At 46.1% G+C, this 278,558-nt stretch overlaps 1 protein-coding gene across 1 annotated transcript; it reads left to right on the top strand.

The window, feature by feature from the left end:
* The first annotated feature begins 46,906 nt into the window (after window positions 1-46,906).
* On the top strand, window positions 46,907-272,089 carry LOC147889347 (uncharacterized). The gene is made up of 14 exons (XM_087392059.1): window positions 46,907-47,464; window positions 48,305-48,680; window positions 48,750-48,928; window positions 49,252-49,338; window positions 86,714-86,863; window positions 87,320-87,394; window positions 141,465-142,543; window positions 160,088-160,184; window positions 171,798-172,013; window positions 177,098-177,376; window positions 225,782-225,871; window positions 232,365-232,430; window positions 232,711-232,977; window positions 271,814-272,089. Exons 1-14 carry the CDS (start codon window positions 46,907-46,909, stop codon window positions 272,039-272,041), a joined length of 3,747 nt encoding a protein of 1,248 aa, XP_087248185.1. The 3' UTR covers window positions 272,042-272,089.
* Window positions 272,090-278,558: the final 6,469 nt, after the last annotated feature.

Below are 278,558 nucleotides of genomic sequence, written 5' to 3'. Positions count from 1 at the left end.
TAATTTGAATATAATAATTATGTCAACCATATCCCCAATCATTTTATGTGATCGCAGGGTTCATGGATTTGAATCAATCGAGTAACAAAGTGTTAAACACTTGTTGACTAGACTTGCAAAATTTGGACCTGTTAGTTGGTCCATCAATAACTTTAGCAACATGACAATATTATTACATTGTACATTGTTTAATACAAATGATTACAATGTGATCCTCATAAATATTCAATAGATCATTGAACGTCAAGTTTGAGGTGCAATGCTAGAAGTTTGTGCTTATTTGCAAAAGACCTCATTTGTAAAATATCTCCTAGGCTTACACTAAAATACAAAGAGATGCTCTTTTGTATTCCTGATGACGTCTGTTGGATAAGTCTCATATCTGTCCCACACAATAAATGATGTGTTTGATGTATTATAGGATGAAAGATCTCTAAGTATTTCCATATCCCCACATTTATGCATTATCTCAATATGTGCGCTAAAAATCTTTAATACAATAACTACCATGTTGTCTTCTCTTGCTAAGTCTTCTGGCATGATGAAGTGAATTTGGATCACTATCATGGATTCAACGAAATGCAACTACTTCTCTTTTATAACATAAAATCAACTCCATCCCAGAAACAAACCCTATAGCCATCTCCTTCGTGAGCTTCATTTTCTTTACAACTTGTAGCAATAATAATAAAAAACATTAGTCTCTACTCAATAATCTACAAGTTGGTTGAATCATAAATATTTAAAAAAATTAATAAGTAGATTACTAATGTTGGGAACTTTAGGGTAGAGGGTTTAGGTTTAGGGTCTTGGGTATAGGGTATAGAGTTCAGGGTATAGGCTATAGGGTCTTAGGTATATATAGGGTATAGGGTTCATGGTCTTGGGTATGGGATTTATGGTATAATAGGGTTTAGGGTATAAGGTATAGGTTTAGGGTATAGGGTATATGGTTTTTGGTATAGGGTGTAGGGTTTTTGGTACTATAGTGTATAGAGTTTAGGGTTTTGCATACTATAGTGTATAGAGTTTAGGGTTTATAATATAGGGTTTAGGGTATAGGGTGTAGGGTTTACAATATCACTTAGGTATCGGGATTTTGGTCTTGGGTATAGGGTGTAGGATTTTTTGTATAGTGTTAGGCTTTAGGGCTTTGAATCTAGGGTATAGGGCTTAGGGTACTAGCTTTACGGTTTAGGATTTATAGTATAGGGTATAGTGTAGAGGTTTTAGGGAATAGGTCTTGGGTATAGGATTCAAGGTATAGGGCTTAGGGTATAAGGTATAGGATATAGGGTAATATAGGGTTTAGGGTCTTGGGTATATTAAGATTTATGGTAGAGGGAACAGGGTATAGGGTTTAGCATATAGGGATTAGGGTTAAGGGTCTTGGGTATAGGCTTTAGGATATAGGATAGGGTTTAATATTTTGGGTAAGGATTTAGGGTTAAGGGTATAGTGTATAGGGTTTAGGGTATAAGGTATAGGGTTTAGGGTATAAGGTATAGGGTTTAGGGTATAGGGTTTAGGGTCTTGGGTATAAGGTTTATGGTAGAGGGAATAGGGTATAAGGTATAGGGTTTAGGGTATAGGGTTTAGGGCCTTGGGTATAAGGTTTATAGTAGAGGGAATAGGGTATAATAGGGTTTAAGGTTAAGCATCTTAGGTATAGGGTATATTAGGGTTTAGGGTATAGGGTCAAGGGTTTAGTGTTTAGCATCTTAGATAGGCTTTAGGGTATTAGGTTAAGGGTTTAGGGTTTATAGTATAGGGTATAGTGTATAGGGTTTAATGTATAGTGTATAGGGTTTAGGGTATAGGGTATAATGTATAGGGTTTAGGGTATAGGGCTTATGGTTTAGGGTATAGGGTATAGTGTATGGGGTTTAGGGTTTAGGGTCTTGGGTATAGGGTTTAGGGTATAGGGTTTAGATTTAAGGGTTTTGGGTATAGGCTTTAGGGTATAGGGTATAGGGTTTACTAGGGTATAGGGTATACGATTTAGGGTTTTGGGTATAGTGTGTAGGGTATAGGGTATAGGGTTTAGGATATAGGGTTTAAGATATAGGGTTTAGATATAGGGTATAAGGTATAGGATATAGGGCTTTGGGTTTTTGGTGTAGTGTTAGGATTTAGGGTTTAGGGTTTACAATAGAGGGTATAGTGTATAGGGTTTAGGGTATATGGATTAATAGGGTATACCCACCGAAGATGCTCTTAAAGCATACCTTAGTGACCTCTACCTCTAATACTAGAACATCAAGAATGTCCAACTAGGTTTGCCGATGCTCCCTGTAATACAATCTTTGTCCCTCCATTGAAGGTGCTGACATGGATTAAGATGATGCAAAGAAGGTAGATCTGAGTGAGATCCTAGAGGATATCGAGTCTATGCAGTTGTTGATTGGAGATGGACATGCTCCCAAGGAAATGCCTTCAAAGAAAGAAGAAAAGGAAAAGATAGAGAAGAAGAAGAAGAAAGGAAAGGAGAAGGACAAAGGCACTAGAGAAGAGGAACACAGAGTAGACAATGAAAAATGATTATATTACTAGACTTTATCTTAATATGCATAAATACATTTATTTATGTTTTGTGTAATTATATATAGTTCATAGTTTATTTTTATGATTGTATTTTATATTTATTTGAACTATGATTAGAGAGAAATTACATATTATAGTTTTAATTTTGTGCTCTAATTGTTGCTCAATGTTCTAAGTCCTATGGCTAGATGATGTACTAAGTCGTGGTGTAATCAATAATGTTATGTTCTAATTTGGAAATGAATTCTAGACTTGTGAAATTTCGACTTGTTAGCCTTACACAATATCTGTAGCAACATGATAATCTTATTATATTGTACATTGGTTAATACAAAGATTAGAGAGAGAGAGAGAGAGAGAGAGAGAGAGAGAGAGAGAGAGAGAGAGAGAGGGAGGGAGGGAGGGGGGGGGACAATCCATTTACAAAAAGCTTAGGCAGAATCTCAAAAGACTGTGCATGTCATCCTTTTTGAAAAGCTTTATCATTTCAAATCATTTGGGGGGAATTTTCAAAAGACTAAACAAGCAACTTTGAATGAACCTTCTATTGCTCTGTTCCATGAAATTCCATCATCGGTTCCAAAAAGTGTGATCGTCTGGGTCCAAAACATCCGATCATTGCCATTGCACCTCGTACCTCCCATCGCTCTGTTCCATTGCACCTCCCTTGGACCACTGGCTAGCCTGTTGTAGCTGCACCATTCCGTCCACCCTTAGGGTTGTGCCTCATCGAACTCTGCTACACTCCACCTTCCATACAATACTATAGCCTGTTGCACATCTATGCCCACATTTGGAGCTACGTTGTCCTCATCCTCTTCGGCTTGCTAGAGTAGGACATCATGCAGGCTATTCTTTATATATTTTTGGGCATATATGTGGTATTTCGTCAAACAATTTCCTGTTGGGATGTAATCGGAATCAAGGTTAAAATTTGATAAGCAAGAGAAGCAGGGTTGAAATCCTAATAGGCAAGAGAAGTAGGGTCTTTCATTTCTATTGGATATATCCCTCTTGCCGACCCTTGCCTGAGAGTATAATTTTTGCATCATGCGTATAGCCAGCACACTTTTTTGCACACATAAAGGATTAAACACACACACATGCCATAGGGTAGGAAAGACCAAGTCATTTGTTTTGCTTGGTTGTGTTCAATCCAATGCTTTTTTTTACCCATACAAAAACTCAATGTGATACGGCCCCAAATTTTATAGATCAAAACTTGCTGGAATTTTCTTTGAAGAAACTTTTCTACTCTTATCTTTAGCCATTGCTATCATGACACATGGTTGTCGAGTCCCCTATCAAGAACTCTCCTACGAGGATGATTCTAATGACTTGACATGGTTGCAATTTCTATGTTTTGATATCAACAATGATGCTAACATCATCACTCTATGTTTTCCATTTGAAGCATGGTTTAGTGCCAACCTAGAGTGTTGGCCATCCTTCAAGTCTAGTATGCGGGTGGAGGTGGGATGTTGCCATCATTAGATGCTATGGTAGCTAAAGTATGAGCACGTGTAGATCATTTCATGTGAAGCTCTATGTTGTCTTCTCAAGCATGTCCCATTACAGGTGTAGATGGTTTGATGTGCAATGTTTGTCATCTTCCCGAGCATGTGTAGAGATGGTTCATGTGCCATCCCTATGTAAACTCTTGTCCAATCTTGTCTTTGCATTAATACATCTAAGGCATAGTTCTGTGAGGTTTGGAGGTGTAATGGGAGGGACTAGCGATACACGTTAGTGGGTGTCTTGCTCATGGAGGAATTCAATAGTTTGTGGCAGTTGAGCATTTTTTGTGTCATCCTTGTAAATTTGGCTAGCATATGCTTGAACTAAAGTTCGAGCATGTGCAAGTTAGATGGTTTCATTTGCCAGCTCTATGTTGTCTTCTCGTGCAAACTTATGGGGTCTATAATAACAACACTATTTGGTTTCACAGAAGCTTTATTTGAAAGCTTCTCCAGAATGTTTGCTAGCAGGGCTCTCTAGAATGTTTGCTGTCTGGGATCTCAACTATTGGCCCCTACAAGGTTATATCATTTCAAATTGGGCCAATTGAATCCAATTATTGAGATTGACTTGTAGATAATCTCATGCTATTCAAAATACCTCAAGCATTACAATGTTCCCATGACCTTGAAAAGGCTCTTGGAATCATTCACAAAGGTCCCAATGTGTTTCTCTTGCCTTCAAATGAACCCTCATTAACAAAGCTCCCAACAAATCATCATGTACAATTGCGACCACATTTGAAGCCTCTTCTGCCAAATTGCAATGACATAAGCTTGTATCAACAAATTGTATATCACTACAAACAATTCATCGATGAAACATTCTTGTATCTTTGATTTTGACGTGTTCTTGACATGTTATCTTACCAAAACACTTTCTAAGTGGCCAAGCTCCAACTTGAGTTTGAGCATGCCTTTGTTGGCAATGCTCATTGCTGAGCATCAGGTAGATGACAAAAATAACATGTTGGAAATGAAATTGAATATTGCCTAACGGTCTCAATGGGTAGAGAGTTCTCAATCTTAAGTTCAAGCATGCGAGTAATGTAATTCTTCTATGTATTAGTTTTGGCATGTATCGACCTTGGATTTATTTATATTTAACTAACAACCTCTCTCCCTTTGTCTCTCTCTATCTCTATATTTTATCCCTTCTTCCATCTTTCAATCTCTCTCTCTCCCCCCATCCATTATGGCTCTCTACGAAAAATATAGTTTGGAAGCTTGGATTGTTTTGTCTTGCAAATTATATATTCAATGCTTCTTAAATCAACCAAATTTTTTTCCTTCGAGGAGCAAAGTGTAGGCCTCAAGATTTTCATACTGTGATTCTATTTTGTTTTTGTAAATGCTTGAAACTAACACCATAATTAATGTGTTTTGTGGTTCTGAATTTCTATGCAAATTTGTCTTCTTTGGTAGGATTGATAGAAAAATGTGGACCTATGGAGATGACCTTTTGCTTCTCCATAATAGTATCGTTGTTGGATAAGGAATGATCTACTCAACTTATCCTCTGTCAGTTTGTAGTGGAGCCCCGATAGGAGAAGGATGCATGCCAATTGCTATGCTGCAGTGCTTTAAAGATGGCACTCATCTCCCATTTCCTTCAATGGGTGCATTAAAAATGCTCAAGGCAGTAGGCACTGTGGTGGTGAGATGGCAAGTTACAATGGTGAAGAGTCTTGACATGGAACAATCAGAAGATTCTAAGGTAGAGGTGGACCACAGCATTAAGAGGGAAGATCTCGTAGGCAAAAAGGTAATAATGTTCTCATCAGGGGGTAAGAAAATGAGAAGTGCTTTTATTCTATTGGTTACCCTAATGAGCCAATCGACTTCCAAGAACTTGGGGATGGGAACTTAGGTGTGGTTATAGATTCTGCCTTTGGGAAAATAATTAGTTCAAGCTCAAGTACTATCAACCCGAACTTGGGAAATGTGAACTTAGTCAGCTGGCCTATAAAATAATTGACTTTTGAAGATGATACTGAATTGGAAATAGCAAGAGATAAAGAAGAGGGAATCTATCGTGGCTAGGAAGAAAAAGATGATGATTGCAGTGCCAATCCAAACCAAGTGCAATCTACTCTAGCTCCCAATGTATCGCGAAAGTACAAAATGATAAGTAGAGAGACTCAAGCTTATACTAATCTATGTAATGTGAGAAAGTGTTCTAAAGACTCTATTCAATTAGTAGCAATCATTGATTATTGTAAGAACAAATGTTATCAAATGGCCGACCGTGAAAAGATTATGGAGAGAAAAAAAGAATATTGGTGACAAAAAAACAATCATCGTGTAACATATGTGTATGATAGCTTATGAATGGCCATGCATGAGGATGAAAATGGGCAACAACCAAAGTTTTTGAGAAGGAGAGTATAGCTAGCCACCACAAGTCTAGGACCTCTTAGAATATATACAATAATGTGACAAGGTCATATGCATAATCCTAGCTAGGATACCCTATTCCTTATGAGAGGGACATGTCTATTTTAATCACTCTATATACATATTTCCTTTTAAATCACACTTACCGATTAGGGTGGAGCACAAATGGAAAATCATCGTGAGAGCAAAAATTATAGATTCCTTATGAGAGGGGCATGTCTCTTTTAATCACTCTGTATACATATTTCCTCTTAAATCACACTTATCGATTAGGGTGGAGCACAAATGGAAAATCATCGTGAGATCAGAAATTATAGACTCTAATGTTATTGTGATCATGGCTACAAAATCTAAAGAAAATTTGTAAAAGTTTGGAGCAACTTATCATCCATTACTCCCCCTCTCTAGGTGCAAAAGGTTTTGGTAGACTCTAAGTCTATCTCTAAAATAGGAGAACTCAATTAACAACATAAATGATGATAACTACAATGCTCAACTTGTTTGAAGAATGTATAATGAGGAAGTATGGAACCAAGTTGATGTTGGAAGCATCAAATATAGCACTCTACTACTTGGGTGCTTTTAGCCGGAAAAGTAATTGAGACCAGAGGCTAGAGGCTAAGAATGGCGACGCTCAAAGGCCATAGAGAAGAGGAGATCATGAGGGCGAAGGGATGTCATAGGAGTGAAAAAGGAATTAGAAGTGGAGGGAAGGAAAAGGGAGACTATGACACAAGGGGAAAAGGAGAGGGGGAAGAGAAGCATGTACATGATAGGAGGAGGAATGTTGAGATGTAGACATCAAGGGAAGAGAACCATACTTTATTTGAAAGAAGGGATGAGAGGGAAATATCAAAATACTAGCTAGGTGGCTTTACAAGAATGAGCGTGTCTCATCAAGGAATTGCCCCTTCCTTTTATAGCCAAAAGAGGGGGTCTCTCCACATTAATGTATCCTCCCACATGCATGGTGTGTGTGGAAAAGTCTCCGATGTGGGCTAGGTGGTTACGCACTCTCAATTGTGTGCGACAACCCTTTGCCTCAATTTTCCACATAAATCAAGCCCCATATCTCAAGTCTATGATACTCCCTTGGTCTCTTTCCAATTTTATAGTATGTTCAAACCTCTAGGAGGACAAGTGGAGGGTTGGCACAAGGAATCTTGCCACCTCATCCTACTTTCCCCATTATTTAACTAGCTCTCTTGGTCCTTCTATACCTCCCCCACATGGGCCTATCCCATATGGAGGGAATAACTCAATATAATATCTATCTCCACCTATTTTATATTGCTTCTCCCATGGACTTTGAGCCATATCTCACTAAATGCAGCCTAGGTGGAGGGGTGGCACATGGAGGAGCCATGCCACCTTGCATTTTATAATATTACTATCATGGATTATGTACAACACACCTTATGGGTCCTCTTACATGGAAGGGTGGCACATGGTCATGCCCTGCCACCTCAACCTTGGGCCCTATGCACACCATATTTTATTATACTATTGCCACATATACAAACACACACACATATTAATGCCTTTTTCCTTAGACAATTTTATCCATAACAGTGCTCGCCTCAAGCTTAGAGAGACTTTGCAAATCTACATTTTAGATGTTCCTATCTTAGAGTAGCATACTATTGGGTTCATGCATGTAGATATCCTCATCAATATGCTGATTCAAAGAGGCACCTTTCAAATCCATTTGATAAATTGTTAAATTAGAGTGTGTAGCTACTATTCTAACAATTTCACATCCATTTGATAGTCTAAGATGGGTAGATTAAAGTATGCAGTTATGATATCATTGTTCTAACTATTGTCATTTGGAAATTGGAGAAAAAGTTTCTTTGGTCTATACTCCTATGAATACCTTGGAAAAATATGGGATTTTTACTTGTCAATATAACCTTGAGATGTGAGTCCAACTTGCATCCAATACTATGCTTGTCTTCATGCAATTCTTCAAGAGTCCATGTCTTGTTGTTAATGTTGGCTTGATATTGCTCATCCGTGTCGTCTTTCCATTCCTTGATCTTATGCATCTTCTTCATGTGGACTTTTGATATGTTGTTGGTTAATTTAGCTCCATCACTTCGACCACAACAGAATAATTTAATAATTAGTTATAATATAAGTACATCTTCTTGAGACTTTCCTTTCATTTGAGTTGTGCAGAAGAGAAAATTTCTCTTCTAATCCCATGATATCTGCAAAAATTGTTGGACATGCAAGATTTAGATACTCACCACCATTGTCACATCTCAATATGTTGATGTATTTTCCAAATTTTCTTCCATGTGAAAAAAGAGGGTTTAGCTTGAAATTTTTGAAAGGCTTTTGATTTTTCTTTCGACAAAAATCCATAAAATACTCAAAGGCTTCTAATTTTTCTTCTAGAAAATAAATCTAGAGCTTCCTTGAGTAGTCATCAATAAAAGTGATGTAATACAAGCTTTTACTAAGTGATTTGATCTTGTGCTTTGCCCAAATATTTGTGTGCACTACTGAAGGACATCTAAGGGTCTATGATCTAAATTGAGGAAATAAATTTCTATGTGTTTAAAAAGAATGAATTCTATGTTATTTTCCCATGCATTATTATGATTCACACATGTGATAAGTATTCCTTGGACTATATTATTTTGCTTTATGAAAATGCGACTTTTGTAATTCAGGAGCCCATACCTTTTGTGTCAAAAAATGCTTACTGCATTTGAATTGCTATATACTCTACAATCTTTGCTTAATGCGATAGCAAATATATGGTGAAGAGAAATAATATACAAAAAACCTATGATTAAGATAAATAATCTTCCCAATTTGATACATTTGGCAACCAAGGTTGTCAATTCAATGAGCTTCAAGATTTGAGCTTTCCAGCTCGTAGTGTCAAAGGGGACATATTCCTATCATCAAACCTAAAATATGTCAAAGGGGACATATTTTTATCATCAAACCCATACCACAAGCTAGCAAAATATCATAGTTTTGTCACAAAAGTATACTTTCTTGCTGTCTCATGTCAACTAATAATCATCTTGTAATCATCTTTTATTGAGAAACAACATATACAATATAGACTAGATCAATGTAGAGCATATTTTAGTAATGCTATGCAATAGTTTATGCAATTATCAATGTTTACAAGTTGATCTCTTAAATATGAATCTTCAAAGGTGCCTCCTTCATGAAGATGCCTCCCAATGTATTCAACCCATTATTGTGCCATGGCACATGGCGCATTGGATATCTTTACAAGTCTTGTTGCTCATACCTATCTTGTTAATGGAAAATACAATATGGGATGAAATTCACTCTTGTCTAGTACTAATGCCTTTTGAAAAAAATTTATTTTTTCTCGAAAATGTATGAATATTAGTGGTCTTTTCTTATCACCAATACCTCAATACCTTTGCCAATAAAAAAATTTCCTCAATGTTTCTCACCATAAATAAATAATATGTGCCACATAACTTATCCTCTATGCTCATAAAGCAAACTATCACAAAGAGAAGCCATCATGGGTAAGTGCCATTGACAGAGAACATATTAACAAATTGCAATGACAGACACACAAGCTATCAATGCAACTACCAATCCCATAGGACACATAGATAGCCTAGGATAAAAGGTCATGGTAAATGGTAGAGAATGTATACTTTGAAATGTTCAAGTGTCAAGTTCCAAAGCAAGTACAGGATCTAAAAACATCAAGTGTCAACATTATAAGAACTAAGGCAACAACAAATACAAATTGGGCAGAGCCCAAACATGTCAACTAGCAGTAATAAGAAGGAAGCAAGAGCAATCTTAGCTAGCAACTACCAACATGTAGAGAAAAGAGAACAACCATGAGTTGAAGGATAAGGGAAGTTTCATAAAAGTTGGTTAAACACACATGTCATTGGAATAATATTGGATCCACCAATAGCTACATTTAATGGAAGCCCAAATATTCCTGGCCCATTGCTATAGATAAACCAAGTAACAATACAAGTTTTGCATAATATTTTTACAAAATTTGCTTCTAAACGTTCCCAACAAAACTAATATTACTAGTAGGTGATTTCGACATTGACATGTCACAAAAAAATGACACAATCATCAACCCTAGAACAAATCATGAATTTAAGAAGACTATGCCAATATATGGAACATGACTATTTGGACTGACATACCAATGCTAAACAACAAAGTTGGAACCGCATATGCATACTTGATAGATCCTCCATAACGTTCAATTTATGCCCAAAACTTGCAATATACATGTGAAAATAGGACACCTTGTCTTACAAGTTTTAGGTAGGTAGCATTGTCACAGTGGGATGAAGTGAAACTTTGCTCTCCCATCGAGCCACATGGCATACTAATTTTAAAATTCCTTGGATAAAAATAAGGAGGCACTCTAATAACCGTCTCTTGCTCTCATTTTCCCTATGCAAGTGTAGGCTTCTTGTTTCGCAAGTGATGGTTTCTTGCCTTCCATCGCCCCTCACCCCCATCCCCATCCTCCCTCTTCTTATCAAGTCTGTTCTACAAGCGGTAAGTCTATGTGGGGTCTCATTAAGTTTGTTCCATAGGTGGTAAAGCGATGTAATTTATCTTCCTCAAACGTCCATCACCGAATTTTGGAATTATTGGCACCAAAATTGAGTCAACAGGTCAAGAGGGCATAATTGTATTCCTCTTGGGGATATTGAGAATCCTACAATTGCTATGTGAATTTTGCAGCCTCATCATCATCAATGCTAGGGGTGAGAGGAGCAAGACTCACAATGCTTGTTGTATTGCACCTACAGAAGAGGCAGTTGCATCAGAATCACTATAACATAATTACAAGTGCCATAGTAGCGAGGTTATCAAGGCATACATCAACTAACCTGATTAAGCTTGTGGCAATGCCAAATCCTTATGCCGATGCAAGGGCCATGCTTGACGAGCAATGGGAGCCAAACAATTCTCATGATGGAATGAACTACATATACATATATAGGCCACTCGTGATCAGCATTGGTAAGAGGGCGGATAGAGTGCAAAAGAGAAGGAATTGCAACGAGCGATGATGAAGACGGAATGACTATCTTAGAATTCATAATGTGAGAAGGATTTTCACATTAAGCAGTGAAAGAATTGGGCACAAGGATGGTTACTAGAACCTTTGAATTCACTATGAGGCACAAAGATTTATGGGTTGGTATAGACAACACACAAGTTTTGAGCCTCTAGAAGTAGGAAAGTGGTCACAAGGTTGTCTAGAGAGCATTCTTACACTCAGAATTATGCAAAAGCTATTGTAACGGGTGTAACGCTTTGGTAGGTACATGTCCATATATTTTGGCCTCAAATGAGTTAGCATTACAAGTTGTCCTAAAGTTTTACACTTTTGAGGAAACACACTTCTAGGTTTATATGCTGGATGATGTCTTGATAGCTTGAAACCTTGACTCCATCATTGTTGCTAAACTGCACATATTCCTAAAGAGGTCATGTTTCTTCCATGGATGCTCTAAGAAAGTAGCCTCTAACTACCTATAGGGATGTTGAGCATGTTCTTAATCATGCTTTTGTTGATATAGATTGTAGTATTCCTAGAAAATTTTAATCCTTGATTCACGATCACTTTTTGTAAAAATTCCATAAACTGAGTATGCGAGATATGAATGGATGCATTGGATGTCATATTTTAAGATTGATGGAGAAGCTAGCTGGATGGTTTTGGACCTCAGAGTGTGTAGAGACATCCATGATACGATTAACAAAAGTTACAAGGATTACAAAAAGGTATGATGCCCTGAGCAAGGACAATCTATAGGATGAGGTTATAGAAGACATGAGTTTTGAGGAGGAAGAAGAAGTAGTCCCTAACACTTAGACCTTTGAGGAGCACCTGCTTTGGGCAGACAATGAAAGAGCAAAGGAGACACCCTTTACAATTGTAAAGGGGACAAAAACTAATCAACAAGAGAAGAAGGGACAATTATGCAGACTAGGGAAGCCCCCCCCTGAGCTGTCAGAGCGAAAAAAGGAGGCTGTCAAGAGGAGTTACTATCTCTCCTCACCAAAGCCCAATACAATTCAAGAAAAAGAGAAACAAAAACAGTTAGTGATCATGCAACACACTAATCAAAATGCCTTTTTCTTTCTTAGTGTACACGTTCAGGGCTTAACTAACTATCTAAAGCATGTCATTTTCAAGCAATGGCTTTGTAAATTTGAACTCAAGCTAGATTTTTAAGCCCTCAAAGAGGTCAAGGTGGGAGGGGGAAAACTAGATGGCAACTCAAGAAAATAGATAGTAAAAGGAGTTGGCTCATAATAGATTACGAGGAAGGCAAAGGTGGTGCACTTTTAGGAGTAGTGGACCATCTAGTTGGCTTTTTAGGAAGACCTCCCAATGCACTAGGAAAGAATGAGATTGGAGTAGAATTCAAACACTCTCATCTAAAGTGTGACATCTTCATAGTCTACGCTCTGAATGCTTCCAGAGAGAGGACTATTTTGTGGGATGGTGCTTTTTTGGGGAGGATACTATTCTCTTAGGAGATTTCAACATGGTAGAGGCATGCATAGAGAGATGGAATGGTCTAGGAACTATCATTCGGCGAAGTGAAGCCATATCTTGGCAAGAGGTAAAGAACTCACCTAAGTTGATAGACATTTTTGAAGGAACTTCATACACCTGGACTAACAACTAGTGTGGCCCTCGCCATAGGAAAGTGAGGATCGACAAAATTTACATCTCCAAGTCCATTAGTGAGGAAGATTTGATGATCAAAACCATAGGGCTATCCACCCTTCCTTTTTCGAATCACAATCATCTGATCCTCTTGAATCTTGATAAGGGAGAGGGAAGAAGAGTGAAATCGTGGTTTAAAGCAGATCCGTTCTTCTTTCAGTGCTGCCCTATGTAAAAGATAAAATTTGTCAGATCTTGCAGGGGGATTTTGGGGGAACAATAAGCCTTTTTTACAAGTGGGTCAGAGCCATAGAGAGAACTAAGACTTTTCTAAAAGGCTAAAAAAAAAAAAGCTGATGGTCAAGGCACGGGAGGCAAGAGAAACGAGAGACAAAATGATGCCAGGACCTTGGCAAAGATTTTGTAGTAGTAGGTATTAAGTATTGTAAGTGGCCTCCAATTCTTGAGATCCTCCTTCTGCCCCCTTTCAAGATTAGCTTAATCATTCCTCTGCTAATTCTAGAATCAAGAAAACCTTTCTCTATGTTTCTTACCAAAGTTGCAAGAGGAAAGGACTTATAGTCTCCCAAAAGACTTGAGCCATTTGGTCCATAGCTATTTTCAATTCTGCAGCCAAATAGGTAGCGTCAAATCTAGCTACCAGGGCTTGACTACAACATTCCACAGCTGCTTGTTTCCTTACAGAGTGAACTTTGGGTTCCCACATAATCTACTAAAAGTGTTGCACCACTGCTTGGAGGATCAAGTCCTTATTGACTAACATTTGTTCATCAACTTGAAGCTCTTCGATGTTCTCTTGGGCATGCTTCTTTCTGAGCATCCTAAACATTCCCTCATTTGCCTTGTCCCATTTTCCTACTAAATCCTCATTCTGTGGGAAGGACTGGAGTATGCTGAAGAGCATAGGAAAGATATATGTTTCATGGAAGTGGACTTTGACAACGCATACAATAGAATGGAATGGGAACTCATTCATCAAGCTCTGCAAGACATAGGAATCAGACCCATGTTTAAGAGCTTGGTGGATGCTTTACTCTAGGGGGCAAAAGCTAAAGTGCAAGTCAATGAGAAAATGTCAAATGCTTTCTCCTTAAAAAGGTTTATTAGACAAGGATGTCCCCTCTCCCCCCCGCTTTTCACTATTGTGGCTGATGCACTTGGGTAGCTAATTCAAAGAGAGGTTGACAATGGGAATATTGCAGGCATCCAGCTAGAGGGAAACAAACAAATTGTGTGCCAGCACTTTGCTAACAACACCAATCTCACTCCAACAAATGATCCCAGATTAGTAGGCACAATGATGGAATGCCTTGACACCTTTTGTCTGGATCCCAACCTCCAACTACCTTCCTCAATCTGAATGCAAATTTTTCAAAGAGGGAGAGGTTTTTTGGCTTCTTGGGACACTGATAGGGTCCAGATGCTCAAATAAGAGTAGGTGAGACTAGGTTATCCAAAAAAACAAAGAAAAAATTGCAAGATGGCAAGGTCTCCAACCCACCTTAGCAAGAAGGAAGTTTGTGTTAAATCATTATATTTATCTATCAGTCATATACTTCATTTCATGTTGGTTTCCCTTGAAGAAGGCCTTGACTCAAATTAACACACCTTTTAGAACCTTCCTATGGGGAGGGGACTTGGGCCAAAGGAAAATGGCTAAGGATCAGTAGAAATTTTGCACGATGCCAAACGGAAAGGGAGGGCTGGGTTCTTGCAAAAAAAGAAAAGGGAGGGCTGGGCATAGTGAACGTTGAGCAATCCTTAGTGAGGCTCATGGCACAATGGATCCTAACGTCCTTGTAGGCACCTAACATTGATTGGGCCTTCCTGGTCAGGAAAAATATAAAAAATATTAAGTGTGTTAGTTGCAAACATTGCAAAAACCTTCCTGAGGGCACTATGGTTTTTAGCAAGGAGCCTTTTATTGCCAAAGGATCGGAGTTGTGGAAGGGGATGTGGAAGGCTTGGGAACTTCTCAAACCTTCCTTGCTATGGAAAGGTTGTTCGAGGAAAACATGAACTTTTTATAGACAAGTTCTGATATGGTTTTCTATCATTTGGAATTAAACTCCCACTGAGGACCAACTCCATCAAGGGGGCCCTCAAACTTAACAAAAAAGGAATTAGGTGCTGGCAAGATTTCTGGGATAGAGCAAATAGAAGGTGGAAGAGTGAAGAATAGTTATCCATAGACTTCAGGCTTAACCACTTCAACTTAAGAATAGTTAAGGAGAGACAGAGCCTATGGAATAAGGAATCCTTGACTTGGATGGGAGGGAGAGCCAAACCACCGACGCTTAGAGAATTCAGATGGGCTAAGCAAAATTAGCTCATCCCAATTCCTATCATCTTGGAGCACCAAGATGATCTAGTAGCACATCTCAATAGGAAATGGCTTAGGCAATCGGCCACAAAGTGGGAGGGAAGGTTTGAGAGACTGAAAAAGCAGTCCTACCTAATCTAGCTCATTGTTCACAAAGGGGTTTGGACAGCTAGTAAAGCGTAAAGGATTGGGCTTGGCGACCATGGGAAATGTTCAAGATGCAAAAGAGACTCTGAGGACATCCCTTGTCTTTTCATGAATTGCAAACACTCTATTAGTGTTTGGAACCTTACACATAGCCAAATAATGGGAGTGCCTATACATTATGCCTACCTTCTTTTGGGAGATACCCCTTCCAGAGCTCCAGGACACTTGCATATTGAAATGATATTATTAATTCTCCACTTATTCTTCTAACTTGGTGGATGAACATAGGATCGAAGAGAGAACTGGGAGGCATTGGATAGGCTGACCAAAGATGTTAAAGCAGGTTTCAAAAAGGAGCAGACCTTGATGATGCAACAAGACTAATTCATGAAGCAAGAAGGTGACCTCATGGGGCAATGTACATTGAAGAGCTATAGGAGAGGGATAAAAAAGTGTAGGAAAAAGAAGAACTCTCCTACAGGGGTGGGGACTCATCCAGAAGATAGGCAATTCCTCTTCTTTCTGGTCCCACCGTGGTTCCCCAAGTAGCTATTCCAACTACGTATCCTATCACTCTTGAGGGGAGTATTCCACAAGTTCAATACAAGCGCCCAGTTCCTAGAGCAGATACATGGAGTGCTATCAACAAAGTCTAGATGGACACACACATGCAAAGCCATCGCCTCCTCAATGCCTCGCTTTCAAAGACCCCCCAGCCTCACCATGGACCTTTGCTTACCGTAGCACCAAGAGATGTATAGACGACTCATCACTCCAAGCCTACTACTGACACTATTGTGGTTTTTGTCATCTTTCGCTCTAATATGTCTGCCCCCAAGGAAGAATTTTAGCTTCTTGATGTAGTCATGGTCTCGGTATTCAAAAAGTAGCAGATGTATATTTGGTCTCAGATTGATATAATATAAAACCCCCTCTTTTTGGGAAAAAAAGAAGAAGGTATAATGCCTAGTCAGGAGAACGTTTCTTTCTATATATCTGATATTTCGAAAACACAAAATTGCAAAGAAATCTAGGGTTTATTTACTTGATCATTGCCTTGGCTTTGGTGAAAGTGCCATAGAGGGTATCTTTGAGGGATTTTCTATTGCAATTGGTTTCTTAGAAATCCCTACTATTTCAAAGTTATATATTAAGAGGAATGACGGGGTGATTTCTAGTGTGTTGGCTATTTGACGTGCGTACTTCTTGATAAGCAAATCAGTTGTGGAATTGAGTAATCTCTAGTGCTTGCTCTATGATCATATATAAGGAGTAGAGGATGGACATAACTTGTATAGATTTTTTAAATGTTATGGTGCTATGGAGTGTTGACAGTAGATATGTTGAGATTAGAAGTGAGGAAAATATAGAAGCCTCAGTATCTTCTTTGGATCTAGATGGTATTGATGTCCTTGTGCTTTTCATACAGAGCTAATTTACTATACTATGGTTTCATCTTATTGAGATGTAAGGATATGCCCATAGCAAAGCATTGGATGCTTGCGCAACAAGCAGGTCTTTATCTTCTAAAAACAAGTGATGTTGCTCTATCCTATGGCGGGACTATATGAAGTATAGAAGCTCATAGTGGTGTTTCATGGTTAGTGGACCTGTTGACTTGCTATTCACTATTTGGTTGTTGCTGCTCCACACTGACTGGTGGTGCATTCACTTGGTTGTTTGGGTTATAGAAAGAGATTGTAGACCCTCAAGATGAGTGCCATCCATATGGTCTTTTAATGGAATCAAATAATGTCAATCGGTTTGTGGAGACATTGGAATTTATGGCGTTTAAGCAGCTAAGTGTGCTCCAAATATAGAGGAACGATTACAATGCAATAAAAATTGTGTGAGGATTAGTGAATGGCACTGTGAGGCAGGTGTAGTGTCGATTTATGGCTCCGTTGTTGGCGGATATGTTGAGGGAAAAGAAATTGCAACTAGAGAGGAGTGCCAATGATTTTGCACTTGGCAATGCCATTTGCAATGATGTTGACGATGTTGAGAGTTGTGGTGCCATGAGCACATGTAGAGCAAAGGTATGAGTAAAGGGCAAGCTGCCATAGGGCATGGAGGAGATATCCCACATGTGAGCATGCATGTGGATGTAAGTACCCACTCCTATAAAAGGGAGGTTCATTTTAAGTAATATCAATCGAGCACTTCGCACTATCTCAAGATTCTCTTAATGAGTCCAAGCTAATCTATCTTGGAACCTAATTGACTTGATTTATAGATCATGATCACTCTTAGGAATCATCCACCTTAGCTTAGTGTTGTTATTAGAGTAGATTAGGTCCATAGGAGAGCTCGGTCCATGTGCTTTAACATGGTATCAGAGCTTAGGTCCTAGCTCTCCAAGTTTAGATGTAGATTTTTTTAAAGCATTCTTCATAAGAGTTGACTTTCAATGAGAGTCGTCCGTCCATGTTTCCATTATTTTTCTTTGGGAGATCTCTCCGAAAGCTCCATCTCTTGAGCGTTGCCTGCCTCCTACAATCGTTGCAGCCTCTCAGCAACAAAGCCACAGCATCCTATCTACTCAACAAGGAGAATGAAAAATGGCGCCACAGTGACCAAGGCTTGCCAAACATCGCCCGTCATGGCGCTCAAATAACCTCGACAGACGACCGCCTTCAGTCAGCCACACCAACAGCTACACCTCTCCAATGCTCAACCACAAGTGACTCTAGCTTGGCTATCCAAAAGGTCTATCATCCAAGCCAACGCGAACTCCCAAAGCCAGCTGCACAGCGACCTCTATGTCGACCATCGACCTCCTGCTTATGACCTGTGAGCAACGCTGTAATCGGCTCCAAACGCTGCGACCTCCATACTACAAGCAACACTTCTACGAACACTGGTTGCAACACAGCGAAAGCCACCATCTATAGACGGCTCCTTCACCGAGCCTTCAATCAACGAGATCTCTATCTGAAAGTAGAAGAGGCGAGGTAAAAAAAAAAAGGGCCCCGACAGTCCATCACCAACGCATCTCCGTCGACATCATTGTTGCTGAAGATCTCAAAGCTTTCCTTTCATTCTTGTGTAAGGTCTAACCTTAGGACACGTGGCAGATAAGGAAGGGAGTCAAACATGACCTTGGTTAAGTATGGCCTTGAGTTAAGTTTCTGGTTAGATTAAACTTACCATGGTTAAACTTGCTTAACTGAGCTTGGTTAAAAGGTCACCATAGCGCCACCTAAGCATAGAGTACCTTGCTAAGCACTGGTTTGTTAGTAGCATGTGACTCTCTATGCCACCTCATCATGCCCTCCTCTTCTCCACAGAATCTTTGATAAGGCGTAACTTGCAATCCAGGAGGAATTTGCACACGCTCCAAAAAGGAAAAATTACCACTTTTTCAAGCTCTATGCGCTCAGATTTTTGGTATGCAATTAGACACTACCAGATTTGAAAGTATCTTCAACTCGTAAGACCTTTGCAATGGCAATACGCACCCCGACTATTGAGAAGTTCACTGGGGAAGGGTTTCACACTTGATCCACACAAATGAGGTATCTCTTGATGCATGAAACGCAGTGGAAGAATATAAAAGAAGACATACCCACTGCACAAAATGATGCATGGAAGGAAAAAGATGAAGTAGCACTATCACTCATTGGTTTGCACTTGGGTCCAAACATAATTCATCATATAGACTCCAAGGATCATGCCAAAGATGCATGGGATAAGTTGAATACATTGTTTGGTGCAAATGCCAAAAACCAAGAGATTTAAGATTGAATTCTATGGTTTGCACATGACCTTTAATGAATCCATGGCACAATTTGTCAACAAAATCAAAAGCATTATGACCCAACTAGAAGGCATAAATGCAAAAGTAGGGGAAAAAGATGCACTTGCAATTCTCCTTAAAAGCATGCATGCAAAGTATAGTGCATTGACAACCACTTTGAAGATTTTGCTAGATCCAAAGTTTGAGGAATGTGTATCCTCTCTTCTTGAAAAGGAAACAGAGTTAAAGGCATCAACATCGACATCAACATGTACATCAACACGCAATAGCTATAATAAGCACTATTCAGTAAAACATCAACGAAGTGCTACCATTGCAGAAGGATGGGTCACTATCAAAGTGATTGCAGACTAAAAAACAAACCAAAGTGTCACCATTGCAAGAAGCTGGGACACAAGGAATAAGATTGTAGATTGAAGAACCAACAGGTCAACTACGTGGAGTCATCATCAAGCCATGAGAAGAATGACCAGAACAACATGTACTGAGAAGCAAAAGCCTTTCCGCCTTTAGCCTATATTCTTGTAATCAAACCTAACCACTTAAGAGTGGCCATGTAAGCACCCAGGGGAGGATTTGATCTTGTAACTCACATCTGACCACCTTGCAGTAGCCAAAGGATCATGGCACCAAGGGGAGGTGTTGAGAGTTGTGGTGCCATGAGCACATGTAGAGCAAAGGTATGAGTAAAGGGCAAGCTGCCACATGGCATGGAGGAGATATCCCACATGTGAGCATGCATATGGATGTAAGTACCCACTCCTATAAAAGGGAGGTTCATTTTAAGTAATATCAATCAAGCACTTTGCACTATCTCAAGATTCTCTTTATGAGTCCAAGCTAATCTGTCTTGGAACCTAATTGACTTGAGTTATAGATCACGATCACTCTTAGGATTCATCCACCTTAGATTAGTGTTGTCATTAGAGTAGATTAGGATCCATAGAAGAGCTCGGTCCATGCACTTTAACAGACAATGAGGAGAGCACAGAGCTCTGTAGGAAGCTTGGCCTCCATGATTTATGGCAGTAGTGAGGTTTACTAGGCGTAGATAGAGAGCTATAGCTAGCATTGTCTACTTACCTTATATGGATAAAGTTCTCCTTACTTGTAATGGCAATGCATCAGGACTATTAAATTGATGCAATTTTGTATGCCTCTTATGCAAACAACAACAAAGTAAAACTCAAATTCCACAATATTGAATTTTGCTATTAATATATAATAAATGAATGTTCATGTTATCTTGCTACCAATAGTTGGGTGTAGGGGGGCAAAAAATAGATGTTTTTTATTCAATAGGTATTAGCTATCGACATGGTGCAAACAAATTATATTTGTGTAGTGCTCAAAGATGTCTACTGGTGGGAAAGAAATGCTAAAGATAGTAGAAAAAAGGTCAACATCCAATCTAGAGAAATCAGCCAGCCAAATAGCAACTTTTGATTAGGCCAATGTAAGAACAAAAACTAGTTACATAATGCCAAGTAACAAAACACAAAAAAGAGGCTTCTGAGTTGCCAGTTATAATGATAAAAGGTATAATTCCAAACATGCAAAGAGTCGTATTTGAGGACTGGTTTTAAATCGTTATGGCACGTATGACAAAAATAAAAACTCATTGTACCCCAACATAAGAGCAAACTTAACGAACATAAATGGTCTCACCACAATTCTATTGCACTAGACAAGGACCTTATTGCTAAACATGAGGAATTAACTAGGCCAGGGAGCTACATAAGGATTGAGGATTTTTAGATTTCTAAGAAAGGGCCGAATGGAACAAAGGTGATTCAAGCTTTACCCTAAAAATAATAGGCAGCACACTTATCACACCGTTGCTAGGGCGAGTAATTGAGTTGAGCATTTATTAAAAAGCATCAATAGTAGAGCTACTGCAAAATCCAGACCTGTATCAAACTGCCACAATTACAGTTGCAATTTTGGAAGATGTTGGAACACACAAAAACGAAAGATTTTCAACTCAAACACACGAAAGCGAAAGATTTTTAGCTCACTATCTAAAAGTTGCTGATGGGATAAGTGTAGATGACTGCATGATTGTAAGTACTCACTAGACTACAACATCAATTTTCTTTCGACTTCTGAACTTTCCTAGTTGCATCATCAATGAATGTCACATAGTATTCAGCCCCGCCTAATGACCGTGTAGGCATGGGACCACATACGTCTGAATGCACCAAATCAAGCTTTTCAAACTCTTTCTTTCCCCTTCTTTTATGGGCTGATTTATTCTGCTTCCCATAGAGATAGTGCTCACAAAATTCAAAATCAAAGAAACTTAAATGCAGTACATAACCCAAGCGACATAAGAGTTTCATCCCATTTTGGCTCATGTCTGAGGGGGGGTTTCTTAACACTTCCGGAAGTATTACCGGAGGCCTAGGGCCACTGGTGCGAGAAGCGAGTAAGACGTGCCATAAGTGTCACTGATGGTACGTAGGTGAGTGCTTGTCGATGGTGTCAACTATGTGCAAGCGGTAGATGGTGTCAACTATGTGCAAGCGGTACAAGTGCCGAAGTGATGTGAGCAAGAAGAAGACCAAAGCGGAACAACATCATGAAAGCCATCCCTCGACATGAACAGCAAGGAACTTCAACCACATGACACAGGTCCGTTGTACCAGGTGAAGGGAGAGGAGGGGAGGAGAACACAACGAAAAGAGATTTTAGAGTAGCGAGCAGAGATGGGAAGTAGCATAACTCATTAGAGAGCAAGATGACTGATACACTCCCCGAAGATACACACGAGGCGAGCTCTTGACTCTAGCCTCTCACTCCTTCACTCCCGCCTCTTGTTCTTGCCAGAATGTCCCTCCCCTTTCCCCTTTCCCCCTCTTCACCTTCTCCTCCTCTGCTCCACCCCCCGCTACCAATCTCCACACCTTCTTCCTATTGGTTGCCTTCTTGCACCCTTAGCCATCCTTAGCCATTCCACCGTTTGTGGGCCGCTCTGTCCTTGATGGCTTCCGCACACTCTAGCCTGTCCTGGGTCAGTGAAGGTCAGTGAATCCCGTGCTCCATGTGTTCTCCTGCGCTCCTGACACTAGTTGGTTGAGAGGGTTGGTGCACCACCTATGCCTCTTAACTGTTGGACTGCTTCCCATGTGCACCAACAGGTGTATCCCGCGTACCATTGCGCCAATACTTCCCTCGGTGCACCACCTATGCCTCTTAACTGTTGGACTGCTTCCCATGTGCACCAACAGGTGTATCCCGCGTACCATTGCGCCAATACTTCCCTCTGATTGACTTTGACCATGGTGAGTCGAGGTTGAGGTTTGGCACTCTTCAGTCATGTATTGCTTCCGTCATGTCCATGTCAAGTCCATGTCATGTCCAAGTCATGTCCATGTCATGTCCAAGTCATGTCCATGTCAAGTCCAAGATGTGAACACATGTGAACACCCTGCGACTAGGTATGACCAAGGTCTAACAACTTGGCATGTTGCTGAGGTGACCATGACGTGACCCAAGTGTGACTCTTGGTGGGTCGCCATAAACTTTGAGTACAACAGATCCCCCGCCACTATCATTCACCGTCCCGGTGAATGACCTAGGATCTTGTGAGAGAAAGTTAAGTGTAAATTACAAATAAGAAAGTGACCTTGGGGTTGACATCCCAAAACTGAAAAGAAAGGGCTCATGGCCTTACAACTGTAAAACTGAAAAAAAAGAAACTGGCTCATGGCCATACAACTGTAAAACTGAAAAAAAAGAAACTGGCTCATGGCCATACAACTCCAAACTCCGTATTTACATGAGAATCCAAATGTACAGAGTTTGCAAAAAGATATGCTGAACTAAAAGATCTAGGAGCTACTGCTTGCTGGATGAAAGTCAGGGAGGGGGAGGGGGTGGGTGTGGTGGGTGTGCTGAGGTTCCGGGGCTGGTCCTTGCCTCTTCCTCGACTGTGTCCATGAGGTTGCGGATGTCCTCATATTTGGATTTATACCTGTGGTAGCCAGACCTGTAATGTTCACATCGAGATTTGAGAGCAGCATTTTCATCTTGCAGCCCATGGAAGTTGTCCTGCAACTTGGAATGTGAAACTTGGAGATGGTCTTTTGCCTCGCGAATCTGCTTCATTTGACTCCGCACCACGTCCACCTGTTGATCCACAGTATGCTTATCGGCAGCCAGTGAGGTGTATCTGTCCTGTAGGGCGGCAAGCTCCCGCTGAATTTGAGCCTGTTGGGCTGAATGGTGGTCCTCCAAAACTTTCTTGGTGGTTGTCCATTCTGCCTCCTTTGCTACAAGACTTTGCTGAAACTCGTCGTGCTGAGTTTTCCACCCAGCTTCCCTTGCCTGTAGAATTGCTCCCCACTCCGTTTTTTTCATTTGCAATGTTGTATCCCATTCTTTATGCATGCTGGCTACCTGCTTCTCATGTTCCAAGCGGAGGTGTTGCTTCTGTGACAGAAGCTTGCAAACCTGACCCGTAGTATTAAAGAGGGAGGCACCCATCTGAATGAAGCTGTCATCTATAATGCGTTGAGCCATATGAAGGGACCTTTTAACCCATGCATACCGGTCCCGATAGGTCATTCGGTCAGCCATGTCAATAAGTTCGCCATATTCCTCGAAGGCCGCTTTCATCCCCTCTTGCTCTAGGTCCTCTAGAGCTGCCATTGGAGCCAGTGTGTCGATGTCTAGGTAACAGCTTGGAGCTTGGGATACCTTCTTGTTGGAAGCGATTGTCTCTTGCAAGGGAAGTGTGAAAATTTGGTCCAAGTCCTCCTCCTCCATGCAAACAGAAGACCGCTTCCGCTTTAATGCATACAGCAGCCGTTTGTGTTCCTGGCTCTGTTCCTCTATCTGGGCCTCATGGGTGAATAGATCTCCCGAGGAGGTTGCGAAGTAGGTATCCAACATATCATTTTGAGGAAGTGGAGGACAATCCGCTGGAAAAGGTATCTTACCCCCAGCAAAAATAACCTCGCCAGGTCGAGTTTCCAGTAAGTCCTGTTCAGCAGCCTCCATACTTGGTTCAGGGGTCAGTCGTCGAGACACCCGGGGTGGGGTCTTCGCATCACCAGTGGCTCCCAAAGTAAGATTCAGGTTCAATAACCTGTGTCGTTCTGATGCCTCTCCATCAAGAGATTCCAGGGCAGAGGTGCCAGCTGCCGTAACGGTGCCTGCTGCCGTACCTTCTGTGGAGGTATCCCCCTGAGTTGGGGGATTAATGTGCATATCTTTGCACCCTACTGACCCTGATGAGATGATTGAAGGGGAAATGGTCATGACTGCGGGTGAGGTAAGTGGTAATGTTCTGCCATGGTGGGTGAGACCTGAGGAGGGCAGGGGAGTGACCGGAAGAACATCATCAGGGAAATCACAATCTGCCTCGAAGGGGATGGATGGAGAGGCGACTCCTGCATGAGCAACTGATGGCAAAGCTCCAGAGGCTGGCCCAAGAGGGAATGGCTCAGAAACCTGTGCTACAGATGTGGGTGGAGCAAGAGTGGGAATGGAGACTGGAGATGCAGATGTGGAGGGAGCAAGAGTGGGAATGGGGACTGGAGATGCAGATGTGGGGGGAGCAAGAGTGGGAACAGGGACTGGAGAGGAAGAGAGGACAGAGACTGGTGCAGCAGAGGCCGAGGATGCTGGGGCCGCACGAAGGGCCAGTGGAGATGATCTCAAGTGGGGGATCATAGGAGTGGAGGGTGGGCGGTGAGGAGAGGATGAAGTATGTGAAGGTGGAGGAAAAAGTGCAGGCGTTGCAGCCCGCCACTGGTGCAAGAGGTAGGTGAGGTGAGGTCCACAAGTACATGTGTGTGTGCTTCGGCGTGTGCGATTTCGAACAGTGGCCCAGAATGTTGAATAAAAGAGAGATGCAAAATCATACTGAGTGATGGTGAAGAGAGCATTAAGAGCAGGACGGATACCTTTCGTGATGTAGTAATGCCCGGGTGCTGAATAGAAGCGAGTGAAGAAGTAGCGTGTGATCACTGCTTCTCTGCTTCCACCTTCCAAAACCTTTTTGCAATCATATCCCCTCCTGTTGGGTTTGCACTGTGAAAGGAATGACAGGAGATGTGGTGAATCGTTGGAAGGAGGCTGAATAGGGAGAGCAGGGAGCCCCATGTACTGTGAGACCAAATTGGGTGTGAGAAGCTGCCTGGAGCCCATGAACTCAAAAGTGTCTGTGACATAGTCGTAAGATCTGATGAATCCTGTACACAGTTCCACATCCACCGGAGGGAAGATGACCTTGTCGAACTCAGTTAGACTGAGGGTCTGGATCTCGGAAGATGACAATACGGAGGATAGTTTGAGGTTCAGATCCAGAAGAGGTTTAAACATAACCCGAACGTGGGAGAGGGGAGGGGTGGTTACCGAAGGGCTCTGTATCTCCGTTGGCCCACCCGACCCTTCTGAATGTGGTCTCCGTGCAGAGGGGGTGTAATCTGAGCCCCCATGGTCAGAAGAGGAGGCACTGGAGCTCTGGGAGTGGAAAAGAACCCCCCGCTACTGTCTTGATTGCGGTGGCTCACCATCCGAGATGATAGTGATCTCCGGACCAAGATGGGAATGTATCGCTGATGAAGTCGGTCCTGCTAATGAAGTCGGCCCTACCGATGAAGTTGGCCTTGCTGATGGAAGTGGCTCTGCTGATGAAGTCGGCCTAGCTGATGTAGTTAGCCCTGCTGAGGCTGTAGGCAGGGGTGAGGTCATGTGCACTGCAGAGGCTGCCTGAGACGTCATGGCGGTATAGAAAGGAATGAAGAGCTTATCTCTGGGCAACCTTGGCTTATACTTAGACTTCTTCTCGAGCATGAAGAAGAACAAGAGGTAAAGTGTAAGCTAATGACGAAGCAGGAGAGGAAGCTGATGACGAAGCATGAAGGTGAGTGATGACAAGGCAAGAAAGGAAGCAGGAAGGGAAGGGGGGCTGGTGACGAGGTAGGGGAGCTGCTGTCGAGGGCTTGAAGCAGGAAGGGAAGGGGAGCTGGTGACGAGGTAGGGGGGCTATTGTCGAGGCGTTGGCAAGCCCACTGAGATAGAACGAGAGAGTGGGGTAGGTGGTGACAAGAGGGGGAGCGATGGCGATGAGAAGGGAAGCTGATGGAGAAGCACGAAAGTTAGAAAGGAAGCAGGAAAGGAAGGGGCGTGAATGACGAGGCAAGAAGGAAGCTGGCCAGATGATAATCGAGAAGGGGAGTCGATGAGGAGGTCTAGAGAGGAAGCTTGCGAGGTGCTAGTGAGAGGGGAGCTGCTTGCGAGGTGCTAGTGAGAGGGGAGCTGGCCAGGTGATAACGGGAAGGGGAGTTGATGACGAGGTCCAGAGAGGAAGCTGGCGAGGTGCTAGTGAGAAGGGGAGCTGGCCAGGTGATAACAAGAAGGGGGAAGGAGAATTGCGATGAAGGTAGGGCTGCAGAGAAGGCGTTGGAGAGAAGGCTGCAGGGTTTTGCAAGATGGCGATGGAGGGAGAGCTGTAAGGTGGCGATGGAGGGAGAGTTGTAGGGTGGCGATGGAGGGAGAGCCGTAGGGTGGCGATGGAGGGAGAGTTGTAGGGTGGCAATGGAGGGAGAGCCGTAGGGTGGCGATGGAGGGAGAGCCTGCAGGAGAAGGAGGGGTGCAGGAGAAGGTGTTGGAGGGTAGGCTGCAGGCTGCAGCAGGAGGGTTGCGATGATAGTCTGCAGGAAATATGCGAGGGAGGGAGAAGGAGGGAGGCTGCAGAGGCTGCAGGAAATATGCGATGGAGGGAGAAGGAGGATGGAGGGAGAAGGAGGGAGGCTGTAGGAGACTGCGCTGGAGGGAGAAGGAGGGAGGATGATAGTCTGCAGGAAATATGCGAGGGAGGGAGAAGGAGGGAGGCTGCAGGAGACTGTAGGAAATATGCGATGGAGGGAGAAGGAGGGAGGCTGCAGGAGACTGCGCTGGAGGGAGAAGGAGGGAGGTTGCAGGAGACTGCGCTGGAGGGAGAAGGAGGGAGGCTGCAGGAGAAGGAGGGAGGCGGCAGGAGGAAGCGCTGGAGGGAGAAGGAGGGAGGCTGCAGGAGAAGCGTTGGAGGGAGGCTGCAGGAGAAGGAGGAGGCTGCAGCAGGAGGGATGATGCTGTAGAAGATATGCGATGGAGGGGGAAGGAGGGAGGCTGCAGGAGACTGCGCTGGAGGGAGAAGGAGGGAGACTGCGCTGGAGGGAGAAGGAGGGAGGTTGCAGGAGACTGTGCTGGAGGGAGAAGGAGGGAGGCTGCAGGAGAAGGAGGGAGGCGGCAGGAGGAAGCGCTGGAGGGAGAAGGAGGGAGGCTGCAGGAGAAGGAGGGAGGCGGCAGGAGAAGGAGGGAGGGGAGGCTGCGTATGATTTCGTAGGCTGCAGGAGAAGGAGGGAAGGGAGGCTGCATATGATTTTGTTGTCTGGAGGGGGGGGAAACAGCCATAAATATATAACGAAGAGATCCAACTTTAGAAAAGTAAGCCAAAATTAGCATGAGTGGGCTGCAAGATGCGGTGGAGGAGGTGGATGAGCTGATCCCAAGGATCCACGCTGAGTTTAGCCAGATGCTAAATATAGCAGTGGTTGGAATTAGGAGATTTTAGCCAGATGCTAAATATAGCACTGGTTGGAATTGGGAGAGTTTAGCCAGATGCTAAAGATAGCACTGGTTGGAATTGGGAGATAAAGGACAGACGCTGAATTTGGTGGCTAAATATAGCCTTGGTGGTAGGGGTTAGGTGAGAGAAAAAGCGGTGTGGGCAAGAGGAAATATTTGAATGAACACGGTGGGAAAATTGGAGTTTGAATTTTACTCTCTCTCTTGTATAGGATATTGGATCAAGGTGTTATAGAGGTGAATGAGGCTGAAGGAGGGATGAACCAAGGGTGAACCAAGGATGAACAAGGGGTGACCTAGGAGTGAACATGGGTGACAGAGAGGTGAACAGGGGTGACCTAGGAGTGAACATGGGTGACAGAGAGGTGAACATGGGAATTGACATAGGAGTGAACAGGGGTGACCTAGGAGTGAACATGGGTGACAGAGAGGTGAACATGGGAATTGACATAGGAGTGAACAGGGGTGACCTAGAGGTGAACAGGGGTGACCTAGGAGTGATCATGGGTGACAGAGAGGTGAACATGGGGAGTTGACATAGGAGTGAACAGGGGTGACCTAGAGGTGAACAAGGGTGACCTAGAGGTGAACATGGGTGACAGAGAGGTGAACATGGGGATTTGACATAGGAGTGAACAGGGGTGACCTGGAGGTGAACAGGGGTGTCCTAGGAGTGAACATGGGTGACAGAGAGGTGAACATGGGGAGTTGACATAGGAGTGAACAGGGGTGACCTAGGAGTGAACATGGGTGACAGAGAGGTGAACATGGGGAGTTGACATAGGAGTGAACAGGGGTGACCTGGAGGTGAACAGGGGTGACCTAGGAGTGAACATGGGTGACAGAGAGGTGAACATGGGGAGTTGACATAGGAGTGAACAGGGGTGACCTAGAGGTGAACAGGGGTGACCTGGAGGTGAACAGGGGTGACCTAGGAGTGAACATGGGTGACAGAGAGGTGAACATGGGGAATTGACATAGGAGTGAACAGGGGTGACCTGGAGGTGAACAGGGGTGACCTAGAGGTGAACATGGGTGACAGAGAGGTGAACATGGGGAATTGACATAGGAGTGAACAGGGGTGACCTGGAGGTGAACAGGGGTGACCTAGAGGTGAACATGGGTGACAGAGAGGTGAACATGGGGAATTGACATAGGAGTGAACAGGGGTGACAGAGAGGTGAACATGGGTGACAGAGAGGTGAACATGGGGAATTGACATAGGAGTGAACAGGGGTGACCTGGAGGTGAACAGGGGTGACCTAGGAGTGAACATGGGTGACAGAGAGGTGAACATGGGGAGTTGACATAGGAGTGAACAGGGGTGACCTAGAGGTGAACAGGGGTGACCTGGAGGTGAACAGGGGTGACCTAGGAGTGAACATGGGTGACAGAGAGGTGAACATGGGGAGTTGACATAGGAGTGAACAGGGGTGACCTGGAGGTGAACAGGGGTGACCTGGAGGTGAACAGGGGTGACCTAGGAGTGAACATGGGTGACAGAGAGGTGAACATGGGGAGTTGACATAGGAGTGAACAGGGGTGACCTAGAGGTGAACAGGGGTGACCTAGAGGTGAACAGGGGTGACCTAGAGGTGAACATGGGTGACAGAGAGGTGAACATGGGGAGTTGAGAGAGGAGTGAACAGGGGTGACCTGGAGGTGAACAAGGGTGACCTAGAGGTGAACATGGGTGATAGAGAGGTGAACATGGGGAGTTGACATAGGAGTGAACAGGGGTGACCTGGAGGTGAACAAGGGTGACCTAGACGTGAACATGGGTGATAGAGAGGTGAACATGGGGAGTTGACATAGGAGTGAACAGGGGTGACCTAGGAGTGAACATGGGTGACAGAGAGGTGAACATGGGGAGTTGACATAGGAGTGAACAGGGGTGACCTAGAGGTGAACAAGGGTGACCTAGAGGTGAACATGGGTGACAGAGAGGTGAACATGGGGATTTGACATAGGAGTGAACAGGGGTGACCTAGAGGTGAACAGGGGTGACCTAGAGGTGAACATGGGTGACAGAGAGGTGAACATGGGGAATTGACATAGGAGTGAACAGGGGTGACCTGGAGGTGAACAAGGGTGACCTAGAGGTGAACATGGGTGACAGAGAGGTGAACATGGGGATTTGACATAGGAGTGAACAGGGGTGACCTAGGAGTGAACAGGGGTGACCTAGAGGTGAACATGGGTGACAGAGAGGTGAACATGGGGAATTGACATAGGAGTGAACAGGGGTGACCTGGAGGTGAACAGGGGTGACCTAGAGGTGAACATGGGTGACAGAGAGGTGAACATGGGGAATTGACATAGGAGTGAACAGGGGTGACCTGGAGGTGAACAGGGGTGACCTAGAGGTGAACAAGGGTGACCTAGAGGTGAACATGGGTGACAGAGAGGTGAACATGGGGAATTGACATAGGAGTGAACAGGGGTGACCTGGAGGTGAACAGGGGTGACCTAGAGGTGAACATGGGTGATAGAGAGGTGAACATGGGGAATTGACATAGGAGTGAACAGGGGTGACCTGGAGGTGAACAGGGGTGACCTAGAGGTGAACATGGGTGACAGAGAGGTGAACATGGGGATTGACATAGGAGTGAACAGGGGTGACAGAGAGGTGAACAGGGGTGACCTAGGAGTGAGAGAGGTGAACATGGGAATTGACATAGGAGTGAACAGGGGTGACCTGGAGGTGAACAGGGGTGACCTAGGAGTGAACATGGGTGGCATCCAGGTGACCTAGGAGTGAACATGGGTGACAGAGAGGTGAACATGGGGAGTTGACATAGGAGTGAACAGGGGTGACCTAGGAGTGAACAGGGGTGACCTAGAGGTGAACATGGGTGACAGAGAGGTGAACATGGGGAATTGACATAGGAGTGAACAGGGGTGACCTGGAGGTGAACAGGGGTGACCTAGAGGTGAACATGGGTGACAGAGAGGTGAACATGGGGAATTGACATAGGAGTGAACAGGGGTGACCTGGAGGTGAACAGGGGTGACCTAGAGGTGAACAAGGGTGACCTAGAGGTGAACATGGGTGACAGAGAGGTGAACATGGGGATTTGACATAGGAGTGAACAGGGGTGACCTAGAGGTGAACAGGGGTGACCTAGAGGTGAACATGGGTGACAGAGAGGTGAACATGGGGAATTGACATAGGAGTGAACAGGGGTGACCTGGAGGTGAACAGGGGTGACCTAGAGGTGAACATGGGTGACAGAGAGGTGAACATGGGGAATTGACATAGGAGTGAACAGGGGTGACCTAGAGGTGAACAGGGGTGACCTGGAGGTGAACAGGGGTGACCTAGGAGTGAACATGGGTGACAGAGAGGTGAACATGGGGAGTTGACATAGGAGTGAACAGGGGTGACCTGGAGGTGAACAGGGGTGACCTGGAGGTGAACAGGGGTGACCTAGGAGTGAACATGGGTGACAGAGAGGTGAACATGGGGAGTTGACATAGGAGTGAACAGGGGTGACCTAGAGGTGAACAGGGGTGACCTAGAGGTGAACATGGGTGACAGAGAGGTGAACATGGGGAGTTGAGAGAGGAGTGAACAGGGGTGACCTAGAGGTGAACAGGGGTGACCTAGAGGTGAACATGGGTGACAGAGAGGTGAACATGGGGAATTGACATAGGAGTGAACAGGGGTGACCTAGAGGTGAACAGGGGTGACCTAGAGGTGAACATGGGTGACAGAGAGGTGAACATGGGGAATTGACATAGGAGTGAACAGGGGTGACCTGGAGGTGAACAGGGGTGACCTAGAGGTGAACATGGGTGACAGAGAGGTGAACATGGGGAATTGACATAGGAGTGAACAGGGGTGACCTGGAGGTGAACAGGGGTGACCTAGAGGTGAACATGGGTGACAGAGAGGTGAACATGGGGAGTTGACATAGGAGTGAACAGGGGTGACCTAGAAGTGAACAGGGGTGACCTAGGAGTGAACAGGGGTGACCTAGAGGTGAACAGGGGTGACCTGGGGTGAACATGGGTGACAGAGAAGTGAACCTGAGTGACAGAGAGGTGAAGAAGGATTAAGGAGGAGGGTGTGTCAGAGAAGGCAAGGGCTATCTCCGTCTTGCTAGAGAAGGAAAACTCAGTTTTTTTATTGGTCTCTCACCAAAGAGTGCAATGGGGTAGAGAGTAGAAGCTTGACAGGGTTAGGAAAGGGAATACATTGTTGTGGTTTGAATAAATAGAAATTCAACTAATAGGAATGGAAATCCTTATCCAAAGAGAGAGTCAATGTGGATGATACTTCTTTACCCGTGAGCCATTTACAGGTGCTGGTAACTTCTTGCCCTCCAAGGTGGCCAAATAAACCCCTCCACTGGGAATAATCCTTGTGATGAAGAAGGGCCCTGTCCAACCGCTGACAAATTTGGGTTTATGCTTCAGGAACTTACTGGAATATAACAAGACTAAGCTGCCAACTTGGAATTCCCTCTTCCTGAGATTTCTGTCATGCCATGCCTTCTGCCTTCTTTGCCAGACTTCCTGAGCCAGGATCGCTTCACGACGATGTTCATCCAAGGCTTCAAGATCCCATAATCTCTCAAGTGTGCATGCCTCCAAGTCATCATCCATCTCTGCCATGACCCTAGTGGTCTTCATGTGGAACTCATAGGGCATAACCGCCTCCAAGCCGTAAACTAGCTGGAAGGGTGAATATCCAGTGCTAGCCTTGTATGCGGTTCTGTAAGCAAAAAGAGCAGCTGGTAGTAGAATATCCCAATCTGCCAAGGAATGAAGGCATAACCGAGCCACAATATGAGACATGGTCCGATTGGAGCTCTCGGCCAAACCATTGGCTCGAGGGTAGTATGAACTAGAGGTCTTGTGAACAATTTGCAGTTGGGTGATGAGGTCAGCGATGACATCATTGAGAAAGTGGGTACCTCTGTCACTCATCAATTCCACAGGACATCCAAACCTAGAAATGATTTGATCATACAAGAATGAGGCCACAACTTGAGCAGTGCAGGTCTTCGCGGCCTTAGCCTCCACCCATTTAGTGCCATAATCAGTAGCAATCAGAGCATACTTGTTCCCTCTTTGAGTTGCAGGAGAGATGGGTCCAACAAAATCCAATCCCCATCTATAGAAGGGGGGTACAGGGCTGGATGGCTAAAGGGGAAGGTACTCCCGTCGGGTAGGCTTCGGCCCCCCTCTTTGACATGAGTCACAGCGGCGCACATAAGCATAGCAGTCTTGGAATAGCTTTGGCCACCACAACCCAGAGCGCATTATCTTTCTAGCAGTGGCCTCTGGTGCCATATGACCTCCCCCCATTCCTGAGTGAGCCTCCTGAAGGATGTCTTGTGTTTCATGAGGGAGCACACACCTCCTCAATATGTGGTCCTTCCCCAACTTGTACAGCTGACCCGCGATCAGTTTGAAAGGAGCAGCCTGAAGAATCTGCCTCCGCTTTTGTGCTGGAGTTAACCCTTTGGAGAACTCCCCTGTAGACAACAATTGTACAATGTTTGCATACCATGGGGGAAAGCTATCCACAGCAAACAGGCAGTCATCTTTTGGTACTGTGGCATCGACACGGAAGAGGCCCGCATCTGGAAGGTCATCATCAACTCCTATGGCTGCTTCACCTGAAGAGATCCTTGACAAGTGGTCTGTTGGTTGATGTAATCGGCCTGCTCTCACTAGGATGTCAAAGTCAAACTCTTGAAATAGAAGAATCCACCTACTCACGCTCCCCCCAAGCGTTGGTTTGTTTAGTAAGTACTTGAGAGCTTGATGATCAGTAATGATGATAAATTTACTGCCCAAGAGATAGTGCCGATACTTTGTCATGGCATCAACCATGCCCAAGCCTTCGCGTTCAGTGGTGCTATAGTTTCTTTCTGCTCCATTGAGTTGTCTGCTTGCAAAGTACACAGGCAGGTCGAGTTTGTGCTCTTCATCTGGTTGGGCCAATATCGCCCCAATGGCCAGCCCACTTGCATCTACATGCACATGAAAAATGATATCCCATTGAGGTTGCCGCAAGATGGGTGCCTTTACTAGACGATCCTTGAGGTTGTCAAACGCCAGTTGTTGAGGTGCCGACCAGTTGAAGGACTGCTCCTGCCGAAGGAGTTCCGTCAACGCCACCGCTATGTCGGCATAGGACCTGATGAATCTTCTATAATAACCCACATGTCCCAAAAAAGACTTGACTTCTCGGGGTGTGCGAGGAATAGGCAAGGTCAATATCACTTCCACCTTTGCTGGGTCCGTGGTCATTCCCTTAGCTGAGACGATGTGGCCAAGGAGGACCCCTTGCAAGGCGAGGAAGAAGCATTTGTCCGGATTCAAGCACAACCTAGCTTCTCTGCACTTATCAAAAACCCACCTCAACTTACTCATATGATCAGTCTGAATAGCAGGTTCGAGGTGAGAAGCATTCTTACCATTGAACACAGAGAAGTCATCCAAGAATACCTCAAGGAACTTTCCGATGTTCTCTTGGAAGAGTTTGGTGACAAGACGTTGAAACGTGGCTGGTGCATTGCATAGACCAAAAGGCATCATCCGGTAAGCATAAGTTCCCCATTGGGTGACGAAGGTAGTCTTTAACTGATCTTGCTCTCGCACCCGAACCTGGTTATACCCACTGTATCCATCCATGAAGGAGTAGAGAGCATGACCAGCTACGGTTTCAAGCACCCTGTCAATGAAGGGGAGAGGAAACCTATCCCGACGTGTGGCGGTATTCAAACTCCTATAGTCGACACAAACTCGGAGTTTTCCAGTCTCTCTTTTGGGTACCACTACGATGCCACTAAGCCATTCGGAGTAGTCAACAGGGTAGATCAACCCTGCTTGCTCCATCTTTTGAATATCAGCATGGACAGCCTTGCCATAGTTAGGATTCATGCGATATGGTCCCCTGATCACCGGCTCTGCTTCCGGATATAGATCGATGCGATGTTCCATGAACTCAGTGGGTACTCCCTTTAAATCCTTATATGACCAGGCAAAGACATCAACATACTCTTGAAAAAAATCAGACAATGCAGCAAGGAGATAGTCATGTTCCCAGACCCAACTGGCTACCTTAAGATGTCGCGGTTGGTCTTCTGTCCCTATGTTCAGATACCTCCAATCCCTGGCATGGTCAACCTGAGGTATGCTTCCTGATGCGGAGTTGTTCGGTTCTTCTACTCCCACTGCTGGGTGCGCAGGAGAATCATCTAGAGAAAAATTCCCCACTACTTCTTCCATCCAAGAGCTCGGATAGGACGGTTGGGTGTGTTCTGGAAATGGTTGAAATGTAGAGGCAACAGTTGGGCCCATTCTCTTCTTTCCTTTTTGTGCTTGCTTGAGCATTCCTCTATATGGTAATCCAACCACCTCGTATGTAGTGTCATGAACCTCCTGTGTTGTTGGGGAGTCAGCTTCTGACATATATAAGTCGAGTAGAACAAGGTCCGCGACATCTTCTTCTCCCTGTATGCTGTGGGCTTGCCTTGAAGGTCTGAAGTTCCAGACTCCAGTGTGAATGTGGACGGCTCCTTCAAATTGTCCGGCCTCTTGATCCCTCCTAGGTTGGTCAGATTGCATAATGGATTCAATAACCCTTCCAAGAGTCATTTCTGGTACCTCCTGCCTTTGAGTGACATCAGTAAGTAGGTGATCATCCTCTTCTTCTTCAGATCCATGAGTGTATGCGCCAATACCATCATTGTGCTCAGCCAGCCTATGATCTATGTGGTCATCGTCTTCTTCCATAGATTCATAAGTGTTCTCTTCAGGTCCATCGTTATGCTCCGCTCGCTCATCATCTTCTTGCATAGGATCCTCTTCCTCCTCTGTTGTGATCCCATGGTCATTTTCTTGGTGTGAGGCATCCATGTCGTGTGCATCCATTGCTTCCATTGCTGCTTCATGGTCTTGTCTTTGAGTCACCCTGGTGGCCTCCTTACCACTTGGTCTGGTACTTGCGGACATCATTCACTGATACATGTGGGGATTATTAAGAAGGCCAAAAGGCATCCGTTCATACATGAGATCAGCCAAACCAGGTGGGGAAGAGGCTTCCTGGCTCACCTCTTGCTCATTCCGTGAAGTACCAAAATGGGCTTCAGGATCCTCTTCTGGACACAACTCCACCATGTTGATGGCTAAGGATCCCAGGGCCCCCATCCAATCCAAGATGACAGCTTCTTCCTCATCTGGTCTAGCATGTTCCAACAAGTACGTCAAGCTCTCACCAACATCTCGTGCCGCTGTTACATCGGTTTCACCTTGGAAGGGTGAGTCCTCCTCATAGGCCAACTCTTCTTCCTGTAGGGGCCAATCTCCAAGTGCCCATCGCTCCTCTTCCACCCCTTCTTCTTCTTCAAAATCCTCTTCCCCAAGTTCCACAGGTCGGTGGCGGGCCCTTCCACTAACCATGTCTATTTCTAAGGATGTGGATCCCAAAGGTAGTCGAACTTCATCACTTGACCAATCTTGAATAGCCTTTGTTGAGCGTAACCATGGTCTTCCAAGAAGTAGAGGATAAGTCTGCTCACCCTCTGTCATATTAAGTACAACAAAATTGGACAGGAATGTAACTCCCCCAATCTTCATGTGAACACCTTTTACAGCCCCCATAGGCTTCACCTTGCGTTGATCCGCCATGCGTACTTGGAAATGTACGTCAGTTGTCAATTTCAAACCCAGTTGTTGAAGAGTACCTCTTGGCATGATGTTTACTGCTGCCCCACCATCCAAGAAAACATCTTTCAGCTCCACCCCATTGATCTCCACTGCGAGCTTGGGACTTTGTTCACATGTGAGGGCAGCATAGGCTGAGCAATTGTCTAGTGTTACTCCATCTTGAACTGTTACTGTCTCTGGTGTGGGTCCGCCCTGAACAGATCCCCTTTGGCGCCCTCCTGGCATGCGATTCACAAATGCAATAGTCTGATGCTTGATATGTGGAGACAATTGACAGAGTTGTCGTAAGGTGATGTTGGGCCTAAAATCCATCAAGTCATCCATCAAAGAATAGGGCTGGACAGTAGCAGCAATCTTTTGTGCCTTCATCCGCCGAGCTTCTGGCCAAGGGTCGAAGCTTACGCGAGGGAGAGGAGGTGCCTCTGGATTCTCAGTCAATATTTCCTGTGGTGACTCTCCCATCACCCATTTCCCCTTTTCTTTGGCATTACTAGGCTTCACCCCTTTTTCCTTCTCTTGCTTCATTGTGCTTCCTGAGTGGAAGGTGGATGGGCCTGCCTGCGACTCTTCACGTTTTTGCCCTGAAGTTGTCACTTCTGTTGCAAACCTCACTATTTTGGACTTGCGGGAAGGAAACTGAGGTGTGACTCCTTCATCTTCAGAACTAAATTGAAGATCTTTGGTGACACTCCTGATCACCTCCTGATACCTTGAAGGCATAGATTGCTCACTTGGAGCTGAGGTAGTTTTAGAGCTATTGATAGGACTTGATGGCTGTGGGGCCCCTCGGGTCCTTTCTAATCCAGTTACAGGAGAGGACAAGGGCGATGTAGTCTTGTGCCCACTGTCCACCTTGGAGGAAGGAGGTGGGGATGCTCTTCTAGTGACTGAGCTGCTGTTAGTTGGTGATGAGGCCTCCGATATTGATGTTGAATCATCCTTACTACTGTCACCCTTCATTTGTGACCTAGTCACAGCTCCCAACACTGCACCAATCAAATGGGGTTTGTCACCCTCCCCCGCCACTACTACATCAACCATGTTGACTTGCGATGTTAATTCCCTTCTGCCATTGGGACAATCTCTGGTGTAGTGGTCATTTGTGTTGCACTGTGTACAAGAGGGTCCCCCAAATGGTTGTGTACAATCATCTTGGTAGTGGCCATACTCGCCACATCTATAGCACATGATGGGCCTGCGAAAGTTGGTACCTCTGCCTCCACGTCCACCTCGGAACCCACCCCGTCGACCGCGAACATAAGGGGGTCCATATCCACCCCCTGACATAGGTGGTTGATACTGTGCATAGTAGGGCGGAGGGTAGAAGTATGGAGCCCCAAATTCACTAGGAGTAGGAGCTTGGAGCAAAGGAGGATTAGGAGGATTAGGAAGTAGTGGAGGTGGAATGATAGGGTGGGTGGGTGGTTCAGGTGCCTTCACAGGGGCTGAAGCTAGGGGTACTGGCCCTGAAGTGGTCGGTGCAGCTTTGTTGATTGTAGCCACCAGTGGCTCCCCAATTGGATACTCCGGCAAAAGCTTCCTCAACCCCTTAAGATACCTGCACTCGGAGGCATCATGTCCGTGAATTTCACAAAATGTGCAAAAGGAGGTTGGGGTGGGTACCTTACGCTTCGATGGACATTCCCAGTAGCCATGGCCAGAACCCTTGCAGTCCGTGCACCAGAGACCACTTCTTATCTGAGCTTCAAAGGGGGACGGTCCATCCACTTTTGTTCTGTCTTTCAGACCTTCTTTGATTTCTTCTAATTCCTTCTTGAGTTGCTGCCATGCCTGTGAGCCCTCTTCTCTCGGAAGTTGGGCGGTCTGAGCGGGTGTTGAGGCGAAACTGAACTGGGACCGTTCCATCTTCACCGCTTCCCTCAGAAATTCTTGTAGTGAGGCATGCTCAGGAAGTTTGTCAACCAGCCTTATAGCAATAGTGGAGGGTAAAGCCTTCAAAAACCACCCCTTCATGACGGCGTCATTGGGTGGCACCGACATCTTTGCCGCCAAGACCCTCATCCTTGTGTACATCTCAGAGATGCTCTCTCCAGGCTTCATGGTGTCAGTGGATAACTCTTGGACAATCATGTGTTCGAATTTTTCCAACTTGAAAGTGCGTAAGAATTCCTCCCTTAGGTCTGTCCACGTCTGGAAGTGGTCCAGAGGAAATTGACTGTACCATACATCCGCAGCATCCTCCAATGACGAGGGAAAGATGTGAAGGAACGCATGCTCATTCTCCACACCTTTAGCTCTACATGCTGTGAGGAACTTCCTCACATGAGCTTCCGCATCTTCATGGAGGTGGCCTTTGAACTTTTGAGTCTTCACGTGGACCTTGTTGAGTAGCTCGAAAAGTCTCGCTCTGTCTGGAGGACTGAGAACGGCCATCCCCACCCGAGAGGTTGGAGAGGGGGCCATCCCCACCCGAGAGGTTGGAGAGGATGCAAGAGTTGGAGGGAGTCCCGATGGGGCTGTAATGAGTGTTGGTGCTCCCGAGGAGGAGACCACCCCGACAACCCCTCCTGTGGAGGACCACAATGGAGAAGTCACTACTGATGTAGTCATAGAGGAAGTGTACCCAGATGGTAGGGCGTAAGTGGGGGGCCTCGGTGTTGCAGAGGGAAAGGGTGAGAACATGGAAGATGTGGGGGTGAAAGAGGATGGGAGAGCATTTGGGAAAGAGAGGGACGGAGTTGAAGTCATGGATGAGTAAGCAGAAGGGAAGGAAGAAGGTGATGGAAAAGGCAACACCAGTGTGGATGGAAAGGGAGATGAAACCATCATGGCAGGTAAAGGCATGGCCGGAGCAAAAGTACCCCCCAATGGAATAGATATAGAAGAGGGATTAGCTAGGAGCCCGGAGCTATGCGTAACAGATGAGGTAGCAGCTTGTCCACAAGAGGTTGAGGTGGGAGCAGATGGAGTCACCACTCCGGTAGAAGAGGTGCTTGATGAAGACATCATTGCAGGAGGAGGAGAGGGGCTGCCTTGACCTTGATGAGTCCCTGAAGAGTCCTCGTCCTTAGTACCCTCTTCTTTCACCTGTTCTCCGCTTTGCACTTCTTCTTCTCCGGAGTTCGGATCTGACCACCAGGGTTCTTGTTGGTCCAAGTCAATGAGAGTGTCGATGAAGTTACTTGCTCTGGCTACTTCTCCAATGGGCTCACTTTGTGCTCGAGTTGAGGACTTCGCAAACTTTCGTCACACGTAATGCTTCTTGTACCTAGTTTGGTCTGCCGGAAGTCTTTTCTCCACTCTCCTCAAGTACCTCCTAGTTCTCTCACAAGCTCCTTCAAATGTTTCAGAACTACTCGGCATAAGACCTCTCTCTAGGACCCTAGATCACCACTTCACTCGTGCTACTCAACACCAGCAGTGTCCCACCGTGATCGCCATAATCTGTCTGAGGGGGGGTTTCTTAACACTTCCGGAAGTATTACCGGAGGCCTAGGGCCATTGGTGCGAGAAGCGAGTAAGACGTGCCATAAGTGTCACTGATGGTACGTAGGTGAGTGCTTGTCGATGGTGTCAACTATGTGCAAGCGGTAGATGGTGTCAACTATGTGCAAGCGGTACAAGTGCTGAAGTGATGTGAGCAAGAAGAAGACCAAAGCGGAACAACATCATGAAAGCCATCCCTCGACATGAACAGCAAGGAACTTCAACCACATGACACAGGTCCGTTGTACCAGGTGAAGGGAGAGGAGGGGAGGAGAACACAACGAAAAGAGATTTTAGAGTAGCGAGCAGAGATGGGAAGTAGCATAACTCATTAGAGAGCAAGATGACTGATACACTCCCCGAAGATACACACGAGGCGAGCTCTTGACTCTAGCCTCTCACTCCTTCACTCCCGCCTCTTGTTCTTGCCAGAATGTCCCTCCCCTTTCCCCTTTCCCCCTCTTCACCTTCTCCTCCTCTGCTCCACCCCCCGCTACCAATCTCCACACCTTCTTCCTATTGGTTGCCTTCTTGCACCCTTAGCCATCCTTAGCCATTCCACCGTTTGTGGGCCGCTCTGTCCTTGATGGCTTCCGCACACTCCAGCCTGTCCTGGGTCAGTGAAGGTCAGTGAATCCCGTGCTCCATGTGTTCTCCTGCGCTCCTGACACTAGTTGGTTGAGAGGGTTGGTGCACCACCTATGCCTCTTAACTGTTGGACTGCTTCCCATGTGCACCAACAGGTGTATCCCGCGTACCATTGCGCCAATACTTCCCTCGGTGCACCACCTATGCCTCTTAACTGTTGGACTGCTTCCCATGTGCACCAACAGGTGTATCCCGCGTACCATTGCGCCAATACTTCCCTCTGATTGACTTTGACCATGGTGAGTCGAGGTTGAGGTTTGGCACTCTTCAGTCATGTATTGCTTCCGTCATGTCCATGTCAAGTCGATGTCATGTCCAAGTCATGTCCATGTCATGTCCAAGTCATGTCCATGTCAAGTCCAAGATGTGAACACATGTGAACACCCTGCGACTAGGTATGACCAAGGTCTAACAACTTGGCATGTTGCTGAGGTGACCATGACGTGACCCAAGTGTGACTCTTGGTGGGTCGCCATAAACTTTGAGTACAACAGCTCATATGGCCCAACCGGCAATGCCATAAAGAAGTGTTTGGCTTCTCGGTTATTGCAACAACATGATCAAACACCCCTGATACATGTAAGGGATACAAAGTCCCACTCTTTGATTATTGACTAGCTATTTAAATTGCTTTTGCTTTTACCACACTCTCTCTTTTTTGCCCCTCTCGCTTCTTTTCTATGCAGTTAACATTTTACAATGACCATGAACATATATCAAAGATGAAATGCTTTCTCTGTATAATGATGTCCCTATATGTAATAAAGAACATGACAATAGGAAAGTACACCACAAAGAAGCAGTTACAGTTTGCAAGCTATTCAATAGCAACTCCAATAATCAAACCATCTGCAATACAATGGTTAATTGAAGTTTATTAGCACTATGCATGCTAGGAACGCAACATTGAATATGGGAGTGGCAATGCAACTTGCAATCAATGAAAGCCTTGCAAAAATACAAAAATAATGCTAATTTATTTCACATTCTGGTTCCTACAGGTATACAGTGAGTTGACATTCGCGCAAACCGATTGCCCATTTTTCACTACATGTTCACTTTGTAAGGTGCCAAGTGGCTTGCAGAAAATAGGCAAAAGAATTTTCAGTTGTATGCGCTGCAAGAAACACATTCAACCTGGCACTGTTAATCACATGGTGACAACAATTAAATAAGACAACGGTAGGTGGGTCCAAGTAAACATTAGGGATCCTTGGATTTCTCCATTGCTTGGTATAGACATTTCGATTGATCGATACTTCAAGAAAAATGAGAGGAGTTTTGTTGAACAATTGGCCAGCTTCGCGTGGATGGGAAATTCGGCTTAACATTTGGAAATTTGTTGACTTCTTACACACCTATTAATGAGGGGTGCTCGGACCCGCAACATTCTTCATGACATTCACAAGCGGTGGAAAGTAACTAGGTGGCATTAACAAATGCATTGAAAAAGTTGCGATGAGGCACTTGGATGCGAGATTCTCAGAGATTCAAGATTTGTTCCTACCTAACACAAACTCATAAAGCGAGGGAATATGCCATGATATGATTCTAGACCCCATATGCAAAGAGGCAGCCAAGTTTCTAGCTAATATTTTCAATCACACAGGAATGCAAAAAAAACACACGTCAGTAAAAACTCTTACACTACTTGGTAGGGAAAAAGTACAATATTGGGCTCAATAGATATCCTTGCTCTGCTAACCAATCATGTATCCACTATAAATAATGGAAAAAGCTACATTGGCCAATTGCAATATAGCAAGAGGAAGCCTCTACATCCCTCTCAACATAAGATCTATAAGACTTTGAAAACTTGATATTATCTTCGGAATGGGAACTAGAGCCTCCATCTACTCTCAATGCGGATTACATGGATGGATGACAATTCGAGCAAATTCAAGAGAATAACAATGTGGATATTTGCCAAAGAATCTTGCAACTCAGTTCAAAATTGCTCCCGCAATAGAAGGACTCGAGGGAAGAAATCCAAGAAGCGACCAAGATTGTTCTTGAAAAGCATCGACTGCTTGGGCAAACCCATTTCCCAAATTACTAGCACCGTTGGGCTGCAAATACTAATGCTCAATTTATACTAGATCCATATGCAACAACTCCATATTGCACATAATACCTCACAAAGGTAGACAACACAATAACCAAGGCATTTCACGACATAGTAAAACAACAGACGATGAGAGCAGTGATGCTATTGATTGCATTAAAAAAATGGGGGCTGCATTCTTAAATCTCCAACAAATGTCAGTGCACAAAGTGGTATACACAGTACTCTCATTGCCATTACACCACGCTTCCCGAACAATGCAATTTATAAATACATCACCGTTACAGCAAGGTGTTGCTATCTTGAAGTCTGATAAAATATTACAAACACTCTAGACGTGATTCAACTAATATAATGTGTACTTCAATTAGTGACCAATACATGGTGAGACCCAAAGCACTTGATTCAATATGCCTCACTGAATTCATTTCAGAATACAATAAGAAACCTATTAAAAAAATGAAGAACCCAAATAATCAGATTCACACGTTATGACCAGCAATGAGACCCTTGATAATTTATATAGAGAACAACTCATGCTTTATACTTCTTACTGTACCCTAAAGAAATTAAAAGAAACTTGGGCAAGATGATTACTGTAGAGTTGCGAACCAAATTTCTAAGATCAAAGAAAAATTCAACTTTTACGTAAGCTTAGGAAACCAAGACATTGAGGCTTGGTAAAACTTCAAGAACCAAATAGATGAGATTGCCTCAATTGCAAACAATGATGTACGGGCCAAAACCTTTCATAGCTAGATTCATCCAACATGGTCTACATAGCACACCACAACTACACAAAAAAGCAATCAATTGACATCTCATTACCCCAAACTCAAAATAGGATAAAAAGAGAAACTCCTGCTCCCTTTTAGTTCTTACAACCTGCAAAAGGTAAATTTCCAACCAAATCCAAGGCAATCAATGTTTGTTTTTTCAATATACCAAACCAAGGCGTGCCACCTTCACACTTTCTTAGAGCACTTATCGCGAGCATTAACCCCACAAAACCATCTAGATTTCAACATTGACATGCTAAGCGCTAACAAAAGCAAATGTAACCAGCAAACCTCATGGAACAACATCATTTGTGCCTGGTGAACAAAGACCCAACAATAATCTATGGATCTCAAATTGATCATATCTGGACAAATGCACCACTTACCAATAGCTACATAGGGAGAATTCAAGCATATTGGACTCATCATAGTCCCGTTTACATTGTGTATCAATTCCCATTGCGCCTGCCATCATTTGTAGCACCTTGGAATTCCAAACAAGAAAGCTAACAAAGTTCAAGTAAACACACCAATTCCCAACAAATGCTTTGCAACAGGTCACACATACTCCAATACACCCCCCCATCATTTATAGCACCTTGCAAATCCATCCTTAACTTCCCAAGCTCAACACAACCACATCACATTTCCTTAATGTAGCTAGCGTCCAAGGTGCATGTGTAGTTTTTATCTCATGAGGTGGTGCTTGTTCTGAAGGAATTCTTCTAATTATGGTAGGAGGACATGGTATACAAGCATTTATTTGTGAGTCACCAAGTATCCAACATTTATGAACTAGAGATAGGCTCACAAACCGATGGACAAATAAAACACAAACAATGCAAATTCATACAAACAAAAAAAGCTGTTTACAAACATACTATCTACACAAAATTGTGACTATAAATGCTATTTTGCAAGGAGGGGAAAAAAAACACGAGACAAATCCACAAAGTTTGGTGATCATTTCATCCAACCCACCCTTCCCACCATTTCAGGTAATACTGGCTATTGTTTGCTCTCGTTCTTTGCACATTTCCTGTCATTATTTTTACCAAGAAAGCTTCTTCTCCTGCCTTCATCTAGATATTGGGTTTTAACCTTCTATTTTCATTGTATTTTCCCATGCTTGTAGAAAGTCAAAGAAATGTATGGGGCTGGTGTGTGCAAGGTATTGATTTCTCAAATTTCAATATAGATATGACTATTGATATTCATGTAATATGCCATCGTTCTATCTATTCATAATACTTTTTTGTGTGAATCTAAATTCTCACAAGATTCCTCTCTTTTGATGCATGCTTTCGATGCGAGGCGACATTTGGAATCAATAGGAAAGATAGTCAAGTTGGATGCAAGATTGAAGGATGGCATTTCATATTTTTGTGGTCCACGGCATAATATTACATGGGTTGCAACTAAGGATAAATTGTGAGCTCTTGGGGTTGTAATTTGCAGGGAAGATTGGGTCCTGATGGACCTTGTGTCATGTCTTATACTCATATTTTTTCTAATCCCCTTTTCCCCTTTGGGAAAATTTCATTAAACGGTAGGATCCAAGTTCCATTTAAAAGTAGCAATTCTATGTTCCATTACAAAAATGGAACTTTGAAGTATAGTATTGAGCACTAAATGAATTAATAAATACATACCCAAGACTAGGAAATATAAAGAGCCATCACTGGTGATAACTGGATTTAATTTTTGACCATCTCTTAGGGTATAAAGGGCCATAATCTCACACCAAACCGTGCAGTTCATGCAAGTTTTCTAATACGCTATAGAGCACTTGAGCTTGCTATAGCAACAAAACAAGGAAGGTTTTTCTAAATCCCAAAGCCAAAGTGAAAGAAAAACTAAGGAATGGCCATACATATCAAGTACATAGGCAATGGGTGTTTATTACTCCAAGAAATTTCATCTTGTTACATGCATTGAATCAATGCACCCAGCAAGGCGAATAATAACTAGCCAAATGAAATATTTTATTCTCTTGACGTGTTGAGAAGCAATATACCATTCCCACAATACCGATCCAGAGGGGCACAACTCTTTAACTACAAATTGGATTAAGTAGAGGCTACCCGCTTTGAAGTAACCTTGAGTTCTTTCTCATACATTGATGCGAAATTTGTCCCTAGATCTTGATATCCCACTTCGGTATACAAATTTGATTAAGACGAGGCTACTCGCTTTGAAGTAACATTGACTTCTTTCAACTACATTAATGCAAAATTTGTCCCTAGATTTCTCTTGGAAAATCAAAGACTGTATGTTTTGATATCCCACTTCGGTATACAAATAGAATGCACGATCAAAGAGGTGGACATTTCCAATGTGGGGATATGACATTAATACGCACAAAAGTAAATTATATGCTAAAGTAAGTACTAAAGGGATTATCAAGGCTTTCTTATTAAACAAAAGCCAATGCTTATGCTCTCTTGTTACTTGGCCAACACTAGAGCGTTTTATGAAACTCGAAAATCCTACGAAGCCATGTGGCACATTCTAAGCTGTTAGATAACTTTCCTATTATTGGCTACTTACAATCACCCATATACTTAGCAGCGGGCCCATATACTTAGGAGCTAGCCAAGCATTCTAGTTCCTATTTGTAATGGGTGACATAATGGCTGAGCTTTCTTTGAAAATTGCTATCCATGATATTCATAAGTTAAACATACTCGCTCAGCTCTCTTTGAAAATCGCTAACATTACATAATCTGAATTGCACTCGGCACAAACTTATTGGAGAAATTTGGAACGAACATGTAAATGCAACTAACAGACACGAAAAAGAGAGTACGAATTAAAACGAACAAAACGACTAACGCGAGAAGAACAGTAGCGCACACTGCGAGTGTGATGTGAGAGAGAGGGAGAGCGAGCGCGCGCGCACAGGGATAGAGCGAGAAAACGCAGGCAGAGAGAGCAAGAAAGAGAGGGAGCGCGCGCAGCGACGGAGTGAGAGCGAGAGCGCTAGACAGAGAGAGAGAGAGAGAGAGAGAGAGAGAGGGGGCCGGTGACGCCGGGAAAGAGAGAGCGAGAGAGACCCATTTTCGTAGATGCCCCCTAGATCCTTGTCACCACACTCCATTGAAATTTTAAATTTTGGTTACGTTCGGGTACATACGACAATCTAAGGACAGTATAATTAACTTTCTGCAATGCCGTTGGCTTTGGAATGAGAAGGATGGGTTCAGTAACGACTGAAGGAGAAAATCCGAGCGACAGGGTTTCTTGCTTCCAATTTCGACTGCTGGGGGCTCCCTAAATGCTGTGAAATAAATGAGCAACTTAATTCCATGCAGACACATTCCCCTGACATTCCAAAGAAAGATGGCACTGACACTTCATTTGAAGGAAATTTCGTCCAATGCAATTCACAGCTCCATAGACTACAAGGAGGAGGTTTGGGGAAAAGATTACAGGAGGGTAGCACAATGTCTCAAGTTTCACAAAAGATCAACCAGGGCGGCATCACTCCGTCTGATCAACCTTACGCCACGCAGCAGGATCCCTCGACCATTGTGTTCTCACCAAGGGTCCTCGGTGAAGATTCATGGAGGGGAGACTGCACAAGAAACATTGCCAGTCCTGCTTTTATAAGAGAGACCTTAGAAAAGTCTGGTCTGGCAATCAAAGTCCCAAGTTTTTTAGTAAGAATGGCTCGAGGCTCTCGAGAAGGTACGAGACCTATACCCAAGCTCAGACCGTATAGCCTAGGAGACCGGCGGAATTCAGGAAGTACTAAATTGAAGTCAAGTGGGCCTGCTATTGTCACGGTACCAGTTAGCACTAAGCAATGGCTTCTCCAAGCCCTTGGTGTGAAAGATTCAGAGATTCGTGAGCTTCTCAATCAGGTAATTTCTCGAAGATGATATTGAATACAAAAGGCTACCAAGATGGGACACTTTGGAGTCAAATTCAACATTCACGATTTTCTGAAATGAAAATACGATCATTTTCCGTTTGTGTTGATGTCTTCTACACTTAATATTAGTTTGTTGTATACCTTTGTAACGAGGATGCACAAACAGATGGCAATCACTGCCCTCAAGTTCAGACCCTGTCATTTTCAGAGTGCCAGATTCTACATTGAAGGCGCACACAATTGCGTCTTTTGTATTTTAGCTCCCAGACTTGATGCAATTGTTGCAAACTCCATCAACGTCTTGTTTTTGTTGTTCTTCCTCTCTCTAGAAGAAATCCTGTTTTTGGACTTACAGCAAAGTTGTTAACGAAGATACAGTAGTCTGCAACTGAGCTCTACATAATTCCAGTTTACTAAGCAAGCCAAGGACGATACGCCCTTATTTGATGTATGTCACATGATCAAGCATTTAAACAAGTCTAATCTGTGTTTTTAGGTGAGTTGGAGGAGTGGACTTCTGAGATATTTTTTTTGCATCTCTAAGTTGGGCAAGAGGATGCATCTTTTTTTATATATCGTTTGTTGCTTTGGGTGACACTGTCTGTTAAAAGGTACCTTAAATTTGGGTATTGAAGAACTTATATTCGAAGATGAGGTAAAACTTAGTGTCAGTGGTTATTAGTCAAAGAAGTAGCTTAGCCTTGAGATTGGTTTAAAAACAAGCACATGCATTTAGGACATAGTTCCAAATGCAGATTCTGCGATGTAGTTCTGTTGCCAGTTCTATTTAAGGCGTGTCCCAAATTCTGACATGCTATGGATATGTCAGATGGAATCTATGCCTCAGTTTGCAGCAGAATATGTTCGTGAGGTGAAGGATGAGTGGGAATGTTTGGAAGCTAGAGGAATTAAAAAACCTCCCGAGGCAGAGTACCTCCTGAAAGACCAAGCATTACTAGAGAAAGTGCGGGCATTAATATTACATTTTGCAGAAGTCCATCAAGCTGAACCATTGTCTTTAAAGCAAGAAGAGTTTCAAACTTCTAGGGAGAAGGATAACATGGTTTCTTGCTCTGAAAAAAGAGTACACAATAAACCATTCCATATGCAAGTGCAAAAAGATACTTATAATCTTCAAGATGGCTGGAAATCTGAGAAGGAAAAGTCAAAGTCAGACAAGACTAGCAAGCCAAAATTCATGACTTGTGAGGATCCAACAGGATCTACCTCTGTAAACTTGGGAAAAGAAATTGATGAAGATGGCAGTGAAACAGGGAGGCATTTTTGTTCAGCATGTGGACAGTTTAAACCAATATCATGTGGTATGAATTCTCACAGAGGACCAGTGCCTACGTCAAAGACAGGTCAAAGGTCACCGTCCCCACCACTGAGGCATGTGCTTCCATCATTTATTCCTGTTGACGATTACGTCGTCAAACAATGCATTGTGCAGGTGGTCTTCTTTTCGGCTTTGCAAAATAATTGAGCAATTATTTAGGAATTTGCCATTCTTTTCCCCTGTCCTTTTCGTGGATTCAAAAGTGAGAGGAAACAGAAGCAAATTCAAAGATTCATACGTTCATTATATCTACATTAAACACAGTCAATCTCCCCCTCCCATCACAAAAGGAAGGGGAAAAAACCCTCAACAGTTGCAATATATTGATTTCATCTGTATTTGCTTTGCTTTTTCATTTTATGCAAGAAATCCTCCAGTTAAGTTTTGCATGGCTAGTCAACAGAGATTATCTTATGCTGACTCTCTGTGAATTTCAGCCTGAATCATTTGCTAAATCGGAGTACAAGTCTAGATACAGTCCAATTGACAAGAGATGGTACACAGTCCTCTTCCCTGCATTGCAGGTAATTCAAGGTACTAAAACCTTATATATCTCAACATAATGGTTAGAGCATCACAAATTAAGAAATTCATAGTCTATTTATCGTAAAAATTGCCACTTTGTGTTCGCTTCTTCTGAATTAAATAATGCATGTCCAAATATTAATTTGCATCAAGCATTAGAAGCACGAGTTCATGCAAGCAGCACTGGCTATTGCTCTGGTGTGCATATAAATATAATCAATTATTGTCATGGCACAATGACTTGGATGATCATACTGCAATGGGTGAATACTTAAGAAGAGTGGGATGATCATCGTGCAATGGGCGCTTAGTTATATATCAAAGCTGGTTATGATAGCTTTCACTCAAACCCGAAGACTAACAGTTATGTATCCTCACAATAATATTGCATAAAATATAGAACTCAGAGAGAGAGAGAGAGAGAGAGAAAGAAAGAAAGATGTATTAACGTCTGCAGGAGGCCTCGCGGGCCTATGAGACAAAGTACAAAACCAAAAGTAACTCATACAAGCCGATATGGGCTGACTTGCGAAAAGCTAAAGTGCTAAACTAGTGAGCAAAATAGCAGAAAAGTATCGGGTGCTCAGAGCTAACGCTCCTAGTACACGCCTGGGTCCCATATATCCACACACAGAGAGAGAGAGAGAGAGAGAGACCATTGACACTCTATATTCAAAAGGAAGATACGGGACTTACTTTTTTTGTGGGAAGAAATCTTTTATTGCTGTAGAATAATTACATTCATAGTTACTTCAAAAAAACGAAGTAACTACTACTCAACTGAAGATCTCAGTATAAGCTGTATATACATCCTGATCAATCAAACGAGTCTGAAGACAATCATAAAAGATACGGGACTTACACTTATTCCCACTTGTTGTGGTAATACAAAAGAAAGACGTCGTCACAAATAATATGCTATATCCTCTACAGATTCACCTATAGAGGGTATCTGTCCCAGCGGAAGTGTTTAACTACGGAATCAGTACTTCTTTACTTGTGTGTACTTCACAATCACGAGTGTGTGCAAGCCAATAAAGAGACTGTGAATCATAAGAGAGATATAGAATCCACAAAAGGTATATTTCCCTCCAACAACAGGACACAATACAAAAGAGAGGCTCAAAGTCCCACCAAACCGTGGTTCTGTGACCTTACCAAAGGTTCTCCTACTATCTCCTTGGCACCTCTAGATCCCTGAGCCTGTGTGCTCCTCTCTCTCTGAGCTTATGTAGACTCTCCATCCGTGATCCCCGCACCTTACTGCCCCTGGAAGACAGCCTTAGGGTAGAGCCCCTTGCTGAGCCAAGTCTGCAGCTCCTTTGTCTCTCCTTCACCTCCTCGATGTATGCCCAAGGCAGGATCTTCTGCTGCTCCTTTCTGCTCCAGTGTCCTTTCTGCTCACTGGATGCCAAGTGAGGCCCAAATGGCCTCTATTTATAGGCCTGGAAGCCCCTTGAACTAGCCACCCAGTAGGGGCAAACTGGCTGACCCAGCAGCCCCCTACTGGCCGACCCAGTAGTAATGCACATTTCCCCCTAGTGTGGGCAGTCCTTTTGAGGGCTGGCTGGGCCAGCCTGGCCATGTGGCAGGCTGCCACTGGCCCAGGGCCATCCAGCCCAAACCCGACCTGCTCCAAGGCCTATTGGCCTCCCAAGGGCCAAAACTGCTGTGATCTGCTCGTCTACAAGGCGCTGTGATTCTGCCTCCTGCCAGGCCTATACTAGCCTGTGGCTCAGCTCCGTACACAGCCTTGCTGGTGTCCATATGGCTGACGTAGGCACCCGTACCAATGCTGACATCATGGCTGCCTTTTGTGCCAGCAAACCCTGCACAGGTTTGCCCTCTCCCTTTGTGGAGCCCTCCATGGTGGCTCTACACTGTGAGTTACATCTCTCTTTGTGCTGCCCACATGGCAGCCTGTTTGCTGTCCTTGTGGCAGCCACAAATCTCTCTCTTGTGCTCTATGGCCCACTCCCCTGATGCACTCCTCATTTGGGTCTCACAGATGGGGAGGTGACCTCTACTTTTCCAACACATAGGCTGAAAAAGAGACCAGCCACATACGGTGCTCACACCCACGAACTTGCTGCAACACATACCAAGAACTGCTCACTGCAACCGGCCGCTTAAATAGATGTTGAAGATGCCTCTCCACCACCCTCGAATCTTCCTTAGCTAGGAGTCAAGCCACCCATAGTCACCTCACCTTCATCAGCTGTCCTATGGAACTGCAAGGACAATTTATAAGCGACTCACATCACAGCTGAATAGCCACGAACATCGGAGAAGGAAAGAACCACCAAAATCACGAAGGGTCGGCTTTAGAAGAGCTGCCATAGCCACATAGAGTATTGCATGGCTTTATGTATGTGCCATTGCATCTTCAACCCCTCTCCAACCTTAGGGAGGAGGGCTTCACCCACGAGGTTTACAAGAGCTAGCCACTATTTCCAACGGTTCCCCCATAAACCGAGTAGGCTAAAGAAACCAAAAAAGAAACTATTGCCAAATCCAAAATACTAAAAGAAACCTCCACGGCAGCACGACTATCTACACAGGACTCGAAGAAAGAAAACTGAGAGAAAATACTAATCGTAACAAACCCAAAAAGCATAATCAGCTGCCCTCCTCGCTGCTCCCTCCCTCCCCTCCTCGCTGCTTCCTCCCTCCCCCCTACCCTCGACTCCCCTCCTTCTCTTCCGCTGCTGCAGCCCCCCCTGCGCGCTGCCTCCTCCCCCCTGCGCGCTGCCTCCCCCTTGCACGCTACTGCCTCCCCCCTGCACGCTGCCTCCTCCCTCCCCTCCCCCTTGCCTGCTGCTCGCCCCTGCGCTGCTGCAGCACCCCCCCCACTGCCTCCCCCTTGCGCGCTACCTCCCCCCTGCGTGCTGCCTCCTCCCTCCCCTCCCCCCTGCGCTGCTGCCAGCCCCCCCCTGCACTGCTTCAGCCCCCCCTCGCTGCTGCCAGCCCCTCCCCCTCCCTCTCCTCCACTCCTCCTCTCCTCTTTCCTCCCCTCCTCTTCCTTCTTCCTCTCCCTTTGCTGCCCCCTCTTCTTCCTCTCCTCTACTTGCTGACTCCTCTCCTTGCTCATTCCTCTCTCTCTCTCCTTCCTTTCACCCTCTCCCCTCATCTGGAGTACCCCTATTTTTGTTAGGGGTCTCCTGGGCTTCAGGAAAGCGGACGGAGTTCTTTTTTTGGTTTTGAATCGGCCTTTCCCACCTCGATTGACGAATGGGTTCCCATTCAGTCAATCCGTTACCGCCCACACCGGCCGCGAGAACTGTCACTTTCTCAAAAGACGAGCTGCAGCAGCTACAAAAGGATTTGGAGCATGAGTGTTCCACGACTCTCTTCGCACGCATCCATGGCTCCCACCCCTCCAGGTCACAAGCTAGAGATTGGATGCTTGCGGCACTTCCCCAGGAGCTCGCCCCCCACTTTAAGGATGTTCGTTTGTTGGGACGAGGTTTCTTTCAGGTGTGCCTAGATTCCCCGGACATCACGAGAGACCTGCTACAGGCCGGTTTTCTTTTTCTAGGCTTCAGGAGGATTTTTTTGTTTCCCTTTCAACTGGGCTTTGACCCAGTTGAAGAGGACAAGCATGGAGTTTATGTTTTCATCAGATTCCCTGGTCTTCCCTCAGTTTATCACCGGCTACTTTTAGTTATTGGCGAGAGGTTTGGTGTGGTAGCAGAGATCCCCCCTCTTCCTGGCGAACCCTCTTCGGTTGTTGAGGCGGTCAGGATGGATGGGGTACCTAGGGTTAGGATCATTGTCCAGGACCCCAATATTTCAGATGACCACATCATGCTACAGTGACCCGATGGGTCCTTCTTCCGCCAAAGATTTGAGGTTGCAGGTCGGCAGGACCAGTGCAGGATTTGCAGATCGTCGGGGCACTTCGCCAAAGATTGCCCAAAGAAGAAAAAGAGGCCCAGAAAGCAACCAGCTCGTACTAGCTTACGACAGAGAGCTAGAGTTGGACCTACCGCTCCACAGGCACCGCCTCAGACACGGGCCCCCCCCCCTCCTAGGGCTACCCGAGTCCCTCCTGCACCTCGCACCTTCTCTGGCCCACGGTGGGTTCCGGCCGCGGTTAGGCCCTCTACTTCAGATCACACATCCACCCCTTCGGAGGCTACCCCCTTGGAGCCTCGGGAGGAGACTAGTGTTCAGGAGCCTTGTTCGACCCCATCCCTGGATCATGGTGTACCTTCCTCAGCAGCCCAGGTTGTTGGCACCTCGTCCGCAGTACTTCTTGATCATGATCCAGTACAGGTGCCTCCTTCTTTGGATAGAGGGAAGGGGGTCTTACATTCTATCCCTGCTTCGGTAGGAATCCTTCGTACACCCTCCCCAGGACTGGCTCAACAGAACTCCTTTTCCGCTTTGGAGGACCTCTCTGAACTCCCAGATGATGATTTTGTACCTTCTACTTTCGGAGAGCCAGTTAGCGGCATCCCTTGTGAGAGATCCTTCTCTCTTTGACATGTGGACTTTCCTCCCCTTGGACCTCGTGTGTATGGCAGGAGATCAGCTCCGACGGAGGGTTCTTTTTCCGCCACCAGGTCGGGTAAGGTATTCCAACCCGCTTCCTCCTGCTGATGAGGATAGCCAGTTGGAATATACAGGGATTGGGTGGCATCCCTCATCGCCGTCGCAGATAGCTGATCAGGAATCAACTCCATTCAGGTGTTTCAGGTGGTTCCCTAGACATCCTTTTCTTCAGGAACACAAATTGGATGTCAGAGATTGCTCCAAGTCAGGTAAGCTGCTTTCAGGCCGGACTTTTTGGCTTCCTGCCTTGGGAACCAGAGGAGGTACATGCATATCAGTTTCAGATTCTATTCTCCCTCTCATCATTGGACACGGCACCATAACCCCCTCCAGGGCCTAGTGGGTTTTACTTTTGATTGACGGATGTAAGGTTGGTTTCCTCAACCTCTATGCTCCGAACAACAGCAGAGGGGACCGTGTTCTGTTCTGGAAAGAGTTGCTGTCGTGGGCTGACATTGCAGATTCATGGATTATTGGAGGTGACTTCAACATGGTTGAGGCACCTTCTGATAAGCAAGGGGCCAGAGAAGGTGGTATTCATTCCCTCGAGAGAGCAGCTTGGGATGCCTTCTTATTCAGGTTCAGTGGCAGAGATGTTTGGTCAGATGATGCATTCATATTCAGTCTCAGTCACTTTTACTTTCAAGGTCGAACCATAGGGTACATATGCCTATCCATGCTCCGATTGACAGATTCTATGTGGATGACTGGGCTCTTGATAGAGGGGGGACAGTTTGCATTACACTTGGTGTTTCCACTTCCGACTATTTTCCAGTAGTTCTGTCCATCTCAGAGGTCCATCTGAGAGGACGGTCTCACAGTATCAGGATCTCCGATGTCTTATACACGGATGAGACTCTCACAGAGGCAGTATTGGAGATCTGGGTTTCTCACATGCAGGGGGGGTGGCTGGTCCTTCACATGTGGCCACAGCACTTGCCAGTATCAGCGACTTTTATCACTCTGTTGCTAGTGCTCGGCGGGGTGAGGTACTCAGGCGGGAGGTTGGTATCCGCCGGCAGTTGGCAGCCTTGCAGAGGGAGAAGCAGAGACGACCATCAAATGCTTGGATACAGGAGCGCCTTGCTGCGGCAAGGGCTCACTTGCAAACATTGCTTGATTAGAGAGCAGAGTATGCCTTCCATGCACGGGAGTCATTTTGGATACAGATGGGAGGGAGAGTCAATAAACACTTTTTCTCTACATTTGGTCCCAGACATAGTAGAGAGAGTGTCAGGCAGCTTATTGACTCTGACGGCATTTTGCAGTCTCATTCGAATACCGTCTTGCACTTAGCGACAGCTTTCTATGCCTCCCTCCTTTCCGCAGATCCTGACACACAGGCCAGAGATGTGGCTAGAGAGGAAGTTTGGCAGAGTTTACCTGTGTTGGTCTCACCAGAGATGATATGCTTACTTGATGCACGCTTTACCAACACAGAATTCAAGTCTGCCCTCTCCGCCCTTCATAAGGGAAAATGCCCTAGTTCCGATGGTATTACTCCTCCTTTCTTTATAGCCTTTTGGGATATGATAGGCGATCCTATTACTTCAGCCCTGCAGGGCATTTGGGACTCGGGTGAGATGCCTGACTCACTGACCGAGGGACTCATACACCTTATCCCGAAAGGTGGCAACATGAATTTTGTATCCCATTGGAGACCCATCACTCTGTTGGGCACTTTATACAAAATCCTTGCCAAGGTGATCAGCATCCGATTGCAGCCCCTTCTTCCAGATCTCATCCATGATACTCAGATAGGCTTTGTGCATTGCAGGAGCATATTTGACAATATCTTTTCCTTTTGGGAAGCCACTGAGTGGGCTATGCAGAGTGGGCAGAGGCTGGCAGTTCTACTCCTGGACTTTGAGCAAGCCTATGACAGAGTAGATTGGGGCTTTCTTGAGAGCACTCTTCTACGTTTTGGTTTTTCAGATGCTTGGATTAGAGGGGTGGCCTCCCTTTATAGATCAGCTCACAGCCAGGTTTTGATTGGAGGGGTAAGGGGTGACAGATTTCAGATTTCCAGATCAGTTCATTAGGGATGCCCTTTAGCCCCCTTCCTCTTTCTTTTTGTGGTAGAAGCTATGAGTATCTTCCTTAGATCTCAGGCTGAGCTTTTTGGGTTGAGATTGCCCTTGAGACAGGAGTAGGAGCTTCTTGACTGTGAGTTGGCTGATGACACTGCTATTTTTATTGAGGCCTCTTCGCAGTCACTTGATTCTTTCCGGACAGCCTTGAATATTTTTTGCTCAGCTGCAGGGGCACACATTAACTGGCATAAATCCTTCGGCTTTTGGATCAGTGATGAGGAAACTCCAGACTGGGGAGTTGACCTTGGCTTTTCCTGGATTCAGAGGGGTGTTCCTGTCAGATATCTGGGATGCCAGGTAGGGTTGGGCATCTTTCCAGCACATCAGTTTGCCCCAGTACTAGAAAGTATAAGGAAAAAGCTACTTTTTTGGAGCTTAGTCCAACTCGACCTTGCCTCTAGAGTTGTGGTAGTAAACCAGGTTCTTTTGGCCACCGCCTGGTTTGTGTGTTCTTGCTGGTGCCGGTCTAGGGATTGCATCACTCAGCTCATTAGACCAGTCAGGAATTTTTCATGGAGTGGACTTGATGGCACAGCAGATGTTGCAGCGAGGGTGGCCTGGGAGACCATTATTCTCCCTACATTTGAAGGAGGCCACATCATTGACCCGGACTTGCAGTGCAGGGCATTGCTTTGTAAGGTGGTGGTGAGGGGACTCATGCCTGGGCAGGAACCTTGGAAGGATTTCTTTTTTGGACGCATTCAGGCTTGCACAACAACCTTGGGAGATGATTGGGTGGACAGCCCAAGGTGGATCTTTACTTCAGCCCCTCTCAGATCTCCTGCCTCTCCTCTCATGTCTGCCATCCTGAAAGCTTGGGGGAGCTTCAGGAACACTCTTCGAAGGGTTCTGCCCTCTACCCTAGAAGAGATTGATAGGCAGCCGGTCATTTGGAATGATAGTATACTTGATGAGCATGGCAGACCACTGGGCACTTCCCATTACATGCAGTGGTCTAGATGGGAGAGAGGCCCCGCCTACACAGTAGGTACTTGGAAGGCATTTATCAGGGTACCTGAGGATTAGAGACTGCAGTCCATGAGTCACCTCAGAGGGGTAGCACGCAGGGTTCAGCAGATAGATGCAGCCATCATGGTGGAATGGGCAGTTGAGTTGCCTATTACTTCCACCACTTGGATGGGAGCTTTTTCGAGGACAGCAGTTCCTCTATAGGTGATCGCTCTTCGAGGTCTCGGAGAAGATGCAATGGTCTTTGACGTTGGGGATGGAGGTATACTCTCTAGATCCACGGATGATATTCTTCTAGAGGTTGCCTTTCAGCCTGTCAGGAGTGTTGGTTTTGTGGACCATGGAGCGGGCTTGGAGTGGTACTTAGACCCCGACCCTCTGCTTTTGGCCTTGGGATCTTGGAGGTTGTGGTTGTATGGAGGTGCACCTATCAGGTGCTTGCAGTGGGACCCAGGAGAGTGGGAGTGGATAGATCATGGGCACCGAGAGAGGGGAATTCCCTTTTTTCGTTTCACGGTTGGTAATGCCAGGAGATTTCAGCTGAACAGTAGGGGTTGGGTTCCCTCCAGAGCCCCCCATTGGGACAGCTTCTTTATCACTGCAGATTTGCGCAGGAATTTCTAGAGGAGGCTCTAGAAATCCCTCAGAAATAGAAAGATCACTCTTTTCTTTTGGCTTTCTATTCATGGAGGGATTGCAGTGAACTTGTGGAGATCACGTTTTGGGGCTGACCCCACTTGCCCTCGCTGTTATTCTGCAGAGGAGTCAGTGCGACATTGCCTTTAGGACTGCAGTCAGGCGAGGACTATTTGGAAAGGGGTTGCGAGGATACTCAGCATTTTTCCTACTTCCCCTTTCTTCATGACTTGGGGCTCGGTGGCTTGGTTATCCCTTACTGGGCCCCAGGTGTTTTATGAGGGTGAGCCTTCTTCTTGGGCACTCTCGGTCCGCCGGCAGGTGATAGAGCCCTGCTCTGTTCAGGATGTACCACTTACTCCCTTAAGGGCTTCTCATGCTTCAGTGGACACCTCTTGGGAGATCTTGGCTAGCATTTCCTCTTGGCATATTTGGAGAGCCACAGAGGCCTTGGATGGCACCCAGATACACCCTTCACAGGTGTTCATGGGTATTTGGACTGACACAGTTCACACTTTGATAGCCATTTGGGCTAGCATGCAGGGCCCTTCACGGGCAGTCTCTTCTAGAAGGACTATTTTTCTTCGAGTTTGGAAGGGTTCTCCCTTTTTCTCGGAGGTCTCTACTGGATTGAGATGGCACTATCAGCCCCAATTCTTTCTTTTTGGCTCTTGAGCTTTTCATGCATTACATGGTGTATCCCGTATGGAGCTTGCTCTAACGGTTTTCTTTAATACTTAATAGAAGTCTCTTTTTGGGGGAAAAAAAAAGCATAATCTGTTGGAATTAGTGCTTTACTTTGTACTGTAATCACTCACATATTTGCACCGGAAAGGTATGGCTTCATGTGTTATTTGAACTGCATAAAATAATGAAGATCTTACACACAAATCTTTGAGAAGCAAAGATAAGAGAATTCTCAGCAAGTAACTTCACATTACATCATCAAGATGACTCAAGGTAAGACCTAAGACATTCTGTGCACCCCTACCGGGTTTGTAGCAGAGATCTACAAAGCAAAGAAGACACAGGACACTCTACACGACTCTCTATCGTAATCTATGAGCAGCTTCTCTACAAAAGACTCTATAACCGACTCACGACTCTCACGGAGTTGATGAACAAAAGGAAGGAATTCGCCCTACAACTCAAACGTTGTAGATGCTCCTATAATTGACTCACGACTCTCATGGAGTCGATGAACAAAAGGAAGGAATTCGCCCTACAACTCGAACGTTGTAGATGCTCCTATAACCGCCATCTAATGCACTGCCATGCCACATAGAGGTCTTTGATTGGTCCACGCTCCATGCAATCACTCGATCGGTGGATTTAAGCTTGCCATGCAACCTCTTATCTCCAAAGTGGCCACGTTTCAGTTTCCAAAAGTATCCTCCAAAGACTTCCACCGATGACTCAAGATCACACCAAGAGTACCACCAAGAATCATGTCGCCAACAATCTTCCCTGTGAGCTGAGGAGGTGGCACAGAAAATGTTGAACTAGAAAACAATGATCAAGAAAATGTCACCACCCACACAAGGCACAGTGATAGAGCTCCACCCACATAGGACACGATATCTTGATTGGGTTACCAACATAGGGCACAACCCTCAAACATACTCGATCTAGATAGAGCTAAAAAGCCCAGTCATCTTCATCTACCCAATCTTCATCTGTGACAGCAAGTGCTGCTTCAGCAGCTAACACCTTTTCCTTCCGAGTCTGCCGGTCGTAAGCTTTCTTGTAGCAATGACAGTCGTCATGTCCTTCTTTCCCGCAATATGAACATTTCAAGACCTCCTTGCCTTTATTGCCAACCTTGCTTCCTCCAAAATTCTTATCTTTGCTGCTGATAGCATATGATGGCTCTCCCACAAATCCTTGAGCATTCATGCGCCGTTCCTCACTCAAAAGAAGTGACACTAAATCATCGAACTCAAGGTCGTCTGAGCTAACGCGGAGAATTTGCACTAAGTTTGGATACCTCTTAGTGATTGCCTTCAAAAGAATTGCTTTTGCGTCGTCATCAGATACTTTAGAGCCTAACGCATTTAATTGTTTTAACAAACCCTGAAACCGATTCAAACATGTACCTAGACTTTCACCTTCACCCATATGAAAGATGAATAACTCTTGCTTAAGGAAAGATTTAAAGTAGAATGGATTTGGCTAGCAGCCCTCAGGATTGTTGCTAGCATGTAGAGGATGAGGAGGGTTTTCACGTGGGGGATGGTGGCCTGGTTCACGGAGGGAGGCCACGCCTTTGCGATCGACCCTGTCACGATGGCTTACAAGATACATGGACAGCAGGTTTCCCGGATTGAGATCCATGACGCAGTTCAGCCCACCCACTCATGCCCAACAGCTTCCCGGAGGATGGTGTTTGGGAGACCGCCACTAGCATCACTGCTTGGAACGTCTGGGAGGCCAGATGCAGCAAGCCATTTGGCAGGATATCATCTTCACATTGTGCGCCATTTGGGAGCGCGGTACTCTAGGCTTGAGAGCGACTGTCGAAAGGCGGGAGCACTTCCACCAGACAAGTAGGAGTTTTCTACACCCTTTCCGGGATGGGTATTCGTTGGGCATTTAGACCACAGGTCTATCTTGGAAAAATACTTGCCACCGTTGAGTCTCTCAAAATGTACTCAATGCGGGGCATCAAGAACTTATTGCTCACTGTGAGTTAGTCAACACGTAAGTGTGCTGACTTACCTTTTTTCTATACAAAAGTATGGATGCTGTGAATGGTGGCGAAGAAGTCTAATGAACCTTGTGCGAAGTAGCTGAGACAATTATTGCTCTAATTCTCCCTCCACAAGCTTGGAAAGTGGATAAGGAAACTTACTTGGAGGGGTGGAATTTGGAATTAAGTTGATATGGTTCTCCTGCGGATTGGGTGGAAGTTGAGTGGCAGATCATCCAGGAGCATAATATCTTGAAACTCATGGAGTAGATCAACCATGGCTTGCCCCAATGGAGGAGCTGGCTAAACTGTGTTCTATTGGTGGCAATGGACATAGATAAGTGCACACACCGTGGCCTTATGGATAGCACAACCTGCCCGAATGTGTGGAATTGTAGAATACTCCTATCCCCACCAGGCTTAGAGAGACCTTCGACTATGGTGAAGGAATCCTGCCACCAATCAAAAACTCATGGAACCACTGGATACCTAAGATCATGTCGCACCCCAACAAAGGTATAACAATGATACTTGCTCGAAAGAGGCCTTTTAAATTAAAAAAGAGAATTGAGTGGCCTTATGCATGTTTTGTGTACGTAATCTGGGCATGAACCCATCCACGGCAAGCTGATGAGGTACTAGAGTGAACCCCATTTTCTCGGCTAACTGCCGGGAGATGGCATCTTCGGAGCTTTGCATATCGAAAAGGACAATACATTTCTGCCCTTTGATGTGCCATTGGAATGGCATTCAAAGCAGGCAAGACTAAATTCATAGCTGAAGTCGGTGGGGCTGGAATGGCTACCACAGAAGCAACGGTAGAAGTTGGTGCTTTTGCAGCCTTCTTAGCACCGCTTTGGACAATCTTGCAACACGATGGCAATGCAAACATCGATGTTCTACGTGGTACTGCTTTTGTTTGTCGGGCTGTAGGTAACCTCCTGTGATGCTTGCTTTAGCCTTTTCTATTGGAGTCGTTTTAGGCTTGGACTCCTTTTGACAAGACAACTGCTGGTTATCTTTCTTTTGGTACTGATTGTCCTTTTACTCAACGCCTTTACCCGTTGGGTTGGGGGGCTCTTGCGGGGATTTGGCACTGGTTTGGACCTACTTGGGCTTTCCCCCATTCAATGTCATATCATGATTCTCATTGAGGGTAAGCGCGTGCTCATAGGTAAGCATGTCAAAATTCTGCAATGGGAAACGAATGTTGAAGTCCAGATCTCAGATGAATTGCTTTAGCTTGTTGTCCTCAGACACCCCCAATTGTTGTGTCGACGTGAAGACCCTGTTACCATAGGACAACACATGCAATTTGTTCTAGATAGGCGAGAACTCATCCTCTAGGTTGAGCATATACACCGGGGCGGCAAAAAATGAGACTTAAGGTCGGACACAAGCATATCCCAAATGAAAATTTTGACATCCGTGGTAGGGTCAGTATGGCTATTGGCCCAATGTTGCCACCAAGTAACTATCTCACCTGTGAGATGAGGGGCTACGAGATGGGCTTTGTCTTATTCACCTTGAATTTCTGATAAAGAAAAATGAGCGGCGAATTGATGAATATGCCTGTAAAATAGCAGAGTGGTCATACTTACCATCATACTTGGTGAACTTCGGAGTGGACCTGGTGGGGGGTGACCTTAGCTGGTGTAGAGGCTTAGTGTGGCTGTGGGAGCTGACGTGCTCAAGCTAGCTTGCATAGTGGCTGACATCTAGTGCTACAGCAGCAGTGCTGCTTCTCGGTCTAGACCCTCGTTGTGCATTGGATTGCTCCTCATGCTTGCGATCCTCTCACATTGGTAAGAGTAGTTTTTTGAAATTTATGACTCTTTGACTGCTTTAGGTCTTTCTCCATCCTTTTCTTCAAGCTGCTTCTTTGCTTCATCCAACTATCTTTTTTTTCTTATAGTTGCCATGAGTTTTCTGCTAGCTGGGAGGATAGGAGTCGTCAATTTCGCTCCATAATCTTCTCCATCATTTCTTGAGTGCTTAGCAAAAGCGTACTTTTCTTGTCTTCTTGGAAGTCAAACTCATCAAAGTCTTCTCTCCTTTCATGATCCATGGCACTTGGATGTGTGATCTTTCTTGATCTTAGCACAACCATGCACTCGCGGTCGTCAAGCTAGATTATAGACCGAATCTCTAATACAATGTAACATGCAATGGTTAATGATAGTGTAATTCATAGCAAGATCTTCTTTAAACCTTAATGTGAGTTGCCTTTGCATATGCACAACAGAGAGAGGAGAGAGAGATAAGGGTTACCCTACTGGCGGACCTCCTAGGCGGCTGAGGTTGCCTTTAAAAGGGCCTCTCGCCAGACTTTGTGTTCTATCACTGATTTTCTCTCTTGATGTGAGCCCTTGCTAGGTCCTGAGCCATAGTTAGACGAGCTCCTCATGTCATTCCTCAATCATTAAATCGTGTTGGTCCCATGACATCATAGATAGGTCCAGCCACTCAAGGACAGGTGACTGATTGATAGACGAGTGGATTCTCCTTGGTATTTGCTCTCCCTTGGTGGGTTTGTCTTGCAGCAATAGCGCGATGTACTACTTTTATTTCTTATCACAGGCATCAGCCTTGAGTAGGGGAGCCCATTTTAGTGGACCCACCCTTACATTTCATTGTATATGGTTTTCTTTCAGTCTCATATATCATTTTTTTTTTCCTTTGTGTGTGTGTGTGTGTGATTATCTTTCTCGGATGCTTCATTCTTTTTTACTGGTGCCAAGGCTGGAGCTCATGTCTTGCCTTACTGATTGGTCCTTGCATCGCCAGGGTTCTATTCGCCCCTTGCGGTTTGGAGATATCTCAGTGCTGGTTTGTACAGGGTTTTGATGCCTCCTCTTTGGATATCGAAACATGCAAATCAACTTTGGTCTTTCAATCGTAATGCCAGATGGTGGCGTAAGAGATTGCAACAGATCTGGTCCTGCAAACTTCCACTTCGCCAATAGGTGTTTCTATGGAGAGTCATGCTTGGCGTTATTCCTTTTGGCCAACTCTTGGTCCGTCGCCATATTGCTCCTGCTTTATGCCATAGATGTTTGGCACCCAAGGAATCCTTGCTTCATCTCTACTGGAATTGTCTTGTCACCCGTACTTCTTGTTCTTTCTTCGGCAGTGCCTTCAGGCTCGCTTTCCAACTACCTCCTTTGGCAAGTTCTTTGGATCTTTGGCATTCACCCAAGGAGACCAGAGTTTGATCTATTCTTGACATGGGTTAGATATTGGACACTCTTGACTCTGTGGAAAGATAGGAATCACAGAGTCTTTCAAGAGTCTGCTCCTTCCCTCTTCTTCTCTTTCCAGATGTCGCTGAGGCAATTTCTTCACGATTGTTTGTCGGTTAGTCAGATTGATTACATTCTCTACTTGTCTTATAATGAAAATTTCTGGTCTTGTACTTGCTGATCTCTGCTTTGGGGATGGCTTCTTTGTAATATAAAGACATATGGATTTCACCAAGAAAAAAAAGTGTGTGTGTTTGTGAGTGTATTTGTAGACGTTAATAAACTTGCTTTCTTTCTTTCATAGTTTAGGCACCTTTGGACATTCCACAAGCACACAAAGGGGCAGACCTAGCCAGTGTACAAGAGCCGGATCGTGGTGCACAGGAAGAGCAGTAGCAGACTTATCTAGAGCAGCCATTGGAGTACATTGGGGACACGTGGTGATCGTAGAAGGATCAACAAACAGAGCCTATTTTGCTTGTTTGCTGAAGGTGTTGTCAGAGTTTTTGGCTATATTTTGTGCTTATATATTACACTATTTTAGGACATTCTGTTTGGCTGAATAAGCACACGGAGTGAGTTGTGTTCCATTCTTTGTTTTGAGATCTCAGGGTTCTTATTTTGCTGCATGAGTAGTCTTGGCCTCAAGTAAGCAACCTACCTCTAAGTTTTCCAGCAAACCAAACCACAGGGTTCCACCATTATGGTTGACATTACACCAAATGACTACTTGTATAGGTCAGGGGAGGAGATGAACTCTAGTAGTGACCAAAGGGCTTGTGGTGTAGGCTAGGTGATCAGTAGCATCTTGTATGTTTGTGTTACGCTCAAGTTGAGGCAACATGACCTCGGAAGGGTCAGTCAACATTTTCCTTTAAAGGATCAATGTTTGTATTATATTTGTTTGGGCTTCACGTAAATGATAAAAAAGGAATCAAGGTCAAGGTCCTTGGTGAGGGTGACATGGCACAAGACTAGGTGGATCTAAGGCTAAGGGGTCTAAATGCATTAAATGTGCCAAAGGGCAAATGATTTCAATGATATCCCAAGAGAGGGGTAAATGATGCATTGAGGAGATGCCCTCAAATGTAGACATGTGGCATACTAGATCCATCTAGGGAATTGTGGGCTTTTTTTTTTTTTTTTTGGGCAAAAGGAGACTTCTATTAAGTATTAAAGAAAAACCGTTAGAGCAAGCTCCATACGGGATACATCATGCAATGCACGAAAAGCTCAAGAGCCAAAAAGAAAGGATTGAGGCTGATAGTGCCATCTCAATCCGGTAGAAACCTCCGAGAAAAAGGGAGAACCCCTCCAAACTCGAAGAAAAATAGTCCTTCTAGAAGAGGCTGCCCGTGAAGGGCCCTGCATGCTAGCCCATATGGCTATCAAAGTGTGAACCGTGTCAGTCCAAATACCCGTGAACACCTGTGATGGGTGTATCTAGGCGCCATCCAAGGCCTCTGTACATCTGGCTCTCCAAATGTGCCAAGAGGAAATGCTAGCCAAAATCTCCCAAGAGGTGTCCACTGAAACATGAGAAGCTGTGAAGGGAGTAAGTGGTACATCCTGAAGAGAGCAGGGCTCTATCACCTGCCGGCGGACCGAGAGTGTCCAAGAAGAAGGCTCACCCTCATAAAACACCTGGGGCCTGGTAAGGGATAACCATGCGACCGAGCCCCGAGTCATGAAGAAAGGGGAAGTGTGAAAGATGCTGAGTATCCGAGCAACCCCTTTCCAAACAGTCCTCGCCTGACTGTAGTCCCAAAGGCAATGTCGCACTGACTCCTCTGCAGAATGACATCGAGGACAACTGGGATCAGCCTCACATCGTGATCTCCACAGGTTCACCGCAATCCCTCCATGAATAGAAAGCCAAAAGAAAAGAGTGATCTTTCTATTTCTGAGGGATTTCCAGAGCCTCCTCCAAAAATTTCTATGCAAATCTGCGGTGATGAAGAAGCTTTCCCAATGGGGGGCTTTGGAGGGAATCCAACCCCTACTGTTCAGCTGAAATCTCCTGGCATTACCAACCGTGAAACGAAAGAAGGGAATCCCCGTCTCTCGGTGCCCATGATCTATCTACTCCCACTCTCCTGGGTCCCACTGCAAGCACCTGATAGGTGCACCTCCATATAACCACAACCTCCAGGATCCCAAGGCCAAGAGTAGAGGGTCGGGGTCTAAGTACCACTGCAAGCCCGCTCCATGGTCCACAAAACCAGCAATCCTGACAGGCTGAAAGGCAACCTCAAGAAGAATGCCATCCTTGGATGTAGAAAGTAAACCTCCATCCCCAATATCAAAGACCAGTGCGTCTTCCCCGAGACCTCGGAGAGCGATCACCTGTAAAGGAACTGATATCCTCGAAAAAGCCCCCATGCAAGTGGTGGTAGTAATAGGCAACTCAACTGTCCATTCCACCGGGATGGCTGCATCTATCTACTGAATCCTGCGTGCTACCCCTCTGAGGTGACTCACGGACTGCAGTCTCTGATCCTCAGGTAGCCTGATAAAAGCTTTCCAAGTGCCGACTGTGTAAGCGGGGCCTCTCTCCCATTTAGACCACTGCATGTAATGGGAAGTGCCCAGTGGTCTGGCATGCTCGTCAAGAATACTATCATTCCAAATGATCAGCTGCCTATCAATCTCTTCGACGGTAGAAGGTGGAATCCTTCGAAGAGTGTTCCTGAAGCTCCCCCAAGCTTTCAGGATGGCAGTCATGAGAGGAGAGGCAGGAGATTTGAGAGGGGCGAAAGTGAAAATCCAGCGGGGGGAAGATTACAGGTCCCCCTTGCCCATAAAAGAGCTTCTAGAGTGAGCTGCTGCTCCTCCCCGCTCCCTTGCTGCACCCTCTCCCTCAGCCTGTCCCTCCCTCTCTCCCTTGCCCTCAGCCCCTCCCTCCCTTCTCCTCCTCCCCTTCAGCCCGCCCCCTTCCAGCCCGCTGCCTCTCCTTTCCTCTCAGCCTGCTCCCCCGCCCCCTCCCTGCCTGCTCCCCCGCCCCCTCCCTGCCTCTCAGCCCGCCCCCTGCCTCTCCTCCCCCTCTCAGCCTGCTCCTCCGCCCTCTCCCTGCCTCTCAGCCCGCCCCTTCCTCTCCCTCTCCTCTCCCTCTCAGCCTGCACCGCCCCCTCCCTGCCCCTCCCTCTCCTTCCTCTCCCTCTCCTCTCCCTCTCAGCCAGGCCCCTCCCTGCCCCTCAGCCCGCCCCCTTCCTGCCTCTCCTTCCTCTCCCTTTCCTCTCCCTAGCCTGCCCCCTCCCTCCCTCTCAGCCTGCCCCCTCCCCGTCAGCCTCTCAGCCTCTCCCCTTTACCCCTCCCCTCCTCGCCCCTTCCCCCCACTCCCTCCTCACCTCCTTTCCCTGTTTTCTACCCCCCTATCTCCCGCAGCTTTTTTTTGGAGCGGAAGGAGCCTTCAAATTGTCAGAGTCGGCCTCCTCACCTCGATTGGCAATGGATACTCCGTCAGCCAATCCTACTCCACCTCCACCGGCCGCGAAAACTATTACCTTTTCTAAAGACGAGTTGCAACAGCTCAAGAAGGATGTAGAGATTGAATGCTCTACCACGTTGCTAGCATGCATCTTCGGGTCTCACCCCTCCAGATCCCAAGCCAGAGACTGGATGCTTGCGGCTCTCCCCCCAGACCTCACTCCACGATTGTTAGATGTTCGTCTTCTAGGACGAGGTTTTTTCTAGGTTGTTTTTGACACTCCAGAGGCTGCGAGCACTGTGCTCAAGGCTGAGTTTTTACACCTGGGACACAGGAAGATATTCTTTGAAGCCTTTCATATTGGTTTCGACCCAGTGGAGGCAGATAAGGAAATCTTTTCGCTCTTCATCAGATTCCTCGGGCTTCCCCAGGTTTACCATTGACTTCTTTCTGTTATTGGGGAGCATTTTGGCGCAGTTGCTCAGATCCCACCCCTCCCTGGGTTGCCATTGACTGCAGCAGAGGCAACCAAGGCTAATGGGGTACCTAGAGTTAGGGTCCTCTGTAAGGATCCTAACCTCAAGATGGATCATGTTATGATCCAGCGCCCGGATGGTTCCTTTTTTCGCCAGAGAGTAGAGATTTCAGGCAGACAGGACCAGTGCAGGATATGCAGGACCATTGGACACTTTGCCAGGGATTGCCCCAGGAAGAAGAAAAGGCCCAAGAAGCCCTCTGGTACAGCTACCGCCCCATGGCCTCGACAGGGGGGACAAGGGGGTGGTATAGGTCCAGCACTTGCTCCTCGGCCTCGACAAAGGGGTGGTACAGGTCCAGCACCTGTGCTCCTCGACCTTCGCATGGCGGTCCTCCTCAGGGTGGTGGTGGTACAGGTCCAGCACCCGCTCCTCGGCCTCGACAGGGGGGTGGTACAGGTCCATCACCTGCTCCTCGACCCCCACCTACCTCAGGGGCACGCGACGCTCTCCAGTGGGTTCTGGCACGTGTGCAGATCTCTCCTTCAGTTCACGAGGGTACATTAGTGGACTCTGCTCCACCTCTAGCTATCCCTCCAGTCTCACCTCACACAGTCCAAGACACTGAAGCTTCGACCTCCTCCCCAGTTGCAGCTTCTTCCCTAGATCCAACGGTGCCAGACGCTCTTCTTGAGGCAGTAGAGGTCTCCGCGGCTAGGCAGACATAGGATAGAGAGCAGTCCTCACTTCCTCCCTTGGATAGGGGGAAGGGGATGGTTTACACTATTGATCCTCTTCCCTCAGAAGGGATCCTTCGCACTCCAGTGTCTGGCTTGCTTCACAGGAACTCGTTTTCAGCCCTGGCAGATGGTTCAGATTTCCCAGAGGAGTTTGTGCCCGCTACTTTTTGGGAGCCAGTGATTGGGTTTCCTGTTGACAGGGCTTCTTCTTCAGGTGGCAGGGTTCTTTCCCCTGTTGATTTTCCGCCACTTGGTTCCATCCCTCCCTCCTCGAGCAGGAGGTCTTCCCCTATTGAGGGGTTTGTTTCCGCCACTAGGTCGGGTAAGGTGTTCCACTCTACATCCTCTCGTCGATGAGGATTATTAGTTGGAACATACAGGGCCTAGGTGGCGTCCCACATCGCCGCCGTAGACAGCTGATCCAGGATCAGCTTCATCCAGGTGTTACTGGGGGTTCCATTGATATCTTATTTATTCAAGAGCACAAGCTGGATTCTAGAGATTGTGCCAAGTCAGGCAAGTTGCTTTGTGGCCATACTTTTTGGTCGCCTACCTTGGGCACCAGGGGGGGCACTTCTATTTCAGTTTCGCAGTCGGTTCTCCCCTTAGTTGTTGGACACAGAGTCATTATTCCCTCTAGAGCTCAGTGGATTATTCTTTTGATTGGAGGGCGTAAGGTTGGTTTCCTTAACCTGTATGCCTCCAACATTAGAGGGGAACGTGTCCTTATGTGGAAGACTTTGCTCTCCTGGGCCCCCATTGTGGATTCATGGGTGATTGGAGGTGACTTTAACATGGTTGAGTTACCGTCACAAAAAAGGGGGTAGAGAAGGCGGACTTCACTCTTTGGAGAGAGCAGCTTGGGATGCCTTCCTTTTTCACTTCTGTGGCAGAGATACTTGGTGGGATGATGCCTTTCTTATTCAGCCACAGTCCCTCCTGTTCTCATGGTTGAACAGGAGGCAGCAGATGCCTATTCATGCACGCATTGACAGATTCTATGTAGATGACTGGGCACTAGACAGAGGCGGATCGGTATGCATTGCTGCTGGGGTTTCCACTTCAGACCACTTTCCTGTTGTGCTGGCTATCTCAGAGCCTCACTTGAGAGGCCGGTCTGCCAGCATCAGGATTCCAGATGCCTTTTACATAGAGGAGGACCTTACAGAGGCAGCCCTGCAGATATGGGTTTCTCATGTCCAGGGTGGGCAGCCATATCCATCACATGTAGCCGCTGCCCTTTCTGGTATTAGCGACTTCTACCGCTCAGTTGCTTATACCAGGAGACGAGATATTCTCAGACGTGAGATTGGTGTTCGCCAGCAATTGGCAGCTTTGCAGAGGGAAGAGCAGAAACGGCCTTCAGATGCTTGGATTCAGGAGCGCCTTGCTGCAGCAAGGGCTCATCAGCAGTTATTGCTTGATCAGAGAGCAGAGTATGCCTTTCATGCATGGGAGTCCTTTAGGATTCAGATGGGTGGTAGAGTCAATAAACACTTTTTCTCTACTCTTGGCCCTAGACATAGTAGAGAGAGTGTATCCCAGCTTATTGACTCACATGGGGTTTTACAAACAGAGCCTGATGTTGTCTTACGCATAGCTTCAGATTTCTATGCCACCCTTCTTACTGCTGATCCTGAGACACATGATAGAGAGGATGCTAGACAGGCTACTTGGCAGAGCATCCATGTGTTGGTGAATCCGGGTATGCATGTTATACTCGATGCACGTTTCACCAACACAGAGTTCAGGACTGCACTTTCAGCCCTTCACAAGGGCAAGTGCCCAGGTTCGGATGGCCTCACCCGTCTTTTTTCATTGCACTTTGGGATATGATTGGAGACTATATTACTTCAGCCCTGCAGGCCATTTGGGACTCTGGCAAGATGCCTGGGTCGCTTACAGAGGGTCTCATCCACCTTATCCCAAAAGGAGGTTGCAGAAATTTAGTGTCCCAGTGGAGGCCTATCACACTTCTGGGGACTTGTTACAAGATTCTGGCCAAGGCTATCAGCCTCCGATTGCAGCCCCTTCTCCCTGATCTTATTCATGACACTCAGACGGGATTTGTGCATGGCAGAAGCATTTTTTATAACATTTTCTCTTTCTGGGAAGCTTCAGAGTGGGCCATGCAGAGTGGTCAGAATCTTGCCATTCTACTTTTGGATTTTAAGAAAGCTTATGACAGAGTAGATTGGGGTTTCTTGGAGGGCACCCTTCTACGCTTTGGCTTTACTGATGCTTGGATCAGAGGTGTTTCCTCTTTGTATAGATTAGCCCACAGCTAGGTACTTATTGGTGGGGTAAGGGGTGAGAGATTTCAGATTGCGAGATCAGTCCGTCAGGGATGCCCCCTTCCTCCTTTCCTTTTTTTGTTCGTGGCCGAAGCTATGAGTATCTATGTTAGATCTCAAGCTAACATCTTTGGGCTGAGACTTCCCATCAGAAGGGAAGAGGAGCTACTTGACAGTGAGTTGGCAGATGACACAGCAGTTTACTTGGATGCCACTCCATAGACGCTCACTTCTTTCAGGACAGCATTGGATTTATTTTGCTTGGTGGCAGGGGCGCAGATAAATTGGCATAAATCCAATGGCTTTTGGATCAATGATGAGGACACTCCAGTTTGGGGGCTTGACATAGGATTCACTTGGGTTCAGAGGGGTGAGCCTATCAGGTATTTGGGCTGCCAGGTCGGCTTGGATATTTCTACCACGCAGCAGTTTGCTCCCGTTTTGGAGAGCATCAGAAGGACGCTTCTTTTTTGGAGCTCAGCCAAGCTGGATCTTGCCTCTAGAGTTGTGGTTGTTAACCAGGTCCTCTTAGCCACGACCTGGTTTGTTTGTTCATGCTGGTGCCATTCTAGGGACTTTATTATTCAGCTCAGAAGACCGATCAGAAACTTTCTCTGGAGTGGGCTTGATGGCACAGCAGATGCCTTAGCCAGGGTGGCTTGGGAGACCCTCATCCTCCCTACACAGGAAGGGGGTCTCAATATTATTGATCCAGATTTACAGTGTAGAGCTTTACTTTGCAAGATGGTGGTGCGGGGACTTATGCCAGGGCAGGAACCGTGGAAGGACTTTCTTATCAGCAGCATACAGAGGTGCACACCTTCTTCAGGAGGAGACTGGATGAGCAGTGTTAGGTGGATCTTCACCACAGGCTACAGCACACCTCAGATCACCTTCGTCCCCTCTCATGGTTGCCATTCTGAAAGCTTGGGCCAGTTTCAGAAGCACTCTTCGGAGGATTCCTCCTTCCTCTCGGGAAGAGATTGATAGGCAACCCATCATGTGGAATGACAGTATTTTAGATGATCATGGCAGTCCACTGGGTGCCTCACTCTACATGCAGTGGTCCAGGTGGGAGAGGGGACCTGCATCATCTATGGGGTCTTGGAAAGCTTTCCGCAGGCTTCCAGAGGAGACCAAATCAAGGTTGACAGGACATCTCAGAGGGAGTGCAGGGAGGATCTTGCAGATTGAGGCAGCCCTTCCAGAGGTTTGGGTAGACACAGATGATATGCCACTCACTTCCTCCACTTGGGCAGGTACTTTTACGAGAGGCGGTGTTCCGCTTCAGGTTTTGGCCTTTCGAGATGCACAGGAGGATGCTTTGGTTTTTAGTGTTCAGGGTGGTGGCAGATTGCTTAGGTCCACAGAGGACATCTCGCTTGAGTCTGCTTTTCAGCCTATTAGGGTTGTAGGTCTTTTGGTGCAGGGATCAGATTCAGAGTGGTTCCTAGACCCAGACCCCCGGCTACTCTCCATCGGGTCTTGAAGGCTTTGGCTCTATGGGGGAGTTCCCATCAGGGATTTGCAGTGGGACCCCGGAGAGTGGGAGTGGATTGACGCAGGGCATCGAGAGAAGAGCATCCCCTTCTTTCGTTACACGGTCAGTAATGCCAGGAGATTTCAGCTCAGTAGTAGAGGTTGGAGACCTTCCAGAGTTCCTAATTGGGAGACATTTGATATCACTACGGATCTGCAGAGGTGCTTCTGGAGGAGACTCTGGAAATCCCACAGGAATAGAAAGATCACTATCTTCTTTTGGCTTTCTATCCATGGTGGGATTGCAGTGAACCTTTGGATGTCCAGGTTCGGAGCCGACCCTACTTGCCCTCGATGCCTCTCTGCTTCAGAGACTATTCAGCATTGCTTATGGGATTGCAGACAGGCGAGGATGATTTGGATGGCGGTAGCCAGGATTTACAGTCACTTTGCCCACTCCCCATTTTTTATGACATAGGGCTCAGTGGCTTGGCTTTCTCTTACAGGACCTCAGGTTTTCTATGAGAGATTTGACTCCTCTCGGGCCATTTCGGTTCGACGTCATCGGATTGAGTCCTGTTCGTTGGATGTGGTACCACACCTTCCTTTTACAGCTGTACATGCCTCTGTGGATACTTTTTGGGAGATTCTAGCGAGCATAGCATCCTGGCATATCTAGAGAGCCAGATGCACAGAGGCTTTGGAGGGTACTCAGGTTCATCCCTCGCACACATTGGCTAGTATCTGGACAGAATCTGGACAGACACCGTACATACTTTGATGGCCGTATGGACGGGTATGCAGGGAGACTCCCGTGCAGCCTCAGCTAGGAGGGCTTCTTTCTTCAGGGAATGGAAGGATTCTCCTTTCTTCTCTGAGACTACTACAGGGTTGAGGTGGCACTTTCAGCCTCAGCCTTGGTTGTTTTCCACCTCACTTTGAGGGGATTTTTATTTATCCTCATGATTTCATGATGTACTCCGCTTTGAGCTTGCTCTCGCGGGTTTTTTCTCTTACTTAATAGAAGTCTCTTTCTTGAAATCCAGCGGGTGCTGTCCACCCAATCATTTCCCAAAGGTGGTGTGCAAGCCTGAATTCGTCTAAAAAAGAAATCCTTCCAAGGTTCCTGCCCAGGCATGAGTCCCCTCACCACTACCTTACAAAGCAATGCCCTGCACTGCAAGTCCGGGTCAATGACATTAAGGCCCCCTTCACATGTAGGGAGAATAATGGTCTCCCAGGCCACCCTTGCTGCAACATCTGCTGTGCCATCAAGTCCACTCCATAAAAAATTCATGACTGGTCTGATGAGCTGAGTGATGCAATCCCTAGACCGGCACTAGCAAGAACACACAAACCAGGAGGTGGCCAAGAGAACCTGGTTCACTACCAAAACTCTAGATGCAAGGTCGAGTTTGGCAGAGCTCCAGAAAAGGAGCTTTTTCCTTATACTTTCTAGTACTGGGGCAAACTGCTGTGCTGGAGAGATGTCCAATCCTACCTGGCATCCCAAATACCTGATAGGAACACCCCTCTGAATCCAGGAAAAACCAATGTCAACTCCCGAGCCTGGAGTGTCCTCATCACTGATCCAAAAGCCAAAGGATTTATGCCAGTTAATGTGTGCCCCTGCAGCTGAGCAAAAAATATCCAAGGCTGTCCGGAAAGAATCAAGTGGCTGCGAAGAGGCCTCAATAAAAATAGGAGTGTCATCAGCCAACTCACAGTCAAGAAGCTCCTGCGCCTGTTCTCAAGGACAATCTCAGCCCAAAAAGCTCAGGCTGAGATCTAAGGAAGATACTCATAGCTTCTGCCACAAAAAGAAAGAGGAAGGGGGCTAAAGGGCATCCCTGACGAACTGATCTGGAAATCTGAAACCTGTCACCCCTTACCCCTCCAATCAAAACCTGGCTGTGGGCTGATCTGTAAAGGGAGGCGACCCCTCTGATCCAAGCATCTGAAAATCCAAACCGTAGAAGAGAGCCCTTAAGAAAACCCCAATCTACTCTGTCATAGGCTTTCTCAAAGTCCAGGAGTAGAACTGCTAGCCTCTGCCTACTCTCTGCATAGCCCACTCTGTGGCTTCCGAAAAGGAAAAGATATTATAAAAAATGCTCCTGCCATGCATAAAGCCTATCTGAGTATCATGGATGAGGTCTGGAAGAAGGGGCTGTAATCGGATGCTGATCGCCTTGGCAAGGATTTTGTAAAGAGTGCCTAAAAGAGTGATGGGTCTCCAATGGGATACAAAATTCCTGTTGCCACCTTTCGGGATAAGGTGAATGAGTCCCTCGGTGAGTGAGTCAGGCATCTCACGCGAGTCCCAAATGCCCTGCAGGGCTGACGTAATATGATCACCTATCATATCCCAAAAGGCTATTAAAAAAGGAGTAAGACCATCGGAACCAGGGCATTTGCCCTTATGAAGGGCAGAGAGAGCAGTCTTGAATTCTGTGTTGGTAAAGCGTGTATCAAGTGAGCATAACATCTCTGGGGTGACCAACACAGGTAAACTCTGCCAAACTTCATCTCTAGCCACCTCTCTGGCCTGTGAGTTCGGATCTGCGGAAAGTTGGGAGGTATAGAAAGCTGTTGCTAAGTGCATGATGGTTTCCGGATGGGACTGGAAAACGCCGTCAGAGTCAATAAGCTACCTGACACTCTCTCTACTATGTCTGGGACCAAGTGTAGAGAAAAAGTGTTTATTGACTCTCCCTCCCATCTGTATCCAAAAGGACTCCCGTGCATGGAAGGCATACTCTGCTCTTTGATCAAGCAAGGTCTGCAAGTGAGCCCTTGCCGCAGCAAGGCGCTCCTGTATCCAAGCAACTTATGGTCGTTTCTGCTCCTCCCTCTGTAGGGCTGCCAACTGCCGGCGGATACCGATCTCTCGCCTGAGTACCTCACCTCGCCGAGCACTAGCAACAGAGTGATAAAAGTCGTTGATACTGGCAAGTGCTGTGGCCACATGTGAAGGACCGGCCACCCCCCCTGCATATGAGAAACCCAGATCTCCAACACTGCCTTTGTGAGAGTCTCATCCGTGTATAAGGCGTCGGGGATCCTAATACTGTGAGACCGTCCTCTCAGATGAGGCTCTGAGATGGACAAAATTATCGGAAAATGGTCTGAAGTGGAAACACCGGGTGCAATGCAAACTGTCCTCCCTCTATCAAGAGCCCAGTCATCCACATAGAATCTGTCAATCCGAGTATGGATAGGCATCTGCACCCTATGGTTCGACCATGAAAACAAAAGTGACTGAGACTGAACAAGAAACGCATCATCTGACCAAACATCTCTGCCACTGAACCTGAACAAGAAGGCATCCCAGGCTGCTCTCTCAAGGGAGTGGATACCACCTTCTCTGCCCTCTTTCTTATCAGAAGGTGCCTCAACCATGTTGAAGTCACCTGCAATAATCCACGAATCCGCAATGTCAGCCCACGAGAGCAACTCTTTCCAAAACAAAACACGGTCCCCTCTGTTGTTCGGAGCATAGAGGTTGAGGAAACCAACCTTTAGAAGTAAAACCCACTGGGCCCTGGAGGGGGTTATGGTACCATGTCCAATGACCAGAGGGAGAATAGAGTCTGAAACTGAAATGCATGTACCTCCTCTGGTTCCCAAGGCAGGAAGCCAAAAAGTCTGGCATGAGAGCAGCTACCTGACTTGGAGCAATCTCTGATATCCAGTTTGTGTTCCTGAAGAAAAAGAATGTCTAGGGAACCACCTGAAACACCTGGATGGAGCTGATTCCTGATCATCTGTTTGCGACGGCGATGAGGGATGCCACCGAATCCCTGTATATTCCAAGTGGCTATCCTCATCGGCGGGAGGAAGTGGGTTGGAATACCTTACCCGACCTGGTGGCGGAAAAAGAAACCTCTACTGGAGCAGACCTCCTGCCATACACACGAGGTCCAAGGGGAGGAAAGTCCATAGGTGAGAGAGAGAAGTATCTCTCAAGAGGGATGCCGATTACTGGCTCTCCAAAAGTAGAGGGTACAAAATCATCATCTGGGAGGCTAGAGAGGTTCTCCAAAGCGGGAAATGAGTTCCGCTGAGCCAGTCCTGTGGAGGGGGTGCAAAGGATTCCTACCGAAGCAGGAAGAGAATGTAAAACCCCCTTCCCTCTTTCCAAAGAGGGAGGCACCTGTACTGGATCCTGATCAAAAAGTGGTGCGGACGAGGTGCCAACAACTTGCGCTGCTGAGAAAGGTACAGCCTAATCCAAGGGTGGAGTCGAACAAGGCTCCTGAACAGTAGTCTCCTCCCGAGGATCCAAGGGGGTAGCCTCCGAAGAGGTGGAGGAGTGAACTAAAGTAGAGGGCCTAACTGTGACCGGAACCCACCGTGGGCCAGAGGTGGTGCGGGGTGCCAAAGGGACTCGAGTAGCCCTAGGAGGGGGGGGAGCCCGTGTCTGAGGCCGTGTCTGTGGAGCGGGAGGTCCTGCTCCAGCTCTCTGTCGTAAGCTAGTACGAGCTGGTTGCTTTGTGGGCCTCTTTTTCTTCTTTGGGCAATCTCTGGCGAAGTGCCCCGAGGATCGGCAAATCCTGCACTGGTCCTGCCGACCTGCAACCTCAAATCTCTGGCGGAAGAAAGACCCATCGGGTCGCTGTAGCATGATGTGGTCATCTGAAATATTGGGGTTGTGGACAATGACCCTAACCCTGGGTACCCCGTCCATCTTGACCGCCTCAGCAGCCGAAGAGAGGGAGAGGGGGGATCTCGCCAATAACTGAAAGAAGCCGGTGATAAACTGAGGGAAGATCAGGGAACCTGATGAAAGCAGAAACTCCCTGCTTGTCCTTTTCAACTAGGTCAAATCCCAGTTGAAAAGGAAACAAAAAGATCCTCCTGTAGCCTAGAAGTAGAAACCCGGCCTGTAGCAGGTCTCTCGTGACGTACGGGGAATCTAGGCACACCTGAAAGAAACCCCGTCCCAACAAACGAACATCCTTGAGGTGGGGGGCGAGGTCCCGAGGAAGCGCCGCCAGCATCCAATCTCTAGCTTGTGACCTGGAGGGGTGTGAGCCATGAATGCGTGCGAAGAGAGTCGTGGAACACTCATGCTCCAAATCCTTTTGCAACTGCTGCAGCTCGTCTTTTGAAAAAGTGACAGTTCTCGCGGCCGGTGTGAGCGGAGACGGATTGACTGAATGGGAACCCATTCGTCAATCGAGGTGTGTTGGCCGATTCAAACACAAAAAATAAAAACTCCGTCCGCTTTCCTGAAACCCAGGAGACCCCTATAAGAGAATAGGGGTACTCCAGATGAAGGAGTGGGTGAAGGAAGAAGGGAGAGAGAAGAAGAAGCCAAGGGGAGTCAGCGGCAGCAAGGAGGAGGGGAGAGGAGGGGAGGATAGAGGAGAGGAGGAGTGGAGGAGAGGGGGAGAAGAGGAGTAGAGGAGAGGGGAAGGAGAGAGGGGGGAGAGGAGATGGGAGGAGAAGCAAGGAGGAGCAGGGGGGGAGAGGAGGGGATAGGCTGCAGCGGGGGGGGGAGCAGCAGCAAGCGCGGGGGGGAGCAGCAGGCTGCAGCGGGGGGGGAGCAGCAGCAGGCGCGGGGGGGGGGAGCAGACTGCAGCGCAGGGGGGGGAGGCTGCAGCAGGTAGGAGGGAGGGGCAGCGCGCAGGGGAGAGGGGCAGCGCGGGGGAAGGGGGCAGTGCAGGGGAGAGGGCAGCGAGGAGGGAAGGGAGGGGGCAGCGAGGAGGGAGCGGGGAGAGAAGCAGCAGGAGGAGCGGGGAGAGGAGCAGCAGCAGGGAGGAGGAGCAGCAGCAGGGAGGAGGAGCAGCAGGAGGGAAGGGAGGGGGCAGCGAGGAGGGGAGCAGGAGGAGCAGCAGGAGGAGCGGGGAGAGGAGAGCAGCAGTCGAGCAGGGAGAGGAGGGGAGCAGGAGGAGTGGGGAGCAACAGCAGTCGCTGATTCTGTTATAAAGTGAATTGTGGGCTTTGGTATTCAGCATGCGGGTACTTCTCACGTGTTAGAGTTTTGGATGAACTTGCTGAACCAGAGAAATGGCTGGGCGGTTATTCATCCTGCCATCCCATGTTATTTTGTATTCGTCAAATTCGTGGTCTTGGCTGAGCTTGTAGTTTTTGGGCGTGACAATTTGGTATCATAGCTTTGGTCAAATTATTGCATTAGGCTGTGGGATTTTAGAGTGACGTTTCGCTCAGAGTTCAAAGCTCTTAGTTGAAGCGTCCATTGTTGTGGAAGTATCTATTTCGAGATTGCCTTGTCTTGCCCCATTTGGGCCTGAGAAAGAGAATTTTCCCTTCGTATCATCGGAGTTTTCCTCGACTTGCAACTCTTGTATTTCATTCTTTTGGTCAAGCTTAGGCCTACTGTATTCTGTTGAAAAATATATATATATCTGAGGGATGCAGGGAAGACCTTACGGATTGGGGCAAGGGTAAGGGAAAAGGAAGCAACTAAGGAGGTCTCCTCTGTGGATGAGGCATTCGGAGCCATCGTCGTGTAGGACTTCAATTGGGGAGCTAAAGATCGGTGAGAACTAACCTGAACGGGCGTCGCGTGGCTTGTGTGATGGCGCAATTGTGAGTCCTTGCTTGGCAAGCCTCGTGATGGCGAACTGCTACGCGGAGTGGGTGCAGAAAGGATTGCTACGTGCACGTATTGCTCACAGGCTCGCCTTGAGATATCCCGTCACCCGCATGGGCATGTGTTCAAGCAGCATCTACGAGATCTAAGGGGCCGATTCAACGCAAGGCTAGTTGACGTTAGGTAGAGTTGATCGTTATATTTTGGGCAGAGTTGATCGTTGTAAAGAGTTATGTACGATTGCAGCTAGCATATGACGCACCATCCATGAGACCAGTCCGGTGTGTGGTGATCACGTGGAGATACCAGGGGGCTTTCGATTTTCTTTTTCCCTTTGTTTTATTTTGTGGTTAAATTTCTAAAGTTTCAAGGTGTGAGAGCTGGATTGGGAGCGAGATTATGCTTTTGGATTTAAGGATTTGAGGTTTCTGAGATTGGAGGAGTTTCCCTAGCATAGGGAAAAGCGGTTGTCTGGTTAGCTGTAATTCTGGGAGTTGGACTTTCGATTGTAGATACAATCTAGGTGTGTGGGAGGGGTTAAATAAAATTAAACACACACACACCCCCATCGACCTAAATGGAAGTAGAAGAAGAAGCTTCTAGGGTGGATCCCGTAGAGTCGAGAGTCCGGCCAACCCGCAGGTGTCGCGTCCAGTAGGCCATACACTATCTGGTAGAATTGCATTATTGGAGGATGCCTTGCAACAAATTTTGGTGCAACAGTTACAAGCAAATGTAGGGCAATCCGAGCTTAGGAAAATGGTTCATAGTATGTCTACTAGGCCATCTCGTGAAGAGAAAGGTAAATCTCCAATGGAGCATGAAACTAGTGTTCATACGGTCGAGCCTAGGAGGGTTAAGGTGCCTAATATTGCCAATTATAGGCCAAAAAAGTATTCTAGTCGGATGTCTAACCGTAGTTCCGATATCATAGAGACCTGGTTACACAAATGGGACGAAGCTTTCGCCATTTGTGAAATCAGGAATGATATGAAAAAAATCCGCAAGGCCACCCATATGTTTTATTGAGGCAGCGGATAGGTGGTGGATAAAACAACAAAACGATTGAGTGGCATCCACTACTTGGGAGGGGTTTAAAAAAGAATTTAGAAAACACTTCTTACCTCCTGACGAAGCATCCCGAGCTTGGGATCAGTATCGAAACCTTTGTCAGAGAAATTTATCAGTGGCGGAATACATTGATAAGTTCAGAGAAAGTGTAATGAAAGTTTATGAACTCCTACCTCAGTCAATCCAGGTTACCTCCAGTTCTCTAATTGTTTTAGGGATGAGTTACCTTATGGGTTACCTCCAGAGCGGAATGTTCAGCATAAGATTGAAATAATCCCGGGGGCAGAACCTGTAAATAGACCTCCGTATAGGTTAAGTTTTACCGAAGAAGCGGAGGTACGAAGACAACTGGAAGAATACCTCAAGCTGGGGCAGATTCAACCTAGTTTCTCACCTTTTGCTTCGCCAGTGATATTAAGAAAAAAGAAAGATGATACTTTTCGCCTCTGTATAGATTACAGAGCATTGAATAATATCACTATTAAGCACAGGTATCCGATGGCTTGGATTGATGATTTACTAGATGCATTACATGGGGCCGTAATTTTCAGTAAGATAGATCGATACATCTTAAATGTGGCTACCATCAGATCCGTATTAGATCCGAAGATGTGCATAAAATCGCTTTTAGAAGCAGGTTTGGACATTATGAGTTTTTGGTAATGCCGTTTGGACTTACCAATGCTCCAGCTACATTCGTCATGCTTATGAACGATTTACCAAGTCCGTATATCGGGAAGTTTGTAGTACATTTTATTGACGATATTCTTGTGTTCAGCAAAAGTATTGCTGAGCATCACGAACACTTAGCAAGTGGCATTGCTGTAGGAGCAGTTCTCCTTCAAGAGAAAAGGCGAGTAGCCTTTGAAAGCAAGAAGCTTTCTCCCTCTCAACGAAATTGGCCAACTCATGAATTAGAGTTGTATGCTGTTATCCATGCTATGAAAGCATGGAGACATTATTTGTATGGGTCAGAGTTTTATGTTGATGTTGATCATGATACTCTGAAACATATTTGTAAACAACCTGACTTGAGAGCCGCCAAGCTAGGTGGGCAGAACTCATGCAGGAGTTTAACTTGACGATTCGGTACCGAAGAGGAAAGGATAATAAAGTTGCTGATGCGTTGTCACACATTATGCATAATATGAGTTTCATGGTATTAGAAAGTACTCTAATGACCGAGATAAGAGAAACTCAAAAGCTGGATGAGTTCGTCCAGAGCCTTTGGCCTAAGGCTCATGTATTCAAACCCGGGGAAAAAGGTGACCTGGCATCCGGAAAAGGCCAAACTTATGCAAGATATACCATAAGGGATGGTATGCTGAAAAGAAATGGCAAGGTAGTAGTACCTAATCAGAATGATCTCAAGCAGAGAGTCATTCAACAATACCATGCTAGCCTATGTGTGGGACATCCAAGAGTCAAGAACACGTATGATCTCGTGAAGCGAGATTTCTTTTGGCCGAAAATGAAAAAACATATTCATGAATATGTGACACGTTGTTTTTCGTGTCTGGTAAGTAAGGCAGAGCGGGTGAAGCCACCCTGACTTTTATAACCTTTGGAAATACCACTAGGTAGGTGGGAGAGTATTTCCATGGACTTTATTGTAGGTCTGCCTACGACACAAGATGGATATGATTCTATCCTTGTGATAGTTGATCGTCTTACCAAGATGGCTCACTTCATTCCAACTAGAGAGTCTATTAGTGCCCCGTAAGTGGCGGATTTGTTTATTAAACATATATTTCGTTTGCATGGATTGTCCAAATCCATAGTGTTAGACAAGGATGTCAAATTTACCAGTTATTTTTGGACTGCAGTGTTTGAGACACTAAGGACTGAGTTGGGAATGAGTAGTGGGGATCATCCAGAAACGGATGGTCAGACGGAAAGAATCAACCAAATTTTAGAGGATATGCTTAGAGCATATGTGTCATTGAGGCAGCATACATGGGACAAGTGGTTGCCACTGTTAGAATTTGCCTACAAAGATAGAAAACATTCCTCTACAGGGTTCAGTCCGTTTGAGCTGAACTATGGTTATAGACGAGTGAATCTAACTACAGTTGGAGTACCTTAGAAAGTGCCTAGTGCCGCGAACTTTGTGGTTCAGATGCGGGAGATGCTAGCACTTGTGAGAGCTAATATCCGCCAAGCTATGGATAGAGCTAAGGTGTATGCGTAGAGTCTGTTAGTGCCCCGCAAGTTGCGGATTTGTTTATTAAACATATATTTCGTTTGCATGGATTACCCAAATCCATAGTGTCCGACAGGGATGTCAAATTTACCAGTCATTTTTGGATTGCAGTGTTTGAGACACTAAGGACTGAGTTGGGAATGAGTAGTGGGGATCATCCAGAAACGGATGGTCAGACGGAAAGAATCAACCAAATTTTAGAGGATATGCTTAGAGCATATGTGTCATTGAGACAACATACATGGGACAAGTGGTTGCCACTGTTAGAATTTGCCTACAAAGATAGAAAACATTCCTCTACAGGGTTCAATCCGTTTGAGCTGAACTATGGTTATAGACCAGCGAATCTAACTACAGTTGGAGTACCTTAGAAAGTGCCTAGTGCCGCGAACTTTGTGGTTCAAATGCGGGAGATGCTGGCACTTGCGAGAGCTAACATCCGCCAAGCTATGGATAGGGCTAAGGCGTATGCAGATGAAAACAAATCCGTTAGAGAATTTAAGAAAGGAGAAAAAGTTTTTCTTAAAGTTCCTTCGCACTCTAAGTCTTTGACTGCAGGAGAGTGTGCTAAGTTATCACCCCGATATTGTGGGCCGTGGTATTCTAAAAAGAATAAGCAAGGTAGCCTATAAATTAGAATTACCACAGGGTTGTAAGGTGCACCCAGTGTTTCATGTTTCTCTTTTAAAGAAATTTTGGCATACAGGTGACTCACTTATCGAGGGTGTTGTTTTGTTTCAAGAGATAGAGGATAATGTAGGACGCAAACCAACAAGAATCTTGGACCGAGGAACAATGCAAGTATGCAATCGGAAGATACCCACGGTGTTGGTTGCATGGCATGGTTTACCTCTATCAGAAGCTACCTGGGAATCCGTATACCAGTTACGGAGAGTGTTCCCAAACTTTATGATCGAGGACGCTGATGCCTGAAGAGGGAAGGAATGTTACGCTCAAGTTGAGGCAACATGACCTCGGAAGGGTCAGTCGACATTTTCCTTTAAAGGATCAATGTTTGTATTATATTTGTTTGGGCTTCACGTAAATGATTAAAAAGGAATCAAGGTCAAGGTCCTTGGTGAGGGTGACATGGCACAAGACTAGGTGGATCTAAGGCTAAGGGGTCTAAATGCATTAAATGTGCCAAGGAGCAAATGATTTCAATGATATCCCAAGAGAGGGGTAAATGATGCATTGAGGAGATGCCCTCAAATGTGGACATGTGGCATACTAGATCCATCTAGGGAATTGTGGGCTTTGGTATTCAGCATGCAGGTACTTCTCATGTGTTAGAGTTTTGGATGAGCTTGCTGAACCAGAGAAATGGCTGGGGGGTTATTCATTGTGCCATCCCCTGTTATTTTGTATTCGTCAAATTCGTGGTCTTGGCTGAGCTTGTAGTTTTTGGGCGTGACAGTTTGAAGTGACATGGTGGACTGGAGTGAGCAGGCGGCAATTTTTCGACCCGACCAAGCAGCCGTGTGGTCATCAGGACAGCTAGAGGTGATGAAGGACAAGGTTGTTGATATCCAAGGTGATGTGACTTGGAGGCTACTTGGTGCTCCTCAGTGCAAGTCAAAGGCCCGCGGAAGTATACATGGAGAAGTTGATGCCATTAGAGGATGCTTCAGCATAGTGGGGTATCTAGACACTCACGGCAAAACGGCTGAGGGAGATAAGAGGAGACCAATGAGAATGGAGGAACCAATAAGAGAAGTCGCCGGTCATTGCCAGTTGTGACCCCTACTCAGCGGTTTGCTCCAATCTTGGAGAACTTCAAAAGGAAATTACTCTATTGGAGCTCCACTGTAGTCACGTGAAAACACGTTTCATCTAGTCGAAGCGTGACAAAATGTTTTGCCATGGAACCTTTCGAAACAAGATGAAACACTTTGCCTGAAATAGGAAATTAATTTTTTTTCCTAAAACTTTTTTTTGCCCAGATCATGAAGTATGTTTTTCCCCTGTTTATTCTTCCGCCTATTGGATGTGACTCACAAGCTTTTTTCTTGACATTTTGGCAACTTATGACTCATGAGCTTTTACTTGACATTTCACATGACTCATGAACTTTTTGCGTGACATTTTGAAAACTTATGAGTTGAGCTTTTAGGAACTTGTCCTGTTTGTGTTTTGTGACATGTCGCATGTATAATGTGTTATAACTTATACATTAGTTTATATAAAGGTTAAAATTCAATTTGTCTCATGAATCAATGATTCAATGTTCATATATCTAGATCCGAGAATCCATATGCTTTTGACTTCATAAATATTAAATGGTCTAAAGCTGAAACTTGAGAATCGAGATTGAAAGCTTGAAATAAATTTGAAGAATGTGTTTGTGTTGTGAATTCACTTTTTAGGTGTCTTAATTTGTATTTCCCTTTGTTCACTCTAGCTTAAATATAACATATCTTTGCCAATATCCTTGTATATACGAGGTATCTTTTGAAACCTATCCATTCCGTATAAAAAGACGAAACAAAGCAAAACGTGTCAAGATAACGAAACAATGAAATAGACAAAACGTTTCTTGTGACTATAAGCTCCACTACCTTAGCCCTAGAGCCCTTGTGGTGAACCAAGTTTTATTAGTTTATGCATGGTGCATCACATTTTGTTTGTGCTTCTCATGCTCTTGTATTGGTCAGCTTAGGAGATTTGTACGGAATTATCTTTGGTTCATATCTGATGGCACATACTTACGAGAACCAGTGTTGGCCTAGAGTAATATCATATTACCTAGACATGAGGAAGATCTCAACGTATTGATCTTGATATCCAATGTAGAGCCTTGCTAGATAAGTTGGTCATTACAGGACTCCTTTCTGGCCATGCGCCTTAGAAGGACTTCTTCACTTAATAGATTCAGATCTGCACTCCCATAGAGGTGGTGATTGTGGCTGTCGAGCATGCGGTGAATCTTCATGAATGCCCATAATAAACTCCCCTCTTCTTCCCTCGTGGTAGCAATCATCATAGCTTGGCGACAGACCGAGCATATCTCTCATGCGTTCCCCCTTAGACTCAGGATGAGAGGGACATGCAATCATCATGTGAAATGAGTACTTTGTTGATGACGTAGAATGTCCATTGGGCTTGTTGGGATACATACAGTGATCCAAATGGGAGAGGGGACCAGTCTCAACAGTGGGCGCTTGGAGAGTATTCTCACCTGAGTGTCACATCATCTTTAGGCTTGGGAGGCACTCGTAGAAGCACTCTGCAGATTGGCATAGGTATACCTCTTAAGTGTTTTTGGGGGGCAAATTAGATCGAGGACAAAGAGGTTCACGCATGTAGTGGACCGTCATGAATGCCCACATACTCCCCTCTTCCCCCCTCCTGGCAGCAATCATCATAGCTAGGCAACAGATTGAGCATCCCTCTAAGGGCTTCCCCTTGAGACTCAAGATGAGAGGCACTTACAACCCATCATGTGCAATGAGTGCTTTGTTGATGACTTAGAACGTCAATTGGGCTTCTCGGGATACATGTAGTGGTCTAGATGGGAGAGGGGACTAGTCTCGATAGTGGTTGCTTCGGAAATGTTCAGAGACTTTCCCTCTCCCTAGCATTACATTATCACTTAGGACTTGCCAGGCGCTTGAAGATGTACTTTTTAGATTGACCAAGATTTACATCTTGTCTTGCTTCAAGGTGCAAATTAGATTGAGGACAGACAGTCTGGCTGGGCATTTCTTAGCACGCCACACATGGTCTCTTTACATGTTATTTGTACCCTTTGGAACCAGGGAGAAGAGAGAATCCTTTGCAAGTTATAGATGGTTGGAGACTAGTCAGAGTAACAAAATAGGAGTCAATTCAAACAGCTGTTCTCCATACGAATAGAGTGGTCAATTTTAAAAGATGGCCAATGATACATAGATCCTCACCCCTCTCTTGTCATCAGCAATCCATGGCATCGTTAGTTTTATGGTGGATGCCCTCTCCAACACATACCATGGGATCTAGAGAGTGGTGATGGATTGATGTCGTATCTCCCCACTAGATGCTTTCCTTCTTTAACAATCAGAAATCCTAGAAGAGCCTAGATTCAGAGCTTGTAGTGGGTACCCACCAGAGAGCACATTGGGAGACCTTTGGCATCACACGATCCATGCAAACTCAATTTTCGGAGATGACTTTGGAGATCCTTTCAGAAGAGACAGATTTCGATGTTCTTGTCGCTCTTAGAGCATGGTGGGCTTTTAATCAACACCTGGAGACAAGCCTTTGGTGCATATCACAAATGCGCGTGATGTTTCATAGCTTAGAGTCATTCAACATTGCATATGGGGTTGTAGAGAAGCCCGGAGGAGCTTGACATATCATTTGGGGATGTGTGGCCTGGCTTACAGAGTTAGGATCTGTACGAGTATCCAAGCACAGACCTCATTCTTCTTGTATAGCCTCAGCTTGGGAGATCATTGTTAGTCTTATTGCATGGCAACTTTGGAATCCAAGTGCACAGAGGCTGTAGATGGGATTCATACCTATGCCTCTCAGCCACTCTTAGTGATTTGGTAGGATATTGTTTACACCCTCATGGCCACTTGGGGCAAGATTCAGGGCTTCTTACACACTGCAGTGACCAGGAGAGCTTCTTTCTCTTGAGAGTGGGACCATTGTCTATCTTCACGTATATAGCCACAGGACATTCATGGCATTTTCACTCTTTGGATCGGTTATGACAGCCTCATTTCTGTTCTACATATTTTTGTACGAGGCTCTTACTCGATCTTTATCCTGAAATTTGTAATTTGGTTATACATAATAGAGGCTCGTTTTCTTGCCAAAAAAAAAGAACCAAACCCTTGTTTTTCAAAAGTGAGGTGATAATTGTGATTTGTAAACTATGTAAACAAGGCATTTAACCTAAATTTGTTATCATGAGTGAACTCAGAATTGTGCTTTCATTGTATTGACACAGCCAGGGAGAAGAGAGGATGTGCAGTTGCTTGGGGAATGGTTGCAGCACGCAATGGACCGAAACCACTGTGAAAGTTCTGAGGGTCATTTTACAGATGCAGAAGCAGCGTTTATATTGCATTCCATAGCATTTCTTGAAATTGTGAGACAGGTAAATTTTGTTTTCCATTCAGGGTGTATTTTTAGGTGCATATATGAATCAAGTATTTAAAACAATCAGATCGCTAGAGTTAGAGATTACTTTGATGTACGAAATCCAATGGAGGGAGGAAAGAAAAAAAGAGTAGAAGCTCTGCTCACAATTACAATCAGAGTCATTGTACATAGGAGAATATCCCTTCTGCGTGAGAATTGCATTATCAAGGAATCTAATTTGAAGGCCATTTAATATACACGAGGGTGTATAGCAAAACATTCAGTATTGACATCAATTATTGCATAGACATCAGTTTTTGCGTCTTGGGGTCACATATATATGTTTCGAATGTGAGTAGTGTTATTTTAATAATGGGGGGGTTCTGGAATTGAAATTATTCTTTGTACAACTATGGCCTTTGTCGTTGCTGAAGATCTTTGATGTTAATAAAAGGATCATGTTCCCTAACAGGTGGATCTTCAATGCGAGGAAAGGGGTAACTTGCTTCTTCATCTGTGGCGGCAGGTTTTGAGAGTCTTTAACCAGGTCTGCCTAAAAACATTATAAAGTTCATGAGGCAAGATGAAATTTTAAAGAGTTCAAAAATCTTAAGCTGTATTTATTGTTTAGAGGACCAAACTAGGCAAACCCGTCATAAAGGGCCAATGACGAAGTTTGGAATGCTACCTTGTATTATGCTTTGAAATCATGAAGAAAGTGCCACAATTTCAGACCCTGTCGTATTCGTCTCAGAAGTTTGTTTTGGATTTAGAAAAAGGAATTACAATCTGTAGATTTGGAAAGAGCAGACAGCTCTGTATATTTTAATCTACAGTGAGTTATGAGAGGTCTAGAGTTTTGCCCACACTACCCCAATCACACTCTATGTCAACTCACACTCTTGATGTCAGAGAGAAAGGCCACACTTCTCATTTACCATTAAAACACTTGCAAGTCGTGGAATGATTCTTCTCTTTATATTTTTCCTCTTATTGTGGGACTTCCTTACAAGGATGATCTAGCTGCACCGAGAGTAGTTAAGAGGAGCCGCACATGCAGCCACATATGCATGAGGAACACCCCCTTAGGTGCACCACAACTTCTGCGCTCACCTTGAGAAAAAAATCAGTAACCCCATGCTGCTGATGCCAATCATATATTGTATGAGGCATGAGAGGGACTTCCCATGTGGAGCATTTGGCCTAGCTGCCAAGGAATTTATTCCAGGAGCCTTAGACAGTCCTGCAGCCGCCACAAGACTGGGCACTGGCCATACGCCAATGAAGCGGAGCAAGGATAACGCTGCTAAGGAACAGGATGCAGCCAAAGCCAAAGCGGCAGAAGAGGCCAAGGTGGAGAAAGAGTACCAAGAATACATGGAACAACACAAGAAATAGAAGGCCGAACGGGAGACTGCAAAATTCCGTGCAGCACAGGCAGAACAGAAGGAAAAAGAATCTAGGGAATCTAGAGATCATAACAAACAGGCCAGTGGAATACAACGACTAGAAGATGAGATAAGCCAGCCACCAATGGGATTGGTAGAGGATGCAGTCTGCCAATGGGGAAAGCGATTTGTAACCAAAAAGCAAATGGACCAAGGAAGGATGAAGTTGCAGACGAGGAGAGGATGGGAGATGGATACCATGCGGAGACAGTGTAGAGTCTGAGCAAAGGAGACAAAGCTAGAGCTACAAGCTTACTTAAGTGAGGAGTGCACTTGGTATTCTTGGTGAAAGATGCTACAATGTTGCCTTTGCAATGTGATGGCATATGTCTTGTGTCGAGCTAAGTCTATTGTTCATTCCATGGTCTGCGTATGTCGTATGCATACTCGATTCCCAATAGCACTCACCTGCCACTTTTTGTTCCTTTGTTCACTTGCACTACAGAGTCATTTTACATAATAATTCTGTTCCTTCATTCACTTGCACGATTAGACCTTCTTGAGAGCCTTTGCCCTCCTCTGTTGCAATGAGGCTGAATGACAAGCTACTGAAACAACCCGCATGTAGGACTTCTTAAACAAAGCAACCAAGATAGAGTGCCCCAGTTGAGCTTCAAAACACCAGGCCTCCTAGCCCTTGACTCCAAGAATCCTAGCAATGGCAACATCTCAAGGGAGACTATTAAAAATCAGAGAAGAATTGAAGGGAGGGGTGAAGAGACTTCATCTTTTCAGGCCCAAGTTAAGATTGGTCTTGGCCCTCCTTCATCTTCCTCCAACTTGACTCTTTCCTTTGGGCAAGTTTCACTCCCCCACCCCAAGCCAATATAGTGCTAGGCAAGTTCGAGCCCCCCCTCATTATCCATATTATTTCTCGCCTTGTCCCTATTTCCAAAAATCTGCTTACTATTCCAATTGTGGAAGACAAGTTAGGCGAAGGGTCTATGAGACTAAAAAGAACTAGATACAATGAGCTGAATGCGTGGAGCCTCTAATTGGGCATCCACACCCAAGACAACTACATCAGAATCCTAGAAACAGGAGTACATAAAATGTCTGAACCCATGCAGAGGATGGGAGCTGTGGTTTGGCATCACTGTGATGGTCCTCTGGAAGTTGGCAGCAGAGGGGTCAAGCCAAGGGGGAGCCAGGTGATGTACGAGGCTGCGGCAGAGTGGTGGCAAGAGTCGATTGTGTGTGGTCTGATCTGGTCTTCTAGTTGTGGCCCTGCGTTGGACAAGTGCCATTGTCACACCCATCGGCTGTATCTCCCGTCTGGTGAACATGGAGGGGAGACTGTCGAGCTTGATCTGTGCATCGACTCACTAGCGAGTCTATTGTGTCTCTTGCTCTGGGCCTCAGCTCTGCTGTCTCCCTGGGACCTTCTCGTCCATGCTATCTGGCTAGAAAATTCGGTGATCATGCTTTGAGTGGAATTTGGCTGTGCACCCTGATCTCGCCTATGTGTCCTGAGCAGATGATTTCTATGTCTGACGGTCTCATGAAAGTCACCAGCATGTTCAGAGGTGTACCTAGCTGCAAGGAGGTGCCTGCAGAGAAAGTTGGAGCACATGGATCTCTACCAGAAAGTGCCGTGATGACATGTGGCATGTCCAGGAGGAGGTACAGCATGCGTATGGTGTATTCTAGGGCGTGGGACAGACCTGGATCTGTAGGCATGCCTATCTGGAACAGTACAGAAGGCTGCAGCAAAGGATTCGGGGCTGTGGAGGTCATCTCAGGGCAGCAATAGGGCCTTAAACAGGGGCAGAACCTCAGAGGAAGATGGCACAGGGTTTGGGGCAGGCTATGAGCCTCAAATAGGCCTAGATCATTTTGGCTACAAGGCAGGACTAGCTGGGCCAGTGGCAGCCTGCCACATGGCCAGGCAAGGCCTGCAAAGGCCTCGGAAGGTGAGCCCGCCTGGTCGGTTTTACAGACCAAGGTGGGTTGGCCCAAACAGCCTATAAGTCGGCCAGTAGAACTCTATCGGGTTTTCCAGTTTAGGGGGCATCCAGCCCCTGTAAAAGGAGGCCTTTGGGGCCTCACTATTCATCCTCTGGAGCAGCAAGTTCCCTTGCAGATTGGAGCAGCAGATCAGCAAGAGTAGGGCCTACATCTGGAGGTCTACAGGAGGCTGAAGAGCTGCAGACAAAGCTAGGAAGGGCTGCACACCTAGGCTGACATCCAGGCAGCAAGGTGTAGAGATCATGGCACGGAGACCAAGTCTACAGAAGCTCATTGGAGAGCACACAGGCTTAGGGATCTAGACGTGCCACGGAGGTAGTAGGATGACACCTTTTGGGGTAAGGACAGAGGACCACGATTTGATGGGACTCCGGACTCCTTTGTATTGTGTCCAGGTGGCTGCCGAAAATATATTTTGGTTGGTTTTATATCTCCTGTGGAGCATTGTCTATTTGCTGGCTTGCACATACACGCATGTTTTTTGAGTACACACAAGTAAAGAAGTTTTTGGACTCTGTAGTTAAACACTTCCGCATGTAATTCCTGGGATGCTCTATCAGCCTTCCGCTGTGGGGTACCCTCTGTCTGATTTATTTCTTACATATTATAAGAGCCTTGATTGGAAGTTCATGGGAAGTGGAGCTTGAAGGCAAGGACCTTGCTGAAGGACGACCTTGATTCAGAGCTCAAGGAAATGTACTTCGACGTCTGAAGGATTGTGCCCTTGCGAGGAGGAGGGAGGCTCAAGTTCAAACAGTTGTACTACACTCTTACTCTATCTGTATACTATTCCTAATTTTGGGGACGCAAGCAAGTTGGATGGGAGCAATCACCCATCATGAAAGATGAAGGTCAAGAGCCATTTCCTGTTGAGGGTGCCTTGGGAGGTTGCGGGACAGATAGTTAATACCCCAGGCCACGACAGCTCCAGCGACTACAACGGTAGTGACTGTACCGTTTTGGTGAGAGCTTGGCCAAAACGAGATGCGGAGGCATTGGCTATCATTGTGGGCACCACGGCGGATGCGGTACTTCCTCACCTATAGATGGCATACTCTCCCTTCAAGGCTTGGACCATTTGGAGGGACATGTATGACCTCGAGACGGAGCTCTATGGCATGAGCATGGATGAGCAAGGTTCAGGTAAGGATCACATCTCCAAGGTGAAGGTGGTGCGGGTTCAGTTGGTGGCAGGTGGTCAAATGACAAGTTCAACTAGGATGGCTAGGCTATTGCTTGGCATGCTTCCCAAGAGCTATGGTAGTTTGTGACTACAATGATTGTAGGGTAGAGGGCGGTACCAGTGACGTTCAAGGAGTTGGTACCATTGGTTTTGTAGCAAGAAGCTTGGGAGAAGAAATATGATGGAACTGATGAGAAATCCCTTATAGCTTAGGACAGGAGCAAAGGCATGTGTAAGGGTAAGCCTAGCAAAGGCAAGCCCAAGGAAGACAAATTGGATAATGGAGTGGACTCTTTAGATGAAGAAAACAAGGAGAAGAGGAAGAAAGAAAAGAAGTGCCTCTATTGTCATGACCCAGGACATTTTGCGAAGGATTGCAGAAAGAAGAAGGCTGATCATAAGAAGAAGGGGGCTAGCTTAGAGTCAGAGGAGTCAAAAGCTAATGTGGTGTTCACAGGCGAGCTTTTCTTGGTGACATCTCCTGGTGGTGTTGAGGTAAAGTATGTAGACCCCGGTGTTACAGTGAGGATGTCTGACATAGAAAAATGGTCAAAAGAGGAGTCAGAATCCTGTGTCTAGGTGTTTGGCTGGTATTGCTGACACAGAGTAGACTTCTTCGACGGGACCTATGGACTAAGAGTCAGATGGATGTTGTGACAAAGAGGGGAACATCACATGACTACACATGGAAGTTGATGGTCCAAGGAATCTAGAATTGCACTTGGGATTGATTTTTCAAGTGTGGTATTTTGTTGCAGACCTTGTCAGATGGAGGACAAGTTGAAACATATCATGAGAGCATGGTGCCTAGAGGACTTCAGGCTTCACCCAACATGAGGGGCATAGTCGGAGGATGCTAGTGCCTGGAGTCCTCGAGTTTGAAGGCAGGTACATGACTGAAGGAGGTGGTGCCATCTGGTACATACCAAAGATGGACCTATGTACTAGGGTGGTGTGCTTATGTGGAACGGGACTTGGTGGAGCAGGAGTCATTGGATGAAAATCCAGAAAGCAACATCGCCACCAAAGTGTTTTAGAGGGCTAGGACACGGGAGCTACTGGAGCATCTTCATCAACAGGTTGGTATCGGGCCAAGATGTGTTGGCCAGAGGGGTGTTGTGGTCTGGTCATCTCCCCATCTGTAAGCCTCCATATGAGTGGGGCAAAGGGGGGGTGGACCATAGGGTGATGTGGCTGCTACATGGGCAGTACCTTGGCTGCCATGTGGGCAGCATGCTCACAGCAAAATACACAGCAGAAGGAATCCACATGGGGCTGCCACATGAGCAGCACATGGGCTGCCATGTGAGCAGCATATGGAGATGTGTACCTGGCTGCAAGGAGGTGCCTGCAAAGAAAGTCGGAGCAAATGGATCTCTACCAAAAGGTGCCGTGATGACAAGCGGCATGTCCAGGAGGAGGTACAGCATGTGTATGGCGTATTCTATGGCATGGGACAGACCCGGATCTATAGGCAAGCCTGTCTGGAAGAGTACGGAAGGCTGCAGCAAAGGATTTGGTGCTGTGGATGTTATCTCAAGGCAGCAGCAGGGTCTGGAACAGAGGCAGAACCTCAGAGGAATATTGCGCAGGGTTTGGGGCAGGCTATGGGCCTCAAACAGGCCTGGATCAGGTCATCTACAAGGCAGGACTGCCTGGGCCAGTGGCAGCCTACCACATGGCCAGGCAGTCAGAAGGTGAGCCCCCCTAGTCGGATTTATAGAGCAGGGTGGTTCGACCCAGACAGCCTACAAGTCGGCCAGTATAACCTTACAAGAGAAAATGGCAAATGAGCGTTCTTTTGACAAGGCACGTGCACACAAACTCACTCTCTCCTGTGTTTTTGTCTTGCCTTGTGTTGGGTCGGCCAGTTTTGTTGTCACGGGGACGTAGTGGGGTGATGTTGAAGTGTCCAACTAACTGTCACTAAATTTAGCCTAGGGTACCAAGTTAGGGGCCTTAGTTAATGCCCAAAAGGTACCTATGATTTCATGTGCAATAAGTGCAACTCCTAGTGCTATTAGAGTGGCTTCAATTTCTAAGGTCATTAGTTTGGTTCAGTGGGGTCATCCTTTAAAAATTGACCCCCTAGAGATCCTACAAACTAGGGTCATTGGTTCCCAAGCATCAGGGTCATGGAGTGCCATCTGAATCCCCTAGGGCATTAAAATCCCATGCCTCGTTTTGCCATGTGTCTGTGTGTGGAGCTAGTGTGGCCTCTCTGCTTGCCTTGTGGCACCTAGGTGTCACCTTTGGAAGCCCTTGGAAGGCCCAGGAGCCCTTCCTTGCCTTTCCATGCTGCTTTGAGTCTTCACCCCTACTAGAAGTCCCTCATTCTCACAATCTGCTGCCCTATGACCCGTCTCTTTGCAGAGAAAACACCTCTCTTCAGCAAACAATGTATTCCTCTCTTCAAGGGTGAGAGAAGAGGGCTAATGTTTTCTCCTTTGTCCTGCCACAAACTTTGATTTAAGAGGGATTTTCCAGCTTGCTTTGTTTCTTTGGCTCCTCCTTGAAGTTGCCTTTGAAACCTAAGACTCTGCCCTGCATGAGTGAGTAAGCTGTGTTGGCATTCTCTATAAACTGTGACATGCCGCAAATGTGAGTCTTAGTACAATAGTCCTTCAGTTCTTTAGGGAGACCACAACAATACTTTTCAACCTACTCTGAAATGGGGACTGTTCTGTAAGAGCTCACAGGTAGAAGTGCATCCCAAAACTTCTTGTTGTAGTCTTCTAGATTCTTGCATTCCCTAGCATTCAAGTTATGCCACTGAGTCATACCATCCACTTCAAAAGTAGTGGTGAGCCATGTGGCTGAGAATGCCTTCTTAAATTCAACCCATGTAGCAGGTGTTTGGCCCTGAAGGAGAAGGCTAGACGACCACTGTATCGCATTACCCTGAAGGAATGTGGCTGCCTTCCTGATTTTCGAGGACTCTCACAGGTAACCTCCAGCAAAAGCCAAGTCAAATTGCCAAAGAAAGTAAGAGCCTTCATCCTATCTGCATGTCCATGGAGATTTCAGCCCACGAGCACCTCAGTTCTCAGTGCGCCTTGCACTAGATAGGAGCAGGAAGTGAGGCGTCCAAGAATATGGCCTTAGATGCAAGAAAGGAAGACTTTTGCCGTGAAGAAAGTCAAGAAAAGCTCCAGAAATGGCCTAGAATGGAGGCGTCCAGGTCCAGGAAGCATGCCAGCAGCAGAAAGCACCAAGTGGAGGAGAACTATCGCAAAGAAAACTCAAAATTCGACTTCAGACAGCAAGAGAGAAGCTGCAAAAAAAGAACGTGCAGCAACTTGGGCTGACTCTAATCAAGGCACAAGAGAGGACCCCTAAGGCAAGAAACCCAAGCCAAGTGCTGGCCACATCCCTGACATCATTGGGGGTGAGCATGATGAGAAGAAGATAGAGATGTGCAGAGCATGGGGCAAGCTACGGGATTAGCATTGTCTGTACTCCTTTGACAGTCAAAGGATCGAAAGCAAATTTCATTACTCATGAACTTGCAGCTCAATTGGGTCTTCGACCATAGGAGATTGGTCCTCTTTGTGAGGCCAACATGGCTAATCTGGAGCTTAGTACCCTTGTCACTCCTATCATAGGGAAGCTACAGATTCACATTTGGGGATATGTGGACTATTAGGATTTCTATGTGATGCCTTTACCTGAGTGTGATGTTTTGCTGGGGATGCCTTGGATGTACCGTGTTCATGCTATCATTGATACACATGATAAGAAGCTTACTTCTTGACTTATAGGGGTAAAACCTAAGTCATAGATGTAAACTCAAATGGGGAATCAGTCCCAGTTGTATCCACTTCGGCAATTTCTTCTATAATGAAAAAGCATCTTTCAGTGTATTTGATTTTTGTCAAAGAAAAAGAACCAATTGAGGATAAATCTAATTTCTCCATGCTGGAAAAACAAACAACTGAGTTTTTATTTCAGTTTCAAGATTGTTTTTTAATGAACTCCCAGAGTTATCTCCTAAGAGGCCAGAAGATCATACCATTGATATCATTCCTAGCAGTTCTCCACCTAACCGACCACCATACAGGGTGAGTGCGGCACAGCAAGAGGAGATCATGTGTCAGGTGAATGAATTGTTACAGAAGGGGCCGATTTAGACAAGCTCTTCTCCATATTGTTCTCCAGTCCTACTGGTGCAGAAGAAGGATGGATCTTGGAGAATGTGTATTGACTACAGGGCTTTGAATAAGATCTCTATCAAGAATCGATTTCCTATTCCACGCATTGATGACATCTTGGATTGATTAGAGGGATTAGCCATCTTCAGTCGCATTGATCTGAAGAGTGGTTACCATCAGATACGAATCAGGCCTGAAGATGTACATAAGACTGCCTTCAGGACCACTTTTGGGCTTTATGAGTTTCTTGTCATGCCATTTGGTTTGACTAATGCTCCTGCTACCATCAATCGCATGATGGATCGCATTTTCAGGGAGCACAGGAAGTTTGTGGGTACATTCTTTGATGACATTATTGTGCACTCGAAAGATGACGAGGAGCATAGGCAACACTTGGCAGTTGTATTTGCAAAACTCAGGAAACACAACTTGCTGGTCAACACAAAGAAGAGTGAGTTCTTCATGCCAGAGATACATTTCCTCTGACACATCATCTCAGGAGATGGAGTGAGGATGGACCTTGCCTTCATTCGCTATCTTGCTGAGATAGCTTCACCCTTACATGCTTTGCAAAAAAAGGCAGTGCCTTTTCGTTGGGGGAAGAAAGAAATTGCAGCATTCAATGAGCTGAAAGAAAAGCTATGCTCTGATCCTGTTATCATTATGCTAGACTTGCAAAAGCCTTTTGTTCTTCAATGCGATGCAAGCGGTAATAGTGTTGGTGGAGTGCTTATGCAGGAAGACAGAGTGGTTGCATTAGAGAGCAGGCTACTCCGAGATGCTGAACACAACATAAATGTGTATGAGCAAGAATTGGTAGCTGTAATTCATGCTCTTACTGTGTGGAAGCACTATCTTTTAGGTGCTGATTTTTATGTGCAAACTGATCATCAATCGCTGCGATACTTTCTCACTCAGAGAAAGTTGTCAGAGAAGCATATGAGATGGGCAAACTCCCTTTCCATTTTTCATTTTCAGATTGTACATGTGGCTGGAAAGAAAAATGTAGTGGCTGATGCACTTTCCAGAAGGCCACGTACGGGAGCAATGTCCAAGAAACCACAAGTATTTGCAGTTACTATTGCTTATCACAATGAGCTTGATGCCATGAAGGAGCAGTATGCTACAGATGATGCTTTTGCACGTATTTATGATCAGCTTATGGAGGGCAATCAGCATGATCATTATACACTTAAGGAGGGATTTATGATGATGCATGGAGAGCTGTGTGCGCAGTCATTGACGGATAAGGTGCTCATTGAAAGTCATGCTCCATTGTATGCAGGGCATAGGGGTATTGAGGCTACAACCAAAGCAATAGAGCACTACTTTTATTGGCCTTCTCTACGGAAGGATGTTGAGGCTTAAGTCAGGAGATGCATGACAGGCAGAAACAGCCCGGTTTACTCAGCCTTTGCCTATACCAAATAGACCATATCGATTTTGTTTTTTATCTCCCTTGCACTCCTTCTGGTCATGATGGCATATGGACCATAATTTGCAGATTCAGCAAGATGGCTCACTTCATTCCAGTACGAAAGAAGATTACAGCCGAGCAGATGGCAAAGGAATTCTTGAAATCTGTTTTCAAGTATCATGGGATGCCTGAGTCTATCGTGAGCGATAGAGATCCACGGATGACCAACATGTTCTGGAGAGGTTTGTTTGATAACATGGGTACCTCACTGCTGTTTTCATCTTCTTATCATCCACAGTCTGATGGTCAATCAGAAGAGGCAAATTCTACAGCTTTGGATTTGCTGCGTTGTTATGTGTCTAAGCACAAAGCAAAGTGGGAATAGTATTTGCCGCTGATTGAGTATGCATACAACAATACAGTGCCCTCTTCCACGGGTAAGGCACCGTTTGAAATAGTGGAAGGAGCGAGAAAGGGTCCTCCTATTTTGCATACAAAAGACAAGATTTTTGTGGTAGATGAGTATGTGGAGGACTTGCGGGCAGCCTATGAAAAGGTTAAGTATGCCCTCCTACGCAGCCAGGAGAAACAGAAAAGAGCTGCAGATAAGCATCACAAGAACCTGGTCTTCACAGAGGGTGATTGGGTGTTGCTGCGTTTTCTTAAGGCACGCCTCAGGAGCAAGAAAGGGAAGGTAAAGCTGTACACCAAGCTGAATATAAAATACTACGGCCCCTTTCAAGTTCTTGAGAAGATCAATGAGGTGGCTTATAGGTCGAAAAAAAATTTTTTCTTCAAAGAAAGGAACCTTCTATTAATGCTTGAAAGATTTCATACAAGACAACAGCCCCGAAGGTGCTGAGTATGAAAAAACTGAAAAAGGCTGAAAGAAAAACCGGCATGTTCCAAAGAAGCCCAGCTCACTGCCTAGGGGATCTTTGGAACTGGGGCTAACAGCCAAGTGGGGGGACTATACAGCCAGCGAATCCCTCGCAGAGTGAAGATGTAGAAATCATGTGCAGGCCAAGCCTTGCAGAAACAAGCACGCCTCTCAATAGTCGCCGTGGAGCCTAGAGTCCCACGCTCCTAGTTGGACCGTAGAGTGTAAATGATATCCTGCCAGATGGCAACCAAGGTAGCCGAGGGTGGAACCGGGTGCTCTCCCATCACAAGACTGCACCAAGCCACCCAAATGTTCCAAGCCGTGATTGTGGCTACCACCTCCCAAACACTGTCCTCCCTAGGAGGAGGAGGAGCTAGGGTGTCAAGGGGGACTGCCTCATGGAGTGTAATCCTCTGTATCCGGTAGGCTGGGTAGGTTGGGGAGATCTCATCAATCTGAAATGCGTGTCCTCCCTCTGTCAACCAAGCCACCATTCCCCAGGTGTAATCTCTGTGTATACTCTGCATGCATGTCATGATCCTACTACCCCTCCACTCGCATCTGCTCCAACCACGGGCCGATGGGCAAGCCTCCGTGGGCTGTCAGCCAGAAGAAGTATGAGATCTTCCTCGGTCGCAAGTTGGACCACAACCGCATCCAAAACCTGGAGCGAACATCCCGAGGCACCCTCTGGGCCACCCAGTGTCTTTCCCTCGAGGGAGTCCACCTTGACGAGTCCATCTGAAGTCTCCTGCCAATCTGTGTGGTGTAGGAAAAGAAAGGTACCTCATCTATCGTCTCAGCTAGGCCGCCCCTAGAGGGCCAGAACCACTCCCCCGGGTCCCACTGGACCTCCCTCAAGGGTCTACCCTCCCATAGCCAGAGGCGCCATCGAGAGGCGTCCTGCTCTGAGATACTGGGATCAATGTGCCACTCCTTCCCCAAGCGTCCTACCACTCTAATCATCTGCCAGTGTATCCCATCAAGGCTCCCATCCATCTCAAGGTCACTCCCAGTGAGGGGTTGAAGCAGGCCTCCAGGTCCTACACGGAAGAAGCTGGGGTGCATGTTGCCGCGCTGCATCAAAATCCTCAAAGGAACACCAGTTTGGGAAAACTGCCCCAACCATCTGCTGTCTCTCCAAATGTGAAGTCCTTCCCATCAGGACTCTGGAATGGTAAGTCGATCTCGACCATCCACTGCCCTACCTCTCTCAGATGCGCTAGGGCATCAAGCCTCGCCTCTGCCTCCATAGGTAGTTTGCTCCAGCGACCAAAAGACCCTACTGGACCACTGTCCCACTGTGTCCAGCCAATGTGAGTCTGCTGCCCAAGCATACGTCCCTCCTGATCTCTGACCTCTGGGTGCCATATAAGGGGCTAGTGCTCAAACTCCTCTCTACATCTGGGCGGCGGATGAGGCCTCCTACTAGTCTCTGCCAAACCTTGTGGAGGCTCCTCGTCAGGGGGGAGCCCTTCCCCGTAAGGGGGGCCTCTGAGGAGATCCATCTATGTGAAGGCTGCCACTGTCCCCCAATGCGTGGGGTGTTCCTCAAAAGCCCTCTCTATAAGAGGAGCTTCCAAGGCTCGGCACTTGGGGTAAGGCCACGAAGCACCAACTTGCCTAGAAGGGCCCTGCTCTACATCTCCGGATCAATGATACCCAAGCCTCCCAGTGCTTGTGGCATGATCACCGTCTGCCAAGCTACTCGGGCCCTAGTGTTCCTCGTGCCGTCTCAACCTGCCCAGAGGAAGTTCCGTACCAACTGTCAGAGCTGCCCAATGCATCCTCTGTGAAAGCACCAATAGGAGGCAATATACCAGGCAGTGGCAAGAAGGACCTGGTTTGCCACTAAGGCGCGACCTGCGAGGGAGAGTTTGGCCGAGCTCCAATAGAGAAGCTTGCGTCGAACACTCTCAAGGACCGAGGCAATTTGCTGCTCTGCTGTGATGTCAATACCCACCTGGCATCCGAGGTATCTTGTTGTCTGGCCCCGCGGTATCCATCTGAAACCAAAGTCACTCCCCCACTCACGGATCTCCTGTGTCTCCTCAAAGCCCGTGAGGAAGCCTATGGATTTCGTCCAGTTGATCCGTGCCCCCGAGGCCTCATAATAGATAGCCAAGGCGCCTCTAACTCTCTCTAGACTCGTTGTGGTGCCCTCAACATACAAGGCCGTGTCATCTGCAAACTCCGAGTCAAGGAGCTCCTCCTCCTATCTGATTGGGAGCCTCAACCCTGTGAGACCCGCCACCGCTTACAGGTAACTTCACAGGTTGAAGTTACCTGCGTAGTGGACCATCCACAATGCTTTCCATGTCAGATTGTTGAAGCCTTTTCATGAAGAAGAGCTACAGGATATTCCAGTTGAAGAGCAACCTGAAGTTCATGAGCAAGATGAGGTCTTGATTTATGAGCAGATTGTGGCACATAAGGATCGGAAGGCTAATGGTAGAGTTGCCAGACGCTATCGAGTCAAGTGCAAGAATTATCCTGCAAATGATGCGATCTGGATGGAAGAGAGTGAATTGGCAAATTCACCACCACAGGTTTTACAGCTCTACCTTGAGGCATTTGGTCTCGAGCCTACTACGATAGTGGCTCATTCCAGTTCAGCAGAGCACAGGTCTGGAGCATTACTGGATGTTCACGGGGGAGGTAGCACCTCCGCACCCATAGTGCAGACAGGCTCACATGATATCTAGAGATCGCTTGGTGAAAGTGCGGTTTCACCCGAGGCACTGATGTTGACAGTGTTTCTGCCGTGAGACTTCTATGATGAGTGATCATGACACTCCAGTTGGTTGATACACTCCCATATGGATGGATCTGTAGTCCTGCTGTATGTACATTTATTTTTGGTACTTCATGTGATGTTGTACTATGGATTATGGGCTGTTTATGCCTATTGTGACAGCCTTTTCTATTTGCTGTAATTTTGGGACAGGAAAGAACATAGTTTGCTGTTTCAAGAGGGGGGGTATGTCACAGGGATGTGGTGGTGATGGTGAAGTGTCCAAACTAAGTGTCACTAAATTTAGCCTAGGGTACTAGGCTAGGGGCCTTAGTTAATCCCCAAAAGGTACCTATGATTTCATGTGCAATAAGTGCAACTCCTAGTGCTATTAGAGTGGTTTCAATTTCTAAGGTCATTGGTTTGGTTCAGTGGGGTCGTCCTTTAAAAATTACCCCCTAGAGATCCTACAAACTAGGGTCATTGGTTTCCAAGCATTAGGGTCATGGTGTGCCATCTGACTCCCCTAGAAGCATTGAAATCCCACACCTCATTTTGCCATGTGTCTGTGTGTGGAGCTAGTGTGGCCTCTCGGCTTGCCTTGTGACACCTAGGTGTCACCTTTGGAAGCCCCTGGAAGGCCCAGGAGCCCTTCCTTGCCTTTCCATGCTGTTTTGAGTCTTCACCCCTACCAAAAGTCCCTCATTCTCAAGATGGCAGATTTTTGCAGCTTCTTTCTTGCTGGCTGAAGTCGAAATTCGAGTTTTCTTCGCGACAGTTCTCCTCCACCTTGTGCTTTCTGCTGCTGGCATGCTTCCTAGACCTGGATGCCTCCATTTTGGGCCATTTTTGGAGCTTTTCTTGACTTTCTTCATGACAAAGGTCTTCCTTTCTTGCATCTGAGCCGATATTCTTGGACGCCTAACTTCCTGCTCCTATCTGGTGCAAGGCGCACTGAGAACTGAGGTGCTGGTGGGCTGGAATCTCCATTTTGGTGGTCGCAATCATGGCGGATCTGTTTCAGCTTGCTGAACCGTCTCTTTCTTGATCTCTTCTGGTGCTGGAAGTCACTCATAGGCAGCTCCCTCCTACCAGAGTCTGTTGTCTGTTGTTCATGGGCCTTTCTGAGCTGAAACAGGTTCTTTTTGTTTGCTGGATTCTTGTCTTCTTCTTCTTCTGCTCTATGCTACTGTCATTCTTACTGAGATTCTGCAAGGTTGGATGCCCTGCCATTGGCTCGAAAGAGGATTGGGGCACTGGTTGTGATACTCTCTTTCTGGGGGTGCGGTGGCAAGCCTTGGGCTCAGTAATGGCTTGGATATATGTGAATGCATTGCTTGGTATGCTGTCAGGTTGTTCTACTTGTGTTATGCATGGCTATCGAAAGAAACCAAGATAATAGCACTGGGAGTTGGTCACTGGCACTCCCACGGGTTGGCATTGTACTGGGTTGCACCTGCAGGTGAGCTCTTGAAGGCAGTCCCTTGTCTTTGAGCTAACCAGTAATTAAATAAATACCACAAGGAGTGCCAAGTGTTGGGGCCAACAAGTGTCACTTTTAATGCTTTTGAGTAGGGGCATTCTAGCCTTCCTTGTATTAAATGGTTCAGTGATGCTATGCGGTGAAGATATATGCTCCAAGTTTTGCTTGTGGGCAATGGCAATGTTTCAAGTTGGTTGTATTTCAGATTTGTGAGATAATAGAGTCAGTTACACTGCCCTTTGTTGGTCAAAGGCCGGTTACATTAGGGGGCATCCAGCCCCTATAAAAGGAGGCCTTTGGGGTTTCATTTTTCATCATCTGGAGTAGTAAAGCGGGTGGGTGCGGGGGGGAGGCCATGATAGGGCGACGTAGGGGGTTTGTAGAAAAGGAAACGAAGGGGTAGGTAGAGCAAAGGAGAGGGGGTATAAGGTTGCAACAGCTGCGGGCGCAGGGAAGCATGATTGTATGCAATGAATGAAGAAATCTTTCTAAGGCTTCTGTCCTTACAAAAGCCCTCTGGGCATAGCCTTGCAAAGCCCTGCACTACAAATCCGGATCAATAATGTTGCTGCCTCCTTCATGTGTGGGGAGAAGGTTTCCCAAGCCATTCTAGCTCTGGTGTCTACAGAACCATCAAGCCCCCTCTTCAAGAAATTCCTTATCGGCCTTTTGAGTTGAGTAATGCAATTCCTAGAGTGGGAACAAGAACAGATAAACCAGGTTTTGGCTAGTATTTACTCTACAACACAAGAGCAGATTGTTGCGAAGCAGAGATACCAACCTGGCAGCCCAAATATCTCTTAGAGGCACCCTTTAAAAAAATTGACTTCCATTAACTATGAACAAAACCCGCGAGAGCAAGCTCAAAGTAGATATACATCATGCAATGCATGAGAAAAAATACTCCTCAGAAAGCGGTGGAAACAACCAAGGTTGAGGCTGAAGTGCATCTGAACCCAACCTTTGGCAAACATTTTTGGTTGTTTGGTAGATATGCCTCCACACCGGATTATGACCAGTTCTTTTAATGGTGTCTAGGCTCTGTGGTCGTTATATCGTGCGTGTACCGTTTCGTTGTACGGGCACTTCTCGGTGGATGTTTATACATTCTTTCGTTTTTCTCTGCATCATTCTCTCCAAGATGCCTACTTTCTTGGAGACCTTCCTCTAACCCAGCTAGAAGTGGTTTCTCACTGTTTTTAGTTTTTCAATAGTAGTTGCTCCTTTTTGGGGCAGCTATAAAAGTTTGTGTGCATGTGCACGCGTGTGGGAGTGAGACATGTGTGTGTGTGTGTGTGAAAATGCCATCATGGGCATTTTTCTGGTTATGATATTTTCTATGCAGGAGAACATGCTTTTTTAGGTGTGGTTTTCCCGATGAAATATGAGTTACAGCCAGTGGTTGCTCTAAATGATAGTCAAGGTAGATGGCTGATCCTCCAATGTCTTATACAGGGGGAAGTCTTTGAATTTGCATTAGTCTATGCGCCACAATCTTCTCGTAGTAGAGGTTTAGTTTGGGCTGATATGCAAAGTTATCCCTGGAAACAACATGCCTTCATTTGTGGAGATTTTAATAATGCTCCTCAACCAGGTGACAATACTTCAGGTCATACTCACATGTTAGCCTCAGAGCTTCAGTATTGGTTTACTTTATTGAGTCAGCTCCCTCTTATGGATCTATGGGAAATATCGCAGCCTATACTGCCTGGTTACAGATTTCAATACAATGCTTAGTCTGCTTATTGGGCTCGGTTGGATCGATGGTATGGAGTTGATCCTCAGCATTATAACTTTCTCACTGTCAATTTATGGGTGGATTACACGTTCACACATTCTGATCATGCCCCTTTGTGGTTGAGGACTGGTCTCCATGAGATAACCTGATGACAGGCTTGTGCACAGAAGATTGCTCATTGTCAACAATAGTTATTTGGAGCATGAAGCATACAAGGCTCTGGTTAAAGATGCGGCTAAGCCACTATCTCAACAGGCTGCCATTGGCATTGATTTTGCTTGGGAAACTTTTGTTACACAAATGCAAGCAGTCATTCATAATTATGGCAAAAGCTACATGAAGACCTCGATTGACAATGTTGCTCAGGCAAAATTTCAATGTTAGTCGTTGACAGAGTTGAGCCACTTTAGGAATCTTTCTTCTCAAGGAAATCAGATTTTGTCGGGCAAAATTTTATCTGCAATGCAATGACAATAGGAAAATAGCTAAATGGGAGACACGTGCGTGACAGAGAGCTTTTTTGGATAAAGGCTGCTCTTCCAAAGCATTTTTTAAAGGGATGCATTACAGAAGGTCTTCTCAAAATATTTACAGGGCTTTGTTATCGCATGGTGTTTGGACTTCTTCTAGGGCACAACTTGCTACAGCTTGTGTTCGGCATTTTTATTCTCAGTTTGGGAAAGCAGATTTACCTTCGCAAGAGGTTATTTCAGCAAGGGAAAAATTATTACAACATGTCACTCCAATTGTCTCACCGGCATAGGCCTTGGATTTGGAAGTCCCTTTCACTGAACGAGAGCTAAGTGATGTTGTAAATCATGTGGTAGATGGAAATCTCCTGGCTGGGATGGTCTAACGGTAGAATTTTTCTTGGCTTTTTGGGATTTGCTGAAAATTCCTTTACTACAGATGATCAATACTGCTTGGCAAAATCAATATATGCCGTGAAAATTCCTTTACTGCAGATGATCAATACTGCTTGGCAAAATCAATATATGCCGGATTCTTGGAAGAAAGGGTTGGTCAAACTTCTTCCCAAGAAGCCCATTTGTGAATCATTAGCTGATTGGAGGCCTATTACTTTGATGCCGATGATATACAATATCATCACTAAAATGGTGGTTGATCGGATTAACGAATATTTACATGATGGCCAGCATCCAGCTCAATATGGTTTTATTCCAAGACGGCATATTACAGATAATATTGCCAATGCTTATGTTGGGATTGAGTATGCCAAGTACACAAAGCAAGATGTGCTTATTCTGCAGGTGGATATTGCAAAGGCATTTGACACCATTCAATGGGATTTTATGGCTTAAACTATGTAGGCTTTGGGATTTGGTCAGAAATTGCAGCATGTCATCTTCTGGCTTTATTAGGATAGCAAAGCTGCATGCATTTTGTCTAGAGACTTCTTAGAGCCCTGGACGCTTCGATATTCAGTTCGGCAAGGTTGCCCTCTTAGTGCTATCTTACATGCTATAGCCACGCATCCAATGCTTCGATATATTGATCACTCGGTGGCGACAGATATACTACATGGGCTGGAAATTCCTGCAAGTCGCTCATTGTGGTTGCTTATGCTTATGCAAATGATTCATTCTTCATGCCAAAGAACACTCCTAGGGATCTTTCCTCGCTAATCAGGCTCTCTCTTTGTAAGGACTGGTTGCTGGCCTTCACATTAATTTTCAGAAATCCCGTTTGTTGCCATTGCACTCTAAGGATTGGCAAAGACTGCTCTGGCCGGGGCAAATCGTCCCACCAACTTGGTTGATTCATCATCTTGGATATCCTCTGGGTTGGAGCATTATTCGCTGTCAACAGATTGATTGGGTTCTTGCTAAATCGAAGAAAAAATTAGAATATTGGAAGTTGGCTACTTGGCCGTTGCATGTCCGTCTTCGCATTGTTCAGTCTATCTTGGTGGCTTATATTCAGTTTTTAACCATTGATTTTTTTCACTAAGAGGGATTTGTCTTCCTTCATGTCCACCATTATGGAAATTTTATGGCGGTCAAAGATGGCAAGAAAAGCTTGTGGATACTTCCAATACAGAGATTATGATCACCCAAATTGCATGGAGGGTTGAATATTCTTAATATTCATGTGCACATTTTAGCTCACAAAGGCAAAATGATGCTTCCGTTTCTTCAAGATGATCAGCCTTGGGCTGCTATGATGCGCTCCTTACTTGTTCACATCAACACTCCTGCTTTTGGTTTTTGGCAACCCACGCAGTGGGATTTTCTTTTGGGCTGCATTGAAGGCAAAATCAAAGGTTGTCCTATGGTTTCTTAGAGGTTTCCAGATTGGAACCATATTCTTTCACACTTGGCATGGAATGGAAGAGACTCTTTACAGGGGATTTCCAATGTCGCTGATGTTATTAAGGATGATGGCACTCTTTATCCTTTCCTCTGGCTGCTGCAAAATATGGTTCGGGCATGCACTATCGTCCGGTATGGCCAGTCACTACTCGAATGGTTCAGCCATTTCAGCCAATACCGCCTTTAGAAATTCAAGACAAGCTTCAGGATTGGAATCTTCTTCCTTTATACTCATTCATTCATCCTTTGAAGATGTCTCATATAACAGTCTCTTCTTTATATAAAGTTCTGTTATCACCACCCTGGGTGTCGGACAGGGCCAATTAGATTTGGACACTGCACCGTCCACTCAAATGGTGGAGAAAGAGATTGAAACAGATTTGGCACTCCAAGGTTCCATTACACCAACAGGTCTTTTTATGGCTTGTTCTACTGGGTGTTGTTCCGTCTAGACAGCTTTTATCATGCAAACATATTGCTCCAGCTATGTGTCGTCGGTGTTTAGCTCCCAGGGAATCGGTATCTCATTGGCATTGCACCGAGACACAGAGCTTCTTGGGCATCCTTCGGCTGAGATTGCGATTGCGATTTTCTCAGACTGCTTTTGGCAAGCTTTTCTAGTTGTTTGGGATCTATCTTAAACGGCCGAATTTTGATTTGTTCTTTACCTAGGTTCGCTATTGGGCACTCTGGACTCTCTGGAAAGTTAGAAATCATAGAGTCTTTGGTGATCCAGTTTTTTCTACTTTTGTTTTCTTCCGTCGTCCTTTGCAGCAATCGCTCTTCGATTGTTTGCAAACTACAGCATCGATCAAGATGTATATTTGTCCTACATGGACATTTTCGCTTGATGTATTATTTCGGTTTGCTAGTTTTTTTCTGGATAGCTATCTTGTAATATAAAGCATTTAGAGTTTTCACAAAAAAAAGTGTGTGAAAATGCATGGTGGTTTGAATATTCTCAACATTCATGTGCACATTCTGGCTCATAAAGGAAAAATGATGTTACAGTTTTTACATGGTAATCACCCTTGGGCTGCTATGATGCGCTACTTACTTCTTCAACTTACTACTACTGCTTTTGGCTATTGGCAACCCTCTCAATGGGATTTTCTGTTGGCAGTATTGAAGGCACACACCCTCAGAAAGAAGCTGCCTTTGTCCTTCATGATGCTTAACTTCTGTTGTGGCAAGTTTGCCTCATCCCCAACCATAGACTTGCCTTGGTCTCCTGCAATAGCACTTCTCTGTGCACCTTTTCCATCAAGTTGCATATCTGCATTATCTTGTTGCTGTGCAATAATGTACTGCTAGAGACAGTAACTATTTTTGCTGTCCATTGTCTTCATAATTTTTGCTGTCATTTCCAAGTTGTACCATGTACTTGCAGCTTTTGTCATTGGCAATGGTCATGAACATATACGCATTAGCTGTAGGGCTCTGCCATCTGGTATTACCCCTGAAATCTGCATGCTTGGCCTGGTTTCCATCCCCACCATTAAGTTCAGTCCCGGATGAATGCATCTCTGCTGTGCGCTTCATGAGCATGGCATGTAAGCTGAGCAGCTCAAACTTCGATTGCCCTTTGATGTATGCTTGCCTTTGACAACCTTATGGGAGTATAGGTGCATTATTTGAATAGGCACTCATTCCAAACCCACCAAATTTGGTCAATGCATCATGCTTTTCTATGCCAATGGTGGCAAGCTCGTGTTCGGTGTTCATGGCCAGAATCTCACGTTGGCCAGAATCACCCAAAACCAAGGGATAGGTTGTCTCTTCCATCAGCGTAGGTAAATAGAGTTGGCCTTCTGTAGGAGTTGCCAACGCTGAGGGGACCTAGTGGGTTGTCAATGTCGGAGCATCAAGGAAAGAGACCTCCTAGCCTCCTCCTTGGATCCCCTAAAAATGGGGTCATTGTCCCTCCTAAGGTACATGCCTAGCCCCAGCCCGAACTTGCCCTGACCCTTGAATAGGTATCCTTCCGATCCCCATCATTTCAGTGCATAGAAGAAAGCATGGGCTGTTGGCCCCTTTCTTGCATTGGAATGTGTACAACCTCTCTGACCTTCTCACAAATTTGTTCGCCGATTTGATGGCCCATCTACTTTACTGTCTTGGCTTGGGTCATGCTCTGAAGCATCACCGATAAAGCATCCATGAATTTAGCCCCTTTGCCATCAAGCCTGTGCATTGCAGGTATTTTTGTAATATCCTTGGTTGCCTCCGAGATGCCAGCATTTGGTTCTTGCTGTCCGCATTCATTTGAGCTGCTGTTTTCATTAGGACACTTAATCCCAAAACATCCTTTAGTATTTGCAGCCGGAATCACTTGATTTTTATCATGTGTTAGCTCATCATTGCTTGGCTCATCATCTATCTTTTCATCCATTAGGCATGTTGTTAGAATATGAGCCAAGTTGAGTCAGTTTGGTGTGTTCTAGTGTGTTCTAGTGGGTGTTCTAGTCTAGTGTGTCCTATGGATGCCACGTGTCACATTGGGAGTTATCCCATATGCATAGGTGTTCATATTTGTGTGTGTGCTCTTATATAAGAGCTGTACTTGTCTAGTGTCAAATCAATCAAGTATCAAGGTACAAGCTCTTTGGTTTACATGTGAGTACTCTCATTTTGTTCATTGCTTAGTCATTTCATTTCCAGTTCATTATGTCTCTCTTTGAGTATCACTATCTCTCTCCCTACCCTACCCTTTCTCTCTCCCTTCTCCACCATGTGCCTTCATGTGGTATCAGAGCCTCCCTTCCTACCTTCCCCTTCTTCTTGCTCTACCTAGAGGATGAGAGAAGCCCGCAAATGGAAGTTCCTCTCTCCTCCATGATTGAGCTCCTTTCCACTCCTTAGCCTCACCTTCGGAGCTGACTTGGAGCTGATTTACCTCGCCATCAACTACCCCTTCTTTCAGCCCGAAACGCCTCGCCAAGGGCCGCTTCTTTTGGCTCGCCATCGACCGCCTTAGTAGCCTCGCCTCCAACTGCTCTAGCCCACTGCAAACAGGCCGTACAGTCTGTACAGAATGTACGGACTGATCCGTACTGCACCAGGGCCGTACCAGCCCTTGGGACTATCACCAACTGATGCTGCTCCTGCCATCACTCACAACAGCTCCATTCCAGCCCTTTGCCACTCCGATTGCTCCCTTGGTTCCCACGATTTGCTGCTCCATCTGCCTGCCATGAATCTCTCCTAAATCGCGCTGCCTCCTGCTCACGCTGCCTATTTTCTCTGCCCGTTGCTCAGTTCTGCCTCAGCTGCCATAACTTACATTCTCTGCTGCATCATTTGCAGCTGCCCTTTTACCCTCGAAAGCATTTGTAGTTGCCCACACACCATTGCCCTTGCTCATTGCCTCTCCAAGTGTTGATACCATGGAACCTCGTCCTCCTGGAGAAGTCACTTCATCTCGGGAGAAAGCACCTACCTGTATCGGTGTGAGGTTGTCCAATAGTAATTGGCTGCTCTATGGCATTTTTATCTCCACTTCCAGCATAGAATGTTATCTCTGTCAATTCTAACAGTTGAATATGTAAGGTACAACCACAATCATATATATCCCGACCATGCAAGGTGTTTCGTGCTTGTAATGCACTCATCCACGAGGCGAAGTGTGTTTCAGCTTGGAGACCACCTAAAATTTGATGCATAACGATCTTCTCAATAAGCCCAAAAGGGGAAAATACTTGATGTAACACATCCGATGTAATAGGGTACAACTGGTTGTAGATGGTAATTGAAAGAGTTCCCTTGGGCTGAAATCCTTTTGTGCGTGCAATGTCTGCATAAAACCTCAGCGTGGTGTAGAGAATGCATTCTGGCTATCTGCTTGGACCCCATGATGGGGTATAGGTTGCTTGCCCTTGTCCTGCATAGCCAAGCCTTTCTGCTGCTCGAGCTGCTGTCCCATCTAGGCAAGAGCCGTATCCTACATAGCCATGGCCGTGGTAAGCTGCTGGTTGAAGTCATGTCCCATCTGGTGGAAAGCACCCTAGAGCATAGAAGCAAGGGTATCTAAAAACTGTGTCTGCGTTGCCTGCACTTCTTGAGATGTAGCAGAGAGAGGCTGAGTTGTAGGGATCTCTGTACCACCAGTGGATGCACCAACTGTGGAAGGCAATTGCTCATACTGAGCAGCCTCATCACTATCTTGCAATGTATCCCGAGGGGCACGCTTGGGTGCCATGGTGGCTGTCCGGAGTGGACTCAAAGAGGAGACAACAAAATCCTGTTGTAATGAGTACCTGATAGAGTGTGTAGAACCTCTAAAAAGGCTGATGGCGAAGCTCAAGAGGACAATCGATGAAAAGGCTACAAAATGGAATCGAAATGGCTCCGAACAGGGCTATGAAAGCCTTTAAAAGAGGCTGAAAAGTTGACTTTTTATCTCTCTTTTTTTTTTTGGGGGGGGGGGGGGGTCCTAAGTTACCTAGGACAGTTAGTACAGCACTAACCTAAGACCCCTAGGACTGTAGTACCAACCTAACCTAATCCAACTAACTAAACCTAAATATAACCCACTAACTAAACCCCACCTAAGTAAGTAGACATGACCAGACCTACTAACCTAAGTCAAACTAACCTTAGAACTAATCAAGACCTTGGAGGCGTGGAAAAGGGACGAAAGGCGGCGTCGTGGCGGAACAACGACGACGGGGAGACGAAAGGCGGCTGACGAGCGTGAGTGACGGAAGGCGACGAGTGGGCGGTGGAGAGACAGACGGCGGCGGCTAACAAGATGAGGACTATGGGCCTGGCGTGTCGGACATCCGGATTTGAGATATGAGCTAAGGAGTTTGGCCGATGTCTTACTGGGGCTGGGTGACCTGATCGTTCTTTTGCAGGGGTGACCTGATCGTTTGTTTGCAATAGCGCCACAAATCACGATTTGTACCGACTTCTTGGATGGGATTGATGCTGACTCTCGAGGATGGGATTGACATTGACGCTCGGGGAGCACATAGAGGCTGTAGGCTAGCGTCACCACACCACTTCAAAAGCGATACCAGCATTCTTGAAGTGCAGAGCTTCAACCAATGCGATCTCGCAGAAGGATTCATGGACAACTTGACATTGAAGCTGGTTCAGCTAGTTCTACGTCAGGTCTGCTTGTGCTGGTGGCTGCTAGTTGTTGTCGGTTGTTGTTAGGCTGATGTGTTTGTTGATACTTTGGATGCATTCTTCCATTGGCATGCGCTTCCTCTGAGCTTGCGTTGCCTTCTACATTGCTAGTTGTGGGCAGGGGCGTTTGTGAACCAGGCCCAAGAAAGGGTTCTGATACCAATGCAATGAAGGTGACAAGGGGAGATTGGTGAACGGCCAGAGATGCCAAAAAGGGGAAGAGGATAGGGGAGAGGAAGGAGGAATGAGAGAGATAGGAGGGAAAGGGGTAGAGGGAGAGGAAGAGAGATAAAAGGGGGTGAGGGGAAGAGAGATAGAGAGGGAGATTGGGAGACAGAAATAAATAAATAAATTTTATTAGAGTCTTCGGAAAGAAAATCTAATACAAATCCCAGTAAGGGTGGAGCTACTAAAACAAGCATCATCACTCGTGCTGAATCCTAAGTCTAATCATACATAATCAAATACATCTGGGTATGACAGTGAAAAGAAAAAAGATTGGAGCGGAACGTAATCCTCCATGTCATGTCGCCTTGGCTGGTGCATAGCCGGTGATGGGGCGCTGGAGTCCGTCAAGGGATCCCGTGCATCTCGGTCTCCTAGAGGAGGCTCAACGCAAGACCAGAGCCACCGTGACTCCCGTGGGACATATCCCGGGTCTAAACAATGACGGGAGGTCCGCCAGAGTGATTTGTGTGTCCCCTCAATGTCTCGTGTGTCGTGCTATGGTCGTCGGGTCAGGGTCTCTAACACGTCTGCGGCTAGAGACTGGACGATCAATGTCACTCGATGGGAAGAACTCTGTGATTCTGCTCTGAGAGGTGCCTGGTGGTGTGGCCAAGCCCCGTCGCTTGAGTAAGTACTCTCTGTGCCGGACCCCCTCGTGAATGAAGGCTGCGAGGCATCTCTGATCTGGGTAGGTGAGGAATCTGGAAAGGAGCCCGGAGCCGCGTCTCTGAAGAGACAGTGGTAGCGGCCTCGGATCTCATAGTACACTGGGCACCTGAAAATAAAATGCTCCTCTGACTCAACCTCCTGACAGTTGCACAATATGCATATGCGATGTTCGCTAGGGGTCCCCTCTGCTCTGCCGCTCTCTATGCGGAGGTGGTGTGATGATACCCGAAACTGTCCGATGGAGATCCACACTAAGTGAGGCATATGAAGCTCAATGTACCTTGGTGGTGTGATGAATCCCTCCTCCGAAATACGAAGACAGTGATCTCTGTAGAAACTCAGCTTCACTGGAAGCTCCCTCGACTCCAACCAGGTCCTAAAGGTGTGTAGCTGCAAGAGATCCTCTCGAATGACCTAGTTGGTGTGTGGCCTGATCGGGATGGTGGGTGGGAGTACCGGAGGGGCATCTAAACTGTACTGAAAAGGAGGTATCCTATCGATGTGAAACCCTAGTCTCACAAACCATCTGTGAGTCCGTGCATACCAACATCGCTCGTCTCCCTCTGTTGCCAACCTCATGGAGGAATTGAGAGCTAACCATGGCAACCTCTGTCTCCCTGATGTGCAGTCCCCATATGATCTAACCCGGTGTAGATATGTGATGGTTTGAAAGGCTGCATCTAGCTGGAGTGGAGAAGCACCAAACTCGGCCTGAATGATGTGATGTGGTACAGATGGTTTCCCCCAGATCATCCCGGATCCGTGAGAGCATGAGGATCTACAAGTGCTCCACCCGTGTCCACTCTATCTCTGACATGTCAGGTCATGTCAGGTCCCCAACAAGGGCTGCCATACATACCGGTTGGTCAGACCAAGGAGTCGAAGAGAAGAGCCTTGGTTTGAGGGTCCTGAAAGTGTGCTTTGCAAGCTTCCCGTGATGTTCGTCTCTGCATTTTGTGGGATATGATGCAGCCCGTGCCATCCACTCGGGATCTTGACTTGGGCTTTTCTCATCCGATGCGCATCAGGCTCCATTTTGCATATTTTTCCATTGCATGTTATCGGTGCCGATAGGTTGGTCATTTTGCACGTGCTTGCCCCTCTGCTTCCAAGCCCATACCTCCTGCTCCTTCTTCAGCTATCAAGGTTACTCACCCTTCTCCTCCGGTTGCTATGGCTTCTTTGGTGAAGCTCTCTACTGCTCCGAAGCACTACTAGAGGAAGGTTGATAAATCACAGGCAGATCCTCCTCTTGCTGAAGAAGCTCAGGATTGCACCCTTGTTGAGCACCATCAGTTTCCTTCTACTCAGGATATGGATGTACCCCTTGCAGAGGGCAATTTACAGGATGACATGCATGCTCTCTCTCAGGATACTACCCCTGCTCTTACTCAGATTGATCCTCCGAATGAAGCTCCAATGTTAACCCTTGTTTCATCAGATGCAGCTTTTTCATCGGAAGACACGGATGCTGATTTAGCTTCTCTGCCTGTGACGCCTGTGCCAGAGTCTTCTTCTGTCAGGGATGCAGAAGTACCTTTTCTACTGGAATCTTTTCATCCCATGTTACAACAGGTTTTTGACCCTCTGATTCAAAAATTTCGGGTTGCAGCCTATATCAAGAAGAATCACAAGGGCAAAAAACAGCTTGTTTTTATTGATGGTGTGGTTTCATCACTGCATCAGTTTTTACAGCAGAACAATTTGAAGCTGGAGGATGCTGTGTTTGACTCTCCTCCAGCTTGATATGTAACTTTTTACTTGGCTACCTCATGACTTTTGCTCTGACGTTTTACTTGTAAAAACTTTTTTCTTGTACTTATTGGTGGGTTTTTACCTCTTTTGAGGTTTCCCACACAGAAATATAAAGATTTCACTAAAAATAAAAGTGAGTGGAAGCATTGTCTCTCTAGCCGAGCCAATGAGGTGTATCCTCTACTCAGTCTGGCTTGCATCGCTGGTCTCATCGTGAAGATCGGGCCGGAGAAGATGACCCCCAAGTAAGTGTATGAGGATACGATCTCAACTGGTGACCCACCAAAAGTAAACTGCTTCTGTTGCATGATTGCTCGAGAGGTGTTAAAGATCATGACCTTAGTCTTGCCAAGGTTGACCTCCAAATCATGGGATAGACAAAAAGCCTGCAGTGCATCCAGGTGTCATTGGAGCCCCTTGAGTGTGGACGACAAGAGTGCCACATCATCTGCATAAAGAAGAATCCTGATGATGATCTTGGCAAGTGAGCAACCGGTCCCTCCGAACGCCCCCATGAAAGTATCCAGCTCATCGATGTAGAGGCCAAACAGGATTGGTGATAAGGGACAACCCTGTTTGACCCCTATGGTACTCAAGATCTCATCTGTCCAACCTGTGCCTGTTCGAACTCAGCCTGAGACTCTCTCATAAAGTGCCATGACTGCCGAGATGATCTCCTGATCAAATCCCAGTGTCTGTAGGCGTGTGATGAGACGAGCTCGAGGTACTGTGTCCAAGGCTTTGTGAAAATCCACAAATCAGCAATATATCCTCTCCTTCCGTGATCTGGCCTCCTCAATGACACTCCTGAGTGTGAGTATGTGATCCATAGTCCCATGGTCTCGCCTGAAACCGGCTTGACCCTCTGCTCTGAGCCCTCTCATCTCTGCGAACAGGCTGACCGACGCCTCCAATACAGCTGCATAGATCTTGGACATCACATGTCCAATCATGATAGTCCTATAGTTACTCGGGTCCATGGGATCGCCTGCCTTGTGGATGGGGGTGATGGTGTTGAGTGTCCAAGTGCGGGGGAAGCCAAGACAAACAAAGTCATTGAATAGCTTTGCTAGGATTGGGGCTAAAGTGTCGATCCCATATGCGATAAACTCAGTGCATAGCCCCTCGTGATCCTTAGCTCGGCCATTGTTCAGTTTCAATGTCGCATCCTTGACCCCCCCTTTGGTGAACAACGTGCAAGTGGTGGGGCGAGGTGTGTGTATGAGATCGTGTGTGTGTGAGAGAGAAAGAGAGAGAGAGAGAGAGAGAGAGAGAGGTGTGTGTGTGTGTCTAGGTTTTTGCATGATGGGTTGCATTCTGCCCAATATGGCTTTGTCCCGCGTAGGCATATCACAGATAACATTGCTAATGCCTATGTTGGAATTGAATATGCCAAATACACGCAGCAAGATGTTTTATTATTGCAAGTTGATATTGCCAAAGCCTTTGATACGGTTAAATGGGATTTTATTTCATTGACTATGCACACATTGGGATTTGGCACAAAAATGCAGCAAGTTATCACTTGGCTATATCAAGATAGTAAAGCTGCCTTTCTTTTTTGCTCTTGAGCTTTTCGTGCATTGCATGATGTATCCCGTATGGAGCTTGCTCTAACGGTTTTTCTTTAATACTTAATAGAAGTCTCTTTTTGCAAAAAAAAAAAGATAGTAGAGCTGCCTGCATACTTTCAGGGGATATTTCTACATCCTGGACTCTTGGCTATTCTGTTAGGCAAGGATGTCCCCTAAGTGCTTTACTTTTTGCAATAGCCACTCATCCAATGCTTCAATATCTGGACCACCTTTTGGACACTGACCAGTTGCACGGTTTGGAGATTACTGGCCGTCGTAGCATGATCGCTCAAGCATATGCTGATGATTCATTCTTTACTCCAAAAAATACTCGGAGTGATCTGTCCATGATTATGCAGGCTCTTTCTACATATGGATTGGCTGCTGGTCTTCGGGTCAATTTTCAGAAATCAAAATTGTTGCCGTTGCATGAACATGAATGGCACAGTCTTCTGTGGCCTCGGGAAATTGTCCCCGCTTCTCAATTTATTCGACATCTCGGCTATCCTCTAGGTTGGGAACTCACCCGTTCCCAACAAACTGATTGGGTGTTGACAAAGTTGAGGGCAAAACTTGAATATTGGAAGCTTGCAACTTGGCCACTACATGTTCGTTTGCGAATCGCACAATCCATTTTGATAGCATACATACAGTTTTATCTGCCTCTCGTTATGTTCACTAAGGCAGAGCTGAACTTCTTTATGTCAGCTATTATGGAAATTTTCTGGTGTGCCAAAAATGGCAAGAAAAGTCTCATATTACTCTCTATGCATCGTCTCTGTTCTCCAAAGATGCACGGGGGTCTGAACATTCTAAATATTCACATGCATTTACTTGCTCACAGAGGAAAAATGATGTTGCAGTTTATGCAAGGAGATCAGCCGTGGGCTTTAATGATCCACTCTCTCTTATTACATATTCATACTTCTGCGTTTGGGCATTGGCAGCCCACTTAGTGGGATTTCATATTTGGCTATATCCAAGGCAAGATCAGAGGCTGCCCTTTTGTTTCTCGCCTGCTTCTTGATTGGAAACATATCTTATCCCACTTGGCATGGCATGGCCGAGACTCTTTGTTGGGAAACTCCTTGAGGGCTGAGAATATTTATTGGTCTAAAGTATTCCACCCTTCTTTGGCCATTCAAGAACCAAGACGTTCTTACTTTCTCTCCTTTAAAGGCATCACTTCTGTGGCAGATGTACTTCAGGATGATGGCACACTTTTATCCTTTTCTATGGCTGCCAACAAATACGGTTTGGGAGCTCATTATCGTCCTCTCTGGCATCGGATTTCAGAAATGTTTCAACCGTTTTTGCTGGTACCTCGCATGGAACTTCAGAATAGGCTTGAGGATTGGATTTTACGCTCTTCTTACTCTTCAGCCCGTCCCTTGAAGTTCTCACATATCACAGTGCCATCACTATATAAAGTGCTATTACTTCCGCCTTGGATTTCTCACAGAGCAAATACTGTTTGGCATATGGATCGCCCACTAAAGTGGTGGAGAAAAAGGATGCGTCTCCTTTGGCATTACAACGTCCCTCTTCGATAACAGCTTTTTCTTTGGCAAGTCCTGCTTGGCATTTTTCCATCTGGCCAGCTACTTGCACACAGACATATTGCTCTGACTGTTTGTCACAGATGCTTACACCCCATTGAATCTGTGCCGCACATTTTTTGGTTCTGTCCACATACTTGCACCTTCATCTCTCTCATCTGACAGAGGCTTCGAGCAAGATTTCCTACTGTTACTTTTGGCAGGCTTTTTTGGTTGTTTGGTTTTCATCCAGCTAGACAGGGTTTTGATTTATTTTTTATATGGGTACGCTACTGGGCACTATGGACTTTATGGATGGACAGAAATCATAGAGTCTTTGGTGATCCCCTTTTTTCATCCTTTATTTTTTTCAAACGATCTTTGCAGCAATCATTCTATGATTGTGTTCAGACTCGTTTGATTGATCAGGATGTGTATACAGCTTATACTGAGATCTTTAGTTGAGTAATAGTTACTTCAATTTCGAAGTAACTATGAATGTAATTATTTTACAGCAATAAAAGATTTCTTCACAAAAAAAAAAGTGTGTGTGTGTGTGTGTGTGTGTGTCTTTTGAGCACGGCCTGGATGTAAATGAATGTTTTATAATATAAGTATCTTGGTTTTACAAAAAAAAAAAGTGTGTGTGTGTGTGTGGTGTGTGTGTGTGTGTGTGTACGTGATGGAGACCTCCTCCGCCTTGCCAGCCCCGTCCTCCTGCGAGCTTTCGCCCGTACCGTCCTCCTTCCCGCCTCTACAGTCTGCTCGTTTCTCCGTACAGATGCCGTCAGCTGTACGGCTTTTCGTACAGCTGTCATCAGATGTACGGCCTCTTGCAGCCTTGCCCGCACAGACTTCCGAATGGAATTCCCTGCTGCTCCCGCGCCCTGTGGACCCCCCGATATAGGTTTTCGAGCCCGCTGTACGGCCTTCCGTACAGGCTGTACAGTCGTCCGTATAGCCTGTACGGCAGACTATATTGCCTGTACAGTCATTTTCACAGCCTCTTTCCTCATTTGTTTTTTGCGCCTCGCCACCCACTTCTGCCATTGTTCCTCCCACCCGTGTCTTTCTTCGGCGGAAACATGGTGGTTTGTCTGCCTCCCCCTTTATCAAATCCGCAAAGCTGGATGTTTCTGATGGCCTGTCTTCTTCACTCCAGTTGGATCTTCTTCGCCAATTGTGCTCTGCTTCTGTCACAGAAGTTCCTTCATCGAGTTTTCCACTTGTCTGTTCTCTGGACTCTGCCCTTTTGGTCTCTGGTCTTCGACAGGCTCAGCAACTTGGAGTCTGCCTCTACTTCATGGGCAGGGTTTTATCTTTAGCTCAGCTCTGTCAATGGGCTGATGTTGCAGTGGGTCCGGATTGTATTTCTTCCTTTGTTTTTCTCGGCAAAGGATTTTACTATGCCCACTGCTCTTCGCCTGAGGTGATAGAGCGCCTTGTCAGTGATGCTAGTGTTCCTGGAGCTGGTTTTTTTGCTTATGTTATGCCCTGGGACCTGCTTTTCGATCCTTCTGCAACCCTTCTGACTCACTGTCCGGTTTAGATTACTCTTAAAGCGCTGCCTGTGCCTCTCTTTCAACATCTTCCAACTCTTGCTGCTTTTTTGGGAAGGCCTCTTCATGTCCCGAGACAGGAGTTTTTGCAAGCATCTCGTGATGTTCATCTATGCATTTTGTGGGCTATGAGGCAGCCTGTGCCATCTACTCTGGATCTTGATTTGGGATTTGCTCATCCGATGCGCATCAGGCTCCATTTTGCATCTTTTCCCACTGCATGTTATCGGTGCAGACAGGTTGGTCATTTTGCTCGTGCTTGCCTTTCCACTTCCAGGCCCATACCTCCTGCTCCTCCTTCAGTTGTCAAGGTTACTCTCCCTTCTCCTCGGGTTTCTGCTATGGCTTCTTTGGCGAAGCCCTCTACTGCTCCGAAGCACTACTGGAGGAAGGTTGATAAATCACAGGCAGATCCTCCTCTTGCTGAAGACGCTCAGGACTGCACCCTTGTTGAGCACCATCAGTCTCCTTCTACTCAGGATATGGATGTGCCCCTTGTAGAGGGAGATTTACAGGATGACATGCATACTCTCTCTCAGGATACTGCCCCTGCTATTACTCAGATTGATCCTCCGAATGAAGATCCAATGCTGAATCCTACTTCATCAGATGCAGCTTTTTCATCGAAAGATACAGATGTTGATTTAGCTTCTCCGCCTTTGATGCTTGTGCCAAAGTCTTCTTCTGTCAGGGATGCAGAAGTACCTTTTCTACTGGAATCTTTTCATCCCATGTTACAACAGGTTTTTGACCCTCTGATTCAAAAATTTCGGGTACCAACCTATATCAAGAAGAATCACAAGGGCAAAAAACAGCTGGTTTTATTGATGGTGTGGTTTCATCACTGCATCAGTTTTTACAGCAGAACAATTTGAAGCTGGAGGATGCTGTGTTTGACAGCTTGATATGTAACTTTTTACTTGGCTACCTCATGACTTTTGCTCTGAGGTTTTACTTGTAAAAACTTTTTTCTTGTACTTATTGGTGGGTTTTTACCTCTTTTGAGGTTTCCCACACAGAAATATAAAGATTTCACTAAAAAGTGTGTGTGTGTGAGAGAGAGCCTTCATCGCTCTCATCCGATAGAGGCTTCGAGCGAGATTTCCTACTGTTACTTTTGGCAGGCTTTTTTGGTTGTTTGGTTTTCATCCAGCGAGACAGGGTTTTGATTTATTTTTTATATGGATATGCTACTGGGCACTATGGACTTTATGGATGGATAGAAATCATAGAGTCTTTGGTGATTCCCTTTTTTCATCCTTTATTTTTTTCAAACGATCTCTGCAGCAATCATTCTATGATTGTGTTCAGACTCGTTTGATTGATCAGGATGTGTATACAGCTTATACTGAGATCTTTAGTTGAGTAATAGTTACTCGATTTTCGAAGTAACTATGAATGTAATTATTTTACAGCAATAAAAGATTTCTTCTCACAAAAAAAAAGTGAGAGAGAGCTGAGTGCGTGTGTGTGTGTGTGAGAGAGTGCGGCCTTTGCTCTCCAGCCTCGCCAAGGATCTCGTATAGGCTTCCCTTCCGTCCGTTTATCTGTACGGTCGCCGTACGGTTTCCATACGATTGTACAGATCCATGCTTGTCTGCATCGTCATACTCTTGTGACATATGAGTTCCGGACGTCCGTACAGCCTTGTTGGTCCTTCTGTGCAGTACAGTCCTTTCCGTGCCCTTTTGCATCTCCGTACAATCCAGGCCTTTCCGTACAGTCCCGTTGGTATAATCCCCGTACAGTCTCCGTACAATCCAGGCTTTCCGTACAATCCGTACAATCATGTATCCTTTCCGTACGATTTTTGGGTCTTGCTCATGTGCATTACCGTACAATCTCGGTACAATCCAGGCTTTCCGTACAGTCCGTACAATCCCGTATCCTTTCCATACAATTTCCAGGTCTTGCTCCTGTGCATTACCGTACAGTTCTCTGTCTCCTTTTCTTTCCCTCTATACTTCTCCGTACAGTCTTTCTTGCCTTGCCGTATTTCAATCATGGCTTCAGCTTCGGATGTTTGTACATATGCTCGAAAAGAAAGACCCGCAGATGCCAAGCACCGTCCTTCACAGCCTGCATCACAAGATGATGAACTTACTATGGAAGCTCAATACGTGTTTGATACACTCAAGGATGACTGAATGCGGGCCTTCATCCTCATCAGTATGGGTTTGTGCCGTGAAGACAAATCCATGACAATATCTCCAATGTATTGACTGCAATTGAATATGCCAAGTACTCGCATCAAGACGTGCTGATATTGCAGGTAGACATTGCTAAGGCATTTCACACTATTCAATGGGATTTTATCTCTCAAATCATGACAAAGTTGGGCTTTAGTCCAAAGATAGCAAATGCAGTTTACTGGCTTTATTCTGGCTCTACTTCTCAGTGCATTCTTGAGGGTCATCTATCTCGGTCATGGACATTGGGTAGATTAGTTAGACAGGGCTGCCCTCTTAGTGCTCTCTTCTATGCCATTGCGACCCATTCTTTCTTAATGTATCTTGATCATCTTACAAACACAGGACAGATGACTGGTCTTAAAATCCCTGGGGCTGCATCTTTTTTGGCACAAGCATATGCTGATGATTCCTTCTTTATGCCACAGAATTCTCCCCAAGAAGTTCACATGCTTATGACCACTCTATCATTGCATGGATTGGCAGCAGGATTGCATGTGACAAATTCAAATTGCTTCCCCTGAAACAATGTGACTGGCATTCTATTCTTTGGCCAGGTCAGGTGGTGCATTCCAAAGATGTAGTCAGACATTTGGGATATCCTATAGGATGGCATATCACCAGGAAGCAGCAATTAAAATGGATCTTCCAAAGACTTCAACATAAATTGGAATACTGGAAAATTTCTACTTGGCCACTTCATGTTAGGCTCAGAATAGTACAGTCCATTGTAATGTCCTATGTTCAATTCTTTTTGCCTTTGCTACATTGGTCATCCAGAGATATTTCAGCCTTTATGTCTCAAGCTATGGAGATGTTATGGAGGACAAAAACTGCTGTGAAAGCATTGAGACTGATGAAGATGGAAATGGTGTGCTCTCCTAGGATGCATGGTGGACTTAATATCCTTAATATAAGATATCATGTACTTGCAAGGATGGCGACTATGCTCCATACTTTTTTCTGCCAACAACAGCCATGGACTTGTATGATAGCATCCATGTGTGTCAACATGAGGACTTCTGCTTATGGTCATTGGACTACAGATCATTGGGAGGTTGTCATTGGGAGACTTGTAGGGAAGATACCTGGCTGTCCTTTCTCTACTGCTCTGATACTTGACTGGAAACAAGTACTTTCTAAGGTCAAATGGGCTCCTGACAATTGCTCGGGGACAAACTCAATGAGGAAAGAAAGTATTCATTGGAGTGCCATCTTTGACATTCCACTAGCTTTACAGGAACCTATTCGGGCATACAATCTCATGAAATTGGGCATTAGATATATACATGATGTAGTAGATAATGAGGGCTATGTCTTATCTTTTCCTCAGGCCACTGCTTCCTATGCATTGGGAATGCACCATAGGTCGATATGGAAGAAAATTGCTGATTTGTTACATCCTTTTCTACCTGTTCCCCCTGTGGCTGACACAGACAATTGCAACCCTCTGCTACATGCTCTTATCCTGTTCCTCTACCTGCCTTGACCTCCATCAAAGCCTACAGGCTTCTTCAGCCTGCTCCATGGATTCAGCAATATGCTTATACTCTGTGGCACATCAGAAAGCCCCTCTCATGGTGGCGGAAGAATCTTCAGATATTATGGAAGTGTAAAATGCCTTTGAAACAAAGACTTTTTCTTTGGAGATGCATAACAGGCACATTGTCAGTGGGAGTCACACTTGCCAAACGTCGCATTGCACCATCCACATGTTTACGATGTTAGGCTCCTTCAGAGACTGTCCCTCATTTGCTTTGGCACTGCCAATGTTCTAGGAACCTCCACGGAAGAATTTCAGATCATCTTCGACTCCGTTTCCCGAGTCACAGATTTGGGAAACATTCCTGGCTGTTTGGCAGATTTATGAGGTCTTTGTCTCAATACTCACTATTTCTCTCTTGGGTGAGATATCGGGCTCTTTCGACAATCTAGAGTGAGCATAATTTGGCATACTTGGGTCGGCAGATTCACAAGTCATATGAATCTTTCCGAGCCTCATTGCGGCAATCCTTATATGATGCATGCCATGAGGGTGATATAGATGCTTCTCGCATAGAGCTTTTCTTTTTATGTTTCTGATCTTTGTGATACTCTCTATTTTGGAGACTTCCCATCTTGTAAATTTATGAGCATATAAATACAGCACTCGATATTACAAAAAAAAAAAAAGTGTGTATGAGATCTGGAGTGGGCTGGTGTGGGACATCATAAAGATGGTGTGTATACGTGTGCTAGACTCTCGTGTCGGTGAGGGGTGATTGAGACCTACGCTCAAGGAATCTCTGCCAAAAATCCTTAGAGTTGTTGCTGTCCAAGATGTTCAGCAGCTCCTTATTTCGACGAAGAAATGCCTGCTTCTTCCGATGTACAAGATGTTGGTACTTGCGTACCGTGTTTGGTGTGTTCGGGAGGTGACATCTGGTTTCAAGTCGGAGCTGTCGGCAATAAGCCTTGCACTCCGCATCGTACCAATTGTTGCAGGGTACAAAACCAAGAGATGGTGGTCTAGTGGACCGTGTGGTGTGGGGAAAGATTTGGAGGGCAGCCTCGTGGAGTGTGCGACTAATCAAGGCAGCACGGTCCTCTATGAGTGGTATGTGATCGATGTAGGTTAGGAGTCTGTTTAGACGTCCAGAGTAGGCTGGGGAGAGGCTGTGATCAAAGTGTATGTTGTGGTAGGTGTCGTGCTTCCTATGTGGTGTGGCTAAGCGTGGGGTGGCGATAGTGAAGAATAGGTATGTGTGATCAGCTCCTGGAGGGAGTGGTGCTACAGTGAAGTCGGTGATATATGAAGTGAAGGTAGGGGATCCCATGATGTAATCTACTAGACTAGTGCCTCCCCCTATGTGGGAAGCAAGTAAAACCACCTGAGGAGGGCCATAGGTCTAGCCCGTTGTAGATGATGAGATCATGCATCCTGCCCAGATCAAGGAGTGCGTGTCCATATGGTGTAATAGGCCCGTGTCGGTCTGATGAGGTCCGGGTCATACCTGCTCTGACCTTTCTATGTCTGGTAGCATGATAGAGTCGTCTCGGAAGTCCAGGAGTGAAGCCTGGCGCGTGCTCGTCTTGGCGTTGAAGTCCCCAACAAGGAGAACTTCCCCGCAGGCTGAAAGGTCTAGGATATTCTGATGTAAGGGTGCATATGGCAATGTCTCACCCTCCTCGCGTGCCACTCTGGCGAAGTGGGATGTGTCTGGCGGGAAGTAGCATATTGCTATGAAAAGGTCACGGGTGTCTGTGCATCGGATCCGGATCTACATGAATCAGGAGTGTGCGTCCTTCTTCTCAATGGAGATGGCTCTAGCGAGGGAAGACCTGTACAATACTACGACCCCTCCTGATCCTTGGACTCCTCCTGTATCCCTCGTCTCATCCCTAAAGGCTAAATCCCATGTGTAGCCACTGACTATCGGTAGTGGACGCTCTGGGCTCTGATGTGTCTCCGTGTAAAAGACTATGTCTCGTCCTGTATAAGACTCCGAGAAGTTCCCTGGGTCCGACCATAAGGTACCATTACAGCTCCAAATGGTGCAGACTAGGGTCTCGGAAACCTGAGTCTCATAGGCCCCGTTCCCCTAGGGGATACGGGTGGGAGCCCGACGGGTGCCGGTCAACAACCTACCATCTCGGACCACGGCCCATTTCCCCTCCTTACGGGCAACATCCCACTACTGCAGAAGAACTTGTCGCTCCTCAATCTGTAGTGGTGTCAAATCCTCGTCCATGGACAGGGTGGGATGCTCTCGTAGGGCGGCTCAGTGTCGGAGTGTCGCTAGTCGAGCATGTGAATCTCTAAAGCGAATGACTAGGGGCTGCTCTCAGTTGGGGTCTCTCCCAACACGCTATGCTCCCTCTATGCCATGGTCGGGGATCCCCATGGTGGTGGTCACAAAGGTGATCGCCTCCTCCATGGGCGTCGTAGTGGTGCTGGTGCTGTCTCGCGTGATCCCTCGTATCTGGATGTTGAGGGCCTTCGAAGACCTCTGTTGCTACTCCTATATGGCGGCTAAAACGGTTGCCTTTGCGGGCTCCCGTTTCGGCACGTCCACCCATCTAGTCGTCTCTGCGATAGCCGACTGTATCGTGGCTATCTGTGCCTCCATCTCTGTGACTGGGGTCCCTCCAGGCGCTGCTCTGAGGGTCCCAAGCTCCTCTCGAAGCTGTGTAAGGTCGTGTCTGAGCCCCTGGATAAGGGTCCCTTGCTCGTGTATAATGCGGTGTATAATGCGGGCCTGCTCCTGAGTGTAATGTGTCAGCTCTACCTGACGGGCCCGGATGCTATGTATCTCAGCCAATAGGGAGTCCCAAGCATTTGGTGGGGACCTAAGATGTCCTGGTCCAGGTGGGAATTGGATCTCGAGAGGGGTTGGAATGAAGGTGGGCTGCTGAGGTTGTACTGAGGGTGGGGACGCTGTGATCTGGGCGGGGGAGTGGTATGTAGGAGTAGCGAGGCCGGACGAGGTGATGAAGGGTGGTTGATTGAGAGGTAGGGGTGATATGAGGGGAAAGTACTGTGGAGCTGTGGCCGGTGGGGCTAGTGGTGAGGCTACTGGAGAGGAGACTTGTGATGATGATGCAGGAGAGGGGGAGGAGAGAGGTGGCATAGATGATGAGGCGGATGATGGTGGTGAAATAGTGGTGGTAACCATAGCGGTCGAGGATGTGGTGAGTGGCATGGGCTTTGGGTGGGCCCCTTTCTTTTGGGCCGCGGTGCTGTCCACTGTCAAACCGCTCCGGTTGCTGCATTTGTTGAAGTCCTCCAGACTGAGTTGCTTTTGTGTTTTCCCCTTGTCACCGTTCCCCTTCCCCATCTCCTCGCGTATGTAAATTTGGACCGAAGGGTCTCCCGCGCCTAGTCTCCTGTCCTCATCCCCCTGTTCCCTTCATTATGGGGACAAAGAAGGGATTGCAGGAGGTTGGAGCTGCAAGCAGGGGGGGGGGGGGAGAGAGAGAGAGAGAGAGAGAGAGAGAGAGAGAGGGAGAGAGACAGAGAGGAGAGATTTTAAAATTAAAAAGAAAAGTTGGGGTTTTTTTAATTAAAAAAAAGTTGGGGCTGCACACCAAAAAAAAAAAAAAAAGGGTCGGGGCTGCAAGTGCGAGGGGGTGAGCGGGGGGGTGAGCGAGTGGTGAGCGGGGGGGCTGAGCGGAGGGGTGAGCGAGGGGCTGAGCGGGGGGGCTGAGCGAGGGGCTGCGGGGGCTGAGCGGAGGGGTGAGAGGAGGGGCGCAAGGGGGTGAGCGGGGGGGTTGACCGAGGGGGTGAGCGGGAGGGTTGAGGGAGGGGGGTGAGCGCGGGGGCTGCGGGGGCTGAGCGGAGGGGTGAGAGGAGGGGTGTGAGGGCTTAGCGGAAGGGTGAGGGGGGGGTCCAAGGGGTGAGCGGGGGGGCAGCGGAGGGGTGAGAGGAGGGGTGCGAGGGGGTGAGCAAGGGGGCCTGAGCGAGGGGGCTGAGCGAGGGGCTGCGGGGGAGTGTAGGGGTGCGAGGGGCTGAGCGTAGGGGGAGTGTAGGCAACACGTAGGAGTAAGGAGGTGGGAGTAGATAGGATTAGATGTCACATCAAAAAGTACATTGCACATGAGGGAAGGGTACTTATATAGTACTCCTTATCCCCTTTGACCTCTGTATCTTCCAAACACCCTCAAGTACTAATAATCCTACCCCCCACGAACTTGGCCAGCTTTTGGCCTTCATTACAAACATGGGTTGAATATTTAGGATGTTCAAACCCCCCCTGTATCTTGGGCATACAAACATAACTATACTTGAGGAGGCGGAGCTCCTTGCAGTTAGTTTTGGTGTGTCAAAGACTCCATGACCTTAGACATAAACTTTTGAATGTCGGAAGAAGACCAGGGAATAAACTGCAAGTGGAACTGCACATATGCCATCATAATAAAGTGCACAATCCGAAGGCGGACACGAAGTGCCCAAGTAGACAATTTCCAATAATCAATCTTATGAAAGAGTTTTTGAAGCATCCATTTCATTCTGCAGCAATGAAATCTGCCATCCAATGGGGTATCCCAAATGTCAATTAGATCCAGGCCTCTACATGCGAGGTTAGTCACACCCTTGTAAAAGGAGGAGCTTGAAGTTGGTAAAATTCACCCCCAGCTGGGCCATACAAGTCAAGGGTCTGCATCAGGTGCCAAACATCTGATTCAGAGTTTTTTAGAAAGAAAAAAGAGTCATCTGCATAAGCCCTCCAAAAGGTACCCCTCCAAAAAAATCAATGCCATGTAAACATAGCTACAAGACCAAGGCATCCATATGCATCAACAGTCGGTGAGTAGCAATAGCAATGCAATGAGAGGACAGCCTTGATGAACAGAGTGGCCCAAGGTCCAAGAAGAAGAAAGCCCATTAGACAAGAGGCAATGTGTTGTGCCATTTTCATATAGCCAGTAAACTACTTTCTACAATTTCGATTGAAAACCTAGCCAATCCATAACATCCACATCGAAATCCCATTGAATGGAATCAAATGATTTTTCAATATCCACCTACGTGATCAAAACATCTTAGTCTGTGCATTTGGCATATTCAATTCCAATGTAGGCATTTGCATATTATCCATAATCTGTCTGTGAGGTACAAAACATACTAGGCAGGATGCAACCTCTGCAAGTAATGTGATATGCATAATTTTGGAAATCAGCTTATATACGATAGGCATGAGTGTGATCAGCCGCCGCTAATCCAACAAATGTTCACACAATGGATTTTTGAGAATCAAATACAGCAGTCCCTTTTCCCACATAAGAGGCATAGTGCTAGAAATCCAAGCCTCATTGATGATGGGCGACAGAACAGGGCTTAACTGATCCCAAAGTTCAGCAAAAAACTCAATAGTAACTCCATCCCACCCTGGGGATTTGGAGTGTCCCAACCGAGACAATGCAGCTTTCAACTCCTTAACAGTAAATGGCATTTCCAATGCATGCGCCTTATCCATGGAGATAATTGGTTGGACACGTCGAAGAAAGACATCCCGAGCATAAACCTCTACAGGTAAAGGAGGAGGGACTGCAAACAAATCAGCAAAGTAATGCTGCACTAGATTATCAAGTTGCTGCTTTTTCTTTGTTGACGAACCGTTCCCGATGCAACGAATGTATCCGCCTAGACGTATGGCTTTTTGACGAGAACGTAATTGCCATTTTGTTAACTTTCGTTGATCATTCTCAGCCAAACAATGGAGAGCAGCCTGAAAGCCAGATTGCTCATCAAGGGACAATGAATATTGCTGCACGACAGCATTCAAGTGTTGAATTTGACTCTTTGCATTTGCCACTTTTTGGTGTAGGTCACCTATGTAGCATTTGCCATACTCTCTAATTAAATCTTCTATGCCAGATGTGAAATGGGCCTGTGCCCAGTCTATATGTATTGAGGCATGCAATCCTTGAGTCGGTGTCGATAGGTCTGAAGGCACGGTGCTCGAGGTAAGAATTGTTGATCAGTAAGAATCTTTTACGGGGCAGCTGCACATCATGCAGTGGGAGGCGAAAATGCAAAGTCATAGATACCAGAAAGTGATCCAATAAATAATCCAAAGCCATTTCACAAGTGAAATCATCAAATCGTCTTGCATGCCATTGACCTAATCGAGCTCAATACTGAGTAAATGCATTGTGATGGAAGCTGTGCCCAGTACTAGCAGGCATGAGGTGCTGCCATAAGTCACAAGCATGCACTGGGAGGTCCACCATCTCAAGGGCATTTGTGCCGAATGAGATTCTGATAGTCCTTAGTGCGGGATAAGCTGACGGGCTGCAATGTGAATTTACTGCAGGCCAAAGTAGGGCTGTCAGGCTGGGATGGCTGACGGGAGAGGGCTGAAGGTGCTTATGGACACAGAGAAGGTTGGCAGACTAGCTCTCTCGACTTGCTCTCTCTCCCACACCACACACGTACTTTTTTTTGGGGTGAAATGCGTGTAGCTTTATATTACAAAGCACACTTCCCAAATTGGAAACATGCAATTACGGCATTAGGAAACATCATTGTAAGACAAGTATGCAGGATAATCTATCCTTTTTTTTTTCAAGAAAAGTACTTCATTAAGTATGAATAAAAACCACAGAGCAAGCTCAAGTGCGGGAGTACATCATGTCAAGCATGAGAAAAAAACAGCTCAGAATGAGCAAACAAAAATCCCGGGTGGCGGCCGAAAATGCAGGATAATCTATCTAATGTTGGGCATGTAGAAAATCAAAGAATGGTTGCAATGACATCCGGAAAAAATGGTACTTAAGCAACGTGGTATCACCAAAGACTATGATTTCTATCTTTCCGTAGAGTCAAAGAGTCCCCAATAACGAACCCAAGTGAAGAAAAGAACAAAACCCTGGCTGTGTGGGTAGATCCCAAGTAGCTAGAAATGCTTGCCAAAGCAAGCAATAGGAAATCGGGTCCATATTAGTTGCTGTAGAAATCGTAAAAGGTCACGAGTCTCAAGACAATATGCTAGAAGAGGCAAGGCAAGGATTCCTTGGTGCCAAATATCTATGACAAACAGTAGGAGCAATATGGTGACATGCCAAAAGTTGGCCTTATGGAATAACTCCAAGCATAACCCACACAAAAAAACTTTTGTCGAAAAGGAAGTTTGCAGCTCCAAAGCGCTCGCAATCTTTTTCACCACCACTTTGCATTATGATTCATAGACCAAATATGATTGACGCGATTTGAAATCCGAATGAAGGACCGAATCCTTATGGCGATTTGAGAGCTCAAGGTTTGACACTGGTAGGAAACATCGAAGCATGTAGGAAAAAAAATGCCAAAGAGGCTGATAATGCAGTCCCAATCTATACTATGTTACTGCTGAAGGGAAAGATAGCAAAGTACCATCAACATCAAGCACATTTCCCACAACTTGAATCCCTTGGTTCAAAGAAAATAGGAGCATTTGGGCTCCAGCAAGGCCAGTGGATGATTAAATACCTTAGGCCGGTGCAAACTCTCAGCATGCTAGGAATTTCCATCAAGAGAGTCGCAACCATGCCATTTGAAGAGGAGATACTTTTTCTTTCAACTTCTAAATCATTCGAGAGACAAAAGGGCATCCCTTATTCAGTGACCAAAGGCACGAGTGGTCAACTGCAAAAGCAAGTGACACATCATAACAGCCCAAGGCTGATCACCTTGCATAAATTCCAGCTTCATTTTCCCTTTAAATGTGTATATGAATATTCAAGATATTTAAACCGCCATGCATCTTTGGCGAAAAGAGGCGCTCCATGGAGAGTAACCTAATGCTCTTATGGCCATACTTCAATTGTCAGAAGGTTTCCATAAGCGTGGACGTGAAGCATGCACTATTTGCAATGGCCAAGTAGCTAACTTCCAATATTTCAACTTCTTCTTAAGGTTGGTGAGCACCCAATCCGTTTGTTGGTGGCGGCGAGTGACTATCCATCCCAAAGGATATCCAAGATGATGAACAAGTTGGATGGGCAAGACAATTTCTACAGGCCATAAAAGATGATGCCATTCTTTAGCATGCAATGGTAGAAGCTTAGACTTTTGAAAGTTCACTTGCAGGCCAACACAGCTAACCCATAGTACATGCAATGGTAATGCACGCATGACTTGCAAAAGATCCTTCCCAATATTCTTAGGAGTGAAGAAGGAATCATCAGCATAAGCTTGCGCAATCATCGGCTTTCTCCCATGAATCTCCAAACGTTCAAGCTACATGTAGCCACAGAACGATCTATGTCTCAAAGCATCGGATGAGTGGCTATGCATACAACAATGCACTAAGTGGCTATCCCTGACAAATTGAACAATGGAGAGTCCACTGATCAAAAATATGGAGAGAGCTTTATTATGACAGTATAGCCAATAAATAACATGCTGAATTTTTTCTCCAAATCCCAAACATTGCATGGTCTGCGAGATGAAATCCCATTTATAGTAATGTGTGGCCAATCATGTGTGCAATAATTCGTGGTATCCATCGGGCCTCCTGACTTGTGTATTGGGACAATGGTGGTAGTGCTCCAAGCGGGGGGAAGTCCGTGACAAACATCCTGGTTGAAAAATTGTGCTAGGATTGGAGCCAGGTGCTCCATCCCATGTGCAAAGTGCTCAGTCTGTAGTCCCTCATGATCCTAAGCTCGTCGGTTGTGAAGCCGACGTAGTGTAGCTTGCACATTGTAGGTGGTGAACACAGTGCAAGTGGTGGGCCTGGGGATGGAAAACATATCAGGTGGGATCTGATCTGGGGCATCATAAGTGATGTTGCATACGTGTGCCCACTGCCATATGCCTGGATGTGTGATGGGAATCGGTAGCTTCCCCTAAGTCCTTGTGCAATGGTGGGGTCGCCTCCTTGGAAAGAGTGAATTACTTCACTCATCCCGTGTGAGAGAAAAGCCCGTCTCTTACGTCGTGTCAGACGCCTCGAGATCCGCTATGCCTCCGATCTCGTCAAGTGCCCCAGAGCGTGCTCTTGTACGAGGTGGGGTCTCAGCTCTCGGCAATCATCATCATACCATGGCTTTTGTGGCATCTTTGCGCTGTAGAGCGGGTCATGGTGGGGAATGATTTGATGGCCGCATCCTGAACTAGTGAGAGGATCTGTCAGAAGATCATAGAAGACCTCTTCCCTAGGTTTCGTAGGACATTCTAAGGGGGCCCTCTTTGCCCACTCTTTTTGGGTGGGAGAGCTGTAGTGGGTGCCTCGTGCTTCACTACTGTCATCAACGTGCGCGGTGTCTTTGGCTCCATCCATTTCCAATCTACCACTTCCTTTGTTCCCTTGGTTAGAAATCCTGACCCTTGCATCCTCTGAAGGGGGACCCTTGACAGGTTCTTTAGCATCATCACATTCATTAACAAATCAAGGTCATGGTCTTGGAGCAGAAGCTGCTCCTTGGGAGTTTTGGTGTCCCCATGTTTCCACTGATTACCCTCACCCTCTATACATCACCGTTGACACTCTTTGGTTGGAGGGTGACTATTTTTGTGGCTTCTAGAGTAGATGAGAAGACATCACCCTCTTTTATGGGATGATGTTTGTCAAGTAGCAATGTCTTCATGACGAGCTCATGATCTCCCATTTATAGGATGCCCATCCAATTTGAGTTTTGATGAGGGCCCTACAAATTTAGATGGGGACAGCTTCTATATACTATGGGGTGGACCAATTGAATCCCCTATCCATGCCTCTAGATTGTGACTCTTGGACAGATTTGCCACGCAATCTTTGTGGAGACAATGATTCTTGCTCCCTAGGCACGGATGACAAGATGACCTAGAAGACAAATGAGCAATGACTACTTCCCCTCCAAGCCTTTATCACTATCCTGTATGACACAGTCAATTGCACAAGCCTTGAGAGTCCAATAGGATCTTGTTTGCATTGCCATAGCTCTCATCATGAGTTTGAGTGTGCATGGCATCAACGATTGAGCAAGGCAGCAGTCACAAAACTTTGATCCCTTGCCAAGAGTTTCAAAGGGATCTGGTGAGTGGAATAATAGATCTCATCATGTCTCAAGAGCACATGATTTTCAGCAGCTGAGACATATAGGAGACATAGTCTTCTGCGTGGTGGAGAGACTTCTATTCAAGTCTCCAGCAGTAGACGAGTGGTACGTCGTGAGAGTAGGCAATGTTTGCCAGGTATCCAACATCTTCACAGCAGCAGCTGGCTTGGCTTGAGAGGCTGAATGCTCATGATCTCCCATTTATAGAAGGCCCATCCCATTGAATGATCTCCCATTCATAGAAGGCCCATTTATAGAAAGACAACTTCTAAACATCATGGGGGTGGACTGAATGAAGCCCCTATCCATGCTGCTAGAGTGTGATGGCTGGACAGGGTTGCCACACAATCACTGTGAGGACAAGGATTCTTGCTTCCTAGGCACGGATGACAAGATGACCTAGAAGAGTAGCTGTCCATCATCTGCTGAGATGATGATGTACTAACATGACTAGTGCCCTCCAAGCCTTCATCAATATTCAGTACGGCAGAGTCGACTTCACAAACTTGTCAGTCTGGTGGAGTCTAGTTTGCATTGATTAGCTGAACAACTATGAGTTTGATAGACAACTAAGCGAGGCAGCAGTCGTGAGAGGCCCAGAGGATCTAGGCCCAATTACAAAGTGTAGGCCTCATTCTCCATTTGTAGATTCATCTTGAGGGATCATTGCCAGGTCTGACTGCATGGTAGATATGGCAATCCAGATTTACAAGGTTATAGATGGGATTCATGACTTTAGCCTCTCAGTCACTTTCTATCTGGCAGGACATCATTCACATGCTCATGGCCACTTGGGGCAAGATTCAGGGCTCCTGACATACCACTGTGGCCAAGAGACTATCTTTTATAAGGGAATGGAACCACTGTTTATTTTTCACATACAGTGCCACAGGGCCTTTATGGCATTTCCACTCTTCAGATTGGTTGCAACAACCTCATTTCTTTTCTGCATGATTTTGGACGAGGTTCTCCCAGCAACTGACCCTGGATTTTTGTATTTTGGTCATACTTAATAGTTGTTTTGTCTTTTGAAAAAAACTAAAATCCAGCTTTCCCTAGCTGTGCTTATTGATGTTACGCTCTAGCCGAGGTAGCATGACCTCGGAAGAATCAGTCGACATTTGCCTTAAAGGATCTATCTTTGTAATATATTTGTTTGCGCTTCATGTAAATGATCGGGAGGGAATTAATGTCAAGGTCCTAGGTGAGGGCTGATAGCACCAGACTAGGTAGATCTAAGGCCAAGGGCCTAGTGCAAAGATTGTGCCTAGGGGCAAAGGAATTAATGCATCCCAAGAGAGGGGTGAAATGTTACATTAGCAAGGCCCTATGTGGATGACATGTGGCATCTAGATCTATCTAGGGAATTGGGGCTTGTTGAGGCTAGAGAGAGAAGAGAAGGAAATTTATTCACGTAAGATTTTGAACGGAAAAGTCTCTGTCTGCTTGTTAGCCTCAGCAAGAATTGGATGGGAGGTGATTCATGGTGCTGCTCCCGTGATATGAAGTAGAGATTAGGAAAGAGTGCTTTACAATTGGTATCAGAGCAGGCAAGGAATTCGATCCTTCACGTGATCGACAAGAGGCCCGGAGCGTAGTTGGAAGGATAGAGTTGGATCGTCGAACGACTTGAGCGCCAAATCGACGGGCTGACTGTTGGTGCTACGTGGTGACGACGAACGACTAGCTTATGCATTGATTGGCGCTGGCATACGCGAGTTTGTCGTAGAGCATTGGAGCGGAGAGTTCCTGTAAGGCCCTTCGACGTTGACGGTCCGTGATTGATCACAGATCAACGGAAAGCCCAGGCCAGGCACGGGAGACGTGACGTGCAGACGCGGAAAGGTGACGTGCATGGAGCGGGACACGCAGGCGTCTAAGCTGGTGGAGCGCAGGTGCGACAAGGATCGGCGTGGGCGTGAGATGCACGTGTGTTTTTCAACTGTCACGGCATCTGGCCGTCTCCTCTGTTGACGCCAGGAGGTCGTGAGCAGGGAGACCAATTGGCCTGAATAAATCGACGAATATGGAAGTGATCTAGGAGAGTAAGGCTTCTGAATCGTTGGTGGAGCGTGGGGATCCCAGGTGACACAGAGCAGGCTGGCTAGCCCGTGGTCTGCTTTCTTGGCACACGTACGCGCATCGATCTCCAACGCCCTGCAGTCTGTTCGTAAGCAGTGACTGGGGCGACGATCCAATGTCACTCGGGGATGCAGAGGGCTGGTGAAGGTAGACGATAGGTTGATGAACAACCTATCGGTTTCGTCCAAGGCCACGCAGACCTCTCTTAGGCTGTGCCAGATTCCAAAATGAAGTAAAAGAAAACAAAGGTCGTATCAGTGCGTGGAGGCTGCAGGCTTCGGGGACTCGAATTGCGTTTTTTTTTTTTTTTTTGGAGCTTCCAGGGAGCATCAATTTTTCTTCATTATAAGATTTCAGTTTTTTTTGTGCAGCCTATTATTTCTGTACAGTAGAGTCTACAGTTACTATGCCTGTGTGTATGCATGTGTGCTTCGGTCAGAGTCAGATTGCAGGAATTACCCTAGTATAGGGAAAAGCGCCATCTGAGATATATGCCTGTGTTAAATGCCTGATCAGTGTGAATGTGGGATTGCAGGAATTCCCTAGTATAGGGAATTGTGTCAGACTGTTAGTACACTGAATTGTGTCAGCTTGTAAATACAGCTTTCTAGTGGTGTTTAAATTTTATTTATTAAAAAAAAAAAAAAAAACCAAAACAAAACAAACCAAAACACCCATTGAACAGAATGGAAGCAGAAGAAGGAGCTTCCAGGAGGGACCCTGGTGAATCAGGAGTCCGGCCGACCCAGCAGGTGTCGCGCCCAGTAGCTCAGACTTTATCTGGTAGGATTGCATTGCTGGAGGATGCCTTGCAACAGTTGTTAGCACAGCAATTACAGGCCAATGCAGGGCAGTCCGAACTTAGGAGAGCGATACATAGTATGTCTGCCAGACCTTCTCGAGAGGAGAAGGGAAAGGCTCCAATGGAACCGGAGTCTAGTGTCCATACGGTCGAGCCTAGGAAGGCTAAAGTGCCAAATATTGCCAATTACAGACCGGAAAAGTATTCTGGTCGGATGAACGACTGTAGCTCCGATGTCATTGAGACCTGGTTACCGAAATGGGACGAGGCGTTCGCCATTTGTGAAATCAGAAATGACATCAAGAAGATCCGTGAGGCCACCCACATGTTTAGTGAGGCAGCGGATCGGTGGTGGATTAAACAACAAAAAGATGGTATAGCATCCACTACCTGGGAAGGGTTTAAAAGAGAGTTCAGGAAACACTTCTTACCTCCTGACGAAGCATCCCGAGCTTGGGATCAATATAGGAACCTTCGTTAGAGAAATTTATCAGTGGCAGAATACACTGATAAGTTTCGAGAGAGTGTAATGAAGGTTGACGAACCCCTGCCTCAATCAATCCAAGTGAAAGATTTCATATTTGGATTGAATGATCGAATAAAAATGGAAGTTCGGGCTAAGTACGCGAACACGTTAGATGATGCAATAGCTATAGCCTTGAACTATGAGGATGCCAAGGGCAGCAAGCTTCAGTCAGAGTCAGTTTGCAGGAATTTCCCTAGTATAGGGAAAAGCGCTATTTGGGTTATGCATGTGTCAAATGCCTAGTTAGGGTACATGTGGGATTGCAGGTATTCCCTAGTATAGGGAATTGTGTCAGAGTGTCAGCACACTGAATTGTGTCAGCTTGTAAATACAGTGTTCTAGCGGTGTTTTAAAAAAAACAAAACAAACTAGAACAAAACACCCATTGAACTGAATGGAAGCAGAAGAGGGAGCTTCCAGGAGGGACCCTGGTGAATCAGGAGTCCGGCCGACCCAGCAGGTGTCGCGCCCAGTAGCTCATACTTTATCTGGCAGGATTGCATTGCTTGAGGATGCCTTGCAACAGTTATTAGCGCAGCAGTTGCAGGCCAATGCAGGGAAGTCTGAACTTAGGAGAGCGATACATAGTATGTCTGCCAGACCTTCTCGAGAGGAGAAGGGAAAGGCTCCAATGGAACCGGAGTCTAGTGTCCATACGGTCGAGCCTAGGAAGGCTAGAGTGCCCAATATTGCCAATTACAGACCGGAAAGTATTATGGTCGGATGAACGACCGTAGCTCCGATGTCATTGAGACCTGGTTACACAAATGGGACGAGGCGTTCGCCATTTGTGAAATTAGAAATGACATCAAGAAGATCCGTGAGGCCACCCACATGTTTAGTGAGGCAGCAGATCGGTGGTGGATTAAACAACAAAAAGATGGTATAGCATCCACTACCTGGGAGGGGTTTAAAAGAGAATTCAGGAAACACTTCTTACCTCCTGACGAAGCATCCCGAGCTTGGGATCAATATAGGAACCTTCGTCAGAGAAATTTATCGGTGGCAGAATACACTGATAAGTTTCGAGAGAGTGTAATGAAGGTTGATGAACCCCTGCCTCAATCAATCCAAGTGAAAGATTTCATATTTGGATTGAATGATCGAATAAAAATGGAAGTTCGGGCTAAGTACGCGAACATGTTAGATGATGCAATAGCTATAGCCTTGAACTATGAGGATGCCAAGGGCAGCAAGCCAAGTGGGTTTGCACAAGTCGGAACCTAGTATGGGTATCCGAAGAAATCTGGGTTTAAGAAGTGGACTAGTAGAGGGAGTGGTTCGCAACCGAGTGGTCAAGCCAAGGAGGCGAGACCGGCTGAAACTCCTAAACCAAGTACCACCATTGGGGTGAAGAGGAAAGTAACCCCAATGGCAGCCCGGGCTTGGTCTAAGTCTCCCTTGAACCCAGAACAAAGGGAAAAAGCGAGGAGAGAAGGCTTATGTTTTGGTTGCCTTCAGCCTCACCAGTGGAAGGATTGTCCACGTAACAAAGATCGTTGGATGGCTGAGATGGTGATCTCAGAATGCGACGTGGAGATGGAGGGAAGTCCTAGAGTAGAAGAGATGCAGATTCAGCTAGCAGGATCTTCTCAGAGGTTAGTACCTTGTTTGTTATGTGTGTCTGTTGCTAAGCTAGTGACGAGTGCACCTGATAACATCCTATCTAAGCCCGCAGGAACGGGGTATACAGCCTTTAATGATACAGAGTTAATTAAAATGAAAGGGCAAGTGGCCAATCATGATGTCATTGTGTTGTTTGATTCGGCGTCAACTTACAATGTGATTAACTCCAAGCTCGTGAAGAGGCTGAAATTAAAGACAAGTCCATCTGACTATGCGTATACAGTCAGGATGGCAGATGGAAGTTCAACTGAAGTATGGGACCAAAGGGTTACCCAGTTGGAGCTTCGGATTCAGGACTATGCTGAGAAGCTTGATTTTGAAATGACCAAGCTTGCTCATGCAGATATAGCCCTGGGTATGGCTTGGCATTTTCGAAAAAATCCAGCCATTGATTGGAAGAAGCATATTTACCAGTTCAAGATGAACGGGGTAGAATATGTTTTGCGAGGTGAGAAGGATTTACCTCGAGGACCACTGATTTCAGCCATGGAAATTCGGAGAACTCCGAAAGAGTTTCTGTGTCTGTGTATAGCATCGGTAGAGTCGATTGATAATGCATCGACTAGCACTGAGACTACCCAAGATGGGGAAATGGCCGAGTTGGCTAAAGAGATATCAGAGAAGTTCTCTGAATGTTTTAGGGATGAATTACCTTATGGGTTACCTCCAGAGCAGAAAGTTCAGCATAAGATTAAACTGATCCCCAGGGCAGAACCTGTAAATAGACCTCCCTATAGAATTAATTTTACTGAAGAGGCGGAGGTGCGTAGACAACTGGAAGAATACCTCAAGTTGGGGTAGATTCAACCAAGTTTCTCACCTTTTGCTTCGCCAGTGATATTAAAGAAGAAAAAGGATGATACGTTTCGCCTCTGTATAGATTACAGAGCATTGAATAATATCATTGTTAAGCACAGGTATCCGATGGCTCAGATTGATGATTTGCTAGATGCATTACATGGAGCCGTGATTTTCAGTAAGATAGATCTTAAGTGTGGCTATCATCAAATCCGGATTAGAGCAGCCGAGGATGTGCATAAAACCGCTTTCAGAAGCAGGTTTGGTCATTATGAGTTTTTGGTGATGCCCTTCGGACTTACCAATGCTCCAGCGACATTCGTCATGCTTATGAACGATTTACTACGTCCGTATATCGCAAAGTTCGTAGTACACTTTATTGACGATATCCTGATATTCAGTAAAAGTATTACTGAGCATCGTGAACACTTAAGAGTAGTGTTCAGTACTTTGAGGAAAGCCAGTCTCTATGTAAATAAAAAGAAAACTATACTGTGTATGGTTAGGCTTGAATATTTAGGGTTCATAATTACTCCACAGGGGGACAAATGGATCCAAAGAAAGTGGCTGCGATATTGACTTGGCAAATCCCTCGGAGCCTGACCGCGTTTGCGATCATTCTTGGGATTTGTCCAGTTTTATAGAAGGCACATCAAAGGATATTCCGGAATAGTATCGCCATTGACTGATCTGACCTCAGATAAAGTACCTTTTATTTGGGGACAGAATCAACAAGAAAGTTTTAACACCATAAAACAAGCTGTGGTCACAGGACAGGTGTTAAAAATAGTTGATCCCCAGAGACTGTTGTTCCTAGAAACCGATGCAAGTGGCATTGCGGTAGGAGCAGTTCTCCTTCAAGAGGGAAGGCCAGTAGCCTTTGAAAGCAAGAAGCTTTCTCCCTCTCAAACGAATTGGCCAACTCATGAATTGGAGTTGTATGCTGTTATCCATGCTTTGAAAACATGGAGGCATTATTTGTATGGTTCAGAGTTTTATGTGGATGTGGATCATGATACTCTGAAACATCTTTGTAAACAGCCTGACTTGAGGGGCCACCAAGCTAGGTGGGCAGAGCTCATGCAGGAGTTTGATCTAACGATTCGGTACTGAAGAGGAAAAGATAATAAGGTTGTTGATGCGTTGTCTCGCATTATGCACAACCTGAGTTTCATGGTATTAGAGAGTGCTCTAATGACCGAGATTAGAAAAACTCAAAAGGTGGATGAGTTTGTCCAGAGCTTATGGCCTAAGGCTCATGTGTTAAAACTCGGGGAAAATGAAAAGGATGACTTGGCATCCAGAAAAGGCCAAACATATGCAAGATATACCATAAGGGATGGTATGCTAGTTAGAAATGGCAAGGTTGTAGTACCTAGTCAGAATGATCTCAGGCAGAGAGTCATTCGACAGTGCCATGATAGCCCGTGTGCGGGACATCCAGGGGTCGAGAAGACATATGATCTCGTAAAGCGAGATTTCTTTTGGCCAAAGATGAAAAAGCATATTCATGAATATGTGACACGGTGTTTCTCGTGTCAGGTAAGCAAGGCCGAGCGGGTGAAGCCACCCGGACTTTTACAGCCCTTGGAAATACCACTAAGTGGGAGAGCATTTCCATGGACTTTATTGTAGGGCTGCCTACGACACAAGGAGGGTATGATTTTATCCTTGTGGTGGTTGATCGTCTAACCAAGATGGCTCACTTCACTCCGACTAGAGAGTCTGTTAGTGCCCCGCAAGTGGTGGATTTGTTCATTAGACATATATTTCGTTTGCATGGATTGCCTAGATCCATAGTGTCAAACAGAGATGTCAGATTTACCGGTCATTTTTGGACAGCGGTATTTGAGACACTAAGGACTGAGTTGGGAATGAGTAGTGGGGATCATCTTGAGACGGATGGTCAGACGGAGAGAGTCAACCAGACTTTAGAGGATATGCTGAGAGCATATGTGTCATTGAGGCAACATACATGGGACAAGTGGTTGCCATTGTTGGAGTTTGCCGACAATGACCTCTACCGGGTTCAGTCCGTTTGAACTGAACTATGGTTATAGACCAGCAAATCCAACTATAGTTGGATTACCTCAGAAAGTTCCTAGTGCCGCGAACTTTGTAGTTCAGATGCGGGAGATGCTAGCACTTGCGAGAGCTAATATCCGCCAGGCTATGGATAGAGCCAAGGTATATGCGGATGAGGACCGGTCTATAAGAGTATTTAAGAAAGGAGAAAAAGTTTTTCTCAGAGTTCCTTCGCACTCGAAGTCGTTGACTTCAGGAGAGTGTGCTAAGTTATCACCTCGATACTGTGGGCCGTGGTTAATTCTAAAGAGAATAGGCAGTGTAGCCTATAAATTAGAATTGCCACACAGGGGTGTAAGGTGCACCCGGTTTTTCATGTTTCGCGCTTAAAGAAATTTTTACATACAGGTGACTCACTAATCGAAGGTGTGGTTTTGTTTCAGGAGATAGAGGATATTGCAAGGCACAAACCAACAAGAATCCTGGACCGAGGAACAATGCAAATACGAAATCGGAAGATACCCACAGTGTTGGTTGCATGGCATGGTCAGCCTCTATCCGAAGCTACCTGGGAATCCGTATACCAGTTGCGGAGAGTGTTCCCAGATTTTATCATCGATGATGCTGATATCTGAAGAGGGAAGGAATGTTACGCTCTAGCCGAGGTAGCATGACCTCGGAAGAATCAGTCGACATTTCCCTTAAAGGATCTATCTTTGTAATATATTTGTTTGCGCTTCATGTAAATGATCGGGAGGGAATTAATGTCAAGGTCCTAGGTGAGGGCTGATAGCACCAGACTAGGTAGATCTAAGGCCAAGGGCCTAGTGCAAAAATTGTGCCTAGGGGCAAAGGAATTAATGCATCCCAAGAGAGGGGTGAAATGTTACATTAGCAAGGCCCTATATGGATGACATGTGGCATCTAGATCTATCTAGGGAATTGGGGCTTGTTGAGGCTAGAGAGAGAAGAGAAGGAAATTTATTCACGGAAGATTTTGAACGGAAAAGTCTCTGTCTGCTTGTTAGCCTCAGCAAGAATTGGCTGGGAGGTGATTCATGGTGCTGCTCCCGTGATATGAAGTAGAGATTAGGAAAGAGTGCTTTACAATTGAGTTGGTTATAGTTCCCCCACCCTTTAAAGGAATATAATTCTTACATTGAGAGAAGGTCAGGGTGGAAAATTTTGGAATGGTGATCCAATGTATAAATTGAATTTGAAATATCTACTCCTTTCAAAAGTTTGTGCTATGTGTTGAGAAGGACACTTGCAGGTACTGGCAGGAGCTGAGCCATATCTCGCTACTAAAGAGGTGGAATTGACACATATGAAGAATTATTTGAATTCGATGAAAGAGCAAATTGCAAACCTCATTGGTGAGCTTGAAGAAGCAAAGAACCAGGTGAAAGATAAAGAGGCACAGATGCAGAAGATCAAAAGGTGTCGCCTATGCCTTTGCGAAAATATGACCCCAAGATCACGTGAAGATATGGTTAAAAAGGCCAAGAAAAAGGCAGCTTCACACAAGCGTACACTTCAATTCACTCACGTAGAAGCTCAAAAGGAAGAAACTAATGAAACTGCTACAACGTCTATGGGAAGTACTACTGTTCAGCATAGTAGTAGAGATGAAGATGTTTCAACAAAAGGTGCTCAAATACTGCAAAATAATGAATTGGTTGAACACACACAGCATGAAGACTCACAGAATGCAGAGACACAGCATGCATTTCCAACGTCCCTGCGCGAAAATATTCCTCAGGAGGTAATCCCGGAAGTCCCTGGCAGTAGTCAAGAAGAGGAAAGGCTTGTTTTCTATATCTCACATTCAGACGCTTTAACACAAACAGCTGATACAGTTTTGGAACATGGTTTGATGAGATGTAAAAGTGCTCCTGGTCGAATTCAAAATCTAGTGGAAGAAGTATACCCAATAGAATACAAAGGAAAAACAGGACAGTCTACAGTTAAACATCAATTGAGAAGCAAGGAACAGGCAGCTGAAGAAGAAGCTGATTTTCTGAAATTGTTAGACCCACCTGCTCCTGGAAGCTTACCTATTCCAGAAACTATAATAGGTGCAGGAAGGGATCGTCTACAAAAGTTTGAAACTCTCGCCATTGATACAATTGGTCTTCTAGAAAGGCTTCCAAAAGCTGATGGGAATCTTGCTTCAACTATCCAGAATTTGCTAGAAGACTATTGCAAATTGACTGGATATGTTTCCAAGATAACAGAAAAAGAAGGCAAGGAGCCGACAAATAACTTGGCTGAGAGTGCAATTGATGGTGAACAAGACAATGAAACTGATATGGATAAAGGGAAAAAAAAGGGACAAATAAAGCCAGGAAAGTAAGAGTCCAATGATTTGAAAGCTCACATCTTGCACATTCACTTCCATATGTTAGTGTGGTTAATATCAGGGATATGTACTACATTTTTTGTGAGGGTCTAATTTGAAATGGCTAAAACCATGACGATTTTTGCTACTGATATTTGTATTAATTGTATACTGTTGGGTGGCACAAAAGAAGATAAATATTAGATGTTCGGCCTCTTTGTGATGAGATTATATATGTGCACGCATGTGTGTATGTACTCACCCAAACCATCCCCCCCCCCCCCCCCCGGCCCCCAAACACACACACACTCCTTTTTTCTTTAGCTCTCATTTGCCAAGTCAGTCCAAGAGGATGGTGAGATGTCGCTGTACACATCCGTGTACCTGGATAGCATGGGCTTCTCAAGCCGCAGGGAAGGTCTTTTTTTTTGGGATTCAGCACTAGGACTGAAGACCGACATGTAGATAGTCGAGCCCCGTCACCTCATATGGGCACTCTTTCATGGATATAGGTGGGGTACATGACCTGACATCTACAATTGTCTAGAAAAATGGCAAAATGGCCTTCTCCGGAAGGCTGGCTTGTTTTCTGCATGGAGGAGGCTCTACTGTAGTTTGACTACCTCATGGGAGTCCCGACCGTTGCTTCTCACATCACAGACTTCTCCATCCCACTGGCACTCCAGGAGCCTACCATACCTACTTGTTCTTTGGCTTGTCCATCCCACACCCTACACGGAGCACATCCTGTCACACAAACATCACCTCTCAAGAGATCTGGTTTCTCCCTATGCTGCCAACTTCTGCTCTGCTTGTTGATACTAATGATATTCCCCCTCTAGAAGATAGAGGGGCCCTAATCACCGGCTCCCTTAATGATGCTTCTCTCCAATCTTTCCCTCAAACCACCAAATCCACCCACCCACCATTGGATCTGTCCCTGTAATAGTTGGTATGATGATGAGAGTAAGGCCTTGGGCCATCAACTCAGATTCAAGACCAAGCATCACCTTCCGACTAAAGCGAAGACCAAACAAGAATATTATCGTGCGTTGGAAGAAGAGGGACTTCATGTGCAAAATGAGGAGGAATTTATGTAAAGTAACTGCCATGGACTTTTGGCGGAAGTTTCTCAAGCTAAGGTTTCTGTCCCCCCTCAGTGACATAGCCATCTGGCACTCATATGTACGCACTCTCTATGGCATCCCTTACTAGCTGGCAACCCTTTCATAGCTACCCTACTCTACCTCTTGTTCACTTTTTACCATCGATGATATCAAACATGCAACCTTATTTAACGCAATGGTTTGCACCGGTTTCCCTCACACCTGGACCCTTACCACCATTATCCTAATCCGTAAGGTAGGAGATCCCATGAGCTCAGACAACTACAGGACTATTATAGTTGGGCATGTTGTATCCCATATTTACTCCTCAGCACTTGATTCTCAAGTTAGTGAATAGTCATAGGAGCCCCCCTATCTTTGGAACACATGGCGTCCCTAGCCCATTGGCGTCATTATGTGTGCCATTGTTGCTCATTGCCTCTTCTCCTCCACATAAGCTGAGCCATACTCATTTTGCCCACAAATTGCTGCTCCATCTCCTGCATGATGACATCTTTATCCTCCGCCTCTTCTGCCTTCAGTTCCAGCCCCAGTTTCATCTCTTTTCCCGCTTCTAAAGTGCTGAAAACTGAAGTTGTCATTTCTCGAGGTGCACAATGAGTTCTCTCTCTTCAAACTCATTGCTCGTGTGGAGAAGTTCAAGGGGGAAGGATTCCCTACTTGGCAAACTAAGATTCAGTTGCTCCTCTTGAAAGAAAATATATGGGATGCTATTGAGGATGACGCTCCTACAACGGATCCTCAACAACTCAAGACATGGAAGCAACACAACTCAAAAGCTATTGCTATCATCGGACTTTGCCTCGATGATACTTTGATTCATCACATCGACTTCAAATCAATGGCCAAGGCGATATGGGCGCATCTCGAGAATCTTTTTGGTAACAAAATCACAAACTCCAGAAATTGAAAATGGATGATAGTGATACCTTGAGTGTACATTTAGCAAAAAAGCGATCTCTTGTGCAACAACTTTCCAGCTTGAAGTGTTCCCCGAACGACGAGGACAAAATGGTTGTCCTCATGAAGAGTATGGAGGGAGTCACTCGTTTTGAGAATACTCTTGAAATACTTCGGCTTACCATGACTACCTTTGATGATATGCTGATTCTTCTTCTCGAAAAAGATCGCTGGAACAAAGAATCTTCGATCTCTTCTTCAGATACTACAAAGGCTCTTGCCTCCACCAGCACATGGAAAGACAAAGCCATTCAAGCCTCTCAAGTGCACCTTTTGTAACAAGCTTGGTCATACGGAGGACCGATGCTACCAGAAGCTTGCCAAACAGCATACTAAGGACCATGCCAATTGGGTTGCAGCCGCCACGAGTGACGATGAAGATGACGATCCTCCGACACAAGTTCATGCTCTTACTGCTGAAATCTGACACCTCTCTTTCTCTCCAGAGGACGATGGAGATGATGATCCATATATTTTCTAAGCATTTTCTATTTGGGTACTCTGCCCTGGGATGTTTTCAAAAAATGAATGCAATAAATCATGTGTGTTGAGTCAATAAAGGTCCTCTGCCTTGGATAGTCCTCCTAAAATGATGTATTGCTTTTTTATGTATGGTGTGTGGCTCCATGTTCCTACTTAGTCCCTGGAGCCAGGAGGGGGATGTACTGTGGGAGCCATGTATTAGCTTTGATAAGTCTATTTATTAGGCCTAGCATGTGAGTTCCAGGATGTTGGTGCATTGGTCTTCTAGATCTCTGAGTTGGTCATCCATCCATGCATGATGAGCCTCTGAGCCATGCTAGGTGAGCCTCTGAGTCTATATCATGCTCACTAGCCTCTGAGCCATGCTTACTTTACTCTGAGTTAGCATGGGAGCCACGTCCAGTTCTACACCATCATTGCACAGTTCGATGACCATCATTGTCATGTTCTTGGTTCCATTCCAGTAGTCACTCACCCTTCCTCCATGGGGGGGTGTTAGGAAATGGAGTCAAGATGAGTTCGTTTGGTGTGTTTTAGTATGAGTTCTAGTCTAGTGTGTTCTATGGATGCCACATGTCACATTGGGAGTTATCCCATATGCATTGGTGTTCATATGTGTGTGTGTGCTCTATATAAGAGATGTACTTGTCAAGTGTCAAATCAATCAAGTATAAAGCCTACAAGCTCTTTGGTCTACATGTGAGTACTTTCATTTTGTTCATTGCTCTTGCTATTTCATTTCCATTTCATTATGTCTTTCTTTGAGTATTATTATCTCTCTCCCTAGCCTTCCCTCTCTCTCTCTCTCTCCCTCTCCACCATGCACCTTGGATTGGTTGCTATATCCCTACAGGACGAACATGTGCTACCATGACATTAGATATTCAGGTATCCTGAGTCATGTCCAGGATACTTCAGTTCATACCATGGAGGGGGGTTTGTAGGCCATTCTATGGGCTATCCATAGGTGCCACTTATTCCTTGGTATGTGCCTTGTAGGCCTAGTTACAATTAGTTACGTCTGTTGGTACAATGAGTACATGTACTGTAACCGGCCTTTGACGAACAAAGGGGAGTATAACTAACTCTATTGTCTCACAAATATGAAATACAACCAAATTGAACCATTGCCATTGCCCACAAACAAAACTTAGAGGATATAACTTCACAGCATAGCATCACTGAACCATTTAAGACAAGGGAGGCTAGAATGCCCCTAATCAAAAGCATTAAAAGGGACACCTGTTGGCCCCAACACTTGGCACCCCTTGCGGTATTTATTTAATTACTGGTTAGTTCAAATACAAGGGACTCCCTTCAAGAGCTCACCCACAGGTGCAACCCAGTACAATGCCAATCTGTGGCTGTGCCAGTGATCAACTCCCAGTGCTATTCTCTTGGTTCCTTTTAATAGCCATGCATAACACAAGTAGAACAACCCGACAGCATGCCCAGCAATGCATTCACATAGATCAAAGCCATTTCTGAGCCCAAGGCTTGCCACTGCACCCCCCAGGAAGAGAGTATCACAACCAGTGCCCCAATGCTCTTCCGGGCCAATGGAAAGGCATCCAACCTTGTAGAATCTCAGTAAGAATGACGGTAGCATAGAGCAGAAGAAGAAGAAAAAAATCCAGCCATCAGAAAGAGCCTGTTTCAGCTCAGAACAGCCCCAAAAGTTGGTTGAACAATAGACAACAGACTCTAGTAGGCGGGAGCTGCCTATGAGTGACTTCCAGCACCAGAAGAGATCAAGAAAGAGAGGGTGCAGCAAGTAGAAACAGATCCACCATGATTGCGATCACCAGAATGGAGATTCCAGCCCACCAGCACCTTAGTTCTCAGTGCGCGTCGCACCAAAGAGGAGCTAGAAGTGAGGCGTCCAAGAATATGGCCTCAGATGCAAGAAAGGAAGACTTTTGTCGCGAAGAAATCGAGAAAAGCTCCAAAAATGGACCAGAATGGAGGCGCCCAGGTCTAGGAAGCATGCCAGCAGCAGAGAGCACCAAGGGGAGGAGAACTGTCGCGAAGAAAGCTCCAAAATCGACTTCAGCCAGCACGAGAGAAGCTGCAAAAATACGCCATCGTCATTCTGATGAACTAGGGGTGAAGACTCAAAACAGCATGGAAAGGCAAGGAAGGCTCCTGGGCCTTCCAAGGGCTTCCAAAGGTGACATCTAGGTGCCACAAGGCAAGCAGAGAGGCCACACTAGCTCCACACACACACATGGCAAAATGAGGTGTGGGATTTTAATGCCCCTAGGGGAGTCAGATGGCACACCATGACCCTAATGAAACCAATGACCCTAGTTTGTAGGATCTCTAGGGGATCAATTTTTAAAGGATGACCCCACTGAACCAAACCAATGACCTTAGAAATTGAAACCACTCTAATAGCACAATAGTTGCACTTATTGCACAAGAAATGTGTTGAACCAAAGGTCATTTCTGCTTGAGACCAAATGCCTCAAGGTAGAGCTATAAAACCTGTGGTGAATCTGCCAATTCACTCTCTTCCATCCAGATCGCATCGTTTGCAGGATCATTCTTGCACTTCACTCGATAGCGTCTGGCAACTCTATCATTAACCTTCCGATCCTTATGTGCCACAATCTTCTCAGGAATCAAGACCTCATCTTGCTCATCAACTTTAGGTTGCTCTTCAACTTGCATATCTTGTGGCACTTCTCCATGAAAAGGCTTCAACAAGCTAACATGGAAAGCATTGTGGATGGTCCACTGCTCAGGTAACTTCAACCTGTAAGCTACCTCATTGATCTTCTCAAGAACTTGAAAGGGGCCGTAGTACCTCATATTCAGCTTGGTGTACAGCTTTACCTTCCCTTAATTGCTTATGAGGCGTGCCTTAAGAAAACGCAGCAACACCCAATCACCCTTTGTCAAGACCAGGTTCTTGCGATGCTTATCTCCAGCTCTTTTCTGCTTGTCCTGACTGCGTTGAAGGGCATACTTAACCTTTTCATACGCTACCCGCAAGTCTTCCACATTCTCATCTGCCACAAAAATCTTCTCTTTTGTATGCAAAATAGGAGGAACCTTTCTCGCTCCTTGCACTATTTCAAAGGGTGCCTTACCCATGGAAGAGGGCACTGTATTATTGTATGCATACTCACTCAGCAGCAAATACTGTTCCCACTTTGCTTTGTGCTCAAACACATAACAACGCAGCAAATCCAAAGCTGTAGAATCTGCCTCTTCTGATTGACCATCATACTATGGATGATAAGAAGATGAAAACAGCAGTGAGGTACCCATGTTATCAAACAAACCTCTCCAGAACATGCTGGTCATCCGTGGATCTCTATTGCTCACAATAGACTTAGGCATCCCATGATACTTGAAAAAAGACTTCAAGAATTCCTTTGTCATCTACTTAGTTGTAATCTTCTTCCTTACTAGAATGAAGTGAGCCATCTTGCTGAATTTGCAAATTATAGTCCATATGCCATCATGAGAAGGAGTGCAAGGGAGATCAAAAACAAAATCCATAGCGATGCTCTGCCATGGTCTATCTGGTATAGGCAAAGGGTGTAGAATTTGCCTCTTTTGATTGACCATGATACTGTGGATGATAAGAAGATGAAAACCAGCAGTGAGGTACCCATGTTATCAAACAAACCTCTCCATAACATGCTGGTCATCCGTGGATCTCTATCGCTCACGATAGACTCAAGCATCCCATGATACTTGAAAAAAGACTTCAAGAATTCCTTTGCCATCTGCTCAGCTGTAATCTTCTTTCTTACTAGAATGAAGTGAGCCATCTTGCTGAATTTGCAAATTATGGTCCATATGCCATCGTGAGAAGGAGTGCGAGGGAGATCAAAAACAAAATCCATAGCGATGCTCTGCCATGGTCTATCTGGTATAGGTAAAGGCTAAAAACCGGGGCTCTTTTTGCTTGTCATATGTCACCTTTTGACAAGTGATGCATGTCTTGACATAAGCCTCAACATCCTTCCTTAGAGAAGGCCAATAAAAGTAGTACTCTACTGCTTTGATTGTAGCCTCAATACCCCTATGTCTTGCATACGGTGGGGCATGTCTTTCAGTGAGCACCTTATGCCTCAATGGCTTTGTTACACACAGCTTTCCATGCATCATCATAAATCCCTCCTTGAGTGTCGGTCAAAGGTCAGTTATCGTGTAGGTTCTTCAATGGAGGTCAATTATTGATTGCCTCTATCTTGGCAAGGTCCATCCTCACTCCATCTCGTGAGATAATGTGTCCCAGGAAATGTATCTTTGGCATGAAGAACTCACTCTTCTTAGTGTTGAACAACAACTTGTGTTTCCTGAGCTCTTTAAATACCAATGCTGAAGGGACATGTGGAGAGGGGAGCATAACTCTAATACTAGGAACGGAATGGAAAGATGGAAAGCATAACGAAAATGGAAAGAAAGTAGGCAATGATAACCAAAATACTCACATGTAGATAAAGCTTGATGTGACTGATATGAAAAGACTTAAGACTAGTACAAGACTATATAGTATGAGCCTCTAGACTCTAGAAAGTCTCAATGCATATGAGATAATCTCCCATATGACACGTGGCACTGTCTAGGACTCACTAGACTATAAAATAAGTCCTAGGGACCTAGGACACACAAATACACTCACTTTGACTTCATATTCCAACATCTCCCCATGAAGGAAAAGTGAGGGAGTATTGGTTCTGAAACGGAACCAAGAGCTGAACATGGTAGTAGTGATGGAGTCGATGGAAGCAAGAGTAGAACATGGTCATCTACAACATGATGGAGTCTACACATCTGTGCATCCCAAGTAGCATAGAGCCTCAGAGTGGAGCATGGCTACTTGACCCAACAAATCAGTCTGGGAAATGCACCAGCATCCTGGAACTCGGCCAGGGTTGATAACTCGAAACATCTATCCATCAAGACCAATACATGGTTCATTTATCCATCAAGATCAATACATGGTTCCCCAATACATCCCCCCCGGCTTCATATCAGGAAACTGGGATGAAGTCACACACCACTCATAAAAGAAATAACATCAGTTTAGGAGGACTATCCAAGGCTGAGTACCATATAGACTCAATGATAACAAAATACTCAATACATATCATTAGGGGGACTACCTAGGGCAGAGGACCCCAAAATAACATCAAGTATGAAGTAATAAAAAATAGATCTCTTATGATAAGAGATGTCCTCCAAGTAGCCACTGCACATGTGTGCACATCCCTGTGAGACGATGATGATGTCGATGAAGCGCTAGGCAGAAATGCCCCAAAAGATGTGTCGGTGAAGTCCATGGGGTAGCTAAATGGAGCACTCACATAGTGACTCTCAAAATGGCTAAGGGAGAGTCGCCGATGTCAAAGTAGAGGCCGGAGGTGCCACGAGCACTCGGAGAGTCGGTCAAAAGTGGAGCTCGGGCACCAAGGACAATCGGGGCAGTAATCAGAGAAGTCGGGAAGTGTTTGGAGCTCACATAATGCTATTTTCCCTTCTCTTTTTGCTGTAAATCAATGTGAAGTACCTCAGGCACCGATCAAATAAGCAATGTTGGCGTGGAGGCTCAAATTTGAGCACTTATGCCCAAATGGGGCAAAGTTCCCAAGTGAATGGGCAAAATAGTGATAAATTTACATGAATTTGGAAATTCCCAAATGATTTACATGCTGGGGGCTTCAATAGAGCTGAAGGGATACAGAAATCAGAAAAGCCCTAAGTTCTGCAAATTAGGGTTTAGCAGAAAATTAGGGTTTCAAGAATTTTAGGGCTTTCCAAAATTTTTGAAGGAATGTGTTCCTTCAACAGTGAGGAACCCTCACATAATAGAAATCCCTGGAAATTTTAAAATCCGGGGTAGAAATTGGAGAAATCGAAAATTAGTGTGAGAAGCAGCTTGCCCGTGTTTCTCCAGGAGCAAGTCTATGTCTTCATGAGTAAAGAAAACATGCCCATCAATCCATCTTTGTTTGCTGATGAAGATAATGGATCATATTTCGCTGCACGAGCTCACGAAGATACCCATGGGAACTAGCCGCCACAAACATCAATAGATGGCAAAATGCAGTCTTGATTTTGTCACACCTTGCAGATGGAATAACTTTTGATACAGAGCTCCGATTGAGACAAAGTAAACACCAAAATTGTAGCTCTTGAAGTGTACTACAACTTTCTTTCAGAAACCGAGTCAAAATTCCACTTGTAGCTCAAGATATAAGCGCTGCATTAGTCGCAGGTCTCAGAATGGCGGGCAGAAAAAAGGGAACTCTACCATGGAGGGAGAGGGCTGCTTCCTTTCTGGGCCACCCTCATCCTTTAGGTGGAGCTAGGAAAGGGAAAGAGAAGGCTATAAAGGAGGGAAGAGATGAAGGAAGCAGGGAGGCTCTGATATCACATGAAGGGACATGTGGAGAGGGGAGCATCACTGTAACACTAGGAACGGAATGAAAACATGGAAAGCATAATAAAAATCGAAACAAAGTAGAAGTGCAAGGCAATGATAACCAAAATACTCACATGTAGATAAAGCTTGATGTTGACTGATATGAAAAGACTCAAGACTAGTACAAGACTATATAGTGTGAGCCTCTAGACTCTAGAAAGTCACAATGCATATGGGATAATCTCCCATATGATACGTGGCACTGTCTAGGACTCACTAGACTATAAAATAAATCCTAGGGACCTAGGACACACAAATACACTCACTTTGACTTCATATTCCAACAACTGCCAAGTGTTGCCCATGCTCCTCTTCATCTTTTGAGTGCACAATAATGTCATCAAAGAATGTACCCACAAACTTCCTGTGCTCTCTGAAAATGCGATCCATCATGCGATTGAAGGTAGCAGAAGCATTAGTCAAACCAAATGGGATGACAAGAAATTCATAAAGCTCAAAAGTGGTCCTGAAAGCAGTCTTATGTACATCTTCGGGCCTGATTCGTATTTGATGGTAACCACTCTTCAAGTCAATGCGACTGAAGATGGTTGATCCCTCTAATCGATCCAAGATGTCATCAATGCGTGGAATAGGAAATCGATTATTGATAGAGATCTTATTCAAAGCCCTATAATCAATACACATTCTCCAAGATCCATCCTTCTTTTACACAAGTAGGACGGGAGAACAATATGGAGAAGAGCTTGGCTGAATCAGCCCCTGCTGTAACAATTCATTCACCTGACACATGATCTCCTCCTGCTGTGCTGCACTCACCCTGTATGGTGGTCGGTTAGGTGGAGAACTGCCAGGAATGATATCAATGGTATGATCTTCTGGCCTCTCAAGAGATAACTCCTCTGGGAGTTCATTTGAAAAACAATCTTGAAACTGAAATAAAAACTCAGTTTGCTGTTTTTTTAGCTTGGAGAAACATCCTCAATTGGTTCTTTTTCTTTGACAAAAATCAAATATGCTGAAAGATGCTTCTTCATTATAGAAGAAATCGCCGAAGTGGATACAATTGGGACTGATTCCCCTTTTGAGTTTACATCTATGACTTGGGTTTTACCCCTTTAAGTCAAGGTAAGCTTCTTATCATGTGTATCAATGATAGCATGAACACGGTACATCCAAGGCATCCCCAGCAAAACATCACACTCAGGTAAAGGCATCACATAGAAATCCTCATAGTCCACATATCCTTGGATGTGAATCCGTAACTTCCCTATGATAGGAGTAACAGGGGTACTAAGCTCCGGATTAGCCATGTTGGCCTCACAAAGAGGACCAATCTCCTCTGGTCGAAGACCCAACTAAGCTGCAAGTTCAGGAGTAATGAAATTTGCTTTGGCCCCTGAGTCAAAGAAGTACAGACAATGCTGATCCCGTAGCTTGCCCCATGCTCTGCACATCTCTGTTTTCTTCTCATTATGCTCACCCCCAATGATGTCAAGAATGTGGCCAGCGCTTGGCTTGGGTTTCTTGCCTCTAGGGTCCTCTTTTGTGCCTTGATTAGAGTCAGCCCGAGTTGCTGCAGGTTCTTTCCTCTTCTTGTTAGGACAATCTGCTGCTCTATGATCCATCTCTTTGCAAATAGAACACCTCCCTTTAGCAAACAATTTATTCCTCTCCTTAAGAGTGAGAGAAGAGGGCTGCTGTTTTCTTGTTTGACACGCCACAAACTTTGATTTAAGGGGGACTTTTCCAGCTTGTTGTGGTTTCTTTGGGTCCTCCTTAAAATTGCTTTTGAAGCTTGAGACTCTGCCCTGCATAAGTGAGTAAGCTGTGTTGGCATTCTCTATAAACTATGACATGCTGCAAATGTGTGTCTTAGTACAATAGTTTTTCAGCTCTTTGGGAAGACCACAACAATACTTTTCAACCTGCTCTGAAAAGGGGACTATTCTATAAGAGCTCACACTTAGAAGTGAATCCCAAAACTTCTTGTTGTAGTCTTCTAGATTCTTGCATTCCCTAGCATTCAAGTTATGCCACTGAGTCATGACATCCACTTTAAAAGTAGTGGTGAGCCATGTGGCTGAGAATACCTTCTTAAATTCAACCCATGTAGCAGGTGTATGGCCCTGAAGGAGAAGGCTAGACCACCACTGCATCGCATTACCCTTAAGGAATGTGGCTGCCTTCCCGATTTTCAAGGACTCTCTGAAGTACCCTCCAGCAAAAGATAAATCAAATAGCTGCAAAAAAGTAAGAGCCTTCATCCTATTGCATATCCATTGAAGGTCTCAAACTTCATTGCTGCCCCCCCTTCCTCGTATTCCTTTATCTTAAGCCTGGGCTCCAGCTGATCATAGCCAGGGGGCTGCAAATAAAGAGGCTTCTGTCCTTGGGGTCCTTCTGGAGGTTGAAGAACACCCCCCATAGCTGGGTTTGGTGGCACATGTGGCACTACCTGATTGTGTGACACCATGGGACTGCCTCCCTGCATTCCAGGCTGTATCCCCACATTAGCATACAAAGAATTTGGGGCTGGCTGTGAGGTCATGGCCTGAAATATAGATCCTCCTCCAAAGTGAGTTGGCTGAACCACATACTGTGGTTGGGCTTGCTGCCCTTGCTGCACATTCTGAGCATTGCTACCATGCTCATTCCCATTTGGTATGTGCCTCTGTGGCACTGCAAGTGGCTGTACCACTGGTGTCTGTGGCTCTTTTAGTGGCTGTCCCACATGCATTTGTGGACCTTGAATGGGCTGTGCCTCTGCCCTCGGCATCAAAGCTGGATTATGCGCAATCTAAGCAAAACTCTGAGTGACCTGAGTCAAAACTTGCAACACAGAAGCCATCTCTATTTGCATTACTGCCATGGCATTTGGCTGTACACTTGGGTCAGCACCCAATGCAACTGTACCCACATGATTATGCACTTGTTGAGCTGGCTGCCCCAATGCATCAACCTGAATATTCTTCCCTTCTTGGGCTGCATCTTGCACTCTTATTCTGGGGTGTGCTCCCCTTATCTATGGCTCTGCATTAAATCAAGCCTTATATGCTCCATATCCAAAACGATGGATGGCTGTACCAAAAATCAGCAAATGCTTTCTCTACCCAAGTTTCTCATGGAACCACTGTAACCGGCCTTTGACCGACAAAGGACAGTGTAACTGACTCTATTGTCTCACAAATATGAAATACAGCCAACTTGAACCATTGCCATTGCCCACAAACAAAACTTAGAGCATATAACTTTACAGCATAGCATCACTAAACCATTTAAGACAAGGGAGGCTAGAATGCCCCTTCTCAAAAGCATTAAAAGTGACACCTGTTGGCCCCAACACTTGGCACCCCTTGCAGTATTTATTTAATTACTGGTTAGCTTAAATACAAGGGACTCCCTTCAAGAGCTCACCCATAGGTGCAACCCAGTACAATGCCAACCCGTGGCTGTGCCAGTAATAAACTCCCAGTGCTATTCTCTTGGTTCCTTTCAATAGCCATGCATAACACAAGTAGAACAACCCGACAGCATGCCCAACAATGCATTCACATAGATCAAAGCCATTACTGAGCCCAAGGCTTGCCAATGCATCCTCAGGAAGAGAGTATCAGAACCAATGCTCCAATCCTCTTTCGGGCCAATAGTAGGGCATCCAACCTTGCAGAATCTCAGCAAAAGAATGACCGTAGCATAGAGCAAAATAAGAAGAAGATAAGAATCTAGCCAACAGAAAGAGCCTGTTTCAGCCCGGAACAGCCCCCCAGAAGTTGGTTGAGCAGTAGACAGCAGACTTTGGTAGGAGGGAGCTGCCTATGAGTGACTTCCAGCACCAGAAAAGATTTAGAAAGAGAGGGTGCAGCAAGCTGAAACAGATCCTCCATGATTGCGCCCACCAGAATGGAGATTCCAGCCCACCAGCACCTCAGTTCTCAGTGCGCCTTGCACCAGACACGAGCTAGAAGGGAGGCATCCAAGAATATGGGCTCAGATGCAAGAAAGGAAGACTTTTGTCGCGAAGAAAGTGGAGAAAAGCTCCAGAAATGGCCCATAATGAAGGCGTCCAGGTCCACGAAGCATGCCAACAGCAGAGAGCACCAAGGGGGGGGAAAACTCTCATGAAGAAAGCTCCAAAATTGACTTCAGCCAGCACGAGAGAAGCTGCAAAAATCCGCCATCTTCAAAATGAGGGACTTTTGGTAGGGGTGAAGACTCAAAACAGCATGGAAAGGAGAGGAAGGGCTCGAGGGCCTTCTAGGAGCTTCCAGAGTTGACACCTAGGTGCCACAAGGCAAGCAGAGAGGCCACACTAGCTCCCCACACACAGACACATGGCATTATGAGGCGTGGGAATTTAATGCCCCTAGGGGGGGTCAGTTGGCACACCATGACCCTAATGCGTGGGAACCAATGACCCTAGTTTGCAGGATCTCTAGGAGGTCAATTTTTAGGATGACCCCACTGAACCATACCAATGACCTTAGAAATTGAAACTACTCTAATAGCACTAGGAGTTGCACTTATTGCACATGAAATCATAGGTACCTTTTGGGCATTAACTAAGGCCCCTAGCCTGGCACCCGAGGCTAAATTCAGTGCGAGTTCGTTTGGACACTTTACCATCACCACCAACATCCCCGTGATATGTACCACCTAGGTCAGTTAGGACACTTAGTCCAGTTAGGGCATTTAGCCCTAGGGTTTTGTTATGTTGGCTCTGTCTTGAGCCTCTACACTCAGTTTTGCAGCAATTCATTACATCATCTTGTTTTTCTCCTTCTCACCTCCATTTTTGAGCTTCCATCGCTTGCCCTAGCCAACAAGTAAGTTGATGATAACTTGTCGCGATTGCAATAAAAAGTACCATTATTGCTCAGAGTGCCATAACCCTCCACTTGTGCTCCAAAACTCTGATACTGAGACAAAATAGTCAAATGATGATGCCTAGGAACGCCACTAGAAGAAGAAATGGCAAGAGGTATGGTACCCCCCCACCCTCCCCAAAGCATGCAACCAAATGCATTTTGCCACTAGGGGGAAGGCTTTTATGATTTCTATGGTCCTTCAGTACCGCACACAAGTTTGCATATTCACTTATTCCTTCAGATGCCGTTTCTCCTCCTATGGAAAATATAGATGCTGAAGCACTAAATGAGTTGTTTGCTGAAAAATATTGATGAGCTAGGAAGTCTTGACGGCTAATGTTTGCCCACTAATTCCATGCTGTGAATGGTATTGTGCCAACAAAATCACATTGCCCCACTAGGAGCTAGGAAGTCTTGACGGCTAATGTTTGCCCACTAATTCCATGCTATGAATGGTATCGTGCCAACAAAATCACATTGCCCCACTAGCCAGTGGCTAAACGATGCACAATCCTTTGAATTCTAACAACAAAAATCTTGAATCAGCTGAGCATGCAAGAGTGGACAATAATTATGAGAAGATGCACTCAGTCCTTCATCGAAGAAGGGAGTTGTAGCACAAACTGAACTAACAGCAAAGCCAAAACAAAATAAGATGATTTTGAGGGCTTTAATCTATCCCAGCATTGGAGACATCGATCTCTGCCATAATCTTCCACCTTTAAGAGAACAATAGAAAGGACAAGACAAAGGAAAGATTCCACATCACGACAAGAATTGTGGGCCTTGTCCTTCAACCTCAAAGTGGGATGCTCTGCCTTGAGTGCGAGTCAACACATGAAGTTGCACCATCAATTCCTATGCAAAAAAAATGCATGGATGCTCCAATTGGCTTCACTTCACACTTTCTAAAAAAATTGAGGTCACCATTAGATAGGGCTTGCAAAACCACAAGGTTTTTCTTTTTACAACAATTCAATCCAACACTCCCCTGGAAAGTTATAAATTTTGGAAGATGAAGGATATGCTTCCCCTTGAAGTGTCGTCGAGGCATCCCTTTTCAACTTGCCCAACCCGAAATCGTGCTCATCTGGTTTTACAAAGTTAAAGAGGGTGGAAAACAGGATTTCTGAATTCCTGATACATGAAAAGTTATATGGCTTTGAAGAAATAGGCCTAAAACCTTTTTATTTAGATTTTATTTAAGACCCCTTAATTTTTTTTTGCCACATGGCTAATAAAAGATGCCACGTGTCCAGTCATGGGGTTGCAACATGTCCAGCCTGGAGGGTGCCATAGGTCATGCGGAGGAGCTTCACATGTCCAGCTATGGATTTGCCATGTGTCATTGCAAGGCAAGTTTCTGTAAATTTTTTTTGGCTCAGGCATCCTACATTGTTGTTGCCGCCGCAGGCGAGGGGCAAAAGAGGGGGCTGTGAGGGGCAAAAGAGGGGGCTGTGTGGAGTGCAACTAAGCAATCCGTATAAGCGCATTGGCAAGGCGAAGGAGGGAGTCAAATGGAGGAGGAGAGAACTATACATTGAGAGAATGGTGAAAGTCATGGAGGGAGATAAAAGGAAAAAGAATAGACTCCATGAGGGAAGGAGAAGACTCTTCATAGCTTAATTAGAGTGAAAGATACAAGAAAGGAGATATGAACAGTGGAAGGTGTATACAATGGGAGAGGCCCTATGTTTGCTTGCATATCCTCATTTTATAGCTAATTCTCCCTTCATTCATCATGCACGAGGTGGGAGAGGGCATCTTCCATGTGAGCATCTTAGCCTGATATCTCTCAATGGGGTGCGACAAAGCCCTTAGCCCCAATTTCCATATAATCCAAAATCCTTAGCCCCAATTTCCATATAAATCAAAATCCTATCTCCGGAGTTAAGAGTAGATGACTCACCTCCTTGGACCCTTCCCCTATTTTAAAATGCACACAAGCATCTATGAGGACAATTAGAGGGTTGGCATAATGTACACCTCACCTACTCCCACACCTTTATGCCATCCCACCACAGGAGAAATATCAGTAGGCTCAGATATATTGCAAACCTTCCCGGCTTCATGATAAGACCCTTTCTTCCCCAGATTTACTGCTCGTCTCCATTCTTTCTTCAACTTGGGACAAAGACTAAGATACTTGTTACCTCATCCTACTTTTCCATTATAAGACTGCTATCTCTTGGACCATGCCCAACCATTCCATTCATTACACACATGGGACCATCCACATGGAATTGTTGGCACAAGAGAGAGCATGCCACCTCAACCATGGGTTCATTGCCCTTCTATTCTATATTATATGAGCCAGATCACACATTGCAAATAGTCACAATAACATTGGTCTTTTTTTACCATTCACACTACTCAGCTAGTCTCCGCCCGCGAGGAAGATTTCTTATTTCTTTTAGCTGGTGGCCCGTGGAGGTTTGACAATAGGACATGGTTGCAATAGATGGGGATGGATGGTGTTTGTCTTCACTGTGATGCTAGGGACCTTGAGACCATAGGTCATCACATTGGTGGAGCTGTCTAGAGGCTCGAAGGATTTGGTGGTGCTCTCTCAAATTGTGGTCAAGATGTGAAGAACCCAACGGGATTTCACCAAGACATGGCATCTTGGTTGCCGAAGGGAGAGTCACGCTTTCCCCGTTGAGATGGTGTATAGTGAGATGGATCAAGTGTCACCCTCATGGACATTTAGGACCTGGTCCTCCCCTCTTGCCGGAGACTTTAGTTCTCTCAAAAAGACAGAATTCGGGAGAGAATTTCCTGGAATATTCAGGACACAGTCTCTCCTTCTCGCTAGAGACTTGAGTTCTCTCCAGAGGACAGAGTTTGGGAGACAATTGCGAGCATTTCTGCAGCTTCGTGAAGGGGGGGAGGTAGATTCAGCTTGCAGCCATTCTCGTTAACATATGGCACGATATCATCTACACATTGCATGCGACTTGGGAGTAGGGTACGAAGGGGTCTAGGAAAGACCGCCAAAAAGCAAGGCCATTTCTGATGGCCTGTAGGCATTTTTTACAATCTTACTAAGCAAGGAATGCGCTGGTTGTATAGTTTGTCACCCTGGTTGTTGGCGCCTATTTCCGGGATACTCTAGGTAGTGAGCTGGGATCTTGTAAAGTAAGGCTGCCAACTGTCCATTCTGATTGGTCAAGCATCCCATGGACTGCTAGTCATAAGGGCAATGAACAAAGTCAAGCAAAAACTACAGAGAGCATAATTATTAACCAAAGAGACATTCCACATCTTTGTAGGGAAAGGTTGGACAAAGCTATACTAATTCTATTCTATATGCATGTAAATTTTTTAATTGCATTTCCTCATATTTTTGTAAAAGGATTCAATAGTTTTCATCTCATACTTTCTTGCCCTCTTTCCTAAACATCCACCTTTGCTTTCGTTAGAAAATTACTTGCATTTCTTTGTAGAGTCTCTTTGAACCGAAAGAGTGCATAAATTAGGACGTTGCACCTCCCATACACTTCTTTGAATCGCATTCTTTATTTAGCCAAGTTTTACTTTAAAACTTCTTGATATTGATCATTGCAATATTAAAAGTCCAAACAAAATTTATTCACAAGATTTTCATAGTCAAACGTTTTATTTACCAAATCCATAGATAATATTTTTGTTTGATCTTGTGTTTTTCTCTATGCCCATCTTTTCAATGTAGTGGAAACTTCTCTTATATTGCAGGACCCTTCAAGCTAAATTCTATGTTCCCACGAGTTTTGCTAAGATGATGAAGATCAATTCATTGCCAAAGAACGTGAAATCTTTCAATGTGCGGCAGGTAAGAGGAGATCATATTGAATTCATACATGCTATTCTAAAGAAAGGTTGTTATTGAATCATTGGTTGTTGTTTCATTATTCCAACAAATTCCATCTATTGTTTGATTTGTAGTATCGTTGACCCAATTCTACTGTGATGAATAGACTTGGTATGGTCTGGACAGACCAAACCGTTATGAAGACGAACATAGGTGCTGCACTTGCATAGTGAAACAATGGGGAATAGGTGCCCCAAGGTCCACCATGACTCCAGACTAGACCATTATGAAGCCAAACATAGGCGCTACACATGCACAATTAAACACTGGGGAATAGGTGGCCCTAGTGAAGTAAAAAATAGGATGCAAAGTTAGTGGTGCCAAGATGGAAGAGGGTAGAGCCCTTAAGAACCACCCCTTCATTAGTACACCATTAGGTGGAGTAAGCATCTTGGCTACTAGTACCTTCAAGCGAGGGTATAGCTGAAAGATACTCTCCCTGGTTTCATCGTGATGGTTGACAAACTCTTGGACTGTCATGTGCTGAAATTTCTCCAATTCAAAGTTCTTAGAAGTCATCCTTCAAGTCGGACCATATCTAGAAATTATTAGAAGAGAATTGTATCATACATCCATTGGCAACTCCTAAGTAAGAAGGCATGCTTATTTTCCACCCCCTTAGTCTTGCAAGCAGTGAGGAACTTCCTTACATGTGCCTTTGCGTCCTCATGTGGTTGTCCCTTGAACTTTTGTCTTCATATGGACTTTGTTGAGCATCTCAAGAGGTTGTCCCCTCTTTGTGGAGCTGAGGGCTTTCATGGATGACATAATGCCTCAAGTCCCTCCTTCTCTTGACCTCAAAGATGGTTACAACAAATCTTCAATAGATTAGAGATAGGTGTCGATGCCATGGGAGAAATGGTGGGGAGGGCATAGCCGAGGTAAGGACCACTAAGAAAGACCACAGTGTTGCAAAAGTCACTATTGAAGCAAATTTAGGTGGAGAGTACATGGGGGGTATTGAAGTCATGGAAGGTGCCATAGTAGTTGGAAAAGACACACATATGTTAGAAGCTGTGTATGATGGGTAAGTAGTCAAGAAAAACCTCAAGGGTTGATACTATTGGGTACTACATAAAAAGCTAAATACCATGTCTGGGAAATTTCTATTGATTATCCTTGAAATTTGGGAATAATTTCCCATGAATAAATTTACCCTTTAGGCTCCTTTTATGTAAGATACATTTTGCGAGAGGTAACAATAATATACCATTTACCAACCAACATGGTAGGTTCATTTAAAAAACCACTTTAGTCCTTATCATGCAAATTTGTAATTAACAACTTGATGATTGCTCTCCAGATGGAAAGTAGTTGAGGACATTGGTGGTGGAAATGACATAGAAGATGGAAGGGAAGTAGGAAAAGCAATGAATGGTGCAAAAGGCATGACGGGAGTAAGGGTTGTCATAGATTGAGAGTTGAGAGGTATGGTGGGTGTGGAGGTTGGGGGCAATAAGAAGTTAGAGTTGTAGGCCAAATGCAAAGAGCAACACTGGTTGGGATTGTTGAGTCAGGTGTTGAAGTTGTTGCCACTCTTGACGATCCTAATGAAGACATGGCTACAGAAGAAGAGGGGATGCATTTTTTATGTTTGTAAGCTTGAGATGAATCTTCATTCTCCTTGCCGTCCTCTTTCCCCGAGTTGTTCTCTCACTTTGTACCTCTTCCTTCGAGTTGCAACTTTGGTTTGATCACTTCTGCTCTCATTGGTCCAAGTCCACAAGAGCCTTAATAAAATGGGTGGGGCTAGATACTACTCGGATTGGTTCACTTTTTGCTCTATTCAAGGACTTCTTGAGCTTCTATCTTATGTATCAATTCTTGTATAACGTTTGGTCTTTCTATAGGAAGTCTCTTCTCCACTCTGCTCAAGTATATTTGATCCTAGCAAAGCTCTTCAATGAAGCAGTTTGTCTTGGCTTTCCGCACACCGATCCTTAACACTGCCACACACATTCACCAGGTGGGGGATCCCATGAGCCCAGAAAACTACAGGACCATCATGATTGAACATGTCATGTCCAAGTATATGCATCAAGGTACTCGATACCGAGGTCAGCAAATTCGCAAAGATGCAAGGACCCAGGGCAGAGAGGCAGGTAGGCTTTTGACTTGACCACGGGACCATGGATCATATACTCACACTTAGAGGGATCATTGAGGAGGCCAGAGCATGGAGATGGAGGGTATATTGTTGCTTTGTGGATTTCCGCAAAGCCTTTGATGCAATAGCACGGGCTTGCCTCTTTAGACGATTACGAGAGCTGGGTTATGACTAGGAGGTCACGTGGGCTGTTTTGGCACTTTACGGGAGGGTCTTCGGCAGAGTCCGAATAGGAGCTGGATGGATAGAGGAGATCTCTCACCAACCTTGTTTGGCCTCTATATAGACGAGTTTGAGACATTTATGGAGACATTAGGGGGGGTTGGATGTCCTCTTGCTGGTTCCATGATTTAGATCTTGTTGTACGGGGATGACATTGTGTCGTTATCCTCCTCTGCCGAGGGCCTCTAGCGACATTTAGATGCATTACAGTCCTTCTGTGAGTCGCATTATTTGAAGGTCAATCTTGGTAAAACCAAGGTCATGATCTCTAACACATCACGGGTAGCTATGCATAGAGTCACCGGCTGAGATTGTTTTGTCATGCACCTATCTAGAGGTCCTATTCTCCAGTTTTATTTTCACAACGATGAGGCTGGCGATGCAGGCCCATTTGAGTAAAGGTTATGCCTCACATTTTCAGGACCCTCATTTGTGCCTTGTGATCTACAGGAGATCGAGTCAGAGGAGCACTTCATCTTTAGGTTCCCAATATACTAGGAGATTCGAGGCCGCTACTGTTGTCTCTTTAGAGATAGCTTTGGACTACTCTCCCACTTCCTCTGCTATCCAAATCAGTGATTCATAGCTGCCTTCATCCATGAGACAGTTAGACATCGGGAGCACTTACCCAAGCTACATATATAGGGACAGGGGACGCAAGTACGCCCATCTCAGAGCATGATCATGGAGTTCTTCAAGCCAAATTGCACAGATCACGGTTCCACTGGTAGTTGGTGAGGTAGAGATTAGAGCCAACGACACGACACATCCAACAGAGGGAGGACACACATATCATGGTTGGAGGCATCCCTTCTGTGTTTAGATGCGCAACCCACAGGCGTTACCATGGCCCTTGTCAGACGCAGAGCTGTAGCCAGGAGGACACATTGAACCACATGCATCAATAGCCGCCAGCGCTCTATCTTTGATCTATTATCACAGCCACAGGTCCCTCATGACCTCCCTTCTAGGGGATTTTCTATTACACCGGATTAGACTTGAGATTGGATTTGATTTGACAAGATGATGGTGATGATGATGTTGTGAGAAGTGCAGCGGAAATGAACGGAAAAGTGAGAGAGGAAGCCAACCTCACACACACAAAACAAGAAAGGAAAGAGAGAGGAGAGAAACTGCAAGTGATCTCAGGCCGGGGTTTTGGGGAAAACCTCTACTGAAATGGACTGCCAGGGAGCTCACAAGACTGCTCCACAAGTGAGAAAACAAGGAGTGAGGGGGGAGGGGGGGCTATATATAGCCCATCACCTCCTCTACTCGATTGGTCTAGCAGGTTCAACCCTTGTTGTAGGTGGGCTGACTCAGCCCTAGGGGACCAACCCCCCTCTACCCCCTATAAAGGGGCTGGCACTCAGCCCTAGAAGGCTGCATCAAGGGCCGACCATTAGACCTCTTGGCCGACCCCTACTCCAGCCTATAAAGCAGCTGCACACGGCCCTATAGGGGGTGCCCCTCATAGCCTAGGGAGACGACCCAACATCTAGGGGGCGGACCCCCTCTGGCCTTTAAAAGGCTGTAGTAGCACAACCCATGAGGGCTGTAGGCATTGCTACATGGCTAGTTTGCCCCTATCCAAGAGCCGACACCTGCTACCCTAACATGGGCCTCCCTATCCTACTCTACCCTCAAGGGGCGCGGGCACACCCACAACATAGGCCCTCACTCATCTACCCTAGCCTCACACTGGGCGGGCACACCCACAAGCAAGGCCCTCTCTCGCAAGGTGACATCAGAATATTTTGACGTCCAACACCCCCTCTCAGCTCCTGGTTGGAACAGAGACGCCAGGGAGCTGGGTGTGCCGCTGGAACAATTGGAGGCCTTGGAGATGTTCTGCAGAGAGAGGGACCTGACAGTCAACCTTGGGAAAACCAAGGTTATGATCTTCAACATATCCCAAGCAGTGCTTCATCGACATCGACGTCGACATAGTTTCACTTACCGAGGGGAGCAAGTGGAGATAGCGCAGTCCTACACGTACCTAGGGGCAGTATTCACAGAACCAATCTTCACAATGACCCATGCCGCCAGAGCACGACTCACACGAGGGAAGGGTGCCTTGGCCCGATCAGAGAGACAATGTTTCTAGGCGCATTTCTAGGATCCACCGATGAAGGGCTGGCTTTTTGACACTCTCGTGAGACCAACTACCATGCATGCAACACCTTTTTGGGGGGAGTGACCTTTCAACTACTGACTGGAAGGGATTTGAGAGGCTACAGGTGATCATGGGATCTAGGATGCCACAGTATCCAAATGAATAGGCTCCCCCCCTTTCAGTACAACAAATGCATCATCGGAGCTCATTCCACATGATGAGATCTACCGTATCATACGGTTAGACCTTCTCCAGCTCCACACATCTCGGGCTTGGGGAAGGGATTAGGAGTTACCCACCAAGACCCAGTTCTATCATGACCACTTTCTAAGGATATCGGAGCATGGTCTCATCAATCAGGCCCCAGTATCTCGAGGATAGGAGAGTCTCACACGCCTTGCAGATTGCCATCGGATTGATACGAGCCTCATCCCACCAGTTGCGGATTGAGGCGGCTGGCATACCTAGAGAGTAGCGGGTGTGTAGACTATGCACGTTGGGGGAGGTCGAGACAGAGGAGCATTTTCTATGTGTATGTCTGGCCTACTATGAGGTCCGAGGGCGATACCACTATCTCTTTTAGGAGGTGCTTGCTCACACAGCTGATACATTCCCCGACCAGGTTTGCATTAGGCTCTACCTGATTGAGATGTGGAGACACAGAGATTCCCTTGTACGGCAGGCTAGAGATCACAGCTACAGTTGATGCCTCAGGACACCAAGCTAGACCGAGCGCAGACACGCGTCACTGATTTTTATGCATGCAAGCTAGCACACTGATGAGATCAAGGGGGAGGAGCTCGAGGAGATGAGAGCAGTATGGATCAGCAGTCAGACCCGTCACCAGGATGTGGATGGAGGAGAGACACGGAGACCACATATGGTGCGTGGGGTGACCAGAGCACGCACGATTGAGGTCCGGCATATCTCAGTCCTCCTTAGAGGGGACTGCCAGAGACGAGACGCTTCTCTCGATGTAGCCCATCGCATATAGAGATCCAGGAGAGTGTGCCCCCCGCCACCACGGGAGACAACCCGCCAGACACAGATACATGAGCTCTTTGCATCACATCAGAGGGCCATCAGGGACCGGGTTATATAGAGCCTGCACATGTACTTGGAGCTCTGGTTCTGAGCAATACTTGATTGCTCTTTTCCTACTATTTTGTACTAGCTTTTTGCATTTTGAGCACTTAGCACTAAGCAAGGGCCTTAGTGAGGCCTTTGCTTCAGCACAGTGGCTTGTATGGGTTACCTATATTTTGTACCTTGTCTCATAGACCCGCGAGGTCTCTTGAAGACGTTAATACACCTTTCTTTCTTTCTTTCTCTCTCTCTCTTTCTCTTTATTTGAACATGGACATGAGGTCTTGGCTCTGGTTCTAGGACAGATGTTCAACCATGATGTATGCCACGGCTTCCCACCTTCTTGGAACACTATCACTATTGTACCAATACACAAAGTAGGAGAGCCCATGGATATTGGGAAATACCGCACCCTCATGATTGGCCACACATTAGCCAAGATTTATGGATCGGTACTAGAGAGGGAGATCAACAATCATACAGAGGCTCCGAGGCAACGGGCACTAGGACAGGTAGGATTTTGGAGGCAGCATTTCACTTTAGATCACATCTTCGCTCCATTGAGGAGGCGAGGTCCAGACGCTTGCTTTGTAGACTTTCGGAAGGCCTTTGACACTGTTTCGCAATCCCGCATGTGAGGAGACTATAGTAGATAGGCTTATCAGATTGGGTCGGGAGCACAATAGGAGTGAAGCAAAGTTGTCCCCTTTCATCAACTCTTTTCACTCTACTTTAATGAGATCACATCCTTCATAGATGGCGAGGGATCACTACTAGCTGACCTCATGATACAGATATTGCTATACGCTAATGACATAGTCCTCATATCATCTTTAGCGGAGGGGTTGAAGAGACATCTGGAGTCCCTAGACGTGTTTTGCAGAGAGAGAGACTTGATAGTCAACCTTGGTACGCACAGTGCTTCACGTGCATAGTTTCACTTACCAAGGTGAGCCAGTGGAGATAATGTAGTCCTACACATACTTGGGAGCTACAAGCCTTGTTTGTCACTCCTTCTCCATGATCTGAACTTTGATGAGTTGGGACATCCATGGGTTTCATGACTGTGCATGTCAGCAATTGCATCACTTGATCTTATAGTGGGAGTTTCCATGAGCCATTGTTGGAAGTTAAATGGACATTTTGATGCTTTAGAAGCATACATTCTTGGCCTCAGACATTCTTGATATAGCCATCTCCTTCCATGGAATGGTCATCCATAGCTATGAGACTAAATGAGGCATTTGCATCTCGATTTGACAGGCCCTTGGCCCAAATGTTGTTGACCAAGGTAACCTCATTGTGGGATGGGCAGTATGGATTTGTTTATGGATTGGTGATACTTGCATGTTGGGTTTTGGGGTTTACTATTTGGAAATCTGGGTTTAGGGTTTAGGGTTTTAACGCTAGGGTTTAGGAGTTTAGGACTTAGGGTTTAGGGTTGTGTTCACCATTCTGTTGACTTGTACTGAGGTGGACTAATTGGCTTTCGGGTCAGGTCACCTCGGATGTCAGTAACCTTGTCCTCCATGTGCACATCTAGCTGTATCACCTCAATTTTTAGATCACCACTATGTCAACAATCTTGGGATTTATCACCTCTAACTGCCCTAGTGACTACATGGTTACTTGGTTAAGTATTCACATAGTCACTCGAGTGTATAAGAGGCCATCATTAAAGCCCTTTGGTTATCTGAAGTCATCTTTGTGCCATAAGTCATGTGTCATCCTTTGTACACAGTCTCTTTTGGTCAAGGCCTTCAAGTCATTCCTTGTTTACAGGGTCTCCTCTGGTCACATTGTACAAGTGGTATTCAAGTACGGATCCCCTCCTAAAACAATGGTAGATGACATAGATTCGACATGCCATTATCGAGATACCTAATCACACTCCTTTTCTAAGTCTTCCCAAGGAGTATCCATCTTGTCCTCTATTGGGGCCTATTTTGGCATTGTTCTTTAGATTTTGACTTTAATTGCCACACTTTTCTATGATGATGGAGTTCCGAAGGTGCGCTTGATTATGGATGACACCGATTCTCTTCTCGAGGAGGTGATGTTGGAGACATTGAGTGGAGGTTTTTTCGCCAATTTATTGAGGTATCATGCTTATAAAGTCATTGGCTGCCTTGTAGACCACGTTGTAGCTAGATGATCCACTTGGCCAATGCTTGCTTATGTTTTGCGAGTTGCACTTTTTTTAGACCTCATGACCCTCAGATGGGGGAAGAACTATCTTTTTCTTTCCCTCCTCTCCCCTAAGATTCCTTCCGAGACTTAGATTTCTCCAATTTGGCCTCCCTCCTTACCTCGCTTTGATCGCCCTTAGATTCCGCATCCAGCCTTGGTCCCCTCATGCTCACTTACTCTTAAGTTCTGCACAAGGTTCATGAGGAGTATCGATGATGACTGTGCAGCCAAAAAGGGGCATTGTTTGGAAGGAGACCTTGTCTGTTGATTTTGGGGCTTAAATTTTGCAGCAGCCACAAAGAGGAGCAGTGGGACTGGTCCTCTTTGACCTTCTTACGAAGGCTTAGATAATGTAGATGCTTGAGGATTATTTGGGCCAACAAGGACATGAGATGTGGGTAGCACATGGCCGTAAGACCGGGACTTGTGTCACCAAATATGTACTACTCCAAGCAATTAATAAAGAGAATATATTTTAACTTCCGCCAGAGAGCAGTGTCTTGACCCCAGTCACAAAACCTTGGCCACTGTCAAGGTGGGTTGGGGCTATGATCAACTAGAGAACTGAATAACTAGCTTCAGTTAGAGAGTTGACTTCGGTCAAAGTGACCTGACCTTGGCCACGGTCAAGCAGGGTTGACTGCATTTAACCAGAGTACTTTTTATTTTCGTATTGGATTGCATGGCAGATGCTCGCAAAGACTAGGAATATGCTAGAGTATTTTTTTGCATGCAAAAGGCTAAAATTTTAATGGGTGCATTTGTTGCATTCCTTCCTTTAAATGTTGCAGCATTTGGAGAATGGTTTATTGACCCAGCTTTAAAGAGGGGGGGGGGGTCTATGCCATCTCCTAGGAGATGTTCACCCTTGCACGTGACCAAGAGCTTGGAAGGCCCTAGAAGCTGCGTACTCATGTACCTAGGACTAGTTTTAGAAAGTTTTGGAAAGTATGCAGTTGCCGATTGGAGCATAGCCTTCCCCCACTCTTGTAATCAGTTCTTGGATTCTCACATAGCAGCTCAGGGCTGTGGAATCTTGTACTCATATTTATTCAATAAATAAAGTTATCTTTTTGGGGGGGGGGGGGGGTTGAATTGGTTTTGGACCCTTGTGTTGTGTGTTGTGTATGCAGTTGAGTTATATGAGTTTGAGGGATAATGAGGTAGCCTAGAGGATGGAATTGCCAAAGCACCGGAAGATACACAATGCATTTCATGTGAGTCTTCTAAAAAAGTATCAAGGACCCAAGCCTACAAAGCCTGTCTTGGAAGACCCACTAGAGGTGGATGGATTGGAATAAATCATCCAGCCTGAGCATATAATTTAACATACAGTAAAAAGGGACCCAGAGATAAGGTTATTCATCGATATTTTGTCAAGTTTAAAAATGATTTGGCTGTTTAAATGCCAAGTGGATGGATGGGGATGAGCTTTCTGACTATCCACCAATCCTCAATGTATATAAAGAGGCTTTTCAGTTAGGGATAACTGATTAGAAGCGCAGGGGATGTCATCAAATGTGTACAATTCCAAGCAATTAATAAAGGGAATATATTATAACTTCCGCCAAAGAGCACTGTCTTGACCCCAGTCAGAGAACTTGGCCATGGTCAAGATGGGTTGCCTATGATCAACCAGAGAATTGAGTAACTAGCTTCAATCAGAGAGTTGACCTCGGTCAAAGTGAGTTGACGTTGGTCAAGAAGGCTTGACAAGGGTTAAGCACGGTTGACTGTGGTCAACCAGAGTACTTGTTTATTTTTGCATTGGCTTGCGTGGCATGGACACCCACAGAGAATAGGAATATTCTGGAGTATTTATTTGCATGCAAAAGGCTAACATTTAATTGGTGCATCTGTTGTATTCCTTCCTTTAAATGCTGCAAGATTTGGAGAATGGTTTATTGACCCAGCTTTAAAGGGGCGGGGGGGAGTGGGATCTACGCCATCTTCCAGGAGATATCTGGCATGTAACTAGGGCTAGTTTTAGAAAGCGTTGGAATTGGATCACTGCCTTTCCCCACTCTTGTAATCAGTTCTTGGATTCTTACGTAGCAGCTTAGGGCTTTGTGGAATCTGGTACTCAGATTTATTCAAGAAATAAAGTTTTCTTGGTGGGTGGGGGGTCCAGCCCGAATTGATTCTGGGCATCTGTGCTGTGTTGTGTATGCAATCTGTGGATTTTCTCTCTCCCATTCCTCTCTCAGTGAATCGACCTTGCTTGAACCGAATTCCGAGCTCATGACTAACATGGGTGTTTATTGATTGGATGGGAATGGGAAGCTCTACCATGTTATTCATTGGCCTTTCAATTAGTGTTCCAGCAAGCTGGGAGTATTGACCCTGGTGAGGACATATTGGGATTATCGGCCTCGGTGATGATGCATTGGGTCCTCAAGGTGGGTTTAAAGCCAGTGATGCCTTTAACATGTCATGGCATACATCTTACTCGCCCTCGCCCTCCAAGCCCCCCTTAAAATCCACTTATTCAAGTCACCTGGGATTCCAGATCTAGATATTCAGTGCAAAACTTTGCTTTACAAATTGGTTGTTAGTGGGATTTATGCCTGGGCTGGACCTGAAGGCTCTCTTTTAATGCAGCATAGTTCGTGTACTCCTTAGGTGGGTATTGGCAAGACAACATCAAATGGATATTCACTTCGGCAGAGACCTGGATGCCTTCCTCGCCACTGATGGCAGATATCATCAGGTCCTTACAAACTCCTCCATCCACATAGGATGAGGTTCTTATTCAGGATGATCAGGGAAAGGCTATGGAAGATTCAGGATATATGCAATGATATAGGTGGGAGAGACGTCCTACTTCCCACAGTGGGATCTTGGGAGCCTTTTAAGCTCCTGCTTGAGGACCAGAGAGCCCAAAGAGTACTCCACCTCAGGGGGAGCGAAAGAAGAATTGCATAGATTGACTCAGCTACCCCCTTGGAGTGCACCACAGGGAATGGTGGGCAGCCCAATCTCTTGAGATGGATGGGGGGTCTGTAGCATTGGTATTCTTCTCCAAGTGGTTGGATTTTCGGGGGATCCAAATAGCTAGGCTTATTGAAGAGTTATCTCCACCACTTTGTTCATTATTGGGGTTCAGTTGCTTGGCTTTCTTTGACTAGACTTCAGGTTTTCTATGAAACCTAGGTTTCATCTTGGTCTTTCAAGCTGCAGTCTCATCTTCTTCAAGTATGGAGCGTGAATGTTTTTCTCTCTCTCTTAGTATAGGCCTGCACATGCTTCAGTTGAGACAGTTTGGGAGATCATTGCTACATTTACCCTCTTGTCTGAGTCTTCCTTTGGCAGGGATTTCAAGATGTGCGCTTTGGCGCTTAAGCATTTGATCTCCTCCTCTAAGGGAGTTTCCTATGCTCCACAATCGTGGCTCTTTCAGATTTTGCATGGGTTTTGATGCCATGAGTTTTTCATGCTCTGCATGATGTATTTCAACATGGGGGTTTTTGCTTTGGGTGGTTTCTGTCATGCTTTATAGATTTTTATTTCTCAAAACAAAAGGAAATCCAAGTTTCCAGTTCAGAGTCTTGGACAACAAGGGGTAAAAAAACAATTATGTTGCCAGATGCAATATACAAAGTAAGGTAAGGATTTCCAATACTTTGTGAAGAAAGAGTGCTTTTGTCCCTAGAATGATGGTCAGACTTATTTACTTAGTAAATGTGGTTGAACATGAAGTAGATTTCAGCAATCCTTTTGATTTTTCACACAAATTTGACGAAAAAGCACTCATGGTAAAATTATGGATATCAAGGAACAAAGTGTTAGTTATCTAAGTAGGGAATTTTGAGAGTTTATGTAATATATATTTCTGTGATTGTGTCATGTATAGGTATCTAAGATGATAGCTTCAGTGTACACAGCAAAAATTGAAGCTGATGCAGTAGACGATGCCTCCCACAATGAGCGACAATCCTGTAGTGAATTCGTGTATGATTTTATGTTGAACCTATATGGGCTTAAAGGAATTGCTGAGTCTGCAATCCATGGCATGTGCAAAACCATTAAGAGCTTGATTTCCAGCAAGCAAATGGAGAAGCATCACAAGGTAATCAATCTCCACTGTTTCACTTTCTCTTTGTATTTTCCATTTTCTTTTGACGTGTATATCTGGTTGTGATTTTCTTCACAGCATGAAGAATAAATGGAGCTACCCTACTTAAATAGATCAAGCAACGTATGAGCTATTGATATTCCTTCGGATCTGTGTCCAGAGAATTGACATATGATGATAATTTAACATAAATCTCTTTGGTATATCCATGGGCTTGGCATCATGCACAGTGAACTGCTACAGAATTTTCTTGGCATTTTTTGATTGGTTAAGCATGAGCTTGTCATCTCACCTGTAGATTTTAATTACAAGGAAATAATGCAATTGACCCATGTCTTTCATAAAACATCAAACGTCAAGTTTTCATTTGATATTGTCTATCAGTTCTACAGATATAGAAGGATCACAACAATACCTTGTCCTACTTTGAGGATGTTTATCCAAGTTGGTGGGAAAAAACATTAATGATGCCTTTTGCTTTCTCCTCTCAAGCTTGCGCTGGATTGTAAAAGCTAGGGCCTACACTTCGCTCAGGTCCTTCAAATGCTGGCCACTTCTCCAATTGCCTATCTTTATGGTCATATGCTTCATGGTACTGAAACTTCTCCGCTTAAAAATCATACAAAAGAAAAGTCCATGGATTAGTTCATGGCTATTTCTAGAGCATTCATGGTTATTTGCTGGAATCTCTAGGATTGAAATGGAGAACAAAGCAGTGAAACCAGCCAACAATGCTTTTGGACACAAAAACGATCTCTGTAGTCAACCAGGACACCTACAGCATCTCCTAGCCAAAGTTGGTAGGGCTCCCAAATATGCCCATGGGACTTAACAAAAGCTTGATGTCAATCAAATATAAGGCCAGTATGTGGGAAGCCTAAGGGATACTGGTCGTTTATATATTCTCGAGCAGGTTCCCCGAGACAAATTAGAGGTTGCTGAGAAGCCAATGCAATTCCTTGAAGAAGGTGAGGCTACTCCACAACACGACTGTATGGTAGACAACTTGATAGTAGAAAACTCACAGTTGTAAGGTAGACAACTCGCAGTTGTTCCATCAAATGCAATCAAATTCATACCTTCCAAGACTTTTGAATAACGAAAAAAAAATAGTTGGCCACTTCTTCGGTTCAATCCTCTCTCAGATGATGCAAAATTCAATTTCCCACATTCGGGAAGAAGCCCAAAAATGGTATGACAGGAACATTGAACAGAGCAAATATAGAAGACAACAGACAAACTACGAACAACTAAGGAGAATACTGAGAATGAAAGAACACAGCTGTTTCATAGAATGATTCCATTTGGTTAATAATAGAGAAGAGGGGAGCTTGTCTTTGATGGGTGTACCACAGGGACAAAAGTCTGATTGTTTTTTTCAGTCTCATAGACCCTTTGGTCTTTCGTAGACGTTCATAAACTTTCTTTCTTCCTCACAATTGCACTCACCCCTATCCTTTCTTCTTGTTTACAATGCTTACCCACTCGCCCCTATCCTTTCTTCTGTTTTGCGCACTAATGCACGGTTGTTTATAATGCTTACCCACTCACAGGCAATTACGAAAAGGTGCCACATGTGGTATCGTTCCATACGTGTTGTTTCACATCATGTGCCCTACCTTATGACTCTAGTTTCTTAATTTGGTTTGTAACCCCAATTGTTGACATTCTTCTGCATTGGTTTCTAGAATGTCAAAGTAGGTGAGTTAGAGTGAGGTCGACCACTTGTCAATGGTGTGATCAACTCCCTGAGTCGTTCCCATGCTACTTGTAAATCTCCCAAGTCAAGGTCATGAACTTCCCCCATGAGCTTGCTGCACTTCTCCCATTTCTGCCAGACATCAGATGTCTAGGGAGCGTCTATTGCGATCTATGTCATCTTTGCAAGCTTCACCGCATATAATTCTTTGTCGGTGTCAAAATTATTGGCCCACGCTTTATCAGGACTCCACCATAAAACCACCATTTCCAAGTGCCACTAGCAAAATCCTTAGGATGATGATCAACATACCACCCTGAAGCAAAACAACACTACTCAACATGACCCACCACTCTTAGAGGCTCAATGTGTTATCCTAGGTAACATCCTCACATGAATAGAGATCCAAAAGGAGAGAAATCTTTCCATTCCTAAGTGATCTCCAAAGCCTTCTCCAAAAATGGCTCTGCAGATCAGATAGATCTCTACATATGAGGTGCTATAGAGGGTCTCTAGCCTCTACCACAAATCCGAAGTTTTTAGGCATTGCTGATTGTAAAATGGAAGAAGCGGTAGGTTTTGGAATGATCAAATGTTGAAATCCTCTCCCACTTCCGTAGATCCCACTACAAAAATTTGATGGGAACCCCTCCATAGAGCCAAAGTCTCCAGGATCCAAAATTTTGGCATCCTCATGTTGACATCTCAATTATTTACCCCAAGACTGGCTAGTGTAAGTCAAGGTATCCCCTCCTCTATTCTACAAAATGTCAATCACCTAGGGGGGGTGCCTATGCCTACAAGACATCCATCCACTTGATAGGTCTCGCCTGACCTCCGTCTCCTGTGGTCCACTCCAAGGGGATAGCTGTGTCAATCTGAACAGTCCTCTAGCTGGTCCCTCTAAGATGATGTACCATATGAGATCTCTAATCCTGAGGGAGGTCCTTAAAGGCCTTCCAAGATCCCACAAAGGAAGCAAGATCTCTATCCCACTTGGACCACCACATATATCCTAGAGCTCTAAGAGGCATACCATGATCATCGGAAACTGATTTATTCCTTATGATACGCTGTCTATCATTCTCATCAGGTGTGGAAGGAAGAATACACCTCAAGGGGGGGAAATTCTTCCAATGCCTCCTTGCACATATATTTAAAAAAGAATGAGCAAGTTGGAAAGGTATGGTGGCATTCCTTAAAGATCCCTATGAGGTAGACGGCTCAAAATGTTCTTAACCAAGCAATGGTGGAAGGCTAGAGATGCAACAAAATCTATGGGAAACACGCCGTGGAGAGTGGGGCAGGGTGGCAACTGGTCGAGTCTCAATGGAATGGAGTGTCCTTGTTGGCTCGCAATGAGACACACATAGATCTAGACAACTCATGTATACTCGATCTCAACAAAATTTCCTTTCCTGGTTTTGTTGCAATCTAGCTCCACATGTTCTTGGCTTGTAGCAACTGCCTTTTACAATTTGTAACCAGCTTGGTCAAGTACCAATGTCCACCCTGGACTTTTGAAAGTTTGTGGAGCTAGCAAGGCTAGGAAACGCAAGTGTACTCAAGTATAAAAGTAAAAACTTCACAAGTGGATGTTTATACTATGGATTGCCTGGTGATGGGCAAGATAACCTCCTAGGATTGCATGTGAGTGTAGGTGTGATTTAGGTCTAGGTTTCAACAAGAGCTATTGTACTTCAAAATTCTGATTTTCATCAAGTGCAAGCCCTTTGCATAGCTTTGTTTCTCCCTCCATAGCTCTTTGATTTGGTAGGCTCTTCTTGCTTCCAAAATAAAGATATGCATAAAAGTATCCTCTTCTCTTTTGGGTTCTAGACAATGTATTTTTTCCCCTTTTTTGGGGGGAGCAGGGGGAGGGGGGGACGAGTATGGTGGCAGGTAGAATAGAGGGGTGAGTTGGGTTTTGTCTGTGGCTAAGGAAGGGGGTGGGGTTTTGGAAGAGAACTCCAAACATCTCTCTTGAGAAAAAAATGGGGCAGGGTGTGTGCCAGGCTCTAAAAGGGATGCTCTGCCTTCACCCTGCCCATTAGTCATGCCTAGAGGCAACAGAGTACAGGAGCTCAAGAGGACACATTGTCCCAACCAGCAATGAGCAGCAATAAGAGTGCAGGATCTCATTGTCCCAATTAGATCACAAGCTACAAATGCCCAAGTAGATACGGAGTCACATCATGACCCCACTCCTTGACCTACTCTCCTTAACCGATCATCTGTTACTAAGTGATCCTAGCCAGGATTTCATGCATTTTATATGGGAAGGCCAACTGCCACCACAAAATCTAAACAATCAATGTAGGAGTAATGGCAGCACTTGAATCAAAGAATCCATGGACGAATGTGAAATGGCTTATGCCCAGACAGAATCTCTGTTTAATTAATGGAATCATTTCTTGAGATCTGTTTGGCATTTGTCTTAGCATTGAAAATTTCCAGCCAAAGCACGTCTCTCAGTGCGTAAGGCATTGAATCTGCTAGTGGGTAGAGATATCAAATTTTATCCAAGTGTGATTGCAACTGAGATTGCTATCCTTTTAGCTGTCTCTAAAAAAGCATCCCATCCCCCCCTAAGCCCGTCGTGACTTATGATATTTTGATGGACAACAGAATGAGTCCCATGCATATCTTGACTCCTGAGGCACCAGGCAACTCGCTCTCAGGAATGTCATGCTTAAGCTATCTCATGGTCATTTATAACAACCAATCCATAACAATCAGAGTGCCCCAAACATTAGACACTTCCCACTAATTGAGAATCCAGTGGGACTTGATACTCCCAATGTCTAATCTGTGGACACTTACGGAGACCTAGAGACCTACTCCCCAACTCCTTGCACAACGGGTGCTGATCTGTTGCTTTTGCAAAGGAGATGGATATGTTAGCTCGATCTGCGATTGTCAACTCCAACATTGTATTTAATAAAACTGCTTTGAATATGCACACCCACCCCCCACATACACATACAAATATCCTATATTTTGAATAAGACTATGCACTGCCTTACACATTGCACACATATACGGATGCAGACTGATGCACATTCACGCTTACAAAATTGTCCATCTTGTGTCTGAATAAGCCCCCCCCGCCCCCACACACACATCTACACAAATGCACACTTGCATGCGTTCGTGCATGCAAGCATGAACACACATGCTCACACACATGAAAATATATACACAAGCGTGAGTGTGCACGCACAATCTCACAATGTAATCATGCAAGGACTGAGGCAGCAATGCATGTGTGTATGCATGTCTCTAACTATTTATGCACATATCACATACAAGATACATGCATGTATGCATGCTTTTGGTTTAAGACTGATGATGATCATCCTTATTTGGTGTATCACAGGTGAGGCTCTTCAGTAAATTCATCGGAGTAGAGGCCGAAAGCTATAATGAGCTCGACTTGTACCTGTACTTAAAACTCCTTCAAAAAGCAATGGGAAAACTAGGCGTAATCATACCTTCAGATCAAGATGATGGACTCATTTATTTGAATTTAACTTATTTTGAATTCATTGTGGATAATCCAAATCTCATCCAGTTTATGGGATCCGAAGCAGCCACAAGAGAAGTGATTCAAAAATTTGCAACAAAGTATGTGATTACTGAGAAAGCATCAGCTGAGGTAATATAGAAATGAAAGGATACCATAGTTCTCAATCGACACCACAAATTTTTTTTTTCTTACAATGTTCATAAATTCTAAATGTCTGTTCTCAAGTTTCTTTTTTTTTTCCACACTAGGAGGCTCAGGATCAACACTGACATAGTTTGTCATACCCATCCTGCTATATGTGCATGATGTAGTGTTGATATTAGACACAACAAAGGGACGATAGGTGCATCTAGTAGCTCTGCTGGCTTTTTGTGAGAGCCAAGATGGTCAACCTAGGTAAAACCAAGGTCATGATCTTCAATGCCAATGAGACCCAGCTCTAACCGGAGGCTTAGATAGTGCTTCCTTATCAAGGCTATAGAGACAGTGTTTCCAAGCAAAATTCTAGCACGTGACCATGAAATCACTCCTCTTTCTAGTTTGACCAGCAGCCCTCCATGTAGGGGATTTTTGGTTAGTAGACCTCAGGGAGGATGAGTAGAATGGGTTTGAGAGACTAGAAGTCATGATGCTACCTTGCATGATCCAAGGGATGAGATATGCACCACACAATATCATCCTAGAAGAGTTTGCTCTAGGAGAACCTATACGTAGATGCATCATTTCAAATTATCACATACCTGGACACAGTCATACAGTTTGGCTCGAGAGATGCAGGTCAATAGAGGCTACCATGGAGAGCCCTTTCATCCTCTATGCAGCTTGCAGTGGAGGGGGGACGAGCATTGCCAGTATGCACAAGTATCCAAATGGTTCCAATGATAGGGCATGTCTAATGAGACTCTCGAGTCTCTATTACCATACCAATACTCACTAGATGCTTTCTTGCATGAAACAAAACATAAGATCTAGACAGGCCTTCTATGAGAGCAAAGACATGAAGGTCAACCTGGGACTATGTAGAGAAGCTTGATTTCGAAATGACAAAGCTTGCTCACGCATATATAGTCCTAGGCAAGGCTTGGCATTCTAGGAAGAATCCAGCCATAGATTGGAAAAAACACATTTATCGATTCAAGATGAATGATGTGTTGTATGTCTTATGAGGTGAAAAAGATATACACCAAGGACCGTTGATTTCCGTAATGGAAGTTCGAAAAACTCAAGAAGAGTTTTTGTTTCTTTGTACAGCATCGGTAGAGACGATTGAAGATCCTTCGGCTAGCACTAATGTTACCCAAGATGGGGAGATGGCCAAGTTGGTTGATCAAATAGCAGAAGAGTTCTTGGATTGTTTTAGGGATGAGTTGCCTTGTGGATTACCTCCAGAGCAGAATGTTCAGCATAAGATTGAACTAATCCCGGGGGAAGAACCTGTAAATAGACGTCCCTACAGGTTAAGTTTTATTGAAGAAGTAGAGGTGCGAAGACAACTGGAAGAATACCTCAAGCTAGGGCAGATTCAACCCAGTTTCTCACCTTTTACTTCGCCAGTGATATTGAAGAAAAAGAAAGATGATACTTTTCGCCTCTGTATAGATTACAGAGAATTGAATAATATCATTGTTAAACATAGATATCCGATAGCTCGGATCGATGATTTGTTAGATGCATTGCATGGGGCCATAATTTTCAGCAAGGTTGATCTTAAGTGTGGCTACCATCAGATCCGTATTAGAGCCGAGGATGTGCGTAAAATCGCTTTTAGAAGCAGGTTTGGACATTATGGGTTTTTGGTAATGCCGTTTGGACTTACCAATGCTCCTGCTATATTCGTCATGCTTATGAATGATTTACTATGCCCATATATTGGGAAGTTTGTAGTACATTTTATTGACGTCATTCTTAAGACTTGAATATTTAGGATTCATTATTACTCTTGAGGGGGTGGAAATGGATCCAAAGAAAGTGGCTACGATACAGACTTGGCCTATCCCTCAAAGTTTGACCGCTTTGCGATCATTCTTGGGATTTGTCCAATTTTATCGAAGGCATATCAAAGGGAGTTCCGAAATAGTATCGCCATTGAATGACTGATCTAACCTCAGATGTTACGCTCTAGCCGAGGTAACATGACCTCGGAAGAATCAGTCGACATTTCCCTTAAAGGATCTATGTTTGTGATTATTTGTTTGCGCTTCATGTAAATGATCGGGAGGGAATTAATGTCAAGGTCCTAGGTGAGGGTTGATAGCACCAGACTAGGTGGATCTAAGGCTAAGGGCCTAATGCAAGGAATGTGCCTAGGGGCAAAGGATTTTAATGCATCCCAAGAGAGGGGTGAAATGTTGCATTAGGAAGGCCTTGTGATGATGACATGTGGCATCGAGATCCATCTAGGGAGATGGGGCTTGTTGAGGCTTGAGAGAGAAGGGAATAGTGATTTTCACGTATGTTTTGATTCGGAATTCTCTGTCTGCTTGAAAGCTTCAGCAAGGTTGGCTGGGTGGATTAACTCCGGTGCTGCTTCCGTGATTGGCAGTAGGAAATAGTAGAATTGTGTGTGACATTTGGTATCAGAGCCCAAGGCTAGAGTCAGAGAGGGATTGTGGTATACGACGGAAGGGTGACTGTTGCCGCGGCCGTGATTGCGATGTAAAGATTGACGCTGGCCTACGAACTGGCCTACGCATCGATCGGCGCTGGCCTACGAACTGGCCTACGCAAGCTTGTCGCAGAGCGCAGGAAAGGAAGGGATTGACGAACAGCGCGGTGGTCCTCTGGCACTGGCGAGCAGGAATTGCGGTGTGTTGGACATAAAGGTTCGTGGGTTGAGGGGCAGGTTTTGCGCTCATCGACCTTGACGGACGGTGTTAGGACTATTCGTGGCCTACGATGGAAGCGACTCGTGAATAGGAGACCCTTCGACGCTGATAGCCCGTGACTGACGAAATCGTTGATGACAATCCCGTGACTTGGCTGTTGGCGCTGCCCGTAGTCTATGATGGAAGCGTGGGGGAATCCCGTAGGGCGATTGACGAAATCGCTGGCGCTGCCTGTGATCTGGAGCGGACGATAGGCGTGGAGCGCTAGTCGACAAGCAACTGGCCCCATATTCAGGATTTGGACTGAGCACGTAAGCTGTGACTACAGATTTGTCGCAGGAGCGTAGGGCCTTGAGTAGTGTAGGCAAGGATAGGAGGCCACGCAAACAGAGAGTTACAAATCAAGAAAACCAGGCGACCCATAGCCAGAGAATGTAGGCTGCAGGTTTCACGATATCTGCATATATGATTTGCCAGGAGATAGAAATTACTGTTTGACTTGATTCCCTCATACAGAATTCGATCAGGCAGCTACGCCTTGGCAGACAAAAAGAGGAGCGAACAAGACCAGGGAGCACTTTATCTATTTTTTCTTTTTTGCTTTTAGTCATTCCTGTTTTGTCAGAAGCAGTTTACGCTTTTGCAGTTGTAGCAGAGTTTGCGGTTTATGATACTGTAGCAGGGACATATTATACCTGTGTGCTTCAGTCAGAGTCAGTTTGCAGGAATTTCCCTAGTATAGGGAAAAGCGCTATTTGGGTTATGCATGTGTCAAATGCCTAGTCAGGGTACATGTGGGATTGCAGGTATTCCCTAGTATAGGGAATTGTGTCAGAGTGTCAGCACACTGAATTGTGTCAGCTTGTAAATACAGTGTTCTAGTGGTGTTTTAAAAAAAACAAAACAAAACAAAACAAACTAGAACAAAACACCCATTGAACTGAATGGAAGCAGAAGAGGGAGCTTCCAGGAGGGACCCTGGTGAATCAGGAGTCCGGCCGACCCAGCAAGTGTCGCGCCCAGTAGCTCATACTTTATCTGGCAGGATTGCATTGCTTGAGGATGCCTTGCAACAGTTATTAGCGCAGCAGTTGCAGGCCAATGCAGGGAAGTCTGAACTTAGGAGAGCGATACATAGTATGTCTGTCAGACCTTCTCGAGAGGAGAAGGGAAAGGCTCCAATGGAACCGGAGTCTAGTGTCCATACGGTCGAGCCTAGCAAGGCTAAAGTGCCCAATATTGCCAATTACAGACCGGAAAGTATTCTGGTCGGATGAACGACCGTAGCTCCGATGTCATTGAGACCTGGTTACACAAATGGGACGAGGCGTTCGCCATTTGTGAAATTAGAAATGACATCAAGAAGATCCGTGAGGCCACCCACATGTTTAGTGAGGCAGCAGATCGGTGGTGGATTAAACATCAAAAAGATGGTATAGCATCCACTACTTGGGAGGGGTTTAAAAGAGAATTCAGGAAACACTTCTTACCTCCTGACGAAGCATCCCGAGCTTGGGATCAATATAGGAACCTTTGTCAGAGAAATTTATCGGTGGCAGAATACACTGATAAGTTTCGAGAGAGTGTAATGAAGGTTGACGAACCCCTGCCTCAATCAATCCAAGTGAAAGATTTCATATTTGGATTGAATGATCGAATAAAAATGGAAGTTCGGGCTAAGTACGCGAACACGTTAGATGATGCAATAGCTATAGCCCTGAACTATGAGGATGCCAAGGGCAGCAGGCCAAGTGGGTTGCACAGGTCGGAACCCAGTATGGGTATCCGAAGAAATCTGGGTTTAAGAAGAAATGGACTAGTAGAGGGAGTGGTTCTCAACCGAGTGGTCAAGCCAAGCAGGCGAAACCAGCTGAAACTCCTAAATCAAGTACCACCATTGGAGTGAAAACATTGGAGTGAAAAGGAAAGTAACCCCAATGGCAGCCCGGGCTTGGTCTAAGTCTCCCTTGAACCCAGAACAAAGGGAAAAAGCAAGGAGAGAAGGCTTATGTTTTGGTTGCCTTCAGCCTCATCAGTGGAAGGATTGTCCACGTAACAAAGATCGTCGGATGGCTGAGATGGTGATCTCAGAATGCGACGTGGAGATGGAGGGAAGTCCCAGAGCGGAAGAGATGCAGATTCAGCTAGTGGGATCTTCTCAGAGGTTAGTACCTTGTTTGTTATGTGTGTCTGTTGCTAAGCTAGTGACGAGTGCACCTGATAACATCCTATCTAAGCCCGCAGCAACGGGGTATACAGCCTTTAATGATACGGATTTAATTAAAATGAAAGGGCAAGTGGCCAATCATGATGTTATTGTGTTGTTTGACTCGGCGTCAACTCACAATGTGATTAACTCCGAGCTCGTGAAGAGGCTGAAATTAAAGACAAGTCCATCTGACTATGCGTATACAGTCAGGATGGCAGATGGAAGTTCAACTGAAGTATGGGACCAAAGGGTTACCCAGTTGGAGCTTCGGATTCAGGACTATGCTGAGAAGCTTGATTTATAGATGACCAAGCTTGCTCATGCAGATATAGCCCTGGGTATGGCGTTGCATTCTACGAAGAATCCAGCCATTGATTGGAAAAAGCACGTATATCAATTCAAGATGAATGATGTGCTTTATGTCTTGCGAGGTGAGAAAGATGTACCTCAGGGACCGTTGGTTTCCGTGATGGAAATCCGAAAAGCTCAAGAAGAGTTTTTATTCCTTTGCACAGCATCGGTAGAACCGGTTGATGATTCTTCGGCTAGCACTGATGTTACGCAAAGTGGTGAGATGGCGAAGCTGGCTAATCTTATAACAGAGGAGTTCTCTGAATGTTTTAGGGATGAACTACCTTATGGGTTACCTCCAGTGCGAAATGTTCAGCATAAGATTGAACTGATTCCGGGGGCAGAACCTGTAAATAGACCTCCCTATAGAATGAGTTTTACTGAAGAGGCGGAGGTGCGTAGACAACTGGAAGAATACCTCAAGTTGAGGCAGATTCAACCAAGTTTCTCACCTTTTGCTTCGCCGGTGATATAAAGAAGAAAAAGGATGATACGTTTCGCCTCTGTATAGATTACAGAGCATTGAATAATATCACTGTTAAGCACAGGTATCCGATGGCTCGGATTGATGATTTGCTAGATGCATTACATTTTTAGCAAGATAGATCTTAAGTGTGGCTACCATCAGATCCGGATTAGAGCCGAGGATGTGCATAAAACCACTTTCAGAAGCAAGTTTGGTCATTATGAGTTTTTGGTAATGCCCTTCGGACTTACCAATGCTCCAGCTACATTCATCATGCTTATGAACGATTTCTTATGTCCGTATATCGGAAAGTTCGTAGTACTTTTTATTGACGATATCCTGATATTCAGTAAAAGTATTACTGAGCATCGTGAACACTTGAGAATAGTGTTCAGTACATTGAGGAAAGCCAGACTGTATGTAAATAAAAAGAAGACTATACTGTGTATGGTTAGACTTGAATATTTAGGATTCATAATTACTCCAGAGGGGTAAGAAATGGATCCAAAGAAAGTGGCTGCAATACTGACTTGGCCAATCCCTCAGAGTCTGACCGCGTTGTCTGACCGCGTTGCGATCATTCTTGGGATTTGTTCAGTTTTATAGAAGGCATATCAAAGGATATTCCGAAATAGTATCGCCATTGACTGATCTGACCTCAGATAAAGTACCTTTTATATGGGGACAGAATCAACAAGAAAGTTTTAACACCATAAAACAAGCTGTGGTCATAGGACCGGTGTTAAAAATAGTTGATCCCCAAAAACCGTTGTTCCTGGAAACCGATGCAAGTGGCATTGCGGTAGGAGCAGTTCTCCTTCAAGAGGGAACGCCAGTAGCCTTTGAAAGCAAGAAGCTTTCTCCCTCTCAAAGGAATTGGCCAACTCATGAATTGGAGTTGTATGCTGTTATCCATGCTTTGAAAACATGGAGGCATTATTTGTATGGTTCAGAGTTTTATGTGGATGTAGATCATGATACTCTGAAACATTTTTGTAAACAGCCTGACTTGAGGGGCCGCCAAGCTAGGTGGGCAGAACTCATGCAGGAGTTTAATTTAACGATTCGGTACCGAAGAGGAAAAGATAATAAGGTGGCTGATGCGTTGTCTCGCATTATGCACAACCTGAGTTTCACAGTATTAGAGAGCGCTCTAATGACCGAGATTAGAGAAACTCAAAAAGGTGGACGAGTTTGTCCAGAGCTTATGGCCTAAAGCTCATGTGCTAAAACCCGGGGAAAATGAAAAGGATGACCTGGCATCCAGAAAAGGCCAAACATATGCAAGATATACCATAAGGGATGGTATGCTAAAAAGAAATGGCAAGGTTGTAGTACCTAGTCAGAATGATCTCAGGCAGAAAGTCATTCGACAGTGCATGATAACCCGTGTGCGGGACACCCAGGGGTCGAGAAGACATATGAGCTCGTGAAGCGAGATTTCTTTTGACCAAAGATGAAAAAGCATATTCATGAATATGTGACACGGTGTTTCTCGTGTCAGGTTAGTAAGGCCGAGCGGGTGAAGCTACCCGGATTTTTACAACCCTTGGAGATACCACTAAGTAAGTGGGAGAGCATTTCCATGGACTTTATTGTAGGGCCGCCTACGACACAAGGAGAGTATGATTCTATCCTTGTGGTGGTTGATCATCTAACCAAGATGGCTCACTTCATTCCGACTAGGAGTCTGTTAGTGCCCCGCAAGTGGCGGATTTGTTCATTAGACATATATTTCGTCTGCATGGATTGCCTAGATCCATAGTGTCAGACAGAGATGTCAGATTTACTGGTCATTTTTGGACAGCGGTATTTGAGACACTAAGGATTGAGTTGGGAATGAGTAGTGGGGATCATCCTGAGACGGATGGTCAGACGGAGAGAGTCAACCAGACCTTAGAGGATATGTTGAGGGCATATGTGTCATTGAGGCAACATACATGGGACAAGTGGTTGCCATTGTTGGAGTTTGCCCACAATGATAGAAAACATTCCTCTACCAGGTTCAGTCCGTTTGAGCTGAACTATGGTTATAGACCAGCCAATCCAACTATAGTTGGAGTACCTCAGAAAGTGCCTAGTGCCGCGAACTTTGTGGTTCAGATGCGGGAGATGCTAGCACTTGCGAGAGCTAATATCCGCCAGGCTATGTATAGAGCCAAGGTGTATGCGGATGAAAACCGGTCTATAAGAGTATTTAAGAAAGGAGAAAAAGTTTTTCTCAGAGTTCCTTCGCACTCGAAGTCATTGACTTCAGGAGAGTGTGCTAAGTTATCACCTCGATACTATGGGCCGCGGTTAATTCTAAAGAGAATAGGCAAGGTGAGAATAGGCAAGGTGGCCTATAAATTAGAATTGCCACAGGGGTGTAAGGTGCACCAGGTTTTTCCTGTTTCGCGCTTAAAGAAATTTTTACATACAGGTGACTCACTAATCGAAGGTGTGGTTTTGTTTCAGGAGATAGAGGATAATGCGAGGCGCAAACCAATAAGAATCCTGGACCGAGGAACAATGCAAATACGAAATCGGAAGATACCCACGGTGTTGGCTGCATGGCATGGTCAGCCTCTATCCGAAGCTACCTGGGAATCCATATAGCAGTTGCGGAGAGTGTTCCCAGATTTTATCATCGAGGATGCTGATGTCTGAAGAGGGAAGGAATGTTACGCTCTAGCCGAGGTAGCATGACCTCGGAAGAATCAGTCGACATTTCCCTTAAAGGATCTATGTTTGTGATTATTTGTTTGCACTTCATGTAAATGATCGGGAGGGAATTAATGTCAAGGTCCTAGGTGAGGGTTGATAGCACCAGACTAGGTGGATCTAAGGCTAAGGGCCTAATGCAAGGAATGTGCCTAGGGGCAAAGGATTTTAATGCATCCCAAGAGAGGGGTGAAATGTTGCATTAGGAAGGCCCTATGATGATGACATGTGGCATCTAGATCCATCTAGGGAGATGGGGCTTGTTGAGGCTTGAGAGAGAAGGGAATAGTGATTTTCACGTATGTTTTGATTTGGAATTCTTTGTCTGCTTGAAAGCTTCAGCAAGGTTGGCTGGGTGAATTAACTCCGGTGCTGCTCCCGTGATTGGCAGTAGGAAATAGTAGAATTGTGTGTGACATCAGATAAAGTATCTTTTATATGGGGAGAGAATCAACAGGAAAGTTTTAACACCATAAAACAAGCTGTGGTCTCAGGATCAGTGTCAAAAATAGTTGATCCCCAGAAATCGTTTTTCATTGAAACCGATGCAAGTGGCATTGCGATAGGAGCAACCAGTAGCCTTTGAAAGCAAGAAGCTTTCTCCCTCTCAACGAAATTGACCAACTCATGTCCATGCTTTGAAAACACGGAGACATTATTTGTATGGATCAGAATTTTATGATCATAATACTTTGAAACATTTTTGTAAACAACCTGACTTGAGAGGCCACCAAGCTAGGTGGACAGAACTCATGCATGAGTTTAACTTGACGATTCAGTACGAAAGAGGGAAGGATAATAAAGTTGCGGATCCGTTGTCACGCATTATGCATAATATGAGTTTTACGGTATTAGAGAGGACTCTAATAGCAGAGATTAAATAAACTTAAAAGGTGGACGAGTTTGTGTAGAGTCTTTGGCCTAAGACTCATGTGCTTAAACCTGGGAAAAAGGATGACCTAGCATCTAGAAAAGGCCAAACTTATACAAGATATACCATAAATGATGGTATGCTGAAAAGAAATGGCAAGGTAGTACTACCTAATCAGAATGATCTCAAGCAGATAGTCATTCAATAATGCCATGATAGCCCATGTGCGGGACCTCCAGGATTCGAGAAAACGTATGATCTAGTGAAACAAGATTTCTTTTGGCAAAAAATGAAAAAACATATTCATGAATATGTGACACATTGTTTTTCGTGTCAAGGCAGAGCGGGTGAAGCAACCCGGACTTTTACAACCCTCGGAAATACCACTAGGATAGCATTTTCATGGATTTTATTGTAGGCTTGCCTATAACACAAGGTGGATATGATTCTATCCTTGTGGTAGTTGATCGTCTACCAAGATGGCTCACTTCATTCCAACCAGGGAGTTTGTTAGTGCCCCGCAAGTGGCGGATTTGTTTATTAAACATATATTTCGTCTGCATGGATTACCCAGATCCATAGTGTCAGACATGGATGTTAAATTTACCAGCTATTTTTGGACTGCGGTGTTTCAAACACCAAGGACTGAGTTGGAATTGAGTAGTGGGGATCATCCTGAAACAGTTGGTCAGACGGAAATAGTCAATTAAATTCTGGAGGATATGCTTGGAGCATATGTTTCATTGAGGCAACATATGTGGGACAAGTGGTTGCCATTGTTAGAATTTGCCTACAATGATAGAAAACATTTCTCTACAGGGTTCAGTCCGTTTGAGCTGAACTATGGTTATAGACCAGCAAATCCAACTACAGTTGGAGTACCTCAGATTGTGCCTAGTGCCGCAAACTTTGTGGTTCAAATGCGGGAGATGCTAGCACTTGTGAGAGCTAACATCCGCCAAGCTATGGATAGAGCTAAAGCGTATGCGGATGAAATAGATCCGTTAGAGAATTTAAGCAAGGAGAAAAAGTTTTTCTCAGAGTTTCTTCGTACTCTAAGTCTTTGATTGCAGGAGAGTTTGCTAACTTATCACCCCGATATTGTGGCCTGTGGTTAATTCTAAAAAGAATAGGCAAGGTGGCCTATAAATCAGAATTACCACACTGTTGTAAGGTGCACCCAGTGTTTCGTGTTTCTCGTTTAAAGAATTTTTGCACGCAGATGACTCCCTAATTGAGGGTGTTGTTTCGTTTTAGGAGATAGAGGATAATGCAAGGCGCAAACCAACGAGAATCTTGGACCGAGAAACGATGCAGGTATGCAATTGGAAGATACCCACAGCGTTGGTTATATGCTCTATGATACATCCAAAACTGCTAACTCCTAACTTTTATCAAATCACGGGTACAGGCACGAGGATTTTTCTCCCAGCCAACCTCGGTGGTAGTAAGCTCTCTCTCTCAAATTCGTTACGTGAAAGCTCTTGCTTACAAAATTCCACCAAGTCCCAAAATTCCCTAGATGGATGTAGTATGCCACATGTCTTCATTCTAGGATCCCTCCTTAATGCATCAGTTACCCCTCTCTTGAAATATCATTGAAACCATTTGCCCCTTGGCACATTTCATGCATTTAGGTCCCTTAGCCTTAGATCCACCTAGTCTAGTGCCATGTCATCCTCACCAAGGACCTTGACCTTGATTCCTTTTGATCATATACATGAAGCCCAAACAAATATAATACAAACATTGATCCTTTAAAAGAAAATGCCGACTGACCCTTCTGAGGTCATGTTACCTCGAATTGAGTGTAACATTCCTTCCCTCTTCAGGCATCAGCCTCCTCGATGATAAAGTCTGGGAACACTCTCCGTAGCTGGTATACGGATTCCCAGGTAGCTTCTGATAGAGGTAAACCATGCCATGCAACCAACACCGTGGGTATCTTCCGATTGCGTACTTGCATTGTCCTCGGTCCAGGATTCCTATTGGTTTGCGTCTTGCATTATCCTCTATCTCCTGAAACAAAACAACACCCTCAATTAGTGAGTCACCTGTATGCAAAAATTTATTTAAACGAGACACATGAAATACTGGGTGCACCTTACAACCCTGTGGCAATTCTAATTTATAGGCTACCTTGCTTATTCTTTTTAGAATTAACCATGGCCCACAATATTGAGGTGATAACTTAGCACACTCTCCTGCAGTCAAAGACTTAGAGTGTGAAGGAACTCTGAGAAAAACTTTTTCTCCTTCCTTAAATTCTCTAGTGGATCGGTTTTCATCCGCATACGCCTTAGCTTATCCATAGCTTGGCGGATGTTAGCTCTCGCAAGTGCTAGCATCTCCCGCATCTGAGCCACAAAGTTCACGGCACTAGGCACTTTCTGAGGTATTCCAACTATAGTTGGATTCGCTGGTCTATAACCATAGTTCAGCTCAAAAGGACTGAACCCTGTAGAGGAATGTTTTCTATCATTGTAGGCAAATTCTAACAATGGCAACCACTTGTCCCATGTATGTTGCCTCAATGACACATATGCTCTAAGCATATCCTCTAAAATTTGGTTGATTCTTTCCATCTGACCATCCGTTTCTGGATGATCCCCACTACTCATTCCTAACTCAGTCCTGAGTGTCTCAAACACCGCAGTCTTTATTATCCTTGCCTCTTCGGTACCGAATAGTCAAGTTAAACTCTTGCATGAGTCTTGTTCACCTAGCTTGGCGGCCTCTCAGGTCAGGTTGTTTACAAAAATGTTTCAGAGTATCATGATCAACATCAACATAAAACTCTAACCCATACAAATAATGTCTCCATGTTTTCAGAGCATGGACAACAGCATACAACTCTAATTCATGAGTTGGCCAATTTCGTTGAGAGGGAGAAAGCTTCTTGCTTTCAAAGGCTACTAGCCTTCCCTCTTGGAGGAGAACTGCTCCTACCGCAATGCCACTTGCATCGGTTTCAAGGAAAAACGGTTTCTGGGGATCAACTATTTTTAACACCAGTCCTAAGACCACAGCTTGTTTTATGGTGTTAAAACTTTCCTGTTGATTCTGTCCCCATATAAAAGGTACTTTATCTGAGGTCAGATCAGTCAATGGCGATACTATTTTGGAATATTGTTTGATATGCCTTCGATAAAATTGGACAAATCCCAAGAATGATCGCAAAGCGGTCTGTCTGAAGGGGGGGGGGGGGGGGGTTCCTAACACTTCCGGAAGTATTACCGGAGGCCTAGGGCCACTGGTGCGAGAAGCGAGTAAGACATGCCATAAGTGTCACTGATGGTACGTAGGTGAGTGCTTGTCGATGGTGTCAACTATGTGCAAGCGGTACAAGTGCTGAAGTGATGTGAGCAAGAAGAAGACCAAAGCGGAACAACATCATGAAAGCCAACCCTCGACATGAATGGCAAAGAACTTCAACCACATGACACAGGTTCGTTGTACCAGGTGAAGAGAGAGGAGGGGAGGAGAACACAACGGAAAGAGATTTTAGAGTAGCGAGCAGAGATGGGGAGTAGCATAACTCATTAGAAAGCAAGATGACTAATACACCCCCAGAAGATACACACGAGGCGAGCTCTTGACTCTAGCCTCTCACCCCTTCACTCATGCCTCTCGCCCTTGCTAGAATGTCCCTCTCCCTTTCCCCTTTCCCCCTCTTCACCTTCTCCTCCTCTGCTCCACCCCCCGCTGCCAATCTCCTCTCCTTCTTCCTATTGGATGTCTTCTTGCACCCTTAGCCATCCTTAGCCATTTCACCGTTTGTGGGCCGCTTTGTCCTTGATGGCTTCCGCAACACTCCAGCCTATTCTGGGTCAGTGAATCCCGTGCTCCATGTGTTCTCCTGTCTATTCCATGCGCTCCTGACACTAGTTGGTTGCGAGGGTTGGTGCACCACCTATACCTCTTAACTGTTGGACTGCTTCCCATGTGCACCAACAGGTGTATTCCGTGTACCATTGCGCCAGTACTTCCCTCTGATCGACTTTGACCATGGTGAGTCGAGGTTGAGGTTTGGCACTCTTCAGTCATGTATTGCTTCCGTCATACCCAAGTCATGTCCAGGTCAAGTCATGTCCAAGTCATGTCCATGTCAAGTCATATCCAAGTCATGTCCATGTCAAGTCATGTCCAAGTCTGTTCCAGAGTGACTAAGATGTGAACATATGTGAACACGCTGCGACTAGGTATGACCAAGGTCTAACAACTTGGCATGTTGCTGAGGTGACCATGACGTGACCCAGGTGTGACTCTTGGTGGGTCACCATAAACTTTGAGTACAACAGATCCCCCGCCACTATGATTCACCGTCCCGGTGAATGACTGAGGGTCTGTGTGAGAGAAAGTTAAGTATAAATTACAAATAAGAAAGTGACCTTGTGGTTGACATCCCAAAACTGAAAAGAAAGGGCTCATGGCCTTACAACTGTAAAACTGAAAAAAACTGGCTCATGGCCATACAACTCCAAAATTCCTTATTTACATGAGAACTGCGAAATCCAAATGTACAGAGCTCGCAAAAAGAAATGCCGAACTAAAAGATCCAGGAGCTACTGCTTGCTGGATGAAGGTCAGGGAGGGGGAGGGGATGGGTGTGGTGGGTGTGCTGATGTTCCGGGGCTGGTCCTTGCCTCTTCCTCGACTGTGTCCATGAGGTTGCGGATGTCCTCGTATTTGGATTTATATCTGTGGTAGCCAGACCTGTAATGATCACATCGAGATTTGAGAGCAGCATTTTCAGCTTGCAGCCCATGGAAGTCGTCCTGCAACTTGGAATGTGAAACTTGGAGATGGTCCTCCTCCTCGAGAATCTGTTTCATCTGACTCCGCACCACCTCCACCTGTTGATGCACAGTATGCTTATCCTCTGCCAGTGAGGTGTATCTGTCCTGTAGGGCTGCAAGCTCCCTCTGGATCTCAGCCTGTTGGGCTGAATGATTGTCCTCCAAAACTTTCTTGCTGGCTGTCCACTTTGCCTCCTTCACTGCAAGACATTGGTGAAACTCGTCCTGCTGAGTTTTCCACGCAGCCTCCCTTGCCTGTAGAGTTGCTCCCCACTCCGCTTCTTTCACCTACAATGTTGTATCCCATTCTTTATGCATGCTGGCTACCTGCTTCTCATGTTCCAAGTGGAGGTGTTGCTTCTGTGACAGAAGCTTGCAAACTTGACCCGTAGTATTAAAGAGGGAGGCACCCATCTGAATGAAGCTGTCATCTATAATGCACTGAGCCATATGAAGGGATCTTTTAGCCCATGCATACCTATCCCGATAGGTCATTCAGTCAGCCATGTCAATGAGTTCGCCATATTCTTGAAGGCTGCTTTCATCCCTTCTTGCTCTGGGTCCTCGAGAGCTGCCACTGGAGCCAGTGTGTCGATGTCTAGGTAACAGCTTGGAGCTTGGGATACTTTCTTGTTGGAAGCGATTGTCTTTTGCAAGGGAAGTGTGAAAATTTGGTCCAGGTCCTCCTCCTCCATGCAAACAAGAGACCGCTTCCGCTTTAATGCATACAGCAGCCGTTTGTGTTTCTGGCTCTGTTCCTCTATCTGGGCCTCATGGGTGAATAGATCTCCTGAGGAGGATGCGAAGTAGGTATCCAACATATGATTTTGAGGAAGTGGAGGACAATGAGCTTGAAAAGGTGTCTTACCCCCAGCAAAAATAAGCTCGCAAGGTTGAGTTTCCAGTAGGTCCTGCTCAGCAGCCTCCATACTCGGTTCAGGGGTCAGTCGTCGAGACACCCGGGGTGGTGTCTTCGTGTCACCAGTGGCTCCCAAAGTAAGATTCAAGTTCAATAACCTGTGTCGCTCTGATGCCTCTCCATCACGAGATCCCAAGGCAGAGGTCCCTGCTGCCATAACTTCTGTCGATGGATCCCCCTGAGTTGGGGGGCCAACGTGCGTATCTTTGCACCCTACTGACCCTGATGAGATGATCGGATGGAGAATGGTCATGACTGCGGGGAAGGTAAGTGGTAATGTCATGCCATGGTGGGTGAGACTTGAGGAGGGCAGGGGAGTGACCGGAAGAACATCATCAGGGAAATCAAAATCTGCCTCGAAGGGGATGGATGGAGAGGCGACTCTTGCATGAGCAACGGATGACAAAGCTCCAGAGGTTGGCCCAAGAGGGGATGGCTCAGAAACCTGTGCTGCAGATGTGGGTGGAGCAAGAGTGGGTATGGAGACTCGAGAGGAAGAGAGGACAGAGACTGATGCAGCAGAGGCCGAGGATGCTGGGGCCGCACTAAGAGCCAGTGGAGCTGATCTCAAGTGGGGGATCATAGGGGCGGAAGGTGGACGGTGAGGAGAAGATGAAGTATGTGAAGGTGGAGGAAAAAGTGCAGGCGTTGCAGCCCGCCACTGGTGCAAGAGGTAGGTGAGGTGAGGTCCACAAGTACAGGTGTGTGTGCCTCTGCGTGTGCGATTTCGAACAATGGCCCGTAATGTTGAATAGAAGAGGGATGCAAAATCATACTGAGTGATGGTGAAGAGAGCATTGAGAGCAGGACAGATACCTTTCGTGATGTAGTAATGCCCGGGTGCTGAATAGAAGCGAGTGAAGAAGTAGCGTGTGATCATTGCTTCTCTGCTTCCAGCTTCCAAAACCTTTTTGCAATCATATCCCCTCCTGTTGGGTTTGCACTGTGAAAGGAATGAAAGGAGATGTGGTGAATCATCGCAAGGAGGCTGAATAGGGAGAGCAGGGAGCCCCATGTACTGTGAGACCAAATTGGGTGTGAGAAGCTGCCTGGAGCCCATGAACTCAAAAGGGTCTGTGACAAAGTCATAAGATCTTATGAATTTTGTACACAGTTCCACATCCACAGGAGGGAAGATGACCTTGTCGAACTCAGTTAGACACAGGGTCTGGATCTCGGAAGATATCAACACCGAGGATAGTTTGAGGTTTGGATCAAGAAGAGGTTTAAACATAACCCGAATGTGGGAGAGAGGAGGGGTGGTTATCGAAGGGCTCTGTATCTTTGTTGGCCCACCCGACCCTTCTGAATGTGGTCTCCGTGCAGAGGGGGTGTAATCTGAGCCCCCATGGTCGGAAGAAGAGGCACTGGAGCTCTAAGAGTGGAAAAGAACCCCCCGCTACTATCTTGATTGCGGTGGCTCTCTATTCGAGATGATAGTGATGTCCGGACCAAGATGGGGATGCATCACTGATGAAGTCGGCCCTGCTAATGAAGTCGGCCCTACCGATGAAGTTGGCCTTGCTGATGAAGTTAGCTCTGCTGATGAAGTCGGCCTAGCTGATGTAGTCGGCCCTGCTGTAGAGGCTGTAGGCATGGGTGAGGTCATGTGCACTGCAGAGGCTGCCTGAGACATCATGGCGGTATAGAAAGGGGTGAAGAGCTTATCTTTGGGCAACCGTGGCTTATACTTGGGCTTCTTCTCGAGCATGAAGAAGAAACAAGAGGTGAAGTAGAAGCTGATGACGAAGCAGGAAGGTGAGTGATGACAAGGCAAGAAAGGACGCAGGAAGGGAAGGGGAGCTGATGACGAGGCAAGAAGGAAAGGAAAGGAAGGGGCGCTGATGACGAGGCAAGAAGGGAAGGCAGGAAAGGAAGGGGAGCTGATTTCGAATCAGGAGGTGAGCTGAAGACGAGGCTAGAAAGGAAAGGAAAGGAAGGGGAGCTGATGTCAAAGCAGGAGGTGAGCTGATGACGAGGCAAGAAGGGAAGCAGGAAAGGAAGGGGAGCTGATGACGAAGTAGAAGGTGAGATGATGAGAGGAAGGGGAGCTGAAGCAGGAAGGTGAGCTGATGGCGAGGAAGGTGAGCTGATGACGAGGAAGGGGAGCTGCTGTCGAGGTGTTGGCAAGGCCTGCTGAGAGATAACGAGAGAGTGGGGCGGGTGATAACAAGAGGGGGAGCTGATGGCGATGAGAAGGGGAGCTGATGGAGAAGCACGGAGTAGAGCAGAGAAGGGCAGATCAGAAGAAGGAGCTGAGTTCGAGAGGACAGCCCCTCTTGACTCACTTCATTGCTCTATTGAGCAATATTATCTTTCCCACTAGCCGTTTGATTTTCACCTTTTAAAAAAACTCTTCTATCCAAAAATTTTCCCAATCTAGCCTAGTTCCCTCCTTTCTTTCCCTCCCTTCCTTCCCATCCCTTCCCCGGTACAGCTATCATTAAATCTTCACTCTAAGTCCTTTTCTTTTACTCATTATCTTTAGTCCCTCACTCCATTTTCTTCCTTATCTAATCACACTCACTAGCAACTGTTAAATTGGACTTATAGATACTTCTATCTCTTTTGGGTAGATAATAAGTGATCACACTAGGTGACGACCTACTATCTCACCTAGTGTGTTGTACCCTACTGGGGCAAAGGTGGGTGCGCACACATAAATACATAATTTCTTCCCATTAACACCTTATCTTTGAGCCTTCACACCCTACTTCTACTCTCACCAATTTTACCCCTTAATATCCTACCCCTCTCTGTAGGGGCCAATCCCCAAGTGCCCATCGCTCCTCTTCCACCCCTTCTTCTTCTTCAAAATCCTCTTCCCCAAGTTCCACAGGTCGGTGACGAGCCCTTCCAGTAACCATTTCTATTTCTAAGGATGTGGATCCCAAAGGCAGTCGAACTTCATCACTTGACCAATCTTGAATGGCCTTTGCTGAGCGTAACCATGGTCTACCAAGAAGTAGAGGATAAGTCTGCTCACCCTCTGTCATATTAAGTACCAATCTTCATGTGAACACCTTTGACAGCCCCCATAGGCTTCACCTTGCGTTGATCCGCCATGCGTACTTGAAAATGTACGTCAGTTGTCAATTTCAAACCCAGTTGTTGAAGAGTTCCTCTCGGCATGATGTGTACTGCTGCCCCACCATCCAAGAAAACATCTTTCAGCTCCACCCCATTGATCTCCACTACGAGCTTGGGACTTTGTTCACATGTGAGGGCAGCATAGGCTGAGCAATTGTCTAGTGTTACTCCATCTTGAACTGTTACTGTCTCTGGTGTGGGCCCGCCCTGAACAGACCCCTTTGGCGCCCTCCTGGCATGCGATTCAAAAATGCAATAGTCTGATGCTTGATATGTGGAGACAATTGACAGAGTTGTCGTAAGGTGATATTGGGCCTAAATTCCATCAAGTCATCCATCAAAGAATAGGGTTGGACAGTAGCAGTAGCTTTTTGTGCCTTCTTCCGCTGAGCTTCTGGCCGAGGGTCGAAACTCACGCGAGGGAGAGGAGGTGCCTCTAGATTCTCAATCAATATTTCCTGTGGTGACTCTCCCATCACCCATTTCCCCTTTTCTTGGGCACTACTAGGTTTCACCCCTTTTTCCTTCTCTTGCTTCATTGTGCTTCCTGAGTGGAACGTGGATGGGCCTGCCTGCGACTCCTCACGTTGTTGCCCTAAAGTTGTCACTTCCATTGCAAACCTCACTATTCTGGACTTGCAGGAAGGGAACTGAGGTGTGACACCTTCATCTTCAGAACTAGATTGAAGATCTTTGGTGACACTCTTGACCACCTCCTGGTACCTTGAAGGCATAGATTGCTCACTTGGAGCTGAGGTAGTTTTAGAGCTATTGATAGGTCTTGATGGCTGTGGGGCCCTTCGGGTCCTTTCTAATCCAGTTACAGGAGAGGACAAGGGTGATGCAGTCCTGTGCCCACTGTCCACCTTGGAGGAAGGAGGTGGGGATGCTCCTCTAGTGACTGAGCTGGTATTGGTTGGTGATGAGGCCTCCGATATTGATGTCGAATCATCCTTACTACTGTCACCGTTCATTTGTGACCTAGTCACAGCTCCCAACACTGCACCAATCAAATGGGGTTTGTCACCCTCCCCCGCCACTACTACATCAACCATGTTGACTTGCGATGTTGATTCCCTTCTGCCATTGGGACAATCTCTGGTGTAGTGGTCATTTGTGTTGCACTGTGTACAAGAGGGTCCCCCGAATGGTTTTGTACAATCATGTTGGTAATGGCCATACTCGCCACATCTATAGCACATGATGGGCCTGCGAAAGTTGGTACCTCTGCCTCCACGTCCACCTCGGAACCCACCCCGTTGACCACGGATATAAGGGGGTCCATATCCACCCCTTGACATAGGTGGTTGATACTGTGCATAGTAGGGCGGAGGATGGAAGTATGGAGCCCCAAATTCACTAGGAGTAGGAGCTTGGAGCAAAGGAGGATTAGGAAGTAGTGGAGGTGGAATGATAGGATGGGTGGGTGGTTCAGGTGCCTTCATAGGGGCTGAAGCTAGGGGTATTGGCCCTGAAGTGGTCGGTGCAACTTTGTTGATTGTAGCCACCAGTGGTTCTCCAATTGGATACTCCGATAGAAGCTTCCTCAACCCCTTAAGATACCTACACTCGGAGGCATCATGTCCATGAATTTCACAAAATGTGCAAAAGGAGGTCGGGGTGGGTACCTTACGCTTCGATGGACATTCCCAGTAGCCATGGCCAGAACCCTTGTAGTCGGTGCACCAAAGACCACTTCTTATTTGAGCTTCAAAGGGTGACGGTCCATCCACTTTTGTTCTGTCTTTCAGACCTTCTTTGATTTCTTCTAATTCCTTCTTGAGTTGCTGCCATGCCTGTGAGCCCTCTTCTCTCGGAAGTTGGGCGGGTGTTGAGGCGAAACTTAACTAGGACCGTTCCATCTTCATCGCTTCCCTCGGAAATTCTTGTAGTAAGGCATGCTCAGGGAGATTGTCAACCAGCCTTATAGCAATGGTGGAGGGTAAAGCCTTCAAAAACCACCCCTTCATGACGGCGTCATTGGGTGGCACCGACATCTTTGCCGCCAAGACCCTCATCCTTGTGTACATCTCAGAGATGCTCTCTCCAGGCTTCATGGTGTCAGTGGATAACTCTTGGACAATCATGTGTTCGAATTTTTCCAACTTAAAAGTGCGTAAGAATTCCTCCCTTAGGTCTGTCCACGTTTGGAAGTGGTCCGGAGGAAATTGACTGTACCATACATCCGCGGCATCCTCCAATGACGAGGGAAAGATGTGAAGGAACGCATGCTCATTCTCCACACCTTTAGCTCTACATGCTGTGAGGAACTTCCTCACATGAGCTTCCGCATCCTCATGGAGGTGGCCTTTGAACTTTTGAGTCTTCACGTGGACCTTGTTGAGTAGCTCGAGAAGTCTAGCTCTGTCTGGAGGACTGAGAACGGCCATCCCCACCCGAGAGGTTGGAGAGGATGCAAGAGTTGGAGGGAGTCCCGATGGGGCTGTAATGAGTGTTGGTGCTCCCAAGGAGGAGACCACCCCGACAACTCCTCCTGTGGAGGACCACAATGGAGAAGTCACTACTGATGTAGTCATAGAGGAAGTGTACCTAGATGGTAGGGCGTAAGTGGGGGGTCTCAGTGTTGCAGAGGGAAAGGGTGAGAACGTGGAAGATGTGGGGGTGAAAGAGGATGGGAGAGCATTTGGGAAAGAGAGGGACAGAGTTGAAGTCATGGATGAGTAGGCAGAAGGGAAGGAAGGAGGTGGTGTAAAAGGCAACACCGGTGTGGATGGAAAGGGAGATGAAACCATCATGGCAGGTAAAGGCATAGCTGGAGCAAAAGTACCCCCCAATGGGATAGATGTAGAAGAAGGATTAGCTAGGAGCCCGGAGCTATGCATAACAGATGAGGTAGCAGCTTGTCCACAAGAGGTTGAGGCGGGAGCACATGGAGTCACCACTCTGGTAGAAGAGGTGGTTGATGAAGACATCATTGTAGGAGGAGGAGAGGGGCTGCCTTGACCTTGATGAGTCCCTGAGGAGCCCTCGTCCTTAGTACCCTCTTCTTTCACCTGTTCTCCGCTTTGCACTTCTTCTTCTCCAAAGTCCAGATCTGACCACCAGGGTTCCTGTTGATCCCAAGTGAATGAGAGTGTCGATGAAGTTACTTGCTCTGGCTACTGCTCCAATGGGCTCACTTTGTGCTCGAGTTGAGGACTTCGCAAACTTACGTCGCACGTAATGCTTCTTGTACCTAGTTTGGTCTGTCGGAAGTCTTTTCTCCGCTCTCCTCAAGTACCTCCTAGTTCTCTCACTAGCTCCTTCAAATGTTTCAGAACTACTCGGCATAAGACCTCTCTCTAGGACCCTAGATCACCACTTCACTTGTGCTACTCAACACCAGCAATGTCCCACCGTGATCACCATAAACTGTTTGGGGGGGGGGGGGGGGGGGGGGTTCCTAACACTTCCGGAAGTATTACCAGAGGCCTAGGGCCACTGGTACGAGAAGCGAGCAAGACATGCCATAAGTGTCACTGATGATACGTAGGCGAGTGCTTGTCGATGGTGTCAACTATGTGCAAGCGGTAGATGGTGTCAACTATGTGCAAGCGATACAAGTGCTGAAGTGATGTGAGCAAGAAGAAGACCAAAGCGGAACAACATCATGAAAGCCAACCCTCGACATGAACGGCAAAGAACTTCAAACCACATGACACCAGGTCCGTTGTACCAGGTGAAGGGAGAGGAGGGGAAGAGAACACAACGGAAAGAGATTTTAGAGACAACATAAAGAGATTTTAGAGTAGCGAGCAGAGATGGGGAGTAGCATAACTCATTAGAAAGCAAGATGACTGATACACCCCCAGAAGATACACACGAGGCGAGCTCTTGACTCTAGCCTCTTCACTCCTTCACTCACGCCTCTCGCCCTTGCCAGAACGTCCCTCTCCCTTTCCCCTTTCCCCCTCTTCACCTTCTCCTCCTCTGCTCCACCCTCCGCTGCCAATCTCCTCTCCTTGTTCCTATTGGATGTCTTCTTGCACCCTTAGCCATCCTTAGCCATTCCACCGTTTGTGGGCCGCTCTGTCCTTGATGGCTTCCGCAACACTCCAGCCTGTTCTGGGTCAGTGAATCCCGTGCTCCATGTGTTCTCCTGTCTATTCCATGCGCTCCTGCACTAGTTGGTTGCGAGGGTTGGTGCACCACCTATACCTCTTAATTGTTGGACTACTTCCCATGTGCACCAACAGGTGTATCCTGTGTACCATTGCGCCAGTACTTCCCTCTGATCGACTTTGACCGTGGTGAGTCGAGGTTGAGGTTTGGCACTCTTCAGTCATGTATTGCTTCCGTCATACCCAAGTCATGTCCAAGTCAAGTCATGTCCATACATGTCCATGTCAAGTCATGTCCAAGTCATGTCTATGTCAAGTCATGTCCCAGTCTGTTCCAGAGTGACCAAGATGTGAACATATGTGAACACGCTGCGACTAGGTATGACCAAGGTCTAACAACTTGGCATGTTGCTGAGGTGACCATGATGTGACCCAGGGTGTGACTCTTGGTGGGTCGCCATAAACTTTGAGTACAACACGGTCAAACTCTGAGGGATTGGCCAAATCAGTATCGCAGCCACTTTCTTTGGATCCATTTCTACCCCCTCAGGAGTAATTATGAATTCTAAATATTCAAGTCTTACCATACACAGTATAGTTTTGTTTTAATTTACATAAAGACTGGCTTTCCTAAAAAAACTGAACACTATTCTTAAGTATTCGTAATGCTCAGCAACACTTTTGCTGAATATAAGAATATCGTCAATAAAGTGTACTACAAACTTTCCGATATACGGATGTAGTAAATCGTTCATAAGCATGACGAATGTAGCTGGAGCATTGGTAAGTCCAAAGGACACTACCAAAACTCATAATATCCAAACCTGCTTCTAAAAGCGGTTTTATGCACATCCTTGGCTCTAATATGGATCTGATGGTAGCCACATTTAAGATCTATCTTATGGAAAATTATAGCCCCATGTAATGCATCTAGCAAATCATCGATCCGAGCCATCGGATACCTGTGCTTAATAGTGATATTATTCAATGCTCTGTAATCTATACAGAGGCGAAAAGTATTATCTTTCTTCTTCTTTAATATCACTGGCGAAGCAAAAGGTGAGAAGCTGGTTGAATCTGCCCCAGCTTGAGATATTCTTCCAGTTGTCTTCGTACCTCCAACTCTTCAGTAAAACTCAACCTATAGGGAGGTCTAACTACAGGTTCTGCCCCCGGGATTAGTTCAATCTTATGCTGAACATTTTGCTTTGGAGGCAACCCATAAGGTAACTCATTCCTAAAACAATCAGAGAACTCCTCTGTTATTTGATCAGCCAGCTTGGCCATCTCTCCATTTTGGACAACATTAGTGCTAGCTGGAGAATCATCAATCGGCTCTACCGATGCTGTACAAAGAAACAAAGACTCTTCTTGAGTCTTTAGAATTTCCATTACGGAAACCAACAGTCCTTGAGGTATATCTTTTTCACCTCGTAAGATATACAGCACAGCATTCATCTTGAATTGATAAATGTGCTTTTTCCAATCTATGGCTGGATTCTTCCTAGAATGCCAAGCCTTACCTAGGGCTATGTCTGCATGAGCAAGCTTCGTCATTTCAAAATCAAGCTTCTCAGCATAGTCCTGAATTCGAAGCTCTAACTGGGTAACCCTTTGGTCCCATACTTCAGTTGAACTTCCATCTGCCATTCTGACTGTATAAGCATAGTCAGATGGGCTAGTCTTTAGTTTCAGCCTCTTTACAAGCTTGAAGTTAATTACATTGTGCGTTGACGCTGAGTCAAACAACACAATGACATCATGATTAGCTACTTGCCCTTTCATCTTAATTAACTCTGTATCATTAAAGGCTGTATACCCCGTTGCTGCGGGCTTTGACAGGATAATATCAGGTGCACTAGTTACTAACTTAGCAACAGACACACATAACAAAACAGGCACTGACCTTGGAGAAGATCCCGCTAGCTGAATCTGCATCTGTTCTGCTTTCTGGGACTTCCCTTCATTTCCACGTCGCATTCCGAGACCACCATCTCAGCCATCCGACGATCTTTGTTTCGTGGACAATCTTTCCACTGATGAGGCTGAAGGCATCGAAACACAAGCCTTCTCTCCTCGCTTTTCCCTTTGCTCTGGGTTCAAAGAAGACTTCGACCACAAGCCCGAGCTGCATTGGTGTTACTTTTCTTTTCATTCCAATGGTGGTACTTGATTAAGGACTCTCAACTGGTTTCGCTTGCTTGGCTTGACCACTAGGTTGTGAGACACTCCCTTTGCTAATCCACTTCTTCTAAAACCCAGTTTTGTTCGAGTACCCATACTGAGTTCCAACCTGCACAAACCCACTTGGTCTGTTCCCTTTTGCATCCTCATAGTTCAGGGCTATGGCAATTGCTTCATCTAGCGTGTTCGCATACTTAGCCCGAACTTCCATCTTGATCCGATCATTCAATCCAAAGATAAAATCTTTTACCTGGATTGACTGAGGTAGAGGTTCATCAACCTTCATTACACTTTCTTTGAACTTATCAGTGTATTCCGCCACTGATAAATTCCTCTGACGAAGGTTTCGATACTGATCCCAAGCTCGGGATGCTTCGTCAGGAGGTAAGAAGTGTTTTCTAAATTAATTTTTAAACCCCTCCCAAGTAGTGGATGCCAATCCATCTTTCTGCTGTTTTATCCACCACCTATCCGTTGCCTCATTAAACATATGAGTGGCCTCACGGATTTTTGTCATATCATTCCTGATTTCACAAATGGCGAAGGCCTCGTCCCATTTATGTAGCCAGGTCTCAATGATATCGGAACTACGGTCAGACATCCGACCAGAATACTTTTCTGGCCTATAATTGGCAATATTAGGCACCTTAGCCCTCCTAGGCTCGACCGTATGAACACTTGACTCAGGTTCCATTGGAGCTTTACCCTTCTCTTCACGAGACGGTCTAGTAGACATACTATGAACCATTTCCTGAGCTCAGATTGCCCTACATTTGCTTGTAACTGTTGCGCTAAAATATGTTGCAAGGCATCCTCTAACATTGCAATTCTGCCAGATAGTGTATGACCTGCTGGGCGTGACACCTGCAGGTTGGCCGGACTCCCGACTCTACGGGATCCACCCTAGAAGCCTCTTCTTCAACTTCCATTTAGGTCGATGGGTGTGTTTGTTTGTTTGTTGTTTTTTTTTAAACACACCTGAATTGTATCTACAATCGAAAGTCTAACTCCCAAAATATATATCAACTGCAACCCAAAACCGCTTTTCCCTATGCTAGGGAAACTCCTATACACCTAAACTGCAAATATCCCATGCATAATAGGCATCTACTGAATGTTTGCATCATTCCAATATGCCTCCCGAATATGGAACCCAATACAACGAGCAGGAACTCTGAACTGAAGACAAATAAAATCTGAAATAGCACTAGAAATACCAAAATTCAAGAAAAGCAGAGTAGGATGCTCCCTTGTAATTTCTGCTACACGAAGAGATCTCGCAGATGCTATTTGAACACATGCCCATGTGGGTGACGGGATATCTCAAGACGAGTCTGTGAGCAATACATGCACGTAGCAATTCCTTCTGCACCCACTCTCTGTGAGTATCTGTCCTGGACACAACCTGCAAAGTAACCGTGTCGTAGTAGCAAACACACCGTCCAGCTCCAATCTTTGGTATTAACAAAAGTTCCGTCAGACAGTTACTATGTCCGCTCCATATGACGTGCGCTCAATCTGATATTGAAATATAACCACAACTAGCCCCCGTGATGCACTGCATGTCCTTGAATAGCGTGGGCGAACATACTGTACTATCTACTCCTTTCTCCGAGCTCATGACCAAGCGCAAACCAATAAAGGCCTAGCTCTGCGGGCTACCAGGTCCAATAGTTGAGTCCACGACTAACAAGCCATATATATTGTCGCAAGTCTGAACTTTGCAAAGCAACCGTTACGCAACAGCCCTTTAAAAAAAAAAAATCAAAGCTCCGCCAACCAGTTACTAGTACGCTTCACAATCGTTGAATTTGAACTGCGACCTGACAATAGTATACTCAACGTGATCGATGATGCTCTTTTAAATAGAAAGGACGTCGTTCTTTAATTATTGATCCATAAGCCGATAGAGGAGATCTGTCCGCCTTCTAAATTCATACGACTCTTCTGGTGTCACCTCGCGTTTCGTGTACAGCTTCACGTCTCCCTTCTGAGATACCAAGGAGCCCTGAAGGTACCAAATTATGAACTTGCGACCGTGCGCGATCCTGATATCCTCCTATTGCGATGACGTCCATGAACATCACCTCCCAAGTTCACTCTCTGTCACCCATGTTCCTCCCTATGTCACCCCTTGTTCCTCCCTTGTTCACCCTAGGTCACTCCTTGTCGCTCCTTGTTCACCCCTCAGTCACCCATGCGCACACCAATGTCACCCCTTGCTCATCCTTGGTTCACCCTTGGTTCATCCTCCTTCACCCTCATTCACCCCTATGACACACTCGTCCACTGGCCTATATAGGAGGTATATAATTCAGATTCAAAATTTACCACCTTTTTCATTCAAATATTGCCTCTTGCCCACACCGCTTTTTCTCTCACCTCCCACCTCCCACCAAGGCTATATTTAGCCGCCAAATTCAGCGTAGGTCCTTAATCTCACCTCCCAATTCCCACCAGTGCTATATTTAGCACTTGGCTAAACTCAGCGTAGATCCTTGGGATCAGCTCATCCATCGCATCTTACAGCCCACTCATGCTAATTTTTGGCTTACCTTCCCAAATTTGGCTCTCTTTGGTTGTGTCTTCGTGGCTGTCCCCCCTCCAACGAAACCATACGCAGCTCCCTCCCCTCCATCAGCGAATTCTCCTGCAGCAGCCCCTCCATCAAGGATAGCAACCCCCCCCCCCCCATCAGCGAATTCTCCTGCAGCAGCCCCTCCATCAATGATAGCAGCCCCCCCTCCATCAACGAATTTCCTGCAGCAGCTCCCTTCATCAACGAAATCTCCTGGCAGCTCCCTAGCAAGAGCCTCTCCTTGGATCACACCAACCAAGTGCAGCGCACCTCTCCTTGCAGCCCATCTCACACCCTCTTCTTGGATCGCATCACTCCCAGCAGCACCCTCTCTTTGATCGCATCTCTCCCGGCAGCCCTTCTTCCAATTGCGCCCCACTTTCCTTGGCAGCCTGCAGCAAATCGCCTCTTCCTCGTGGGCAGCCTGGGAAGGTCCTTGGAACGCTTCTCTCTCTTGGACAGCTTGTTGCAAATTGCCACCTTGCTGCCCTCTCGAACTCAGCTCCTTCTAATGATCTGCCCTTCTCAGCTCTACTCCGTGCTTCTCCATCAGCTCCCCTTCTCATCGCTACTTCTTCACTCGCTTCTATTCAGCACCCGGGCATTACTACATCACGAAAGGTATCCGTCCTGCTCTCAATGCTCTCACACCATCACTCAGTATGATTTTGCATCCCTCTTCTATTCAACATTCCGGGCCACTGTTCGAAATCGCACACGCAAAGGCACACACACCTGTACTTGTGGACCTCACCTCACCTACCTCTTGCACCAGTGGCGGGCTGCAACACCTGCACTTTTTCTCCACCTTCACATACTTCATCTTCTCCTCACCGTCCACCTTCCGCCCCTATGGTTCCCTACTTGAGATCAGCTCCACTGGCTCTTAGTGCGGCCCCAGCATCCTCAGCCTCTGCTGCATCAGTCTTTGTCCCCTCTTCCTCTCCAGTCTCCATATCCACTCTTGCTCCACCCACATCTGCAGCACAGGTTTCTGAGCCATCCCCTCTTGGGCCAGCCTCTGGAGCTTTGTCATCCGTTGCTCATGCAGGAGTTGCCTCTCCATCCATCCCCTTCGAGGCAGATTTTGATTTCCTTGATGATGTTCTTCCGGTCACTCCCCTGCCCTCCTCATGTCTCACCCACCATGGCATGACATTACCACTTACCTTCCCTGCAGTCATGACCATTCTCCATCCGATCATCTCATCAGGGTCAGTAGGGTGCAAAGATACGCACGTTGGCCCCCCAACTCAGGGGGATCCATCGACAGAAGTTATGGCAGCAGGGACCTCTGCCTTGGGATCTCGTGATGGAGAGGCATCAGAGCGACACAGGTTATTGAACTTGAATCTTACTTTGGGAGCCACTGGTGACGCGAAGACACCACGCGGGGTGTCTCGACGACTGATCCCTGAACCGAGTATGGAGGCTGCTGAACAGGACCTACTGGAAACTCGACCTGGCAAGGTTATTTTTGCTGGGGGTAAGATACCTCCACTTCCTCAGAATGATATGTTGGATACCTACTTCGCATCCTCCTCAGGAGATCTATTCACCCATGAGGCCCAGATAGAGGAACAGAGCCAGGAACACAAACGACTGTTGTATGCATTAAAGCGGAAGTGGTCTCCTATTTGCATGGAGGAGGAGGACTTGGACCAAATTTTCACACTTCCCTTCCAAGAGACAATTGCTTCCAACAAGAAAGCATCCCGAGCTCCAAGTTGTTACCTAGACATCGACACACTGGCTCTAGTGGCAGCTCTCGAGGACCCAGAGCAAGAAGGGATGAAAGCAGCCTTCGAGGAATATGGCGAACTCATTGACATGGCTGACCGAATGACCTATCGGGACAGGTATGCATGGGCTAAAAGATCCCTTCATATGGCTCAACGCATTATAGATGACAGCTTCATTCAAATGGGTGCCTCCCTCTTTAATACTATGGGTCAGGTTTGCAAGCTTCTGTCACAGAAGCAACACCTCCGCTTGGAACATGAGAAGCAGGTAGCCAGCATGCATAAAGAATGGGATACAACATTACAGGTGAAAGAAGCGGAGTGGGGAGCAACTCTACAAGCAAGGGAGGCTGCGTGGAAAACTCAACAAGACGAGTTTCAGCAGTGTCTTGCAGCGAAGGAGGCAGAGTGGACAGCCAGCAAGAAAGTTTTGGAGGACAATCATTCAGCCTAACAGGCTGAGATCCAGAGGGAGCTTGCAGCCCTACAGGACAGATACACCTCACTGGCAGAGGGCAAGCATACTGTGGATCAACAGGTGGAGGTGGTGCGGAGTCAGATGAAGTAGATTGTCGAGGAGAAGGACCTTCTCCAAGTTTCACATTCCAAGTTGCAGGACGACTTCCATGGGCTGCAAGCTGAAAATGCTGCTCTCAAATCTCGATGTGATCATTACAGGTCTGGCTACCACAGATATAAATCCAAATACGAGGACATCCGCAACCTCATGGACACAGTTGAGGAAGAGGCAAAGACCAGCCCCGGAACATCAGCACACCCACCACACCCACCCCCTCCCCCTCCCTGACCTTCATCCAGCAAGCAGTAGCTCCTGGATCTTTTAGTTCGGCATTTCTTTTTGCGAGCTGTGTACATTTGGATTCTGCAGTTCTCATGTAAATAAAGGAATTTTGGAGTTGTATGGCCATGAGTCAGTTTTATTTCAGTTTTACAGTTGTAAGGCCATGAGCCCTTTCTTTTCAGTTTTGGGGATGTCAGCCACAAGGTCACTTTCTTATTTGTAATTTATACTTAGCTTTCTCTCACACAAACCCTCAGTCATTCACCGGGACGGTGAATGATAGTGGCGGGGGATCTGTTGTACTCAAAGTCTCCGGGACTCCCACCAAGAGTCACACCTGGGTCACATCATGGTCACCTTAGCAACATGCCAAGTTGTTAGACCTTGGTCATACCTAGCCGCATCATGTTCACATATGTTCACATCTTGGTCACTCTGGAACAAACATGGACATGACTTGACATGACTTGGACATGACTTGACATGGACATGACTTGGACATGACTTGACCTGGACATGACTGGGGTATGACGGAAGCAACACATGACTGAAGAGTGCCAAACCTCAACCTTGACCCACCATGGTCAAAGTTGATCAGAGGGAAGTATTGGCGCAATGGTACACGAGATACACCTGTTGGTGCACATGGGAAGCAGTCCAGCTGGCGCAATGGTGCACGGGGTACACCTGTTGGTGCACATGGGAAGCAGTCCAGCAGAGTGCACAGGCGCACAGGCGATACTCGTTGGTGCACAGGGGAAGCAGTCCAACAGTTAAGAGGTATAGGTGGTGCACCAACCCTTGCAACCAACTAGTGTCAGGAGCACATGGAATAGACAGGAGAACACATGGAGCACGGGATTCACTGACCCATAACAGGCTGGAGTGTTGCGGAAGCCATCAAGGGCAGAGCGGCCCACAAACAGTGGAATGGTTAAGAATGCAAGAAGACATCCAATAGGAAGAAGGAGAGGAGATGGGCAGCGGGGGGTGGAGCAGAGGAGGAGAAGGTGAAGAGGGGGAAAGGGGAAAGGGGGAAGGACATTCTAGCAGGGGCGGGAGGCGTGAGTGAAGGAGTGAGAGGCTAGAGTCAAGAGCTCGCCTCGTGTGTATCTTCTCCGGGTGTATCAATCATCTTGCTTTCTAATGCCCATCTCTGCTCGCTACTCTAAAATCTCTTTCCGTTGTGTTCTCCTCCCTTCCTCTCCCTTCACCTGGTACAACGGACCTGTGTCATGTGGTTGAAGTTCTTTGCCGTTCGTGTTGTTCCACTTTTATGATGTTGTTCCGCTTTGGTCTTCTTCTTGCTCACATCACTTCAGCACTTGTACCGCTTGCACATAGTTGACACTATCTACCGCTTGCACATAGTTGACACCATCGACTAGCACTCGCCTACGTACCATCAGTGACACTTATGGCATGTCTTACTCGCTTCTCGCACCAGTGGCCCTACGCCTCCGGTGATACTTCCGGAAGTGTTAGGAACCCCCTCCCCCCCCCCCCCCCCCCCCCCTCAGACAACAACATAATTGTCCAAGGAAACATTAAATGTTAAAGAACCAATAACCTTAATAAAGATACCCTTTATGGATTGAATTTTAGAATCACATACTTGAAGGCATACCTGAATAGTGTACATGTGAGGCCATTTGGCTGGCTTTAATGGATCTTAGAGAATCTTGGCGGTGCAGTTCAAGTCAGTGCTACAATGAGCTTTTGTGACAATCAAAGTGCCATTGCATTGCAAAGAACCCTAAGAATCATAAAATATTGAAACGCATTGATAGCCACTACCATTTCATCTGACATCATGTGGAAGAAGGAATTGTCCAGCCAATTCAATTTTCTCCAAGGATGAGGTTGTAGATTTGTTCACCAAAATCCTTGCCTTGTGAGAAGTTTGAAAAATTCAAATCCTATCCATCTCGCTATGACATAGAGACCATCCATGATTTTGGAGTGGTAAGATTTGTGTCATTGTTATGATAATGTTGTATATGTCGTATACATGGAATAGATCATTAGAACGTATAGGGAATCCTAAGGGACCAGGATCATGTGTGAATATTCCTTATGGACTTAGGCTATCCATATTTAGGGTCCAGTACATTATATTCTTTTGAATGTCATATATTGTACATTTTGTATAGCCTAGATGGCTGTTGCGTATCTCTTCCTCTTTAGACTGTGTGTTGTGTGCTCACTTCAACACCATGGACTTGTTAGGGGATAGAGCTTGAAAGGTACAAGGGATTAAAGTAGTGGTTATGAAGCAGATGATGATTGAGCAGAGACTTCCATAAAGATAAATTAAAAGACACCTTTGAACTAGTATTCCACAACTGATTACAAGGCGGTTGAGCTTAGCTCTGGTTGTCTCTCTCCTTAACCACACCAATCTGGATTCTGCACTCACCACTCTCTCTACTGCACACAATAGTACACATCAGTGTACATCGTCCTCTCTTCCAGTCTATTATCCCCTTGTAGGTGGAATCCTTGCTCATTGGTTAGGTGCATTACCTCCTCCTCATCGATGAGACACTCCTCTCCATTGGTTGGCTACCTATCCACCATGCTCATCCTTAACCAAAAGTGATTGAGCCATTAGGTGGCCGTCACATATTAACCCTTCTGAAAACCATTGGTCCCTTGCAATGTCTACAATGGTTTCTTCTTTTCTAGACTCTTAAAATCTAACTATCACTGAATGGTTCTCTTATCAAACAAGCTAGGCAAGGCACACATCCTCCATTCTTATGCACATCCATGTCTTCTGTAGTAGAAGCATTAGTTCTATTGAGATACCAAGTAGGCAAGGCCATCTATTAGGGTTGTTGAGCCTGATGCCTTGGCTAAGGCACTCTTTGCATATGGTTAACAGATTTCTTAGATCTTGGCTTTGTTTGTATGTTCTAATATTCCTACAGAATATCTTCAATGTTTGCAAGTAGAAAAGAGAAAATGGGTTTAATGGGGAGCCATATATAGAAATTTTTTGGTATTTGTAACTGATGATAGCACATAAAATACTGCAGCAATGAAGATATTAAGAACTGCAACGAGATATGACTCTTGGAATCTCACTATATTGAAAGACAAGATCACAATCAAAATCTGTGCAGCCCAACCAGGGCTTGTAGCAGTATTACAAGAGATGAAAATAGATACACAACTTAAATATCATGAGCTATATGGGTTGTGACCACACTGGTGTAATCTAATTGCATAAAATGATAAGTTCATCACAGAGATGAACTTCTAGAGGACATCCAGGCTGTGACACACGCAGCAGATACCAGAAAATAAAGCTTTCACACATGAAACTCTATGACAAACCATTGTATATAGAGACTGATAGGTGACACATCAAAGCTGTCTTTTGAAATTGTCTCCTGCCAGTAGCTACACCAATAGTTGCCGAGCTTTAAGAGGCTAAAAGAGGTCACAAAAGGCAACTCTCATGGAATCCACAGAGGTCACAAAACCACCCACGAAGAAAAGGTGACCACCAGAAGAATCAAGAGCTCTTCATGCCAGCCACCACTTGATTGGCTGCATGAGAAATGGTCACGTGTCTAATATTTCCCCTTCAACTCGTGTGAAGGTTCATCCTAAAGCTAACATCCCCCCTTGGACTGAGTAGGGGAAGAAAGACAGCAACTACGAGCATCAACCCTAAAACCGTCAATACATCAAACAAGAGAAAAACTGACATAGCTCCACGAACTCAAAAAGCATAGTTTTCATCGACATCAATCATTGGATGTTCCTCTCGAGCCAGACTTGCAAAAGTGATCTCCTTGATCTTGTCGAATAATGCATGCCTTCGAATGGCTAGTGGCATCTCGTCCTTCTTTGTTCTTGTAATTAAAAGCTCGTTTGTAGCAATTATTCTCATCATGACCATCTCAACCTGTTACGTTAGCCGTAATCCCGGAGTCGACTGGTGCAATTATGGTGAGGCGGGAAACCAAGAGGGCTTGACACTGCAACGGTGGATGTAATTAAGTATGGCTAGGAACAAGCGGGGCCTAGCATTAGAAAGGGATGCCAAGAAGAGGTAAAGACTAAGGTCCCCTAGAAGGACACTTGGCATCTAGAAGTCCACATGGCATGCAGTGGGCTAGGAGGGAGGATTCTAGAGGGAGCCAAAAAAAGAAAAGAAGGTTTTGGAGAAACAGAGGACCTTAGGATGAGAGAGGGCTCGAGAGGGAATCCGTAGCTGGGTGGACTAGCAAGAAAGAAGCCCTCGAGGTTTGGGGACTTGTATCATTGGTATTAGAGCCGTTTTGCGAAACTGTTGAGAACGCTGTGGAGTCCACTGAGATCCTTTTGAACTGTTCGACTTTTAAGTTTTTGGAGACTTCTTGTGGCGTGATCGTAGAGCAACCTTGTGGCGGGATCGTAGAGCAACGTGCGCAGCCGGAAGTGCTTAGAGACTATCTACAAGCTGGAACGACTATGCAATGATCTACACAAGATCATAAGCTCTGGCAATGGAGAGCTTGGAGCTGTGAGTGACTACTACGAGCCAAAAGCTTGGAGCTTTTGAGACGACGCCGCGTCAATAGCAAAGAGATTTGCTGCTGTTGTGACTTGCTCAACAAGCATAGAGCCATAGCTATTCACGCCCCAAAATGCATAGGATCTAAAAGAGCGGTTGATGATTGTTAAGCCGTAGCCCATGCCTGTGATGCGTCGAGGTTCAACATGGTATTTTCGAAAGAGAAGAGATTACAAAGTTGATTGGCGACGCTGATTTTTCAGAGAAATTGGGTGAAGGAGATTCCAACAGCGAAGCGACCCTCTTAAAATCTGGATTGTCAAGAAGGCCGACAACCGTGTTCACAACATAATGATTTGCGGTTACAAGGCTGTCAATGAGGCATCAAGAATTGAAATCGATCGATGTTCGTCCATCTGTGCATCCCAGAAAGCTTGGATCCATTTTTGACTAAAGCCACGTCATTCAAAGGATTCTTAACTTGTAAAAGAGCCACCTCATCATTGAATTTGCACCCCTCTCCAAAGTCTCAAGGCCCCTTTTCTTTCCAAAGGTTTTAAGGCCCTTTCATCTCCAAAGTACCAAGGGCCCTCTAAAGCTTTTTGAAAGTCCTAAGGCAGATTATCCTCGTTTTCTCTAAATCTCGCCAAATTCAAAGAAGAACATCGAAGCGAGGAGTTTGAGATTTCAAAGAGAGGAGTTTGAGATAGAAGAAAGCGCAAAAGCGGAATTGAAAGTAAAGATCGCTTGCGAAGTAAAGGACGCGTCAATTTCAAAGACATATCCAACGCCTTGAACAAATACCAGGACAGTGGGCATCACATTTTTCTCTCTGATATAAAGCGCTTTGCTTTACATTTTCTAGAAAATATACGTCTTTAAAATGACAACTCCAGAAAGGGATGGTATGATTAGGGAGGCCGAGGAAAGGGCTAGAAAGGGAAAAGCAATAGTTGGAGAGGAAACACAAGAGGAGGTGCAAACTGAAACGCAAGAGGATAATGTGGAAATGGAGGATATTGATTACAGTGATTATGGAATTCCGTATGCGGTCACTAAACTTGAAACTCGGACGCAAAATATAGAAACACAGGTAGGGGTTATTAGTGAAACATTAAAAACCCTAGCTGAAGCCCAAGTTGAGAGGGCTACCTCTCGACTTAGAGAAACATAGAATATTCTTAAGGACATAAAACCGCCAATTTTCAATGGGGAAGAAAAGGAGCGTAATAAAGATTTGATTAATACGTTCTTGCAAAAGTGGCAAGACTCAACTCAGGAGTACACCTTCTGAAAATCAAGTTGTGGAAGCAAGTCTTTCCCTTGGAAATGAAGCCTATAAATGGTGGATGAGCCTTAGGGAGAGTGATAGTGTCAGAAATTATCTCCTGAATTTCTCTGCTGTTCCTGACTGATGCTGAACCGATGCACTGACTCAACAGACTCACGGGCGATGGCAGTATTACGATCCTCCAAGCCAACTCTCAAGGGCATGATACGTATTCATTTTTTCTTCATAAACATCACTACGTATTTCCTTCATGTTTATCCTTGAGACCCACATCTCCCTAGATAGTTCCTGGCCACATGTCTACAATTTAGGCCCTTACTTAGATGCATCCTTTTTCACCCCTCTCTTGGAGTTCCTTTTAAAACAATTGCCCTTTGGCAATTTGCACATTTAGATGCACCTAGGCCCTAGCCCTATTAGAACTATCTAGTCAATGCCATTACGCCCTCACCTAGGACCTTGGCAGTTACTTCTCTTGACCATTTAATTACGCACATTAATTATTACAAAGGTTGGTCATCTTAGAGAAAATGCCCACCGATCTATCCGAGGTCATGCTATCTCGGCTAGAGCATAACATTCCTTCCCTCTTCAAGCATCAGCGTCCTCGATGATGAAATCTGGGAATGCTCTCCGCAACTGGTATACGGATTCCCAGGTAGCTTCCGATAGAGGCTGACCATGCCATGCAACCAACACCGTGGGTATCTTCCGATTTCGTATCTGCATTGCTCCTCGGTCCAGGATTCTTGTTGGTTTGCGCCTTGCAATATCCTCTATTTCGTGAAACAAAACCACACCTTCGATTAGTGAGTCACCTGTATGCAAAAATTTCTTTAAGCGCGAAACATGAAAAACCGGGTGCACCTTACACCCCTGTGGCAATTCTAATTTATAGGCTACACTGCCTATTCTCTTTAGAATTAACCACGGCCCACAGTATCGAGGTGATAACTTAGCACACTCTCCTGAAGTCAACGACTTCGAGTGCGAAGGAATTCTAAGAAAAACTTTTTCTCCTTCTTCAAATACTCTTATAGACCGATTTTCATCCGCATACACCTTGGCTCTATCCTGGCGGATGTTAGCTCTCGCAAGTGCTAGCATCTCCCGCATCTGAACTACAAAGTTCGCGGCACTAGGCACTTTCTGAGGTACTCCAACTATAGTCGGATTGGCTGGCCTATAACCATAGTTCAGTTCAAACGGACTGAACCCAGTAGATGAATGTTTCCTATCATTGTAGGCAAACTCCAACAATGGCAACCACTTGTCCCATGTATGTTGCCTCAATGACACATATGCTCTCAGCATATCCTCTAAAGTCTGGTTGACTCTCTCCGTCTGACCATCCGTCTCCCCACTACTCATTCCCAACTCAGTCCTTAGTGTCTCAAATACCGCTGTCCAAAAGTGACCGGTAAACCTGACATCTCTGTCCGACACTATGGATCTAGGCAATCCATGCAGACGAAATATATGTCTAATAAACAAATCCGCTACTTGCGGGGCACTAATAGACTCTCTAGTCGGAATGAAGTGAGCCATCTTGGTTAGACGATCAACCACCACAAGGATAGAATTATACCCTCCTTGTGTTGCAGGTAACCCTACAATAAAGTCCATGGAAATGCTCTCCCACTTACTTAGTGGTATTTCCAAGGGCTGTAAAAGTCCGGGTGGCTTCACCCGCTCGGCCTTACTTACCTGACACGAGAAACACCGTGTCACATATTCATGAATATGCTTTTTCATCTTTGGCCAAAAGAAATCTCGCTTCACGAGATCATATGTCTTCTCGACCCCTGGATGTCCCGCACACGGGCTATCATGGCATTGTCGAATGACTCTCTGCCTGAGATCATTCTGACCAGGTACTACAACCTTACCATTTCTAACTAGCATACCATCCCTTATGGTATATCTTGCATAAGTTTGGCCTTTTCTGGATGCCAGGTCATCCATTTCATTTTCCCCGGGTTTTAACACATGAGCCTTAGGCCATAAGCTCTGGACAAACTCGTCCACCTTCTGAGTTTCTCTGATCTCGGTCATTAGAGCACTCTCTAATACCGTGAAACTCAGATTGTGCATAATGCGAGACAACGCATCAGCTATCTTATTGTCTTTTCCTCTTCGGTACCGAATCGTTAGATTAAACTCCTGCATGAGCTCTGCCCACCTAGCTTGGCGGCCCCTCAAGTCAGGTTGTTTACAAAAATGTTTCAGAGTATCATGATCTACATCCACATAAAACTCTGAACCATACAGATAATGCCTCCATGTTTTCAAAGCATGGATAACTGCATACAACTCCAATTCATGAGTTGGCCAATTCCTTTAAGAGGGAGAAAGCTTCTTGCTTTCAAAGGCTACTGGCCTTCCCTCTTGAAGGAGGACTGCTCCTACCGCAATGCCACTTGCATCGGTTTCTAGGAACAACGGTTTCTGGGGATCAACTATTTTTAACACCGGTCCTGAGACCACAGCTTGTTTTATGGTGTTAAAACTTTCCTGTTGATTCTGTCCCCAAATAAAAGGTACTTTATCTGAGGTCAGATCAGTCAATGGCGATACTATTTCGGAATATCCTTTGATATGCCTTCTATAAAACTGGACAAATCCCAAGAATGATCGCAACGCGGTCAGACTCTGAGGGATTGGTCAAGTTAGTATCGCAGCCACTTTCTTTGGATCCATTTCTACCCCCTGTGGAGTAATTATGAACCCTAAGTACTCAAGCCTAACCATACACAGTATAGTTTTCTTTTTATTCACGTAAAGACTGGCTTTCCTCAAAGTACTGAACACTATCCTTAAGTGTTCACAATGCTCAGTAACACTTTTACTGAATATCAAGATATCGTCAATAAAATGTACTACGAACTTTCTGATATACGGACGTAGCAAATCATTCATAAGCATGACGAAGGTCGCTGGAGCATTGGTAAGTCCGAAGGGCATTACCAAAAACTCATAATGACCAAACCTGCTTCTAAAAGCGGTTTTATGCACATCCTCGGCTCTAATCCGGATCTGATGATAGCCGCACTTAAGATCTATCTTGCTGAAAATCACGGCTCCATGTAATGCATCTAGCAAATCATCAATCCGAGCCATCGGATACCTGTGCTTAACAGTGATATTATTCAATGCTCTGTAATCTATACAGAGGCGAAACGTATCATCCTTTTTCCTCTTTAATATCACTGGTGAAGCAAAAGGTGAGAAACTTGGTTGAATCTGCCCCAACTTGAGGTATTCTTCCAATTGCCTACGCACCTCCGCTTCTTCAGTAAAACTCATTCTATAGGGAGGTCTATTTACAGGTTCTGCCCTCGGGATCAGTTCAATCTTATGCTGAACTTTCCGCTCTGGAGGTAACCCATAAGGTAGTTCATCCCTAAAGCATTCAGAGAACTCCTCTGTTATAAGATTAGCCAGCTTGGCCATCTCATCACTTTGCGTAACATCAGTGCTAGTCGAAGAATCATTCACCGACTCTACCGATGCGGTGCAAAGGTACAAAAACTCTACTTGAGCCTTTCTGATTTCCATCACAGAAACCAATGGTCCCTGAGGTATATCTTTTCCACCTCGCAAGACATAAAGCACATCATTCATCTTGAATTGATATACGTGCTTTTTCCAATCAATGGCTGGATTCTTCCTAGAATGCCACGCCATACCCAGGGCTATGTCTGCATGAGCAAGCTTGGTCATTTCAAAATCAAGCTTCTCAGCATAGTCCTGAATCCGAAGCTCCAACTGGGTAACCCTTTGGTCCCATACTTCAGTTGAACTTCCATCTGCCATTCTGACTGTATAAGCATAGTCAGATGGACTTGTCTTTAATCTCAGCCTCTTCACGAGCTTGGAGTTAATCACATTGTGAGTTGACGCTGAGTCAAACAACACAATGACATCATGATTGGCCACTTGCCCTTTCATTTTAATCAACTCCGTATCGTTGAAGGCTGTATACCCTGTTGCTGCGGGCTTAGATAGGATGTTATCAGGTGCACTCGTCACTAACTTAGCAACAGATACACATAACAAACAAGGTACTAACCTCTGAGAAGGTCCCGCCAGTTGCATCTGCATATGTTCCGCACTGGGACTCTCCTGCATTTCTACGTCGCATTCAGATATTATCATATTAGCCGTGCGACGATCTTTATTCAGTGGACAATCCTTCCACTGATGTCGCTGAAGGCAGCCGAAGCACAATCCTTCTTTCCTAGCTTTCTCTTTTTGTTCAGGGGTCAATGAGGACTTTGACCAAGCCCGGGCTGCCATTGGAGTTATTTTCCTTTTCACCCCAACGGTGGTACTTGTCTTTACTGGTCCCTCAACCGGCTTCACCTGCTTGGTTTGGCCACTTGGCTGCGAGACACTTGTCTTTGAAACCCATTTCCTCTGAAATCCCCCTTTTCTCGGGTGCTCATACTGAGTCCCTGCCTGCACAAATCCACCAGATCTGCCTCTGGCATCCTCATAGTTCAGGGCTACTGCTATAGATTCATCTAGTGTAGTCACATATTTAGCCCGAACTTTCATTTTTATTTTGTCGTTCAGTCCATAGATATAGTCTTTTAACTGAACCGACATAGGGAGAGGGTCTGTTATTTTCATAACACATTCCCTAAATTTGTCAGTGTACTCTGCCACTGACAAGCTCCTCTGACGAAGATTTCTATAAGCATCCCAAGCTCGGGATTCTTCATCAGGTGGGAGAAAGTGTTTCTTGAATTCAGCTTTGAACCCTTCCCAGGTGGTTGGAGCAACTTGATCCTTCTGTTGCTTTATCCACCATCTGTCCGCTGCCTCAATAAACAGGTGTGTGGCCTCGCGGATTTTCTTTAGATCGGATTTAATCTCACAAATGGCGAAGGCTTCTTCCCACTTGTGCAACCAAACCTCGATCACATCAGAGCTGCGCTCGGTCATCCGGCCAGCGTACTTCTCCGGTCTATAATTAGCGATATTAGGTACTTTGACCCTTGCGCGCTCTAAGGAATGTACACTGGGCTCTGGCTCTGCTGGAGCTTTGCCCTTGTCAATCCTAGACGGTCTAGCCGACAAGGCTTGCACCATCTCCCTAATCTCATTTTGACCAGCATTCACCTGAAGCTGCTGGTTCATAATCTGCTGTAAAGCATCCTCTAATATTGAAATCCTACCAATCAATGTAGGTGCTGCGTGATGTGACATCTGTTGTGTAGATTGTGCTCTAGACTCACTAGGATTCATCCTTGAATTCTGCCCTACTGCTTCCATAAGTTCACAATGGAAGAGGGTTTTTTTTTTTTTTTTTTTTCTGGTTTTCCCCCCTTCTCTTATACACAGAAAAATAAACGACAGTCCCTGCTGGAAAAAAAACGAACTAACAGGTACTTAGAAATTTCTTTCAAATGGACAAACGCTCCCTGGATTCAAGTCCGTCTCCTGCTCCGTTATCCCCCTTTGATTTTTCTGCATAGTTGCGAATCTGCAGCGTGCCATTCGTTTATTAGTGCTGGGCTCATCGATCTATCTGTTCGTTGGTGCACGATGGAACGTCTCCCCTGTTGCAAACTTCCGTTGCTTCTATTTCGGTATGGAAGTTGTTATCGTCGCTACTGTGGAGATGACGATGAGCAGGGAAATGTAGCTCCCTCACGTACCACCTGAATAACAAATCTCCCGCTCAGCGCAGCGTCACAACGTCACCACGCTCCACACCTTCCCTTTCGTAAAGCTGATCCTGGGACCTGTGCGCTCTGATCGACAACACTTTCTGCCTTACGTTAATCTGCATCTCCTACTCGTCGATCTCTATCGTGCTGCGCGTCGACTCTCCCTTGCTGCCCGTCGACTCTTCCTTACTGCGCTCTGATACCAAGTGTCAGAAATTATCTCCTGAATTTCTCTGCTGTTCCTGACTGATGCTGAACCGATGCACTGACTCAACAGACTCACGGGCGATGGCAGTATTACGATCCTCCCAGCCAACTCTCAAGGGCATGATACGTATTCATTTTTTCTTCATAAACATCACTACGTATTTCCTTCATGTTTATCCTTGAGACCCACATCTCCCTAGATAGTTCCTGGCCACATGTCTACAATTTAGGCCCTTACTTAGATGCATCCTTTTTCACCCCTCTCTTGGAGTTCCTTTTAAAACAATCGCCCTTTGGCAATTTGCACATTTAGATGCACCTAGGCCCTAGCCCTATTAGAACTATCTAGTCAATGCCATTACGCCCTCACCTAGGACCTTGGCAGTTACTTCTCTTGACCATTTAATTACGCACATTAATTATTACAAAGGTTGGTCATCTTAGAGAAAATGCCCACCGATCTATCCGAGGTCATGCTATCTCGGCTAGAGCATAACAGATAGAATTCCTAGATATTGGACTGAGTTTGAACAAGCCTTCCTGAAAGAGTTTTTACTGGATAATGAATTAGAAAGAGCGTGGGAGGCTTGGGATAATTGCACTATGGGTAAAAATACTCTAGTCCAGTACATAGCGAACTATAGGGAGGCAATCCTTAAGTTGAATGATAATGTTAAAAAGTATAAATCTTCTTTCAATGATTTAATGTTTGAATTTAGAGATGTTTTTCTGTCTGATTTACCTGATGGTTTACCTCCTGAGAGAGAAGTATCATAAAATAGATTTAATTCCTAGATCTACCCCTGTTTGTAAATCCCCATATAGGCTTAGTCATACGGAGGAACGTGAGGTCAAAAGACAGTTAACGGAATATCTTAGGAAGGGTCAAATCCAAACAAGTAGCTCACCTTGGTCTGCACCAGTTTTACTGGTAAAGAAAAAGGATGGTACTATGCGTTTATGCATAGATTACCGAGCACTAAATAAAATCACCATAAAGAATAAGTATCCTATGCCTCGCATTGATGAGATCTTTGATCAATTGCAGGAGCAAAATACTTTACTAAAATTGATTTAAAATCACGATATCACCAAGTACGAATTAGGGAAGAGGATGTCCCTAAGACATCATTTCATACTAGATATGGGCATTATCAATTTAAAGTAATGCCATTTGGATTAACAAATGCTCCAGCAACTTTCATGACACTTATGAACAGTGTCTTAAGGCCATATCTAGGAAAATTTGCTCTAGTATTTTTAGATGATATCCTTATTTATAGTAAAACAAGGAAAAAGCATTTGGATCATTTGCGAAAACTGTTCCAACTGCTTAGAGATAATTCACTCTTTGCTAAAGAATCCAAATGTGAATTCTTTGCAAAAGAAGTGAAATACTTGAGACATATAATATCCCAAGAAGGGGTGCGTATGGACCCTGACAAAGTAAGGGCCATATTGAAATGGCCACATCCTACAAATCTAGAAGAATTACGAATATTCTTAGGTTTGTCAGGATTCTATAGGAGATTCATCTAAGATTATGCTAGGATTGTTGTTCCGATGACGGACCAGCTTAAAGGGAAGGAAAGCACCTTCATATGGGATGAACCTCAAAAGAGAAGTTTTGAAAAATTAAAGGTAGCTATAGCGGCAGCTCCTGTCTTAAAAGTAGTGGATCCAAATGAACCATTCGTGGTTGAGACAGATGCCAGTGATTTTATTGTTGGGGCGGTACTTATACAAAAAGGTCGACCAGTGGCTTTTGAAAGCAAAAAGTTAGATCATGCCCAACGAAATTACTCGGCATATGAGAAGGAACTATATGCTATAGTCTATGCTTTAAAAAAGTGGAGGCACTATTTATATGGTGCAAAATTTGAGATCATCTTTGATCAAGAGAGCATTAAGTGGATTTGTAATCAGCCAAAGCTTAAAGGTAGAAAAGCTAGATGGGCTGAGTTAATGCAAGAGTTTGATATACAATTGACATACAGGAAATGGAAGTTCAATGTGGTAGCAGACTCTCTTAGCCGAATGCCAATTTTTAATGAATTGAGTTTTACTCACTTTCAAAATGATTTCCTTAAAGGGGAAATGTGAGTTTGATTCTCACTTCTCTGAAATATGAAAAGCAATTAAAAATAGGGATCCAACAAACCGAGAGGCTTTCACTGAGGAGTGGCATGGAAATGGCGACACACCACAGGTTGGTGATAAAGGACTCAAGTGGAAAAAATATACTATAGAAGATGGCTACCGGCTCTACAAGGGTAGAGTATGTATCGGAAGATAATGACATTAGGCGCCAAATCCTTTTTGAATGTCATGATAGTCCGAGTGCTGGACACTTGGGAATTCATAAGACGTATGTACTTCTGAAAAGACAATTCTTTTGGCCTGGAATAGATAAGAATGCCCAAGATTATATATTGAAGTGCCAAAAATGCCAGGTCAATAAGGTTGAACGCCTTAAGGTAGGAGGTCTCCTACATCCATTGGAGATTCCATCTGGCAAATGGAAAAGCATCTCCATGGATTTCATTGTGGGACTACCTAGGACACAGAGGGAGCACAACTCTGTGTGGGTAATTGTGGATCGGTTGACCAAGATGACTCATTTTATTCCTGTCAGTGAAGATGTTAAAACTCCAGAATTAGCTAGGCTATTTGTGGAGCATATCTATAGACTATATGGGCTACCAGCCGGTATTGTTAGTGATCGGGATATCAAATTTAACAGCCATTTTTGGAGGGCTGTATTTAAGAGGTTGGAAACTTCATTGAATATGAGCACCACGGATCATCCATAGAGTGATGGTCAAACTGAAAGTGTCAATCAGATCATTGAGGATATGCTTCGAGCATATGTAAGTAAACGGCAAACTAATTGGGAACAGTATCTGCCCATATTAGAATTTGCATATAACAGTGCCAAACATTCAGCTACAGGTTTTAGTCCATTCATGATGATGTATGGATTTCAACCAAGAGCCCCAATGACAGTGGGACTCGAAAAAGAGAAGGTTCAAGCGGCCAAAGACTTTCTTGAGGATATGAATCAAATGCTTAAGTTAGCTAAAGATAGTATAAGAAGAGCTCAAGATAGAGCACAAAGTTATGCAAATCCCCACCGTAGAAAGTTGGAGTTTGAAGTAAATGAGAAAGTCTACCTTAAGGTACCTGAATCTTCAGAATCTCTAAAGACAAGTAAATGTCCGAAGTTGTCTCCTAGGTATTGTGGACCATTCACAATACTTAAGAGGATTGGAGAACTTGCTTACAAAATAGCCTTACCTGAGGGATGTAGAGTGCATTTAGTTTTTCATGTTAGTAGGCTAAAAAGAAAATTAGGAGATGATGATAATCTCATTGGAAATGAAGTCCTAGTTGAACTCATTGAACCTGCATCTTTACCACGTGAACCAGAAAGAATTTTAGATACACAAGAAAAAAGAACGCGACATACTATATGGAAAGAATGTCTAGTTAAGTGGAAAGATAGATCTGAAGAGAGTTCAACATGGGAAAGGGTAAGCAATCTCCAGAGGAGGTTTTCCAATTTTGTTTTCGAGGATGCAAACCATTCTTAAGGGGAAGGGAATGTTACGTTAGCCATAGTCCCAGACTTGACTGGTGCGATTATGGTGAGGCGGGAAACCAAGAGGGCTTGATACTGCAATGGTGGATGTAATTAAGTATGGCTAGGAACAAGCGGGGCCTAGCATTAGAAAGGGATGCCAAGAAGAGGTAAAGACTAAGGTCCCCTAGAAGGACACTTGGCATCTAGAAGTCCACATGGCATGCAGTGGGCTAAGAGGGAGGATTCTAGAGGGAGCCAAAAAAAGAAAAGAAGGTTTTGGAGAAACAGAGGACCTCAGGATGAGAGAGGGCTCGAGAGGGAATCTGTGGCTGGGTGGACTAGCAAGAAAGAAGCCCTCGAGGTTTGGGGACTCGTATCACGACCACAATAGTCACTTATTGTCGAATTCTTCTTCCCACTGTCTTTTATCTTTCTCTACCCCTTGACAACAAATGTATGCTCACCTGTACCTGTTGCATTCATCTCTACTCTCCTTTCTTCTCTAAGAAGCATTGCTATAACATCATGACAAGTTAATGCATCAGAATTAACTCTCAAGATCATAACCGATTCATTATAACTTGGGGGAAGACTGATTAGCAATATAGCCTCTGCATCGTCATCCTCCATGCGTACTCCCAAAAGCTAGAAGTTGTTTGACTATAGCTTGCATCCGATTCAGATGTGTTGCCAGAGAGTCCCCATGCCCATTTGGCAACCAAAGAGCTCTTGCTTGAGCATAATCTTTGAGTTTTTCACCCTTGAACCGAACAATTCCTTTAGTATACTCCAATTCTGAGCTCTGGTCTTCAAGAAATCGACAGGGTGGAAAATTTGAATTCCTAGAACCCTTCCCAGCAGGCCCAAGGCTCTCTCATTCTTCAAATCTGAGCCTGCATCTTCTCTAAGCCTTGGTTATTGGCAGGATTCTTTTTGAACCAGACACGAGTCCCCACAAGCCTTTTTCCATGAAAAGTAGACATACAAACAGTTGCAAAGAGGGGAAGTTTCTCTCATTAAATTTAACAACTGAGGTATCTGGCAAGGCATTTCGAAAGAGACTTAGACTAGTTCTCCATTTCTACATGACTGAAACGACCACAGGCTTTTGATTGCACACAAACCCTCACCGACTGCTGTGATGCCACTTATTGATATTTGTAACTAATGATAGCACATAAAATATTGTATGCAATGATTGAGAACCACAACGAGATATGACTCTTGGATTCTCACTATATTGGAAGACAAGATCGCAATCAAAAACTGTGCAGCCCAACCAGGCTTATAGTAGTAGTAGTATTACAAGAGATGAATATAGACACACAACTTATATATCATGATCCATACAGGCCGTGACCACACTCTTCTAATCTAACTGCATAAAATGATAAGTTCATCACACAGATGAACTTCTAGAGGACATCCAGGCTGCGACACATGCAGCAGATACCAGAGAAGAAAGCTTTCACACAAGAAACTCTCGGACCTAAACTGCTCACACAGCCAACCGCTGTAAATAGAAACTGATAGGCAGCACCTTGAAAGCGTCTCCTACCAGCAGCTCTAACACCAATAATCACCGAGCTTCAGGAGGCTGCTAGAGGTCACAAAAGGCGACTCTCGTGGAAGCCGAAAGGTCACAAAACTGACCACGAAGAAAAGATGACCACTGGAATAATCAAGAGCTCTTCATGCCAGCCACCACGTGATTGGCTGCATGAGAAATGGCCACGTGTCTTTTATTGCCCTTTAACTCCTACAAAGGTTCATCCTAAAGCTAACAAAAGTTTGAGCTATGTTGGTTTAGCAAGTAGTGCTTTGGGAATGAGGCTCTCATCCTCTTCTACATGCATTCATCTTGTGAATGATGTGACTATGTGATCATGTTTACAACATGTCGTAATCTTTTTACTCAAAAGGGCATCGTAATCTTTATACTTTGTGTTGCATTCATCTAGATGGTGAATGGTTTAGGATGGGGCAAGCTATAGATAGATTTTTAGGGCAGACGTACTGCATCAAAGGTGTTCATTATGATGTATTAATGCAACTCAAAATGCTTAGTTAACACTTTAGGTTGGACAATGAGCCTAATGGTGCCATCAATGGCAGTTGTGGCTAGCAATGGCAACTGTTTGGCTTGTGCCGCAGTGAGATATGGGTAGCGGGTGCGGCTGGCTACATTAGTGTGACTGTCACTAGCAGTATTTATGGCTTGGTGGTGGCAGTGTGGTTGTTGTAAGCAGTGGTGGCTTGGCTGTGGTACTGTGGCTATAGCAGTTGGTTGTGACGGTTAATGTGACTAGGAATGGCAGCAGTACCAGCTAGGTAGTCACAAGCAAGATGGCTAAGCTATGGCTAAGCAGCCGTAGGGGCTTCATTTGGCGAATATGATTGAATCCCTGTAACTGAGAAGGTCTTGTCTTGCCTCAAGCGAGATAGAGTGCGAGTATCAGTTAAGGAGAGGTGGTGGAGAGTAGTTGAGACAGTGTGCTCTCTAGAGCTCTCACTTTAGCTCGGTGTTTGCGCTTGGATTTTTAGAGCTGTCTTCTTCTTCCGACTGCTAGCTTGCAAATGTCTTTTCATCATCTTTACACCGCTTGCAAGCTCTTAAGAGGCAAACTGCTTTGAGAAAATGCACACTCTGCCTTTCCTTGCAATTTTTGTACACACTAGTCTTTACATTTTTTCACAGCGCCATGTCCTCACATATATTGCAGCACCTACACTCATAGCAACACCAACGGCAACGCCACAACTTTTTTGGTTATGTCTACATTCTGGTTTTCGTGGATACTGCTTTGACTCAAGGTAATCAATTACACTAGAACTGAGACTTTATGTTTTCCACTCACTCCTTCCATTGATTTCTTTGACCATAGTTATGCAAAAAATGAAATGTTGGTATCTAATTGGGACCTGTGCAACCAAGGAAGAAATCTTGTCGGAAATATCTAGCACAGTTATCTGCTTTCTTAACGCTTATTGAGACTTTTAAGAGAATTCACCAAGGGAAGCTTCTTTGCAGAACATCTCTTCCTTTTCTGGAAGGGAAATGGATATTTACTAGAAAGTTATATTTTTCGATAGCATTAATCCAGGGTGAAGTAAAGGTTCAGTTCCATGCCAACTTGCTAAGTAATCCATGGCACCCTCTAATATTAGCCTAGCAATGACATAAGGCCTAGTTTAAGGGGTTGGTTTCTTTGGTACCTATCTCACCAACATAGTTTGAGTTCTAAGGGCTTGTTGTGACATAATGTCCTTTGCTATGGAATTCTTTATTAGTCATAAGTATTGTAGTGGGATCAAATTTCTACTCTATCTAAACAGTCCTTTCTCAAGATGCACAAGGTCTCTAGGTCTTCTTTGGGTAGACCATCTTCACTTTGAGGGTACCTGATTTGCAGTCATATTTTCTTTCCAGTTTGTCAAACATTTTAAATCCCTTTATCAAGTTAGGGTTTATTTTTTCATTCTTTGCAGTCATATTTTCTTTCCAGTTTGTCAAGCATTTTAAATCCCTTTATCAAGTTAGGGTTTATTTTTTTGTTCTTCCTTTCTTTAAAAAGATGGGCAAAGGGCATATTTGCATAACCTGTGTCACATCCTATTGCTAGTTATTGTATGCTTATACATACAGAATGGGTTCCATGATGCAGGTCAAAAAGTTAATCAAGGAGAACGATGTGAAAAAAGTTGATTGGGATCATATGGTGGAAACAATACTTGAATCTCGTCCTCGCACACAAGTACGATTGTGATAACATCTCTCTCTACAAATGAATTTTGTTCCTGTCAAGTAGATACTCTGCAATAGAAAGAAGCCTTTAATGTTCAAACTCAATCTCTTTTTTTTTTCAAAAAAGAGACTTCTATTAAGTATTAAAGAAAACCGTTAGAGCAAGCTCCATACGCGAATACGGGATACACCATGCAATGCATGAAAAGCTCAAGAGCCAAAAAGAAAGGATTGGGGCTGATAGTGCCATCTCAATCCGGTAGCAACCTCCGAGAAAAAGGGAGAACCCCTCCAAACTCAAAGAAATACAGTCCTCCTAGAAGAGGCTGCCTGTGAAGGGCCCTGCATGCTAGCCCATATGGCTATCAAAGTGTAAACCGTCTCACTCCAAATACCCGTGAACACCTGTGATGGGTGTATCTGGGTGTCATCCAAGGCCTCTGCGCATGTGGCTCTCCAAATGTGCCAAGAGGAAATGCTAGCCAAAATCTCCCAAGAGGTGTCCACTGAAACATGTGAAGCTCTGAAAGGAATATGTGGTACATCCTGAAGAGAGCAGGGCTCTATCACCTGTCGGCGGATCGAGAGTGCCCAAGAAGAAGGCTCACCCTCATAAAACACCTGGGGCCCAGTAAGGGATAACCATGCGACCGAGCCCCAAGTCATGAACAAAGGGGAAGTATGAAAAATGCTGAGTATCCGAGCAACTCCTTTCCAAACAATTCTCGCTTGATTGCAGTCCCAAAGGCAATGTCGCACTGACTCCTCTGCAGAATGATAGCGAGGGCAAGTGGGATCAGCCCCAAATCGTGATCTCCATAGGTTCACTGCAATCCCTCCATGAATAGAAAGCCAAAAGAAAAGAGTGATCTTTCTATTTCTGAGGGATTTCCAGAGGCTCCTCCAGAAATCCCTATGCAAATTTGTGGTGAGGAAGAAGCTATCCCAATGGGGGGCTCGGAGGGAATCCAACCTCTACTGCTTAGCTGAAATCTCCTGGCATTACCAACCGTGAAACGAAAGAAGGGAATCCCTCTCTCTCGGTGCCCATGATCTATCCACTCCCACTCTCCTGGGTCCCACTGCAAGCACCTGATAGGTGCACCTCCATATAACCACAACCTCTAGGATCCCAAGGCCAAGAGCAAAGGGTCAGGGTCTAAGTATCACTGCAAGCCCGCTCCATGGTCCACAAAACCAGCAATCCTAACAGGCTGAAAGGCAACCTCTAGAAGAATATCATTCGTGGATCTAGAGAGTATACCTCCATCCCCACCGTCAAAGACCAGAGCATCTTCCCCAAGATCTCGAAGAGCGATGGAACTGCCGTCCTCGAAAAAGCTCCCATCCAAGTGGTGGAAGTAATAGGCATCTCAACTGTCCATTCCACCGGGATGGCTGCATCTATTTGTGCGTGCTACACCTCTGAGGTGACTCACGGACTGTAGCCTCTGACCCTCAAGTAGCCTGATAAAAGCCCTCCAAGTGCCTACTGTGTAGGCGGGGCCTCTCTCCCATCCAGACCACTGCATATAATGGGAAGTGCCCAGAGGTCTGCCATGCTCTTCAAGTATACTATCGTTCCAAATGATCAGCTACCTATCAATCTCTTCAAGGGTAGAGGGCGGAACCCTTCAAGAGTGTTTCTGAAGCTCCCCCAAGCTTTGAGGGTGGCAGTCATGAGAGGAGAGGCAGGAGACCTGAGAGAGGCAGAAGTAAAAATCCAGCGAGGGCTGTCCATCATCTCCTAAGGTAGGTGTGCAAGCCTGAATGCGTTCAAAAAAGAAATCCTTCCAAGGTTCCTGCCCAGGCATGAGTCCCCTCACCACCACCTTACAAAGCAATGCCATGCACTGCAAGTCCGGGTCAATGATATTAAGACCCCCTTCCCATGTAGGGAGAATAATGGTCTCCTAGGCCACCCTCGCTGCAACATATGCCGTGCCATCAAGTCCACTCCATCAAAAAATTCCTGATTGGTCTATTTAGCTGAGTGATGCAATCCCTAGACCGGCACCAGCAAGAACACACAAACCAGGCGGTGGCCAAGAGAACCTGGTTCACTATCACAACTCTAGAGGCAAGGTCGAGTTTGGCTGAGCTCTAAAAAAGGAGCTTTTTCCTTAAACTTTCTAGTACTGGGGCAAACTGTTGTGCAGGAGAGATGCCCAACCCTACCTGGCATCCCAAATATCTGACAGGAACACCCTTCTGAATCCAAGAAAAGCCAATGTCAACTCCCTAGCCTGGAGTGTCCTCATCACTGATCCAAAAGCCAAAGGATTTATGCCAATTAATGTGTGCCCTTGCAGCTGAGCAAAAAATATCCAAGGCTGTCCGGAAAGAATCAAGTGACTGCGAAGAGGCCTCAATAAAAAAGCAGTGTCATCAGCCAACTCATAGTCAAGAAGCTCCTGCTCCTGTCTCAAGGGCAATCTCAACCCATAAAGATCAGCCTGAGATCTAAGGAAGATACTCATAGCTTCTGCTACAAAGAGAAAGAGGAAGGGGGCTAAAGGGCATCCCTGATGAACTGATCTGGAAATCTGAAACGTGTCACCCCTTACCCCTCCAATCTAAACGTGGCTGTGGGCTTATCTGTAAAGGGAGGCCACCCCTCTAATCCATGCATCTGAAAATCCAAACCGTAGAAGAGTGCCCTCAAGAAAACCCCAATCTACTTTATCATAGGCTTTCTCGAAGTCCAGGAGTAGAACTGCAAGCCTCTGCCCGCTCTGCATAGCCCACTCTCTGGCTTCCCAAAAGAAAAATATATTATCAAATATGCTCCTGCCATGCACAAAGCCTGTGTGACTATCATGGATGAGGTCTGGAAGAAGGGGCTGCAATCGAATGCTGATCGCCTTGGCCAGGATTTTGTACAGAGTGCCCAAAAGAGTGATGTGTTTCCAATGGGATACAAAATTCATGTTGCCACCTTTCGGGATAAGGTGTGTGAGTCCCTCGTTCAGTGAGTCAGGCATCTCACCCGAGTCCCAAGTGCCCTGCAGGGCTGAAGTAATATGATCACCTATCATATCCCAAAAGGCTGTAAAAAAGAAGTAAGACCATTGGAACCAGGGCATTTGCCCTTATGAAGGGCGGAGAGAGCACTCTTGAACTCTGTGTTGGTAAAGCGTACATCAAGTGAGCATATCATCTCTCGTGTGACCAACATAGGTAAACTTTGCCAAATCTCATCTCTAGCCACATCTCTGGCCTGTGTGTCAGGATTTGCGGAAAGAAGGGAGGCATAGAAAGCTGTCACTAAGTGCATGACGGTATCCGGATGAGACTGCAAAACGCTGTTAGAGTCAATAAGCTACCTAACACTCTCTCTACTATGTCTGGGACCAAGTGTAGAGAAAAAGTGTTTATTGACTCTCCCTCCCATCTGTATCCAAAAGGACTCCCGTGCATGGAATGCATACTCTGCTCCTTGAGCAAGCAATGTTTGCAAGTGAGCCCTTGCCGTAGCAAGGCGCTCCTGTACCCAAGCATCTAATGGTCGTTTTTGCCCCTCCCTCTGCAAGGCTGCCAACTGCCGGCGGATACCAATCTCCCGCTTGAGTACCTCACCTCGCCGAGCACTAGCAACGGAGTGATAAAAGTCGTTGATACTGGCAAGTGCTGTGGCCACATGTGAAGGACCGGCCACCCCCCCTGCATGTGAGAAACTCAGATCTCTAAGACTTTCTCTGTGAGGGTCTCATCCCTGTATAAGGCATCAGGGATCCTGATACTGTGAGACCGTCCTCTCAGATGGGGCTCTGAGATGGACAAAACTACCGGAAAATGGTCGGAAGTGGAAACACCAGGTGCAATGCAAACTGTCCCCCCTCTATCAAGAGCCCAGTCATCCACATAGAATATGTCAATCCGGGCATGGATAGGCATCTGCACCCTATGGTTGGACCATGAAAACAAAAGTGACTGAGACTGAACATGAAATGCATCATCTGACCAAACATCTCTGCCACTGAATCTGAACAAGAAGGCATCCCACACTGCTCTCTCGAGAGAATGAATACCACCTTCTCTGCCCCCTTGCTTGTCAGAAGGTGCCTCAACCATGTTGAAGTCACCTCTAATAATCTACGAATCTGCAATGTCAGCCCACGAGAGCAACTCTTTCCAAAACAGAACACGGTCCCCTCTGTTGTTCGGAGCATAGAGGTTGAGGAAACCAACCTTACATCTGTCAATGAGAAGTAAAACCCACTGGGCCCTGGAGGGGGTTATGGTACCGTGTCCAATGATCAGAGGGAGAATAGAATCTGAAACTGATATGCATGTACCTCCTCTGGTTCCCAAGGCAGGAAGCCAAAAAGTCCGGCTTGAAAGTAGCTTACCTGACTTGGAGCAATCTCTGACATGCAGTTTGTGTTCCTGAAGAAAAAGCATGTCTAGGGAACTACCTGAAACACCTGGATGGAGCTGATTCTTGATCAGCTGTCTGCGACGACGATGAGGGATGCCGCCCAATCCCTGTGTATTCCAAGTGGCTATCCTCATCAGTGGGAAGAAGCGGGTTGGGATACCTTACCCGACTTGGTGGCGGAAAAATAACCCTCCACCGGAGCTGACCTCCTGCCATAGACACGAGGTCCAAGGGGAGGAAAGTCCACAGGTGAGAGAGAGAAAGATCTCTCAAAAGGGAGGCCGATAATTGGCTCTTTGAAAGTGGAAGGTACAAAATCATCATCTGGGAGGTCAGAGAGGTCCTCTAGAGCGGAAAAGGAGTTCCACTAAGCCAGTCCTGGGGAGGGGGTACGAAGGATTCCTACCGAAGCAGGGAGAGAATGTAAGACCCCCTTCGCTCTATCCACAGAAGGAGGAAACTGTACTGAGTCCTGATCAAGAAGTGCTACAGATGAGGTGCCAACAACCTGGGCTGCTGAGGAAGGTACAGCGTGTTCCTGGGGTGGAGTCGAACAAGGCTCCTGAACACTAGTCTCCTCCCGAGGCTCCAAGGGGGTAGCCTCCGAAGCGGTGGATGTGTGATTTGAAGTAGAGGGCCTAACCGCGATCGGAACCCACCGTGGGCCAGAGGTGGTACGGGGTGCAGGAGGGACTCGTGTAGCCCTAGGAGGGGGGGGAGCCCATGTCTGAGGCAGTGCCTGTGGAGTGGTAGGTCCTGCTCTTGCTCTCTGTCATAAGCTAGTACGAGCTGGTTGCTTTCGGGGCCTCTTTTTCTTCTTTGGGCAATCTCTGGCGAAGTGCCCCGAGGATGTGCAAATCCTGCACTGGTCCTGCCGAACTGCAACCTCAAATCTCTGGTGGAAGAAGGAACCATCGGGTCGCTGTAGCATGATGTGGTCATCTGAAATATTAGGGTCCTGGACAATGACCCTAACCTTGGGTACCCCATCCATCCTGACCGCCTCAGCAACCGAAGAGGGCTCGCCAGGAAGAGGGGGGATCTCTGCTACACACCAAACCTCTCGCCAATAACTGAAAGAAGCCGGTGATAAACTGAGGGGAGACCAAGAAACCTGATGAAAACAAAAACTCCCTGCTTGTCCTCTTCAACTGGGTCAAAGCCGAGTTGAAAGGGAAACAAAAAAATCCTCCTGTAGCCTAGAACTAGAAACCCGGCCTGTAGCAGGTCTCTCGTGATGTCTGGGAAATCTAGGCACACCTGAAAGAAACCTCGTCCCAACAAACGAACATCCTTAAGGTGGGGGGCGAGCTCCTGGGGAAGCACCGCAAGCATCCAATCTCTAGCTTGTGACCGGGAGGGGTGGGAGCCATGGATACGTGCGAAGAGAGTCATGGAACACTCATGCTCCAAATCCTTTTGCAACTGCTGGAGCTCATCTTTTGAGAAAGTGACGGTTCTCGCGGCCGGTGTGGGCGGTAACGGATTGACTGAGTGGGAACCCATTCGTCAATCGAGGTGGAAAAGGCCGATTCAAACGCAAGGAAGAACTCCGTTTGCTTTCCTGAAGCCCAGGAGACCCAGGTAGGGGGGAGGGGACAGAGAAGGCAGCGCACGGGGGAGGAGGCAGCGCGCGGGGGGAGGCTGCAGCAGCAAGGGAGGGGAGTCGGGGGGGGGAGGCATGGGGTAGGGGGGAGGGGAGGGAGGAGAAGCAAGGAGGGGAGGGAGGAGGCGGGGGGAGCAGCAGGTAGGAGGGAGGGGAGGGAAGAGGCAGCACGCGGGGGAGGAGGCAGCGCGCAGGGGAGGAGGCAGCGCACAGGGGGGGGCTGCAGCAGCGAGGGAGGGGAGTCGGGGGGAGCAGAAGGTAGGGGGGAGGGGAGGGAGGAGAAGCAAGGAGGGGAGGGAGGGGGCAGCAAGGAGGGGAGCAGGAAGGAGGGCAGCAGGAGCAGCGGGTAGCAGCAGCAGCGGGGGAAACTTTCAAACTCAATCTTACTTACATCACATTTGTTATTATATTCTTTTAATTCTAAACTTTATATTACATTTGATATGATAATTATTCTGTACGTGCTCTCTTGAAGTTTTTGAGTTTCAAAGAACAAGGGCATGCTTTCTGTTCCAGCTGCAGGAGATAAAACAAGCTATGCAAACAAGCATTCAAGCTAAGGCACCACTCACAAAAGAAAAGGTGAGCACAATTTTTATGTCCATCTATTGAGATGATATATGCATTTCAATCTGTGCTTTTGTCAAGGACGATACTGCGATGAGGCAGTGCCTGTCCTTGCAAGGATGTAAAGACATAGAATACAGTGGTACATGGATACAATCGAAAGATGTATTACAGTCATATAATTAAAAGATAACATTGAAGAGGGGTCTTGATATGCCCATATTATTTCCTTTTTTCCTATAAAAAGATCATTCAAATGAACTCACTTAAATCATTACTGGGTCTGGGTCCTCAGCTTCAGGAGTTAGAGAATCTGTTCACAGCTGGTGATGCGAACCAAGATGGAGTCTTGACATTTACTGAATTTAGAGAGATTATAAGCACAGCTGATCCATCAGTATCCACTCAAAGTGCATTGAGAATGTTTAGGGAGACCCTTTTGCTGATGCCAGACGGTGGAGACAGCATCAGCCCTCAAGCATTTGCCACTGTTGCCCATGGCCACGGCATCAATGCACCTCCTACAGTTGTGTTCAACCTTTTGAAAAAGACTTGGAGCCAGGTATAAATGTTCATAAATTTAAGCCTTCAATCATTGCAGTCTTCTCTTTTTAATTGGTATCTGTGTTCTAGAGTATGTATACTTCAAAGTGTACTGTGCATGGTCAGTAACGTCAGTAAGCAATATCTAGGCAGTTTTGTACAGGCTTCAAGTTGGCCCTTGTATTAGACTGGCAAATGGTTTCTCCTTCAGCCAATCACACCTCCCCTCCAACGGCCGTGAATGCATCCATGGCTGTCTTCCTTCTAGGAGCCAAGCTCGTGGTTCGATGATAGCCCTTCCCCCGGATATTTCTGCACATTTTTTAGGATGTTCGACTCTTGGGGAGAGGTTTCTTCTAGGTGGTTTTTGGTTCTGCTGAGATTGCCTCCTCTGTTTTGTATTAGTCAATAAAGATTTATCTTACTTCCATTTCACAGGTTTTGATCTGGTTAAGGAGGGCAAAAATTTCACTTCTATTTTCATCAAATTCCTTGGACTTCCTCTACAGCATAGTCTCCTTCCTACCATCGGAGCCCTTTTTGGTGTGGTTTGTGAGGTACCTCCTCTTCTTAGATTTCCCTCTTTAATGCAGAGGTAGTCAAGATGGATGGGGTGCTACATGTTAGGGTCATTCTCTCTGACCCTAACATCTTTGAGGACGACTTCAGGCTTGAGCATCCAGATAGTCCCTCTTTATGTAGAGATTGAGATCGTGGGACGACAGGGCTAGTGCCACATTTGTAGAACTTTTGGGCACTTTGCCAAAGATCCCAAAGAGTTCACTTCTTCCTCAAGTCGATAGGGTCCTTACCACTACTTCTGCACCTCCGCAACAAAGGTGGATTCACTACTAGGTTAGGGAAGCAGCTCCAAGCTTCTTCCTCAAGTACATGAGGATTGCTCACTAGAATATTCAAGGTCTTGGCGGTATTCCCCATCGTCGCCGTGGATAGTTGATATGAAATTAGCTTCGTCCAGGTGTCTCAAGGGGATCCATTGATGTTCTCTCTATCCAAGGAATTGGATGATAGGGATTGGAAGAAGTCAAGTAAATTACTTTTTGGTCACACTTGGTGCCCTTGGCACTAGACAAAGAACTTGCATTTCAGTTTCAACACTACTCTCTGCCTTGCAATTGGCCATGGCTTCATTGTTTCTTCTAGAGCATAGTGGATTATCATTTGGTTGATGGGGATAAGACTGGCTTTCTTAATATTTATGCCCCCAACAACAAGGGAAAGAGGTTCTCCTTTTAAAGGACGTGCTCGCTTCAGCCCCTACAACACAACGGACTAATCGTTGCCTATCATAGGTTTGATGCCACTACATCCTCGTAACACCTTGGGCTTGATCCTTGTTGGAAGCAGGTGGTGGGAGAGAGAAGAAGATGCGAGGCAAGCTGAAATTATATTCATGCATGGTGAATGAACCGATTACAACAGCCTCATTTTATAGTTTGAGGGCAATCTTTTTTTATGTCTACTGACCAATCGCATATAGCCTAATGACATACTACTGACCAATTACATGCAAGCTAGTGACACATCACTCAAGGTCAAGTGACTCTTGACCCTTCACAAAGGACAAGGTGCACACACCATTGAGTACCTTCACAATGACACTCTAACCTTAGAACCTTAGTCACACAAAACACAACCTTAGGCTCTGATTTATCCAACATAACCCCCTTCAGAGCAAGGGTGGTGAGATCCAATACACCAGAGATGACCATATTGACTCCCTACCGCAATGCTGGAGATACTAGTATCCAACACCCCCCGTGTGATAGCATATCTACCAATCAGCTTGTGACCTATATCACTCTGTCTCTGAACTGAGTACAAGATAATTCATCGAATGCTTGGAACTGAGCCTACCCCAAAAAAAAAAAAAAACATTTATGGGGGATTACCTAGGGCAGAGTACCCGACTCAAACAATATCTAGAAAGCCCACGCATCCTTGATCTCGCAGCAGATATGTCGGCTTCTGGTGCTCGGGGTCTTCGACTCCTACTAGATTAGCATGATGTGCTTGTTGTTCTTGTTCTTTCTTCTTGAAGCAAAAGGCTTCTTTATGACCAAGACGCTTGCAAAAGTGGCACTGAATCTTCTTTCCTGCCTTCCACTGAGATGAAGAGCAAGAGCTTGATCGAGGGAGATAGTGTTTTTGTCCTTCTCGTCCTTATTGCAACAGTCTTTCTCAAGAATTAAAGCAACCATATCTTCAAAAGTAGTACTAGCCACACGAAGTACTTCAAGAGTGGATTCAAAGCGTGAAACATGCTCCTCATGAGAACCACCATTTTGTCTTCATCATCCGGTTCACATTTAAGGCCTGCTAGCTGAGTAATAAGGGAATACATAGTAGCGAGATGATCACTGAATTCATCTATATCAGCCATCTTCAGATCATAAAACTTAAGCTTTAGAAATGCTTTAGAATTAGTAATCTTGTTACCAAAAATGCATTGGAGATTATCCAGATCTGATTGGTATCAGCCAAACCAAGCCCGATAATAGCGATCGCCTTTTGATTCTTCTGCTTCCAGCTTTTATATTCGGTGATTTTTCTGAAGAGGGTGATTCGTCATCACAAGAGACTTAACTCCCAGAGGCCTTCCTGCATAAGAATTAATTTGCCAGCAATCCCCTTCACCTCTAGAGTGGAGATTTCTAGAGCAGCGGTCCCCTTCACCTCTCAGCGACACTAAGGTCTGGTATGATTATGCACGCACACTATACGACATCCTAAATCAGCCAGCTCCTGACCTCTCACATACACCTCGTCCCAATTCGTGTACACTCTTCACTAAGGGGGGTGTTAAGGATGCTGTGATGAAGCTTCATAATGGCCAAGCGAAAGATCATGAGGGCCTATGCACTAAACTCATTACATATGGGATTAATATCCTAGCCCCAATCCTAGCAAAGCTCTTTGATGAAGCTGTTTGCCTTGGCTTCCTATGCACTTGGACTATTAATACTATCTCACCCATCCACAAGGCAGGGGATCCCATGAGCCCGGGGAACTACATGAACATTATGATCGGGCATGTCATGTCCAAGATTTATGCATCAGTGCTTGATTACGAGGTCAGTTGATTCGCAGAGATGCAGGGGCTTAGAGCACATGGACAGGCTGGATTACGACATGGTCATGAGACCATGGATCACATTCTCACACTCAGATGTATTATTAAGGCGGCGAGGGCACGGAAGCAGAGGGTTTATTATTGCTTTGTGGATTTTTGCAAAGCCTTTGATACGGTTGCGAGAGCTTGCCTTGTCAGGCACTTGTAGGATTTGGGTTATGATCAGGTGATTATTGGGCTGTCATGGCAATTTATGAGAGAGTCTTAAGCAGAGTTCGGATATGGTCTAGATGGATAGACAATATTTTGAGTACTATTAGGTTCAAACAAGGGTGTCCTCTATCACCAACGCTGTTTGGCCTCTATATTGACGAGCTTGAGACAGTTATGCAGGCACTAGGAGGGGGCTGGTTTCTCTCTTGCTGGCACTATTCAGATCTTGCTATATGCAGATGATGTGGTACTCCTATCGTCCTTAGGAGAGGGCCTCCAGAGGCACTTAGATACACTACAGTCTTTCTGTGAGTCGCATGATTTGAAGATCAACCTAGGTAAAACCAAGGTTATGATCTTCAATACATCTTGGGTCGCTATGCATCAAGAGCAGTTTACTTTTGATGGATCACGAGTTGAGTTTGTCTCATCATACGTATACTTGGGGGTTCTCTTTTTTGAACCTATTTTCACCACGAGACGGCGATGCAGGCTCGCTTGAGAGGGTACGCCTCGTTGGCCAGATTAGAGAGGCAGTGCTTCTGCTCACACTTTCAGGTTCCTCGGTCCAAGTGCTTACTTTTTGACTCCCTGTTGGTCCGACCAATGGGAATGTATGGCATCCCTTGTTGCTGGGGGCCGGATCTGTCCGATACTGAGTAGGCTTGTATGTAGTGAGTACAGGTTCTCATTATATCACGGATGATTCATAGTAAGCCATCAATTCCTCACCAGATCATCCAGGCTGAGTTTGGATCTCCTCCATTGCAACTCGATGCAGCATTTCAGGTCATCACCTACCTATATCGTGTTAGGGCATATGGGGATTGTACCTCTGGATGCAGCATATTACCGTGGCTAGCATCATCCTCTTCTATGGCACTATTAACTGCAGGTGACCAGAGATGCTGGTTTGCACACATAGTGAGGTGGTTTGAGCGACTGGGGCTCCACATGGACAGACTTCCTTCCTTCCAATACAACATTGATGCACCATTCTCCCCACTCCGGTATCATGAGGTCAACCAGGTCATACGTGAGGATCTTCTGCAGTTGCATACCTTCCGGACCTGGTTGGAAAACCAAATGAGCTCCCAGTGAAGTGCAGCTTCTACAGAGATCATTGCCTACATATCTCAGATGAGGGGTTTATTCACCCACCAGGATATACACGGATTCATCTACCCCATTCACTAAGGATCTCTATTGGGTAGTTTCGGGTATCGTCACATAGCCTTCGTATTGAGAGTGGCTGGGCACAACAGATCAGAATTTGGCAACCGCATAACACAGGAATCTTGAGCTGCTCCTCTCCCCGTGAGCTACTGCCCTCCCCCTCTCCCTCTCTCAGCCAGCCCCCTCTCCCTCTCCCTCACCCTCGCTGCCCCCCCTCTCCCCCCCTCGCTGCTCCTCCTCTCTCTCCCCTCTCGCCAGCCCCCTCTCCCTCCTCCCTCACCCTCCCTCTCTCCTTCCTCCTCCCTCACCCTCCCCTTTCCCCCCGCTGCCCCCTACCTCTCCCTCCCCGCCCTCCCTCTCTCCCATCCCCCCGCCCCCTTCTCCTCCCCCGCCCCCTCCCTTGCCATCCCTCTCCCCCCTACCTCTCCCTCCCCGCTGCCCCCTACCTTTCCCTCCCCGCCCTCCCTCTCCCCCACCCGCCAGCCCCCCCACCCCCTTCTCCTCCCATGCCCCCTCCCTCGCCTCCCTCCCCCCCCCCGCTGCTCTCCCCCCCCCCCCCTCCTAACCCACCGTCCTTTCCTCTCCCCCCCCCCCCCCAATTCCTCTCCCCCGCCCTCCCTTTCCCTCCCCGCCAGCCCCCTCCCTCCCTCCTAACTCCCCCTTACCCCCAAAAAATAAAATAAAATAAAATAAAAAGAGGGAAAAAAAAAATCCTCCCCGACCACCCTCTCCCCCCTTCCTTCCTAGCTCAGCTCCCCTACGCCTCCCCCTTCAGCCTACCTCCATCTCCCCCCCTCAATCTTTCCTCTCCTTCCCTTCCCCTCTCTCCTACCCTCTCTTTCTCCTTCTTGCTGCGCCCGTGTTCCAGGGTGTCCTGGGCAGTAGTTTCACGGATGGAGTTTATTTCAATGTTGGAATCGGCCTTTTCACACCGATTGGCGAATGGATCCCCATTCAGCCAATCTCCGTCCACTTCCACTGGCTGCTGCGAGAACAATCATTTTTTCAGAAGACGAGTTGAAGCAGCTCAAGAAAGATGTGGAATTAGAGGGCTCCACATCACTTTTCGCCCGCATCTTTGGGTCACACCCTTCCAGATCACAGGCTAGAGACTGCTGGGTGCTCGGCATTACCAGGAGATCTCGCCCCACACCTCAGGGATATTCGCGACTTCTGGGACGTGGATTCTTCCAAGTGGTTTTTGACTCCCACGAGTCCACAGCCCTTGTTCTCAAAGATAATCCCCTGGCTTTGGGTTCAAGGAGGATCTTTCTTTTACCCTACACCTTGGGCTTTGATCCGATTGAGGAGGAGAGGCAGGTCACATCACTGTTCATTAGATTTCCTGGTCTTCCTCAGGTCTACCATCGACTGCTTGCCACTATCGGAGCCACATTCGGAGTGGTCACTAAGATCCCCCCCCTTCCTGGCATGCCTTCCTCCTCAGCAGAGGCAGTCAGTGCAAACAGGGTGCCTCGTGTTACGGTCATTGTCTCTGACCCTAACATCTCAAATGACCACATCATGCTTCAGCGTCCAGACGGCTCTCTCTTTCAACAGAGAGTCAAGACTTCAGGTAGACAGGACCAGTGCAGGATTTGCAGGACCCTTGGTCACTTTTCTAGAGACTGCCCAAGGAAGAGAAAAAGGCCCAAGAGGTCTTCTGGTGTGGCTCCTTCACGTACTACCCCGACTGCACCTCCCCAGCACCCTCCCCAGCACCCTATACCATGCAATCCAAAACCACCAGGAGTAGCAGGGCGCCCTGCTTCGCGCTCCCCAGGACCATTAGGGACAGCAGGGCGCCTAATGCTCGCAGCACACCCACTACCACGGTAGAGAGCTATCAGAGCGGCTCCCTTACCTCAGGAGGAGACCTTTGATCCTGTTCAGACAGACGCCTTCCATACTCTAGAGGTGGATGTTGCTGCAGCCCCAGACACCACAGCTCCACACCAGGAGGGGCCCTCAGATGCACCAGTCCCAATCACCTTGGTTTCTGACCACGAGGGGGCTACAAGTACTTATTCCCCGTAGACTGTTCCTGCCACAGTCAAGACAACCGAGAAAGTGCAGGCACAGATGAGGACTCTAGATTCCTCTTCAGCCCAGCCATAGGCCTCCTCAGCCCCCAGCTCCAGTTCTGCTGATAGAGGCCTAGCAGGTCCTTCTCCTCCATCTTCCACGAGTGCAGGTCTTCTTCGCACTCCTCAGCCAGACTTGCTTATCAAGAACTCTTTTTCGACACTGGCAGATTCGGCTACTTTCATGGATGATGATGAGTTTGTGCCCTCCACCTTAGGGGTGCCGGTCATTGGGATTCCTTTTGATAGGGCCTCCCCTTCAGTAGGTGTGGGGATCCTTTCACCTGTTGAGTTTCCTGCCCTCAGCAAGAGTGTTTCGACCCAGGGGAAGCTGGTCTCCTCTACTAGGTCGGGTAAGCCTTTCCATCCAGCATCCTGCTGTCGATGAGGATAGTCAGCTGGAACATACAGGGCCTAGGCGGAGTTCCACACCATCGCCGTAGGCAGCTGATCCAGAATCAGCTTCATCCAGGTGTCACTGGAGGTGCTATTGATATCCTTTTTATCCAGGAACACAAGTTGGATGCCGGTGATTGCTCTAAGTCTGGCAAACTGCTTTCAGGACATACCTTCTAGTCGCCTGCTCTGGGCACAAGGGGAGGTACTTGCATTTCGGTCTCTCCTTCTATTCTCCCCTTGGGTGCTGGTCATGGTATTATCTCCCCCTCTAGAGCTCAATGGATCATTATTTTGATTGGAGGGCATAAGATTGGTCTTCTCAATCTTTATGCTCCCAACAACAGAGGGGAGCGGATCTCCTTTTGGAAGGAGTTACTCTCTTGGGCCCCCATTGCAGATTCTTGGATCATTGGTGGTGACTTCAACATGGTTGAGTTGTCTTCAGACAAAAAGGGAGGCAGACATGGTGGAATTCATTCTTTGGAGAGGGCAGCCTAGGATGCCTTTCTCTTTCAGTACAGTGGCAGGGACATTTGGTTGGATGATGCCTTTCATGTTATGCCACAGTCACTCCTGTACTCTTGGTCGAACAGGAGAATACACTTGCCCATCCATGCACGTATTGACAAATTTTATGTAGACAATTGGGCACTTGATAGAGGAGGATCTATATGCATTTCTACAGGGTTTCCACCTCAGATCATTTTCGAGTGGTGTTGCAATTCTTGAGCCTCATCGGAGAGGACGCTTTGCCAGTGTCAGGATTCCGGATGCTTTTTATGCAGAGGAGAGCCTCACGGAGGATATTTTATAGATTTAGGTTTCTCACATACAGGGTGGAGCTGTCCGCCCATCTCAGATAGCTGCAGCCTTATCCAGATTAGTGACTATTATCATACAGTCGTTGATTCCAGGAGACGTGAGATTCTCAAACGTGAGATTGATATACGCCAGCAGTTAGCGTCCCTTCAGAGGGAAGAGCAGAAGAGGCCCACAGATTTTTGGATTCAGGAGCGCCTTGCTGCAGCAAGGGCTCATATGCAGACATTGTTGGATCAGAGAGCAGAATATGCCTTTCATGCTCGGGAATCCTTTTAATTTCAGATGGGTGGCAGGGTCAACAAACACTTTTTCTCTACTCATGGGCCCAGACATGGTAGAGATAGTGTCTCACAGCTTGTTGACTCAAACGGGGTGTTACAGTCAGATCCTGATGTTGTCATGCGTGTAGTTTCAGATTTTTTTGCATCCCTTCTTACTGCAGATCCGGGCACACAGGCTATAGATGATGCCATAGAGGTTATTTGGCAGTGTATCCCTGTATTGGTGAAGGATGAGATGTATGTTTCTTTGGATGCACCTTTCACCAATGCAGAATTCAAGACTTCATTACTTGCCCTTCACAAGGGCAAGTGACTTATTCCTTCCTTTTTGGGACCAGATTGGTGATCACATCACATCAGCCCTTCCTTTTTTATTACTTTTTGGGACCAGATTGGTGATCACATCACATCAGCCCTGTAGGGCGTGTGGGACTCTGGTGAGATGCCAGACTCACTTACAGAGAGTCTCATTCATCTCATCCCAAAGGGGGGTAATAGGAATCTTGTGTCTCAATGGAGACCCATCACTCTATTGGGCATCTTTTACAAGATTCTGGCGAAAGCCATCAGTCTGCGGCTACAGGTTTTTCTTTTAGATTTGATTCATGACACGCAGACAGGGTTTGTGCATGGCAGAAGTATTTTTGATAATATTTTCTCATTTTGGGAGGCCTCAGAATGGGCCATGCAAAGCCGCCAGAGATTGGCCATTCTACTCTTGGACTTTGAGAAAGCTTACGACAGAGTAGACTGGGATTTTTTAGAGGGTACTCTATCTCGCTTTGGTTTTTCAGATGCATGGACTAGAGGAGTATCCTCTCTTTACTGATCAACCCATAGCCAAGTGCTCATTGGGGGGGTAAGAGGGGACAGGTTTCAGATTTCCATATCAGTCCGCCAGGGATGTCCTCTTGCCCCTTTTCTTTTTCTGTTTGTGGTGGAAGCTATGAGTATCTACATTAGATCTCAAGCTGATATTTATGGGCTGAGGCTTCCTATCCGCCGGGAAGAAGAGCTCCGCTGTTTTTTTGGATGCCTCCCCCAGGACACTCACTTCCTTCCGGACAGCCTTGGATTTATTTTGCACAGCTGCAGGTGCACACATTAATTGGCATAAATCCAATGGTTTTTGGATTTGCGATGATGACACCCCGGATTGGGGGGTATTGATTTTGGCTTCACTTGGGTACAGAGGGGCGTCTCCGTTAGATATTTGGGCTGCCACGTTGGGATGGGCATCTCTTCTTCACAACAGTTTGCTCTGGTGTTGGAGAGCATCAGAAGAAAGATCCTTTTCTGGAGCTCAGCCAAACTTGACTTGGCTTCCAGGGTGGTGGTGTGGTTAACCAGGTTCTTCTAGCCACAGCTTGGTTTGTTTGCTCTTGTTGGTGCCACTCTAGGGATTGTATCACTCAGCTTAAGAGGCCTATACGAAACTTTTTATGGAGTGGTCTAGATGGCACATCTGATTTACAGCGAGGGTGGCTTGGGAGACCTTGATTCTTCCTACAAGAGAGGGGGGTTTGAATATCATCGACCTGGATCTACAGTGCAGAGCTTTACTCTGCAAGGTCGTTGTGAGAGGACTTATGCCAAGGCAAGAGCCTTGGAAGGATTTCTTTATCAGATGCATACAGTCTCGCACACCCACTTTAGGAGAGGATTGGACACACAGTACCAGATGGGTTTTCACCAGAGCCCACCTCAGATCTCCCTCTTCCCCTCTTATGGTTGCTATCCTGAAAGCATGGGCCAGCGTCAGGAGTACTCTTCGTAGAATTCCCCCATCCACCCGTGAAGAGATTGAAAGGCAGCCTATCATGTGGAATGATAGGATTTTGGATGAGCATGGCTGACCACTTGGAGCTTCTCCTTACATGCAGTGGCCAAGATGGGAGAGGGGCCCTGCATCTACTGCGGGAGCATGGAAAGCCTTCCGGAAGCTTCCTGCAGACCGACAAGCCTAGATGGTTCTTAATCTCAGAGGGAGTCCAGGGAGAGTCCGACAGATTGATGCAGCCTTGCCCTTGGATTAGGTGGACACAGATGACATGCCTATTACTTGCTCCACCTGGATGGGGGCATTTTCCAGACTGGGAGTTCCTTTACAGGTGATTGTTGTTCATGACACACATGAGGATGCCTTAGTCTTTGATGTTTCTTCGGAAGGCAGGCTGTTGAGATCCACAGACGATATCTTGTTGGAAGTACCGTTTCAGCCAGTCAGGATAGTGGGCTTCATGGAGCATGGCTCTCTTTCACAGTGGTACTTCTCATCACCCTGGGCTCATGGAGGCTGTGGCTCTATGGAGGTGTCCCAATTAAGTTTTTGCGGTGGGACCCTGGGGAATGGGAATGGATAGACTTGTTTTTCATGGCATTTGACTTTATATGTGCATACATCAGCTCCACGCAAATAGACATCTTAGCTCAAAGCTCCTTTGTTGGTGCTGCATCTTTATCCCATAAGTTTATCCATTGCAAGGCCCAGCTCTTGTTAACCATTTTTCCTAGCGCACATGCTTTTTGCTTGTCCATTTGATACTTCTGATCCACCAATTCTTTATCTGAATGAAGCAAAAACTTTAATGCCCCTGGTTGACTATTTCTTCAAGCTTCCCTGCTTGTTCTTACCAAAAAATCATTCTCCATTTAGTAAATTCTGGCAAACCACCTTTACTATTTTTTTAGTACTACATCTCAATGGCCTCCACCAAATAATTGACATAACCTTTATAGCTTTCTAGTTCTTGTTTACCTCGTGTTCAAGTGACTCAAAGGATATCATACCAGATTCGAATGCAATGCATAGATCCATAATACATTGAAAGATTGTGTGAGGACAAAATATGATGTATGCATAATCCTTGTATTTATTGATGGCTCTTGTAACTTCTTGAAGACTTTGCTGAACATCATTTACAACAGTTGTCAAGCACCTATATAATCATGTTTGCTTTCCTAAGTACTCGGTAGTGGGTCTCTTACCCTTTGAGGGTAGTGGCTTCCTACACCCAATCCATAACTCTCTTGCTTTAAAAAGAACCTCTGAAAGAGTTGACTTCTTCTTCTTTTGAAAATGTGCATTATTGAGCCTCAAGTATTCCAATATATACTTCGAGTCATATTTGAATAAACAAATATAAGCGATGACTCTTGAAAACTTTTGCATGTACTCCTCAGATGGTAAGTTTCCTCTTCTGGTCTCCTCAAATGCAATTCTACATGCCTCATAGACTCTGTTGCCCATCAATAGGCTCAAACCTACACCTTTCAAGGAATCTCTGTCTAGATAGCATATACTTCTTTTCATCATCATCCTTGTATCCTGCTCGTTTGCATGTGTGCGAAAAGGCACATCATATAACATTGGATCATCAATTGCAAACTTCTTGAATAACATTGGACATAGCGTGATATTATGGGAGCTGGTGTTTTGGCCCGCCTTCCATCCTCATATAACTTTCTTGCAAACTTCTCATCTATATTTCGTTGATTGGTAAACAAAGTAGCTCAATTGATGTGTGTTGTTTGTACTGTGAATACAATGAGAATCCCCATATATACCCTTCATCACCATCGGAGTGTAGATCAACATTTATAAAAGTATCTACAAGTAGTGATTCTGTAAGCTTGGCATCTTGAGCTTCTTCATCCTCACTATCCCCGTCATCATCATCCAACCTCTCACCATTACAGTTCCAAACTGCTAATTTGAGCAACTTCTATGTGCCCAGCCCATCATTTCTGAACCATCATAATTCCCCCTCTTCTTTATCCTCCTCATCATCTCTATTTGATCTTATTGTCCTCTTGCGTATGACCACTTTCCCATCTCTATAGACCGCCCATTTTCCTTCCTATCTTGCTGCCATTACCTTCACCATACCCTCCCTATGATGTTCCTGCTGTAGTATGGTGAGATCATCGTCTAGGAAGGTCCTCGTGCCCTTCAGCGTAGCTCTCATGCTCATGAAAGTGGACCTGTCTCCTTTAGTTCGGAACTTGATCACTTAGCACTAGCGGCCTTGTGGGGGCATCTGCTTTGCCTACCCTCCAAGCAGCCTCGCATGTGATATTGACTCCCATTTTGGTAAACAGAGATTTTACATCATCCATAGGGGTGTCACCCAATGGTAGGCCTCTAACAAGTGCATTTAATGCCTTGCTGTCCCGCCTTTTATCCTCTTCAAGGGCCATCTGAGATGATCTCTTTTTTAGGAGCTGCTGTGCTTTTCTTCATCACGTCCTTCCATTCTAACATTTTGGCTCCCCCCTTGCTGATTTGCAGTTTTAATTCAGTGTGCTTCCCTTGCATAGCGGACTGCATAGCCGCTATGTCTTTGTGGAGATTGGCATTCTCATTTTTCAGCTCATCCATTGCATTGCATCTGTCCTCAGGAATCCCTTTCAATTCTGAGCTGCTGCATTTCCAACTCCATTGCTTGCATCTTATCTGTGAGGCATGTTTTCTTTATCTCCCATTCGTCTCTCTTAGATTTTTCTCTTCTCCATTCTTCTTGGAGTTTCCCGCTGTGTTTCTTCACCTCGTTTAGCACTTTATCCATGACTGACTTTTCACTAAGTAGGGCCACATTAGTTGCAGTTCGTCTATTTTCTCAATAAGAGTAGTGCAGATTTTACCGAGGCTAGCTAGGACATTTGCTGCTGTCTTATTAGTTGTGCCAGATGAATATGTCTGCATAGCGCTGTCCAAGGCCTGTTTTCCCCATTTGTCTTCGACACAACCTCATCGGCATGATGAGAGAGGGTTGCAGAGGCCACCCGCAACATGGATCAATGTACAAAGGTAGAACCTATTTAGGTAATTTTTTCGTATGCCATTGCCCCATTGTGAGCCCTAGTCCAGGGACAAGCCAGGCACAAGCTATGTAGGTCAGTCTCTGAACCTAAGGGTCAGTTACAGTCCACTTGTACCCATGGAGAACTGTGTAGGTAGTCAGGTCCTATCCTAGGTTGGTTAGGTCACAAGTTAGGATAAGATTAGGTCAAGTGGCCGGCCTTAGGGCTACCATTTGGGGTTGTACAAGCTTTTGTAGGCCAGCCTGACCGCCTAAGGTCAGCCCTATGGGCTGACCAAGACAATAAAAAACAGCAGACCAACCAGAATCGGTCAACGGACCAGCCCGGTCGGTCAAATGGCTGTTCCGGTTGGCCATAACCAGGCCTATATAAGGGGCCTTAGTTCCCCCATTCCTTCCATTCAGTTCTGGCTTTGATCCTTTTTTGTTCCAGCCTGTTGCAGCCTAGGTTCAGCCTTGCTTATCTGTGTGATTCAGCCACCAATCAATGCAGCAGAGGCACAACTTGGACAGCAGCAAGCAGAGGCGAGTTTGGGTCTGTTTCAACAGTCTATACCTCAGTTCATATTTCAGCATTCTCTTTCTCAGGTCTTTCAGTTCATTCCTACCTGAGCCCATCTCTCTCACTCACACAGACACCTGCTTTCCTTGTGGTGGACGGCACTGGCCTCATACTCAGCTTGTCAAAGTGTCGTACATTGATGGTGTGGACAGCATTGAGGCCTTGATAAAGGGTTTGGAGCTGTTCTCAAGTCAACAGCATGCTCCACTAATCTAACACATGTGGGAGACCATTTGGAGGCTTCCAAATACAGTGGAACATCTGCATCAAAGATTGAGTAGTCATTACAACAAAGGTTGCACCAGAAGGTGGAAAAGGGGCTGCTGCAGGGTTACGTCAGATATGGTTGAGGATATAGCAGTGGCTGCAGTAGAGGCTACTGCAGAATGTACAGTAGGGCTCCTACTAGGTTATCGCTGCTCTAGAAGATGCTAGGGTAGAGTATGTAACTAGGTATGTCCTAGGAGGGAATGCTGCGGTGGGACATATAGAGTATGCAAATGCTTCGGTAGAGAATGTTGCTGCAGCAGAGTATGCACTAGGTGGAAGAGAGGCTGAACTAGCTGAGTAGAAACTAGTATGCACAGGCTGAGGAATGGTAGCTTCTTGAAAAAAAAAGATTGAAAAGTAGCTAGAAAACAGGTTGAACCAGAAGGTGGAAGAGAGGCTGTACAAGCAGAGTATGCAAATTGCAATAGTATGCACTAGCTGCTATTTAAAGATTGAATAACAACTGTAGAAATAGTTGTCCTAGTAGGTAATGCTGATATATTAGAGCAATAGCACCTGTAGAGTATGCAGACAATTTGGCAGACAACGCTGTCATAGCAGAGTATGCACTAGGTAGAAGGAGGCTGAACTATTAGAGTATAAACTAGTATGCACTAGCTTCTATTCAAAGATTGAATAGCAGCTATAGAGCTAGTTGTCCTAGCAGGGAATGCTGCTATAGACTAGTATACATATTACAGTAGGACATGTAACTAGTATGTACTAGCTGCTATTCAAAGATTGAATAGCAGCTAGAGAGAGATTTTTCCTGGTGGGGAATATGCTATAGTAGATGATGCAGTAGGACCTACAGAGTATGCAGATGTTTTGGCGCTATAGCCGAGTAAGTACTATGTGGAAGAGAGGCTGAACTAGCAGAGTATGCACTAATATGCAGTAGATGTATTATAGCAACTAGAATGGAGGCTGAACCGAAGGCAGAGACAATGTTGTAGCTGAGCATGCACACTAGTATGCAGTAGATGCTATTCAAATATTGAATAGCAGGCTGAACCAGAAGATGGAAGAGAGGCTGTACTAGAAGAGTGTGCACTAGTATGCACAAGCTGCTATTCAAAGATTGAATGGTCTCTTGGAGATAGTTGTCCTAGCAGGAATGTTGCTATAGACAAGTATGCAGCAGGACATGTAGAGTATGCATACGTTCTAGTAGAGAATGCTGCTGTAACAGAATATGCACTAGATGGGAAGAGACAAACTAGTATGTAGTACCTGCTATTCAAAGATTGAATAGCAGTTAGAATAGATGCTAGACCAGAAGGTGGAAGAGAGGCTGTACTAGCAGCTGCACTGGTATGTACTAGCTGCTATTGTAAGATTGAATAGTAGCTATAGAGATAGTTGTCCTATCAGGAAATGCTTCTTTATTAATGGATGCAGTAGGACTTGTAGAGCAGGCAGATGTTCTGGCAGACAATGCTGTTGTAGAGAGTATGCACTAGGTGGAAGGGAGGCCGAACTAGCCAAGTACAAACTAGAATGCACTAGCTGCTGTTAAAGGATTGAATAGCACTAAAAGGCTGAACCAAAGGTGGAAGAGGGGTTGTACTAGCAGAGTATGCACTAGTATGCACTAGTTGCTATTGAAAGATTGAGACTCCCATTGAAATGCACCATTGCAGGCACTTCATAGTAGTTGGAAGAAGATTAGAATATTCAGCCTAAACATGGTGATGCACAACAGCCTTTGGATGCTCCAAATCAGGTCCAGGATCAGCCTATCAGTCTTTGAGGATGTGAGCTGGAAGAAGGGAAAGGAGCTGGAACAAGGGAAAGAGAATCTCCTTAAAATCTTGATGTGTTGTCTATAGTAGTAGACAAATTCCAAAAAGCTTCTCATTGTAGAAATGTTAGTGGAGTAGACCACGTCATGATTGCTTTCACCTTATCACTGTTCTAGTAGGACAAGGGCTGATTCAAGAGGACAGGTCAAGCAAACTTTGTTGATGCACTCTTATTTTTAGGATCCCAAGACCATGTCTCTTCTGGTTTGGCCCAGATGGTATGTATGGCAGCCTTCTTCGTAAGTGAATCAGGCATAGCACTAGAGTCCCAAACACTTTGCAAAGATGAAGGGATATGATAACCAATCATGTCTTTAAAAATAATGAAAGAAAGAGGGGGTCCAGTCCATCCGAACCAAAACATTTTCCCTTATATAGGGCAAGAAGAGCAGTCCTGAATTCCAGATTGGTGAAGGTGCATCAAGTTAATCCCTCATGTCTTGTTTCACCAGTTAGGTCTGCAGTAAGAAGGGAGATATAAATATGCGAAGCAATATGCATGACGGCATTAGGGTCTGGCTGTAAAACTGTGTCGTAGTCAACCAGCTTCCCCTACCTTGTCTGGTGCCAAGAGAAGAGGAAAAGTGTTTATTGACTTTGCCTCCCATTTGAAGACTGCGCTAGATGAAGACTCCCGCGCAGGAGTCAAAAGAAGTCCAAAGTCAAACTTAGACTAGCGGAGCACTCTCCTGAGCTGCTGCTCCTCCCTGCTCCTTGCCCCCTCTCCTCCAGCCCCTCCCTCAGCTCCATCCCTTGCTGCCCCCTCTCTGCTAGCCCCTCCCTTTGCATCAGCTGCTCCCCCTCCCCCGCCCTCAGCCTCTCCCCTCCTTCCCCTTCTCTCCCTCTCAGCCAGCCCCCTCACCTCTCAGCCCGCTGCCCCCTCCCCCGCTCCATCTCAGCCCTGCTCCCCCGCTTCCTCTCAGCCCGCTCCCTCTCAGCCCCCGCCCCCTCACCTTCAGCCCTACTCCCCCCCCCCGCTCCCTCTCAGCCCTGCTCCCCCTCCCCTGCTCCCTCTCAGCCCGCCCCCTCACCTCTCAGCCCGCTCCCCTCTCCCCCGCCTCTACCCTTCCTCCCGCCTCCTCCCTCCCCCTACCTTCTTCCGCCTCTACCCCCTCCCCCTGCCTCTACACCCCCGCCTCTACCCCTTCCCCTCGCCTCTACCCCTCCCTCGCCTCTACCCTTCCCCCCACCTCTACACCCCTCCCCTCTACCCGCTCCCTACCCCCGCCTCTACCCCCCGTCTCTACTTCCCTCTCCTCTACCTCCTCCTTCCCTCTCCCATCAGCTGCCCCCTCCCCTCTCAGCCCGCTTCCCCTTCCTCGCTCCTCTGCTCACTCTACCTTGCTCCCTCCCCCTGCCTCGTCCTCCTTCTACGCCGCTCCCTACCCCTGCCTTTTTTTCTTCTTTTTGTCTTCTCCCTCTTCCTTCTCTCGCAGCGTTTTTTTTGGGCGGAAGGAGCCCCAAAAATGTCAGAGTCGGCCTCCTCACCTCGATTGGCAATGGATATTCCTTCAGCCAATCCTACTCCACCTCCACCGGCCGTGAAAACTATTACTTTTCTAAAGACGAGTTGCAGCAGCTCAAGAAGGACGTAGAGATTGAATGCTCTACCACGTTGCTAGCACGCATCTTCGGGTCTCACCCTTCCAAATCCCAAGCCAGAGACTGGATGCTTATGGCTCTCCCCCCAGATCTCACTCCACGATTGTTAGATGTTCGTCTTCTAGGACGAGGTTTTCTCTAGGTTATTTTTGACACTCCAGAGGCTGCGAGCACTGTGCTCAAAGCTGAGTTTTTACACCTGGGACACACGAAGATCTTCTTTGACACCTTTGATATTGGTTTCGACCCAGTGGAGGCAGATAAGGAAATCTTTTCGCTCTTCATCAGATTTCCCGGGCTTCCCCAGGTTTACCATCGACTTCTTTCTGTTATTAGGGAGCATTTTGGTGCGGTTGTTGAGATCCTACCCCTCCCTGGGTTGCCATTGACTGCAGCAGAGGCAACCAAGGCTGATGGGGTACCTAGAGTTAGGGTCCTCTATAAGGATCCTAACCTCACGTTGGACCATGTTATGATCCATCGCCCGGATGGTTCCTTTTTTCGCCAGAGAGTAGAGATTACAAGTAGGCAGGACCAGTGCAGGATATGCAGGACCATTGGACACTTTGCCAGGGATTGCCCCAAGAAGAAGAAAAGGCCCAAGAAGCCCTCTGGTACAACTACCGTCCCACGGCCTCGACAGGGGGGTGGTACAGGTCTAGCACCTGCTCCTCGGCCTCGACAGGGGGGTGGTACAGGTCCTGCACCTGCTCCTCGACCTCCGCATGGCGGTCCTCCTCAGGATGGTGATGGTACAGGTCCAGCACCTGCTTCTCGGCTTCGATATGGGGGTGGTACAGGTCCAGCACTTGCTCCTCGACCTCCACATGGCAGTCCTCCTTAGGATGGTGATTTAGCTCCTGCTCGCCAGAGTGCTCCTCCACGGAGCGCTCCTTTGATACCGCCACCTTCTACCTCAGTTGCCTCATGACCTTCTATCTCAAGGGCACCCGACGCATTCTAGTGGGTTCCAGTTCGTGTGTAGATCCCTCCTCCTGTTCACGAGGGTACACTAGTGGACTCTGCTTCATCTCGGGCTGTCCCTCCAGTCTCACCTCGCACAGTCTGAGACGCTGAAGCTTTGACCTCCTCGCCGGTTGCAGCTTCTCCCCTAGAACCATCGGTGCCAGACACACTCCTTGAGGCAGTAGAGGTCTCCGCGGCTGGGCAGACACAGGATCGAGAGCACTCCTCACTTTCTCCCTTGGATAGGGGGAAGGGGATGCTTTACACTATTGATCCTCTTCCCTCAGAAGGGATCCTTCGCACTCCAGTGTCTGGCTTGCTTCACAGGAACTCATTTTCAGCCCTGGTAGATGCTTCAGATTTCCCAGAGGAGGAGTTTGTGCCCTCTACTTTTGGTGAGCCAGTGATTGGGTTTCTTGTTGACAGGGCTGCTTCTTCAGGCGGCAGGGTTCTTTCCCCTGTTGATTTTCCGCCACTTGGTTCCATTCCTCGCTCCTCGAGCAGGAGGTCTTCCCCTATTAAGGGGTTTGTTTCCGCCACTAGGTCGAGTAAGGTGTTCCACTCTACATCCACCCGTCGATGAGGATTATTAGTTGGAACATACAGGGCCTAGGTGGCATTCCACATCGCCGCCATAGATAGCCAATCCGGGATCAGCTTCATCCAGGTGTTACTGGGGGTTCCATTAATATCTTATTTATTCAGGAGCACAAAATGGATTCTAGAGATTGTGCCAAGTCAGGCAAGTTGCTTTCTGGCCATACTTTTTGGTCGCCTGCCTTGGGCATTGGGTGGGCACTTCTATTTCAGTTTCGCAGTCGGTTCTCCCCTTGGTTGTTGGACACGGAGTCATTATTCCCTCTAGAGCTCAGTGGATTATTCTCTTGATTGGAGGGCGTAAGGTTGGTTTCCTTAACCTGTATGCCTCCAACATTAGAGGGGAACGTGTCATTATGTGGAAGGATTTGCTCTCGTGGGCCCCCATTGCGGATTCATGGGTGATTGGAGGTGACTTTAACATGGTTGAGTTACCGTCAGACAAAAAGGGGGTAGAGAAGGAGGACTTCACTCTTTGGAGAGAGTAGCTTGGGATGCCTTCCTTTTCCACTACTGTGGCAGAGATACTTGGTTGGATGATGCCTTTCTTATTCAGCCACATTTCCTCATGTTCTCTTGGTCGAATAGGAGGCAGCAGATGCCTATTCATGCACGCATTGACAGATTCTATGTAGATGATTGGACACTAGACAGAGGTGGATCGGTATGCATTGCTGGTGGGGTTTCCACTTCAGACCACTTTCCTGTTGTGCTGGCTATCTCAGAGCCTCACTTGAGAGGCCGGTCTGCTAGCATCAGGATTCCAGATGCCTTGTACATAGAGGAGGACCTTAGAGAGGCTGCCCTGCAAATATGGGTTTCTCATGTCCAGGGTCACTTACAGAGGGTCTCATCCACCTTATCCCGAAAGGAGGTTGCAGAAATCTAGTGTCGCAGTGGAGGCCTATGACACTTCTAGGGACTTGTTACAAGATTCTATCCAAGGCAATCAGCCTCCGATTGCAGCCCCTTCTCCCAGATCTTATTCATGACACTCAGACAGGATTTGTGCATGGCAGAAGCATTTTTTATAACATTTTCTCTTTCTGGAAAGCTTCAGAGTGGGCCATGCAGAGCGGCCAGGGTCTAGCCATTCTACTTTTGGATTTTGAGAAAGCTTATGACAGAGTAGATTGGGGTTTTTTGGAGGGCACCCTTCTACGTTTTGGCTTTAGATCAGCCCACAGCCAGGCACTTATTGGTGGGGTAAGGGGTGAGAGATTTCAGATTTCCAGATTAGTCCGTCAGGGATGCCCCCTTGCTCCTTTTCTTTTTTTGTTCGTGGCCGAAGCTATGAGTATCTATGTTAGATCTCAAGCTAACATCTTTGGGCTGAGACTTCCCATTAGAAGGGAAGAGGAGTTACTTGATAGCGAGTTGGCAGATGACACAGCAGTTTTCTTGGATGCCACTCCACAGACGCTCACTTCTTTCAGGACAGCATTGGATTTATTTTGCTTGGTGGCAGGGGCGCAAATAAATTGGCATAAATCCAATGGCTTTTGGATCAGTGATGAGGACACTCCAGTTTGGGGGCTTGACATAGGATTCACTTGGGTTCAGAGGGGTGTGCTTGTCAGGTATTTGGGCTGCCAGGTCGGCTTGGATATTTCTTCCACGCAGCAGTTTGCTCCCGTGTTGGAGAGCATCAGGAGGAAGCTTCTTTTTTGGAGCTCAGCCAAGCTGGATCTTGATTCTTGCCTCTAGAGTTGTGGTGGTCAACCAGGTTCTCTTGGCCACGACCTGGTTTGTTTGTTCTTGCTAGTGCCGTTCTAGGGACTACATCTCTCAGCTCAGGAGACCGATCAGAAATTTTCTTTGGAGTGGGCTTGATGGCACAGCAGATGCCTTAGCCAGGTGTTAAAACCTTCTTGTTAACTATTCCTTCCCTAGCGCAATCACGGGCGATGGCAAGTTATTAGTCCACCCAGCCAAACTCTCCAAGGAAGGATTCGACTCATTTCGTATCATCTTGATTATCCCTCATCCTTATCCTTGAGACCCCAATCTCCCTAGATAGTTCCTGGCCACATGTCACATTTTAGGCCCTTACTTAGATGCATCCTTTTTCACCCCTCTCTTGGAGTTCCCCTTTAAAACAATTGCCCCTTGGCAATTTACATATTAGATGCACCTAGGCCCTAGCCCTATTAGAACTATCTAGTCAATGCCATTACGCCCTCACCTTGGACCTTGGCAGTTACTTCTCTTGACCATTTAATTACGCACATTAATTATTACAAAAGTTGGCCATCTAAGAGAAAATGCCCACCGATCTATCCGAGGTCATGCTATCTCGGCTTGAGCATAACATTCCTTCCCTCTTCAAGCATCAGCGTCCTCGATGATGAAATCTGGGAATGCTCTCCGCAACTGGTACACGGATTCCCAAGTAGCTTCCGATAGAGGCTGACCATGCCATGCAACCAACACCGTGGGTATCTTTCGATTTCGTATTTGCATTGTTCCTTGGTCCAGGATTCTTGTTGGTTTGCGCCTTGCAATATCCTCTATCTCCTGAAACAAAACCACACCTTCGATTAGTGAGTCACCTGTATGCAAAAATTTCTTTAAGCGCGAAACATGAAAAACCGGGTGCACCTTACACCCCTGTGGCAATTCTAATTTATAGGCTACACTGCCTATTCTCTTCAGAATTAACCACGGCCCACAGTATCGAGGTGATAACTTAGCACACTCTCCTGAAGTCAACGACTTCGAGTGCGAAGGAATTCTGAGAAAAACTTTTTCTCCTTCTTCAAATACTCTTATAGACCGATTTTCATCCGCATACACCTTGGCTCTATCCATAGCCTGACGGATATTAGCTCTCGCAAGTGCTAGCATCTCCCGCATCTGAACTACAAAGTTCGCGGCACTAGGCACTTTCTGAGGTACTCCAACTATAGTCGGATTGGCTGGTCTATAACCATAGTTCAGCTCAAACGGACTGAACCCAGTAGATGAATGTTTTCGATCATTGTAGGCAAACTCCAACAATGGCAACCACTTGTCCCATGTATGTTGCCTCAATGACACATATGCTCTCAGCATATCCTCTAAAGTCTGGTTGACTCTCTCCGTCTGACCATCCGTCTCAGGATGATCCCCACTACTCATTCCTAACTCAGTCCTTAGTGTCTCAAATACCGCTGTCCAAAAGTGACCGGTAAACCTGACATCTCTGTCTGACACTATGGATCTAGGCAATCCATGCAGACGAAATATATGTCTAATAAACAACTCCGCTACTTGCGGGGCACTAACAGACTCTCTAGTCGGAATGAAGTGAGCCATCTTGGTTAGACGATCAACCACCACAAGGATAGAATTATACCCTCCTTGTGTTGCAGGTAACCCTACAATGAAGTCCATGGAAATGCTCTCCCACTTACTTAGTGGTATTTCCAAGGGCTGTAAAAGTCCGGGTGGCTTCACCCGCTCGGCCTTACTTACCTGACACGAGAAACACCGTGTCACATATTCATGAATATGCTTTTTCATCTTTGGCCAAAAGAAATCTCGCTTCACGAGATCATATGTCTTCTCGACTCCTGGATGTCCCGCACACGGGCTATCATGGCATTGTCGAATGACTCTCTGCCTGAGATCATTCTGACCAGGTACTACAACCTTGCCATTTCTAACTAGCATACCATTCCTTATGGTATATCTTGCATAAGTTTGGCCTTTTCTGGATGCCAGGTCATCCTTTTCATTTTCCCCGGGTTTTAACACATGAGCCTTAGGCCATAAGCTCTGGACAAACTCGTCCACCTTCTGAGTTTCTCTGATCTCGGTCATTAGAGCACTCTCTAATACCGTGAAACTCAGGTTGTGCATAATGCGAGACAACGCATCAGCTACCTTATTGTCTTTTCCTCTTCGGTACCGAATCGTTAGATTAAACTCCTGCATGAGCTCTGCCCACCTAGCTTGGCGGCCCCTCAAGTCAGGCTGTTTACAAAAATGTTTCAGAGTATCATGATCCACATCCACATAAAACTCTGAACCATACAAATAATGCCTCCATGTTTTCAAAGCATGGATAACAGCATACAACTCCAATTCATGAGTTGGCCAATTCCTTTGAGAGGGAGAAAGCTTCTTGCTTTCAAAGGCTACTGGCCTTCCCTCTTGAAGGAGAACTGCTCCTACCGCAATGCCACTTGCATCGGTTTCTAGGAACAACGGTTTCTGGGGATCAACTATTTTTAACACCGGTCCTGAGACCACAGCTTGTGTTATGGTGTTAAAACTTTCTTGTTGATTCTGTCCCCAAATAAAAGGTACTTTATCTGAGGTCAGATCAGTCAATGGCGATACTATTCCGGAATATCCTTTGATATGCCTTCTATAAAACTGGACAAATCCCAAGAATGATCGCAACGCGGTCAGACTCTGAGGGATTGGCCAAGTTAGTATCGCAGCCACTTTCTTCGGATCCATTTCTACCCCCTGTGGAGTAATTATGAACCCTAAATACTCAAGCCTAACCATACACAGTATAGTTTTCTTTTTATTCACGTAAAGACTGGCTTTCCTCAAAGTACTGAACACTATCCTTAAGTGTTCACAATGCTCAGTAACACTTTTACTGAATATCAAGATATCGTCAATAAAATGTACTACGAACTTTCCGATATACGGACGTAGTAAATCGTTCATAAGCATGACGAAGGTCGCTGGAGCATTGGTAAGTCCGAAGGGCATTACCAAAAACTCATAATGACCAAACCTGCTTCTAAAAGCGGTTTTATGCACATCCTCGGCTCTAATCCGGATCTGATGATAGCCGCACTTAAGATCTATCTTGCTGAAAATCACGGCTCCATGTAATGCATCTAGCAAATCATCAATCCGAGCCATCGGATACCTGTGCTTAACAGTGATATTATTCAATGCTCTGTAATCTATACAGAGGCGAAACGTATCATCCTTTTTCCTCTTTAATATCACTGGTGAAGCAAAAGGTGAGAAACTTGGTTGAATCTGCCCCAACTTAAGGTATTCTTCCAGTTGCCTACGCACCTCTGCTTCTTCAGCAAAACTCATCCTATAGGGAGGTCTATTTACAGGTTCTGCCCCCGGGATCAGTTCAATCTTATGCTGAACATTCCTCTCTGGAGGTAACCCATAAGGTAGTTCATCCCTAAAGCATTCAGAGAACTCCTCTGTTATAAGATTAGCCAGCTTGGCCATCTCACCACTTTGCGTAACATCAGTGCTAGCCGAAGACTCATCCACCGGCTCTACCGATGCGGTGCAAAGGTACAAAAACTCTACTTGAGCCTTTCTGATTTCCATCACGGAAACCAACGGTCCCTGAGGCATATCTTTTTCACCTCGCAAGACATAAAGCACATCATTCATCTTGAATTGATATACGTGCTTTTTCCAATCAATGGCTGGATTCTTACTAGAATGCCACGCCATTCCCAGGGCTATATCTGCATGAGCAAGCTTGGTCATTTCAAAATCAAGCTTCTCAGCATAGTCCTGAATCCGAAGCTCCAACTGGGTAACCCTTTGGTCCCATACTTCAGTTGAACTTCCATTTGCCATCCTGACTGTATACGCATAGTCAGATGGACTTGTCCTTAGTTTCAGCCTCTTCACGAGCTTGGAGTTAATCACATTGTGAGTTGACACTGAGTCAAACAACACAATGACATCATGACTGGCCACTTGCCCTTTCATCTTGATTAACTCCGTATCATTGAAGGCTGTATACCCCGTTGCTGCGGGCTTAGATAGGATGTTATCAGGTGCACTCGTCACTAACTTAGCAACAGATACACATAACAAACAAGGTACTAACCTCTGAGAAGGTCCCGCCAGTTGCATCTGCATAAGTTCCGCACTGGGACTCTCCTGCATTTCCACGTCGCATTCAGATATTATCATACTAGCCGTGCGACGATCTTTGTTCAGTGGACAATTCTTCCACTGATGTCGCTGAAGGCAGCCGAAGCACAATCCTTCTTTCCTAGCTTTCTCTTTTTGTTCAGGGGTCAATGAGGACTTTGACCAAGCCCGGGCTGCCATTGGAGTTATTTTCCTTTTCACCCCAACGGTGGTACTTGTTTTTGTTGATCCCTCAACCGGCTTCACCTGCTTGGTTTGGCCACTTGGCTGCGAGACACTTGTCTTTGAAACCCATTTCCTCTGAAATCCCCCTTTCCTCGGGTGCTCATACTGAGTCCCTGCCTGCACAAATCCACCAGACCTACCTCTGGCATCCTCATAGTTCAGGGCTACTGCTATAGATTCATCTAGTGTAGTCACATATTTAGCCCGAACTTCCATTTTTATTTTGTCGTTCAGTCCATAGATATAGTCTTTTAACTGAACCGACATAGGGAGAGGGTCTGTTATTTTCATAACACATTCCCTGAATTTGTCAGTGTACTCTGCCACTGACAAGCTCCTCTGACGAAGATTTCTATAAGCATCCCAAGCTCGGGATTCTTCATCAGGTGGGAGAAAGTGTTTCTTGAATTCAGTTTTGAACCCTTCCCAGGTGGTTGGAGCAACTTGATCCTTCTGTTGCTTTATCCACCATCTGTCCGCTGCCTCAATAAACAGGTGTGTGGCCTCGCGGATTTTCTTTAGATCGGATTTAATCTCACAAATGGCGAAGGCTTCTTCCCACTTGTGCAACCAAACCTCGATCACATCAGAGCTGCGCTCGGTCATCCGACCAGCATACTTCTCCGGTCTATAATTAGCAATATTGGGCACTTTGACCCTTGCGCGCTCTAAGGAATGTACACTGGGCTCTGGCTCTGCTGGAGCTTTGCCCTTGTCAATCCTAGACGGTCTAGCCGACAAGGCTTGCACCATCTCCCTAATCTCATTTTGACCAGCATTCACCTGAAGCTGCTGGTTCATAATCTGCTGTAAAGCATCCTCTAATATTGAGATCCTACCAATCAATGTAGGTGCTGCGTGATGTGACATCTGTTGTGTAGATTGAGCTCTAGACTCACTAGGATTCACCCTTGAACTCTGCCCTTCTGGTTCCATTTTGTTGAAAGGGATTTTTTTTTTTTTTTTTTTCACTCTTACTTTTCTGTTTTTTTTTTTTTTAAATAATATAAACTGCAAACAAAAAAACTGGAAAGCGATATAAAAACTGTGCTCCTTGGGATTCTTCGGACTCGATGTGCTCTCTCGAATTCCGCAACGGCTGTCTCCCCAATTCTGCAAGCAGCCTTTAATCTCTTGTAGACCAACCCCACACGAGCTCAAACAAGAGAAGCCCAGGAAGAAATCACGAATGTGCGCAGCCTCGTATCTTGTCCAGCCGTTCCGCTTTATCTCACACCCCAACCAAAAAGTGAATAGAAACTACTGCCAACCTATTGAGATCGTGTCGAGAGCTATCTAGACATTCTGGACGCAAAACCGCTGAACTCAGGCACTTATGATTTTCGTAACAGCCTTGGTGCCTTCTGAAACTACATGCTTGGCTAATTCCCCGGGAAGCAGCAACTTCACCGCCGTTTGAATCTCCCGTGAGGTTATAGTGTTTCTCTTGGTGTACCGAGCCAACCGATTTATTCTTCGTTCGACCGTCGAACCAACTGCGCTGTCCCAAGCTTAGCCGTCCGTTGATTAAAGTCCTTCGTAGACCACGGTGGCCATTCCACGACTCAGCACGTCAATAGGCGACTCGTCAGCGACGGCTCTTCTCGACGTCCCTACCAACTTCCGTCGGTCTCTTTGTCGTCACGGCGACCCTCTAGATCCAGCCACCATTTGAGAAGTCCCGACTGCTATGATCGACGACGTACCTTCCCACTAGACTTCTGCTGTTCGTCCGTAGCTTCCCTCAAAGCTCACGAACCTCTTCCTGTTCCTTGCGCTCTGATACCAAGTGTTAAAACCTTCTTGTTAACTATTCCTTCCCTAGCGCAATCACGGGCGATGGCAAGTTATTAGTCCACCCAGCCAAACTCTCCAAGGAAGGATTCGACTCATTTCGTAATTCATCTTGATTATCCCTCATCCTTATCCTTGAGACCCCAATCTCCCTAGATAGTTCCTGGCCACATGTCACATTTTAGGCCCTTACTTAGATGCATCCTTTTTCACCCCTCTCTTGGAGTTCCCCTTTAAAACAATTGCCCCTTGGCAATTTACATATTAGATGCACCTAGGCCCTAGCCCTATTAGAACTATCTAGTCAATGCCATTACGCCCTCACCTTGGACCTTGGCAGTTACTTCTCTTGACCATTTAATTACGCACATTAATTATTACAAAAGTTGGCCATCTAAGAGAAAATGCCCACCGATCTATCCGAGGTCATGCTATCTCGGCTTGAGCATAACACCAGGGTGGCTTGGGAGACTCTCATCCTCCCTACGTAGGAAGGGGGTCTCAATATTATTGATTCAGATTTACAATGCAGAGCTTTACTATGCAAGATGGTGGTGCGGGGACTTATGCCAGGGCAGGAACCGTGGAAGGCCTTTCTTATTAGCAGCATACAGAGGTGCACACCTTCTTCAAGAGGAGACTGGATGAGCAGTATTAGGTGGATCTTCACCATAGCACACCTCAGATCACCTTCGTCCCCCCTCATGGTTGCCATTCTGAAAGCATGGGCCAGTTTCAGGAGCACTCTTTGGAGGATTCCTCCTTCCTCTCGTGAAGAGATTGATGGGCAACCCATCATGTGGAATGACGGTATTTTAGATGATCATGGCAGACCACTTGGTGCCTCACTCTACATGCAGTGGTCCAGGTAGAAGAGGAGACTTGCATCATCTTTGGGGTCTTGGAAAGCTTTCCGCAGGCTTCCAGAGGAGACCAAATCTCAGTTGACAAGACATCTCAGAGGGAGTGCAGGGAGGATCTTGCAGATTAAGGCAGCCCTTCCAGAGGATTGGGTAGACACAGATGATATGCCACTCACTTGCTCCACTTGGGAAGGTACTTTTACGAGAGGTGGTGTTCCGCTTCAGGTTTTGGCCTTTCGAGATGCACAGGAGGATGCTTTAGTTTTTAGTGTGCAGGATGGCGGCAGATTGCTCAGGTCCACAGAGGACATCTTGCTTGAGTCTGCTTTTCAGCCTATCAGGGTTGTAGGTCTTCTGGTGCAGGGATCAGATTTAGAATGGTCCCTCGACCCAGACCCCTGGCTACTCTCCACCGAGTCCTAGAGGCTTTGGCTCTACGGGGGAGTTCCAGATAAGGTGTGAGCTCCTGGGGGCGACACCTGCTGGGTCGGCTGGACTCCTGACTCACCAGGGTCCCTCCTGGAAGCCCCTTCTTCTGCTTCCATTCAGTTCAATGGGTGTTTTGTTTTGTTTTGTGGGTTTTTTTTTTTAAATAAAAAAAACACCGCTAGAACACTGTATTTACAAACTGACACAATTCAGCGTACTGACACTCTGACACAATTCCCTATACTAGGGAATACCTGCAATCCCACATGCACACTGACTAGGCATTTGACACATGCATAGCCCAAATAGCGCTTTTCCCTATACTAGGGAAATTCCTGCAAACTAACTCTGACTAAAGCACACAGCCATATGCACAGGCATAATCTGTCCCTGCTATAGCATCGTAAACTGCAAACACTGCTACAACCATAAAAGCCTAATCTGTTTCTGACAAAACAGGAATGGCAGAACAAAAGGAAAAATGAGTAAAGTGCTCCCTGGTCTTGTTCGCTCCTCTTTTTTCTCTGTCAAGGCGTAACTCTATGTTCGAAATCTGTCTAAGCCTACAAGCTGTCTGCGTGGCCTTGGAGGGCTCTGACTGTAAGTCCGCCAGTCAGACCAGTCAGCCACGTAACACCTCGAAGGTCTTCATTCAGTCGTAAACCACGGGCAGCGCCAACACCTTGTTCACGGGCTATACCATGACCACGTCCAAACCCACAAATTGCTTCGAAGGTCTCCCGTAATACGAGCTCAGCCACCACGCTGTCCCCAGGCCCTACTGTTTGTCGTTAGATCATTCGTAATTCGTCAACCATCCTTGCAGGACCCGTTCAATCCACTGCCTGTCTCGCAGGTCTTTCACCCAACCCCTCGTTCAACCTGAGTGCTCTGATACCAATTGTTAACTACCTTGTCTGTTTCCTACTTCTCTGTTTCCAATTGCAGATCACGGGAGTAGCACCGGTATTATTCCACCCAGCCTTTCTTGCTGAAACGTGAGAGCTAGCTGAGAATTCAATTCAAAACATACGTGAAAGCACATTCTCATCTCTCTCTAGCTTCAATAAGCCCCATCTCCCTAGATGGATCTAGATGCCACATGTCATCATTATAGGGCCTTACTAATGCAACATTTCACCCCTCTTGGGATGCTTTAGTTTCCTTTGCCCCTAGGCACATTTATTGCATTAGACCCTTAGCCTTAGATCCACCTAGTCTGGTGCTATCAACCCTCACCTAGGACCTTGACATTAATTCCCTCCCGATCATTTACATGAAGCGCAAATAAATATATTATAAATATAGATCCTTTAAGGGAAATGTCAACTGATTCTTCCGAGGTCATGCTACCTCGGCTAGAGCGTAACAATCTAGCTGCTCTAAGTCTTCGACACTTAGCAAATCGACTGATCTCAGAATCAAGCACCGATGCATAAATCTTGGACATGACATGTCCAATCATAATGGTCATGTAATTCTTCGGGCTCGTGGGATCCCTTGCCTTGTGGATGGGTGAAATAGTGTTAATGGTCCAGGTGCGTGGAAACCCCAAACAAATAGCTTCATTAAAAAGCTTTGCTAAGATTGGGACTAGGAGGCTAATCCCATATGCAATGAACTCAGTGCGTAGCCCCTCATGATCCTTCGCTCGGCCATTATGAAGTTTCATTACGGCATCCTTCACTCCCTCCTTAGTGAAGAGGGTGCAAGATGTGGGATGTGGCATATGTGAGGTCAGGAACTGGCTGATTTGGGATGTCATATAGCGTGTGTGCATAGTTATACTAGACCTGAGTAGATTTGGGGGCTCTCTAGTTGCTGCTCTTGCATCATTTCTTTGACCAACTCCTCCAATTTGTCAATACATACCACGTGCTGCTCCTGCGAACCCTCCCCCCTCCTTCCATAGCCTCTACCTCCCTACCCTCCTCCGCCTCACTCTCTCGCCCTCGCCCCCCCCTCGCCCTCGCCTTACCCCCCTCGCCCTCACCTCACACCCCTCGCCCCTCGCCTCGCCCCGCCACCACGCCCTCGCCCCTCGCCTCGCCCCGCCCCTCGCCACGCCCTCGCCCCTCGCCTCGCCTCTCGCCCCCTCGCCCCTCCGCCCCTCCGCCTCGCCCCTCGCCCCTCACCCCCCCGCACTCCGCCCTCGCCCTTCACCCCTCCGCCCTCGCCCCTCGCCCTCGTCTCTCCCCCCTCCGCCCCCCGCCCTCGCCTCCGCCGCCGCCCCTCTCCCTCGCCTTCGACCTCCGCCCTCCGCTCTCGTCTCTGCCCTCCGCCCCCTCCCGCCTTCCGCCCTCCGCCCCCGCCATCGCCTCCGCTTCTTCCGCCCACCTCGCTTCGCCTCGCTTTATCCTCCTCCGTCACACCCAGGCTCCATCCCTCGTCTATCTCCCCCCCCTTTTTGGTGGCAGCCTCTTCTTCATCGGAGGTCTCGCAGTTTGTCTTGGCGGTATGGCGGCTCCCTGCCCGGAACCGGAGACCCAGCCGGACCCTCCCTCTCCAGATGCCTACCGCGTGATCTTGACAGAGCAACAGTCGTCTCGGGTACAACAGGTTGCCAATGACTTTGCCCTCACTTCTGTCTATGGCAGAGTCATTGGACACTCTCCCTCCAGATCAGCCATCAGGGACTGGCTCCAGTCCACTCTTATGCTAGAGGACAGCCACATCAAGGAGGTGGTCCTTATGGGAAGGGGCATCTTCTGGCTTAAACTCTCCACTGGGAAAGCTGCGAGCAACCTGATTGCTGGTTCCTCCACATCTGTGGATGGAAAGATCATCATGATAGTCCCTTGGTACCGAGGATTCAGCGCAGCGGACTTTGATGCTCGTTTCCGCATACCTCGCCACCCAGTGACGCTAGTTTTTCCAGACCTTGCTGCTGCGTTGCGGCCGATAGTCAGGGACCTGGGTTCCCACTTTGGCTGGGTGATGCATGACACTTTCGTCGACGCGGTTACTGCGGCAGGAGCTCCCAGAGTCCGTGTGGCTGTGGCAAACCCTGCGTCCCTCCCTGCAGTGATTGAGATCGTTACAGATGCTGGCAGCATTACTCAGAGCATGGTAGTCACAGGACAGCCAGGCCAGTGCCTGAGGTGTCACGGCTTTGGGCACCTGGCTGCTGCTTGTCCACGCTTCTCCAGCTCCTCTCGGCCCCCCCACCCCCCCCCCCAGCCCCCTCTCCCTCCCTCCGGGCAGCCACGTCAGGAGGAGCAAAGGCAGCCGGAGTACGGTCCAGAGGTGGCTGGCGGCTGGACCGAGGTCAGAAGGAAAAGAGGAAAGAATAAGAAGACTTCTGACAAAGGCAAGGAGGCAGAGGTTACCCAACCTGCAGCAGCGCCTCAGAGACCTGACAGGCAGCCGCCCCAGGGTCCTGGGAGAGCTTCTTCTTCGTCTGTAGCCCGCCCTCCGCAGCCTCAGGTCCCCCCCTCTTTCGATCCCCAGCTCCCTTCCTCTCAGGCCCAACCCCTACCCCAGCCGCAGCCCCCTCTTCCCGACCCGTAGCATCAGCCCCCGCCTCTTCCTCTTCAGCCCCCTCCTCTTCCTCTTCAGCCCCAGTCCCAGCTCCAACCCCATCCCCCCTCCCCCGCCCCTCTCAGCTCTTTTGCAGTGTCAGCTGCACCGGTGGTTCCTCAGCCGCGGGCAGCCCCCACTCCCCCTCCTCCGCCCCCCCCGCTAGTCGCTTCCGTGGAGTCTGAGTTGCCTACCCCTCAGCCTCCTTCCCCTTCCCCACCCCAGGCAGGGCACCCTGAGTCTGCACCACCCCTGGAGCAGTCTTCCCTGTCTGCTAGCCCGACCCCCTCAGTTGCAGACTCTGGCGGGCCTCAGCTTTAGGAGAGAAAGCTTCCTCACGACTTCTACAGATCTGGTCCCTGGGATTACTTGGATGTGGCCAACCTCGGGACCTTCCCTGCTTGCCTCGACATCAGTATCTTCCTGCTCCGTAAAGGGGCGGATGGGAAGATCGCAGCCTTGGCCCCGAGGGATGGCCCTAGCTTTGCTTTCACCTTTCTCAGCGACGGCACCGAGACTTGGACAGACGACTCGGTCTGGGAGGCTCTCAGAGAGCAGACGCACGCTCAGATTTGCTCGTGGATAGGCCCGTCGGGTGGACAGCTTCTCGAGACTCAGTGGTCCGAGGGTGACGTGCGCCTGCGGTGGCGTTGCGCCGCCAAGCGTTTCAGATTGATTGTGATCCTCAGGCCCCCTCTGTCGTGGCCCCTTCCCCAGGATGTCAGAGCCTGGACTCCTCAGAAACTTCGAGCCTTCTACGGGATGACTACCTCAGAGATCTCGAGTTGGCTCGAGAAAGCGTTTGTCCATGGCACCAAAGGCCTCACGCCTTTGTTAAAAGTTTTGAAGAACGAGCAGGATGACCCTGCCTCCCCCTCCAAACCCTCACAAAAGCGTCAGCGCCTTCATTCCGAAGTTTCAGCTGCTTCATCGACCTCAGCCGCGAGCAGACAATTGTTCGCAGCCTACCACTCCTCATCATGAGCTTACACCTTGTCTCCTGGAACGTGAACGGGTTTCATTCTTCTGGCACCCGTGGTCCTAGGAAGCTCATCTTGAGACAGAAACTTCAGCCCGCAGTGATTGGTCGCTTGGATATACTCCTGCTCCAGGAGCATAAGCTTTCAGTGGCTCATTCCCGTAGCTGCGGGAAGATCCTCCCTGGACGCTCTCACACTTATTGGGAGCCCTCGATCGGTGCACAGGGGAGGAGTGGCGGTGTCTGTACTTCCGTTTGCGAGTCGTTTGCCCAGGGAGTTTTTGGTCACGGTACGTTGATCCCAGGCCGTGCACTTTGGGTTGGCCTAGAGATGGAGGGCTCCAAAATAGGAATCCTCAACATCTATGCACCCACAGACCTCCGATGCAGAGCCACTTTCTGGAGGACACTCACAGAGATTCTCCCAGACATGGATTCGTGGATTGTTGGAGGTGACTTCAACAATCTGGAGACTTTGGAGGACCAGCGGGGTAGAGGACCAGAGTTTACAGGTATAGCTCAGGCAGAGCAGTCCGCTTGGGACTCCTTTATCTTCGCGACAGGAGGTAGGGACAGCTGGAGAGACCCGTCCTTCCGCCGATGGCACGGGAGCTTGGACTTCTCGTGGGGCTTCCGCAGGGAAGGAGGCAGACTCCTGGAGAGACTGGACAGATTTTATGTCAGTGATTGGGCCATCAGCAGAGGTGGTCAGGTGGGTATAGTGCTAGGGACGACACTCTCCGACCACGCGCCAGTGCTCTTATCACTAGACTCGGCAGCTCAGTCCCTTCCTCCTCGTTCGTGCAGGATTCCTGATTCCATCTTCTCTAGGGAGGAGGTGCGCAGTAGTATCGGTAGCCTTTGGGACAGAGATTGGGGCGAGTGCGTGGATCTGGTAGAGTCGGTGGCGCAGGCTTTGCAGGAGTCCAGCCAGATTTGCCAGCTCGCAGCCCTTCAGGTTCGCCAGGAGTGGTGGGCCAGAGAGAGAGCTCTTCGTAGGGACCTCGCCTCTATTCAGCGTCTCCAGCAGGCAGCTTCGGGTTCGGAGGAGCTTCGGATCCAGGCCCTTCGAGCCAGAGCCCTTCTTGAGGAGACTCTCCAGCGTCGCTCAGAGTTCTCTTATCACGCCTCCCTCTCCTACTAGGCTCGGAAGGGCGACCGGATGAGCAAAGATTCTTCAGGACACATGGCCAGAGGGCAGTAGGTGATCAGCTCTGGAGTCTTAGGAACAGCGGAGGGGCACATCGTTACTGATCCGGAAGAGGTCTTGGGGTTGGCTACCGACTTCTACAGGACTCTTTTCCAGCAGGAGCAGCTTGCCCCCCGTACTAGACGTCCCGCGAGGAGGTGTGGAGGCACATTCCAGCCCTTGTTCAGCCCAGCATGCAGACGACGTTGATGGCACCGTTCACTACTGTCGAGATGCAGGAGGCCTTGATGGCCATCGATGGGCAGAAATGCCCTGGCGAGGATGGGCTCTCTCGCGCTTTCTTCACCTCTTTCTGGGATCAGATCCATCAGCCCCTCCTAGCAGCCCTCCAGAGGATTTTCAGCAGCGGACATATGCCAGAGAGCCTCTCTTCGGGATTGATTTGCCTCATCCCGAAGGGAGGAGACCGACAGGAGATCCGTCAGTGGCGCCCGATCACTCTCCTCACCACTGCCTACAAAATCCTTGCCAAGATGATCAGCGCCAGAGTTCGGCCACTACTTCCTGACCTCATTCATGACACTCAGATAGGCTTTGTCCAGGATCGCAGTATCCTGGATAATGTCTTTACCTTCTCAGAGGCGACGGAGTGGGCTCAGCACAATGGGTCGCACTTAGCCATCCTACTTCTCGACTTTGAGAAGGCCTACGATCGAGTGGACTGGTCCTTCCTGGAGGGTACTTTGGAGAGACTAGGATTCCTTGTAGGATGGATTCAGGGTATCTTAGCGTTATACAGGACAGCTTCCAGCAGGGTCATCATCGGCGGCAGGATGGGAGAGCGATTTCGATTGGAGAGATCAGTGCATCAGGGTTGCCCCCTCGCTCCTTACCTGTTTCTCTTCTTCGCCGAGGCGATGACATACTACCTTCGGGCGAGGTCGACCGGGATCCGGGGTGTTCGCCTTCCCATCAGGGAGGACACGGAGCTCCTGGACTCGGAGTATGCAGATGACACAGCGCTGTACGTTCAGGATGATGAGATGATGCTGGAGAGGGTGAGGCTGGCCTTAGAGGTCTTTTGCTCGGCAGCCAGTGCGAAAATCAACTGGAACAAATTAGTTGGTTTTCTCACAAACCCTGGGGCATGCTCACAGTGGGGGAGGTTTTTGGGTTTCAGATGGATCCCGCGGGGACAGACAACTAGATATCTCGGCTTTCAGGTCGGCCTGGACATCACGCCAACTCAGCAGTTTCTCCCGGTGCTAGATTCCATTCGACGAAAGCTGGCTTTCTGGAGCACTGCTAAGCTCTCTCTTGCAGGTCGTGCTCTTGTAGTCAACCAGGTTCTCCTGGCCACGGCCTGGTATGTGGCCTCTTGTTGGTGCCGAGATCCAGCGTGGCACAGCTCAGGAGGATGGTCCGGAATTTCCTGTGGTCTGGGGGGGATGGTCTCAGAGATACCAGAGCCAGGGTAGCCTGGCAGACAGTCATTCTTCCGCAGGCTGAGGGTGGCTTGGGGGTCATTGATCCTGAGCTTCAAAGTCAGGCCCTGTTGGGCAAGTTAGTTATCCGCGGTTTGACCCCGGGGGGGCAAACGTGGAAGATGTTACTTCAGCAGGGGATCAGTTCTTGCGTCCCGTGCTGAGGTGGAGAGTGGCTACCGTCCCTCCAGTGGATCTTCACCTCTACACCGCTTACTCACCCCCGCTCCCCGCTCGTAGCCTTCTCATGGTTTGGAGGCGACTCCGTCTCAGCCTCCTCCAGTCCCCTCCTAGCTATCAGGAGGAGATCGACCGCCAGCCGCTCATGTGGAACGATCAGGTCAGAGATACCTTGGGCCTTCAGCTGGGGGAGAGGTCACATATCCTGTGGGACAGTTGGATGCGGGGGCCAGCCCAGTCCCTTCGAGTTTGAAGGGACACTTACAGACACTTGGAGACCGTTGCTCTAGCAGCCGCAGCTGGAGGTGTCCGTGGAGCTCAGGCAAGACGCACAGAGAGAGACGGAGCGATTCCTGCCGGTTGGTTGGTTCCACCCGAGATTCAGATCCTCATGCCTAGTGATGACCGTTGGCTTGGACAGTTCACCCCCCGTGGCATCCCACTGGTAGTTGCAGGCCGGATGGACGACACCTCTGTTTCCTTCTTTGCGGTTTTGGGGGACGGCCGACTCAGGAGAGAGGGTGTGCTCATCGACCCCCTTCTCTCGTGGCAGAGGGTTCGGGTCGTAGGCCTCGTGGGGAAGGTTTGGCAGATCGATCCTATTATAGAGCAGGATCAGCTGCAGTTATGGCGACTCTGGCTTTGGGAGGGGCGGGCCCTGTCAGAGCTTGATTGGGACCCAGGTGAGTGGAGATGGCCAGAGGTTGTGGCAAGCCAGGCCGACCCCTTTCTTCGCTTACAGCACGACATTGGGCAGGAGAGTTCTCGAGAGGATGCAGAGCCGCCCGCCCACCCAGCGGCCCAGTTGGTATGCTCAGGGTATCTCCAGGCTATTTTTGCAGGCCTTCTGGAAGGCCTTGTGGGAGAGCTGGCGGCCGCGGAAGATTTTCTACTTCCTTTGGCTATTCGCCCACAAGGGTCTTCCAGTGGGGAGCTGGTTGCGGCAGATTGGTCAGGATGGACTTTGTCAGATTTGTCATGAGGACGAGGAGTCACCAAAACACTGCCTGTGGAGCTGCACTCGCGCCCAGGAAGTGTGGAGGTGGACCTTCGGGATCCTTACTCGCGCAGCACCGGAGCTAGGTTTGATCACATGGGGCGCGTTCTGCTGGTGCAGCACCACACCTGGCTTTCATCAGTTGTTCGAGGCAGGCCCGCAGGACCCCATGTTCCTTATCACACAGGGGACTTGGGGGCCGCTCGAGGGCATCCCGCCGCACCTGGCAGAGGCGGACACAGGATCCTAGGAGAGGCAACCAGTCTGGGAGATTATTAGCAGCATCGCTGGTTGGCACATTTGGACCTCGCACTGCGCGCAGATCCTCGGTGGTACCTCTCTTTCGACTGCCCAGGTCATGGCCGACATCTGGAGTGAGACTCAGAGGCCAGTGGGACCAGATACAGGGAGATTCCCGGGCTGGCCGGGAGAAGCGGAGACGTTTCCTCCGAGATTGGGATACGCAGGGCCTCTTCTTCGAGCATACTTCTTAGGGCCTTCAGTGGCGCTATTCACCACCTCTCTGGCTATTTATTCACACCCGCCTGATCCCTCCGTGAGAGAGAGCTTTTTGTTTCCATTTAGGGCTGCGTCCGGTTTGTGAACGCAGCCCCGTCAGCTGCAAAACTGACCTCATGTATCTTGTTTTTTCGAAGTAATATAATCAGCACTGTTTTTTCGGCAAAAATACTAAACCTGAGTGCCAGTGAGTGGTGAGGGGGACCGTCCCTCGAAAATCTCCGCCAAAAGTCCTTAGAGTTGTTACTAAACAAAATGTTCAGTAGTTCCTCCTCGTTCCGGTGAATGAAATCTAGTTTCTTTCTACGTACCAATCGATGATACTCGCGTAGCGTCTCTGGTGCGCTGGAATATTGTCTTTGGTTTCGAATCTGAGCTGACGGCGTAAAGCCTTACACTCAGGATATGGATGTACATCAGAAGGTTGTTGGAGATCCCATTGATGATCTACGTGATGAGGTCACAGCTTTGATACAAGATAAGATTGACAATGATATTTTTGGATCCTCTATCTTGCGCACCCCAGAGATGGTTGAGATTACTCCCCATAGCTTACAACCACTTGCTTGACCTTCACTTTGGAGCTAGTAGGCCATGTCACCATCGTTCTTGCCTTCTCCAATAGAGTTTTCTTCTCTCTCCTTGGTTTACTTCAGAAGTGACCCTGCTTTCTGCACTCAAGGTGTAGCCGCCTCCGCTACTAGTTTGGGTAGGGCCTTCCACCAATCTCTCCCTTTTCAATGAGGGTTGTCAGCTGGAACATCCAAGGCTTGAATAGGATCCCCACCTGCCACAACAAGCAAGTCATCAGGGTCTAACTTCACCTCTTGGTCACTCATGGACCGTTCGACAACCACCTACTCTACGAGCACAAGCTCATCAACAGACAATGTGCCGAGACAATAAACTCTTACTGGGGCATACCTTTTGGTCTAGCGCCCTTGCATCACAAGGTGGGATATGCATCTCAATTTCGTCTTCGTTGCTTCCCGTTCTTATCACTTTGGGAGTCTTGATTCCAGCTAGGACCCATTGGATCATGCTCCTCTTGGGGAGCTCTCAAATTGAAGTTCTCAAGCTCTATACCCCCAATTTGAGAAGAGATCGACTTTTGAAGGACATCTCTACCTGGCTGCCACGGCGTGACTTTTGGATTGTAGGGAGGGACTTCAACCTGGTAGAGCAGCCCGTTGACAAGAGGGGCAAAGCAAGGGGGTATCCTCCCCTTTGAGAGAGTAGCATAGAAGGATTCCATTCTCATCAGAGGCAGAGACAACTAGTTTGAGGACGAGTTCCCAGATTGCGAGGCGAGCCTTCAATACTCCTAGTCCAAGAGGACACTCATAGGGATAAAATCATGCTGGTTTTGAATGCTTCTATATCGATGACTAGGCATTGGATAGAGGAGGTTGCACTTTCATCTCATCAAGCACCATATTACAAACCAAAACCCTTGCACACAAAATGACCTACAGGTATCACCGCTATTACAAACCAAAACCCCTGCATACAAAACGACCTATAGGTATCCGAGACCGTGTCACCTCCCAGCCATTACACCCTGCATACACACTTCTACTGCATCTACCCAACTTGGGTGTCGTGCATCAGATCGTGAGTCTCTCTTTTTTCCATTAGCAGCATGTATCAAGACATATCCCAATTCCCTAGATGACGCCTTCCAAATCCTGAGTACTTGCTAGTACTACCCCCCGATCCCTTTAAAAGTAAAAAACACTTATTAACCTTAGCCCCTTTGGGTCTTCACATCTACCTTATAAACCATATTTTTGCCCTAGGCACTTACCACTTAGTGCATGTCTAACATGGAGGTTCCTAGAGCCTTCCGTCTCAGGGTGCTTGGAAGGAGATTAGAGGGAAGGAGGATGGAGGGGGGAGGAGAGTGACTGGGGGGGGAAGGGGAAGGGAAGAAATGAGCAGAGAGGGCGGGTGGGCCATAGAAAATGCAGCAGGGGGAGGAGCAGCAGTTGAAAACGGTTGATTCTTGATCCTACTTTTCTTTCCGTAGATGTGTAATTAATTGTCCATATTCATGTCACTGCTGTGCCATTTTGTCAACTGTTAGGAATCTGTTGCATTGAATCATCCTCCTGTCCTTATATCTAGTTGTATTGGATTTTGTCTTTTTAAAAGGTCCAAGCGGATGTAAATGAGGAAAAGATGCAGGAGGCTGCTCAGAAGGAAGAATTTGAGGGTCTTAAGGAGACTCTATTGTTCATGCTGGCTGAACATAAGAATGTGACAGAAGCGGTTCAGGTTTTCCGGGATCTTGTATTGAAATTCTGTGGTGGCAATGAAGAGCAAGAGGAGATAGATCAGGACACCAGTGGAATGTCAGAATCAGGGGACATTGAAGAATAAGGCAATCAATATCTCAGTCAATTCATTCCAGCTTTTGCATGACATGCAAATGCACCATGTATTGCAATCAGCATCTTCAAAAACATACAGAATAGTGTATTCGCTGAATTTTTACCAATTTATTTCCTCCATGCTGAAAGGGAGGTTTAATCTTACGCTTTTGCATGTCATTATAGTTCTTGTACACCTCTGAGCTTTGTGGGATTCTATTGCAACTTCTCCTCTTCACATTAAAATTGGGGCATAATATAAACAATAGAACTAATTCCTTCTATAAATCAGGGCACTGCTTATGTAAGCAACCTTTTGTATTTTTAGACAACAAGGTTTACTGTTGTGAGCAGCATCTACCGCAATGCACATTGTGTCATGAAAATTTATGTCAGCACCCGCAGTTGGTGGCATCTATATATTATGACTCGTTGAGCTTCTATTACATAGCAAATAGTATGAACTATATAGCTCATTTAGAATGCCTGAAAGATTAGATTGAGAGCTATATATCACAGATAATGATGCATAGCATAGAAGCTTAACATATTATCAGCTATATAGCACAGAATATGCTTCTAAGTGCATTATCTATGCTATAGGGAGTAAATTGTGTTGCTATTAACCAAGATTAAGCTGCATAGCACAATGTCCAAAACAACCTTTGTGAAATTGATATGGAACCTCTTGGATTGTTGCAGAAACGTGTTCTCAGGTCCCCTGCATTTGATAGACCCGTAAGTGCATCTGTTTTCAATGGCTGTAGACTCGAACAAATTGTGCTGTGTCTTTCACTGGAAAGACTTGGGGCTGAAACATTATTGGTTTCAGCACCAAGTCTTTGGTTTTCAGCCCCAAGTCTTATATATTTTATGGAACATTATTGGTTTCATAAAATATGTCTGGTTTTGTCTTTGGTTTTGATTGACCATATGGTATTTTTTAGTTAAGCGAATCCGTAGGTCAGGCATCTTTTCTATCAAGCCAAGAGCGTTTTTTCACTCTTGTGAAGAAGCATGAAATATATTTCATCTCAAGGTCAGGCATCTTTTCTATCAAGCCAAGAGCGTTTTTTCACTCTTGTGAAGAAGCATGAAATATATTTCATCTCAAGAAAACATAGGAGGAACAACTTCTGTTTCAGACCTTCCAAGTGATGCAATCTTCTTTCTCCAACAGATTGGAACGTCTCATTGCTGAGAAAGAAAATGGGATTGAAACTGTGCAATAGGTAGAAGAGCCAACGGTTTTAGATATTTTATTGAAGAGACGTCTTGCTATGCCGTACAGTCCCCATATAGTGTTTCTTGATCAGTGAACTGATTGTCCCTTAGATCAAGTGGGAGTATGTGCATGTCATCCATAATGTCTTTTATCCTCTCCTATTTATTTGTATCTGCTACAAATATCTTATGCAGCATTGAAGCTGTAGGCATGAAAGTGCAAGGGGGTAAAAGACTGGAGACACCATCTTGGTCTGCCAAAACTCAATGCCCAAACAATAGTGCACTAAGCCCAAATCTGTTATATCAAAGGTATTTGACAGCTCAGCTTTCACGTGTACACGTTTCTGATCATTATTGCTAATAAGTATGTTTACAAATCCCTTGGACAAGAGAGAGTTTTTCTTGCTTCAGCCAATATAGTGCCTTCTTGAGCTTGCATACCTTGTGCTTGTCCCAAAGCCTCAAAACTTTTGAAGGAAATTTTAACATGTATCTGATAAACTGGCCATCCATAAAGTGCAGCTAAGGAATTGGCAGAGTGGATTGTAGTCTCTTTGCCACCACGGCAAATGTCTCCTCATAATCAATTCCCTCTTCCTGTGCATACCCCTTTGGCAGCAAGATGGGCTTTAAACTTCTTCACTGTTTCATCTGAATGATATTTTACATTATATATCCATTTAGTGCCCACGGTGTATTTCCCAATGGATGGATCAACCAAATGCCATGTGGCATTCCTCTCAAATGGATCTAATTTCAAATTCCATCATAATGGATGACTCTATGCAGCTTGATATGTATGAGGCTCCATTGTAGCATCCATGACCGTGCTCATCACAGCAAGCATGACTGACTTCAGCATTAAGTTGCTTACTGGCTGCCCTAGTCCATCCTAAACAAGGCTGTCCTTGGTTGTTCTGAATAGTTAACTTGGACCACCTTTGTAATTTCTTAGTTTTTGTACCACTTGTACTTGCTGTAACATCTTTATACATGTTGATACACAATGGGCTGTGAAGAAACTGGTGGCTATCCATCCCCCAATGGTTGGCTGCAAATCTGAAACATCTGAGGTAGGACCATCTACCTCAGCATGTGGCTGCTCATCAGGCTCAAATTCAATCATGACCAAAGGCTGCATGCTTTCAGTAAGGCAGTATACCGATGAATGTTGATGCGCATAATATTTTGACTCCACTACATCAAACAAAATTCATGGCTGCTGCTCCTCCCCGTTCCAAGCTGCTCCCCCTCCCCTCCTTCCTCTTCCCGAAGCCCCCTCTCTCTCAGCCCCTCTCCCTCTCTGCCCCTCTCCCTCGCAGCCCTCTCCCTCCCTCTACCTCACAGCCCTCTCCCTCGCTGCCCCTCAGCCGCCCCTCCCCTCCTCGCCCTCTCCTCCCCTCCCCGCCCCTTCAGCCCGCCCCTACCCTCCCCGCCCGCTGCTCCCCTACCCGCCCCTACCCTCCCCGCCCTCTCCTCCCCTACCCACCCCCTCAGCCCGCCCCCCCTACCCGCCCCTACCCACCCCTTCTACCCGCCCCTACCCGCCCCTCCTCCCCACCCCCCTTCCCCGCCCCATTCCCTTCCCTTCCCCCCTACCCTTCTAGCCCGCCTCCCCCACCCCTTTCCTCCCTCTCCCCTCCCTAATCCGACCTCTCTTGCCTCCCCTTCCCGTCCCCTTCATTTGCTTCCTGTCTCCCCGTCATCGCCTTTCGCCTCTTTCATTCTCCCGCAGCACTTTTTGGAACGGACAGAGCCTCAAAAGTGTTCGAATCGACCTCCTCACCTCGATTGGCGATGGATTTAGCCAATCCTATTCCACCTCCACCGGCCGCGAAAACTATTACATTTTCCGAAGATGAGTTGCAGCAGCTCAAGAAGGACGTAGAGATTGAATGCTCTACCACGTTGATCACACGCATCTTCGGGTCTCACCCTTACAGATCCCAAGCCAGAGACTGGATGCTTGCGGCTCTGCCTCCAGATCTCACTCCACGACTTTCAGATGTTCGTCTTCTGGGACGAGGTTTTTTCCAGGTTGTCTTTGACACTCCAGAGGCTGTGAGCACCTTGCTCAAAGCTGAGATTTTACACCTAGGACACAGGAAGATTTTCCTTGACGCCTTCAATCTTGGTTTCGATCCAGTGGAGGGAGACAAGGAAATTTTTTCGCTCTTCATCAGATTTCCCGGGCTTCCCCAGGTTGGGGAGCATTTCGGCATGGTTGGAGGTCCTATTATATTCTAATAGGAATCTAATAGGAATGTAACATTCCTTACCTCCTCAAGCATTACCATCCTTGATGATAAATTTTGGGAATGCTATCTGTATTTGGTAAACAGATTCCGAGAGGATTGAGGAAGCTCATGCCAAGCAATCAATACCGTCGTTATCTTCTCATTTCGAATAGTCATTTCTCCCCATGTATGACTCTTGCTAGGTTGTGTGTTACATTTTCCTCTAGTTCCTGTGACATAACAATTCCATCACTTAATGAACCAGTTGGCTTTAAAAATCGTTTTATCAGAGAAACGTGAAATACTAGATGCACCTTGCAACCCTTTAGTATTTCTAACCAGTAGGCAACCTTGCCTATTTCTCTTTAGAATTATAACCACGACCCACAATATCGGTGTGATAGATTAATGCATTGTAGATCATTTCGATTAGGTACTACTATCTTGCCATTTATTTTTTAAAGCATACCATCATCTATGGTATGCCTTGCATCTTTATGGCCTTCCCTAGATGATGCCAAGTCATTTACTTTTTGATTTTCCATAATCTCAATCATTAGGACGCTCTAATCCTGTGAAACTCATATTATGTATAATGCGTAAGAACACATCAGCAACTTTGTTATCCTTTGCTCTTCGGTACCGAATCTCTATATGGAATTTCTATTTGAGTTCTTCCCACCTAGCTTGATTGCTACTCAAATCACAGTGTTTACAAAAATATTTTAAAGTATCATTATAACGCCCTAAGCTGCAGGCGCTACGTTAAGATGATCAATGTGCATACTCATGCACACATGACATAGAGAATGCGAAATAAGACAATGAAAGACACTGTATCATCTGAATTCGTGAATCTGCATCCTGATCAAGAGACACTTGGTCCCGTGGATATACAACGTGTGCAGTTGCAACCGTTGTCTGAAGGGTTGCGGGAACTTGCATCCCTTGGAATCTATGCTAACCCCGCAATAACCGTGGATTGTTAATGCCTTAACACATGGCACTCACGGTGGACTGTGCGAATCCACACTAACAACTGAGCCTGATAGAAGTCAGATTAGTGCAGTGCAAAGTGCATTACAATCATTTCGGGCTATGCCAAGGCAAAGAACCTGTGCAAAGTAGACATCTGCTTTATCCATAGACAACAGCTTGATCCATCCCCAATAAGAAAGTACATTCATTTTATCAATAACCAAATAAGAAAGTACGTTCGTTCTGATGATTGCATCAGGATCGACACTCTCTGATCCCCATTCCCACCATGGCCAACAACACAACGGTTGTATTGTCTTTGGTTGTATGCCCGACCTTTGGGCTGCTTCTTCTTCTCAGCGACGCATCTGTCCTGACTCGAAGAAACACCACTGGTATTGCTCGGTTCTACAACATCAGAACCCGCAGCACAGAACCCGTGTAGCACCCGCAACCATGACCACCACAGCCACATCGAGCCATGCATCCGCAACGACCCCGCAATCCAATAAGCAATGGAACTTGCGTAGCCATTGGCCGCATCGAGGAGATCGGTGGACTCAGCCTCGACTCAGCAAGCCGCAGCAACAGAGCAACTTTGCAGACGATGGCCTCATGCACTCTCCAGCATCGGAACACCCTTCGCAACACACCGCATCGCAGCTTGGCAATAAGACCCAGCATCATGCAGTATCTAGTCCAACTGCGCCAGGCTTTCGTTTTCTTAAAACATGCTGCTTCTCGTTATGGCAATCCATCTCCCTGCGTTTGTCAGAAGCTTCGTTAGAGTCATCACATCCTTGCGCTTCTGGGTCGTGGTCGCAGTCTCCATCAGGCTGAAAGATGACGCATCGTCACCAACAAGTAGGTCCGTTGCAACTGTGTGGTTGCTGCTTGGTTCTTGATCATTGTGATCGCCAATGTTTTGGGGCCAAAGGCCCAAACGGGGAACAAAATACACAGGGGACTCTCAATGTTGCACAAATGAATAATCGTGTTTTGCATGAATAATCGGCTCATACCCCTTCATAGCACCCACAATGTACCCCTTCGTAGCACACACCCACACACCCCTTGGCATCACCGCTTAAGGATAAACCCGTATGTTTATGCCTTAACAATCATGATCACACAGACATTGACATAAAACTCTGCACCTTATTAATAATGTCTCCTTACAATCTTGCTCATGATTTGGCCGATTTTTATGAGCGAGAAAGCTTGTTGCTTTCAAAGGTAACTGGCCTCCCATCTATAATATAAACACTCCTACCCCAAACATAAGGTATTTATCTAAAGTCCACCCAATCCATGGAGAGCAATATCAAAATTCAGTTTGATATGTCAAAAAACTAAACAAATTCTAAACATTGACATCCTCAGGCAAGCACTGGTCACACTAAAACTGCAGCCACTTTCTTTGGATCCATGTCAATCCTATCATGAGTTATAATGATCAAATGGCAACATAATTCACTGCCTTGAATCTTTCTTCACTAGCTTCTCGTATGAACAATTGTTTGAACTGGTGTACAACAGTGTTCTACGTGAGCAAGGCCAAACTTCTCCTTGGTATAAGTTGTCTGTAAATTACCATAGCGACTATCCATTGCCTCGAGAGCATGTTCAACAACTCCGTTACGACATTTTGAAACTTTTTTCAACAACAATTCATGTTTCCTTTAAGCTTCTCAAGTACAATGGAGATTCAATTTCAACAATCCTCATGTGAATGAAGGAAGAAATACAAAGTGTTATTATTTGCTTGTGGATCAAACTCAAACAGATCACGTGCTTATCCCTCTACATCGGCTTGAATCGAGACGATCATACACAGCATGGACACACGAGCACGAACAACAATTACATTCGCTACTAAGCAAATACAACTCCTTGCCTGCCTCTACAATTACTAAAATGTATGAGGACATGTTTCCCGATAGAACATACACGACAAAAGCCATACAAAAGAAAATATATAGAGTACGAATGTCGATTTCCAAAGTATTTCAAAATGGGAATGCGCAAGACCCCTTTACTGCAAGTGACATGACCGATCTTAGCCAAACTCATTTTCTTAGCCAA

This window comes from Dipteris shenzhenensis, chromosome 20 (assembly GCF_047967505.1).
Source record: "Dipteris shenzhenensis isolate YYH24624 ecotype China chromosome 20, Dip_SZ_1.0, whole genome shotgun sequence".
NCBI classification, from domain to species: domain Eukaryota; kingdom Viridiplantae; phylum Streptophyta; class Polypodiopsida; order Gleicheniales; family Dipteridaceae; genus Dipteris; species Dipteris shenzhenensis.
This window is presented reverse-complemented; position numbering and strand designations above follow the sequence as displayed.

Excerpts from the sequence above, each read along its gene's own strand:
- LOC147889347 (XM_087392059.1), top strand. The coding sequence starts at position 46,907 with ATGCAGACACATTCCCCTGACATTCCAAAGAAAGATGGCACTGACACT. Across the intron at positions 47,465-48,304 it reads TTCGTGAGCTTCTCAATCAG|ATGGAATCTATGCCTCAGTT; the intron begins GTAATTTCTCGA and ends TGGATATGTCAG. Across the intron at positions 225,872-232,364 it reads AATCTCGTCCTCGCACACAA|CTGCAGGAGATAAAACAAGC; the intron begins GTACGATTGTGA and ends TTTCTGTTCCAG.